This window comes from Astyanax mexicanus, chromosome 9 (assembly GCF_023375975.1).
Source record: "Astyanax mexicanus isolate ESR-SI-001 chromosome 9, AstMex3_surface, whole genome shotgun sequence".
Lineage (NCBI taxonomy): Eukaryota > Metazoa > Chordata > Actinopteri > Characiformes > Acestrorhamphidae > Astyanax > Astyanax mexicanus.
Window position 1 is genome coordinate 6,822,642 of NC_064416.1, and position 288,358 is coordinate 7,110,999.

At 36.0% G+C, this 288,358-nt stretch overlaps 2 protein-coding genes and 1 long non-coding RNA gene across 3 annotated transcripts in view; all 3 read left to right on the forward strand.

The window, feature by feature from the left end:
- The window catches only part of slitrk3a (SLIT and NTRK-like family, member 3a), a 10,508-nt gene extending 699 nt beyond the window's left edge, over window positions 1–9,809 (forward strand). Inside the window, exons 2-3 of the mRNA XM_049483323.1 lie at window positions 931–1,352; window positions 6,007–9,809. Of these exons, the coding sequence (XP_049339280.1) occupies window positions 6,058–8,664 (2,607 nt within the window). The 5' untranslated portion in view covers window positions 931–1,352; window positions 6,007–6,057 and the 3' untranslated portion in view covers window positions 8,665–9,809. The remainder of the gene's footprint in view (window positions 1–930; window positions 1,353–6,006) is intronic.
- A 60,184-nt stretch (window positions 9,810–69,993) lies between these two features.
- Window positions 69,994–202,944, forward strand: si (sucrase-isomaltase (alpha-glucosidase)). Its single transcript, XM_049483309.1, has 48 exons — window positions 69,994–70,102; window positions 73,909–74,032; window positions 80,888–80,964; window positions 83,759–83,879; window positions 84,838–84,947; window positions 87,377–87,528; window positions 92,836–93,007; window positions 96,431–96,530; window positions 98,386–98,498; window positions 99,718–99,843; window positions 102,311–102,442; window positions 103,160–103,276; window positions 108,772–108,885; window positions 110,266–110,350; window positions 112,349–112,466; window positions 115,421–115,592; window positions 119,770–119,886; window positions 122,447–122,601; window positions 123,837–123,921; window positions 128,793–128,849; window positions 132,732–132,856; window positions 133,756–133,844; window positions 136,058–136,107; window positions 138,274–138,447; window positions 140,791–140,940; window positions 142,024–142,227; window positions 142,530–142,684; window positions 143,129–143,297; window positions 149,899–149,995; window positions 153,594–153,706; window positions 154,032–154,157; window positions 158,824–158,955; window positions 160,104–160,220; window positions 162,774–162,836; window positions 164,174–164,287; window positions 165,163–165,253; window positions 168,126–168,264; window positions 171,104–171,237; window positions 173,961–173,995; window positions 174,209–174,325; window positions 185,015–185,163; window positions 188,909–188,993; window positions 190,077–190,133; window positions 190,288–190,412; window positions 192,235–192,323; window positions 193,640–193,689; window positions 195,883–196,050; window positions 202,777–202,944. Exons 2-48 carry the CDS (start codon window positions 73,909–73,911, stop codon window positions 202,852–202,854), a joined length of 5,442 nt encoding a protein of 1,813 aa, XP_049339266.1. The 5' UTR covers window positions 69,994–70,102; the 3' UTR covers window positions 202,855–202,944.
- On the forward strand, window positions 148,046–149,284 carry LOC125804540 (uncharacterized). Its single transcript, XR_007440646.1, has 3 exons — window positions 148,046–148,198; window positions 148,251–148,356; window positions 148,411–149,284. It is a non-coding gene; the product is annotated as an uncharacterized LOC125804540 (long non-coding RNA).
- Window positions 202,945–288,358: the final 85,414 nt, after the last annotated feature.

Here is a 288,358-nt window from a genome sequence, read left to right on the forward strand (position 1 = left end):
ATTTGTCCGTGTTTTACCTGTGAAACATCGAGATTCTCTGAGCTGCTGCTGTGTTTGGCTTTTTCTGGGGAGCAGGAATATCCTATACTCCGACAGGGACCTTGTTTCTGTTTTTTCCTTTCTTTTTCGTTTTTACCATAAAACATCACGAATCTGCTGATCTGCTGCTGCGTTTGGCTTTTTTTTTACCTGGAGCTGGAAAGTGCTGGACTCCTATAAGGACCTGCTACTTTTTTTCTTATAAGGTCTATTTTTACGTTTTTTTTTCTATTTTTCCATTTTTAACATTTTTACCTTAAAAGCTCCCAAATCTACAGCTGCCTATGGCTTTTTTCTTCTTCTGTTGAACAGGAAAGTCCTGGACTTCTACATGGACCTCTGATTTATTTATGGGATCATTTTTCACGTTTCACTTTTTTTTTTCTTTTTCTTTTTTCTTTTTTTTTTTTTTTTACAGATTTTATGATTTTTTCAGCTTTGGGTTTTTATTTTCACCACAAATCCTGCTGATGTCTATGGCTTTCCTCTGAAGCAGGAACATTTCTGGACTCCTACACATATTATAAATATATATTTTTCATTAATTTATTTTTTGATTAATTTCTTTGTCATTTTATGGATTTTTTTATTTTTCCTATATTTTTAGTGTGCTTGTTTTGTTTGGTTGTTTATGTTCCAGCACCACACAGCGATATATATGGATATATTTGAGATTTGTGGACACACACACACACACACACACACACACACACACATACCTATACATATAGAGCATATCTACTCGTTTGCTCTCTTGTAGTATCAAAATACACAGTATATGCAGTGTGCATGCACGTATATATGAATATATGTTTGTGTATATGTGTGTGTATGTGTGTTTGCACCGCACTGACAGTGTGTGGTGTTGTTTTTTTCTCTCCCCCGTTGCAGTGCAAGCCTCCTCGCGCTGCACGAGCCCCGTCCATGCACGCGCAGGAGGAGATGGGAAGTTGGCGCGCGCTGAAGCCGAGTAGGTAACCTGCTGCTGCTGCTCGAGGGAATATACACGCCGCGCGCTCGAGGCTCTGAAGCTTGTGCGTTTTGGATTTCTACACACGGACAAATACACACACACGCACACACAAACACTAAACAACACCTACGGCGAGCTGTTTTTGCGCACGGATGCAGCGCAAACGGATCTGGGCGGATTTTTCGTGCGCGCGGAGGATCCTGTTTTTACGCACCTCGAGAACATGCCGCTGGGCGCGAGTGAGCAGGAAGGCACGCGCCGTGTGTTAAGCCGTGGCGCTGGGACCGTGGCGCACACTCACACTCGCACACACTCCGGGAGCACCAGTTTTCTGCACTAAGTAAGTGTGTGTTCAGTCTCTGGGATGTTGGAGGGTGGAGGTGGTGGAGGAGGTGCGGGGGAGGGAGGGGGGTATCCATTACGCATTGCGCTCTGAATGGTGCTCTGTCCATCCGTGCTCATCCCTCTGTGTGTGTGTGTGTTTGAGTGTGTGTGTTTGAGTGTGTGTGTGTGTGTGTGTGTGTGTGTGTATCAAAAAGACAGAGAGAGAGAGAGAGAGAGAGAGAGAGATGGAGGACATGAGACATTGTGCTTAAGTGTTTCATTGAGAGACATTAGATTTACAGAGACAAATAGACCAGGGACAAGAGACACTGTGTCAAGGTGGGAGAGCAGGTGAGAGAGAGAGAGAGAGACAGAGAGAGAGAGACAGAGAGAGGGGGATAAGGGACAAGAGACATTCTGCTTAAGTGTTTAAGTGAGAGGCAATAAATGAAAGACATTTGGTTTGATTTATGTGCAGAGAAACAAGTGATGAGGGACACTATGTCAAAATACGAGAGCAGGTGAGAGAGAAGGGACAAGAGACCTTGTGTTTAACTATGTATATCAGAAAGAGAGAGGGAGGTAAAGGACAAGAGACATTGAGTTTGTGTGTGTATCTGAGAGTGTGTAAGAGAGAGAGGGAGAGAGAGAGAGAAAGAAATGAAGGACATGAGACACTGTGCTTGAATGTTTCAGTGAAAGACATTAGGTTTGAAATGTGTATAGAAATAAAATACCTTAGATTTACAGAGAGACAAATAATCCAGGGAGGAGAGACACTATGTCATGGTGGGAAAGCAGAGAGAGAGAGAGAGAGAGAGAGAGAAAGAAAGAAAGAAAGAAAGAAAGAAAGAAAGAAAGAGACAGAAAGAGAAAGCAAGATAGAGTGAGGTAAAGGGCGAGAGACATTGGTTTGTGTGTGTGTGTTTGAGTGTATATCTGAAAGAGAGAGAGTGAGAGAAACAGAGAGCGAGATGGAGGACATGAGACATTGTGCTTAAGTGATTTAGTGAGAGACATTAGATTTCCAGTGAGACAAATAAACAAGGGGCGAGAGACACTATGTCAAGGTGGGAAAGCAGATGAGAAAGAGAGAGAGAAATAAAGGACGAGACATTGTTTTGTGTGTGTATCAGAGAGAGAGAGTGTAAGAGAGAAAGAGAGAGAGAGAGATGGAGGACATGAGACACTGTGCTTGAATGTTTCATTGAGAGACATTAGGTTCGAAATGTGAATACAAATGAAAGACCTTAGGTTTGATTTATGTGCAGAGAGACAGAGAAACAAGGGACAAGAGACACTATTTCAAGGTGGGAAAGCAGATAAGAGAGAGAAAGAAAGAGCGAATGAGAGAGAGATAAGAGACAAGAGACCTTAAGTATGTATATCAGAAAGAGAGATAGAGAGAGAGAGAGAAGGCAAGATAGAGTGAGGTAAAGGGTGAGAGACATTGGTTTGTTTGTGTATCTGAGAGAGAGAGTGTAAGAGAGGGGCAAGAGACATTCTGTTTTGAGTGTTTCAGTGAGAGACAAGAGATGAGAGACATTAGGATTGATTTGTGTGCCGAGAGACAGGGAAACAAGGGATGAGAGACACAATGTCAAAATAGAAGAGCAGGTGAGAGAGAGAGAGAGAGATAGAGATAAAGAGAGAGCGAGAGAGAGGGGAGACCTTATGTTTGAGCATGTATATCAGAGAGAGAGAGAGAGAGAGAAAGCAAGATAGAGTGAAGTAAAGAACGAGATACATTGGTTTGTGTGTATGTGTGATAGAGAGAGTGTAAGAGAGGGAGAAGAGACATTCTGCTCGAGTGTTTAAGTGATAGGCAAGAAATGAGAGACATTAGGACTGATTTATGTGCAGAGAGACAGAGAAACAAGGGACGAGAGACACCATGTCAAAGTAAAAGGGCATGTGAGAGAGAGAGACAATATATCTTGTGTTTGAGTATGTATATCAGAAAGAGAGATAACAAGATAGAAGGAGGTAAAGGACGAGGGACATTGTGTTTATGTGTGTCTAAAAGAGAGAGAGAGAGAGATGAGAGTGACAAGAGACATTCTGCTTGAGTGTTTAAGTGATAGGCAAGAAATGAGAGTTGATGGACAAGAGAGAGCCAAAGAGAAAGAGGGAATGAATGAATGGATGAGAGACATTGTGACTGAAAATGTATAGCAGAATAAGAGAGAAAGGTGGAGATGATGGACGAGAGACATGTTTAAGTGTGTGCATTTCAGAGAGATGGAAAGAGAAACAGAGAGAGAGAGAGATTAGGTTTGATTTGTTTGCAGAGAGAGACAGAAGGGGACGAGAGACATTATGTCAAAATAGGAAAGCAGGTGAGAGAGAGAGAGCGAGAGAGATTGAGAGGCATTGTGCTTAAGTGTGCATATCTGAAAGAGAGAGAAAGAAACAAGGAAAGAGAGAGAAACAGAGTAACAGAAAAACGAGGGATGAAAAATTTTATGAGTGGGAGAACAGGTGATAGAGAGAGAAAGAGAGGTAATGGATAAGAGACTGTGGGTTTGGTCATGTCAAAGAAAGAGAAAGATTGAGATAAAGAGAGAGGGAGATGCAATTAAAAAAAGGAACAAGAGACACCATGCTTGCTTGAGTGTTTGAGCTTCAGGGACGAGAGACATGTCTGATTTATGGATTTCAGAGAGGGACAGACAGAGGGATGAGAGACATTGCTTTGGATCTGTGTGCAGGTGAGACAGAAATAATGATGGACGAGAGACATTGTGCATGAGTGTTTGAGTGTCAGAGAGAGAGAGAGAGAAATAAAGGACGAGGGACATTGCGATGGTAGGACATTGTGAATGGTTTGTATGTTTGAGAGAGAAAGAAACGAGAGCTGTTATGTTTGAGTGGTCAAGTGTGTGTGTGTGTGAATGTGTGTGTGTGTGTGTGTGTGAGTGTGTGTGTGTGTATATGTGTGTGTGTGTGTATGATGGATGGGCAGACAGTCATGGCTAAGCGAGTGAAGAATGATTGTGCAGGAAAACTGCACCATCACTGACATGCCTAATGATTCAGGTGACCTTACACATCATCCCTTCAGCCAGGCCGTGTGTGTGTGTGTGTGTGTGTGTGTGTGTGTGTTCTGTCCCTGCAAACACACACCATCCCATCCCCATCGACCCGCTTACACACACCTTCATTCGTGCATGGTGATGCGAAGTGTGTGTGATTGTGTGTGTGTGTGTGTGTGTGTGATTGTGTGTGTGTGTGTGTGTGTGTGTGATTCTCTCGTGTGATGCCACGAATGCGAAAAACAAACATGATCTTCCCAAAAAATCCATAACTGTGAATTCAGCAATAGTGTGTTATTCATGGTCATTATAATGCTTGTTATAGCCATTCTTCATTCTTGACATATTTTTAAAAATTAATTTATTGTTAATTTAACAGATTATGTAATTTCCCATTTCCTATAAAGTTACATAGTATACAAAATATGGATTTTTGTTGCTGTTGCTCCAAAATCTCGAATCTCTAAAAAATTAGCAATTTAAAGGAAAAAAAGAAAACACATATTAACTTGAAAACCAATGGAAATCAGTGTCTTTTTGGAGCCTTTCTATTGGTTTATCATGAAAATCATAAAATGTTTATGTAACAGAGCCATTTTTATGGTACTCCACACTTGCATCATCTGTTTATTACCATTTACACGTTCTGTGTAATAAAGTAATGTGTGCATTAGTAGCTAAACCTAAATAAAATGAGGCAAAATGTCTGATACTATGTCAAAAATGTAAGAAACGGCAAGAATGGAGATACAAGGTTGTTGCGTAACAGTGACGTTTTTGGTCTGCTCTGCAGATGCAATTGATCCTCATTATCAACTGAAATTCCTTTACTCTTTCTGTGTGAGAAATATGTTAGGAATGTGTGTGTATTAGTATCTAAACCTAAAAAAAATAAACAAAATATTTTTATTCTAAAACTATGTCAAAAAATGAGAAACATCAAAAATGGGGAGATACAAGGTTTTCTAGTCAGTATAATTTGTTATACAAATCAGGAGTCTGTATAGAGTCCTGTATTGGAGCTACACCCAAAAATGCATTATTTTTTTACATAAAAATATATATTTTTTAATGTAGCAAAGGATGTAAATGTACATATTTTAAGGTATGTATTTTAGACAGTACTGTTAGCTCTGTCAGATGTTTTATTTGATACAAACTGTATTTGGCCATGTATTTTGGGACAGTAATTTGGGATTGTAAACGTGGAAATCCCAACACATTTTTTTTCTACTGCTTCAATCAGATCCCTAAATCTCACTTTCTCTCACATATTTCTGACTTCTCCTCTTTCTTACTGTTGTTTCTGACAATGCTTCAACCTTAAATCATTTTTTTTTCAAATACTGTCATTTTTTTGCAAACAAATCACACACAAAGCCACAATAAAAGCCTGAATAAAAAGTGTTGTAATCAATTCAGATATTACATTGCAACAAAAATACATTCCTTAGGTTTTATTCTTTTTTGTTCTTTTTTCCCTCATACTCAATCCAATCCAATTCCACCATCAAGATCACTGAATCATCTTTATGATACATATTGATGCATTGGCACTGTCATCAAAGCTCAAATAAAGAAAACAAACTCAAACAATGTACCAATTGTCTCCCTCTCTTTCTTTTTTCCCCTCAGTGCTGTGACGTGGCTGTGGGCCGTACCTGCACCCAGGTTCTCGGCGGAAGCATGCTGTGGGTAACCCTGCTGAGCTCGATCGCTTTAGGATGCTCCACGCCGATCCCCCTGCTGGACGAGTCGGAGGAAGTGGATGAGCCGTGCTTCGACCCCTGCAGCTGTGAGGTCAAAGAGGGCATCTTCCACGTCCACTGCGACAGCAAGGGCTTCACCAACGTCAGCCAGGTCTCCCAGACTTGGATGAGGCCCTTCAAGCTGAACCTGCAGAGGAATGCTATGCGGAGACTCTACTTCAACAGCTTCCTGCATCTCAACAACGCTGTTTCGCTAAATCTGGGCAACAATGCGTTGCAGGACATTCACGCAGGGGCTTTTAACGGCCTTGCCATTTTAAAAAAGCTTTTCTTGCACGAGAACAAGCTGGAGGTGTTCAGGAACGACACGTTCCTTGGTCTGGAGAGCCTCGAGTACCTGCAGGCGGATTACAATGTCATCAAGAGGATAGAAAGCGGGGCTTTTCGCAACTTGCACAAGCTCCGAGTGCTTATCCTCAATGACAATTTGATACCTGTGCTGCCCAGTACGCTTTTCAGGTCCGTGTCTCTAACGCACCTTGACTTGCGAGGCAACCGATTAAAGAACCTGCCTTATCAAGGAACTCTGGAGTACGTGGGCCGCAGCCTTATGGAGATCCAGCTCGAGGAGAACCCATGGAACTGTGCTTGCGAAATCGTGCAGCTCAAGTCGTGGCTTGAGCGAATCCCGTACGCAGCGCTCGTGGGAGACGTTGCTTGCGAGCACCCCTTCCACTTGCACGGCAAGGACCTGCGCGAGATCACGAGACGGGAGCTGTGCCCGACGCTTTCCGAGGCTGAGATTGAGGCCAAACATGGTGTGCCAAGGTTGCAGTTGGTCGGTGAGCGAGCTTGGCCCACAAAACCCTCGTCTATGCTTTCATCCTTCCACAATACAGCGTCCTCAGTGGAATACAGGGAGAGGCATCCAAAGCCTACAAAACGCCCAAGGCCGACAAAAACTCCACCCACTGCACGAAGCATCTATCCAGGTCCTAATCAGCCACCTGTGCCGGCTTACCAGACCCGGCCACCTATCCCTATAATCTGCCCAACTGGATGCACGTGTAATTTGCACATCAATGACCTTGGATTGACAGTGAACTGCAAGGAGAAAAGCTTCCACAACATTTCTGAGCTTTTGCCTCGACCACTCAACGCCAAGAAGCTCTACCTGAGCGGGAATCTCATCCAGAAGATCTACAGGTCGGACTTTTGGAATTTCTCCAGTCTGGATTTGCTCCATCTAGGGAACAACCGGATATCGTACGTCCAGGAGGGTGCTTTTATCAACTTGCCCAACTTGAAGAGCCTGTACTTGAACGGGAATGACATTGAGCGGCTGACCCCGGGAATGTTCCGTGGTCTTCACGCTCTGAGTTACCTTTACCTGGAGTACAACGTGATCCGGGAGCTGGAGCCAGCTGCTTTTAGCCTGATGCCCAACTTGCAGCTGGTCTTCCTCAATGACAACTTGCTGCGAGCCCTTCCTGCAGACGCTTTCGCGGGAACCTCTCTCGCCAGGCTTAACCTGCGCAACAACTACTTCCTGCACCTGCCCGTGGAAGGTGTGTTGGAGCACCTGCGTGCAGTGGTGCAGGTAGACCTGCAGCAGAACCCGTGGGACTGCTCTTGTGCTATTGTGCCGCTCAAACGCTGGGTGGAAAAGCTCAGCTCTGTCATCGTTGTTGGCGAAGTCATCTGCAGGACTCCGGAGATTCACGCCGGCAAGGATCTCCGCAGCCTGGAGGCCGAAGTTATCTGTCCAGAGCTGAAATATGCGGCTCCAAGCTCACCAGCCCTTGACGTCACATCCCAAAGCACCTCTGGGTCAGGCCACACTTCCCCAACTTCTGCAAGATCTGCAGTTCCTCTCTCAGTTCTTATCCTAAGCTTGCTGGTTCTGTTCATTTGTGCAGTTTTCGCCGCGGCCGGTCTCTTCGCATTCGTCCTTAGGAGACGGAGGAAGAAGGACGTGCCTTTCAGGAAGAGGCAGGAAGTGGATCTGACTGGCATTCAGATGCAATTCGAGGAACGGCCTGCGGTATCCACGCCTGAGAAACCTCCAGGCCACGTTTATGAGTACATCCCTCACCCCGTGGCACACATGTGCAACAACCCCATCTACAAACCGCGAGAAGGAGAGATAGAGGCTGAGCAGAAGGAGAACGGCGGCACCAGTTACCGGACTCTGCTGGAGAAAGAACAGGAGTGGACAGCGGCCGTTTCCGCATCGCAGCTCAACACCATCGTCACCGTAGATCGGTCACGGCTTCACGAGAACGGGCTGCTGTGCGCCAATTCGATCGACACCCAGCAGAGATCGCCCCAAGCCCATGTGGGATTCGTGGACTGCCTGTACGGCACGGTGCCGAGACTCAAGCACGTTCACGTGGCGCACGCACATCCGCCGGGCGTTCAGTACCCTGATGTGCAGCAAGACGCCCGGTTAAAAGAGACGCTGCTTTTTGCGGGGGGCAAAGGATTTCCAGAACAAACCCAAAGTGAATACCTCGAGTTAAGGGCCAAACTCCAAACCAAGCCGGATTACCTCGAAGTCTTGGAGAAATCGTACAGGTTTTAATCACAGAGAGTTTAAAAAATATATATAAAAATAAAAATAAAGGTCACCTCCATAGCGCCCCCTACCCACCACTACCACCAATACCACCACGAAAAATAACGAGAAATAAGACGACAGCATGACAAATTAATCTATCTATCTATAAGTATCACAGAAATGTGTTTTCCCCCAAGTGGCTCTGGAGGAAAGGCCATACTCAGATATCCAATGAAGTGCCTTTTGATTTTTATTTATTTTGATTTGATTTGAGTTGATTTTGTTCTTCTCAGAGTAGCCAGCAATGTTGTCAACCCCTTATTTTTATACAGAGAACAGAGTTGTTTGTGGCTGTTGGTGCCACCGGGAGGAGGATCTTACACAAACACACACTCACACACACTCTTACAAACACACACTCACTTGCACATGTAAACACACACTTGCGCACACTCACCCACACCCACACACACACACATGTAAGCATTCAGACGAAGCCTATGTGGCAGATTGTCTCTCACAGGCACAGTTTGTAGACTCTTGCAGTTTGCTGCATGCATTCAGCTGCAACGGGCGTGGGCTATTGCTGAAAAAAGAACATAAAAAAAAAACAAAAAAATTATAATATTTCACCTTCAATAGAGATACTGCAACGCATTACTGTTCAGTGGTCTATTTATTTTATATATTATTATAATAATAGGACATCAGAGGTCCTCTATCTCTGTCTCTCTCTCTCTCTCTCTCTCTCTCTCTCAAGGACACACCCAAGGATTTGTGAATACATAAAAAAGACACTCGAGATTTTATGGAGTTCAACGCACTTTCTTAAGACGAAATGCTTCTGGATATTATTATCACTAACGGCTTTGTAGGAAGCACTTTTAATGTTTTCTCTCTCACACAAAGTTTGAAAAAGAAGAAAATAAATGTGCATATATTTATTCTGTAATTTCAGTGAAAAATTTAATTGTAAAGGTAATGTTAAATCTATGTATAGTGATTATGCGTCTGGTATAGCCTTCTTAATAAAAAAAATGAAAAAAATGAAAAAAAAAAAAAAAATCTTAAATCGAATAAAAGGGTACCAATGAAAACTTTTTTTTGTGGGAGGTGCAATCGTATATCGTATCACAGGTGTACTGTAGTGCTGCTACTGTGCTGGGAAATATATATATATATTTTTTTTTCCTATTTTTCTTTTTTATTTCTTTAACTTGCAAGTTTTTTTCTGCAAATTAAATATAAAGCCGATGGTCTGTGTTACATTTATCAGTTTTTTTTTTTCTTTTTTTCTTTTTTGACTGTTTATGGCTAAAAAAATTTAGTTGGGTGTTTGTTTGATATACTAAAGAAGAAACATGTTTTAATTTGGTTTTCTGACGAAAAAAAAGTTTTCATCCAGAAAAAAAGTATCTTTTCTTAATTTTCTTAAATCCAGATACAGCATTTTAGTACTTATTATGTACAATAGTGCAGTAAAAATAATACTCCAGTAGATACATATACAGCATTTTAGTACTTAAGTACAGTAGTAAAGCAAAAAATAAAATACTCCAGTAGATACAGATACAGCATTTTAGTACTTAAGTACAGTAGTAAAGTAAAAATAATACTCCAGTAGATACATATACAGCATTTTAGTACTTAAGTACAGTAGTAAAGTAAAAATAATACTCCAGTAGATACAGATACATCATTTTAGTACTTAAGAACAGTAGTAAAGTAAAAACTAAAATACTTCAGTAGATGCAGATACAATATTTTAGTACTTAAGTACAGTATTGAAGTAAATACCTACTACAGTAGATACAGATACATCTTTTTAATACTTAAGTACAGTAGTAGTAAAGTAAAAAAAAATACTCCAGTAGATACAGTATTTTAGTACTTAAGTACAGTTATAAAGTAAAAAAATACTCCAGTAGATACAGATACAGCATTTTGGTACTTCAGATACAGGATCAGATACAGCAGTGCTGCTGGAGTTTTTAAACAACTTAGTTTCAATGCTGCACTGAGAATAGTCCACCAAGAGTAGTGTCTTTCTGTTGAAGAACAGGGTGAACATTAAAGGAGAACTCTGGTGTAAAATGTACTTTTGTTGTAGTAAAACATGAATAAAAGTACTTACCTTTGATGAATAGCACACCTCCGTTCTCTTACATCGTTCAGAGATCCAGAAATTTTAACAGTTTGTTCAAACACCCTTCAGACTGGGTGATACGGGGCATAATTTACCCTGATAAATCACTTTTTCCACCGTTATCCAGCTCAAAGTAGCTCCACACCTCCTTGCTAGAATCTGGAGAGCCCTGATATTTAAAACGAGGCATTAATAACTTAAAAAGTGCACAAGAAGCTTATTAAAAAACAATTTACATCCCATAATGCGAGCTTCAGCTTCGTGCGCAACCATATTAGTATTGATAATATCATAGACATGTAAGTACATAGACTCTGCACAGCATAGCAGCCGGCGCCAGGAAGCAGTCTATGCAGAGTCTATGTATATATATATATATATATATATATATATATATATATATATATATATATATATATATATATATATATATATGTCTATGTCATTATCAGTACAGTGATGGTGGCACTCGGAGCTGAAGCTAGCATTATGGGATGTAAACAGTGGTTTTGTGCACTTTTTAAGTTATTAATGCCTCGTTTTAAATGTCAGGGCTCTCCAGATTCTAGCAAGGAGGTGTAGAGCTACTTTGAGCTGGATAACGGTGGAAAAAGTGATTTATCAGGGTAAATTATGCCCCGTGTCTCCCAGTCTGAAGGGTGTTTGGAAAAACTGTTAAATTTTCTGGTTCTCTGAAAGCTGTGGGAGAACAGAGGTGTGCTTTTCATCAAAGGTAAGAACTTTTTATCATGTTTTACTACAACAGAAGTCCATTTCACACCAGAGTTCTACTTTAAGAGAAACTGACAACCCATTTCTTCTTTATTATATCAAGTTGGAAAGAATTAAACAGCTTTTACACCCAATTTTCTATTTAGCCTCGAACTGAACCTGAAAATGTTCGAAAATTAAACTCATAAATGTTACACTGACCCAAGGTCTGAGGTGAAATAAACCTCGTACTGCTGCTATTAAACATGAAATAGGAATATACAGCTCTGAAAAAAAAAAAAAATGAGAGACCACTAAATCTGTTTCTGAATCAGTTTCTCTGATTTTGCTGTTTATAGGTTTATGTTTGAGTTTTAAGAGTTCAGAAATCAGAATTTGGTGGAATTATTACCCTGTTTTTTAATCACAGTTTAATTCATGCATCTTGGCGTGTTCTCCTCCATCAGTCTTACACACTGCTTTTGGATAACTTTATGCTGCTTTACTCCTGGTGCAGAAATTCTAGCAGTTCAGTTTGGTTTGATGGCTTCATCTGTGGTGATCATCCATCTTCCTCTTGACTATATATAAGAGTAAAATCAGAGAAACTCATCATTTTTAAGTGGTCGCTCAGTTTTTTTTTTTTTTTTTTCAGAGCTGTATATGTCAATCCTAGATGGTTCTGTTTTTTTTTTTTTTTTTTTTTTTTTTTTATCATTCGCCTGTGACTCTATGGTGATCTATACTGCCTTTATCTTTCATCCCTGTTTAAATGCTAAGAGATACTAAAAAGTCTAAAAGGTTTGCTGTGGGATAAATACAAAATAAAGGCTGTGAAACATCTGAGGTTTGCAGTCAGCAGTCAACTGGCTGCTGGAACTACTACCAGAGCTTTCCACAAGGGGGCGACACTGAGACAGCCTGTTTACTGCAGGAGGAAACAAGAGGCGGCCAAAAATAGATGGTTAATCATTTGAGAGCAAAGAGGCTTAACGCTGTGGGAGGAAGCCGGCAAGTTATTTTCTTATTTCGACTTTTATTTTCATTACCGAATAGGGAAAAAAAATATATAATAAAAAAAATAAGCTCTACAAATGATGGGCATGAGGAACAATGGTGAATGGTGGATTGTGAATGGTGCACTGGGAGATTTATTCTTGGGAATATACATATTTTTGCTAAATCTTCAACATGTTCACGTTTATTCCAGCTCTGTTGTTTCCTGTGGATTTCAGATTTGGCTCCAGAGTGATTCAGAGTTCCAGTGGTGTTGAGTTATAGAGTTATAATGGTGTTGAGAAACCATATCAAGATGTAACTGGGTCAGAACCAGGCCATTTCAATTAAATTTCATTTAATTCTAATTTATTTTATATTGTATTTTATCTAAGGTCCTTAAAAGAGCCCACTTACAGGAGTTATCTCACACTACTGACCTTTTTTCATCTATTTATATTATAAAACGCATTATATTGCACATAACCCATAAAACATACAAACATACACTTTTAAATGGTCACTGAAGTACCTTCTCTGATTCTTCTGGTTATTAAACACATGGTTTCACATGATTTATATATTAAAAAAAAAAAAACAATTCTTTCTTGATTTCCTAATTTCTTTCTTTGCCAATGGTTTAATAAATCATATTTGTATCCAAGGGCAGCTCCTTTTGTACAGTTCCTACTTTTAAAAAAGCTTTTTAACCTTGGTCTAGGATTACACACTGCACAGTATCTTGGATGGAGAAAGAAAACTATTGTGCATAAAGAGGTTTTGTTTATTTCTTGGAAATCAGCCCTTTAATACATGTGGTTTGAATGGAGATACAGTTCACAATTATTAAATTTTTAAGATTTATTTATTTTTTTAACTTTTATTTCACATACATAAAACGGGTCACCAGACCTGTAATATACATATATATATTATAATTATAATTGGTGGTAGAGTGCAAAGCATATCTAAAATGTGCTACATACACATCATTTTGCATCTCAAACAAAACAAAAAAAAACAGAATATCATTGAAAAGTTACTTTATTTCAGTAATTCAGTTCAAAATGTGAAACTCATATATTATATAGACATATTACACACAGAGTGATCTATTGTAAGCGTTTATTTATTTTATTGTTGTTGATTATGGCTTACAGCCAATAAAAATAAATAAATCAGTATCAGAAAGTTAGAATATTATATAAGACCAATTGGTACTTTTGGCAGTGTGCCAAGTCCTGCTGGAAAATGAAATCTGTATCTCCATAAAAGTTTTTTTTTTTTTTTTTTTTTTAATGCACCTGTATGTATATAGGCCCATACTTCAGTTCTCCACTCTCCTACTAAAAGTACCATTACAGTACTAATGAAGAATTAACATCAACTTCATAGGACCTACAATAGAACCTTGAGGAGCTTGAGGAACAAGATATGCTAAAGCAACTGGTTGCCAAATAATTGACGTTAGTTTTTGCGGCGTTAGATTTTTGGTTGATCACGGGCTGTACATGGTCTAAAATGAGTTATAATTTGAGGTATATGAGTTGTGTACTGTATATAATGTATTCAAACACCTATTCAACATGTTTTTCTCTTATATAATGTAGAAAACAACTGCTAAAATCTTGTCAAATATTGTCAAAAACTGAAAATCAGTGGAAATGCGAAGTACAGAAAGACTAAATGTAATACTGGTACACTGGTGCACTACTAGGCTAGTAGTAACTCATTACATAAACTCTATAAATGTATTCCAGTACCATTCTGAGTACCACTTTAGAATAAGACTACCTTTATAAAGGGTTTATAAATGGTTTACAATTAGTTTATTAATGGTTACTAATTATGTTGTAAATGCCTTAAAAATCATTAATAATCAGTTATAACACATACGTAGAAAGGGCAACAAGGACCTGTTGTTTGCCAAATAGTGAACCCAGGGCCATCTTTATTGTTAAACTTCAGATCTTGTCTGCTTTGTCATCTCCATCTCCATATTCTCCATGAGTCAGTATCAGTTTAACCATTTAACCATTTAACTCCCAAGATTATGGCTTACAGCCAATGAAAACCCAAAAAAATCAGTGCCTCTAAAAATTAGGAATGGTTTGGAGAGACATGTCATCTGCTGGTGTTGATCCACTGTGTTTTATTATCAATTCTAAAGTCAGTGCAGTTTTGTTTTCCCAATAAATCGTACAGCACTTCATGCTTCCCTCTGCTACTGACAACTTTTATGGAGATGCGGATTTCTTTTTCCAGCAGGACTTGGCACACTGCCCACAGTACTGCCAAAAGTACCAATTGGATTTTTTTGGGTTTTAATTGGCTGTAAGCCATAATCATCAACAATAAAATAAATAAACTCTTAAAATAGATCACTCTGTGTGCAATACATTGACTGTACATAATATATGTGTTTCACATTTTGAACTGAATTACTAAAATAAAGTAACTTTTTAATGATATTCTCATTTTTTGAGATGCACTAGTATTTTGACACGCAGGCAAATAAAAGAAGTGCAGGCCATCAGTGATTCTTATTGCTCTTTTTACGTTTTTTTTTTTTTCCTCTGGAGGTCTTGGCCTGCTATTTGTGTGTTTGGCCAATCATTAGTTGGCTAGTTGAACTCGCTCTAATCTATACTTGGCAGAATTGTAAGTTTTGGGTGATTATATGCTAATTTAGATATTGTGATATACACTGAAGAGAAGCTACAATCTCTAATTAGAGGTTTGATATTAATAACACTATAATGCAGCTATAATTGTAACAGTAGTGGAAATCTTTTTGTAATACACTATTTTGACTGAAGAACGGAAGCTATTGTGCATGATGAGGTTTTGTTCATTTCCTGGAAATCAGCCCTTTAATATATGTGGTTTGAATATAGATATACAGTTCAGAATTCTGCATTTTTTTATTTTATTATTATTATTTTTTTATTCCATGTACATAAAAGGGTCACCAAAGCTGTAATACGATTGGAGGTAGAATGGAAATCATCCCAAGGTGGTACAGCAAATGACCTCTAAAAATGGGCTTCATACACTAAAAAATAAATTATTTAATAACTATTTTTCACTTGCAGTTTTCATCATTTTACATTTGTAACAGGTGCATCACAAAAAAAAACTTTTATCTCTTGGGAAATATCTATTTTAAGCGTTTATTTCTTTTTGTTATGTATTTTTAAAGGTTCTACTGTATTTACATCTATATACCCGTTTTCTAACAATAGTTTTCTAACAATTTAAACAGCTCTCAAGCCATGCAAGAAATCATTGAGTATTCTTTGAGTTGTCATGATCTGACATGGTCAGAAACATTGTCTTCTAAGGACCTTTTAGTTATTAAGAGAACGCAGAGTGAGTGAGCTGTCCAAGGTGCTGAAATCTTATTAACAACTGAGTATGTTGATGGTAATTTAGTGGTGTTCAAGCTGATTTAACCAGTCTTTGCTATCAAACACTAGTGATATTACTTAATAAAACCATAATATCATGACCAGCTCCTTGTTTCTATACTTACTTTTCATTTTATCAGCATCAAGAACACTTTTGCTGTAGTTTTGTAAGTGTTTCTCTGTATTCTTTATTATTATTCTCCTTTCACACTGTTCTTCAATACTCAGAACCCCACAGGAGAATAAAAAACACCACAGAGCAGCTTTTTTTTTTGTTAAATGTCCACTCTATTACACACTCCTACCTACAGCTGCTCTATCTTGTAGATAAAGTAAAGTCAGAGACTGAAGCTCTGCTGAATCTGTTGCTGCACAGTTTACAGTGTTCGTTATACTCTAGTTCTGTATCAGCGCTTAAAGGACACTGTTAGCAGTGGCCCTGAGGTGTTTAAGAACTCCAGCAGCACTGCTGTATCTGATTCACTCATACACAAAGCACAACACACACTGCTAACACTTTATACACCACCATCATGCTAATCAGTGCTGAGAATAATAATGACTTATCACCCCGATAATAATAATAATAATAATAATAATAATAATAATAATAATAATAATAATAGCTGATCTGTGGTGGTTTTGAAGAGGTGTTGAAGAACAGGGTGAAAGGAGGATAATAGTAAAGTATACAGATAATTAAAACTACTTCAAAATGCTTTTATATAATAAGTAAAAGTGATAAAATTAACATTAAGTGTAGAAACAAATATAGCGTATTGACTGTGTGTTCTCTTTTGTATTATATAAAATTGTAGTATATTATTATGTAGTATATTGCTCCTTTTATGTTCTTTCCCCTGGAGGTTGGTCTTGGCCTGCTGTTTGTGTGTTTAGCCAATCATTAGTCGGCTAGTTGGACTGGCTTTAATCTATACTTGGCTGCATGTGGCTGATTTCTGGGTTTGGATGGTTTGTTTTTGACATCAGTGGCGTTTCTCCTGTGTTCTGACTTCTGGCTTTACTTCACTGCTGTTGAAAGCTGTGTTGAAAGCTAAATATATATTGTGGTGAGAAACTGATCTAGTCTTGATCTGACACAGCTATCAAATATACTTATTTTTAATTAAGCTAAACTTCTGATAAGGCACAGTTTAATCTGATATATTAGCCAGATAATATACTGCTATGAACAAATGCTGTCTCTGCTGCTCCATGCTTTTTACATACTAACTGCTCACAGCCCTTACACTCGGTTTAGTATTTGGACATATGTGCTGCCTGTGCCATTAAAAACACTGTGTTTAAAAGCACAGCAGCCAATTATCAGCGCTCTGTGTTAAAGCAGCTTCGTAATCGACAGATATGCACACTGGAACACAGAATCTTCTCACTATATTTGTTTTCTTGCTTTTGCATCAGACAGCTCTGACCAATCAGAAGAGACGATGAGCTTGCATAGTTTATTGGTGCAAATGTTGGTGCGTTTAGGTTTACGCCTGTGTGAAACCAAACCAAACAGGGGTAGAAACGCTTCAAATAAACAAACAGAAATAAACTACAGATGTGAATACACTCTTTTTTGTACTCAGCTAATTAAGTTATAATTCAGAAACCCTTACAACCAAGCTGAGATGTTTCTATTAAAGTAAAAAAAAAAAAAAAATCCCCTATCCAATTTATCATTCATTCTTTATTTTTTTTATCTTTAAGATTTTATCTCCCCTGAAACATACAAGTATATACTAGTATTTTTATTTGACACCACTAATATAAATATAGTATAATTGCATTTTACCTTTCATATATATATTTTCTTTATTTACATTTAAATATACACTATAAAAACTTGTGTCTTAATAAGAACAAGTGCGATTAATCGCAGTTAATCACAGAATATTGTCACGGTTAATCTGATTTTATTGTGTACAGTATGTGTGTGCATGTGTGTAATGTATACCATATGTGTGTGTGTGTGTGTGCATGTGTTTGATGGAGCTATCTGTCTGCAGGCTTTTTTGCAAGCTCAGTTTCTTTCTCTCTCTCTTTCTCTCTCTTTCTCTATCTCTCTTTTTCTCTCGTTTTCCCCACTTTGACAGGAATCGTTTGTTCTTTAGCTTCTCAAAGGCCTTAATTAGCCGAGGAATGATCAAAAAAGGAGTGTGGTAGAGGGAAAAGGGAACAGAGTGAACTACAGAGCAGGAGAGAAGAGGGATAAACAGGTAGTTGTGCAGTGTCAGCATTCACACACACACACACACACACACAAAAAAAAAAAAAAAAAACCTGAGCCTGTGTCCTTAAATGTCTTTTACAGCTCAGAGTTTACAAAAACACTGCAGATTCGCCTCAGTAGTTTCTTAGGTTTTATATTTTCATAGGCTTTTAATGTCAACTCAACCTACGTTCCTACATGCAAGCTTATTCAAGCCTTTATCAAGTGCAAATTGTAAAAAAAATCTGTATAAATGTCAGTTCTACAGTCTATCAATGTCTCTTAAGGGTAAATATACACTCATCACTCAGAAAGAAAAAAAAAGTTACCAGGAACAATACATTAAAGGCCTCATTCAATGGTTTTTCATTAATTTTAAAATGTCTAGTTGTGGTCTCTAGTATGAATGAATGCCAAAAAAAAAGTGTTCCGGTGTTTCTGTATAACCTTGCTTTAGATCACTGAACGAGTGTTTTCTGAAGAAAGACAGGATTCTCTGCTGCACTGCAGCAGAGAACGCCTACCTGCCCCAACCCCCCACAGTCAATTTTACAGCTCTAATACTCAAAGGACAAAATGTTTTCAGAGATACAGCCTTAGTTAGAAAGATACAGCACTGAGTGCTAGATAAAGTTAATCCATAAAATTTACTAACTACTAAACTCTTACCTCAGACTTGGTGATTCAGTGCTTGGGCAGTTTCACCATGTCAAAGTTTCACCCCAGAGTCTGCTCCATATCATAAAATTTGATGCGAACAGCGATCGCTTAGACTGGTGTTCTGTCAAGTTATGCTTTCTTGTCAAACCGTGCTTCCCTAGTCTATATTTAAGGTCTCTGTAAAACGTAGAATCAACCGGAGATCCGATTTAAACTTATAGTTACTTAGACAAGATAATGCTAACGTTAACTAGCTGGGTAAACAGAGCTGTAAGGTCCCGAGCTAAGGTGGGCGAGGCCATGAACTCATGGGTTGACGTAGACAGAGCTTTTCCTGATTGAGTATTTTCTTTTAAAAGCTATTGCAAACAATGGAGGATGAGGAAGAGTTTCATATGCAGCATCCATATACAACACAGAGAGACCTATAGGATTTGACAAAGAACAAGAAAAAGTGATGAAAGTTTTAGCAGAAGGAGAACTTTAATATATAATACATTAAGACTGATAGGGGAAACTCATGATGATATGTATCATTGAGCTACACATACAGAAGTACTGTTTAATGCATGTGTAATGCTGCTACATGCCAAATTTCTCAGCATGTAGAGAGTTGTAGAGGTTCATAATGGAGTCCTGTGGTAGTACATCAACTCCAAGGCAAGCTCTTGAAATGGCTCAATGGTTTTCTTTATTTTCATGACTATTTACATTGTAGAATCTCACTGAAGGCATCAAAACTATGAATGAATATATGTGGAGTTTTATGTACTTAACATTAACCTCCTATATATATATTTTTTTATATTCTAGTTTCTTCAAAATAGCCACCCTTTGCTCTGATTACTGCTTTGCACACTCCTGACATCATTCTCTCAATGAGCTTCAAGAGGTGGCCACCTGAAATGAAAAGTTTTCCAACAGTCTTGAAGGAAGGAGTTCCCAGAGGTGTTTAGTAGCACTTGTTGCTCCTTTGCCTTCTTCACTCTGTGCTCCAGCTCACCCCAAACCATCTGGATTGGGTTCAGGTCCGGTGACTGTGGAGGTTCAGCTCATTTTTTGTTAAGTACATAAAACTCCACGTGTTCATTCATAGTTTTGATGCTTCAGTGAGAATCTACAATGTAAATAGTCATGAAAATAAAGAAAATGCATTGAAAAAGAGAAGGTGTGTCCAAACTTTTGGCCTGTGCTGTATATGGAACACATACTATAGAGCAATATTCCAACAAGAAAATGATTATTTCAGGGCTATTCATATTAGAAACTTCTATAACTCTACAAATGATGAGACTGCTGTGGGATGTTATATATTTTAGCTACATTTACATTTATGGCATTTATCTGATGCTCTAATCCAGAGCGAATTGCAAGGTTATTCCTATTGCAGAATTGGGCCAGTATAGTGTAATTGGGAGTCTTGCCCAAGGACTCTTATTGGTGTAGTAAAGCGTTTAGTCACTCAGAGTAGGAATTGAACCCTAGTCTCCCACATAATATGGTAGCTCTCTGCCAGGCGGTGGTGTTATCCACTACTGCACCAACCACCAACCACAGCAGCTCTGTGGGATACTGTACACTTTAACTTTAATTCTATTTTCAGCAGAAATGCTCTATACAGCACTATTTGAGCATGCTATTTGAAATTGCCGTTATGTAACTGTACTGAAACCCTTTTTGGTCATATATTGTTGTTATATAACTGCTGTTAAAATGTTGGTGATTTTCTACCAATTCAAAAAGCCCACAAGCAAGGCGAATAATCATTTTAGCATCTAAACGGTACTTTGAGTTGTTATTGTCTTTTAAGAACCCTCGAGTAATCATTTCATACAGTTCAGCTAAGATGAAATTGGTGGTTATTGAGAGAATGCAGTAGGAGCTGTCTATGGTGCTGAAATCATCTCACTTTAAAACCCAGACAGAAAGATACAATTGTACAGGAAAGATTTTATTTTATTTATTTATTTATTTATTTTTTGAATGATTGATTATATCTGAGATTCAAATTTACAAAGTTTTTTTTTTTTTTTAATCATTTTTAATGCTAAATCTATGATGGCATTTTTAATACTTCGTTGTTTAAGGTTTAAAGGCTTGTGTCAGCACTGTAATACTATGAACTTGGTTCGATATAGAAAATATTGGTACCACTTTAAAATAAGACTACCTTTATAAAGGGCTTGTAAATGATTTACAATTAGTTAATTAATGGTTACTAATTAGGTTGTAAATGCCTTAAAAACCATTAATAATCAGTTATGACGCGAAGAAAGGGCAACAATATAGATGGCTGTGGGTTCACTATTTGGCAAACAACAGGTCATTGTTGCCCTTTCTATGTATGTGTTATAACTGATTATTAATGATTATTAAGGCATTTACAACCTAATTATTAACCATTAATAAACTAATTGTAAACCATTTATAAACCCTTTATAAATATTTTTTTAAGTAGTACCAAAATATTTATATATTTCTTTTGTATCTATAGCTTTTACATTTGTTCAGGTCATTATATTATTTGTAAAGAAACCTTGCATTACATTTTACACTCTACATCATTGCATGTTGGTTGTGTTATTTTTTAAACAGAAGTCATTTAAAAAAAAATCTTATTTGATATGTATTTTACTCTTCTATTCAATTTGGTATTTTACTATACCAGAGTTAATATAATAAATGTGTCATTCATTTATCAAATATTAATACTTGGGTCACATGTGGTGCAATGGCACTGTACTGTTGAAATGAACCTTCTTCCAAAGCTCCAGGTTCAGTCCAAAGAACTCCTTACTCCTTTGATGTGTCCTGGTTTGCAATATAAAACCTTTAATTTCATTATTGTAGGTTTAATCATTTTGCAGATTTCACTACTATTTGCAGAATAATTTGATGTGTTGGAAGTTTTACATAAAAATGAGTAATTTCTCATCTACAGTTTCTAATTTTACTAAGTAGTATTTTATATTTCTCCTATTAAATGCCTTCTGTTTTATAAATTTCGACTTAATCCTCATTTCATGCTGACATATTTCAATTGAGTTACATTTCTATTTAATTAATAGTTTCACTCAAATCAAATGTTTCATTTAAAGCAATTGCCTACAAGGTGATGACAGAACAGGCTCCTTCCTACCTGCACTCACTCCTGAAGGCTTACGCTACCTCCCGGCCGCTGCGCTCCTCCAATGAACGTCGCCTCGCTTTACCAAACAAACATTCACACAAAGCAATCCAGACTGTTCTCATACAGAGTTCCCCAATGGTGGAACAAACTACCTTCTACTACCAGATCAGGAGAATATCTCACTATCTTTAATAAACTCCTGAAGACAGAGCTCTTCAAAGAGCACTTACTCTCCTAACACCTCTAACACACTAACTACTTCTAACCCCATTTCCTTCTTCCCCTCCTTCACTTCTCTATCCCTTTATTTCCCTTTGACCTCCTTTAAGCCCTATCTAAAAATGAGTGATCTTAATTCCTATTACTTTTGTACTTCACTATTGTAAGTCGCTTTGGACAAAAGCGTCTGCCAAATGTAATGTAATGTAATGTAATGTAAAATGATTAATTTTATTACTGGAGGTTCAATCTACAGTATTTACAGATTATTATGTACAAAGTTTTAAAATCGTTGTTTTATCCTTGTAGTTTTGGGCTTAATTTGTTTTCTCACTCATTTGCTTATGAATTATTTTTTGAAGGCAATTTCTTATTTACAGGTTTTAATTTTTTTAATTAAGTAGTATTTTATATTTATTTGTTTTAATTTGACATAAAATCTTTATTTTATTCAATGCCTTCTGTTTTATAAAAGTCTACTAAATTCTGATTTCAATCTGAGATATTTCAATTGACTTACATTTCTATTTAATTAGTAGTTTCACTCTGTATTTAGAACAGTGTTCTATATTTAGTTAATGTTGTAAAATGTTTTACTGCAGGTTTATTTTACAGTACTTACAGGTTTAATTGGTATATTTATATTAAATTAAGGGGTTTACATTGCTATATTGCAAATTGTTTACAGTTATTTTGTTAAAAAGGATTGGAAATCCTGTTTTTTCCTTGTTGTTTTGGGCTTAATTTGTTACCTCACTTATTCTCTTACAAATTTAAAGGCAATTTCTCATCTACAGGTTTTAATTTCACTTAAGTAGTATATCATATTTATTTGTTTTAATTTTACATAAAATCTTTATTTATTTATTTTATTCAATTTAATGAAAGTCTACTAAATTCTCATTTCAAGCTGAGGTATTTCAATTGAGTTACATTTCTATTTAATTGTTTTATTTAGAACAATGAGTTAATGTAAAGTTATAAATATATATATATATTTTTTATTGGTATATTTAGAATAAATTGAGGGATTGAAACTTTTAAAATTTGTTATGTCAATATGTTTTAGAATCATTGTTTTATCAATTTGTTTTCTCACTCATTTGGTTATTATTTATTTTTTTTCCAAAAAGGCAATTTCTCTTCTACAGGTTGTAATTTCACTAAATAGTATTTTATATTTGTTTGTTTTAATTTGACAGACAATCTACAAGACATACACTACTTACATTTCTATTTAATTCTCTATTTAAATTTCTATTTAACTGTGTTATTTAGAACGATTAGTTAATGTTGTAAAATCACAGATACAGGTTAATTGGTATAATTAGAATAAATTAAGGGGTTCACACTGTTATATTGCAGATCGTTCAATTTTGTTTTTATCAAAAAGTTTTAGAATCATTGTTTTATTCTTGTTGTTTTTGGATTTATTTGTTTTCTCACTCATTTGGTTATGAATTACTTTTTTAAAAGGCAATTTCTCATCTACAGGTTTTAATTCCACTAAGTAGTATTTTATATTTGTTTGTTTTAATTTGACATAAAATCTTTATCTTTTTGAATGCCTTCCATTTTATAAAAGTCTACTAAATCTTTTTATAAATTCAAGCTGAGATATTTCAATTGACTTACATTTCTATTTATTTACTAATTTCATTTTCTATTTAACGTATATATATATACGTTAAAAAAAAAAAAAAACATATATATATAACGTATATATATATACGTTAAAAAAAAAAATATATATATATATATATATATATATATATATATTTTTTTTTTTTTTTTTTTTTTTTTTTTTACTGCAGGTTTAATCTACAGTATCTACAGATTTTATTGGTAATAAATTGGAATAAATAGAGGGAAAGGCACAGTTTCCAATGGCAAATTGTTCACATTATGTCAAAAAGTTTTAGGATCATTGTTTTATTCTTTATTCATTGTTTAATTGGTATAATTAGAATAAATAGAAGGGTTCGCACTGTTATATTGCAGATCGAAAAGTTTTAAAATCATTGTTTTTTTTTTTTTCTTGTTGTTTTTGGATTAATTTGTTTTCTCACTCATTTGCTTATGAATTGTTATGTTTTAAAAGGCAATTTCTCATCTACAGGATTTAATTCCACTAAGTAGTATTTTATATTTGTTTGTTTTGGGTTGACATAAAGCCTCACTCCAATCCAGTGCGTTGCTCTTTTGGAGTTGACACGTTTCGCATTAAGCGTGAGTGATGCTCTAATAGCCTTCTTTGACATTTAGCCTGACTGATGGACAGAAATCAAACGTGTTGTGCAAATATTACTCAAAGCTCGCTAAAGCCCAATAACTCAGCTTTAATGAGGAGCGTTTGGTAAAAGCTGATTACTGCAATAAGCTTTCTGGATTTGGCCGTTGATGTGCGTCATGGAACATGTCATAAATCGTGCAGCAAGTATGACTGGGTGCTGGAGTGTGTGGAGGAGTGTGTGAAGTGATGGGTGGTGGAGTCAAGTCTGGCTTTGAATCACTGCAGAACGTTCTTGCATAACGATTAATTGCTTGTAGGACGCTGACCATCAAAGATTTGGGGATGAGATGTAAGGGCTCAGCCACAAACGGGGGTTAAACCTACAGAACAGGCCAAAAAGATGGACACACCTTCTCTTTTTCAATGGTTTTCTTTATTTTCATGACTATTTACATTGTAGATTCTCACCGAAGCATCAAAACTATGAATGAAGACATGTGGGGTTTTATGTACTTAACAAAAGGTGAAATAAGTAAAAAAAATGTTTTATATTCTAGTTTCTTCAAAATAGCCACCCTTTGCTCTGATTACTGCTTTGCACACTCTTGGCATCATTCTCTCAATGAGCTTCAAGAGGTGGCCACCTGAAATGAAAAGTTTTCCAACAGTCTTAAAGGACTTGAAGGAGTTCCCAGAGGTGTTTAGTAGCACTTGTTGCTCCTTTGCCTTCTTCACTCTGTGCTCCAGCTCACCCCAAACCATCTGGATTGGGTTCAGGTCCGGTGACTGTGGAGGTTCAGCTCATTTTTTGTTAAGAACATAAAACTCCACATGTGTTCATTCATAGTTTTGATGCCTTCAGTGAGAATCTACAATGTAAATAGTCATGAAAATAAAGAAAACGCATTGAATAAGAGTGTGTCCAAACTTTTGGCCTGTACTGTATAGTAAACTGATCAGTTATCACCTAATATCTAAAATATTATAACAAAAATTGTTATTATTACTATGTATTGGCGTGTCAGTTCTGTTGTATACTTATGTTTTCTCCATTCTTTAAAAAAAAAAGAAAGAAAAAAAAAAATCTGTATCATTAAGTCCCTTGTGTTTTAGTTTTTTCTACTGAAAGCACTTCTTATGATGGTGTCTTTTCATTAAAAGAATGTAACTTTATGTTTTATAGACATTTGTGGCAGCAGTTAATATAAACATTACATAACCCAAACCCTCCCAGCCATGTAAAGCCAGTGTTGTGCTGAATTCAGCACCCCCGCCAGAAAAAAACAAGCATTCCCTCTCGGGAACGTGGACCCACGTCTCCTTGACTTGAATGCTGAATGAGTGTAACAGATTCCTCTCAGCTTATTTTATTCCAGTTTATAAATAAGGGTTAATCTACAGTTACAGTAGATACAGAATCAGCAGCAATGTAATCTGCTATACCCGTACTACAAGAAACACATGCACATGAAAGGGAGTCGGATTTCGGCACAGCACCGGTTCTTTTTCTTCTTCTATTGTTTAATGTGAGTTCAAACTATCCAGAAAAGTGCTTTCACACTGGAAACAGAACTGAACTGAACATGTTGGTCCAGTTGATGCAAATTCTGTCTAATATGCAGTGTATGTTTTTTTTTTATATGTTTAGAAAAGATTGATTTCTGGCATTTGTTTTTATATTTTACATGTGTGTGAGAGAGAAAGCAAGAGTGTGTGTGTTAGATATAATACTGCTGTCCTTGGTGGTTGTTGGTAGTCTTTGGGTGAGTTGTGAGCAGGTCTGGAAGTTGTGATGATTACGCATTTTGAGTTTTGGTCTGCGCCTCAGCAATTCACACTCTGTAAGATCGATCTGTTTCTGCGGCTGGTGGGTTGGGACTTTGGTGTGATGCTTGTGACGGAACAGTGTGTGTGTGAGTGTGTTTTTGTGTGTGTGTGTGTGTGTGTGTGTGTGTGTGGAAGGGAAAGTGTAAGCAATTGTTTCCTTGAGAAGTAGAGAGAAATGACAGAACATGGTGTAGAACTCTTGCAGTATTGATGCAATTGTCTGTATTTTGTTGCTCAATACTTCCATTCCTTTAAGGCATGTTCACATCAAGTTCAATGTTTTTGGATGGATGATGGCTGGATGGATGGCTGGATGGATGGATGATGGATGATTTAACTCATTAGGGTTTACAGTGTAGACAGGAAAGACAACATTGGTATACCTTTTCAAAACTGAATGAATTTCTATTTTTTGGTAAAATTTTTTACATGGTATGTATAGCGTTTGTTTCTGCTTCCGTAACCTAAAAAATATATATATATTTTCATTACAAATATATACAATCAACCAACCCACATTTGGCGCCTAACATTTGCATCTTTTTGTGCTACAAAGCTAATATCAATTGGTACACCAATTAGCATACTGTTTGTTATTATTAATTAGACGTCTTCTTGTTAATAATCTGCAACAAATTGCAAAAAAGGTTTGAAGCAGTACAAGAAATGTCAGCTTTGTTGATGGATATCAAAGATACAAAGCAAACAATGAAGATACAAATCGCAAAAAGTGTTTCTGGTATTTTTTTACCCCATTACTTTTTGATCACTGAGGGCCTGGCCCTATTTTAGCGTTCTGTAGTGCATCGGTCAATTGCAGATCGTTGGGCGTAGCATGAAATAATCCAATCAGTGTGTCACTTGCCTTTATTCCCTTTAGGAAGCAGATGAGATCTGACTTTGGCGTGTTCATATCTTAACAGCACAGCGTTTTTGTGTGTCTCAGTAGGGAATACTGACCTGCACATTCATGCTGTGACTGTTGACTGTTGTCAGGGTTTTAATAAGTCAGTGGCGTACCTGTATTTCCCGCAACCAAGATAGAAACATGCCAGAAATGTACCTGAACACACCACACCCATCAGTGTAGATTTATTCCTTAACTTCGTTGTTATTTTAACAGTGTGGGTGCAAAGCGTGAAAATAGACTGTGGACGGGGTGTAAGATAGCAAAGAACATTGCGACACACCTTGCTCAGGGTGTACAATAGTCTTGGTTGTATTACCAAACCCATACCGACTTATTCTGCATACCAACTTTTTTGCAATAATGCTGCATCACACAAGTGTACTGACACAACACCATACCATGACTGACCCTGGATTTTGAATGTGGTACTGATAACAGTCTGGATGATCCTTTTTGTCTTCGTTTCAGAGCTAACTGCTTCCAATGTCTACTGTGTAATGGATCATCCCAGACTCAGAAAGCTCTATTAACATACATTAAATATCATTTATACCAAGAACAAGGTTTTGTATATGTCTGGGATGTTGTTTTAACATATGAATATCCTGGTGAAAAAGAATACATACTTAAATGTACTTAAAACATATTGAGAAATGCTTAAGCATGCTGTAAATATACAAAAAATGTATGTACTCACTTAAAATATACAAAAAGTACATTAATATTATGCTTTCATCAAATGTTTAAAAGAAAACGTTGATCATACTTTTTAAAACGTACAGTATAGTGTATTTTAAATAAATACACTACTATTAAGTACACTTTTAGTTCAATGTAATTTAATATATTTCTAAAATACTTATTTCCAAATATACTTCTGTATTTTTTTAACAAATTGTGTTAAAAACAACTGCTACAGTAGTTCACTTAAAGTGAAATTTATCATGTAACTTTTTTTTAAAGAAAGTTAATTAAATTACGTTTATAAAATTCAAAGTAAATTTGTAATAGGCAAAAAAAAAATGTAGTTCAATATATTAAAATATATTTTTATACCTAACAAAGTATAGTAAAAGTGTGCTTCTTACAAAAGACAGGAACAAGAAGCATATTTGTACTCTAATGTAAATATAGATCACATATATTTAATATCAATTCTTAGTACATTTCTAATATAGCTGGTGTATAATAAATAGTGATACAGTTGTAATACTCATTATTAAATATATTATAATTTTACTGTAATCATATTTTAATATAGGGTTACATATATGATTAGTTTAAAAGTTTAAATGTTACTTAAGTATATTTAAAATAGTTCCATTTTAGTACAGTTAAGTACACTTTAAAACTTTTAGTGAGACTTTTATACTATTTTTATACTTTAATTAAAGTATAATTATAAGTACAAAAAAGAGTTGTTCCATTTTAGCACTTTTTTAAATATACTGATTAATAATGTGGCACTAAAGCATAATAATGCTTAGTATACTTTAATCTAAATAACAGGAAGTGTTATTTATATATAATTCTTCTTGTTTTTTTTTTTTCTGAACTTCATCTGAAAAGAACAGAGCGAGATGAGGCACATCTTCACACCCTTGTTTTTTATCTCTCCTTCTTTCTCTCTTTTTCTGTATCTCCTTTTCTCTTTCTGCATCTCTCTTTTTATTTCATTCTTTTTTCTGCATTTCTCTCTTTTTTCTACTTCAGTCTTTTTCTCTTTTTTCTTTATCTCTTTTTTTATCTCTCTTTTTCGTTTTGCATCTTTCTCCCTTTAATTTTTTTTCTGCATCTCTCCCTCTCCCTTCCATTTTGCTATCTTGATCTTTTTCTGTATCTCATTTTTTCCTTATCTATTTTTCTTTATCTCTCTTTTTTCTGCATCTCTTTCTTTATCTCATTCTGTATCTCTCATTCTTACTTTTGTTCTGTTTCTCTCCCTTTACTTTTTCTGTCTCTATCTCTTTCTCATCTCTCCTTCTTATATTCTCTCATTCCGTTGTCTCTCCATTTATTCGTTCTGCTTCTCTCCCTTTCTTTTATCGATATCTATCTCTTTCAGTACCTGTTGTTGTTGTTTATTTCTCATTCTTACTCACTCTTTTTCTGTATCTGTATGTTTCTACCACACACGTTTCTTCTTCTTTTCTCCATCCGAAAAGAACAGAGCGAGATGAGGCACATCTTCGCAGGCTGCATTATCCTCGTATCTCCGGTGTGAGAGTAAAGCGCTGCTTCAGACAGCTGAAGAGCTGTATTTGGGCTGAGCTCGGGGGCTGAGAGAGGGGGGATTCTGATTTTAGCTGAAGTGTCTCTTTAAATGTGGATCTTTGAGCTAAGTGTTGAGAAGCTTCAGCAGCAGCAGCAGTGCTGTCAGGAGCTCTCGCCTTCTGTTGTGTTGGGGGAGCTGAAAAAGTGTGTGTTCTGTATTTCACACACTCTGCTCAGCTTCCTGCTGCTCTCCCTGCACACACACACACACACACAGCTGAGTGTATTGATCCAGCTCTGCTTTGCTTGCCTGTGCACTGTAGAAATATCCACAGAAGCACTTAATTGTGTTGGTGCCATGTGTATACTCTCTCTCTCTCTCTTACTTTTTCTATCTCTCTCTTACTTTACTTCCCTCCTACATTATATCTGTACATAACCATCTTTTTCTCTCTCTCTCTTTCTTTTTTGATATCTCCCTTTTTCTTTCTGCATCTCTCTCTGTATTTCTTCCTTTCATTTTCTGCATCTCTCTCTCTCTGTTCCTTACTTTTTCTATCTCTCTCTTTTCCTTTACTTCCCTCCTACATTATATCTGTACATAACCCTCCTTTTCTCTCTCTCTCTTTCTTTTTTGATATCTCCCTTTTTCTTTCTGCATCTCTCTCTGTATTTCTTCCTTTCATTTTCTGCATCTCTCTCTCTCTCTCTCTCTCTGTGTTCCTTACTTTTTCTATCTCTCCCTCTTCCTTTACTTCCCTCTTACATTATGTTTGTATTTATAACATATCATATTATACTATTATAATATGTATCTATATTTGTTTCTCTCTCTTTTGATCTCTCTCTTTCTGTAACCCTAGTTTTTTATCTCTCGTTCTTTCTCTCTTTTTCTGTATCTCCTTTTTTCTTTATGCATCTCTCTCTGTATTTCCTTCTTCCTTTTTTCTGCATCTCTCTATATCTCGCTCTCTTTCTTACCCTTTTCTATCTTCTCTTCTCTTCCTGTACTTCTCACTTTCTGTATTTGTCCCTCTTTTTCTCTCTTCCTTTTTCTGCATCTCTCTCTCTCTCGTTCATTGTTTCTCTCCCTTTCTTTTTTCTATATCTGTCTCTTTCTGTATCTCTTGTTCTTTTTTATCTCTCGTTCTTTCTCTTTTTCTATATCTCTTTCTTTATCTCTTTCTGCATCTCTCTCTGTTTTCTTCCTTTTATTTTCTGCATTCTCTCTCTTTCTCTCTCTCGTATTCATTCTGTTTCTCTCCCTTTCTTCATATATATATATATATATATATATATATATATCTTTCTGTAACCCTTGTTTTTTATCTCTCCTTCTTTCTCTCCTTTTCTGTATCTCCCTTTCTCTTTCTGCATCTCTCTCTGTATTTCTTCCTTTTTTTGCATTTCTCTCTTTTTTCTACTTCAGTCTCTTTCTCTATCTCTCTTTTTTCTTTATCTCTCTTTTGTTTTGCATCTTTCTCCCCTCTAATTTTATTTCTTACTTTCTTTTTTTTCTGCATCTCTCTCTCTCCCTCTCCCTTTCAATTTGCTATCTTGGTCTCTTTCTATATCTCTATTTTTTTAAATCTATTTTTCTTTATCTCTCTTTTTATTTCTGTATCTCTTTTTTATTCCCCTTTATCTCTTTCAGTATCTCTCATTCTTACTTTTGTTCTGTTTCTCTCCCTTTCCTTTTTCTATCTCTATCTCTTTCTTATCTCTCATTTTTATATTCTCTCATTCCGGTGTCTCTCCACTCATTCGTTCTGCTTCTCTCCCTTTCTTTTATCTATATATATCTCTTTTAGTATCTGTTGTTTTTTGTATCTTGTTCTTTTATTTTCTTTTTTCTGCATCTCTCGCTCCCTTTCTTTGTTCTATCTTGATCTCTTACTGTGTCTCTCATTTTTTTATCTCTTTTCCTTTATCTCTCTTTTTCTTTTTGCATCTCTCTCTTTTTTATTTTTTTCTATCTCAATCTCTTTCTGTATCTGTCATTCTTTCTCTTTCTTTCTGTTTCCCTCGTTCTGCATTTCTCTCTCTAGCTCTCTTGCTTTCTTGCCTTTTCTGTTTTTCTAAATTCGTATATACGAACGAAGCATTCTTTTTTATTTACATTTTTAAAGGACCTATATGTATTATAATATATTTTATATATTATATATAATATATGTTATATTATATGTATTATATATTATATGTATTATAATATATATATATATATGTACTTTCATATAACAGAATGCAGGTGTGTGGTCAGAAATTAAATAAACATGCTGAGTTTAAGCACTGACTTCGTCCGTGACAGAGCGAAAATTCCTACACCCCAGGTTGCCAGGTATGGAACATAATAGCAGGCAAACACAGTGTACTGCATCCTTGGAATCCTTCTATAAAGCTCCATAAGCAAAAATGTGTTCATCGTACAGTAAATATTGACAATGCATTTGGAAGTTGAAGACAGATTGGAACCCAGAAGGACTACAAGACGGATGCAAAGCTACTAATTTTTTTCTTGAACAGGTAAGCACTGGGCTTGAACTAAGGTTATGGATGGGCTCTTTAATTCATTTTTTAATTCAATATTTATATATAGTCTCACATTCTAGTGGGTTATCACTCACATGCAATGCGTATATATATATATATTTTTTTTGACAGTAAAGGGGGTCATCCTTGCACATCTCCTACAAAAATCAAGCTTCTTTGGTCTTCTTTGATCTACTGATTTTTTTTTTTATCTACTACTTTGATTCTTTCATCTACTGTAGGTCATGTGATGACATTTTAGGATTGATTGAGGTTTATATTTATTTATTTAATGGTGTGCTCTTGGGGGCTTCACTTGCTAGGAAAGCCTGATCTAGTGTGTTGTGTGTGTGCGTGTGCGTGTGTGTGTGTGTGTGTGTGTGTGTGTGTGCGTGTGCGTGTGGTATACAGTAGTTGCATGTAGTATATGGGGTTGTGTAAGTAATTAAATGCACATGGATTAGCATGTGAGGTTTATGCATAAGCATGATGCAATTTAGGACAGTGGTGTGTTTGTTTAAGCGTGAAGTGTGTGTGTGTGTGTGTGTGTGTGTGTGTGCGTGTGTGTGTGTGTGTTTTGCATGAGGCACAGCAGCATCATTAATGACTGTGGTGCTGACATTTGCTGTTCTATCAGAGAGTGCTGACTTCCTGCGCGGGGGCTGACAGTGCAAAGACCGCGTAAGGCGATTGTGTGTGTGTGTGTGTGTGTGTGTGTGTGTGTGTCTGTAGTGTTGGTATTAAGTTTGATAGGTTAAATGAAAATATCAGAATGCAGATATTCATTAGAATTATATTTTGAATAATTCTAATAAGTTCAGTGTTTTTTTTTTCATTATTTAAATTATTATATAAAGAAAAAAAAAACACATGTAATTATTGGTAACATTTTACAATAAGGGTACATTTGTTAGCAGTACTTAGGCATTAGTTGAAACATTATTAGTCATTATAAAATTGTTAGGTAACACTTTATTTTAAGTAACAAAAATTAGGCATTTATTAATGTCTTATTATTTCTTTAATAAAGCCTTAATTAGACAGTTGTAAATGATTTTTTCACTGCTTCATTCTGTGCTATAAGTGTTATTAGTGCTTAATTAGGGGTCTGTTATGTGGAAATGATTAATAACGGCTGTATTAGTTCTTATAGTGCACAATAAACAGTTATGTGAGCACCCTGTTAAGTAGATTATTAAGCATTATTGAACGAATAGCTAATTCTACATGTTATTAGTGTTATTATAATTGGCAGCAGTTTGATCTATGTGAGTTTGGTAAGGTTATGGCTGTGCTGGAGTTTATTGAGTTAATAAGGGGTTAATAAGTCACTAATAGACCAAGATGTGCACCATATTCTGAAGTGAGGTTAATTAATCAATCACAGACCCCTAATTAAGCACCAATAACACTTATAGCACAGAATAAAGCCTGATAAGTAGTGAATAAATAATTTACAAATGTCTAATTAAGGCTTTATTAAGGAAATAAAAATATATTAATAAGTACCTTATTTGTGTTCCTTAAAATAAAGTGTTACCAATTGTTAACTAATGTCCTGATTCATTATTATTTACAACATTATTCAGCAATATAATGTAGTAATGTTTAATAATGTTAATAATAACTTGTGTCAATAAATAGTTGACTTAACCATTTAACAATGTTTATTACTGTCATAACTACTGGTATTTGTGACCCATATTGTAAAGTGTTACCTAATTATTTAATAATGTTAAACAAACTAGAAAATATTTTAGATTTTTCAAAGTAACTCCTCTTGCTTAGATTAGACAGCTTTACACTTCTTGGCTGGATTTTCTCAGTCAGTTTTATAAAGTAAAATCTCCTGGTACCTGGTATTTCGCCAATTGTTCTCCACCTGTTTTGTGCCCACTTTTGCAGTCGGTAAGTTATTGTGGTAAGATGTTTGATATTTTTATTTTTTTATTAAAAAAAAAAAAAAAAAATATATATATATATATATATATATATATATATATTATAAAACTCCAACCACTTTGCTGTAGAAGCTCCAATATTACATTTATGGAAGAAAAAGCTGCATGAATCATTATTCAGAGTTCACCTACTCTGGATAAACAACCCTCTTACCATTTCAGACTGTGATTTAGAAGGAAGGCTGTGGAAATGAAGGCTGAACTGCATTCTAAAGAAAGTTATAGATAAACACAAGAAAAAAAAAGACTGTAAAATAAGATCCACATGCTTATACTGTATTTCCCAGTGAGTTCCTGCATTCAGAAATATGCCGTCCTTCAAAAGCCAACATGGTTCAAGAGGATAACTTGTGAAGAAAGCGGCAGAGATGCAATTGATTACTTTCAAGGAGCTACACAGTTCAGTAGCTGAGATAGGTTAGTGTCTGACTGGACAGTTTTGCAGTGTTTAAATGAATTAGAAATTATTGGATTTATGGAGTACCGTATTTTTAACACTTAAAATCTTTTGATTTTAAATTTAAAATTGTCAGTGCGCCTTATAATCAAGTGCGCCTTAAGTAGGTTGTAAGGAGCAGTTAAGCTACACAGGAGTATACAGGAGCTTCACTTTAGTTCTCCAGAACAAAGGCTGGAGCTGTACTAGCATTAGCCGCTAACCGTGCTAAGCTCTAGCTCTTGTGTCATTCAGAGGTGAGTATTATCTGCCTGTAGTCAGCTGCTATGCACTAGCTCTTTCGCTGTTAAAAGGGAAGTATTATTGGCCTGTACCCTGCTGCTAACCCCGGCTAGCACTGCTGGAGCAGCATTAGCATTAGCCACTAACCGCGCTAAGCACTAGCTCTTTCGCTGTTAAAAGGGGAGTATTATTGGCCTGTACCCTTCTGCTAACCCTGGCTAGCACTGCAGAACAGTGCAGTGGTTTAGTCTGATTAGAGGATAGATCAGTGCAGTGGTTTAGTGTGATTAGAGGTTAGATCAGTGCAGTGGTTTAGTGTGATTAGAGGTTAGATCAGTGCAGTGGTTTAGTCTGATTAGAGGTTAGATCAGTGCAGTGGTTTAGTCTGATTAGAGGTTAGATCAGTGCAGTGGTTTAGTGTGATTAGAGGTTAGATCAGTGCAGTGGTTTAGTGTGATTAGAGGTTGGATCAGTGCAGTGGTTTAGTGTGATTAGAGGTTAGATCAGTGCAGTGGTTTAGTGTGATTAGAGGTTAGATCAGTGCAGTGGTTCAGTCTGATTAGAGGTTAGATCAGTGCAGTGGTTTAGTGTGATTAGAGGTTAGATCAGTGCAGTGGTTTAGTGTGATTAGAGGTTAGATCAGTGCAGTGGTTTAGTGTGATTAGAGGTTAGATCAGTGCAGTGGTTTAGTCTGATTAGAGGTTAGATCAGTGCAGTGGTTTAGTGTGATTAGAGGTTAGATCAGTGCAGTGGTTTAGTGTGATTAGAGGTTAGATCAGTGCAGTGGTTTAGTCTGATTAGAGGTTAGATCAGTGCAGTGGTTTAGTGTGATTAGAGGTTAGATCAGTGCAGTGGTTTAGTGTGATTAGAGGTTAGATCAGTGCAGTGGTTCAGTCTGATTAGAGGTTAGATCAGTGCAGTGGTTTAGTGTGATTAGAGGTTAGATCAGTGCAGTGGTTTAGTGTGATTAGAGGTTAGATCAGTGCAGTGGTTTAGTGTGATTAGAGGTTAGATCAGTGCAGTGGTTTAGTCTGATTAGAGGTTAGATCAGTGCAGTGGTTTAGTGTGATTAGAGGTTAGATCAGTGCAGTGGTTTAGTGTGATTAGAGGTTAGATCAGTGCAGTGGTTTAGTGTGATTAGAGGTTAGATCAGTGCAGTGGTTTAGTGTGATTAGGTTAGATCAGTGCAGTGGTTTAGTGTGATTAGAGGTTAGATCAGTGCAGTGGTTTAGTGTGATTAGTGGGGTTATGTGTGTGCTCAGCACTGGCCTTTCTAATGCTTCGCCTCATTTATCAAAGCCTTTTTTGCATTTTTGCACTTTTTTCTCCAACAGAAAGTGAGTAGATACACAGGAGCCCACGTTTATATACTGTAATGCTAATATACTATGACATATCTTTTTGTGATAATGAGATTAATTTGTAATCATTTATATAATGTATATTTAAATATTTAACTGATATAAATGATAACATACACAGCTCTGGGAAAAAAATAAGAGACCACTGAAACACGATGAGTTTCTTTGATTTTACCAAATTGAAAACCTCTGGAATATAATCAAGAGGAAGATGGATGATCACAAGCCATCAAACCAAGCTGAACTGCTTGAATTTTTGCACCAGGAGTAAAGCAGCATAAAGTTATCCAAAAGCAGTGTGTAAGACTGGTGGAGGAGAACATGATGCCAAGATGCATGGAAACTGTGATTAAAAAACAGGGTTATTCCACCAAATATTGATTTCTGAACTCTTTAAAACTCTTTTTTAAAACTTTATAAATATGAACTTGTTTGCTTTGCATTATTTAAGATCTGAAAGCTCTGCATCTTTATTGTTATTTCAGCCATTTCTCATTTTCTGCAAATAAATGCTCTAATGACAATATTTTTATTTAGATTTTGAGAGTCTGTATATTGTATATTGTCTGTAGTTTAAAGAACAAAACAACAATGTTCATTTTACTCAAACAAAATAGCCAAATCAGAAAAACTGATTCAGAAACTGAAGTGGTCTTCTAATTTTTTCCAGGGCTGTATTTATATGGGTGTGGACAGGTGAATTCAATATTCTGGTGATTGACTTCCATGCCATGTTTTATGTAGATTGAGTAGTACATCAACTTATTTAAAGTGATTTTGGCTTTACGTAAGAAAATATTCAGTGTTAAAAGTGACACTGAAAAAATATATATATAAACTGGAGAACTGGAGACTGAAAACTGGCATCAAACCACTCAGCTATGCCCAGCTAACCCCAGCTGTGCTATCCTTTAAAACTCATATTCGGTGCACGAGGAAAACTTGTAAAGCTTGTAAGCTGAAGATGCTCTCAATCACTTTTAAAGAGCTACAGATTTCAGAGACTGAACTGAAGTTTCAGTAGTTTTCATTCAGTCACCCTGTATGTGGGAGTGGTTAAAAAAAAGCTGAATTTGAAGAAAAAAAAAATAAAAATAATAATCTATCTGGAGTAGTGATCAAATGGGACAAAATCTGAGCTTTTTGACAACATTTAAATACTACACTTGGCACAAACCCAACAAGCCTATTTTGAAACAAGCACCATCCCAACTGTTAAGCATGGTGGTGGAAGCATCCTGTTGTAGGAATGGCATAGGACCGTTCAATGAAAAAAAAGAATACAACAATTAGAATTAACTGGTTTCATTCAATTGAATTGAGTTGACTGAACTTTAAACTTATGGATGGATGGATGGATGGATGGATAGAAGACAGTGAAAAAATCTCTCAGTGGATGAATTATTGATTTATTGTTGAATGTAGCCCATTATCTTATAAGAATTGTTTTTATGTGCACAAGTTTGCACACACCTGTTGACATAATAAGTAATTGTAAATAATTGTAAATAAGTAAGAATAAACCTTCTATAAAAAACAAACTATCAATTTCACAACTATGGTGCCACAGTGCATTTATACTGCATTTACACTTAATAGTTTTCATGTCTTTAATATTAATCTACAATCTATAAAATAAATTAAAGAACCAAAGAAAAACATTGAATAAGTATTATTTTGTTTTTACATTAAATGTAAACTGCAAACATGTGCTGGTACATTTTTAAATATGACATGTTCAGTTTAATTTGCTAAATGTCCTGAAAATCAACAACACACACTCTGATTCACACTCTGTGTGTGTCTGATTCACACACACACACACACACACACACACACACACACACACACACACACACACACACACACACACACACAGTATATAAATGAGCGAACATTTGCTGTGCACTTACAATCAAGCATATATATATGTACATATATATACACACACACATACACACACACACACTCTCTCTCTACAAGAGCTACAATAAAAGGCCGTACATTAATATACGTGTCATTGTGCAGCCGCTTGATTAACCTTGGAGTGAATGTGTTTGCATGTGTTTTCTGACTGACCTTGTGTAAATGAATCAGTGTGTTTTTACAGCTTGATGCACACTGTTGATGTAGCAATACAAATACATCATAACACACACACACACTCAATATGTTTTGTAGTGTTTTGCACAATACACTGTAAACCCTAAAGAATTAAGTCTACAAAAGTCATTTGAAGTAATTCGTTGTCTCGATTAAATTAAAGTTCTCCTTCCACTAAAATCCACTTGTTCTTGTTCTTTGTGAAATACTATAGGTCTCTCTGAGTTTTATATGCATGCTGCATATGAAACTGTTCTTCAACCTTCATTGTCTGCAGTAACGAGTAAAAAAAAAATCCTCAGAAATACGAGTTGATCAGTGAGATGTTAGGTGTCTACGTCTGCCAGTGAGTTCATGGCTTCGCCCACCTCGGCTCAGGAACACCCACAGGTTTAAATCGGATCTCCGGTTGATTCCATGTTTTACAGAGACCTTAAAAATACACTAGGGAAGCACGGTTTGACAAGGCAGCACATCTCAGCAGAACACCGGTCACAGCAGGTGCCATTCACATTGGATTTTATGATGTAGAGTGGACTCTGGGGCTTCAGCGTGGTGAAACTGCCCAAATAATAAGTCTGAGGTAAGAGTTTAGTTGCCTTAGTTTAGCTGAAAAAAAAATGTTATCAATGTATCTCTATGTATTTTGTCCAATGTATTTTGTCCTTTGAGTTTTAGAGCTGTAAAATTGACGGGGGGGAGGGTGTCAAGCTTGGGGCAGGTAGGCATACTGTAGTGCAGTGCTGTTAGCCAATCAGAGGCAATATCATTGCATGTATGAATATTCATGAGTAAGAGCTGAAATCCTTTCTTCAGAGACCAGTAATTCAGTGGTCTAAAGTAGGGGTGTGCCTTATCGCGTCATACGTGATAATATCGCCAACATTTTTTAATATTGTGAACGATATTACACCCTAAAATATTGTGCCATAACACTCACCCCTAATTATTACATCAGGGCACTATTTTTTTTGCTGTTTTAAGCAAAATAAAAATTTACACATTTCTCATTTCCTTTTAAATATCTACTAAAAACAGATTATATCTGTCCAGTATCATTTATTTTACTTTAATCTGGAATATAGAAAGATATATGGAGTGCATTATTATTAGTATCATGACATTCTGAATCATTGACATCTGTTACAAATCTGCTAAAGTTTTTGTATTTTTTTTGTCATATCGCCAAGAGTATCGTTATCGCGACAATACAATGAAATATCGTGATATTATTTTTGGGCCATATCGCCCACCCTTAGTCTTAAAGCTGGGCTAAATAGAAACACTGGAGCACTTAAAGGAAAACCTATGGAATGAGACCATGAGATAAGTTTTTAAAACTCTGAAAATAGACACAGAAAATATTCAGTGTTAAAAGTGACACTGAAAATATATATTTAAAAAATAACTGTTTGCGTAACCGTCCAACCGCTTTGCTGTAGAAGCTCCAATATTATATATATGGAAGAAAAAGCTGCATGAATCATTTTGTAGAGTTCACCTACTCTCTTACCATTTCAGACTGTGATTTTGAAGGAAGGCTGTGGAAATGAAGGCTGAACTGCATTCTAAAGAAAGCTATAGATAAACACAAGAAAGAAAAAGACTGTAAAATTACATCCACATGTTTATATCTCCCAGTGAGCTCTGCTGGATCAGCTGTGAGGAACTGGAGACTGAAAACTGGCATCGTACCACCCAGCTATGCCAAGCTATGTCGTTCTTTAAAACTCATCATCATTGCAAGAGGTTACTTGTGAAAAACGCTGCAGAGATCAATCACTTTTAAGAAGCTACAGAGTTCAGTAGCTTTTGTACAACCTGTATGTGGGTGTGGTTAAAAAGAGGCTGAATCTGAAGAAATAAAAACACATTAACCTATCAGAAGTAGTGATCAAATGGGACATCATTTGAACTTTTTGACTTTTTGAAAAAAGCGCCATCCCAACTGTAAAGCATGGTGGTTGGATTGCATTGCATTGAATTGGATGGATTGAACTGGATTAAATTGGACGGAATTGGATGGATTTCATTGGATAAAATCTGATTGAATTGGATGAACTGAATTGGACTGAATTGTATGGAATTGGAATTGAATTGGATGGATTAAATTGGATTACTTGGATTAGCTTTAGAGTGTGCAGTATTGAGGGCACAGTCAACACAGAGTTACTGCAGCAGCTCAGAAAATTATGCTTGTTCTTACAGCCTACAAAAAAGAGACCAAGCAGTTGCCCTCAGCCAGCATGTGCATATGTTTAGTTCTGTCAGCAGCTCACCTGATTTACCAAATTACCAAACCAGGTGTTGATATGATGAGAATAGGGTTGCAACGGTATGAGATTTTCACGGTATGATAACCGTCTCAGAAAATACCGCGGTATCACGGTTATCACGGTATCACAGTTTGTTACATATATTATTAAACTGACCCTTAAAGAAATTACAACAAAGGTTTTTTGTTCAATTAACTATTTATTGTAGAAACCTGGAACAATTATATAGATAATAAATAAATAAATAAATAAATATATATATATATATATATATATATATATATATATATATATATATATATATATATATATATATATACACACACACACACACACACACACGTGTCACACATTACACATACACACACATATACACACACACGTGTCACACATTACATGTACTCTAAAAAGTAAAGATCCTGTATTTAAAATATTCAGTACAATTATTTTAAATACAGGATCTTTACTTTTTAGAGTACATGTAATGTGTGACACGTGTGTGTGTATATGTGTGTGTATGTATATATATACACACACATATATGTGTGTGTATATATATACATATATATACATACACACACACATACACACACACACACACACACACACGTGTCACACATTACATGTACTCTAAAAAGTAAAGATCCTGTGTTTAAACTATTCAGTACAATTATTTAAGTTTAAATTATTTAATATCTGATAAACTGAGCCTGGGTCAGTGTCTGATCAACAACTCTTGTAAACGTCCGTTTTACTGCCGAGTTGGTATATAAGCAGATACTGCAGAAAGAGGGGATTTATTTCTGACATGATCCTCACAATAGAGGTTTCCATTTTAAGGCTTTCACAGCGAGTCTGGTGTTAACATATGAAAAACAGGCACGTCAGAATGTGAAAATGAGCGCATGTAAATGAACGGCGTCTTTCACATCCAGTCCGGCGAGCACCTTTACACAGACACGTGAATCCATCGTAGCACGCACTTCACGCCTGTACCTGCGTGCCCAAATTTCGGATAACTCAGCGCTTTTGCGGGAGCTTACCGCATGGGTTGTGCACGACTACAAAGAGGTTTTATTTATGTTCAGATTAAATTATAAACTAAACACATACTTTGCGCTGCACAGCGGGGTGGTGTTCTCGGAGATGGAAGAACAGGTTTGACGTATGTCCATCTTTAGCTGTGACTGTGTACGGCCACATTGATTATAAATCAGATAACCATCCTCGGGTGCGTTCGGCGGGTCTCTGAAATAGTCCCACACTGCTGATTTTAGTTTAGCCTTTTTTTAGGCGGACGGAGATTTGTTTAGTCTGATGCACTTTCTGCTGTTCTCACCGCTGTGCGCCGAGTAGCTGAAGCGGAGCAGAGTTGCGCATGCGCGGGTGAGTTTCTCCGCTGGCTTGCCTTTTACCGGTAATAAGCAAACACACACGGTATGATAACCGTGCATTTTAATACCATGGTATACCGTGAAACCGGTTACCGCTGCAACCCTAGATGAGAACTAGAAATAACTTTATTAAACTCAAATCAGGAGAGATTAGGAGATGTTTTAAGGAAAGAAAACAGGGCTGTTAAAGCACTGCTTTTTGTAAAATTGCTGTTTGTATTTATTGTAATGCTGTAATGTGTTTTACTGAGATAATAAACACTTACTGCCCAGATAAGAAGCTTTTTCTTTAGTGAAATTCCCACAGGTACATTTTTGTCGCTGTCCAATGAAAAACACGTATCTCCAAAACAGCAACTTTACAGGAGAGAGAAAAAACCTTGTAAACCTTTAATGAAAGTCAATGTAAAAAGAGTTTATTTCAGGTCATTTTTAAGGGTTTCTATTGGTCCGTTCATCAAGAAATTATGGCACAGTGTAAGGGACAGTTTGTGTGTTCAAATTATGTTGTAAACTAAAAATCGTCAAAAATGCAGATAAGTGTTTTTCTATGGACAGCGACAATTTCCACAATACTGTATATACAGTGCATCAAAAAAACAAAACAAAAAAAAAAAACAAGACATTGCTTTATTAAATTGCTAGCAAATATAAAATTGGTTCAACTTAATGTATATATTATTCTCTCTATCTTTCTCTCTCTGCATAATTTGATTCAGGCACTGGGCTATTTTTGCCGCATGCAGTACTTTGACCTTTCTTAAATGGCATAATTTTGGTGGGGAGTATGAATTATTCTGTGGAATGAATGACTGAGCACTATCTGTCTACACTGGAAGCAGATGGAGCTGCAGCCAGACTCAAACTTACTGAACCAAATGAACGTCACTGTCATAAGAAAGGAAAAAAATAGCTCCAAAGTGCATTGTTTCCTGTTTCTTTTACATTATTTAAAACTTCAGTTGCCCTTTAACATCGTATGAACATTTAATGATGAAAGGAGCAAGAGAAACTCTGGAAAAGAAACATTTCGCATACAGTATTTTTTTTAAAGCAGAACTTTATAAGGACTGTGTAATTACAGAGTAACAACAGTAAAACACTGTACACTACATAATACAGCCCCATGCTCCCTGCTGTTTCTGAGTAATTACTGAGTAAGTACTGTGTAATTACAGAGTAATAACAGTAAAACACTGTACACTACATAATACAGCCCCATGCTCCCTGCTGTTTCTGAGTAATTACTGAGTATGTACTGTGTAATTACAGAGTAATAACAGTAAAACACTGTACACTACATAATACAGCCCCATGCTCCCTGCTGTTTCTGAGTAATTACTGAGTAAGTACTGTGTAATTACAGAGTAATAACAGTAAAACACTGTACACTACATAATACAGCCCCATGCTCCCTGCTGTTTCTGAGTAATTACTGAGTATGTACTGTGTAATTACAGAGTAATAACAGTAAAACACTGTACACTACATAATACAGCCTGTCGCTCCCTGCTGTTTCTGAGTAATTACTGAGTATGTACTGTGTAATTACAGAGTAATAACAGTAAAACACTGTACACTACATAATACAGCCTGTCGCTCCCTGCTGTTTCTGAGTAATTACTGAGTAAGTACTGTGTAATTATAGAGTAATAACAGTAAAACACTGTACACTACATAATACAGCCCGCTCTCTGCTGTTTCTAAGTAATTACTGAGTAAGTACTGAGTAATTATAGAGTAAAAACAGTAAAACACTGTACACTACATAATACAACCTGTTGCTCCCTGTTGTTTCTGAGTAATTACTGAGTAAGTACTGTGTAATTATAGAGTAATAACAGTAAAACAATGTACACTACATAACACAGACCTATACTCCCTGCTGTTTCTGAGTAATTACTGAGTAAATACTGAGTATTTATAGAGTAAAAACAGTAAAAATCAGGTGTGGTGTTGGTTTATTAACCATTTATATAAAACCTTGTAGTTTCTGTGTATTAATGAATACATTTTCATTAACATCTTAGCATTCCTGATTTTGTTATTGAATATATATACATATATATAATTGTATTTTAGTCTTGACACAATAAAAACTATATGTTTTCTTCCTACTCCACCCTGACTGTTTTTAGCTGCTCCACCCTTTACAGTTTTAAAAGCATAAATCAAATTCTTCTTTTTCAAACTCATAAAATTATTAGAGCAATAATAGTTGCCTGGAATGAAGCCTTTATAACTGCCATGAACAAAGGGCAAATTGATTATTTATTATTTTATATGGAAATTGCACCACAAGTTTAGGGGAATTGCAGGTTCTCCAGTGCTTTATTTGTACCTACATTAAAGTACGAGTAGGACCCTATACGTATAGTGTATTTACTGATTTATAGTGAACAGTTACACCATAAGAGTTGGGAAAGTAGGAGGTAAGTTTCAGAAAGTTAGCTAGTTGTCTTGTTCCTGGTTGTACTTTATTTAAAGGTACAGTTTAAGTACCTGTAGGAGCCGTTAAGTATTATGAACGTACTGTTCATCCAGAGAAGTTACACCATAAGAACAAGGAACTTACCCTCTAAAACACGGGCTGTGTTATAAAGTGTTACCGAGAACTCTGAGAACTGGTGTGAAATGTTCTTTTGTTGTAGTAAAACATGATAAAAAGTTCTTACCTTTGATGAATAGCACTTTTGTTCTTACCTTTGATGAGTGCTTTTTGTCCAGCACTCTTCACAACTGCTACTTTGGGGCATAATTTGCCAAAATAAATTACGTTTTCCACCATTATCCAGCTCAAAGTAGCTCCACACCTCCTTACTAGAATCCAGAAGCTCTGAAATTTAAAACAAGGCATTTATAACTTAAAAAGTGCACAAGAAGCTTATTATAAACCACTGTTTACTTCATATAATGCTAGCTTCAGCTCCTACATACATATATATATATATTTAATATTTGACGTTTAAACTGCCTGTGGTTTTCTTCAAAACCTAAAAGTTTGAGTTGGCCTTAAAAGTTGCCTTGAATTTTTTTTTTCTCAACTTCTCATCTGGTTATTTTATTTGCTACACTAACAAAAGCAATATTTGATTTTTTTTTCTATATTAACATTAGAGAACAAATATAATGATTTCTGTTTCTTTCTTTTAGTTCTCATTGGATATAAAATTAATATTTTAATATAATGTACAAAAATTTTCAGTGTGTTACAAATTTACTTTAAATTTTTATAAATTTATTTATAAATTATTTATTAATTACATTTACTTTCTAAAACATTAAATTTTTTTAATTTAAGTAAATTCATAAATCTGTTATCTCTCAATATGTTTTAAGTACAAATAGCTATATATATATATATATATATATATATATATATATACACACACACAAACACACACACACAGTACAGTACAGGCCAAAAGTTTGGACACACCTTCTCATTCAATGCGTTTTCTTTATTTTCATGATTATTTACATTATAGATTCTTACTGAAGCATCAAAACTATGAATGAACACATGTGGAGTTTTATGTTCTTAACAAAAAATGAGCTGAACCTCCACAGTCACCGGACCTGAACCCAATCCAGATAGTTTGGGGTGAGCTGGAGCACAGAGTGAAGAAGGCAAAGGAGCAACAAGTGCTAATAAACACCTCTGGGAACTCCTTCCTTCAAGACTGTTGGAAAAACATTTCAGGTGGCCACCTCTTGAAGCTCATTGAGGAAATGATGCCAAGAGTGTGCAAAGCAGTAATCAGAGCAAAGGGTGGCTATTTTGAAGAAACTAGAATATATATATTTTAGTTGTTTTACCTTTTTTTGTAAAGTACAAAACTCCACATGTATAGTACTATATATAGTACATTTTTATATATACAGTACTCTCACTTGAATGACCACAGACATCTCCTACTGAAATAATCTCTAAATATCAACCTTTACCAGTAGGATTTATGCAATATGATTCAATGTTATGCTGTACTGTGAGATATTGGTACCTGCATGCTGATCATCTTGACCTTTGACCTTGCGCCTACGATCGCAGCAGATCAGTGTCAGTATCTCAGGATGTAGCACGGTTCTGGGTGTATTATTGCTCACGGTTTGGGCATGGTGTGATTGGTTACGGCTCTTTTCGGCACTCTTATTTCTTGTATTTTTGTAACTTGTCCGTAAACAACAGCTGGTTGTTGCTAGGTTACAGGAAAACGAGGTGGACTGACGCTTAAAGCGATTCGGTCGGAGTGGCGTTATCAGAAGATGAGTTTCCACCAGCCAATCACGCTGCTCGGCTGGAACTAACCACGGTTTTATATGTGTAACAATAGGGACAAAGAAGCAGGATGTGAGAATAAATCTACAGTCCATGAGAAGAAAACAATCCAAAGATCAGACAATAAAACATATTTATCCAGAGCAAACAAATAAATCTGAACGAAAACAAGACAAACAAAAGTGGTGTAAATTCACAGAATACATGAAAGAAATATCTGGAAGTGGCAATTACAAGAGTTATTATGTGGCTACAGACCACACAAATACAGTGGTGTAAAAAAAAGTATTTGTCCGCCTACAGATTTCTTTGGTTTTTGCATTTTTTGTCATGCTTACATTTTTCTGATTAACAAACAAACTTTAATATCAGAAAAAGGTACGCTGAGTAAATATAAAAAAAGCACTTTTTAAATGTTGGTTTTATTCATAATAATTAAAAAACTAAAACTAAACTTAATAACTTGGTTTTTCCGCCATTGGCGCCAAACAACTGCAATCAAGCTTTACCAATAACTGGCAACCAGTCTTTCACATCTCTGTAGAGGACTCTTGCTCTAAATCCATAATTTCCCAAATTCTACAACTCCTGTGTAAAATGATGTAGAAAAATGTTATAGTAAAACATGATAGAGGTTTTATATATATATATATATATATATATATATATATATATATATATATATATATATATATATATATATATATATATATATATATATATTATATATTTACACACACACACACACACATATGTATATGTGAAAAAAAAAGTTTGAATTGGCCACAAAAATCTAGTGCAGTAAGTTGCCTTGATTTCTTTTTATTTATTTTTTTACTTTGCTACACTAACAAAGGTAATCTATTAAATTATTTTTCTTTTTATATTTACATTAGAGTACAAATATACTTTGTTTTCCTGTCTTTTGTATAAAGCACACATCTAGTATATTTCATTGGTTATAAAAAATATATTTTAATATAATATACTACAATTTTCAGCATGTTACAAATTTACTTCAAATTTACTTCATTTTTATGAACGTAGTAATTAAATTTACTTTCTAATAAGTTACATGATGAATTTAAGCAAGCTACTGTAACAGTTGTTTGTGACACACTTTGCTAAACATGTACAAAAGTATATTCAGAATTAAGTATTTTAAAAGTATGTTGAATTACATGAAACTAAAATGTACTTCATATAAAAGTGTCTTTCACATCTCTGTGGAGGAATCTTGTTCCACTCTTCTTTAAAGAATTGTTTTAATTCAGACACATTAGAGGATTTTCCAGCATGAAAAAGCCTGTTTAAGATCATCCACAGCATCTCAATCAGACTTTCACTAGACCCTCCAAAACCTTAGTTTTCACTCTTTTTTTTTAAACCAGTCAGAGGTGAAATTGTTTGTGTGCTTTGGGTCATTGTCCTGCTGCAGAACCCAAGTACACCTGAGCTTGAGGTCACAAACAGATGGATAGAGATTCTCTTACAGAATGTTCTGATAAACAGCAGCATTCCTGCTTTCATGTTTTACAGTGGGAGGGAGGCAGATTGGTACGTAGGTACGTAGATACCTGGGTCCAGGTAACAAGGGGGCGGAGCTTCAAAAAAACAGCTAAGCACACAGAAGACAGGGGCGGAGACACAGGATACGCACAGGGCTGGTGGTACAGAGGGTAAATATATACAGGAACAGACCAGAAAGTTGCAAAACTGAATGGGAATGTGACATTATGCAGAGATACAGATACAAAACTACAACCTGTAATTAACTAGAAATTAACTAAAAAATGTTTAAAAATGCTATAAAAATTATAATATTATATAACAAATAAAATAATCATAGTTTTAGAAAGAAAACCAGAGGCTTTACTACTTTACCCAGAAGCCCAGAATCAGAAAGGCTCAGCTTCTTACCTTCAGCTTCAGATCAGCTTCAGATCCCCTCTGGGACCACCCCGCCCCCGCCCCCCACAGCCCCCTTTAGGGGCTGACGCAGTGTGTGTGTGTGTGTGTGTGTGTTTCTATGGGCTGATTCATGGCCTGTGCCATACACTCTGACAACCTCCCTCTGCTGTCTCTTTCCATCCTTTCTCCTCATCCCTCTCTCTCTCTCTCTCTCTCTCTCTCTCTCTCTCTCTCTCTCTCTCTCTCTCTCTCTCACACACACACACACACACACTTCCTCTCTTTATCCTGACAGTCTTTCTGCAGCTACAGGGTCAGCCGTGTCCTGCCTGCATGATGAAGCCTCAGTTGAACTCTGTGTGTGTGAGATAGAGAGAGAGAGAGAGTGTGTGTGTGTGTGTGTGTGTGTGTGTGTGTGTGTGTGTGCGTTTCTGAGTCTTTGATGGCCTGTATAGGCATGTAGAAATGTGTGTATGTGGGAATGTGTGTGTGTGTGTGTGTGGTGCTTGTTTGTTTCCCATCTGTTACTTTTTCTTTGTATCTCAATTGTTCTTTTTAATTCAGAAAAGCAGGACAATATGCGTGACTGTGTGTGTGTTCGTGTGTGTGTGTGTGTGTGTGTGTGTGAGAGTGTGTATGACAAGTTTGTTTAATATATATTGTGGAGGTTTTGTGTGTGTGTGTGTGTGTGTGTTTGTGTGTCAGTCAGCACACCTGGTCTCTCAGTGGGGAATAAAGGACACACACAGCTGAGGTGTCACTTTAAAGCTCAGAAAGGCTTATATTGCTTTTTTGTGAAAGTGTGTGTGTGTGTGTGTGTGTGTGTGTGTGTGTGTGCGTCAAGCTCTTGCCATTGAGGATATTTTAACAATCCTCTTTCTTGCACTGAACTTATGTTCCTGTCTTTACACAAAGATATACATTGTTAATATTACGGGGGAAAAAATCTTAATTTTAGTATTTAGAATTTTTTCTAAAATTTGCAATACGGTGGTTCATAACCAAACAGTGGAACACAGTTCGATTAAGACTTTTAAAATATTTGAAACAAAGTGAAGTTAAAAAAATAAATAATAAGCCTGAAATGTTTTAGATTATTCTCTATTATATTTCTGTGTAGATATTCAAACGGCCCCTATAAATCAACCTTAACAGTTAAATCACATTAATTTAGTAAAAAGTAGCTGTTACTTTGCCTCAATGGCTCTAGTATATATATATATATATATATATATATATATATATATATATATATATATATATATATATATATATATGATATACGATCATATATATTTTGTGTTTGGTTAAGATTATATTAATTAGAACTTATATTAATTGTGTAATTTTGACTAAAACCAATGTAAAAATCAATTTACTTTGTTCAGGAAATTCTAATTTTAAATACATATGAATATACAGCTCTAGAAAAAATTAAGATACCACTTCAGTTTGCTATTTATAGGTTTATGTTTGAGTAAAATGAACATTGTTGTTTTATTCTATAAACTACAGACAACATTTCTCCCAAATTCCAAATAAAAATATTGTCATTTAGAGCATTTATTTACAGAAAATGAGAAAAGGCTAGACCTTTTTGAAACCTCAAAAAATGCAAAGAAAACAAGTTCATATTCATGAAGTTATAAGTTCAGAAATCAAAATTTGATTTTAAATAACCCTGGTTTTTAATCACAGTTTTCATGCATCTTGGCATGTTCTCCTCCACCAGTCTTACACACTGCTTTTGGATAAAAATTCAAGCAGTTCAAGCTTAGTTTAACAGCTTTCAATTTGGTAAAATCAAAGAAACTCATCATTTTTAAGTGGTCTCTTATTTTTTTCCCCCATATATATATACTGTATATATATATATATTTATTTTATAGGGCAGTGGGGTGTTCATGTGTGGTATTGTATGATTGCGTTGTGGCATGTTAGAGCTATGACAACACATTGTTTATCGTGTGTGTGTGTGATGTGGCACGAGCAGTAGATACACAGATACATACAGTAGATACTGATATTTGTGTGTGTGTGATATAGATACAGTAGAGCGAGCAGCACTGTAAGCAGTGCTTGTCGTTATCTCTGGAGGAGGATGGAGGAGATAAGATCTAGCTGTAGATGGTGTCTGATGGAAATGTGTTCCTGCCTCGGAGGCAGCGTCTGAGTGCTGATTTAATCTGGGATGATGGACAAGCGGGAATGTTTAGACGCAACAGGGTGCGCTCGAGGTAAATTACAGGACGGCGGGGGCTGTAGCTTAGTGGAAGAACTAAATCTACACTACCCACCAACACCCACATATTTCCCCTTTATTTTTTTACAATTTAGGCTTTAGGTTAATAAGTTAATAACTGAAAATGGTACAAAATTAAGTGTATACATTTTTTGTATTAGTATATTGTAAAAGTGTATTACACAAAATACCCTGAAATTATATTATATCATTAATCATAAAAAAGAAATTTTTGTTCTTAAAAAGGCATTTCCAAAGCTTACCAGTTGTACAATATTAAAAAAAAACTCTTTTTTAACCCTTTAATGCAGCTAAGTTTTGATTTTCTATATCTTTGCAATAAATTAATTATATAATTCAGATTTCAAGATCATAGTACATCCTTATTTTATTTTTACCTTTCTTACTTTTTGAATAAAAGCCCTTTTTGTATCATTACACTTCTATTGTGCAACATGGGTCAAAAATGCATTAATTTTCGATGTAACTTCACATATGGTTGAGTGCTTCTATGATATATTTTAGCTTTAAATTCAGTCATTCAGAATTAATGGTATTCCTCAATTAAGCAGATTTTGATCATCACACATCCTTATTTTATGTTTTCCTTTCTTATTTTCTGAATAAAAGCCCTTTTTGTATGTCTACCCCTCTAATGCGCAACATGGGTCAAAATTGACCTGCATTCATTTTCTATGTAACTTCCCGTATGACTGAGGGTTTGAGATTATATTTTAGCCATGAATTAATCATAGTACATCCTTATTCTGTTTTTTTCCTGTCTTACTTTTGAATTAAAGCCCTTTTTGTATGACTACACCTCTTTTTTGTAATTAAGTTTTTATTGAAAGTTTTGTAGGTAACACATGTGACAAACAGAGTGTAACACAAAAAAACTTACGTTTTCTTATCTCTTTTAAATCCCATCCCACCCCACCCACTAACCCACTACATCCAATTTACCTTAACCGTTACTATCCCTTCCCACCCGACCACCACACATTTAGCACAATATATACATGAAACAAAATCTATTAATAGAAAGTGATTGTGATAAAATATATTTATATATCCTCATTATATCTGGATTTGCTCTATTGACTCTAGCAAAAATGACTACACGTCTAATGCACAACAAGGGTGGTTTAAAAAAATAATAAAAAAAAACATTCATTTTATATGTAACTTCATAAGTGTTTCTATAATATTTTAACAATAAATTAATTAAGTTATTCACAATTTAAGGTATTCCTCAATTAACTAGTTTGTAATCATCATACATCCTTATTTTATTTTTCCTTTCTTATGTTTTGAATAAAAGCCCTTTTTGTATTACTACACCTCTAATGCACACATGTGTTAAAAAATTACCTGCATTCATTTTCTCTGTTAATTCATGTATGGCTGAGTGTTTCTATGATATACTTTAGCAATAAACTAATTCAGTCATTCAGAATTTAAGGTATTCCTCAATTAACAACTATACATAAAGTTACATAGAAAATAAAAGGAAGGGAAAAATAAGGATGAATGATGATCAAAAATTACTGAATAACTAAATTAATTTATTGCAAAAATATATTATAGAAATACATAAAGTTACATAGAAAATGAATGTGTGTCATTTTTGACCCATGCTTTTCATTAGAAGGGTAGTGGTACAAAAAGGGCCTTTTTATTCAAAACGTAAGACAGGAAAAAATTAAATAAGGATGTATGATGATCAAAAACAAGTTAATTTAGGAATACCTTGAATATTATTATTATTTTTTTAAATATATTGAAAGGCTGTCAAGAATATCAAAACTTAACCTGGTCACTTTTGACCCACGTTGCGCATCAAAGGGTTTAAAAAAGAGGAGGTTCTTATTGCCAAATCATTCATTGGTTAATAGCTTCATGGTTCGTACATTGATGAAAAACCTGGAAAAGTCATGGAATTTCAAAATAGCTATATTCAGGCCTGGATAAGTTTTGGAGGAATAAAAATTTCAAGCTAACAAATACATCAGCTCAGAGTTAGTTCAGTGATGGAGCTCTCGGGATCTGATACACATTTTATTAATGAAGATATTTTTTAAATCAAATTAATTTTCAACTTACTGTAATCAATTTGGATTATAGTTGATAAGTTTAGGTGTTCTTGTCCATGTCTGCACTGATGTGTTAAAAAATGTATGGTCATGAAAATGTGCCTTGAAGTCATGGAAAAGTCATGAAAAATACATGGAAATGTATTGGCTAAAAACTATATGAACCCCTTAGCTTACAGCTGGTAAATAGCAATAGAAATGAATGGAGCTTTGGAAATACCTTTTTGAAAATGAAAATTTACAACATTTGTCACCTCAATAACAATATCTAATAATAAAAATATAATGTTGAATCTGCAAATGTTTATCTATAAAATATAGATCAAATAAGTATCTATAAAAAAGCGTATTTGAGTGTAATCTGTAAATCTGTCAAAGCATTAAAATATCACTGCAGGTTTGTGTTCTTCTGGCCTGTAGTTTGTGTTGATTTGTTTGTAAATCCACAGATATCTCTATTCCCCCGGAGTCCAAACAGACTCCCTCAGCTCCCGTCTCACAGCAGTCATTTCTGATTCAGTTTCTGGGTTATGAATAATAAATGACGCAGCCCAGCGCTGCCACAGTGCCAGATACCAAGACTTCAGACTGGATGAGCAGGAGAAGCAACAGCGGCCTGCGGTTCAGCAGGGCCTTGACCTGGCCTTTACCACCCACCCAGGGTAGAAGAGGAGGAGGCGGGGGAGAGAGAGAGAGGGAGGGAGGGAGAGCGGTCTGGATATCGTTACAGACCTAATGAATTCATACAACAAACAACAAGCAAGCATATATATTTCATTTTTTCATAATTATTCCAAAGAGTTATAGAGACTTTAAAATGAGAGATTTACCAATTAGTGTTATTGAAGCCAAAAAACAATTGATAGTCATCTTTAAGCTTAATCGGCCAATCAGCAAAACCGATCGAGGGTGGGAACAAACATTGCAAAGGATGCCCTTTATTCACCCAAATAGACGTTTTTTTTTTTTGGAGATATATTTGTGTAGATTAATGTCCAAGGCTAATTTTACTTTAAAACAGAAATCATTTCTTAATGTGTCATGGTGCATTTTTAGAATCAACCAAATTAAACACACTGTAGAACCATGACTATGACCCTGTAGCTGCAACACTATGGAGCTTAAAGTGCAAACTCGACCAAAAAGAGCTGCTTATCCATTGCAAAACTTCTTCTTTTAAAGGGTATTGTTTAAATGAGGTCTTAAACCATTTATTGTTTTGTGTGGTTGGTGGTGTTTGTTAGCTCTGCTAGTCACTGTACGGGCTGAAAGATGTACTGTTGAGAGCTTTATTATCTAGTAAGTGGTAGAGGTGTCACGATTTCGATATTTCATTGCAATCGATCAAAATTATGTCATGGTCTCGAGCATCGAAGTCAAAAATGGTGCAGCACGCTACGCAAATAGCGCAACACACTGTAGCTCAAAGAGCAGCCCTTTCTCCAGAGAATCACCTCAAATCACCATCTCACTTCTTTAGGTTTAGATCAGGAGATTAATGTAGAGAAAAAACACATTTTTTACTGTTTACTTCGCAATTCTATATGTATCCCTTAATTGTTTTCATGTTTTAATATTAATCTACAATGTAGAAAATAAATTAAAAAAGAAATTGAATGAGAAGTTGTGCTTATACTTTGACGTGAGAGTAAAGAATAATTATACTGGTTAAAACCATTAAAATATTCTTTACACATAGATTTTATTTTTATTTTTACAAAAATGCACTTTTACACAGATCCAATCCACAGTCACAGTGACTTATCTACAGCGTTTACAGTACATTAAGTAAATACACTAACTATATTGTGATTGTACAGTACAAGGGTCTAAGGGTAAAATGATTAGGTCTGTATTACAGTAAAAACAGTGACGAATGTTTACTGATAGCTCAGTAAGTGGTTTATTAGCTGAATTATCAGCAGTGTTTCACTGATTAAGTCCAACAGTGAGGATAAGATCATGTCTAAATTCAGGAATTAGCATTAGCCTAATCATTTCTCTCGGGATTTCTTTGAATTAGCTGTGTAGCTTCATACTGAAATAATGCAGACTATGAAGGAACACATGAGGAATCATGTAGTAACGTAAAAGTGTTAAACAAACCAAAATACTAAGTAATAAAGTAACTCTGATGAACTTATCCTGTACAACAGAGGAAACTCTAGCTCTTCCCTTCCCTTTCCAGATGAGTGCCAGTTTCATCATTAGGTTTTTGATGGTCTTTGCAGTGACTGCACTTGAGGACACTTTCAAAGTTCTTGATTTATTTATTTATTTATTTTTTTATTTTATTTTATTTTTTTGTGTTTTTTTTTGTGTTTTTTGTGTTTTTTGGATTCTTTGGGTTCATTAGGTTTTGATTATAATTTTCTTTTCTTTTGTCCATGCTTATTTTATGGGGTTTGTGGCCTATGCTGTGTACATTAACTATTTTCAATATTATAGTTGTTTTTCCATTCTGTGTTTATTTGATTTATTGTTTGTTAGTTTATGAGTTTATTCCCCTGCAGAGGAAATATTTGGTCTTGGCTGGGTTGGGGAGGCCAGTGGTGAAGCCTATTTAAGGCTTCCTTTCTAAGTTTGTTATAGATGTGGTTGGTTGATGTATGAGCCAATGTTTAGGAGTTTATTGAAAATATTTATTATTATATTATTATTATTTTTTTTTTTTTTGCTTTTGCTCATTTTTTTTTTTTTTTGTTTTGCTTATTTTGCTTATTTTTTTCCTTTTTCGTTTGCTTATTTTGTTTTCATTTTCTTTTTTTCTTTTTCCGGTTTTCCTTTTTCTTCTTTAATTTATTTTGTTTCCTTTTTCTTGTTTTGCTTACTTTTGTTTCTTTTCTCGTTTTTCTTATTAGTTTCCTTTTTTGTTTTTGCTTATTTTTGTTTCCTTTTTTGTCTTTTTTATTTTGCTGATTTGTTTCCTTTTCCTTGTTTCCTTTTCCTTGTTTTGCTTATTTTTTAATTCCTTTTCCTTTTTTTATTTTGGCACCTCTCACTTAATGAAAACACTCGCCCTTGATGTGCTCCTGCAGTTTGCCTTTTTCTTTTTTTTTTCTTTTCAACAACTCAATAACTTTTTGAAGCACAACTACCCTCACCTGTAAGCAAGGTGTGACAAGGTGACTCTACCTCTACTCTATAAAACATTCTGGCTTGTTCAACACTTTAAATAATTTCATATTTTTTGCTTCATAGTTTGGATGACTTTAGTATTAATCTGCAATGCAGAACATTTTTATAATAATGAAAAAATTTAAGATGTGTCCAAACTTCTGACTGGTATTGTATATATATATATATATACACACACACACATTGCTCGTGTGTGTAGGTGTGTTTGTGTGTGTGTGTTTGACAATGTCTGTAGGGTTTATGTTCACCTCTATTGTGAAGCTACAGCAGGAGATAATTAGCTGTCAGCGAATTTCTGTTTTGAACTGAAGCCAATAAACTCAGGAGAGACTTTCTGACAGCCCTTACTAGTGTATCCATTCAACTCGAACACCACACACACACACACACATAAACACACAGGGTATGCTATTCCCCAACACCCTGCTATAGACTGTAGGAATTGTATGTTGGGTCGATATCCGCTGCATATAGAATCTGTTACTGAGAGTATTTCCTTTCTGTGTTCTCCCCAGACACCACGTTTCACATCCCACCGTTTAAAAAAAACAGCATGCGCTGACCTGCCTGATATTACATGTAATATGGAAAACAGTCCAGTGGGTGTAAAAGCAATATAGCGGAGGAATACTGACTTTTATACTGTATATTTTGTAAAAACACAACCCAAAAAGTATAAGAATACAATTAAGCAATAATAGATCAGCACAGCAGTGCCAATATTACACTTTATAGCACAAACACAAACTTTGAGTGTATTATTGCGATTATACCACAGTTCCATTATCACTGTTTATTAAAAGATTTTGAGTTAAACAGGATGAGAAAGTATGATTGGTTTAGTTATAAAAAAGCTGCTCTGCTTTAGCTGAGCTGTAAACTCTGCAATATCGGGCATTTCAGTCAAAATTGTGGAAATCTAAGCTTACTGTAAATAAAGAGAAGCGCTTTTCTCACCTTAATAAACAGTTTTCAAGAGAGAGATCTGTCTAGATTAAAGTCCAGTGCTCGTTTGACTAAAAGAAAATGTTTTTTTAAGAAATAAAGTTTTGTATACTTTGTCCACCTTACATTCAGCTTAAAATACCTTAATATATACACTTAAGCTTTTATTTTAATAATAACAACTCTTAACCTGATATTGGTGGCTGATAATGTGTGCAATAGTGTGTATTTTTAAATCTCTGGGCTTATTTATTTATTTGTGTGGATTGTGACTTTGTCTGCGCCGCCTATTGATGGCATCTTGTTTCTGCACTGTGTCTCCATGGGATCCAGCGCCTCCCAGCGGTGTTTAATGATATCGCATTTGGTTTGTATTTGGTTTGTAAGCGCTGCATCGTTGCTAGGTTACCTGTATGTGGCGGAGTAACACATGGAGAGCTTCGGTTACAGTGCATTACCGGCTGATATAGTCACTCATAAAATGCCTTTCAACCAATCAAATAACAGTGTCGGAACTAACTGTGGTACAATATACAATATAATACTCTGCCTGGCTCATAAAACAGTCTCTACCTGGATGTAAGTAAGTAAATGATGTGGGGTTGATGCTGCAGTTGGTCTGCAGGTTTAGGTTCAGCAACAGTATGTGCTGAAAGAATGAGGTCAGCTGACTCTACCTGAATATACTGAATATAGACCAGGTTATTCCATCAATGGATTTTTTATTCCCTGATGACACGGCCATATTCCAAGATGACAATATCAGGATTCATGGTGCTGGAATTGTGAAAATGTTTATGGTTCAGGGAGCATGAGATCATCATTTTCACACATGGATTGAGAGAGAGAGTTCACCACAGAGTCCAGATCTTAACCTCATTGAGAATCTTTGGTATCAAATCTAAAGATGGTCCAATTAAACTTTAGAGTGTGTAACCTTTTTTTTGGTGGCAACATTTTTGAGGGACAGGCAAATAAATAAATAAATAAATAAATGAAGAGACCACTTCAGTTTCTGAATCAGTTTCTCTGATTTTGCTATTTATAGGTTTATGTTTGAGTAAAATGAACATTGTTGTTTTATTCTATAAACTACAGACAACATTTCTCCTAAATTCCAAATAAATATATTGACATTTAGAGCATTTATTTGCTGAAAGTGAGAAATGACTGAAATAACAAAAAAGATGCAGAGCTTTCAGACCTCGAAAAATGCAAAGAAAATAAGTTCATATTCATAATTTTTTGAGAGTTTATAAATTAATATTTGTCTTTTCTCCTCCACCAGTCTTACACACTGCTTTTGGATAACTTTATGCCTTTACTCCTGGTGCAAAAATTCAAGCTGTTTATCTTGGTTGCTGGCTTATAATCGTCCATCTTCCTCTTGATTATATTCCAGAGGTTTTCAATTTGGTAAAATGAAATAAACTCATCATTTTTTAATTGTTTATTTGTTTTTAAAGTTGTATGTATATACAACAATTTACTTTCCAAAGTAAATACTTCTAAATAAAACAAAAAAGGGGGGTTTTCATATTATTATGTCATAATTTTAAAGTACACAGTTAAATACCTCTTTTCTTAAACACTGTGCCAGAGGTGTAACCCTTTTTTTTAATTATTATTAAAGCTTTCTTATATTGTTTTTATTTTTATTTTTTTATTTTTATTAGTGACATTTTGCTATAAGACTCTTTTACATTTTTTCATTACAGAACCACCTACACAGTTAAATAAATAATTAAATTACAGAACGGATAAGCAAGCCTTGGTAATAAAATACTAAATGTATTTATGCACTATCAAATGGTCATTAAAATGTATTAGATTAGAATTTATTTAACGGTTTATAAAAGACAGTCAATATACTGTGTTATCATTTAATAGAAAATTGATCTATGTAGTATCATAAAATACTGCTCTATTGTTGAGTCATTTATCATTTTTGTCTATAGTAGAAGTGGGAGTAATGATGAAATAAAAATAATAATATTAACTATAATAACAACAGCTTTCTTACAAATAAATACGTTTTAGCACTTTTCATACATTAGTTATATTTAAAAAAGCTTTGTATTTATGTTTCATTCATGTATTTTTGAGCATTTATATTCATCCATTGTTCATGATTTCTTAAAAAAAAACTATAAAAAAAATAAGTGCACAAGACACAATAAACGTAAAAAGTATTTTTTTTAGAAGAAATTAACTAGAAAAAGGGAAGATTTACATAATTTGAACTCAGGTAAGGTTACAGTACATTTACAGAACATTACAGTACGTTCTTTAATACACTCCTCAGCCTTGAGCCTGAACTGACCCCTCTCAGGATCTCCACTGGACACTTTATCTTTATAAAAGTTCATTCATGTGTTCGTCTTCATTATACTCTGTACTGCAGTTTATTCTACCCTGATATGGCTGCTTATCATAAAGATAAGGTTAACTAAATTATTCTTTAAATGAAATAAAAATAGGCGTAGTAAATGTCACATGCTCTGTGGATTGCTTCGTTAAATCCGTTTTTATTTTTATTACGTAAGATTTATAAGGTCACAGATTTGGCACAGGCTCAGGCCGGTTGGGAAGGAACAATCATCTGGCAGCCGCGATTTTAATAAAGATAAGAGTTGAAAATCATTCCGATGATTTGAGTTATCTCTTCTGATGAAGCAATCATATATCAAACATGTCTTCCTTATTTTTACTTTTTTAAATAATTTAATTTCTAATTTTTATCCCCAACCACCAAGCAACAGCTTAGCAACACCATAGCAATCACCATGAATACCATAGCAATGCCTTACCAACCACCTAGCAACTGCTTAGCAACACCATAGGAACCACCATGAATACCATAGCATCGCCATACCAACCACCTAGCAACCGCTTAGCAACACCATAGCAACCACCATGGATACCATAGCAATGCCTTACCAACCACCTAGCAACTGCTTAGCAACACCATAGCAACCACCATGGATACCATAGCAATGCCTTAGCAACCACCTAGCAACCGCTTAGCAACACCATAGCAACCACCATGGATACCATAGCAATGCCTTAGCAACCACCTAGCAACAGTTTGGCAACATCAAAGCAACCACCCCAGACATCGTAACAACACCTTAGCAACCACCTAGCAACTGCTTAACAACACCATAGCAACCACCATAGTGAATGGTGGGAGCCATTTTAGCTGTGCAACCATCCTGCATTTCCTTCAGTAAATGCACTTTACTATTATTATTATTATTATTATTATTATTATTATTATTGGAAACATTTTTTACATTAAAAACAAACTAAAATGTTTTTTTTTTTTTGTTTACTTACGCTTGCATTTCTTCAAATATACAGTACCAGCCAAATGTTCAAACATCTTCACAAACATTTATTTATTTATTTATTCATTCATTCATTCTCAGAAACTTGCGGTTTCTGAGGCTGGTAACTCTGATGAACTAATCCTCTGCAACAGTGGGTAACTCTTTTTCCTCTTTTTCCTATAACATTCCTGATGAGAACCAGTTCTATCATGTAACTCAGTGGATAAGCTACTCTATCATGTGGGAGACTGGGGTTCAGTTCTCGCTCTGGGAGTCCTTGGACAAGACTCCTAACACTATGTTGGCCCACCTTTGTAAAATGAATAACTTTAGAAGTCGCTCTGGATAAGAGTGTCAGATAAATGTCAAAATTAAATAAAATAAATGAATCATTACATTTTTGATATTTTGATATTTTTTCCTGGAAAGGTTTAAAAAGCTTATCAGATTGGTGGAAAGCCATTTGTAGATGGTTCTAAAAAGCACAGACACAGGGTTTTAATATTATTATTATTATGAACCAAAGTTATTTATGTAATGTCATAGTGTATCCATTTGTGAATATATTACATAAAGAGTAAACAACATTTTAAAGCATAAAACAATGATTATTAGACTTAATAAAAAATTTGGACTAACACCAGCAGATGACATGTCTCTCCAAACCATCACTGATTGGTGGAAACTTCACACTAGACCTCAAGCAGTTTGGACTGTGTGTCTCTCCACTCTTCCTCCAGACTCTGCTCCTTTGATTTACAAATGAAATGTAAAATTTACTGATGATCAGTGATGGTTTGGAGAGACATGTCATCTGCTGGTGTTGATCCACTGTGTTTTATTATCAAGTCTAAAGTCAGTGCAGTTTTGTTTTCCAGCAAAATCTTATTGCACTTCATGCTTCCCTCTGCTACTGACAACTTTTATGGAGATGCAGATTTCATTTTCCAGCAGGACTTGGCACACTGCCCACACTGCAGTACCAAAAGTACCAATTGGTCTTATATAATGTTCTAATTTTCATCAACTAATGAATATTCAATTCATGCCAATATGAACATATTTAATAATGAATGTAACCATAATATCCAAGTTGTGGCACTTGACTTTAACTAGTTTTTGCTTTAACAAAAAAAAAAAAAAGGGTTACATTTTACAGTAAATATATCTAATAACTGGGTAATTGCACATTAACAATAATGTAACAACAGTGTAACTACTGTTAAAGTGCACAGTGATGAAGATTTATAACAGTTGTACAGCTTAAGTTACTTGGCACATGGTAATATGAAGTTACAGTGATGATCTTTAAATAAGGATTTACAATAAAATGATTTTAAGAGTGCATTTTATGACGAAAAATATGGTTTAAAATCAGTTTCTGCTATAATGTTTAGTTCATGTATGTTCATTGTGGTGCTGTGAAGCATTTAAAGATGTGGAGAGCCGCTGTGCACCTATAAATATATTCCCATATTAACAGAGAAGAACCATCAAAGGTTTACCTGACTGCTGTTCTCATAGTTTATCTCATGGAGTCTTTGATTTTTGATTTCATGTCTTGAAGGATAGTTTTACATATCTGATTTACAGCTCTGGAACAAAGATTAAAAGACCACTTCAATCTCTGAATCAGTTTCTCTGATTTTGCTATTTATAGATTTATGTTTGAATAAAATGAACATTGTTGTTTTATTCTATAAACTACGGAAATGGCTGAAATAACAAAAAATACGCAGAGGAATAACCCAGATTTTTAATCACAGTTTTCATGCATCTTGGTATTATATTCTCCTCCACCAGTCTTACACACTGCTTTTGGATAACTTTATGCTGCTTTACTCCTGGTGCAAAAATTCAAGCAGTTCAGTTTGGTTTGATGGCTTGTGATCATCCATCTTCCTCTTGATTATATTCCAGAGGTTTTCAATTTGGTAAAAGCAAAGAAACTCACAATTTTTTAGTGGTCTCTTATTTTTTTTTCCAGAGCTATAAATGGGACACTAACTCTTTTTTAACTAACTCTCTCTTGTGCTCATCTAACCAACATATCAGAAAAATTAACTGACCAACGGCACCAACAGTGTATAGATAAACTCTCACCGCTGAGATAAACAGCTGTAAATAATGTTATTGCACAGAACTGTGTGTTTTGAGGAAGAAAAACTTGATATTTCGAGGAACTTGAAGAGCTGTGTATTCTGATGAGGAAGAACTCTCATAACGCTCGATTTCTTATTCATGCGATTGCTGCAATCATTATTGCAGCTATTCCAGTCATAAATTTTACAGCAGATATGTGCAGCACATGGTCGATTCATGTGATCCCACACTGTGAAGGCATGGGTAAAAATAATGCTCATTAAATGAATAAATAAACAAACAAACAAGCTAAAAAAAGTTTTACTCATATTGAACTATGCCGAATCTCTGTCTAGGTTTATCAAAATTTAAATTTCCATTATTAATTGAACATTAAAGAGTATTTACAGTGTACTTTGCTGCTTGTGTAATTCCAATATTCTTGTGTGCACGTATCTAGAAACTATGGAGAGGAATTAGCGCTGAATTGAAAAGCAAACATTATTGTGGAAAAATAAAAATGCAATCCACAAGATGCATTGCTTTTCCTCACTAACATGCAGAAGACGTGACAGAATTAAATGCAAAAATACTATTAATTACATTACAATCACTGCAATTTTTATCTTTATTGAAAAACAATACACAAGAATTCACTTTTTTTTAAACCAAATGCTGAATTTGTGTGAAACTTGCACTTAAAATGCCATCAGCTCCACTGCATCATTCTATTCCTATGTGTGGTGTTGCGAATGTTCAAAAGCAGTTCACAATGCACAGGATTACAGTTCGTCTAGAAGAGGCACAGCATTATTGGCAAAATAAAATGTAATCAATGTCCAATCAGAACCCACTCTTGAAATTGGGGCGGGACCAGAAACTAGTCAGAGTAAAACTCAAGAAGGGAAAGCAAAACCTAAAGAAAGCAGTTGTACTTGTGTAACATATATTTATTCATGTTTAGTCATTTTTACCACAATGAATTTAAGCAAATTTAAATGATCATTGGTTTCAGTTTATAATATTGTAGTTATGCAATACATTATAGCTAAGGAAGTCCACTTTAATTCGCAAATCAATAAATAAATAATAATATATTACATTTATTATGTCTTAAATCTTTCTGTAAAGCACTTTGTATTCAAGCAGTCAATCAATCAATCAATTAATCAATCAATCAATCAATCAATCAACCTTTATTTTCACTCAGAAAAACATTGAGGGTGACCCTCATTTACAGTGTTGCCGAGCATTTACAGTATAAAAGCGATTGAAAACATTTAATAAGAAATTGGAATTAATAAGGAACAAAATAGTAAAAAGAAGTCTAAAATAAGTAAAAGAAATACTAATTTAAATTAAATAAATGAAGATGAATAAAATATATGTGTAAAAAGAAAAAAAAAGAATTCTGAAAGGCCAGAAAAACAAATTGACACATAAAAAGTAAGGCATGGGTAAAAATAATGCTCATTAAATTAATAAATAAACAACCAAAGCTAAAAAATTGTTTTACTCATATTGACAGAATTAAATGCAAAACCACTATTACATTACAATTCACTGCATTTTTTATTTTTATTGAAAAACAGTACACAAGAATTCACTTTTTTTAAACTAAATGCTGAATTTGTGTGAAACTTGCACTTTATTGCACTTTAAAAGATGTTATAAAATAAATATAAAATATAAAATAAAGATAAAATCATTGTTTCTGTATATACAAAGGTGCTATACAAATACAATTAATTACCTTGCCTAAAATGATTTTACATTAACACATTATACATACATAAGTTTTTCGAACTGTGTTTGTAGTAAAAGTTCTGGATATTCTGGAATATTTCAGAAAAAAAAAAAAAAATGATATTTTCTTCTACTGTATCATTAGCTTTTCAGCTCCCCACACACACCTTCTCTTTCCTCTACTTCAAACCCAGTTCGACCCATTCCAGCTCAATTCTGCTCTTTCACACACCAGCCCAACCCCAAACCCATTCCCCAGCCCAGTTCCCAGCTCTGAAACTGGAATTGGCAATTCAGTCCTGAGTATTGATTCTTCAGCTAGCGCTAGTTCTCTGTCCATGATAGCGGCTGCGCGGTGTTCGATCTGATCAAAGCAATCAAAGCTCGAATGAAAGAGCAGAAGCTAACAGACTCTGCTAGAATGGCAATGGTGCTGAATCGCCTGCTAGCATGAGGAATTACCTCAGCTGTACATTAGCGTTAGCGGTAGCGGTAGCAGCGTAGCAGGGCAGTTTAGGCATGTTAATGCTAGGCTGTTTGGCTAATGTCCATTATTAGCTTTGGTTTTACTGCAGAATAAGTGTTGAGTGAAAGAGACTGTTGCAGGCTGTGCTTGAGTTTAGCCTGAAAAAAAGAAAATAAAGTAAATATAGCTTCATTGGTAACAATTTACAAACATGGTATATTAATTAACAACATTTACGACTGAATTTCTCAATTAATTATTAATTGACTCTAGTTAAGACAGTATTAATCTTTTTTTTTTGTTTGTTTGTTTTACCTTAAATTAGTGTCTAAATTCATTATTATTTACAACATTCAGTACCACTTTAAAATGAGACTACCTTTATAAAGGCTTTATAAATGGTCAATAATTAGTTTATTAATGGTTACTAATTAGGTTGTAAATACCTAAAAATCATTAATAATCAGTTATAAGACATACGTAGAAAGGGCAACAGTATAGATGGCTGTGGGTTCACTACTTGGCAAACAACAGGTCACTGTTGCCCTTTCTACGTATGTGTTATAACTGATTATTAATGATCATTGTTGTTTTATTCTATAAACTACAGACAACATTTCTCCCCAATTCCAAATAAAAATATTGTCATTTAGAGAATTTATTTACAGAAAATGAGAAATGGCTGAAATAACAAAAAATAACCTCAAATACCGCAAAGAAAACAAATTCATATTCATAATGTTTTAGGAGTTCAGAATCAATATTTGGTGGAATAACCCTAGTTTTTAATCAGTGTTTTCATGCATCTTGGCATCATGTTCTCCTCCACCAGTCTTACACACTGCTTTTGGATAACTTTATGCTGCTTTACTCCTGGTGCAAAAATTCAAGCAGTTCAGTTTGGTTTCATGACTTGTGATCATCCATCTTCCTCTTGATTATATTCCAGAGTGGTTTTCAATTTGATAAAAAACAAAGAAACTCATAATTTTTAAGTTGTTTCTGGTTGAGAGTACGCTGTGTGTGATTGGCTGCTGCTTCTCACTGGTGTGTATGTGTGGATAAGTGCTGAGTGTAAATGGATGTGTGTAAAATGTGATTGCAAAGCGTCCTTGTGTCTATATAAGTGTAACTTCATGATATTATTGTTGTATGTACTGATAAATGATTTAAAGTGATTGAATAGTTAAACACATGTGTTATTAGGTTATTAGATAAATATGAATATATGTTTAATTTGGAAGAGTTACAACAAGCAAATGGTGCCCATTCGGTGAAATGGCCAATATATAGTGAGGAATTTGATTACTGGGCCAAAATCCAGCTCTCTTTATCAGATTTATTTATTTTTATTATTATTTTAAGAAATCAGAGTATACTGTTTACGCTGTAAACCCAGACGTTGTTTGAACTCAAATGATTTAAGTCTGTTTTACATAAAATTGGATATTTCTAAACAATACTCAACTATTTTGAGTTAGCTGAACATTTGTGGGAACAAATACATTAAAACTGAGATCTTTGAGTTGAACCAATTTAATAATAACTGAGTTTAATTTGTTGCTATTGGCAGCTGCTTTTTCATTGGCTTCTGTTACAATCTATTTGCATACTGGGTGTGTCCAACAGTTTCTGACTAACACTCACCATCAGTGTGTAGTGATTCCCCCTGGACTACCTTACAAATAAATCAACTTCCTCTTTAGTTGAAATAACTTAATGTTTTAATTTATGCTAACTCAAGTTTTCATTCCCCGTTACTTAAAACATTTGAGTAAACCGGCTGCCTTAAAAAGTTACGTAAACTCAATTTATCCAGTCTTACAATATAACAAAAATCAAAAGTTAAATCAGCTTCCTCTTTAATTGTAATAACTTGATGTTCTAAGTTGTGCTAACTTAAGTTTTCACTACCCATTACTTACTTTTTAAGGCAACTGGTTTCCTCAATTTTTTTAAAGTAAATTAAACTTATCTGGGCTTACATTTTACATGACTCCTTGAATAATCAGATAACTGCACTAATCTGATTATGAACAGATTTTTTTAATGCATGTAAATGTACTTATTAATGCTCTTAATCGAAATTAAAACACTTCAGTTTTTATTTGTTTCTTGTTAAATGTCTCAGCTATGGATTGGTGTGTGATTAGTTTTTTTTACTACAGAGAAATGTTCAGTCTTTTCCTTCCTAAAGCAGCAGAACATGCCCACTACATGCCCACGTGTAGATCATTCCACTGGTCTGAGGCCAAAGGTGATCTCTTAGGATCATAAAACAACCTGGATTACTACCCATTACGAAAGAGTGTTAAAAATATCACATCTAATCGCTCGGTTAGGACATGCTCAGTGCTCTGTTAGGACCACTCTCGCCTCGCACAGCTGTATACGTTTTATAACTAGTAGCTATATTAGAATCATTCATTAAAAAAGCCTTTTTAATTAGATATATCAATAACTTTTTAAAGAAAATAGCTTATTCCAAGATAAAAGTGCAGCTGAAACCAATCTAGACTGCTGCTTAAAACACCAAAAGGCTTTTCTACATAATTGGTTCAATCCAAATATGTCATGACTATGGTTATTACTCTATTACGATATTGTTTCCCTTGAGCAGACTCCTGCCGTTGTTAATGAATCTGAAACAGCAGAAATATTGGACAGCCTGGTCTCAAGAGGAATTCAAACAAATGAGACTAAAAGACCATTTCAGAATTCATACAATGTGTTCTAAACAGAGTTTGACCTTCATGCATATACGCGAATTATTATTATTATTATTTTAAATTAACAAGCCGAAGTCAAATGATGTGAATATAGAACGCTACTTAGTTCACCTCAACCTAAACATACAGCGCTGGAAAAAAAACACTCCAGTTTCCCTGATTTTGCTATTTATAGGTTTATGTTTGAGTAAAATGAACATTATTGTTTTATTCTATAAACTACGAACAACATTTCTCCCAAATTCCAAATAAAAATATTGCCATTTAGACCATTTATTTGCAGAAAATGAGAAATGCCTAAAATAAAAAAAAGGTGCAGAGCTTTCAGACCTCAAATAATGCAAAGAAAACAAGTTCATATTCATAAAGTTTTAAGAGTTCAGAAATCAATATTTGGTGGAATAACCCTGGTTTTTAATCACAGTTTCCATGCATCTTGGCTTCATGTTCTCCTCCACCAGTCTTACACACTGCTTTTGGATAACTTTATGCCTTTACTCCTGGTGTAAAAATTCAAGCAGTTCAGCTTGGTGGTTTGGTGGCTTGTGATCATCCATCTTCCTCTTGATTATGTTCCAGAGGTTTTCAGTTTGGTAAAATCGAAGAAACTCATCGTTTTTAAGTGGTCTCTTTTTTTTTTCCCCAGAGCTGTATAATGTATAATTCTTACAGTTTCTCCATGAGTTTACATCCATTAGTTATTATTTTTAGAAGCAGCAAAATGGAGAAAAGCATGCTAAACATTGTTTACTCAAGACTTCTTCAAGTACTTGGCAGACAAATTTTAAGCATTTAAGCAATGTTAGGAATTTATTGGGGTGCAGTTTTTTTTTGTCTTATTTGTATAAACTTTAGGAATACATTGTTTATATATGTTAAGACATACAATATTTAATTAACTTTAAAACCCCAAACTTGTGTGAAAACATATACATTTATATACAGTAGCCTACTTTATGGAGATTTTAGGCACCAAATCACAATATTTCATACAATTTCTCTCAGAAGTAGAAGTAGAAGAAGTAGAAGAGTTTTAGATCCAATCCTAATTGTATTTTATTTCCTTACCCTTTGTTTTAAAGTGGAACCCTTCCCCTCGGAAACAGAGCTACAAGGGAAAGGGGTGAAATCCTGCCCTTAACAACTGGGATATCCCTTCGAGGTTTTGATATTTGCCAATACACAGTAAATATATAACACTGCTTAAGTAACAGGCTACTAGCCACTGTCTATAGTTGACCCAATTGGGTTGATGCGATAGCTTTGGAGTGCTAAAGTTTAGCAACCTAACTGCTGGTTAATTAATTAACTTCATAGCATCGTATGTCTTCAGAAAAGTCCATTCCTTTATTTCTCTGCAATGAGAAGCTGAAAGTAGCTTTTAATAGCTTTAATTTTATTAAATGTTTTCACTCTTAAAAGCTGCAGCTTCTGCCATCTGTTGCACTATTTAAGATGGAATGGGAGAGTTAGCTAGCTAACTACTGAGACAAACTACTAGTGATTTGTTTGTTTAAGCTGGTTATGAAGAAATGACCATAAAACCATAAAACAACACAATAAACCATGCAAATGTAACCGATATTGTAGTATTTTAATGGACAAAATTGCATTTATAGGTTTTGTTAACCACATTAGAACAAAATAAAGTAAATATAAATATAGTAAAAAGAAAGAATGCTTGGTTCCAGATTTTTCCTTGAAGCCCCTATAGCCACCCAATCAGCAGCTCACCTGATGTACCATTATTAAACTCTGATTTACCAAACCATAGACTGTGTATAGCTGGACAGAGCATCGTCTCTCAAAAGTGAAGCCACCACAGGTCGGGCGCCCCCTGCTGTTTGGTTGCAGAAAGCTGTGTAACCCCACCCATCCCCATAGGTTTCAATGGCAAAACAGACAACTTTCAATCACGTTTTTTTCTAATATACTGTAATTCTACCTCCATTATTTAAATGCAGCAGCTAGTGTAACCTCTGCTTATATTTTCAAAATTTTATATCCCCACAGAATTCCTTTTTTAAAATGTTATTCAGCTCTATTCAAAAAGGTGTGGTTATTGTAAAAGGGCTGGTTATGGGTGGGACCAATAACAGACCGTCAGCTCCGCTCCGCTCCGCTCTGCAGCCTGTGACCTCGAGGCAGCCCTCAGGGGCGGGGTTATTTAAATGAGCAGGCTGTCTCTCCACAGTCTTTCTCCCTCCTCTGGTCTCTACTGCGCTCTACAGACTCGGGTTTCAGGATCGGAAACATGGTGGATTCATTTTCATTGAATGAATGGGAACGGCGACACGGCGTCCATATTTTTTACAGTCTCTGTACCAAACCAATTGACATATCATTCACATCTTTTAGTTTCTCACAGTTCCCACTCAGCATATGTACATCAGGAAGGAAAAAAAAAAAACAAAACAGAGAAATAAAATGAACAACAAACACTAAACAGCACTAAAAATGGTTAATATAGCAGAAAATTAAAATTCCTATTGATACCAGGCTGTCTTTATAACAGAAAAATAAGAATGCAGTATTTTATAACACCAGTGGTCTGTTGTTGTAGTGTGACATGTTTGTCTGACCATGGAATTGATTCCTAGTCTGCCCTGAGCAGGATATTGATGTTTATTGACTTAAAACGGCATCTTCTGGTGCATGTCTAAAAAAAAAAAAAAAAAAAAAAAAAAACTCTTTATAAAAGTTTCTTAAGAGTTCCTTGAAGAACTTTTCTAGTTTCTTTGATTTGAAGCTCTAAAGGAACCATTTATGATGCTTTGGCCAACTAATAAGGAAATGTTTTTACAATAAAATGTCCCTAAAGTTTCCTTAAAGCATCTTAAAGGGTTCCTCCACAGTTTTAAATTAGAAAACACATAAGGTACTTTAAGGAAGGAAGTTTTAGTAGTCAACACATTTAGGTTTAAGACTGTAGAACCTCTGAATCATTGAGCATCTACTGTATTATGCAAGCACTTTGCACTAAAATATGAATTCATCCAGAATCTTGCAATACTAGAGCTGTTGCATCATCAGTGACGTTCAGTTCGAGAGTTTTGAGAAGTAACTGCTGGAAGATGAACACTTGCAAACTCGGCGTGTGCTTAGTCATCCTCAGTGGATGACTAAGCACAGGCCAGAAAGAGAGAGAGAGAGAGAGAGAGAGAGAGAGAGAGAGAGAGAGAGATTCTCGGGGGTTAATGTTTAATGTGGAGCAGCATGTGTCTGTTAATGGAGCTGTTCAGGTTTAGACAGAGAGAAGAGCTTCAATACGACCTTTAATAACATCTGCTTATCATTCACAACCCTCATGGGTTATTACTGCACTTACACACACTCTAACACCCCCCCCCCCCCCCACACACACACACACAGTATGATTGCACAATCCTTTACTAAACAGTGGGAGGGACATAAAGGAGCAACATTAAAACCAGAGAAACTTTCAGCTGAAACTTTGTCTTTTCTCTGACCACAGCTCGGACTGTACCAACCAGACACACCAAAGAGAGAACAGCTGCAAAGGTAAGAATCAACAATTCAAATGACATTTTTTAAATTAAACAGCTCTGGAAAAAAAAAAAATTAAGAGACCCCTTCAGTTTCTGAATCAGTTTCTCTGATTTTGCTATTTATAGGTTTGTGTTTGAGTGAAATGAACATTGTTGTTTTATTCTATAAACTACAGACAACATTTCTCCCAAATTCCCCCCAAAAATATTCTCATTTAGAGCATTTATTTGCAAAAAATGAGAAATGGCTGAAATAACCAAAAAGATGCAGAGCTTTCAGACCTCAATTAATGCAAAGAAAATCAATATTTGGTGGAATAACCCTGGTTTTTAATCACAGTTTTCATGCATCTTGGCATCATGTTCTCCTCCACCAGTCTTACACACTGCTTTTGGATAACTTTATGCTGCTTTACTCCTGGTGCAAAAATTCAAGCAGTTCAGTTTGGTTTGATGGCTTGTGATCATCCATCTTCCTCTTGATTATATTCCAGAGGTTTTCAATTTGGTAACATCAAAGAAATTCATCATTTTTAGGTGGTTCTTATTTTTTCCAGATGTGATTTGTGTGATTTGTCTTGTTTGATGATATTTTTTCAAAAATCTATTTTAAAATATATATTTTAGGATCTGACTTGATATTGCATAAAACATATTAATAATATTGACTGAACTAAGAAACAAAGCTTTTTTTAAAATAAATAAATAAATAAACAAATATAGATGTAATAAACATTTCATTTGCATTAACATTTTTTTTTTGCATTTAACTGCACAATTGCGTGAAACATGCAATCTTCAAAAAAAATCTAACAAAAATATATTTAAGTTAATCCTAGTGTTCCTGGCCAGGTTTCCCTGCTTGACCATCTAAGAATCTAATATAGAACTGCATAAACCCTGTAAACACTTCTAATAAATAGCATGAGAACCAGAATTTAAAGAACCTTTATATTAAGTGTGTAGTTCTTCATGTATATATTTTTTGTTTTGCTGATTAAAGTATTGATGAAATGCGTTCTGTATAAACTGGACTTTCTAAACTCTATATCCATGTTAATTAAGAGTAAACAAGAGCTTTCTAATAAAAATAAAACACAAAAACATAAAATTTAATAAATAAATGCAACACACATATCGAGCCTATATAAGGACAGTATTCCTGCTCACTTTGACTCTTTGATGACAGTTTAAAGATTGATGATATGTAATTTAGCAGAGATGTCCTCAAACCACTTGGCAAGTGGTTTTTATCCCTGTCAAATTATCAGTATAAAAATAGCATTTTTTTTTTAATTATTTTATTGATTGATTTATTTATATTTTATTTTATTTTGGGAGTGGACGGCTTGCAAAACAAACCTTTTTTGCCTAAAGTTATAAACAAATTGTCTCAACCTTTTTGTATATATGCTGGTGAGAAAGAGAGAGGGAAATATAGAGAAAGAGGGAAATATATAGAGAGAGAGAGAGAGAGAGAGAGAGAGAGAGAGAAAGTAGTGTAGATTGCATCCTCTGTGTTCTCCAGGCTGATTTCTCACTGAAAGCATGATAAATTGAGGATGGATTGGCTGAAGGGAATAGTGTTACGGATGCAGTCGGAAGTTGATTTTTTATGTCCGTGAAACCAGCTTCCAACATCCTGGAGGAAATGAAAGAAAAAAGAAAGGAGCAGAGAATTGGAGAGAGGAGGGAAATTGAGAGTTAATAGACAAAATGGACAAAAATATTAAATACAAAATATTCATATTAAATCTTGATATGACCAACCAACTGTACACCAACTTATTGGGTTCAATTATCTATTTAACCAATCATGTGGCAGCATAGATATTTATTAACCACTACCCAGCACAGATACAGGTCAAATGGGATCTTGAGGCGACTTTGAGAGTATACTATATAACATTCAAAGTAGAAATGTTAAAGGTTATATAAACTTTACCGTAGTAAATATTTATTTTTCAGACGACTTTTTACTTCTATTTCTTAAATTTTCACACAATAATCTGAACTTTCTACTCCTTACATTTTAAAAATAGCCTCGTTACTCCTGTTTAATTTCAGCTCGTTTTTATTCCGGCTTCTCATCGTTCAACAAAACCCCTATCCAGATAAATCTCTCCTTTATCCAGATAGAGTGAATCTGATTGTGATTGGATGTAGAGAACTATAAACATATACCATTCCGACTCCCTATTGGTTTATACTGTGATCCATCACACCGCACATGTCCCCCCCACACACACACACACACTCCAGCAAGAACATAGCAGACGTATGTAGTCTAGTATGAAGATGATCCGTGCAGAGACTCCAGACCAACTCCAGACAAACTCCAGACCAACTAAACTTCTTAAGCCTATGGTAATATATATGTGCATTGTCAACAGGCAATAGTTAGACTGGTTGGAGCTGACAGAAAGGCTACTGTAACTCTCAGAAGCACACTGTTCTCTACAATTATGGTAAAAAAAAATCAGAGATTAGAAACTCATCCAAACCTTGAGTAATGTTCAAAAAAATTATATTTAATTACTTTTTTGTTGAGAGGCTTTTTTTATTTCACAAACCATCCCTAAATAATAAAATAAACATGGTGAAATGTGTTCTAAATCATGTAAATTGGGGGAAAAATAGCTTTCACTTTTCCTCGTTGGCTCTACTGCTGACATGTTCTACTTTGTGATCTATTTTGCACTGTAAAAAAAAGTTTCTTGTTCATCTTAGCAGCAAAAAAGTTGTCATGTTTTTTTTTTTTTTATTCACTGGCAACTAAAACATACATATATATATATATATATACATATATATATATATATATATATATATATATATATACTGTATAATAACTTTCATTCATATATTTTTACCTAATGATCTAATGCTCAGTAGATGTGAACAAAGCAGTAGTTCATCAGAATTTGAATATTTACAAATGTGATAGCAACTTTTTAGTTACTTAAAATGTAAAAAATAACAGTTATTGATCATTAGTTAATGGTATATTAATGAGAGGGTAACATTTATTTTAAGGAACACAAATTAGGCGCTTATCAATGTCTTATTAATTTCTTAATAAAGCCTTAACTAGACATTTGTGAGTGATTTATTCACTACTTATTAGACTTTATTCTGTGTGTTATTGGCACTTAATTAGGGGTCTGTGATTGATTAAATATTTATTCAGTTCTTTTAAGTGTCTAATTAGTGATGAACAGAACCTCACTTTAGAATATGGTGCACATCTCGGTCTATTAGTCACTTAATAACCCCTTATTAACTCAGTAAACTCCAGCACAGCCATAACCTTACCAAACTCACATAGATCAAACTGCTGCCAATTATAATAACACTAATAACATGTAGAATTAGCTAATAGTTAATTCTTAATAATCTGCTTAACAGGGTGCTCACATAACTGTTTATAGTGCACTATAAGTAAATAACTAATACAGCCATTATTAATCATTTCCACATAACAGACCCCTAATTAAGCACCAATAACACTTACACAGAATAAAGCCTAATAAATAGTGAATAAATCATTTACAAATGTCTAATTAAGGCTTCATTAAGCAAATAATAAGACATTAATAAGCGCCTAATTTGTGTTTCTTAAAAAAAGTGTTACCAATGAAAGGTATTATAAAGTGTTACCCATACAACCAATAATAGAAGACTGAGGCATTAAATTAAATTAAATTAAATTAAATTAAAATAAACCAGAAACAGAACTGGAAAACATATTTTTTCTTTGGACAGCAGTGATATATATAGTATAAATGTAGGTTCTGATGTGGTAAAATTGTGTTTCAGATGGGAAGGCGGAGATTCTCAGGGTTGGAGATCACCCTGATGGTGATGTTTGTCCTGATCGGGGTTGTTTCTATTGCGCTGATTGTCCTGCTGGCCACTGGTGAACCTGCGACCGTCAAAGAGGGTGAGTGATCACTATAAACCCCCCCAAATTCTACAGCATCTACTGCTACATCTAACCCAACCTGAACCCCTAAACAACCAGGGGTGGGTTTGTGGGTTTCCCGAAAACGATCAATCTTAGCGAAGAACTGGGAACTTTAAGAACTTTACCAGCCTTAAGCTAGATACAACATTGCACTACTGTTATACGGGTTCTATTTATATTGTCACTTGATCTTAATCACCATTAATATTGCACTATTATCTTCTGTCTCACAAATGTCTATTGTGTTTTTGTTGTATTGTACATATAGTGTCTCCCACTCATTTAGATTTAATTATATATTTATTTCTTTTTATTTCTATTTATATATCTATTTCACCCCCACCACTACTGCACCTTGTTCTGTCTCATGTATGTCTGTGTCCCTGCTGCTGTATTGTACACATAGTGTCTCCCCTTTTTCTTTATTTTTCTTTATTATCCATTATCTGTACTTGCTGTAAAATTGGGAAGGAGAGTAACGTAATTTCAATTCTATGTATGTCCTGTACATATGCAGCATTGACAATAAAACTACTTGACTTGACTTGACTTAACGATCGAAGTAATGAATGATGTGAGTAAAGGACGAGCCAGTTCTGCGAGTGTTTCCCAAAGAGCTGCACAAAGCGAAAATTAACTAACGAGGTTAAAAAACGTCTTTGTTGACTCCTCCCCCCGAAACATCGCGCTCAATCGAACCACAAATATCATTCAACACTGCCAAATATAGAGTATTTATTCACTATTATGCCCAAAAAACGTAGAAATGTGTTTTAATCAATATCATTATACATATTTAAAAATTTAAATTACAAAAAGATGTACTTTGGCATTGAATAAAATACTCCTAAAGATACATATGACTAAATAAATAATCCAAAATCTAATGTGGATTTTAAAGATTTATTTGTGGGTTTGATTGGTCAATTCCAATATGCCCAGTTAATAAGACTAATAAGACAAAGACGGCATTATAATATAATATGATATAATATAATTATTTCTATAATTGATTCAACCACAGAATTAATCATTTCTCTCCCTCAAAATTGGCGACGGTCCCTGGTGTTTAAGGTGGTGAACTGCATGCAGAGATTAAGATTAACGACTGATTAAGATTAACGAGATTAAGATTAACGACTGGGTCGGGTTACTCGTTAATCTGCGAGCGAGTTTACCTAGTACTTTAGTTACGCACGGGTTTGGGAAACACTCTTTAATTAACAATCAATCTTAAGTATGAGTTAACGAAGTTCTTCGCGTTACGAAGCTTTTGGGAAACCCACCCCAGAAATATACTGAATTATTATTCCTTCACCCATAATCTAAAGTCACCCCTAGTCTTCCACGGAGATTTTCCTTCTCCTACCTTTCTTTAACCTACAGAAATCTGGAGCTATTATTGTTCTTCTGCTATATGGCACATCCAATTAGCATAATTACATATTTATACTACTCAATTCATTACATAACCTATGGAAAGGATTATATTTGCATTCCATTTACATCCGTAATGATTTCTGACTTTTTTTTACTATGTTTCACATTGTTTCAAGAATAAAAATAAATGAAACCAAGTTTTCTTTCCATAAAGTGAGACTTAAATAATAAAATATAGAGTTAATAATAAAACATATTGTCTTCGGTCAGTCAGTTGAGGTTAAATACAGAAAAAAAGAAAAGTTGGTGTAACAATTTATAATTTAATTTTTGTGTTTATTTTAGTATAGTAAAGAAGACGAAAGAAATAGGTTTTATTTTTATTTGCCTAAATATCAGTCAAGAGAAAAAAATACACCTCTATGTTTTTTTTTGTCTTGTTACATAAATAGTTATAAGAATTATACCATACATTTTGAGAAGAAAATCAGAAAATTGAGTACAGATTTTTTTTTTCTGTGAAATTCAGATTATGAGGGAGAGATATTAAAAGCTAGAAAACTGAAAAAAATAATAAATTGCATTTATCTTCAAAGTACAACAAAAGAAAAAAGAAATAGTTTAGTTAGACACATTTGTACACATTTGTAGTCATACAATTTAACTCACAAACACTGACCATCTTCTACTAGAATGAATTTTGTGATCAAGTATTTTTTTTTTTTATTTGAAGGAAGATTATAAAGACATTGTAGTTAGTGGCTAATGCTAATGCTGCTGCACCCAGAATTTATACAAAAGGCACAGCGGGTTATAAGGTGCACTGTCAATTCTTAAATAATTGTTAAATAAACTTGTATACAAAAATAAATACAAAAATAGTTGTATCCAGAAGGAAGTGTCATAATGCATTACTATTTGGCAAGGAGATTTGAGGGTTAGGTGTAGGGTTAGATTTTAGGGTTGATTAAGGGTTAAGGTTAGGGTTAGGTGTAGGGTTAGATTCTACGGTTGATTAATGGTTAAGGTTAGGGTAAGGTGTAGGGTTAGATTTTAGTGTTGATTAATGGTTAAGGTTAGGGGTAGATTTTAGGGTTGATTAAGGGTTAAGGTTAGGGTTAGATTTTAGGGTTGATTAATGGTTAAGGTAAGGGTTAGGTGTAGGGTTAGATTCTACGGTTGATTAATGGTTAAGGTTAGGGTAAGGTGTAGGGTTAGATTTTAGGGTTGATTAATGGTTAAGGTTAGGGTAAGGTGTAGGGTTAGATTTTAGTGTTGATTAATGGTTAAGGTTAGGGGTAGATTTTAGGGTTGATTAAGGGTTAAGGTTAGGGTTAGATTTTAGGGTTGATTAATGGTTAAGGTAAGGGTTAGGTGTAGGGTTAGATTCTACGGTTGATTAATGGTTAAGGTTAGGGTAAGGTGTAGGGTTAGATTTTAGGGTTAATTAATGGTTAAGGTAAGGGTTAGGTGTAGGGTTAGATTCTACGGTTGATTAATGGTTAAGGTTAGGGTAAGGTGTAGGGTTAGATTTTAGGGTTGATTAATGGTTAAGGTTAGGGTTAGATTTTAGGGTTGATTAAGGGTTAAGGTTAGGGTTAGGTGTAGAGTTAGATTTTAGTGTTGATTAATGTTAAGGTTAGGGTTAGGTGTAGGGATAGATTTTAGGCTTGAGTAGTGGTTAAGGTTGAGGTTTTAAAAGGTTATTAAAGGTTATTAAAGCATTGTATCACTCTTTAAATATACTGATTAATAATAATGTGGCTACGAGAACACTTTAGTGCACTATAGCATAATAATGATTAGTATACTTTAATCTACTTTTTTTCACTAGGGTGTAGCCTCACATTGTTCACAATGGGGGGTCTATAAGGGATTAAAATAACACCCAGAGTTTAAGCCATGCTAAAGGCGAGCTGAGTATTCGGTATAAAGCCTTGAAGATGATTGTGCTCCTTGGGAGACGCCGGTTCTTTATACCTAAACAAAACAAGCCGTCACCTGAAGGACCGGAGGAAGTGCAGGGCTTTGATGTTGTATAAAAGCGTGAGGAAAACGTCTAGCCTGCCTGTCATCAAGGACACTAAATGAAGTGGGACACCCTAAAGCAATACGGTTCACAGGCGCTCGCCGACAGCCCGGGGAGCGGTGAGAATACTCGTTCCAGAACCCAGACAGACGTGGTTATTGTGACAGCTGTCAGCCTCAATCATCATTTGAAGCCATGATATTGGTCAAGCTTGCTATATTTAAACCTCTGGAAATTATAGCCTGAATGATTGGTTTTAGGGGAGCGAAGGAATAGAGGGGTGGGTTATAGGAATTGTAGGAGTTGTGGGAGTTGTAAACAACCTTGGATACACAGCCATTCATGAATGCGTGATGGATAAAAAAGCTCAGCTCTGGGCTGTATAAGGCCATGCAGATTTGCATATTTGTATAATGGATTCGATTGCTTCACTTATTTTCAGTGGGTAGAAAAAAAAGTAAAAAAAAAAAAGAAAAGCGGATGCAAATATGACTTTACACAGTCGAGTCAAACGCGAGAAAAGACTCACAGCTGGGGGGCCGGCTGGGTCTTCTAAGCAAGACTGATAGGAAATTATCGGCCTTGTATTTGGTCTCAGACGATTTGCGTTGCCCTGCAAAACAGCCGAGTGTGTTTAGTCTAAGGGAGTCTCGAAAAAGTTCAAAGAAATATATTTACTGAAAGAACTCTCAGCCTGGGAGAGGCTCTTGGTAGAAACCCAGAAAGTCAGAAATCCCCAAGTTCCCAGAAGTCCAACCAATTTACAAATAAAAAGTTCTAGAGTACACTTATTGTCAAACAAGAGAAATATAGAAATAGTTGCAACCAGAAGGTAGTGTCATATTGCATTGCTAGTGGAAAGTAAGATAAAAAAAAAATATATATATATATCTAGATATATCTATAGCGCACCATTCAATTGCAGATTACACAGCTGGATTTAGGTCGTGTTGGTGTGTCTTTGGTATCATGAGGACACAAAAAATATACCTTGATTAATCATAGGTGTGTTTTGAGCGCAATGTGAAATAAACCAATCCGTGTTTAAGTTATCATTCCCTACATAAGGGGAGGGGAGCCCTGACTTTGGTGCGTTCATATCTTAACAGCGTGGTGCTTTTGTGCGTCTAAGTAGAGGATACTGACCTGCGTGTTCACACTGTGTAGATACACAAGCAGCTCATTTAAGGGAACAGGAATGTTATTTTAGATAAGAATTGACTCTGACGATTGACTGTTGTCAGGGTTTTAATCAGTCAGTGGCGTACCTGTGTTTTCCACCACCAAAATATATAGCAACATGCCAGAAATGTATCTGAACACACATCACTTCCAGACCATCACACCCATCAGTGTAGATTTATTCCTAATATCTGACGCTATTTTAAAGGCATGGGCGCAATATGTGAAAAAAGACAGTTGACTGTGGGATGTAAGATAGCAAAGAGCATAAGAGCATTGCAATGCCCCTTGCACAGGGTGTATGATAGGGCCCCTTGGTCTTATTTATTGAGATACACTTACAAAAGTAGTATATCTGAGATGTAGAGGTTCCTAATGGAGTCCTGTGGTAATCCATTCGATACAGCTCCAATATTCTCACACAGTTCCTACAGATTTAGCTACAGTAGTGGTGTTGGGAGTGTTTACAGTGTGTCCAATAGCATCCCACACATTTTCAGGCAGCAATATCTCTTCAAGTGTCTTTAAAGCAAGCTCTTGGGATGGCAGCAGTATGTGGATGAGCATTGTCTTGATGGAATAGCACACCAGAAAGAATGGATTCAGGAAAAGTAGGGCCACTGGTTGCATGACATTGACTACAGTGCCTTCACCAAGACTTAAGCGAGACTCAATGCTGAGAATGTCCCCCTGTCATCCTTAGTCTCTCCATCAAAGTCTGGCATGACTACCCACCAAGTTTCATTCCGGTCAGCTGATCCCTTCTGGGTACAGCTATGTTTTTGGACATACGTGCGAGTGTAAATTTAAAATGGTTCAGAGAAGATATTAGTGCATCTCAAAAAATATATAGAATATCAATGAAAAAAGTTACTTAAGTTTCAGTAATTCAGTTCAAAATGTGAAACTCATACATATTATATAGATGTATTACACACAGCGTGATCTATTTTAAGAGTTTTATTTATTTTGTCGTTGATAAAAATGGCTTACAGCCAATGAAAACCCAAAAAACAGTATCTCCGAAAATTAGAATTTTAAATAAGACAAATTCGTACTTTTGGCAGTGTGGGCAGTGTGCCAAATCCTGCTGGAAAATTAAATCTGCATCTCCATAAAAGTTGTCAGTAGCAGAGGAAAGCATGAAGTGCTGTAAGATTTTGTGGGAAAACAAAACTGCACTGACTTTAGACTTGATAATAAAACACAGTGGATCAACACCAGCAGATGACATGTCTCTCCTTTTATTAACCATCACTGATCATCAGTAAATTTTACATTTTATTTGTAAATCATGGGATCAGAGTCTGGAGGAAGAGTGGAGAGACACACAGTCCAAACTGCCCGAGGTCTAGTGTGAAGTTTCCACCAATCAGTGATGGTTTTGAGATGCACTAGTAAATATTTTTTAGGGAAAAGTGGTTCCTCTCAGGCGATGGAACGAATCCTTTTTTTTTGGCAGCTTTAGTTTTAGGAATGTAATAGACGAGGCTGTTGTTCTACAGTGTTTCTGGGAAACAGCAGTTGTTGGCAGTAGTTTTAATCTTGCTTGGCCTTTGGCTGCTTGTGGAAACTTCTTAAGCATTCAAATGAAGTTACAGTACTTACTTAAGGGACGAATATATCTTGCTAGGAATGCATTCAGAATTTGGGGTCACACTTGAGTATTTAACAGAACTGTTTGCTACAAATATGGGAAATATAAGTTAACAAAGTGGGTACCACTTTAAAATAAGACTACCTTTATAAAGGGTTTATAAAAGGTTTACAATTAGTTTATTAATACTTACTAATTAGGTTGTAAATGCCTTAAAAATCATTAATAATCAGTTATAACACACGTAGAAAGGGCAACAATGACCTGTTGTTAAAATAGTGAACCCATAGCCATCTATATTGTTGTCCTTTCTATGTATGTGTTATAACTGATTATTAACTATTTCTAAGGCATTTACAACCTAATTAGTAACCATTAATAAACTAATTGTAAACCATTTATAAACGCTTCATAAAGGTAGTCTTATTTTAAAGTGGTACCACGAAGTGTAATTTGATGAAATTTGATATGATGATATGAACCTAATCTGTCAGTAAGACAAGTGGTGAGACACTGGTGAAGACACGTGTGAGTGAAAGAGTGAGGGCGAAGGTTGTTTTATAGCAGCAGTCACTAGAGATGCTTATCTGCTTGTAGATATCTTATTGCTTATCATTTTATTTGACTGTTTTATCATTGACAGATAATTTTGAGCCAGAATGTCCGAACATCGCGACGGCAGAGAGAGTGGACTGTCACCCGGAACCTGGAGCCTCCCAGGTAAAACCCATATTCACCTATCCGCCATTGCTTCTTTCTATTGTCACTCGTTCCTAAAACTCATTAATCCTGTTTTACAGGTACAGTTTAATCCAGCAGTACTGTTGAAAAGCATAATTTACAAGTTTAAAAGCATAAATTGTTGATTTTTTTATATATTGTGTCTAATAATATGTAGAATTAGCTGATAGTTCATGCTAAATAGCTTAACTTAATTGCTTAACAGAGAGGTAACAACCCTGTAAAAAATGTTCTGTTTAATTTGATTTTTAAGTAAAATAAAAAAGTGATTGTATGTGATTATATGTGATTATAAGTAAGTCCACGTGGTTACATTTGCATTGACTGCAAGCTTAAATGACTGACAGTAAAGCAGGTATATAATAGTCATAAATTCCCTGTTCCCAGTTGTTTAATTAAATTACATTTATGGAACATTTAATAGGCACCAACTTTGTTTTTTTAGTGATCCTAAAGGATAGTCAGAAAAAAAACTTAGGATACACATTTTGTAGAACTTAAATCAGGCCTAAAACTAAAAACACAAATTTATTTTTTTAAGTTGTTGAAATTTAATATTTGAATTTTCAATACATTCAAAAAATCGAATTATCTGAGCTAAAGAGTTCTGTGATTTTCCTCAAAACCTTAAAAATTATAAATCTACTGCAGTAAGTTGCCTTAAAGTTTTCTTAGAGATTTCTAAACTTATTCATTTTTACAGTGAATGTGTCTATTGTACATTATAATATTTAATGCAGCAGTTGCTGTTTTTTTTTTTTTTTTGCATAAACGACCCACAATTATGCACTAATACAAGCTGCAATAAAGCTCAATAAGTAGTGAGTAAAAAAAATAAAAAAAAATCAAATATGTAGTAACAAAGGCTTTATTAAAGAAGGAACACTGCGTTAACACAGTGTAAAAACTATAGCATGCTAATCTCCTCAGCTCACATTATTAAGTTTCTTGTTAAAAGTTGTCCTACCTAAATCATGTGAACTGCACATGCTCAGTTTTACTCATTAGTTAAATGGGGTCTACTGAGTAATTCTGCAGGGGTTATCACCTGATGTTGGTCACATTATTTGCATAGTGGGCGTGTCTTCCCACCTCTCAGTCACCATCAGTGTGTAGTCATTCCCCGCAGGCTACTGATGCTGTCTTCTCCTGGGGTTTATATACTGTATGTTTTGTATAATAGTTATATAACTGGCTGGTCTCAGTGTTAAAGGCTGTAGGAGCAAGTTCCTATAGTTGTTTTGTGTTGCCGAGTGTATATATAGATTATATGTTGACTGGGTCCAGCTGGTCACATTTTTATTACTGCAAGCTTATATTGCTGACAAGAAGACAGATATATATATATAAGTCTCTATAAATTCCCAGTCCTAGTTTTAAAATAAAATTAACAAAAATAAAGTATTGCACCCTCAATATGCATTTTATGATTAATGTAAAATATTTAATTTACAAAATATTAAGTTTTCTGACTAAAGGATAGTCAGCAAAACTTACAATACATATTTTATAGAACATAAATTAGTCCAACTGAAAACATAACGTGAATTATTAAATTGGTGAGACTTAATATAGGAAGCTTTTATACATAATTATCAATAATCTAAACTAAAGATTTCGTGGTACCACTTTAAATCAAGACTACCTTTATAAAGGGGTTATAAATGGTTTACAATTAGTTTATTAATGGTTACTAATTAGGTTGTAAATGCCTTAAAATCATTAATAATCAGTTATAACACATATGTGGAAAGTAGTAGTGAATAGTGAACCCATAGCCATTTATATCATTGCCCTTTCTACGTATGTGTTATAACTGATTATTAATTATTTTAAGGCATTTACAACCTAATTAGTAACTATTAATGAACTAATTGTAAACCATTTATAAACCCTTTATAAAGGTAGTCTTATTTTAAAGTGGAACCGATTTGGATAACACTTTATATGAATGGTATGTCTATAAGGCTCTATAAACATACCTATAACACATTATAATGCATTCATAAAGCATTATAAACATGGTTATAAATATTTATACAAATTTATAACACATACATTTATAAGGCATAATAAACATGGCTATACATTGTTATAGACGTTTACAAATATGTATAACAGTGTTTATAATTTTTTAGAAAGTCATTATAATGTGTTATATAATAATTATGTTTATAGAGTCTAATAGTCACAACATTCGTAGAAAGTGATACCAAAATTTCTAGTTGCCACATAAATGTAACATACAAGTTTGAGTTGGCCTCAAAAATTAAATTGCTTGGAAATTTTGAGTTTTCTCAACTTTTTAGCAGAAATTACATAATTTACAAAGTTTTCATATGCACTATTGAAATGTAGAATTAGTTTTTGCTAAACTATCTGCTTAATAATGAGGTAACAGTGTGATAATTGTATATTATAATAATTAATAAGACAATTATTAGTGATTTCTGCATAACATAATTTAACAATTTTATGCCAATAAATCCTGCACAGAATAAGAAATAACTCAAAAAGTAATGAATAAATAATTCACAAATTTCTAAGTAAAGCTTTATTAAGGAAAGAACATTGGATTAAATCGTATTTTGTCGAATTTGTGTTCCTTAAAATAAAGTGTTACTGATATTTTGAGACAAACGAAAGCCTTTTCTAAGACCTTTTAAGGATCTGCAAATCTTCTCCTTAAGAAGTTGTGAGATGAAGACTATCACAAGCCTAATCAATCCCCACAAAATCAATCAATGACCACAAAACTATCCCTCTCCTCCAGCTTCGATGCCAGCAAAGAGGCTGCTGCTGGAATCCGCTGGACCAGACCAACGTCCCCTGGTGCTACTTCCCCAGGAACCATGGCTACACCGTGATCAGCGAGAAACGCCTCGACAGCAGAAGTGAGTTCAGATCTTCCTCACTGCATGCTCTACAGAATACCTCCAACATGCTACTTTACATTTATTGGAAGCTAAGCAGATTAGTGGGCTATTCCTGGCCTCAAATCAAATAATACAATCAAATCAGAAACTCTGGAGCGTACGTTACGGTGCATTTCCTATATTGTTCCACACGCTATCTGTGAGATGATACACTCACAGGCCTGTGAGTATGTTTCTTTATAAAATATCTACAGTACCAGTATGATTTCAGATAAATATACAAGGGGTTGGACAATGAAACTGAAATCACACCTGTCATTGGGCTGTTTTATGGCTAAATTGGAGCAGACTGGTGGCCAATCTTCATTAATTGCACATTGCACCAGTAAGAGCAGAGTGTGAAGGTTCAATTATCAGGGTAAGAGCACTGTTCTGCTCTAAATATTGCAATGCACACAACATTATGGGTGACATACCAGAGTTCAAAAGAGGACAAATTGTTGGTGCACGTCTTGCTGGAGCATCTGTGACCAAGACAGCAAGTCTTTGTGATGCATCAAGAGTCACGGTATCCAGGGTAATGTCAGCACACCAACCATATCCAACAGGATTAACTGTGGACGCTGTAAGAGGAAGCTGTCTGAAAGGGATGTTCGGGTGCTAACCCGGATTGTATCAAAAAAAACATAAAACCACGGCTGATCAAATCACAGCAGAATTCAATGTGCACCTCAACTCTCCTGTTTCCACCAGAACTGTCCGTCACCACAATAAATTATAAATTATTGTGGTCTAAAACCTTTCACTTCTCAAATATCACTGCGTTCATCTGCTATATGATTTATGTAACTGCTAAATTGCTGATCCGAACAACCAAAGATTTACAAAGAAAAATCATGAAGATTATCAGAGGTGCCCAAACTTTTTCATGCCACTGTATAAGCGATGTTTAAAACTTTTTTTTTTTTTATTGCAGATGTGCAGGTCTCCTTGAAAAGAATGGACTCACCCTCTCTGTATGGAGCAGACATTGTGGATCTGTCCTTCACTGCTGAGATGCAGACAGAAAATCGCCTTCGATTCAAGGTGTGTTTGTTACATTCAGAAGGAAATTCGAGGTCAAGATGGACTGAATTGCCAATAAAATACAGTCATTATATGAAATAGTTGCATCTTGAAGGAATTGTTGGATTACAATGCTGGACAAAAGGAAGTTAAAGTTGCCAGAACAATAAATATTCCCCCTATAACTAGTGATGCCACAACACAAGAAGAGTAAAGACTAGCACATGCCTCCTCCGACACTTTTTGAACTGCTGCTGAGAAGCATCACAGCGCTAACGTTAGGAGAAAAGCGCAGTGACTCAGTTTCCAATACATACGCAGCTCACAGACGCAGCCTTGTGCTGATCCACATCACCCTAGGAGTGATGAGGGGAAAGAGCGTCATCTACTGTAACCACCCAGAGAGAGCAAGGCCAATTGTGCTCTCTCAGGGCTCTGGCAGCTGATGGCAAGCTGCATGACCAGGATTCGAACCAGCAATCTCCCGATCATAGTGGCAGCACCTCAGAGCTCAGCTTGACCACTCAGAGCTCTAAATTCTTATAGTTTTGACAAGTTTTGTGATTTATATTAATATTTATTGAGCTAAACATACATAAATAGTGTGTAGCATGTGGAACACATGTGGAATGATCTGTATTTGTAACACAGGATGCCAGATTTGGCATGATATCCTCCTAAGACCCGAACTCTTGCATGACATACATTTTTTATTTGTCTTTGCTATTTGGGCTATTTGGCACTTGATTAGTGTAAAAACAAAGAATTATCTGTTGTATGTTTCGATACAACACAATACATTCGCAGTTAGTAATGATGCAATAATGCTAAACTTTTATTTTGTGCCTGAACACAGCAGCATTTTTTTTGCCTGAGTGCAAAACAGAAGAGCAATATGGCTCATTGGAAATGCTGCTTCAACACCATAACATGGTTATTTAAATAGAACTCTTCTCTTAAATACAACCTCTTCTGCCACCACTAGGTGACAGTATAACGGCCTCATACGAGGACACCAGGCCCTTGTAGACAACCCAAAATGTGATGTCCAAACATGTGGACACCTATGTCCTAGGAAAATATAGAATAATATCCTCTGCTAAAAAAAGCGCCGTGATGTTAAGATACACACGTGCCAAAGTCAGAGCTCACCCGGCTCTTAAAGGGAATAGAAACTGACACACTGAATGGTTTATTTCACGTTATACCCAAGATTAACCACACCCATGATTAATTAAGAGATTTAGCTCATGCCTTTTGTGTGTTTCGAGCTAAGCAAGGTGTATTTAAGATACCAAAGACACACCAACACACCCTAAATCTAGCTGCACATCTAGACACTGGTTGCAGGGGCTTATTAATACAACCATATATATATATATATATATATATATATATATATATATATATATATATATATATATATATATATATATATATATATATAATATATATGAAGGTAAAACTCTTCACTGAAGATGATGCACTGCCTATCTGCTTTTTTCTTGTTGGAGATGTCCAACAATAATACAATACTGTCCAAAAGGACAATACTTGTTTGTATACTGCTGCCATCTCAAGAGCTTGCCTTGAAGATACCTAGTCCTAACTTTTTTTTTATAACACCATGTAAAAGAAGAACTAATTTCTTATCCGCAGTTGAAGGAACTTTTTTAAAATGGTACAGTTTAGTCACGTCGGTTTTTGATGCAAAATGTTTTCAAAAGCGTTTTTCAAGAGATGCTGTCCTTGAGTTGGTATACAAACAATTTTGATGATGTCAAACAAGTGGCAACACTCATAAAAATAAGCTTTTGTTGGAAACTATTTTGTCCGACAGCACTGAATTTTTTTTTTTAGATTTTACCAAATTGAAAACCTCTAAAATATAATCAAGAGGAAGATGGATGATCTCAAGCCATCAAACCAAACTTAACGGCTTGATTTGTCACACCAGGAGTATAAAGCATAAAGTTATCCAAAAGCAGTGTGTAAGACTGGTGGAGGAGAACATGATGCCAAGAGGCATGAAAACTGTGATTAAAAATCAGGGTTATTCCTCCAAATATTGATTTATTAACTTGTTTTCTTTGCATTATTGTTATTTCATCAATTTCTCATTTTCTGCAAATGAATGCTGTAAATGACAATATTTTTATTTGGAATTTGGAAGATATGTTGTCCGTAGTTTATAGAATAAAACAATAAACAAATAAAATGTTCATTTTGCTCAACTATATAGCTATAAATAGCTGTATGTACTGTATCCCTCCACCATGAATGTTTTTAAAGACATTAAAGCAGACCAAACACTATCAAAGACCAGACATAATGAGCCAGCGTCTCAGGTATCAGGTAGTGTATTTATAACACTTTAGGGCTGCTCATACTGTTTTTCTGTGTTAACATGGTGAAAACAACAGTACTAACATTTCCTGTTTGTTCTCCAGATCACCAATTTAAAGAACGACAGGTTTGAAGTCCCCCACGAACACATCAAATCTCTGACCAGCTCCCCTAACGGACCCCTGAACTACGAACTAGAAGTCGTCCATAATCCATTTGGAGTCAGAGTCCGCAGAGCGTCCAACAAAAAAATCCTGTGAGTGTCTTTAAACTGTTTTTCTGACTGTTTTTATTTCCAATCAGAACAATATAAATTAGGTTATACTGCATACAGTGCCCTGCAAAAGTGTTCGCCCGCCTTGAACTTAACAAACCTTTTGCCACATTTCAGGCTTCGAACATAAAGATATGCAATTTTATTTTTTTGTGAAGAATCAGCAACAAGTGGAACACAATCATGAAGTGGAATGGAATTTATTGGATACTTTAAACTTTTTTTTTTAGATATAAAAAACTGAAAGGTATGGCACCAGCTTGGCTATTGTTAATTTTCAAAGTAGCCTAATAAAAATATAGAAAATTAGTCTTACCTTAAAAAAAAAAAAAAAAATACACCAGTTTACTGTAAAACTACTCATCTGAGTAACTAATTCCTCACTAGGTCTTTGCAAGTGTCTAGTAGGGGTGTGCCATATCGTGTGTCGTACGCAATAATATCGACAACATTTTTGAATATGGTGAACGATATTATACCCTGAAATATTGTGCCATATCTTTGATTATTACATCAGGGGACTACATTTTTTGCTGTTTTTGAGAAAAGAAAAATTCACACTGTTCTCATTTCCAATTATATATCTACTATAAACAGATTATATCTATATACTCTTGGCCATATGACAAAACTGATAGAACAATAATATATATGTTTAAGAATACACTACTGCCACAAAATGAGATAAATTATTATTGTTCTATCAATGTTTTGTTATATCGCCAAGAGTATTGTTATTGTGAAAATACCAAGAAATATTGTGATATTATTTTAGGTCCATATCACCCACCCATAGTATCTAGCCTCTCTTTGACTCATTTTCTAGTGCATAAATTCACACAAATCCCAAACTCTTTTTAATTTTTTATTGAGTTATCAAAGTTAATGTTCTTTTTAATTATGCAATACTTTTAAAATTGCATCTCCATTTTTTAGGAGGACTTAAAAGTTGAAGGGATGACGATTCCAAGAAATATTGTGATATTATTTTAGAGCCATATCGCCCACCCCTAGTATCTAGCCTTTCTTTGACTCATTTCTGGAGCATAAACCAACATAAGCCCCAAACTCTTTTAGAGTTACCTTAGGTAAACTTTGTTTTAATGGTGCAATACTTTTAAAATCGCATCTCCTTTTTTAAGAAGTCTCAGAATTTGATGCGGAGATGACAGTGATAAGAATAACGGCGTTGAAATAAATGGTGTTACTAACGCTGTTACTTGTTTCAGTAACGAGTAATCTAACTAATTACTGTGACTGTAACTATAACACCGCTACCATTTCCGACACCCCGTTACTGCACGTTACTTTAGCCGCTCAATTAACTTTTTTTTTTTACTTCGCGCATACAGACAAAGGCGCAAGTGTGTGTGTGTGTGTGTGTGTGTGTGTGTGTGTGTGTGTGTGTGTGTTGTGTGTGTGAGTCACAAGGGAGGGGAGGATGAGATAACTGCCTTAGCAATGATTGTTGTCTTTGCTGTCGTGCACTCCATTCATCTGGCTTATGAAACACACTCTGAGAAGGTGGAGGCCGGGGGATGGGGGGTTGGGGGGGTGTGGGTTACGGGGCGAGTAACACAAAAGTAGCGCAATAGTTACTTTTACTGGTAACTAGTTACTTTTATAGTGGAGTAACTCAGTTAGTAACTCAGTTACTTTTTAGGAAAAGTAACTAGTAACTATAACTACACTGAAAAAAGAGAATTGTTGGACCAACTTAAAAAAAATTACTTCAATTGGTAACACATAAATAAATTAAGTTTTTACAAATTAAGTAAACAAGTTAGATCAACACAATTCCTTTAAGTTAGCTCAACGTAATTATTTGATTACTTTCAAGTTGACAGTTTTCATTATCTCAACTTAAATTTAAGGCAAATCAACTTAAATTATCCAGTTTATCCAACTTAATTACGTGCTTCATAATTTTAAAGTACAATGTAAAACATTTCAAGTTGTTTAAACTCAGCAATATAAGTTCTCCTGCTGCCTTAAAAGTCTGAGTTAACTCAATGTGGTATTCTCAACATATTTGGTATAGTATTATTTAACTGCAAATACTGACAGTATAATACTGGAGTAAACTCAGCAAAGAGTGAACTCTGTAGCAAAACTCAGCCAGCATACTGTGATCACTAGAAACACAGAATAAAGTTAATGTGCTCTTACAGCCCACAAACACTGAGGCCTGGCAATCAAATTATATTATAATATTGCACAACTAGGATAAGGTAGCTTTGGGCAACAGACAACACAAAGATTTCAATGTTCAAATCACATTTTTTCATTGGTTCAATCAACATTTTTAAGTTTTCAGGTTGAAGTTCTCTGAGCTCATTTTATTGAGTTATACTGGCCGATAAGTTCACTCCACTTAATAATATTAGTTTCCACTGACTAAAACACAGAATCACTTTTTAGAGTGTAATTACTTTTTCAAAGTAACGTGCCCAACACTGGATGACGATACCAAGAAGTATTGTGATATTATTTTAGGGCCATATCGCCCACCCCTAGTGTCTAGCCTCTCTTGACTCGTTTCTGATGCATAAACCCACACAAATCCCAAACTCTTTTATAGTTATTTAAGTTAAACTTCGTTTTAATGATGCAATCCTTTAAAAAATGCATCTACTTTTTTTTTAGAAGGACTCAAAAGCTGATGGGATGACGATTCCTCCCGTCCCCTCCTGTCACTACAAATCACATACTGTATTTCCTGGTTCTGTAATGTTTTTGCCGTTGTCTCTCCGGCTTTGGTCTCGTGTGACAGGCGGACGCCTCTCGCCCCTCGTCGCTCCTAATTCCCAGCACACGAGAGCACGGATCAAGTGTTCAGATCATTCCTGAATCACTGCTTATGACTACTATATGTCAGGAGAAGAAATAATAATAACAGTACTTAGCTGACGTTAGTGTCAAGTCGCGTTTCATCCCGGCGCGGGCTCGTCTTTTTCCCCGCAGTGAGCTCATTATTATGCATTATTTTAAAAGAATGGCGTGATTTGTTTGGGCTGTGGGGTGTCAGTCAGTGGCAGGCTCTGAGACAGAGTGATTATAGCTGTGTCAGTCACACACAGTCAGATACACAGCCATTAGAGGAGCCTGTGCTTCCGAAACCAGGCGGCGCCATTAAAGCTCCTTAACATGCTTTTTTTTTGCACACGTTCCAGCGCAGTGACATTCAGCCACCAGCCTGATTTCACGCGAAACGTAAAGATCTTCAGGGTGATTAGGCTGGAAACGCTTTAGCACTCACGTGAGAGATCACGTCGCGCCGTCCTCGCCTCCAGCTCGCCGTCATGCCTTCCTGGCGTGTCTTTCTGAAAGAGCGGAGGGAGGCATGCCGAGGTAATAGCAGGGAAGTGTCCCCGTCTGAGCCTCTGCGCTTATGAATTTTTATGATTTTAATGACTCCCGATGATTATTGGACCAATCAAATGATTACGACACCGCATGTGAAAGCCTTTGGAATTTGCACTGATAAATGCCGTAAATAGTCTCGGCTTTCCGCCAAAAGTCTAGGGACACATCGTTTTTTGAGACATAATAAACGATGAGCACACTTTATTATCTCAAGTTTGATTTTGGCAAGATCTGATCATTTTAAAGCATATTATTATAAGAAAGAAAAAATTAATATTTGCAACTTTATAAAAAAAGGGAAAAAAAACTTTTTAACTTTCAATAGAAGTCAATGTAAAAAGTTATTGGTAACACTTTACCATATGGGTACATTATTTAACAATTGCTAAATGACACTAGTTAACTCTCTATGGAATTAATTATATTTTTGCTGAAGAAAAAAAAAAGGTTAAAGTTTATAAACTTCAAGTGTCTATTAGTAACTGTGTAATTACACATTAACTATTCATGTAATAACTATGTAATTGCAAGTGAAATGTACATTGTTGCAGATTAATTACAGTTGTGCAGGTTATTTAAATATATGTAATATCCTGTTTTAATTACATGCCAAACAAGAAAATTTTATAATTTTGTCATGTTCTCCTCCACCAGTCTTACACACTGCTTTTTGATAACTTGATTCCACGCAGTTCTGCTTGGTTTGGAGTTTTGCACCAGGAGTAAAGGCATAAAGTTATCCAAAAGCAGTGTGTAAGACTGGTGGAGGAGAACATGATGCCAAGATTAATGAAAACTGTGATTAAAAAACAGGGTTATTCCACCCAATATTGTTTTCTGAACTCTATGAACTTTATGAATATGAACTTGTTTTCTTTGCATTATTTGAAATCTGAACGCTCTGCACCTTCTTTTTTATTATTATTATTTCTCATTTTTGCAAATAAGTGCTCTAAATGTTTTAATGTTGCTTACAATGTTCATTTTACTCAAACATATAACTATAAATAGCAAAATCAGATAAACTGATTCAGAAACTGAAGTGGTCTCTTATAATATATATATATATATATATATATATATATATATATATATATATATATATATATATATATATATTTTTTTTTTTTTTTTTTTTTTTTTTTTTCAGAGCTGTATATATATATATATATATATATATACAGCTCTGCAAAAATATATATATATTATAAGAGACCACTTCAGTTTCTGACATATTTGGCTTTAAACAATGGTTTACAGGGAAGTCAAAGAAGACAATAAGACATGACAAGACAGGACAAAACATATTTACTATACCCAGTGTGTGTGTGGCCTTGGTGTTGAACCCATTCATATAGTCAACACACACAGTAACACAGTGAGCTCACATGCTTACTGAAATCAGGTATTCAACCCACAATCCTGTCATTATTTATTTAATACAGTGATTGGACTGCTAAGCCACCACTGCCCCACAAAAACAGACAAAACAATAATTTGCCATCATAATTCACACCAAATTGGCTCTTTATTTCAACAAAGAAACCGATAAACATGAAGCTAAACACTCCCAAACCTTTAAACCCCTGCTGCTTTATGTACAGTATATATTCTCTACACCTCAGAAAAAGCCAAAGTGTCCCCAAACTTTTGCCTGGCAAGGTAGATGGATACAACACAAAGCTTTAATTTAGCCTCAGCTTTGTAGTTCTCTCTCTCTTCAGTGTATCTGAACCCGTTCCTGTCAGATTGTTGATACCAAACACGGTGAAATTGGTGTTTCAAAGGAACGGCTGGAGCAGCTTCTGCCTGTATGGAATATGAATGTGTGCCGTTTCTTGTTTGTTTATCAGGATAAAAGCTAATCTAACACACTGTCTCTCTCCCCCTCTCTCTTTCTCTCTCTCTCTCTCTCTCTCTCAGCTTTGACACCACCGTGGGTCCACTGGTATTTGATGATCAGTATCTGCAGCTCTCGGCCAAGCTGGGCTCAGACAACATCTACGGCCTGGGCGAACACGTCCACCAGAACTTCCGCCACGACCTCAACTGGAGGACCTGGCCCATCTTTAGCAGAGATTCTTTTCCCAATGGAGTGAGTGGAGCACTGTTTTTTACTTTCTTTTTGCATTTTGTCATGCTATTTGTGTCAACTTTGTGTTCGCAGCTTAATTACTCAGGAATCCCTTCACACATAAACATAATCCATATATGGTTGGAAAGAATGGAACTTACTCGTTCTAAAAATAGCGATAGTGACATCCCAGTGCAGTAAAGCTAAATCTACAAGAAACCCATTGAGAAAAACACCTAAAAAGTGAGATCTCCTTCCCCAACCAATATTATTTACCTTTAGTGCTTCAAACATATTTATATGATGTTTCAAACCAAATAATATCAGCAAATAAAGACTCAAAAGTGTCCCCAGAAAAAGTGTGAAACTACCTGCTTTACTCAAACTAAAGCTAGGTATGGTATGCGCAAATAGTTAATGCAAAATAGTTTTTATTTTACTATTTTGCACTAAATATTTTTATTTATTTAGACTAAAAAGTTTTTGTGTATAGTTTTCTTTGTGTGTCCTGATTAAAATACTGAAAGGCATAGGCTGCTCTGAATGTCAGGTTTTTAGTATCTACATGTATCCAAGAGGTGTGATTATTGATTATCAAAAAAAATAAATCCACCTGATGCTGTTTCTCCATGTGTTTTGTCAAAGTAATATTTAATAAGCCATATAATGAACTAACATCAATATTTATATGCTTTCAGCTCATAAACACTCTAGTCTAACCATTTTTGGAAATATATCTTAGGTGTGAATATATTTAAAGTCCATACATTCAAAAATAAGTAAAAAAAAAAAAAAACAGGTGCTTGGTAAAATTTTGACTAAAACATGATCAGTTCCAGGAAAATATAACAATTCTGCTTCTGTACATTTTAAATGATTATATAGTTGAGCAGCCGTATGTCTTCTGGAGTAAAAGAGATCAGGGCATGTGACTGTCTGATATAATTACTGTGTTATAGACCTGAAAGAGGAACTAAAACAAAAAAATAAACGAAGAAATAACACAACAAAACAGCCTAGGGGCTTTACTTATTAAGGTAAAAAAAAAAAAAACCTACAAAGTGTTTGGACTCCCTTTTATTTCAAAATGAAAGGAAAATTATATTTTGTTTCAGAAATAAAAGGGTGTCCTACAACTTTTAGACTCACCCATTTAGAACTACCAACAAGCTTGGACACAATAATACAGTTCATAGGTCCTAATACATAGATTTGTTGAATCCTGTTATTTTGGTATAATATTACTAAACTCAATGATGTATGAAGTATTGAGCAAAGTTTACATAGAATAAAGCACGCCTCACAAAACAACAGTACTCACAATAGTAGTAAACATTGTTATATGTTTAAGTAATGTCTCAAGTAATTATTGGCACTGGTAAAGACATTATTAAACAATGTTGTAAAGAATTAGTTTAAAATGTATAATAATTACAGTATAATTATAAGGATTAGTAGCGTCAATTCATTAGAGACTTTCTGTCATAAATATTTGTAACTAATGTACTATTATTACTCTTAAGGCTTTAACAAAACAGCTATTATAATGGGCCTACTTATTAGCATTCTCCTCAAAGCGTGCTGAGCTGCTGGTGTGGTATACATTATAGTTTTACAGTAGGATGGGAACTGCCAATAAAAAAAATAAAATAAAAAAAAAATGAATAGGGCTGTCGCTCTATTAAAATATTACAGTTTTTCTCAATTGGTTTGGCTCATTTCTTGAAACTGAGATGACATTTTTAAAATAACATGGACAAATCCCCAAACTAACTTGCGGTTCCTCACAACAGAATGGCATTTCTCATTGCTTTCATCACATTTCAAATGCTTTGTACATGTCTCAAGCACTTAGTGCATCTTTGCAAATGGTTATGTACAAGTAGCCTACACTTCACACAATCATCCTACATTTAGTACATTTTCCAAAAGAATGCATCTTGTTGATCTATCTTAATTGGTTAGTTCTCAGTGTAATGGTTGTTCTCTCCAAAACATGTCAGCACAATTTCATCGTATAAATCATCATCTGCAGAATAGTCTGCTCAATTATCAAAATGAGTTAAGAAATTTTTTAAACAATACAGAACACATATTTTGGAACATTTCATAAATTCATGAGAATCAGGTGAGTAGGTAACAGGTGAAAGCAGGTTTTGACGAGGAGGAGTGTCCCACATTACAGTAATCAGAATGTTACTGTATTGCATTTGTGATGCTTGACTGTTTTTTTACATACTGTAATGTATTTTGTTTTGTTTTTGCAGGTTTTTGTATTTTTTTATACATAGTATATTTGATACATTTTCCTTTGTATTTTTTTCTTTTCTACCTACAGTAATGTGTATAGATGTACTTTCCTCAGCAGAAAGAGTGCAGTGTGTGTGGTGTGAAAATTGTATTCCTTTAGCTAGACCTCTGCCATAAAGACAAAACATCTAAGCATTTTGACTTGCAGTACTGACACAATGCCAAAGGGACAATGCATTTTGGGGGCACTGATGATTTGTGTGAGAAAGGAAATTAGTTTTGACACATGGGTAAACTGTTTTTGGAGCGATATGAGCATTTTTTGAGGATCCATGTAGTTTTGCTGCACCGTCCAGTTTATTTTGACAGGAGGACGAAATGAATGAAAATGTGCCAAAGCAATTGAGTAGGATCTATGCCATTTTTATGGTACTGACTATTTATATGGGAGAGGGACTTCATTTTGAAGCAAGAATGAACGTTTTGTGAGACATATGACATTTTGCTGGTAATCTGAAGTGTTGCGCAGATTTGTAAGTCTGTTTGGCCAATTTATCTTATAGTTATAGGAATGTCATCTCAGTTTCAAGAAATGAGCCAAACCACTTCATAAAAACTGTAATAATGAATTAATAATGTATATTTAAATGTTAAATAAAATAATCAATTTAGTATCATCGCATTGGATTTTATATATAAATATGAACATTATTTATTTATACCATCACCGATTGTCTTTTGTGAAATTTGTGTTTAGGTACCAACTTAATTTTTCCAAAACTTTTAAACAAAAATGCAAAATATGAAAAAACTGAAGAAGGAAAGATTCTTCTTAAGGAGATAAACAGGTCAAAATATATTAAAATGAATATATCTAAATATATATCTATATCTATATCTATAGTATATCTTATCTGAGAACTTCTGAGAAATAGTTGCCACACCCTGTTTAAAATGTTGAATAGTACAAAACACAGATAAATAAATCCAACAAAAAAAGCTAATATGTCACTATGCTCTTTAATAAGAGTGAATTTCAACATGACATTGGACCAAAAATGGGTAAAAATGTATAATGCATTGAAAAAAATATATATAGGCATTAATGTTTTTTTTTTTTTTTTAGATTAAATTTGTGTTTTAACAATTCAACTATTTTTTAACCTTTCTTATTCGCTTCTTCTCATTCTTCAGGGCACCCACAACCTGTACGGCCACTATCCCTACTTCACATGCTTGGAGGACAGCGAGGGCAAATCCTTCGGCGTGTTCCTGATGAACAGCAACGCTATGGGTAATGAACACTGTAACAAACACTGTAACGCTCTGTAATCACTTCAGTGAGCCTGTAAACATATCACAGCAATAAGCACCCGAGCACAGAGAGAAGTGAAACCCAGCAGGGCAAAGGCCTGTAGATGTTATCCAGCCCGAGACACTGACACGCTGCGCCGCGTGCGCCACGTCTCTGATTACATGCGACATATGTAGCGCATGCACAAACAGGACTTGACATTCAGGAGTGGATGCACTCTTGTGTTTTGCTTTCTACCAGTGTGCTGCCCTGTGTTACCAGCAGACCTCGATCTTTCACAATGAATAGGGTAATGAGTGTGTGGGTGTGTGGGTGTGTGTGTGTGTGTGTGTGTGTCTAATCCATACACTGTCTATAAGTATGGACAGGACGTCCCCATTCACTCTAATTACGGCGTTTTGAAGCCAAAATATGGCTGAAATGGAAGCTGCCATCTTGCGTGCGCTTGCACAGTAGAGGCAAATTGGAGCCAGAACTGGCGCGGCAGAGGTGGGAGGCGGGGCCATGTGACTGCCCAAACCCCACCCTCCCACTCGGGGACGCCCACAGCCAGCGGACCTGCCGTTCACCAAAAACCGGCATTTTCACCAAACACTTAGCTAAGTTACTTAACTTAGCTATGGCTAACCTAGTTACCTAGTCAGCTATAGCGTTAAACACCTAACGCTAGGTTAAAAACCTAACCTAGATACTAAAATTAGGGAGAAGAACAAAGTACGAATACTAATGAATTGATGGAGGGAAATTATCCACTGCAGAGAAAGTTTCCCTGAGGGTCTGTTACAACAGTTACCTGCTGAACAAGCCATTGCTTTACTTCAAAAAATTTAATTTTTAACAGTAAAATCCGACTGAGCCACACAGTGGCGATTGCACGTTCACGCTCACGTTCAGGCGACCTGTCAATCAACTTGCCCTCAGCTGTCAATCGCCACATGGCCACACCCCTTTAAATATCACAGAATACTCCTATAAAACGTATTAACTGTAAAGAATAACACTGAGGGTTTATTAACACTGGAATGGGGCTTGCAGAATTCACAGAACCCAACTTCCAAAAAAACAAAAAAATCCTGCATGTGTCATTTTAGATTAAAGATTCCGCCATCTCTCATTCAGTTGAATGGAAATAGGCGGAGTTAAAAGTTGTACTGGAGCCAGCCACCAGAGGGCGTTAGTAGTAGACGTAGTGGCTTCACTTTTTTAACCCCTGCCGTGCTGTCCATACTTATGATATACAGTCTATGGTCTAATCTTGTCTGCACAATTCACATTCTGACGATTACCGTATTTTTCAGACTATAAGGTGCGCTTAAAATCCTTTAATTTTCCCAAAAATCGAAAGTGCACCCTATAATCTGGTGCTACTTATGTATAATTTATACCAGTCAGGTATTAAGGAGCAGTAAAGCCACTTTGCTGAAGTATAGCATTACAAAGGAGTTTCAGTGAAGCTTCTCCAGCACTAAGGCTGGAGCAGTATTATTCAGTTTTGTTCGTGGCACACCTGTGTTTTCTATTACCAAAATAGCAATACACCAGAAATTTACCTGAACACATCTCATTTCCAGATCACCATGCACATCAGCTTAGATATATTTAGAAGCATCATTGCTATTTAAGCAGGTAGTAGGTGAAGAAATAGACTGTGGGCAGAGTGTACTGTAAGTTAGGTCCTAATATCTCAATATCATTTTGAACTATGGCTAAATAAAAAAAAGCTAAACTGTGTAAAATGTACTTTTGCTGACTACATTTCCTTAAATAAATCAATTACTCTTTTCACACTTAATATTTTCACACTTTTTACTCTCTCCACCTTTGCCACATATAGAAGTGACTCTTCAGCCGGCCCCTGCTATAACCTACAGGACGATTGGAGGAGTGCTGGACTTCTACATTATGCTCGCAGACACACCAGAGGCCATAACACAGGAGTTCACAGAGGTCAGTTAGATACTGTTCCGATAATGCAAGCTGGCTACTGAATTATACATTCAGCGATACATTCCCTGGCCACTTTATTAGAAACACCTTTCCTTGTAGCTTCACCTTGTTGGCGTAGAGTTCCTGTTAGGCTGCCCTTCACCAGGGGTCAGTTTCTGGACTTACATGAGCAACTCTCTTAGCCTAGCAATGACAACAATGCCTTGATAAAAGTATTAATTTTACCAATTACTGATGGAATTACTTTGAGTTACATTTGAGTTTTGTTTGGTGAGATAATGAGTTAAACTGCCTGTCCAAAAATAAGTCACCACCAAAAATAAAAGGCTTTTTGCAAGAGTTCTTCGGGCCACATCACGCATCTTTACGTACTTACTGTACGTCACATGCACAGCCTGTAAAATAGGATCTGGCTCAGTTTTACTGAACGCGAGCGGCTGGTGGAGCATTGGGGACTTCAGAAGGGGAAACTCAGAGCTCAGTAGCTCATTCAACCAAAGTAAAACCAAATAAACAAAGGAGTGAAGTTTCTGACTGAGCACTCTCTCTCTGTCTCTCTCTCTCTCTCTCTCTCTCTCTCTTTCTCTCTGACTGAACATATCCTGCACTGTAAGCCCAGATAAGTTGAATTTACTTTAAAAGTTGGAGGAGACTGGTTGCATTAAAAAAGTTAGGTAATGGATAATGAAACTTAAGTTAGCATAACTTAGAACATCAAGTTATTACAACTAAAGGTGAAGTTTAAGTGATTTAACTTTTTTATTTTTGTTTTACTCTAAGACCGGATAGGTGGAGTTTACTTAACTTTTTTAAGGCAGCCGGTTTGATTTTTTTTTTTTTTTTTTAAGTAATGGCTAATGAAAACTTGAGTGTATGTGGCCACAAATGTTCTGGGTTCTGGGTTTACAGTTTGGAATTGATCTCATACTCTCTGAAAGGAGACCGCATCACACCCACCCAGTTTAAAATGATTCTTCTGCATGCTCTGCGCAATTACCCATTCTTACCAGAAATTCCCAAACTTACCGACATCAGCTTTAATCTGATTTTTACACTTTAACAGATGGGCTAACAGTTTTACTCTATCACAGACCTACTGCCTAAAATAGGTATTTCCAAAAAAGTGGCCAGTGAGTGGAAGCGCACTGTTGGGGGCTGTGATAAAGTGAATGGGGAGGGTGTATCATGCTGTGTTGTGTGTCTGTGTGTTTTTCTCCAGCTTGTTGGCAGGCCAACCATCCCCCCATACTGGGCCCTGGGCTTTCAGCTCTCTCGCTGGGACTATGGCAGCCTGGACGAAGTGAAGAGAACAGTGGAGAGGAATCGCGCCATTGGCATCCCTTACGTAAGTCCCAGCAACCCGCGCTGTTTCACCTCCAGTCCTAAAATAGAAGCCTGTTCACAGGGGGTTCAGATAGTTTACCTCACTCAATAACTCAATTAAACTACAGTTCTTAAGAAATAATTCAATATATCATAAACAAAATATCATACTTTATAGTTGAAAAACCAAAATAATTTTTGTGCTAAAATTTTGTGCGAAAAAGCTACAGTAAATATATTAAGGGTTAAAAGTTTGATTTAACTTTATAGTCAGTTGTTACATTAATAAGGGGTCACTCCAAAAAGAAAACATAAAGTACTTTATATATTCTAATTAACCCTCCTATTATGTTAATTTGTCAGGAACAGCACAGTTGTTCCCAGGTCATATTGACCCAGTGCATGTTTAATTAACTAAAAAAAATCCTACAAAACAGTGTGAATATTTGATTACTCACTCCATAACTAATTATTCTATTAATACTTCATGCAGTGGTGTCCCGTACCTCTAACAGGTAGTGGTTCAATTAGAGTAATTTTCATTTTAAAAATATATATTCAAGCTTTTTTAAATTTTTCACTACTTTATTACTTTTGAAAGACCAACATATAAAACAGTAGTTTTACATAACATTGAAATATAATATATATATATATATATATATATATATATATATATATGTTTCAAATATGTGAGATGAACCATTTTCATATTATATATTGATTACAGTAATTAAGGCAAGCAGAAGATATTTCATACTAAAAAAAAAATACTTTAAACTATTTGTCCTAGATTTTTAAATGTAACATAATAGGTTAATCTTTCTTTGCCATTCTTAGAACTTTACAGGTAACATCCATATACATACTGTATATAGAATATATAGATATTAAGTATATAAATATATATTGAGTGTCTAGAATCTGAAATATCTGTTTCGGATTGTAAACAAAAAAAAAATCCCATTTTAATTTAAATGAAAATAGATGTGATATTACAAAATTATCTAAAACAATAAGGTTTTAATATTGTGTTACTAAAATGCATGGATTCCGCTTATCCAAATTTCCAATGTTCGCTTGAACAGTACCTGCGTTGCTTTAAATAAAAATATCATACACCCTTCACAAGGTGTGTCATGAAGCTCATTGCTATCTCACACCTCGCCAACAGTCTATTTCCCTGCCATTCACCTGCTCTGTTAAAATAGCAACAGTGCTTGTGAATAAATCTACACTGATAGGTGTGGTAGTCTGGAAGTGAGGTGTGTTCAGGTAAATTTCTCGTGTATTGCTATCTTGGCAACAGAAAACACAGGAGCTCCACTGACTGATTAAAAGCCTGACAACAATCGTCAGAGTCCATTTCTATTTGTGCTCCCACTCATTGAACACACACACACGGACGCACTGTAGGGCACAAACCCGACTTTTAACTCAACAATAAACAGAATAAAGAATAAAATAACACTACTGTTTCTTTAAATGAGCTGCTGTTGTATCTTCACAGTGTGAACACACAGGTCAATATCCTCTGCTGCACTGTTAAGACATGAACGTGCCAAAGTCAGAGCTCACCTGCCTCTTAAAGTAAATAACAACTGGCACACTGATTGGTTTATTTCATGCTACTACCAAAACACACCCATTATCAATTAAGAGAATTAATACATGCCTTTTGTGCATTTTGAGCTGCCCAATGTGTTTTTTTTTTTTTTTTGCTTCACGATACCAAAGATACACCAACACACCCTTAATTTCCTTAATACCCTAAATACCCTACATTATTAGTAACCTGCATAGTTCAGCTAAATATTGCAAGCAACTAATGGAGCTGGTTTAGTAATGACACATTTATGAAAAAATAAAAAAAAAAATAAAAAAAATAATAATAATAAATAAAGAGAACTCAAAAATGTTATTCAACCCAAACTCAAAACCAAATTCAGATTTACAGTGTAATTGATACAAATGACATTTCAATCCTGCTGCAGCAAATTGGATGCAGTTTTTATGAACCTCTAACCTGAACAAAAGCGAGCGCCTGGGATTCGTCCCTCTAATGTCTCTGGAAAGGTGAACCTTGTCTCAGGGATGGCGGTGAGATATGTACACGTGTCACACACATTGTTAGCGGCGGCTAACGCTCCGTCTGTAATTGATGTAAGATGCGCTGAAGGACAACATTCGATGCGATTTAAATAAAGAGGGCATTAGCGCGTCAGGCTAATATGTCTCCATCTGATTAGCATTTGCGAGGAACTGGCAAGAGCACCTCACCATCTGTTGAGGCTTTATGGGAAGAGCGTTTGCCAGAGCAATCAAACGCAGACAGCAGCGCCGCTACCCCACCAGCATAAACAACAGGCTCTGACCGCTCCATACATCAGGCCACCGGGGCCCGTGGCAGCCGCGAGGATGCTAATGCTGGACGAAGGAGATAATAAGGACAAACATGCTCATTTGTTTTCCTGTATCACCTGTTCTAGGACACCCAGTACACCGATATCGACTACATGGAGAACCAGAAGGACTTCACGTATGACTTGGTGAATTTCAAGGACCTGCCTCAGTTCGCTGACTACATGCATGCAGCCGGGCAGAAGTATATTCTGATATTGGTGAGTCAGGTTATTGATTTATGCTGGGTTATTAAACAGCAAACACACACACACACACACACACACAGACAAAAATCTCATTTAAGCATTCCCCTCATGTCACCGCTCTGGAAATATCACACATTTAGTCAGTTAGCAAAGAATACCCTACTGAAAAATACAGACAAATCCAGTTTCAGGTAATTGAGGCTGGTTTTTGATGGTCAAGATGGTTTATTTTGGTGAAGACAAATCCTAGATTGTTTAGAGAAACCTAGATTGTTAAAAAAACACTGAAAAGTAAAGATAAAAAGACATTTTGGACCAACTTAAAAAAACTTGTTTTTCAACTTATATATGATTTAAACTTAACTTTTTAAGTTGAAAATAACAGGACAAAAAAAAATTCTCTAGCAACCAGGTATATTTGACTGAACTAAACTACTAAATTAGGTTACAATAACTATATAATCTAAAATGTTTCTTAAAATCCATCAACAAATTGTTTCACCAATAGACCAAAACAAAATCATAAAAAGTGAAAAGATTATTTTCAAGATTTTTTTTCACAACATTTTTTTTTTTGTTGAGGGAAATTTGTAATTTTCTTTTATAATTAATAAAATGTATAATTCATACATTCATCATGTATAATTAATAAAAGTTGGCAATATATATATTGTAATCAGGCTATATATATTTTGTAATCTGACTAATAGTGTGTTTTATTTGCGACAGGATCCCGCCATCGCCACCACCCAGAGAATTAACGGCACATACGAGTCCTACGACCGCGGAACCCAGTTTGACGCCTGGGTCATGGAGGCCGGCAGCAACAAGCCGCTTGTGGGAGAGGTAAATACTTAAAAAATTTAAGAAGAAGAATTTTGGGGTCTATGTTTGACATTTCCTGCCAAATTTTCATTTAACCCATTAAGAGGTCTTGAATCATTTACAGGCTATGAGTATAAATAATACAAAATCCTTTTTTACTCTGCAGTAAAATAAGTTATTTACTGACTAAAACCAGCATTTTTTATGTGCATGGTACAACAAAACAAAGGTAAACTAAATACCCTCAAATAGCCCAACTTTTGTGTAACCAAAATAAAACTTTTCTCATATGCGCCACATTAATTACACATTAATTGCTAAAAACAGCTTTTTTCTTGTGTATAAGAGGCCAGAAACAAGGAAAAAAAAATATAAAAGCTCAATTTTACTGATTAAAACCAGCATTTTTACATGTGGTTGGTGTGATCAAACAAAGGGTACCTAACTTCCCTTAAATAGCCCAACTTTGGTTTGACTAAACTTTTTTCAGGCTTTTTTTAGAAAAGCTCAATTTTAATGACTAAAACCAGCGTTTTCATGTGGATGGTTGAAAAAACAAAGAGAAAAAAAACTTGAATAGCGACACATTTAGTTGCTAAAAACAGCTTTTTGTCATGTGTATGAGAGGACAAACAAAGAAAAAAATGGAAAAGCTCAATTTTACTGAATTAAACCAGCATTTTTCTTGTAATTGGGTTGTCAAAACAAGAGGAAACAAAAAACCCTCATATAGCCTCCACTTTTAATACTAAAAACAACTTTTTGCATGTGGATGAGAGGCTAAAACACAGAAAACAAGAACTAGAAAAGTTAATTTTTCATGTGAATGGGACAACAAAACAAAGGCAAACAAAAAATCCTTGATGAATCCAACTTTTAGTCACTAAAAACAGCTTTTTTTCTTGTGGACAGGAGGCCAAAACACAGGCAACATACATGCTGACAGGGCCTTTGTGTTCTAATACAATGTTCAGATCATAAATGAGCTCTATAAAGCTCATATCTAAGTTGTAATCTGGCATAAAATTTGTAGTACATGCAAATGTTTATGAGGTTATATTCCATTAAACATTGACAAGTATTGGCAGGTATAACTGATAAAGGTGTAGCTGATAAAGATTCACGTGTACCATAAAGCTCAAGCACATGGCAGGGAAATGTTTAATTACAAGAAAATGCATTGTAAACATTATAAATCACATTCCTCATGTCCTTGTATCCTTGGATTAACGCCGGGTAGTTATTAGTGTAATTACAGTCGGAAATCACAGTATTGTTCTTCTTAAGTATTAGAGAGTTGAGAGAGTGGGGAGAAACTGCTCTCCAGTACTGTGTGTTTATATATATATATATATATATATATATATATATATATATATATATATATATATATATATATATATATATATATATGTATGGAGGAGCTATTGGATAAAGCAGCTATTGATCAAAAGCAACTGAGTGTTCATAGCTACGCAATGTATTTGCACCAACACATTTTAATCTGATTTATTGAATTACTGTACATTACCTAGTAACCACCTAGTAACACCATAGCAACCATCATCAATACCATAGCAACACCTTTAGCCACCACCTAGCAACACTTTAGCAACACCTTAGCAACCAGCAACAAATCAGCGCAGCATTTACACTCGCAGTTTCCGCAGGAACTGCAATTTAGTTCTCTCTCCTATAAGCTTATAATCGTTTATTATTATCTCTTTTTTTTTCAGGTCAGCATATGCATTGATTTTTTTGTTGCTAAAAGTTGAGAGAGTGGGGTAAAACTGCTCTCCAGTACTGTGTATTTATATATATATATATATATATGAGCTATTGGATAAAGCAGCTATTGAGCAAAAGCAACCTAGTGTTCATAGCTACGCAATGTATTTGCACCAACACATTTTAATCTGATTTATGCAAATACTGTACATTACCTAGCAACCAACTAGTAACACCATAGCAACCACCATCAATACCACAGCAACACCTATAGCAACACCTTTTTTACACTCGCAGTTTCGGCAGGAATTGCAATTTAGTTCTCTCTCTTATAAGCGTATAATCAGTTGATTAGTCGGAGGCCAGTGTTTAATCACTTTTTTATTACCACTTTATTTCAGGTCAGCATATGCATTGATTTTAGCATTAGAACCTAATCTCATGGCGTTTTGCTTTTTGCAGAAAGAAGGGCAGAGATGTGTGTTGAGTCGTGAGGGAGAACGTGGGGGAAAAAAGTTGCTAAAAGTTGAGAGAGTGGGGAGAAACTGCTCTCCAGTACTGTGTGTATATATGTATGGAGGAGCTATTGGATAAAGCAGCTATTGATCAAAAGCAACCGAGTGTTTCGTAGCTACGCAATGTATTTGCACCTTGCACAACAACGTGCAAACACATTTATGCAAATACTGTATATTACCTAGTAATCACCTAGTAACACCATAGCAACCACCATCAATACTATAGCAACACCTTAGAAACAGCTTAGCAACCAGCAACAAATCAGCGCAGCATTTACATTCGCAGTTTCTGCAGGAACTGCAATTTAGTTCTCTCTCTTATAATCATATAATCAGCTGATTAGTCAGAGGCCAGTGTTTAATCACTTTTTTATTATCACTTTATTTCAGGGCAGAATATGCATTGATTTTGCATTAGGACCTAATCTCATGGCGCTTTGCTTTTTGCAGAATGAAGGGCAGAGATGTGTGTTGAGTTGTGAGGGAGAACATGGGAAATAAAAAGAGAGAGAGTGGGGAGAAACTGCTGTAGTACTGTGTGTATATGTATGGAGGAGCTTTTGGATAAAGCAGCTATTGAGCAAAAGCAAGCGAGTGTTCATAGCTACGCAAAGTATTTGCACCAACACATTTTAATCTGAATTTTGCAAATACTGTACATTACCTAGTAACCACCTAGTAACACCATAGCAACCACCATCAATACCATAGCAACACCTTAGCCAACACCTAGCAACAGCTTAGCAACCAGCAACAAATCAGCGCAGCATTTACACTCACAGTTTCTGCAGGAACTGCAATGTAGTTCTCTCTCTTATAAGCGTATAATAAGTCGATTAGTCGGAGGCCAGTGTTTAATCACTTTTTTATTATCACTTTATTTCAGGTCAGCATATGCATTGATTTTGCATTAGGACCTAATCTCATGGCGTTTCGCTTTTTGCAGAAAGAAGGGCAGAGATGTGTGTTGAGTCGTGAGGGAGAACGTGGGGGAAAAAAGTTGCTAAAAGTTGAGAGAGTGGGGAGAAACTGCTCTCCAGTACTGTGTGTATATATGGAGGAGCTATTGGATAAAGCAGCTATTGAGCAAAAGCAACCGAGTGTTCATAGCTACACAATGTATTTGCACCAACATATTTTAATCTGATTTATGCAAGTACTGTACATTACCTAGTGACCACCTAGTAACACCCTATCAACCACCATCAATACCACAGAAACGCCTTAGAAACAGCTTAGCAACCAGCTACACATCAGCCCAGCATTTACACTCACAGTTTCAGCAGGAACTGCAATTTAGTTATCTCTCTTATTATCGTATAATCAGTTGATTAGTCGGAGGCCAGTGTTTAAACACTTTTTTAATATCACTTTATTTCAAGTCAGAATATGCATTGATTTTGCATTAGAACCTAATCTCATGGCATTTCGCTTCTTGCAGAAAGAAGGGCAGAGATGTGTGTTGAGTCGTGAGGGAGAACGTGGGGGAAAAAAGAGAGAGAGAAAGAGAGAGAGTTGTGAGAAACTAAACAAGGGCACTCTCTCTGGCTGTTTTTTTTTTTTTTGTTCTTTTTTTTTGTGTGTGTTCTGATACGTGAGCAAATTGGACATAATGGGGAATCAAGGGCATCCTGTACAGAGCTTACTGTAATCTGCTGCTTGTGCCGCTCGCTCGACTGGATATGAATAGAAAAGAGCGAAACCTGGTCCGGTTGAAGACAAGCGAATAACGAGGCAGAGGAGGACAGAGACATGGAGAGAAGGGGGACGAGAGAAAGAGAGAGAGAGGGATGGATAGGGCGCGAGAAAACGAGACGGGAGACCTTATTTTAGTCAATTAGCTCTTGAGGGCATCACAGATCTGCCAAAAAGGTGGTACGGTTTCAACCTATAAATCCACTATTCTGGGGTGTAAACCTTTTATATAGTCCCTGTGCACAGTGTGAGAGATAGAATGCCACAGAAAAAGAGAATAAGAGAGAGACTGCTTTGTCCCTGGTGGCTTTTTAAACTGGGTGATCTGAGAGAAGCAGTACGTAATAAAGTCCCGGTTCACTGTTTACAGCTACATTTTTAAAGCGATAGTTAACATCTTGCCCCCGAATAAAGCCATTCAGTTGAGTTGAGTTATGTTTATTTTCTGGTTTGTAGTTTGGTTCTATAGTTTTCTTGTAATTAACATTACAAGGTTGGGGCTCCAGTTTCATCAGGAGATCGCTGGTTTGAATCCCAGTCATGCATTACCATCAGCTGCCAGAGCCCGAGAGAGCACAATTGGCCTTGCTCTCTCTCTGGGTGGGTACAGTAGATGGTGCTCTTTTCCCTCATCACTTCAAAGGGTGATGTCGATCAGCACAAGGCTGCGTCTGTGAGCTGATGTATCAGAAGCGAGTCGCTGCGCTTTCCTCCGAGCGTTAGCGCTGTGATGCTACTCAGTTATGCTGCATCAGCAGCAGTTCAAAAAGAGGCTGAGTCTGACTTCACATGTGTCGGAGGAGGAGTGTGCTAGTTTTAACCCTCCTTGGGTGGGACAATTGGACTAGCTAAATTGGGAGAAAATGGGAAAAAATGCTGTAAGTTGCCCATGAAAATAAATCACTATTTTTACACATTATAATAACAATTCTGGCATCCAGAGAACTACCTAAATTACTCAGGTAGTTTATTAAAAAAGAAACTACCTGAGCAATTTCAAAGCTCTTAGTGCCTTGTTTTAAATTCTACCAATGAATTATGGAGTATGGAGACACTACCCTTGGTCAAATTACAACATTACACTCAATTAATAATAAAGAAAATAAAAAAATAAAAAAACGGGATGGCAGGAATCCCAGTTAAAAGTTTCTACAGCCAGTCTAGATGGAAACATTGGCAAAAAAAAAAAAAAAAAAATCATGCAATTTTATGTTTAAAACTAGTTCATTTATTTACTGTAGAAAGCTACGTTTTTGTTTTATAACTCATTGGCTCATTTTTAAATTTTAAAATGTAAATTTCAATATAAGGACATTTACAAAGACAGTGAAGTCCAGTTGTTATACTTAGATTATTAGTTTCTACTAATAATAAAAAGCTAAAAGAAATTAACGATCCACACGAATCAAAAGTACAGTTTTCAGTACAGATCATATTGCAGCTCAATGTGTTAAAATGTTTGGGTTTATGAATATAAAATATGATTATTGTCATACAAGTTAATGCAGACATAATTCACAGATTAAATTACATTATAATGATTAAACTTCAGTGTTCTGTTCTTGCTGTGTGTAGGTCTGGCCTGGAGAAACAGTGTTTCCTGACTACACCAAGGAGTCCTGTATTAACTGGTGGGTTGAAGAAATTGAGCGGTTCTACAAAGAGGTGAAGCACGATGCGATCTGGATTGTAAGTAACCCAATAAAACCAAAATTCACTTTTTTTGTGTAGACTTCTTTAACTGTGGGCCACTGCTGGCACTGAGGCAATGGAATAGAAAAAAATAAATTATTAAACTAGCAGTTAAAGTGTTCAGATATTTAAAGCAGTTTTACTTTATTTGGATGGTCCATTATAGATGACGCATACAGCTCTGGAAAAAAAAAAATAAGAGAGCACTTCAGTTTCTGAATCAGTTTCTCTGATTTTGCTATTTATAGGTTTATATTTGAGTAAAATGAACATTGTTGTTTTATTCTATAAACTACAGACAAAATTTCTCCCATATTACAAATAAAAATATTGTCATTTAGAGCATTTATTTGCAGAAAATGAGAAATGGCTGAAATAACAAAAAATAGATTAAATAATGCAAAGAAAACAAGTTCATATTCATAAAGTGATTTTTTTCTATCACTTTATGTGGTTTTTAATCACAGTTTTCATGCATATTGGCATCATGTTCTCCTCCACCAGTCTTACACACTGCTTTTGGATAACTTTATGCCTTTACTCCTGGTGCATAAAGAAAAATCAAGCAGTAGTTCAGTTTGGTTTGATGGCTTGTGATCATCCATCTTCCTCTTGATTATATTCCAAAGGTTTTCAGTTTGGTTAAATCAAAGAAACTCATCATTTTTGAGTAGTCTCTTATTTATTTTTTTCCAAGAGCTGTAGCTGCTTAACTAAGATACAACTACATGTCTATTAAATGCGATTAAACTCTAAGAGAGAAGTAAATGATTCTCTATTGCATGTAACTCTACTCTATCTTAAAAATGTATAGAAAGGTTTAGGGTTATGGTTGAGGTTAGGCTTAGAGTTGGGTTTAGGTGTAAGTTTTAGGCTCTAAACAATCCAATTTAAATTCCATTTAATATACATTCTGTTGAAAGTTAGTTAAGCATCTATGAGGCATCTATAAAGGACCATCCAAACTCTTGGTTGCCAAATATTCAAACAGCCGTTTCAAACAGCAGATTGACTGAAATTGCTTTAAGAATTGCATATGGCTTCATAAATCACAAGCTTTGTTTAGCTGTAAATTTGTATTACATGTACTTACAATTAAATCACCAGCAGTTACTACAGAAGTGCAAGTGGCGTCCAATGAACCCAATCAGTGTTAATTCAACATTGATGATACAGTTATATCATTGTAGTAGGGCTTGCATACGTGTGTATATATATGTGTGTGTGTGTGTGTGTGTGTGTGCAGTATGAAACGGTGGATGATGTCCACTGAAATCAATAGCCTCATAAATGTCTCTATAAAATCTGCGGTTTTATGTTCTGACAATTAGAACAGCGAGGATAACGAAGCAGAACTAATTGTTCTTCTTTTATAAGGACATGAACGAGGTGTCCAGCTTTGTGCAAGGCTCCAAGGAAGGATGCGCTAACAACAAGCTCAACTATCCCCCCTTCACCCCGAGTGAGTATAAAAACAGCACTGGAAAAAGATCTGAATTCAATTCAGCTGTATTTTAATAGTATTCAGTAGTAAAACAGATATTTTACCAAAGCTGTTTATTTAGAGCTTAAATCTAGATCCATATAATCGTCACTGAGGGAGATAATGACATGATAAGCTCAGATGATATGATAGAATCAGCAAGAGGAATCAAAACTCAGTATAGCACTTGCTGAACGAATGATCTTGGATCTTAAACTGGTTCTATTTGGGTTCCAGACACTATATACAGGAGTTGGACAATGAAACTAAAACACCTGTCATTTTTTTGTCTGAGGTTTCATGGCTAAATTGGAGCAGCCTGGTGTTCAATCTTCATTAATTGCACATTATTGCACCAGTAAGAGCAGAGTGTGAAGGTTCAATTAGCAGGGTAAGAGCACAGTTTTGCTCAAAATATTGCAATTCACACAATATTATGGGTGACATACCAGAGTTCAAAAGAGGACAAATTGTCGGTGCACGTCTTGCTGGAGCATCTGTGACCAAGACAGCAAGTCTTTGTGATGCATCAAGAGCCACGGTATCCAGGGTAATGTCAGCATACCACCAAGAAGGACCAACCGCATCCAACAGGATTAACTGTGGACGCTGTAAGAGGAAGCTGTCTGAAAGGGATGTTCGGGTGCTAACCCGGATTGTATCCAAAAAAAAACAAAACCACGGCTGATCAAATCACGGCAGAATTCAATGTGCACCTCAACTCTCCTGTTTCCACCAGAACTGTCCGTCACCACAATCAATTATTGTGCTCTAAAACCAGGTGTTTCAGTTTCATTGTCCAATCGCTGTACAGTTTTTGTTAAAAAAAAAAGGTTCAAAATTAGTGCACAATCTAGACAGGTATGCATTTTACATGGGTTGAAAAAAGACCACTGAAAGGAACCAAGAACACAAGTAACTCTCTGCTTGAACACAACGGTAAAAAAGGATTTGATTGTCTACTGCCAGAAACTACACAGCCAAAAAATCTATTGGCAAAACATATTAAGATATGTTTAAATTAAAGAAAAAATAATCACACGGTCACACAAGTACACAATCACAAAGTTTTAAATCTAGCGAAAATCCCTTATTTTCTGAATCAAATTTGTAAACAAGATTCAGTATAACATTATAACTTGTATTCTGTTTATTGTTGTTTATTGTAAAAGCTGGATTTGTTCACTGCAGTGTGTTTATTTAAGGAGTTGGGCATGCTGAGAGCGCATGGCGCACCTATGTTGCCAAGATAGCAATGAACATCATTTCTCCCAAATTCCAAATAAAAATATTGTCATTTAGAGTATTTATTTGCAGAAAATGAGAAATTGCTGAAATAACAAAAACAATATTCATAAAGTTTAAAGAGTTCAGAAATCAATATTTGGTGGAATAACCCTGTTTTTTTAATCACAGTTTTCATGCATCTTGGCATCATGTTCTCCTCCATCAGTCTTACACACTGCTTTTTGGATAACTTTATGCCTTTACTCCTGGTGCAAAAATTCAAGCAGTTCAGTTTGTTTTGATGGCTTGTGATCATCCATCTTCCTCTTGATTATATTCCAGAGGTTTTCAATTTGGTAAAATCAATTGTCTCTTATTTTATTATTCGTATTATTAAATAACACTGCAATTAGACACTTTTGTACGAGTGCAACTATTTGTAAAAACAGACGTATATGTGGTTCATTTACAGCATCACAAAAGAGTACGCTTCTAAGTGTAGTATTTTTTAATAGCGTGGAAAGAAGATGAGCATTAAGCTTTGTAGTGCTGGGATCCTGCAGATCGCTAGTCTGACACCCTGAGGTTACGAGAGCTACGAGGCATGTTAATTAGATTTCTCACATTTTACACAGACCAGTTGCTGATATTCATCTCTTTCTTTCTCTCTCTCTCTCTTTCTATCTCTCTCTCTCTCTCTCTCTCTCTCTCTCTCTCTCTCTCCTTCTCTCTCTCTCTCTCTCTCTAAAGGGATCCTGGACGATCTGATGTACAGTAAGACCTTATGTATGGACGCTAGGCAGGGCTGGGGGAACCACTACGATGTGCACAGTCTGTACGGATACTCCATGGTCCTAGCGACAGATGTGTAAGTTCCTCTGCTTTGCTGATGCTTTCATTTAAGGTGGATTTAAGGTTGCTGCAGGTAGATTGAGGTGTTGTTCCACCTTTACAGTGGCAGAAGGCTGAAGTGAAAGAAAGAGTGTGAGAAAGAGTGTGAGAAAGAGTGTGAGATGTTCTGCATGCAGTGATAATAACAGGGTTGGTTGGGCTGTGCTGTGAACTGTAACTGTATTAGATCAGTAAATGAAGTGAACACTCAGCAGCAGGAACAGATAAGCATGTGCAGAAGCTGAAGTTCTGCAGAAGATAATCAGTATTACAGTATCAAACTGCTGCTGGTTTATTACCATCATTAATAATGAGAAGGATTGTGTAAGGATAATAATAATCATAAAAAATTGACTTTAACATTGCTTAAACTGTGGTTTCATGTATGTGAGATAATAGATCTGCATTATTATACCATTTTAGTTCTAGGCAATACGAAATTAAACAAAATCTATTTGTCATAGACAAATTGTAATTGTAGATAATATGTGCATTATAAACCAGTGTAAATTTAACAATCGGTTAAATTAGTTAAAGCACTATTGTGTTTATAATAATATAAAAATGGTCATGCTTTATACACAGTCTATATTTCATTTTATTTTTTTTTTGTGTGTTAAACCCTACTTCTTATGTTACATAAGATTTTATTTTAAATTAGATATTTGAATATTTGAATTGAACAAATATGCACAAATATGTTTTTTACTTGCTTTACAATAGAAAAAGAAATCGCAAAAAAAACTACAATTTAAATATACTGTATCTTCTATGCACAATATGACTTTATTTATTCTTTGTCATATTTAAGTGAACGGTCAACAATGAACAGTGCATTTTTGCATTTTTAAGCCAAATACTTTGGGTTGCCAAATAATTGGACAGTCCATACATCCCTACTTAAATTCCCTGTTCCCAAAGTTTATATTTCTGTGATTGGTAACAGTTTGATTTAACATCTTCTTGGAGTAGCTCAGGGTTCTATTTTAGGACCTATGAAATTGATTTCAATTGATGTTTGAACCTCGTTCTTACATACATTACAGGTCAAAAGTTTTAGAACACCCCTTTGTTTGAATAGTCTTGTTGCAATTCTTCTCCTGTCAGACCTCTCTCTAATTCCTCTCTTCTCTACTGAACCTGAGACTTAGTCCAGTCATGTTAATCTGAGCTAAAGGCTAAAGCTGTATCCATGTGTGTCAGCCAGACATTTTCCTGTAGCAGTTTTCTCCAGTGTGTAAATGCTGCAGTAGAGAGTAACAGCAGTAACATCACCTTTTCTAGAACTGATTTACTACAGACATAGGACTTATTTCCATTGCTATAAGATATTACTTAATCCATTGTTTGCTTATAAAAAATTACTCCCATTTTTTAACAATATATGATTTTTTACCAGTTAGTTTTCTGATTAATAAGTTGTTCTGAAGAGCTTTAATGGCAAATTTAAAGGAAAATAAATTAGATGCTCTAACATTTTTGACAGGTAATATATGTTCAGTATTTTTCAGGGCATTAATAAAAAAAAAGAAAAGAAAAGAAAATGAATGTTTTTGTTCACATGGAGCTCTTCTATGTGATCCTCACCCTGAAAAAAAAAATAAAAATTATATATATATATATATATATATATATATATATATATATATATATATATATATATATAAAACATATTGAGAAGTATGCTGTAAATATACTTTAACAGATTTATGTAATATATTAAAAGTATATAAACATTGATCATACTTTTTTTAAAAGTACATATATAATGTACTGTTTTTAAAAAATAGACTACTATGAAGAACACTTTTAGTTTCATGTAATTCAATATACTTTTAAAATACTAATTTCCAAATATACTTTTGTAAATTTTTAGCAAAGTGTTTTAAAAACAACTGTTAAAGTAATTCACTTAAAGTGCAATTTATCATGTAACTTTTTAGAAAGTAAATTATGTTAGTACTACTAATTTAAAAAAAGATAAGTAAATTTGTCACATGCTAAAAATTGTAGTACAGTATATTAAAATATATTTTTATACCCAACGAAGTATACTAGAAGTGTGCTACTTACAAAAAACAGGAACAAAAAGCATATTTGTACTCTAATGTACAGTAAAAATATTTAACATCAATTCTTAGTACATTCCATACAGTTTTAATACTCATTAAATGTATTATAATTTTACTGTAACCATATTTAAAATATGGCGTTACATACATGAAGTAGTATGTTTAAATCTTACTTAAGTATATTTAAATTAGTTCCATTTTAGTACAGTTAAATACACTTAATTTACACAATTTACACAATACACAATTTAAGTAAGACTATAAGTATAATAAGTACAAAAAAGTTGTTACATTTTAGCTCTTTTTAAATATAGTGATTAATAATGTGGCTACAATCACACATTAGTGCACTATAGCAATATCCTGATTTTTTTACAGTAGGGCATACTATGGCAGTTTCCTTTTTTCCTCCTCTTGTTTGAAACAGTCAGTATAAAATAAAGCCAGCAGTAAACCGTGGTGCTGTGCTTCAGTTAACACACAGGTAGGAATAGCCTGTTGAGTGTGGAGCTCAGGAACGGTTTGGTAGCACAGTCAGACCTATAGCAGCGGAGCTGTGCTGTCCTGAAGGCCGGCTGTGGAACTGCAGCGATGGGCAGGGAAGTGCTTGCTAATTTCTTCCTGGGGTTTGTTTACAGCAGGACTTGTGTTTTTCCTCTCGTGTAATTTCTGCTTCATTGATCCACTTTTGTTCTCCCTCAGCCCCCGTGGCCTTCCTCCTCTTCTAAAGTCTTCCTCCTGCCCGAACCTCTGCCCGCCTTCCCCACATCTGCCTGCCGCTCCCTGTGGACTCCATCCCCCCTTTCATGCTAGCACTCTGTTTTTTCCTCATGCCTCTGTTTCTCCTCTCTGCCTCCAGGGCGGTGAAGAAAGTGTTTGGCGAGAACCGTTCCTTCATCCTCACCCGCTCTTCCTTCCCCGGGGTGGGCAAGTACTCCGGCCATTGGCTGGGAGACAATGCTGCCAACTGGAATGACATCAAGTGGGCCATCCCTGGGATGCTGGAGTTCAGCCTCTTCGGGGTGCCTTATGTAAGTATGAGAAGCATGAGACTCTTCTTAAAGTGGTAGCTTATACACCAACAGTTAGCATAGTGCTAACTTTAGTTCATAGTATATTCTAACAATTAGCATAGTGCTAACTTCAATTTATAGTATAAATTGACTGTTAGCATAGTGCTTCCTTTGGTTGTTTTATGTGAGTGTGAGAAGCATAAGACTCTTCTTAAAATGGTAGCTTATACAACAGTTAGCATAGTGCTAACTTTAGTTCATAGTATATTCCAACAATTAGCATAGTGCTAACTTTAGTTCATAGTATATTCCAACAATTAGCATAGTACTTACTTTAATTAATAGTATAAATTGACAATTAGCATAGTGATACCTTTAGTTCATTGTATATTGCAACAATTAGAATAGTGCTAACTTCGATTTATATTATAAATTGACAATTAGCATACTGCTACCTTTAGTACATAGTATTCTCCAACAATTAGCATAGTGCTAACTTCAGTTCATAGTATACTCCAACAGTTAGTTCATTGTATATTCCAACAATTAGCATAGTGCTAACTTTAATTTATCATATAAATTGACAATTAGCATAGTGCTAACTTTAATTTATCATTTAAATTGACAATTAGCATAGTGCTAACTTCAGTTCATAGTATACTCCACTCCAACAGATAGCATAGTGCTAACTTCTGTTAAAATTTTACTTCAACAATTAGCACACTGCTAAATTCAGTTCATAGTATACTCCAACAGTTAGCATATTGCTAACTTTAGTTCATTATATATTCCAACAATTCGCACAGTGCTACCTTCAGTTCTTAGCATACACCAACAATTAGCATAGTGGTAGCTTTAGTTCTTAGTATACTTTAACAGTTACCATAATGTTACTTTTAGTTTTTAGTGTACAAGAACAATTAGTGTCGTGCTAACTTCAATTTATAGTATAAATTGACAATTAGCATAGTGCTACCTTAAGTTCATAGTATTCTCCAACAATTAGCATAGTGCTAACTTCAATTTATAGTATACATTGACAATTAGCATAGTGCTACCTTTAATACATAGTATTCTCCAACAATTAGCATAGTGCTACCTTCATTTCAGCCTCTTCGAGGAACCTTATTCTTAAAGTGGTAGCTAACATCAGTGCTAACTTCAGTTCTTAGCATGCACCAACAATAAACATAGTGCTAACTTCAGTTCTTAGCATGCACCAACAATAAACATAGTGCTAACTTCAGTTCTTAGCATGCACCAACAATAAACATAGTGCTAACTTCAGTTCTTAGCATGCACCAACAATAAACATAGTGCTAACTTCAGTTCTTAGCATGCACCAACAATAAACATAGTGCTAACTTCAGTTCTTAGCATGCACCAACAATAAACATAGTGCTAACTTCAGTTCTTAGCATGCACCAACAATAAACATAGTGCTATCTTTAGTTCAGCCTCTTTTGGGTGCCTTATGCAAGTATGAGAAGCATGAGACTCTTCCTAAAGTGGTAGCTAACATTGTGGTAGTTTATAAACCAACAGTTAGCATAGTGCTAACTTCAGTTTATAGTATACTTCAACAATTAGCATAGTGCTAACTTCAGGTTATAGTATACTCAGACAATTAACACAGTTCTAACTTCAGTTCATAGTAGACCCAAACAATTAGCATGATGCTAACTTTAGTTTGTAGTTTACTTGTAATAATTACAGAATTCTCTGTGTTTTTGTGTTTTTTTCTAGTTATTATGATGAAAGAGTTTTTGTTTTTTTTTGAAGTACATCTGTATAGATGGGATGCACAGTTAAAAACTTAACTTAAACTTAACTAAAAAAAACGTTAAAACCTTTAGTTTAGTTGTAGTGAACATTTTAACATTTTAAATTAGCTTCACAGCTCCAGCGCAGAACCTTAATGTAGTAAAATTCAGTCGCCAAATATGTGCAGTCTGATTGGCTGGATTGGAGATTAGCGGGGGAGCTGGGTAAATTAGATTTCTGGCTGAACTATTACTTTAAAGCTTTGAGCATATGTACCAATTGGCTTTTGAGTGAAGCCAAAGCAGCGTCTCTGGTGCGGGGAGAAGCAGAGGTCGTCCAAATCAATGAATGCAAATGAAACGCTGTGCCAAAGCGACAGCAGCTCCCAGCCCATCATCTCCTGGAGAGGCCTTCTCTCTCCAGCAGCCCGGCTCTCTGAGTTGACGGGCCCGCGAGCTCTCCTGATACACAAGAAAGGGAATTTGAATTGATTCCTCGCCATTGAGCGATCTGTTAAGGTTTTAAACAAAAAAGCAGGCGAGCTCAGCTCGCCTCGGCCGGGCCCGATTGATCGCCCGCGTTCTGTCGTCGTCATAATGCGCTATCCGCGGGCCTGCTGAGAAATATGAAGAGGGTTTCAGGAACAGCGAAGGGACTGACTCTGGCGTCTGATTGAGCTGCTGTGTTATGGAAATAGACATCGAATGGCTGCATTGTGGGAGCCATCATCTGAATTAACAGAGACAGTGCAGCGGTCATTTCACAGTGATGAATTATTGGCTGGATAATGTTACCAGTTCTTTGTAGGGCTTTAACTATTATTGTGCTAATCCATGTGGGTGAAGAAGACAACCCACGTCAGTGTGGTCAATAGCGAAGTTTTAGAGTGCTTCCATTTATATACTTACCTATTATTACATTTAAAATGTATTGCATACCTCAAAAACATAATTATTAGTAGTAGAGCTATGGACGGATTTTCCATCCAAAATCGCACCTTGTGTTCTCAGCTTAATTACTCAAGAATCCCTTCATACATAAACATAATCCATATATGGTTAGAAATGTCGGAACTTACTCTTTCTAAACCCATTGAGAAAATCACCTAAAAAAGTGAGATCTCCTTCCACAACCAATATTATTTACCTTTAGTGCTTCAAACATATTTATATGATGTTTCAAACCAAAAAATATCAGTAAATAAAGACTCAAAAGTGTCCACAGAAAAAGTGTGAAACTACCTGCTTTACTCAAACTAAAGCTAGGTATGGTGTGCGCACTACTTTATATAGTTTTTATTTTACTTGCACATTTTTATTAAGTAGTTATTTTGCACTAAACATTTTTATTTATTTAGACTAAAAAGTTTACATTTTTGTATATAGTTAGTTTTCTTTGTGTGTCCTGATTAAAATACTGAAAGGCATAGGCTGCTGCTGAGTGTCAGGTTTTTAGGATCTACATGTATCCAAGAGGTGTGATTATTGATTATCAAAAAAAAAAAAACTCCGTCTGATGCTGTTTCTCCATGTATTTTGTCGAAAAAATAATTAATAATCCATGTAATGAACTGTCATCAATATTCTTATGCTTTTTTTTTTACTCATATACACTGTAGTATGAATATATTTAAAGTCTATACATTCAAAAATAAGTAAAAAAACAGGCACTTGGTAATTTTTTTACCAAAACATGTCAAGTTCCAGTTGTATGATGAATCAATTAGATATTTTGTTATATAACATAAGAATATAATATGGCAAATTGGTTCGTTTGGTAGTTTAGGCAGTGTGTCAACACCTGCTAGAAAATGAAATCCGCATCTCTATAGGTCTATAAGGTTGTCAGCAAAAGGAATCATGAAGCACCTAAAGTTTTTTTTCAGGAAAACACTGCACTGACTTTAGACTTGATGTCATCTGCTGGTGTTGATCCACTGTGTTATATTTTACATTACATTACATTACATTTGGCCGATGCTTTTGTCCAAAGCGACTTACAATAGTCAAGTACAAAAGTAATAGAAGTTAAAGGTAAAACATTGTTTAGATAGGGCTTAAAGGAGGTCGAAGGGAAGTAAGGGGATAGAGAAGTGAAGGAGGGGAAGAAGGAAATGAGGTTAGAAGTAGTTAGTGTGTTAGAGGTGTTAAGAGAGTAAGAGCTCTTTGAAGAGCTCTGTCTTCAGGAGTTTCTATATTATATATGAGTTTCACATTTCAAACTGAATTACTGAAACTTTTCAATGTGGCCACAAATACTGAGGTTGAATCTGATTAATGTGAATCCTTTAACCCACCCTCAGCATTGTGAACAATGGCTTTATAAGGATAGAGATTGTACAACACAAGCTGTATGGATGCTGTGTAGATACTTTTTGACATTGAGACACATTGCATTTTTTTATTATTTATTTTATTTCTCATTTATACAGATCGGAGCCGACATCTGCGGCTTCTTCGACGACTCGTCCGAGGAGCTCTGCAGGCGATGGATGCAAGTTGGCGCCTTCTACCCCTTCAGTCGCAACCACAACGCTCAAGGATACAAAGTACTTTCTCTCTCTCTCTCTCTCTCTCTCTCTCTCTCTCTCTCTCTCTCTCTCTCTCATTTAAATGTCATTACTAATACAATGTATAGCACTAATAACACACTCATTACGCCTGAGAAACGAGCATAAATATCCTGACCAAGAGCTATTGTGGTGCGTTTTCCATCTGAAATCTTTTACCTCCACTGTAATCTAATCTGTAACCACCGCAGTGTTCGGTATTACATTCATAAGTACCTTGGAGAACCACTACTGTCCTAATTTGCAATGCCATAATGTGAATATTGCTTCAATCTCTGTCGCAAAGTGTGTCCTCCTCTTCAAATGCTATTTGCCTGTGATTTATTCCCTTCTATCGTAATTGTTAGATTAGAGAAAGAGAGAGAGAGAGAGAGAGAGAGAGAGAGAGAGAATCGAAGCTCCTCTAAAAGAATACTATATGGGCTATGTATTTAAGAGGGCAAATGAGGATGAATGGAAAATGATTTTCTTGGAGAAATTAGATGAATAAGGCTTGACCTTTTAGAGAGCAAGTAATCAGTTGCCGGCTGTCTTCAGGCGAGCCGACCGAAGTGTCCTCCATCACCACGAACATCATCAGCATGCGCACTCTACAGCCCAGGCCATCTCATTTCTCACCAGCCCTTCATATCCCACTGCTTTCATATATAAACCCTTATAAACACAAAGATTACTGATCTGTTATTAGTCTTATAATAAGGCTTATAACAATTTATTATATTCTAGGAATTATTCAATATCTACTATGAATGAATCAGTGAATTCGGTGAATTATTCAATATCTACTCTGAATGATTCAGTGAATTCTGTGAATTATTCAATATGTACTAGAAACAGTTCAGATGCTATTATGAATTATTTTTAGTATTTACTACAATATAGATAGTTTACAATCTACTACAGCTCTGGAAAAAAATAAATAAAAAATGAAGAGAACACTTCAGTTTCTGAATCAGTTTCTCTGATTTTGCTATATATAAGTATAAGTTTGAGTAAAATTATCATTGTTGTTTTATTCTATAAACCACGGACAACATATTGTCATTCAGAGCAATTATTTGCAAAAAAAAAAAGCTTTCAGACCTCAAATAATGCAAAGAAAAAAGTACATATTTATTAAATTTTAAGAGTTCAAAAACCAATATTTGGAGAAATAAACACAGTTTTCATGCATCTTGGCATCATGTTCTCCTCCTCCACCAGTCTTACACACTGCTTTTGGATAACTTTATGCCTGCACTACTGGTGCAAAAAATCAAGCAGTTCAGTTTGGTTTGATGGTTTGATTATATTCCAGAGGATTTCAATTGGGTAAAATCAAAGAAACTCTTCATTTTTAAGTGCTCTCTTATTTTTTTTTTCCAGAGCTGTATGAATTGTTTAGTATCTATTATGAAATGTTTAGTGTCTACGATTAATGATTCAATACTCTCTAAGAATTTTTCAGTATACGCTACAGCTTTTTAGTGTATGCTATAAATTATTCAGTATTCACTATAAATTACACAGTATTTAGTATTAAATACTATTTTGTACAAATTTTGTACATATTTACTAGGAATGATCTATTAGAAATGATTGAGTATCTCCAATGCATCGAATCTACTATGAGTTATTCAGAATCCACAAAGACACACTATAAAGACATACAGCATCCACTATGAATTACTCATACTAAATATCCTACTATGAATCTATTAGCACTATTCTGTATGTAATAGGATCTATTACATTTTGACTAAGAAGTTTTTAGTAATAAATATGAGTTACACAATGATGATTCACCATGATTTATCCAGTAGCCTTTATAAATTATTAAGTATTTATTATTACATTATTGCATTTTGACTGAGAATGATTTAGTATTCACTATGGTTTATTTACTGTCCACAGCAAATTATTCAAAACCCACTAGAAATTGTTTAAATGCTATCATGCATTGTTTAGTATTTACTGTAAATACTTAAAAAAAGTTATTCAGTAATCACTATGAATTGTTCAGTATCTACTATGAACTATTAAGGATTCAATACTCTAAAACAATTTAAGTATGCGCTTTGACTTTTTCAGTGTCCATTATGAATTATTCAGAATTTACTAAACATTATGCATTTGGTATTAAATACTAATTATACTCATTTTACACTTATTTGTTAAGATTGATTTTATCTATATCAACTATGAGTCATTTAGCATCTACTATGAGTTATTCCGTATCCACAAAGACACACTATAGGAAATCATTCAGCATCCACCAATAATTATTATAGTGATAATCTACTAAAAATCTACGTCACATTGTTCTGTAGCCACTATACAGATTCATCCAGTAGCCACTGTAAATGATTGAAAATCCCTTATGAATAATTCAATTTTTATATATATATATAATATTCTAATTTTAATTATTAATTATTTTTAATAATGCATTATAAATGATTTAGTGTTTTCTAGACACTGCTTAGTATTTACTATCTATACTAATTACTAATTATTCAGTATCTACTATAAAATATTCTTTCTATCTCTCTCTGTTCAGCCTCAGGATCCTGCAGCTTATGGTGCTGACTCTCTGCTGGTGCAGACCTCCATACACTACATGAACATCCGCTACACACTGCTGCCCTACCTCTACACACTCTTCTACAAGTCCCACACCAGCGGAGACACCGTGGTGCGACCCGTCATGAACGAGTGAGTGGCATCCTGACACTTTTGCCTTTTTAGAAGTTTTGTAGTTTAAACTAAAATTAGCAATGGGCTTTAAAACGTAATAGAGTGGGTGCCAATCGAATCTGCAGTGGTTAGTGTAGTGGTAAAAATGTAAAATAAAATTTCAATTAATATCCAGAAAACATTACAGATTAAATGGTCTAAGAATGTCAATTATAACATTCATAAAATAAAATATTCTACTAATCAAAATTTGTTAGCTGGAGCATTATTATAATTTTTGGTGTTGGGTTGGATGGTGGATAAGGGTCTCCACCAGTGGGCTGATATTTTGTAAGACAACCAATTGTTCAGGCATTTAAAATTCCCTTAATCCACCGTTTCACATGTATACCGGATATATTGTTTGTCAAAAAAAGGTGTTATCACCCACAGTGGAAAGCTAAGTGAGTGGTAATGATAGTGAGAGGTCATCTCTGGCTAGAAACCATATCTACATTCAATGCTTCAATGTTTCTCTGATTTTGCTATTTATAGGTTTATGTTTGAGTAAAATGAACATTATTGTTTTATTCTATAAACTACAGACAACATTTCTCCCAAATTCCAAATAAAAATATTGTCATTTAGAGCATTTATTTGCAGAAAATGAGAAATGGCTGAAATAACAAAAAAGATGCAGAGCTTTAAGACCTCAACTAATGCAAAGAAAACAAGTTCATATTCATAAAGTTTTAAGAGTTCAGAAATCAATATTTGGTGGAATAACCCAGTTTTTTTAATCACTCTTCCACCAGTCTTACACACTGCTTTTGGATAACTTTATGCCTTTACTCCTGGTGCAAAAAATAAATCAAGCAGTTCAGTTTGGTGGTTTGATGGCTTGTGATCATCCATCTTCCTCTTGATTATATTCTAGAGGTTTTCAATTTGGTCAAATCGAAGAAACTCATCATTTTTAAGTGGTCTCTTATTTCGAGGATTCCACTATACTGGGATTCTTGGATTCTGTGATATGTATAAAAAATATTCATATTTACTCTCTCATATCGATAATGCATCATAAACGAAAATATTACAATATTGATATTTTGTCACATCCCTAAATACAGTAGATACATATATTTATTGGCCCAATCAAAACAACACAGTGTAGCACAATGTGAAGAACACCTGCTGGATTCACTATATTTATATATATATATTCTTATTTTCTCCAGCACTGCGTTGTTTTTCATTCTGTTTCTGTTTCTCAGGTTTTTTTCAGACTCTGCTACCTGGACTGTGGATCGTCAGTTCCTGTGGGGACCCCATCTGCTCATCACACCTGTGCTGGATGCTGTATGTAAAACACATATTGATATATATTTTTATTCTCTCTCTCTCTTTCTTTCTCTATCTATCTCTCTCTCACACACACACACACAGTCTCGCGCTGTCTCTCACAGTCGTGGCCGTGCTATTTGGCTACGTCCTCTTCCTCCCTCTGGGTGTGTGATGGTGACCTCCACTGGGACGCGCTACGGAGGGATGGGGATTTATTATTTTTTTCCTCTTCATTTCCCTCCCTCTTTTCTTCTCTCTCTAATGAGAGCGCTGACCTCATTACAGAGAAATTAGAACTGGAGATAGATTGCGGTCATGTTAAAATGGGTGATTAATTGCCAATTTAACATGGCCTCTCGCATGTTATGACAAAAGAAGAGAGAAGTGTGTGAATTAGATCATTCCCATTCGAGGCGGATGCTTGGGAAAGTTCTCTACATCGGGTGAATCAGAGATACGTGCTGAGAGTGAGTGGGAGAGAGGATGAGTCAAGAGATTTATTGTCATTCCATCATTGTACAATGTGTAGAGTACAAGGAAGAAAAAAAAGTTAACATTTCCTATGAATCCGGTTATCAGAGTGGCTTAAAAATGCATTTTTATCGGATTGTGCAGCGATAAAACAAAAGATTATGACTAGCTCTTTGTTTCTACACACATTTTTTTGGTTTGGTTTGGTTTGGTTTGGTTTGTTTTCACACAAGATAAACCGCAAGTGTAACAAAATGCATCAAAAGACAAAGTGAACGCAATGTCTCTGCTTATTAGTAATTATTTAAAGACTGTAGTTTTTATGTGGTTAATAAATCAGGTTTCACTGCACCTGAACAGCTGAGATCAAGACCAGACCAAGCCCAAATTCTCTTGCAGGTCTTGGCACAGTTGTTTGTTCCACACCTGAGTTAAATTACTGTATTTATATCAGTCTAAATAACCCACAACTAGGGTTCTATGACCTGTTTGATTCTTAGACTTCTGTATGCCTCTCGTTATTTGTCAGATCAGCCTCTCAGGGGCGGAGCTAAAAAAATAAATACAGGAATAAGCATGTGTTCTTGAAGAGTATGTATTTAATTGCTTTTTCATGTGGAACAGCAGGACAAATGGCATTGGTTAATAACTGTAGTAATAATGTGGGTAATGAATCAGGTTTCACTGCACCTGAACAGCCATTTAGCGCAAATATTAAGAATATATTTGGTAATTGGGTTGGATTAAGGTCAGATCATTCACACACCACAAACGCATTGTGTTCTCAGTGTGGTTGTTTGGTGCACAGCTGAGTGCAATTACTGTTTTCACACCAGCTGAAACAAACCACAAGCTAATTAAATGGATGTTTTTGAGAGGTTTGAATAAAAATAAGGCCATATATGATTTCTCTGATTTACTAAGACTTCTGTGCAGCTATAAGTTGAGTAAGGCTGAGTTTGTATGGGTTTTTTGATGCAGACATGCATAATTGTCTATTGCATGTCTCTGGTTATTTGTCAGAGCAGTCTGTCTGGGGCGGAGCTAAAAAAAATAATTACAGGAAGAAGATCCTGTGTTTTTAAATAGTGTGTATTTCAGTGCATTTTCATATGGAACAGCTGCACAAACGGCATTAGTTTATAGGTGCAGTAATAAATCAGGTTTCACTGCACCTGAACAGCCGTTTAGCCGTTAAACAGAAGCATTCTGGAAACCATTGCATGTCTCAGTGTGGTTGTTTGGTCCACAGTTGAGTGCAATTACTGTGTTTTTTTTTTTGCACCAGCTGAAACAAACCACATGCAGATTAAATTGATGTTTTTTTAGAGGAGTTGGAGTAGAAATATGGCTTTGCATGATTTCTCAGATTTACTAAGACTTCTGCACAGCTTTAAGTTGAGTAAGGTTAAGTTTTTTTTGGTTGCATGGATCCTCTGAGAGCTGCATCATGCAGACATGCATAGTTATGTGCTGTTATGTAACTCTGCATCTCAGAAATTGTCAGGAAAATCCATATGCATCCCCTCAGTCCTCCAACACGTTCCCGTAATTACTGGACCTTTTCCAATCTTGGGATGCCAGGTGTTTAACAGGTTCCCTGGGCGTTCTCTTGCGCTCTCTCTCTCTCGTTCTCTCTCTCTCTCTCCCTCTCTCTCTCTCTCTCTCTCTCTCGTTCTGCAAAGCTATTTGAGCGTTCCTTTAATGACATCCGGTATCTGACTTGCAGATCAGACGTGGCCCAGCTGAACCTTGATCTCCTCAGCATGGCTTTTGACTAGGGAAATCAGCGCTTGGTCCACAGTGTCTTTAACTGGCTCTTCTCCTCCCTCTTTCTCCTCCTCCTCCTTCTTTTTTCTTCCTCCTCTTCCCTCCATCTCTCTTTTTAAGTGTCGGCTCATCTCCATACTCTTAATTACGGAGTCACGTACTGCGGCGCAGGGGCTTCAAAGCGCTGCGAGAGAGAGGGCGAGCCGTGCTGAGGGGTCCGGAGAGGCCAGGCTGGGATTCTCTTAAACACTCCACCAGAGGAGAGGAAAAAACCACATGCAAAATAAACCCAAATTAATTAATAAAAAAATATATTAAAATGAATAGCCCTACAAACACGTCACTGGACAACAGTTCCACTCTATTAGGCACAGTATGTGTCTAAAATCTTTAATTGTGAAAGAAGTGGAACCCTGTTCACATTTTTGAGATACCCCAATCAGCCATAACATTAAGACTAGTGCAAAAAAAAAACATTTATCTGAAAGTTTTCAATAAAAATGTTGCCCTCATTTGCAATTGCATAAATAAAATAGACAAGTAACAAGTGCATTAAAATAACAAATACAAAACTTGATATTTTAAGATATTTACTAAACACACAAAAAATAAAAGACCACTTAAAATGATGAGTTTCTTTGATTTTACCAAATTGAAAACCTCTGGAATGTAATCAAGAGAAAGATGGATGATCACAAACCATCAAACCAAACTGAACTGCTTGAATTTTTGCACCAGGAGTAAAGCATCATACAGTTATCCAAAAGCAGTGTGTAAGACTGGTGGAGGAGAACATGCCAAGATGTATTAAAAAAAAAAAAAAAAAAACTTTATAAATAATAACTTGTTTTCTTTGCATTATTTGAGGTCTGAAAGCTCTGCATCTTTTTTTGTTATTTCAGAGATTTCTCATTTTCTGCAAATAAATGCTCTAAATGACAATATTTTTATTTGGAATTTGGGAGAAATGTTGTCTGTAGTTTATAGAATAAAACAACAATGTTCATTTTACTCAAACATAAACCTATAAATAGCAAAATCAGATTCAGGAACTGAAGTGGTCTTTCTAGAGCTGTGCTTAAAAACCCAACACACATACAAACAAATCACAATATGACTAATAACTCAGGAAGAACTCCTCGTTCAATACAAATTGTTAAGTCTTTTAACTTATTCAGGCAAAAGCTAAAATAGCTTTTTTGGCATTTTTAGCTGAATAATTCTTGTTACAAGTATCCAGCGCATTCCTAATAAATATAAATTATAAATCTAAACCAGCGATCTCCTGATTATAATGCTTTGAATCGCTGCACCACTCTGTGTCTGCAACATATATACTTATTTATTATTTATTTATTATCTATTTTTCTGACACTGTGGTCCTGATTCCATCTATAGACTTTTCAGGGTGCTAAAAGTCAATTATCAGTATTTTTAAGTATATATTCAGCACCAAATGTGTAATACATTAGTTATCTCTAACATCCACCAACACTCCAGAGTCATATCTTGTGACATTTCCTCAAAATCTAAATGAAATATGGAAATATATATATATATATATATATATATTTAAAATTCAGTCGCCTGTTTGGCACTTGTGTTGGTCTTTCCACCACTGTGGAGACAGATCACACGTATGTAAATCTCTGAGACTTCCTTTACTACATTATTCACCAGAACAGACGGAGAGAAGACCCTCACCTGATCTCTCTCCTGCGAGATGCTTCCCTGCAGCTCTAAGCCCTTTTCCCTTTTCTTGCGTGTGATTTCTCGTGTATAGAGGGGTTCATGGACGGAGGCATGGCAGCGATACGGTGGAAGGGATGAAGTGTGAATTTAATAAAGAGCGTGACGTCTGAGCAGAGATGAAGAGAGTGCATGACACTCTTACTTTGCCCTTCTCTTCTTTTTCTCTCTTTCCTTTCTCTCTCTTTCAAATATAGGTGTTAACCCTTGGATTACTGATATAACAGAATTATTAAAATACAGTTATTTTATATATTAGGTTAGCTATACAGTAGCTACATATGGGTGTCGTGCACAATTTTGCAATTTTTATTTCTTTTATGAAAAAATCTAGCTTTTAATGTTAGATAGATAGATAGATAGATAGATAGATAGATAGATAGATAGATAGATAGATAGATAGATAGATAGATAGATAGATAGATAGATAGATAGATAGATAGATAGATAGATAGATAGATAGATAGATAGATAGATAGAGATTGTGTAATGCTTCATGAACACCATAGCAGCCTCCTAGCATTCCCATAATAGCAATCTAGTATTCCCATAGCAGCCACCTTGCAGTTCCATAGAAGCCTCGCATAATTGTCTTTGTTATTTTTAAAGTACATTACTTTATTAAGAAAATAAGCCTTATGACACAATATATATTATGTACATTAAATATTTTCACAAGAAGGTGCAGTAAAAATGAGGCTACGCTGAGTTACTCATGTGTATACAGTGTGTGTGTGTGTGTGTGTGTGTGTGTGTGTGTGTTTGTGTGTGTGTTTGTGTTGTATTGCAGGGCAGGACAGGGCTTGACAGTGTGTGATCTGGTTGAGATGTGTTGTTCTGGTGTTTGTGATTCATCTTTATAAATTTAAATTTCTCCTCTCTGCTTTTATTCTCAGGGTGTGGACAGAGTGAGGGCCTACATCCCCGACGCCGTGTGGTACAACTACGAAACGGTAAGATTCCACACTCTTCCTCTACCACTCTGTCTATATCACTCTCTTTTTCTCTCTCTTACCTTCTCTCTTTTTTCTTTCTTTAGCTTTCACTTTTTCTCTCTTGTGTTCTCACTTGCACTCTCACTCTTTTGCTTTCTCTGTCTTTTGTTTGCACTTTTTGCTCTCCATCACTCTCTCTCTAACTCTCGCTTTCTCTCACTCCCTCTTTCTTTCTTCCTTTATTTATTTCTACTTTACTCATTCTCTTCCTCTCTCTAGCTCTTTTACTTTTTCTCTCTTTCGTTCTCTCTTTTGCTCTTTCTGTATTTAGCTCGCATTCTTGCTCTCTCTCTTTTCCTTTTTATCACTCTCTCTCTTACTCTCTCCTTCTCTCATTCACTTTCTTTCTTTCTTTCTTTCTTTCTTTCCCTTTTGCTCTCTGTCTCTTTCTCTCTTTAGCTCTTTCACTTTTTCTCTCTTTCGTTCCCTCTTTTGCACTTTCTGTCTTTCTCTCTCTAAACCTCTCTTTCTCTCACTCCCTCTCTCTCTCTCTTTCTTTCTTTTTCTCTTACACTTTCTTTCTCTCTCTTGCTCTTTCATTCTCTTTCTCACACTCTCTCTTTTGCTCACTCTTTAGCTCTTTCACCTTTTCTCTCTTTCGTTCTCTCACTCGCACTCTCTCTCTTTTGCTCTCACAGTTTGTTGCTCTCTGTCTAATCCTCTCTGTCTCTCACTCACTCTTTTTTCCCTCTCTTCTTTTCCTCAGTTTCTCTTTATCTTTCGTGTTCTCTCACTTTCTTTTTCACCCTCTTTTCTCTCTTTAGCTCTTTCACTTTTTCTCTTTTTGGTTCTCTCACTCACAGTCTCACTCTTTTGCTCTATTTCTCTATTTTTCTCTCTGCATTTAGCTCTCTTTCTCCCCCTCTCTCTCTCTCTCTCTCTCTCTCCACTCTGCAGCTCTTCACTCGGTGTACATGAGCTTCCTGTGTGATTGATTTTGGCCGGGACTGAATTAGACACCGGGATGAGCTGTGGAGAATTGCACGCATTCTTCTGCACGTCACCATTCAAATCAACTTTTATCTCTTAAAGCGGCCTTAAATTACGGCCTGAAAACCAGGCTTTGCTTTAAACTCATTTATGAGTCAGTCGTTTATTTCCACCTAGTAAACGGCTCTGGTTGAAATAAGGCTCAGCGGGGGTCCGGGCTGTCTATTGGCGGTGACACCTTAAATGAGATTAAGATTTATGAGCACATAAACCCACACACCAGTTACACACCAGTTAGCGGGTGTGGATCTTTAAGCTGCTGGTGCATTTTTACACAAAAGGTCTAGCAGGGCAATTCGCTGATTGATTACCTAATCATATTGTTCCTATGCAGATAGAGGATAGATTTTTTAATTTATTTTAGATTTGATCGTAAAATAGCTGCTTAAGGATCATGTTTATGACTGTGCTAGAGTTCACTCTGTCAGATAAAGTCCCAGAAACAATTATATAACAGTTATAAATGATCATAATGGTTACATAACAGGATAATAGTGCATTTACACACATGTAACGAAAAATAAGCTTTTTTTTAAGGATTTTATTGGAAGATTAATTCAAATATGTATTAGAATTGGAAAATGATCATTTTAAATAAATAAATCATACATTTTCATACAGTCAACTTACTGGCTGATTCACATGAATAGGGGTCTGCCTGCTATGTAAACTCAATGTCACTATCCAGATCAGCAATCTGCAATCAGCATTTGAACATATTATGTTGGAGTACCTCAGGGCTCTATTTTAGGACCTATAAAATTGATGTTACTTGATGCCAATTGGCAGTAAGGTTTGTAAAAGTGTGTGTGACGATTTTAAAGGGTCTCTAAGGGGTTAAAATGCTAATTTAGAGACTCATAATCCAACAAAACGGCCAATCCTGACCTTACAGCTTCAAAATGCTGTTTCAGGATCAGGCTGTATATTTCCTGTGATGTTCTAAATGAGATTCAGATTTATGAGCACATAAACCTGGAGACCGGTTACACACATCAGTTAGCATCTCCACTGTAAGTTCCAGCTGTATTTTCACGGTGACCGAGCCAATCAGGGTCACTGTAGCGTCAGTTAGGGGGGTCCGGCTGGACCCTGGAGGAGCTTCAGCTGGAGATTAACACCCATTGATCACAGAGACGATAAGATAAATTAAAGCTCAGCCCATCATGAGCCTTTTGTGATGGGGCTCAAGGAAGGCTGTGTGTGTGGGTGTGTGTGTGAGGGTGTGTGTGTGTGTGTGTGTGTGTGTGTGCGTATTACAGTTTGTCAATTAAAGGTGCAGTGGGTCAAAAGCGAATCCCAGCAGAAGCAGAGTGGCAATTAGAGACAGATTATATCTGCAGAGAGAGAGAGAGAGAGAGAGAGAGATAGAGAGATAGAGAGATAGAGAGAGATACATAATGAAAAAGTCACAGATGAAGAGAGAAAAAAATGAGATTTAAAAATAAAAAAGATAGTGAGAGAGAGATTCAAAGAGAGAAAATAAAAAAAATTACAGATGACGAGAGAGAGAGAGGCAAATTTATATATAAAGATAGTGAGTGAGTGATTCAAAAAAGAAATAGAGTGAGTGAGAGAATGAGAGAAGTCAAAGATGTAAAGAGAGAAAAAATGAACAGATATAAGTTTAGTAAGTAAAATAGCCAAAGGGATAGAGAGAGAGAATGATAAAATCACAGAGAAAGAGAGAGAGAGAGAATGAGAGATAAAGAGAAAGAGAGAGAGAGAATGAGAGATAAAGAGAAAGAGAGAGAGAGAATGAGAAAGTCACAGATGAAAAAAGAAGAAAAATGGAGAGATATAAAGATAGTGAGGAAGTCAATGAGATAAAGAAAGAATGAGAGAGTCAGAATGAGAAAATCAAAAATGAAGTGAGAGAGAAAATAATGAGTTATAAATATAGTGAGTGAGAGACTCAGAGAGAAAAAAGAAAAATAGAGAGAGAGAGATGAAATAGAAAATAGATAAATGAGAGGTATATGAGAAAACTTTGATATAAAGATAATGAGGGAGAGAGTCAACGAGAGAAAGAGAGAGTGAGAGAGAAAAAGAAACAGAGAGAGAGAGAGAAAGAATATGAAAAATCACAGATGAATATAGAAAATAGATAAAGTAATATATGAGATTTTTTTTGATAAAAAGATAATGAGTAAGAGAGTCAATGAGAGAAAGTGAGAAAGTCACAGATGAAAAAAGAGAAAAATTGAGAGATATAAAGATAGTGAGAGAGTCAATGAGATAAAGAAAGAATGAGAGAGTCAGAATGAGAAAATCAAAGATGAAGTGAGAGAGAAAAGAATGAAATATAAATATAGAGAGTGAGAGACTTAGAGAGAAAAAGAAAAATAGAGAGAGAGAGTGAGAAAATCATAGATGAAATAGATAAAAGATAAATGAGAGATATATGAGAAAACTTTGATATAAAAATAATGAGGGAGAGAGTCAAAGTAATAGAGAAATTAATACCTTTTCTCATGACTGGATACACCTGGCTATGAAGTTCAAAGCTCAATGAGGTTACCAAACCAATTTTGTGCTTCAGTATGTCAGTAAAAAGTAGTTAGGAGTATTCAAATCAATAAAATGATAAGGGTGCCCATACTTTTGCACCAGTCAAGTTTTGGTTTAATGCATATTGCACATTTTCTGTTGGTACAATAAACCTCACTTCAATCCTGAAATATAACTGTGTCCATCAGTTATTAGATATATCAATCTGAAATGGCTGTTGCAAACACCCAAATATTTAGAACTAAAAATGATTAAGATTAATAGGGGTGCCCAAACTTTTTCATATGATGTGTGTATGTGTGTGTTGCTCTGATAACGTCATTGTTCTCCGTCCTGCAGGAGGAGAAGATCTCTGAGAGGAAACAGCATGTGGACATGTATCTCCCCGCCGACAAACTGGGCCTTCACATCCGAGGAGGAGGAATCCTGCCCACCCAGAGACCTGCAATCACTACCACACACAGGTACACACACCACAGCATGCTCAGTGTTTCTAATAAAGTGGCCAGTGAGTGGAAACACAAGGATGTGTTTATGAGATAATTTTTTCAGGTCCATATACAGTACTATACCTCTAATATTATCACCACAATATATACCAAGAAATTAAATGCTGGCTTCAATTAAGAATCAGGGTCGCGCTCCAATACACTACCGCTGCCCCGGCTAGTGAATTGGGACACGGTCGGGAAAAAAAAAACGCCCTTAAAAGAATATAGGGAGCCCAAGAACGGGCGGAAACTAAAGTCACGCCGAGCTCTACAGAGAGAGACAGGGGAGGCATGTAAACAAAAGCTCTCCAGAGAATCATTTTATTTTATGTATATATATTTGTATATATATATATATATATAGATGTTTCATGCTTGCTAATGTTGCCGTGGAACTGTTTGTGCGTCAGCAGCTCATTTGTATTCGTCAGCTCTAACCCTGCCCACATGGGCTGAATTCAAATATTTGAGGACATTCTGGGATGTGCTTTTCTGAATGATTATTCTTACTGCATTTCACGTCTCTTATTATGAGTCTTTTTATGTGGAGTTTTAGTCCACTCTGCAATTTTCCTTGCAGATTTTTTTTCGTGCAGTGGAAACTTGTGAACACACACACACACACACACAGACACACACACAAGCACACACACTCACACGAGTGTGTGTGAACACAGGGCGTAAGAACAGTGAAAACCCGCCCACCTCAGCCGCAGTCTCTGACACGTTATGCAAAAATAAGAATCCTGTCTGAACTTCAAAGGCTCTGTTTTTAGTCTTTGTCTTATTTAGTTCCTGGTAGAAGTTGAGAGAGCGAGAGCCTGCGAGTGTATGTGTGTGTGATGATGATGAAAGTGTGTGTGTTCCCGCAGTCGCCGTGCTCCCATGGGTCTGATCATTGCGCTCGATGACAACAACCAAGCGTCAGGCGAGCTATTCTGGGACGACGGAGATTCTCGAGGTATTTTGGTGGATTTGCTGCTAATTAAAAAGTTGTGTTATTTTTCTTCCTGACGATGGAAAGATCACTGTTTTCCCTCTTTTGCTTTGAGTGTGTGTGTGCTTGTGTGTGTGTGCTTGTGTGTGTGTTCATGCTTCCCTTTTTACATGTTCAGTACAAAAATGCCTTTTAGTACCATCACAAAATCTGAGAAAAACACACTTTATAAAAAAAAAAAAAAACTATGGGAGCACTTTACTAATAAGTGGGTAATAATATGGTAATATTATTGTAACTAGCTGTATTTCTCCATAAATTAAATATTTCTCAATTATTTTTTTTCTAATTGTTACTAATTAATAAATCAGTAATTGTGGAGGTAATAATTTAATAATATTAAGGTAGCAAATTGTATTTGCACATCAATTAATCAACTGTATTGTATTTGTTCCTAAATAATTAGTAACCAGTAATTGTAGAGATAACAGATGAATAAAAAAGTAAGCAATGATATGAAAATATTATGGTAACAAGTTGTAATTATTACGAATTATTTTCTTTTTTTTTGTTGTTGTTGTTACTAAATGACAAATCAGAACAACATTGTAATAAAATAAATAAATAAAAGCATCGAATCAGAAGAATGCATTTTAGTACCATAGTAAAATATGAGAAAAACACACATTATAAAGGGATTTTACTAAAAAAAAACTTTACAGATCACTAATAAGTGGGTAATAATATGGTAATATTATGGTAATAAACTGTATTTATCCATAAATTAAATATCCTTTAAATTAAATTTCCTACTTGTTACTAATAACAAATTGTATTTGCACATCAATTAACCGATTGTATTGTATTTGTTACTAAATAATAAGTAACCAGTAATTGTAGAGGTAACAGATTAATAACAATAAGAAATGACATGATAATATTATGGTAACAAGTTGTATTTATTATTAATTATTTTCTAATTTTCTAGTTGTTACTAAATAACAAATCAGAACAAACATTGTACCAACATACTTTTTACTACATGATTCATTTACAGTATAGGACACAAATAAGAAGAATTCCTTTTAGTACCATAGTAAAATCTGAGAAAAACTTTAATGTACAGATCACTAATAAGTGGGTAATAATATGGTAACATTATGGTAACAAGCTGTATTTATAAAATTTATTACATTTATAAATTATAAATACCAATTTCCTACTTGTTACTATTTAACAAACCAGTCATTGTGTTAAGATACTAGCTCCATAACATTTGGGTAATAATATAAAAATGTTAAGGTAAAAAGTATTTACAGATTAATTAATTGACCATATTGTATTTGTTACAAAGTACTAAATCAGTTATTGTAGAAACTAGTATATAATGACATGGTAATATTATGGTAAAGATAATTATTTTCGAATTGTCTAATTGTTACTAAATAACAAATCAGAACAGAACATACTTCTTACATATTATTTCTAGTTCTTCGTTGATAGTAAGTTAAATTTTAATGACAATTTGCAAAATATAGCTAAAACCTTTCATTTACACAATTAATCAGAAGTTTAAAAGTATCCTCAAGTGCAGTCACAAAAAAAAGACCATCAAAAATGTTAGGATGAAACTGGCTCTCATCAGGACCACCCCTGTAAAAGAAGAGTAACAGTTTCCTCTGTTCATCAGAGTTACCAGCCTCAGAAACTGCAAGTTAACAGCAATTAATTGTTTCACAGACTACAGTATTTGGGTTTGTTTAACCTCTTTTAAATTACTACCTGATTCATTTACAGTATAGAAAACCATCAAACAAGAACTAATAAATAAAAGCATTGAATAAAAAGATCTGTCCAGACATTGGACTCTGTATATTATGTCCTGTATATGAAATGCTCTTGTCTATTGGACGTCTTATCAGTGTATTGCAGAATAAAGGGTATCTGATTGGTTGTTATCAGCTTTGTATTTCTTGGTATTGATGATTTATAGAGTGTGGGTTATAAAAAAACAACTCCAAGTCCAAAGCAAGTGTCCGACTTTTATCAGATTGATTAAGCAGTTGTGTGAATGTTGCCTTGTGATGTTCTCCCATGTGAACTTGGCTGAACTTAATCCCTCTCTCTTTCTCTCTCTCTCTCTCTCTCTCTCTCTCTCTCTCTCTCCCTCTCTCTCTCCCTCTCTCTCTCTCTCTCTCTCTCTCTCTCTCTCTCTCTCTGTGTCTCTCTCCCCACAGATACGGTCTCCTCTGGATCCTACATCCACTATCAGTTCTCCGTGCTTTATGTACGTCCGCCGCCCAATCCAATTTTTTGATCATCTATGATCTGCATCTCGCAGCATCTTTCTTTCAGAGCACATCAAATAGCATTCGCTCACTCTACTACATCAAAGCCACTGCCGCCTCTCCGGCCTCGCCTCCATAAAACACTTGTTTTACTGCGGCATCAGTGGAGCTGATAAAGCCTCTGTACTTCAAACACGAGACTGAGCACTCTAACCTTTAGCGTTAGCTTAGCACTAACACACTTAGTGCTCATTTAACCCTTCGGGTCTGTGGGACCCGTTTTCATTTTTCGTCAAATGATACTAATTTTTTTTTTTTTTCTAACTCAAACTCATTGCCATTGGCTCATTTTTTGTGAAAAACATATGTCAAAACACATTTTCGATAAACACACACTGTACACACCCCCCCCCCCCCCACACAATTATATTACATACAATATGTTTGGCCAAGGGCTAATAAACATTGCTTCATTTGTAAATTTGAAACTAGACAAATGTTCTACTCATATCTTGAGTTTAATTCATTTTCTTTTACATTTTATTAAAAAACTAATAAAAAAAGAGTAGCACTTTTTAAAAGAAATGTAACATAAGAAAGGTAAAGGGCAAATATTAACCATGTAAGCTGTTTATACTGCTTGTAATTTAGGTGAAGCAAGCATGTGTAAAGCATTTTAATGTAAAATTGCTTAATTTTGCTGAATTAAATACAAGTAACCAAGTAAACGAGTAACAAAAAATATGAACACCACACAACGGTTAAACAGAGTGTACCGTATTTTTCCAGGTTCACTCTACTCCAGTGGTCACTAATAGGCGGACCGCGGTCCGGGTACAGATCCAGACGTTGTCCAATGAGGACCCAAACCGATAAACTACTAAGAAGGATTTAATTCTGACAGTGTTAATTTAAAGCGTCTGAACTTTTCTTGTTATCGCGGTTTACGTGCTTTGCGGCACAGTAAAGTCACAGACCAATCACGTGTGTTGTAAGATCACCAAACGCTCTCCTCTGCCAATCAGATCTGTGCAGACTGCTGCTCCAGCTAGTGAATTGGGACGCGGCCGGGAAAAACGCCTTTATAAAGAAATAAGGGAGCCCGATAACTAGCGGAAACAGACATGCTGAGCAAGAGAGACAGGGAAGGAATGAGTATATGGGAAGGAATATATATATTTATGTATATATATATATATATATATATATATATATATATATATATATATATATATATATATATATATACATTATATATATAGCGATGGTTCGAACCTGGGACTGACAAACTTTTCTCCAACTGGACTGTACTAAATTATAATTAAATACCCCTGCTCTACACAATTGCAGACAAAAACTCACCATATTTAATATCTGACTCAGTCGGCGACTAGGAGTCAGGAGCAGCGGCTACTTACAGCCAATGGGATCACAGAAAGAGAGAAACATATCCAAAACACATCTCCTGCTTTACCAGAGCCGTTAATGGAGAGTCAGACCATTTTCTGTTCCTCCTGTTATATCAGTAAATGACTGTTTAACTCTAGAGGGAGCCAGCGAGTGAGCCAGAGTCTATCAATGGAGTGAATGGAGGTAAAAAGCTAAAAGGCTACCGTGTTTAAAAGGCTTATAACTGGAGTTCAAAACCATAAAAATTATGTTGTTTAGAGTTTTCAAACTCAGAAAACACAAGCTAACAGCTTTTCCGACAAGAGCAATCTGAATGCTTCACAAGCTGGATGACTTAAGTATTCATTTACAAATATGTAGCAAAACAAAATGTAAAAAGTTAAAACATATCAGCAGATCTCTGGTTCGAATCCTGGTAATGCAGCTTGCCAACAGCTGCCGGAGCCCTGAGAGAGCACAATTGGTCTTGCTCTCTCTGGGTGGGTACAGTAGATGGCGCTCTTTCCCCTCATCACTCCAAAGGGTGATGTCGATCAGCACAAGGCTGCGTCTGTGAGCTGATGTATCAGAACTGCTTCGCTGCGCTTTCCTCCGAGTTTTCCTTTCTTACAATTTACCAACTATTTGTACTAATTAATAAATAATACAGTATTAAAAGTAGTAAAAGTATCTTGTAATTAAATTAAACAATTAAAATACTCAGTCTGTTTAATGTAAAGTTTATATAATTGTGTGTATGTATGTTTCTTTTTCAGAGCGTGCTGAACATGCAGGTTCTACACAACGGCTACACTGACCCGAACAACCTGGTGTTTGAGAATATCACAGTGCTGGGGGTGAGCAGCCCCCCGGCCACAGTGACCATCACTGAGGGTCAGACGGCTGTGACGGTTCCAGCCACCGGAATGGAGTACAACTCTGTGAAGAAGGTGAGTGTGTTTCAACTGAACTGTCAGCTACAACATAAAGTACTGTGGGTAGGTGTTTCTAATAAAGTGGCCAGTAAACCCAGTCAACTTTGCCTTAGATGAAAAACGCAGAATGAAAAACTGTATTCCTGGAAATCTGCAGGTTCATGGTGGAGGCGGGTGACCTTGAGTTTATTGAAGAGAGATGGACTCTGGCTGATTTGTCCTGTTAAAAAAAAAAAAAAAACGTATAAAAAGAGAAGAGACACGGTTTATTGTGAAGATTCCTTTAGCACGTGCTGACCCACACACACACTCACACACACTTTTTCAGTGAATACAATGATACAGTCATCTCGCTGCCAGAGCTCAAGGTCTTTGCAATACAGAAGAATGTCACTATACTGCTATAAGGGCTGTAATAATAATAATAATAAAAATAATAATAATAATAATAGGGTCATACACAAAAAATCCAGAAGGTAAAGGGCAAGGCAAAAGAGTAATCAAAAAGTAAAAAAAAAAGTATTTAAGGCAAAAATCAGTAGACTAAAACAAAAACAGGTTGGTAACAAAGGCAAATCAACAAAGGAAATGCATTGTTGAAGAGCTAGATAACTAGCAATGCAATACAAGGTGAGGGATATAGAAAAGACAGGGGTATTTATACAAGACAGGCCAGGTGCAAACAATCAGTAACTGGGGGAAAGGGAACGCCGTAGCATCACATGATCAGCAGAGTCAGGGTGTGAGTCCAGTGTGGGTGCATGCTGGGAATTAGAGTCTTTGTTGTGTAGTTTCGAGTCCAGAGCAGGCAGACTAACAGCACTAGGACTGACACATTGATTTTGAACTTCATTTTATTAATTGTAACTTAATTCTGGATATGAACATAAATAGATCCTCATTCTGTGTATTTTAAAAATACACAGTAAGATGAAATATACTGAAAAACAAATGAGGGAGCTTAATTTTGGTCTTCCCAATAGGTAGTAATGCTAAAATGTACAAAAGTATATTCGAAATATTATATTATAACTATATTGTACTTTTTAAAAAGTATGATAAAAAAAATAATATATATATATATATACGTACTTAATTAAGCATATATATATTATGCTTTCATCAAATGTTTGATCAAAAGTTAAATTTTATCATACTTTTTAAAAAGTACAATATAGTTATAATATAATATTTCTAATATACTTTTGTACATATTTATTTATATATAGGGTAGCAGTCGATGCGCGCAATATATATTAGATATATAATATATATATATATATATATATATATATATATATATATATATATATATATATATATATATATATATATATATATATATCGGCTTTCATTATATATATATCAGCTTTTATTATATATTTCCTGTTTGGCTTGCCATAATATATATATATATATATATATATATATATATATATATATATATATATATATATATATATATATATATAGTGTATATTACAGCTTAATATATATTACCAGGGTATGATTAATAATAAAATGTTTTTTTTAAAGTTATTTTTACATGTAATTTCATGGGGACAGAAATGGCACCCATTTGGTGGAATGACCCAGGTAGTGTTAAGTAATGAACCCTTATTGTAAAGTGTTACTGAAATAAATAATGTTTACTGGAAACATTTATTTCAGACATGTGAACAGCAGGCACACACACACACTAACACACACACATACACACACACACACACACACACACACACACACACACACACACACACACACACACACACACACTCACACACACATACAGACAAAATGCAATGATAAAGGACATGTCTCATCCTTCTCCTGGACCTCAAGGTCCCGGCGGAGCAGCAGGATGTCTCTGAGGCTCACGTGCTGCATTAGTGTCGGACGCTCAGATTTACGGCCGGGTCTCTGAAAGAGGAATGGAGGAGAGACTTAAACACACCAGTGTTTACCACATATGTCATCCGCCGCCTTTAACTACCTTGTCCGTGGTGTCGCTGCTATCTCCAGGGCAGCGGCCTGGCTGGTGTAAATCTCCCAGATTGCTCTGGGGTTGGTGGCGTTTCTGAATTGAGCCGTGTCTGGGGCTGTGTGTGAACCGTGTCCCTGGCACAGGTTTCATTATCCCAATTGGTGTTTAGGGGGTGTAGCCTTTAGCCCAGCCACTAGGGGGCTCCAACTAAGGGAACCCGGTCACCATTATCCAAAGCTAAACAGCTTAGCGTAAGGCTACTATGAAGGTTTCTAAATGCTTTAAAAATGCTTTCTTTCTTAGGTAACACAACGTTGGCACAGATATCAGAATGGTTCTGGTAGTAGTGACTCTCTGGGTTCTCTTTCTTGTAGGTTCTGTATCTGCGAGGTCTGAGTCTGGAGCTGGGGAAGAGCTACACGGTGAAATGGGACGGGGTCGTCTCTGACTTTGAGCGTGTCGACTGCTACCCTGAGGAAGGCAGCAATGAGGAGAAATGCACAGCAAGAGGCTGCATCTGGCAGGTACACCAATTCACATACACTACCATACAGACATCTGTCTATCTGTCCATCCCTCTATCCATCCATCCATACCTCCATACAGTCATGTAAATCCATTTATCAATCAAATGTATCTACTCAATTTGGTTAACCATATGGTCCATCAAATTAGATTAAATAAAATGTATTAATATAATGTTTTTTTACAACTGATGTTGTTGGAAAGTAGCTTTACAGAAATGCGGTAGCAGGACAGAGAATCAGACAAAACATTCACTGATTTAACCACTTATCCATCCATCCATCCATCCATTCATCCACCCATTCACCAATCCACTTATTCATCCATCCATCCATCCATCCATCTTATCTTATACTATACTACCAGATGCTATACTTAACCATATAATTCATATATGATTTAAGTATCCATCCATCCATCCAGTAGTGTAAACCCATTCATCAATCAAATGTCTTTATGTACTTAACCATATAGTCCATCCAGTCATCTGTACATCCATCCATCCATCTATCCATCTGTCCATCCGTCTATCATCCATCCATTCATTTACCTAACTAGGCATCTACTTAATTATACTATTTATCTATCTATTCATCCATCCATCCATCCATTTACTTAACTAGACATCTACCTACTTATACAATTCATCTATTCATCTGTCTATCCAGTACTGTAAACCTATTCATCAATCTAATTCAACTGCTCCATGTACTTAACCATATGGTCCATCCATCCATTCATCCATCCATCCATCCATCCATCCATCCATCCATCCATCCATCCATCCATCCATCCATCCATTCATCCATCTATCCATCATTTTATCTAACCACCTGTCCTTTCACGTATCCATATACATCAATCTATCAATGATCCACACATCAATTGACTGAACCATCCATCTATTCATGTATTTACCATCCATCCATCCAGCCAATAAATTAATCACTAATTTAAACACCCACACAACATCATGTCTGTTTTGGCACCATTATGAGCAATACCTGCAGTAACTTACGGTATTCACTGATTAAGTCCTTCTCAAATCACTGACCACAATTTCTCCTGCATTTTTTTCCCAGACCTCTAATCTCCAGAATGTGCCTTGGTGCTATTTCCCAGCAGACTACGGCTACACAGCTGACACCCCAGAAATTACCCCCAGTGGCATTAGTTTTAATATCGCACGCAATACCAAATACCCAGTTCCCCGCTCTGCATCCAGAACCATCGACACACTGCGGGTGGAGATCAACTACCTCAGCTCACACTCCCTACGCTTCAAGGTAAAGTGCTTTAAACAGTCTGAGACTGTAATAAAGTATGTATAATAAAATAAAAAAAAAAACAGAATTAACAGTACATTATTATATTATTAATCATGTTATCACATTGTTAATTACATAATTTTTGGGATGTTCTGAGTTATTTGAAAATGATTTCAATACCAAGTACTTAAGTGTCATTTCAAGGAAAGGAGCTGCATTGTGATTTGATGATAAGTGGAAATTTTCTTATGAACTGGGATTAATCCTTGCCTGGGAATCTGACACAAATTGATTGATCATTTATTGTTTCAATTGTCTAGATCTTTGACCCAGCCAACGAACGATACGAGGTTCCCGTGCCCATCTCATTACCCCCCACTCCAGACACTGACGAGGCCAGGAGGATGTACGAGGTTCAGGTCACTCAAAACCCGTTTGGTATCAAGGTGATCAGGAAGAACACAGGGACTGTTGTGTAAGTGAACGTTGTTAACGATTGCATTGAATTGAATACAGTCTAAAATATATATTTGAAATTGTAAAAGAAATAGTTGCATTAAGAAGGAATCAACAAATGGGAAAAAATCTTGGTTGGTGGCAGAAGGTCATCTTCACTTTTGTCTTGGTGGAAATGATTAGACACCATTAGTCTTCATTACAGACATTTTAACAGGCCAACTTTACATTAATGAGGTCTTGCAACCAGTGGCCCTACCTCTCCTGAACATGCCATGGGAAGATGTATCACCAGATCACTTTTGTTTGTGTAGCTTAATAAATATGACAAAGAGTTTCCATTTCAGTCTAAAATTTGATCATTTTTTGTTTCTGCAACAAGTTCATTGACAATGTATGCATGTCTATGTTTAACATTTCTTTTTTTCACATATTTTAATGTATTATCTCTGTATGTTTGCAGATGGGACTCATCACTTCCAGGCTTCACCTTCTCAGACATGTTCATTCAGATCTCCACCCGCCTGCCGTCTCAGTACATCTACGGCTTCGGAGAGACAGAGCACGAAAGCTTCAGACACGACCTCAACTGGCACACATGGGGAATGTTCAGCAAAGACCAGCCTCCTGGGGTGAGTGTAGGACATGTACCGGGTCATGGTCATACACAGCACAACATCCAGAGCCTTAAAGGCATATGTGCTTAAACCCTGTCTGTTAGACTGAAAACTAACTCTAGTGTTTTCATAAGGTTATGTATAAACTGATATCTCACATTATAGTGTATAGTAGCTTTTATTTAATGGACTAATATCTTCTATTCTAGTGTATAGGAGTGTTTATTGAGGTTAAGTTTAAGGACTAATATCTCCTATTCTAGTGTATAGAAGTGTTTATTGAGGTTGATTATGGACTAATATCTCCTATTCTAGTGTATAGGAGTGTTTATTGAGGTTAAGTTTAAGGACTAATATCTCCTATTCTAGTGTATAGGAGTGTTTATTGAGGTTGATTATGGACTAATATCTCCTATTCTAGTGTATAGGAGTGTTTATTGAGGTTAAGTTTAAGGACTAATATCTCCTATTCTAGTGTATAGGAGTGTTTATTGAGGTTGAGTTTGTAGTCTAATATCTTCGATTCTAAAGTGTATGAATGTTTATTGGAGTTGATTATTGGCTAATATCTCCTATTCTAGTATATATAAGAGTGTTTATTGGGTTGGTTTATGGACTAATATTTCATATTCTAGTGTATAGAAGTGTTTATTGAGGTTGTTTAAGGACTAATGTTTCATATTCTAGTGTATAGGGGTGTTTATTGAGGTTGTTAATAGACTGATATCTCCTATTCTAGTGTATAGGAGTGTTTATTGAGGTTAAAGTTATGGACTAATATCTCATATTCTAAAGTATAGGAGTGTTTTTGTAAGGTTGTTTATAGACTGATATCTCCTATTCTAGTGTATAGAAGTGTTTATTGAGGTTGTTTAAGGACTAATATTTCATATTCTAGTGTATAGGAGTGTTTATTGGGGTTGTTTAAGTACTAATATTTCCTATTCTAGTGTATAGGAGTGTTTATTGAGGTTTATTTATGGACTATTATCTCCTATTCTAGTTTATAGGAGTGTTTATTGAGGTTGAGTTTATGGACTAATATCTCCTATTCTAGCGTATAGGAGTGTTTATTGAGAATTAGTTTATTGACTAATATCTCCTATTTTAGTATATAGGAGTGTTTACTGAGGTTGAGTTTATGGACTAATATCTCCTATTCTAGTGTATAGGAGTGTTTATTGAGGTTGAGTTTATGGTCTAATATCTTCGATTCTAAAGTGTATGAATGTTTATTGGAGTTGATTATTGGCTAATATCTCCTATTCTAGTATATATAAGAGTGTTTATTGAGGTGGTTTATGGACTAATATCTCTTATTCTAGTGTATAGGAGTGTTTATTGAGGTTGATTATAGACTAATATCTCCTATTCTAGTGTATAGGAGTGTTTATTGAGAATTAGTTTATGGACTAATATCTCCTATTTTAGTATATAGAAGTGTTTACTGAGGTGGTTTAAAGACTAATATCTCCTATTCTAGTGTATAGGAGTGTTTATTGAGGTTGAGTTTATGGACTAATATCACATATTCTAGTGTATAGGAGTGTTTATTGGGGTTGTTTAAGTACTAATATTTCCTATTCTAGTGTATAGGAGTGTTTATTGAGGTTGTTTAAGGACTCGTATCTCCTATTCTAGTGTATAGGAGTGTTTATTGAGGTTTATTTATGGACTAATATCTCCTATTCTTTTTTATAGGAGTGTTAGCTGCAGAATAAGATCTCATATTTAAGTGTATATCTCTATAGTAACAGTAAGACTACTATGTGTAAAGATTTCACCTATGTCTGTGTTGTTTGTCCACCTGATGATCTTCTTTGCCACATTCTACAAATGAGCTCTGTCAGGACTGTGTGTTGTGTTCGGTCAGAATGTCATCCTCATCAAATAAATAAAAGTCAAATATCAGGTCTTATATGTGGCTCAGAAAAAAAAAAAAGCACAGCGATGACAAAAGTGTCCTTTCTTAGTGTGCTACCTTAACAAAAGTTGGTATGAAATGAGTTTGACATTTTGATGTGTGTGGGGAAATGTTTGTAACGAGGCAGATGGATGAAACACCACACGGCTCCACTTTTTTATGCGGCTCTGGCGTGATCTGCTCAGCCTGGCCTTCTGGTCATAGCTGTGTATTTGTAGTGACATGACTCTCAGTCTGAGGTTATAATTATTTGTGAATTCAGGCTGAATATATACAGATTATTCCATTGATCTTTGTTCTGGGCTGGGATTTGTTTTGATGACCTTTTGGCCCAATGAGAACGCTAGATAATGAAGCAAGACAAAACAGCACAGCTGAGATTTTGCCTGATATATTGCTGTCTGATATGCAGTGCCAGTCAGACATTTACATTTCTTTTTCCAGTGCTGATTTTTTGTGTATTATGAAAAGAAATATATTTTTAAAAAGTCAATTTATTTAAAGAGGGAACATATATGATGATCACAACATTTACCATATTTTTCGCACTTTAAAGGTCACTTAAAATCTTTTACGTTTTCCAAATACCAACATTATACACTTTCTTATAATCCAGTTTACCTTATGTATGAATTCTACCAGTCAGGTATTTAGGAGCAGTAAAGCCACTCTTCTAAAGTACAGCGTTAAAAGGGAGAGTTTTTTAAGTGAAGTTTCTCCAGCACTAAGGCTGGAGCAGTTTTGATATTAGCATTAGTCGCTAACCACAGCACTAGCTCTTTCACCGATCAGAGACGAGTATGTGAGCTAGCTACGTGGGACGAATCGCTAGCTGATACCACCCTGGGTTACTGGAACACTGGGTTTCGGACAGCATTTACTAGTGCTGCAGCTAAGCGCGCCAAAATACTGGAAATAAAAGCTTGCTGTAAATAAAAGTTACCCAAATAAATGTTTTTCATAAGAGAAATCTGTGTAAATTAACATCCAGCGCTCGTTTAACTTTTTTTTAAGAATTGCAGTTTACTTAGATTCTACCCTCAGTGAAACCCTTGTGCCTTACTAGTGTTGCATAATAAATAGTGTGCCTACGTTAATAATTTGGGGCACCTTATAGTCTGTAAAATACGGTATGTATTTATTTATTCTTTGTTGTCATTGCTTTATGATGTATAAACCAATAGAAATGACTGACTTGTATTATTATCACATGTATTATTATTAGTAGTGTTGATACAAATATATATTTATTTATTTGTTTTTTACACTGACTTCCATTGAAAGTAAAACAGGTTAAGTTACTCCTCCAGTAATAGTGCAACTTTAAAAATACATAGATTTTTGCATCCGATAGTAAAGGCAGCAGGAGCTTTTTATATACGGTATAATATGGGTGTGAGAAAATATCAGTTTTATATTGTATTCCATTAAATTCCATATAATAATATTTTGTATGTTTTTTACAGAATATATGTTTAATTATCAGTTAACATGTAAAGATTGGTGTCAGAAGTGGTTTATTTAATGTTGTGTTTAAACCTCGCCCACTAGATTGCAGTGTTTTACTCTTGTAATCAATACCACTGCTCTGATTGGATAAAAAAAAGTCATGTTACTCAGATTCTACAGATATGATGTGCGTGTTTTATCCTGTGACAGTTTTATTAAAGTTTGATTTAAACAGTCATTATAAAGTGCTTATATGCAGCTTAAACACATCTATAAAATATACGAATGCTTTTTTTCTGCTTGTGATGAACATAAAAGAAGACTCTAATATTCTGATTTAAACTCTATGTAAAAAAATACAGTTAACTAAAATATGTAATTGCTCTTTTTAATGTCTATTGCAGTGGAGGCCTGTGCTTGACATTTTTATTTTATCTTTAATGTTGATATATCTTTTTTATATAAAAAAAAATCTCTAATTATAATAGAAAGTGTTCAATATCACAAAAATGAGTAAAAATGAGCTCTTTGCCTCATTGACTCTAATGCTGCCATGCCTTAATGTCTTAATGAATTGAGTGGGTTTTTTGGGGGGTTTTTTTCAGTGCAGTGGGTGGGGCTAAGCTACTGTTTAGTCGTTTTCTAAACTTTTTTATTGGCTGGTTCATGGTGTTATGTGCAACTAAACATGTTCGCAAGGTCTGAAGGGGTTAAATAACAGATGGTCAGTTAAGATTTTCCATTCTGTGAACTGGTATTGTGGTTTCTGGAGTTGGTGCAGGTTTCTGAGACTCGCTCTCAGATTGTTAGGTTGGAATTTGAGGTCAGGGTGTAAGTGTAGGTGTGTGGAGGTGTGTGTAAGTGTGTGTGTGAGTGTAGAGCAGGTGTAAGTGTGAGGAATACTGAGATTGAACTGGTAAGATTGAACTGGGAGGTTATTTATCCCCGTGTGCCAGTATAAAGTGCCTTACCGGCTAATTGCTTTAGACACGAACACACCGCTGCCCTGATGTGAGCCTGAGTCATGTTCTACCTAATTACTGCAGTTGCTTTCCTGATTAAAGCCAGTATATTAATACCTGATCCACGGGGGACTGAGGAACCTGCTGTGGCAGTGCTAGAACGACATGCTTGAGTCTGAATTGTGCTTATTTTTAGGTTTATTTGCTTTATGAAAGTTTATATTGTTTTTGTGCTGATTTATAGACTAATGCTCTTTATTAAAGTTGATTATATTGGACTTTTCGCTACAATTCTTATGTACTTGAGCAATTATTGATGATGTTTATGAGCTAAAGTCTTCAATTTAGAGTATGGAAATGTTTATTGAGTTTATTTATGGACTAAAATATACTATTCTAGTGTATAGGAGTGTTTATTGAGGTTGAGTTTATGGACTAATATCACCTATTCTAGTGTATAGGAGTGTTTATTGAGGTTGTTTATGGACTAATATCTCCTATTCTAGTGTATAGGAGTGTTTATTGAGGTTGAGTTTAAGGACTAATATCTCCTATTCTAGTGTATAGGAGTGTTTATTGAGGTGGTTTAAGGGCTAATATCTCCTATTCTAGTGTATAGGAGTGTTTATTGAGGTTGAGTTTATGGACTAATATCTCCTATTCTAGTGTATAGGACTGTTTATTGAGGTTGTTTATGGGCTAATATCTCCTATTCTAGTGTATAGGAGTGTTTATTGAGGTTGAGTTTATGGACTAATATCTCCTATTCTAGTGTATAGGAGTGTTAATTGAGGTGGTTTATGGATTAATATCTCCTATTCTAATGTATAGGAGTGTTTATTGAGGTTGTTTATAGACTAATATCTCCTATTCTAGCGTATAGGAGTGAATTTTGAGTTTTTGAGTTTTACTGCCTGATAAAACTGGCCCAACTTTTTTCAGGACCCTCAGTGTGGAGATGAAGGGTCGTGTGTGATACGTGGCAGTGTGTATTGTTGTTTATGGTGGTGACAGTGATGAAAGTGCGCTGAGGAGCCGCTGCGGAGCGGATTAGGCTGATTTATTCGGAGACAGTGACGCTCCAGCGCGGGGCATATTGCAGCAAGTCCAGCTCACTGACTCCTGTCAGTGCTGTCAGCCCCTGTTAGCCAACTTGCTAACAACCTCGCCGCTGCTCACTCCATCACGCTGCAGCTGAGCACTGAGAGAGAGAAAGACAGATAGAAATAAACTGTGGATGAATCAAATAAGAAGATGAGAAAGAAGAGAGGAGAAAAAAGACGGAGAAAAAAAAAAAGTAATCCCGCGTTATGCTCCTTTGCCATCAGCAGCCGGAGTCCGAGAGAGCATAATTGTCCATGCTTTCTGGGTGAGTGAAGTCGCTCTCTCCCCTCACCACTTCCACTTCCTGTGATTCTGGCTAGCTGTTGTATTAGGGCTGTGGATCTGACACTTTGGACATTTCCATTGTTCAACTATTTTGAGTTGGGTGAACATTTGAGGCCACATATACAGGAGTTGGACAGTGAAACTGAAACACTTGTCAATTTAGTGAGGGAGGATTCATGGCTCAATTGGAGCAGCCTGGTGGTCAATCTTCATTAATTGCACATTGCACCAGTAAGAGCAGAGTGTGAAGGTTCAATTAGCAGGGTAAGAGCACAGTTTTGCTCAAAATATGGTAACACACACAACATTGTGCGTGACATGCCAGAGTTCAAAAGAGGACAAATTGTTGGTGCACATCTTGCTGGAGCATCTGTGACCAAGACAGCAAGTCTTTGTGATGCATCGAGAGCCACGGTATCCAGGGTAATGTCAGCATACCACCAAGAAGGACCAACCACATCCAACAGGATTAACTGTGGACACTGTAAGAGGAAGCTGTCTGAAAGGGATGTTCGGGTGCTAACCTGGATTGTATCCAAAATCATAAAACCACGGATGATCAAATCACTGTTCACTCTATAACATTTGTTTCCTGATTAAATTTTCTAATGCGTAATTTCAACCTATATTTTACTTAAAATCCATCAAAAAGAAGACCAGTAGAATTACTGTGCAAAGCAATTGATATAACAAAAAGTTTTAAATCTAATTTACTCAGCAAACATTACTTAGAACATGAGTATGTATCGGAGGAGTCATACACGTGTCCTGATCCTATCCTGTTGGAAGGGTTTTGCCAATGATGGGAGCTATTGAAATTAGGAATCAATAAAAAAAAAAAAAAATGAAAAAGTATTGAAATGTGCTCTCTCTCTCTCTCTCATCTCTGCAGTATAAAATGAACTGTTATGGTGTCCATCCATTCTACATGGGTCTGGAGCCAACCGCCGATGCCCACGGAGTGCTCCTACTCAACAGCAATGCCATGGGTGAGTGAACAACCCACACAACATACTAATGCATCATTGAAGAGTTAATTTAATTCAGTAATTCAGTTCAAAATATGAAACTCATATATTATATAGATGTATTAAACACACAGAGTGATCTTTTATAAGCATTTATTTATTTTATTGTTAATGATAAAAATTAGAATATTATATAAGACCAATTGGTACTTTTGGCAGTGTGGGCAGTGTGCCAAGTCCTGCTGGAAAATGAAATCCTCATCTCCATAAAAGTTGTCAGTAGCAGAGGGAAGCATGAAGTGCTGTAAGATTTTGTGGGAAAACAAAACTGCACTGACTTTAGACTTGATAATAAAACACAGTGGATCGACACCAGCAGATGACATGTCTCTCCAAACCATCACTGATCATCAGTTAATTTTACATTTCATTTGTAAATCAAGGGAGCAGAGTCTGGAGGAAGAGTGGAGAGACACACAGTCCAAACTGCTTGAGGTCTAGTGTGAAGTTTCCACCAATCAGTGATGGTTTGGAGAGACATGTCTTTCATCTGCTGGTGTTGATCCACTTTGGTTTCATTTTCCAGCAGGACTTGGCACACTGCCCACACTGCCAAAAGTACCAATTGGTTTTATAATATTCTAATTTTCTGAGACACTGATTTTTGGGTTTTCATTGTCTGTAAGCCATAATCATCAACAATAAAAGAACTGAACACTTAAAGTAGATCACTCTGTGTGTGATACCTCTACATAATATATGAGTTTCACATTTTGAACAGAATTACTGAAATCAAGTTACTTTTCAATGATATTAAATTATTTTTGAGATGCACTAGTACACACCTTCACACACACATGTTGGTTTCATTGTACTTGTGAGTACAAGTGAGAATTCCTTTGGCTTTTTAATTGCGGTGCCAAAGTACTTCTACACCCACAGACCCTTCTAACCCCATACACTCTTAAAAATCAAACTTCTAAAAGATTCCTTAATCAATGCCACAGAAAAAAACACATTTGGCTCAAATTCCAAGTGAATCCAAATCTTTGCTTACAACTATATGTGTTATATATTATTAAATGATAAAGAACAGATTATCTGATGGATAGTCGTCCCAGACTGTCGCTGGATGGATTATCACAGGAACCATTAGGAACCTCTACAACTCCATCTATCCATATTTTAGGTGCCTTTTCCTTCTTATTAGCTTCATAATCTGACAATTCCTTCAGGGAATTTGATGATACATGTATTTAAGTAGTTTTTTTTTTTTTGTTTTTTTCTAATTTTTCCATTTTCTCCCCAATTTACATGGCCAATTACCCAACCCACTCATTAGGACTCTCTCTATCACTAGTAATGCCCGAACACTCCAGGAGGGTGAAGACTAACACATGCTTCCTCCGATACATGTGAAGTCAGCCACCACTTCTTTTCGAGCTGCTGCTGATGCAGCATTGCCGAGTAGCATCACAGTGCGCTCGGAGGAAAGCACAGCGGCTCGGTTCTGATACATCAGCTCACAGACGCCCTGTGCTGCAGACATCACAGTAGGAGTGATGTGGGGAGAGAGCGCCATCTACCCACCCAGAGGGAGCAGGGCCAATAGTGCTCCCTCTGAGCGCCGGCAGCTTGATGGCAAAGCTGCATGAGCGGGGGTTCGAACCTACGACCTCCCGCTCACAGTGGCAGCGCTTTAGACCTCTGGACCACTCGGCGCCCCATTTAAGTAGTTTTCATCACTATAATTGTATAGTATAGATTGTAAAATGCAGACAAATTGCAAATTTTGCCACTTTAGTAGATTCTACCAAGCTTTTTGCACCTGCTCAGGTGTGTGGTCATCTAATGAGAGCTTCTTCATCCTCCCCCAGCGCTTGACCGCTGGTGCTGCAGTCAGCAGGTCCTGCGAGATCAGAGATGATATGATGTTATTTACAGGAAAAAGCTGTGCTGGAGCTTTGCGGGATGAGTAATTACATTTCTAACAGGACGTTCCAGTGCTGTCTCTGCATAATGATGCGCACAGCTTTTTTTAGAGCCCTTATATGCATTCAGAAGAGCTTCTCAGAGCACACACACACTCATACACACACTCACAGACACACAGTTAGACAGTTTCTCTTGAGTTGAATAAGTGAGCGTCTCGAACTTGCAGCGAGGGGGATAAGTTTGGGCGTCTGCAGGTGAAGGTGGAACATCAGAGCAGCTCCCAAACACAATGAAAGCGACTCGCTGTTCACACGGCGCAGCGAGGCACTCCAAACTCCTGCCTTGATTTGTTTAGTCTGCTTTAAGAGTCACTGGCTCTTATAAACTCGTCTGAATGGGCTGCGGGGAAAGTGTGCGGATCTCTGGAGAATAACAATAGAAAAAGGGCTGGATATGACTGTTAATGTAAATGCAGACATAGACGTAGACAAATGCATTACTGTAAATGTGGCACATGCTTATCTAGAGTTTTTTTTCCTGAAATAAAGGGTATTAAAAGGAAGTTTGACCCCTTTTTGCTTCAGAAACCTGCATCTCACCTACAGGTGCATCTTAAAACATCTGATAGAATATGATTGAAAAGTTACTTTATTTCTATAAATCAGTTTAAAATGTGAACCTCATGTATTATATAGATGTATTACACACAGATTAATCTATTTTAAGCGTTTATTTCTTTTATTGTTGATGATAGAATGTTCTACAAGACCAATTGGTACTTTTTATGCAGTGTGGGCAGTGTGCCAAGTCCTGCTGGAAAATGAAATCTGCATCTCCATAAAAGTTGTCAGTAGCAGAGCGAAGCATGAAGTGCTGTAAGATTTTGTGGGAAAAAAAACTGCACTGACTTTAGACTTGATAATAAAACACAGTGGACCAACACCAGCCGATGACATGTCTCTCCAAACCATCACTGATTGGTGGAAACTTCACACTAGACCTCAAGCAGTTTGGACTGTGTGTCTCTCCACTCTTCCTCCAGACTCTGCTCCCTTGATTTACAAATGAAATGTAAAATTTACTGATGACCAGTGATGGTTTGGAGAGACATGTCATCTGCTGATGTTGGTGCACTGTACCCTAAAAATCTTACAGAACTTCATGCTTACAACTTTTTTGAAGACGCAGATTTTATTTTCCAGCAGGACTTGGCACACTGCCCACACTGCCGGAAGTACCAATTGGTTTTATGTAATATTAAAATTTTCTGAGATACTGACTTTTAGGTTTATTAACAATATTAACAATAAAAGATCTATAATAGATATTTTTCAGCCCACCAATACATTAATGAAGTCTGGTACACTATTTCACCAGAACAATGCTCGTCCATATGCTGCTGTCATCTTAAAAGTCTGTCTTAAAGATATTCTGCTGCTATTTTATATGCTACCACCACCTCTACTGCAAAATCTGCAGGATATGTATGAAAATATCAGTAATGCAAGAGATGGATTATCAATGGACTCCATAAGGAACCTCTACAACTGTGTTACACATGCATTACAAACTACTTCCATGTGTGTAGCTCAATACATATTGCCCATATAAGTCTAAATATGGGCAATGACCATCGTACACTGTATATGTGTGTGTATTAATAAAGTGTATTTATGTATTTTAGATGTGACTCTGCAGCCGACCCCTGCCCTCACCTACCGCACCCTTGGTGGCATCCTGGACTTCTACGTGGTGATGGGACCCACTCCGGAACTGGTGGTGCAAGAGTACACTGCGGTGAGTCGTGTGTGTGTGTGTCTGTGTGTGTGTGTGTGTGTGTGTGTGTGTGTGTCAGTGTGTGTGTTGACTGAGTACACTGTAAGCAATGAGGCGGAGAGGTCCCAGCTGCTAAAGCTCATCAAGCCAGGGACATTGTGTGGGCACATGCTCACAATCACACACACACACACACACACACACACACACGCTAACCCATCTACATAAATATTTTTCTAAAGCGAGCCCTGTAATGATGAGGCAGTGGGCAGCTGAATGGGCCGCTGCAAAAGATTGTGTTGCTTTACTTACTTTTGAGCTCTACTTGTGTGTTTTTCTCTGACAGATGATTGGCCGACCAGTTCTCCCAGCTTACTGGTCACTGGGATTCCAGCTCTGTCGCTATGGCTATGCTAACGACACAGAGATTGCAGATCTGTACCGAGACATGAAAGCTTACGAAATCCCTTACGTAAGATTGCTATACACTTTTTGTCCTGTTCTCTGTGGAGGGTGGTATTTTATCGATTTTGCTAAAATGACGTACTTTAGTGGACCCATAATAATCTAGGGCTGATATTTTCCAAGCCATAATGTGTTTCCAAGCAATATATATATATATATATATATATATATATGTTTTTGGAAAATGAAGTGTAATGGGAAGGCGTGCTACAGACTAGTAGCTCTCCAGCCCAGAGGGTTGTTGAACCCAATTGCAGAACAGTTGATCTCAAAGCAGGTAAACCCAAGAAGAAATGAAAAAATAAAAAAAATAAATAAATTGATCAAACTCATGTCATCAGGCTCGCAGTCTAATAAACTATTGCTGCCCTGGCTAGTAAATTATGACACGGATGGAAAAAAAAAAAAAAAAAACTTCCTTAACAGAGCATATAATCAAAAAAGTATAATTAAAATAAAAACTTCCATTTTGTTCTGCATTCCACAGCCCCCTCTACCATAGCAATAGTATATTTAATAATAGTGCTCTATAGTATATTGGCCATGTAATAGTGTTCCATATCGTACTTTAATATAGAGAACAATAAATAGTGTCCATACAGTACCAGTCAAAAGTTTGGACTCACCGTGACGTCAGTCAATCAATCCAAAAAAAAAAAAAAATCAGTAACTTTAAAAAAAAAAGTTGCGAAGACCTTCAACAACTTTACGATGAAACTGGCTCTCATCAGGACTGCCATAAACCACAAGTTTGTAGCTACCAAGATAAGACTAAAGAGCATTGTTATTAGGAACCATGTACAGTAAAATTGTTCAATATAATTTTTCCAATCTAGGGAACAGTTATTAGGGGCCGTATATCGGTGCTCTATATACAGTAGTGTTGAAATATAGAGAATATTGATTAAGGGGTTTTAAATAATCTTCTATTTATTGCTACAATTAAGAAAGCACTAATTAAGGACCAAATACAGTTTCGCTAATGCAGGAAACAGTAACTAGGGGCCATTTTAAGTATTTTCTTTATAGCTTTATAGCTTCCCCAGCGTAACAATCAAGTACACTCATTGAGGAACCACTGCTGTACAGAATATTACGACTATTTTCAATTAATACAAAAAAAAGTGAGCATTAATATTAAGTAGAAACCTAAACATATACATATACATATATACAGTCATATGAAAAAGTTTGGGCACCCCTATTAATCTTAATTATTTTTAGTTCTAAATATTTGGGTGTTTGCAACAGCCTATTTGAATCTCCTCTGAAGTGTGGCATCATGGGCTCATCAAAACAACTCTCAAATGATCTAAAAACAAAGATTGTTCAACATAGTTGTTCGGGGGAAGGATACAAAAAAGTTGTCTCAGAGATTTAACCTGTCAGTTTCCACTGTGAGGAACATAGTAAGGAAATGGAAGACCACAGGGACAGTTCTTGTTAAGCCCAGAAGTGGCAGGCCAAGAAAAATATCAGAAAGGCAGAGAAGAAGAATGGTGAGAACAGTCAAGGACAATCCACAGACCACCTCCAAAGAGCTGCAGCATCATCTTGCTGCAGATGGTGTCACTGTGCATCGGTCAACAATACAGCGCACTTTGCACAAGGAGAAGCTGTATGGGAGAGTGATGCGAAAGAAGACATTTCTACAAGCACGCCACAAACAGAGTCGCCTGAGGTATGCAAAAGCAATCTTTGTTTTTAGATCATTTGAGAGTTGTTTTGATGAGCCCATGATGCCACTCTTCAGAGGAGATTCAAATAGGAGAACAACTTGCAATTGGCCACCTTAAATACCTTTTCTCATGATTGGATACACCTGGCTATGAAGTTCAAAGCTCACTGAGGTTACCAAACCAATTCTGTGCTTCAGTAAGTCAGTAAAAAGTTGTTAGGAGTATTCAAATCAATAAAATGATAAGGGTGCCCATTCTTTTGCACCGGTCAAATTTTGGTTGAATTCATATTGCACATTTTCTGTTGGTACAATAAACCTCATTTCAATCCTGAAATATTACTGTGTCCATCAGTTATTAGATATATCAAACTGAAATGGCTGTTGCAAACACCCAAATATTTAGAACTAAAAATGATTAAGATTAATAGGGGTGCCCAAACTTTTTTTATATGACTGTAGGAACCTGCTTAGTTAAAGAAATGATAGAAGTACTAGTGGATTTTGTTAGAAGAAACATGGCATTAGACACCATTTTTCCACTAGCTCTTTGTAACTGTGCACTCTGTAGACCATATCATACAGAATTTTGCAATTTTTCTATCTTTAGCACATCAACCATTCATTTTATCATTAATAATGCTCATTATCCACAGAATGCTCACGTCTCCCTGATCACTGTAGCTGATTGTCCAGAATTTTCAAAGTGACCAAGCGGTTCAGGCCTTCATAATCAGCTCAGGGTCATTAGCACATCTGTGTTAAATGTTAATATGTAAACTCATCAGCTCAGTGACTAACAGTGAGCGCAGAGGGATGGGTGGGTTTACGATCATTTGGCTGAGGCTCAGTGTTCAAACCTGCAGCATTATTGCACCTGATAACTGTGAGTCACCTGCTTGTAAAGGTGTCAACAATCCATAAAACACTGACACCGTGCTTCATCCAGGTCTGAATGAACAGTTCAGCATAGAATGGACATCATAAATAGAAGAAAAGGCTGAAAAAAGGCAAATAATTGGTGCAAATAACAACCATAGATATTAATAAGTGTACCTTGTTCTAATTTAAAGGCCTTGAATGTCTGTAATTAGCCTCCAGCTATTGATACTGTAAAAAGAAACTAAATTTATCTGGCCAATAGTCTCACCTATTCAGCTGCTATCCCCATCACAAGTGATGCCACAACACAAGAAAGGTAAAGACTAGCACATGCCTCCTCCAATAGATGTGAAGTCAGGCTCCGTCTCTTTTGAAACTGCCCAGTAGCATCACAGCGCACTCGCAGGAAAGTACAGCAACTTGGGTTTTGATACATCAGCTCACAGATGCAGCCTTGTGCTGATCGACATCACCCTAGGAGTGATGAGGAGAGTGAGAGCCATGTACTGTACCCACCGAGAGAGAGAGAGAGAGAGAGAGCAAGGCCAATTGTGCTCTCTCAGGGCTCCAGCAGCTGATGGAAAGCTGCATGACCGCGATTCAAATCAGTGATTTCCCGATCATAGTGGCAGCACTTTAGCCCTCTGGACCACTTGGCCACTTGGCTGTATTCAATCAAACACAGAACATTCCTGTAAATACAGCACTCTCACTCGCATTTCTGAAGTTTTCTTTTTCTTTTTTTTGTACATTATACATAAAAGCCCATCTTATGTATTGGCTTCTATATTGGATGTCATGTATTTTCATAATAGGCATGTCCCCCAACCCTCGCTCACCATAAGTGTGTAGTATTGCAAACCAGTGCTACCTTCCCTAGGGTATAAAGTTAGATACTAGATACAGTACTATATAGTGGTTGACTGCATGATTGCAGTGTTGTAGGTCATAAGAGCAAGTTACACATGCGGTCAAACACAGGCAGGCAATATCAGAGGGCAGGCAAAAAATTAAAGTCAGTGAACAAAGCAAGGTCAAAAATTAGAAATACAAAAAGAGGCAAGAGAAATGTTTTATATGAGGAAAAACCATCAATACTCAGCAGAGCACAGATGCAAAACGAGTCCTTTTTATAGGCCAAGAGGCCTAATATTCTGTATTCTGGTGACCGACTTCCTGGTCGAGGCATGTGATGTGTCATGTGATCATGAGTGAGTGTAGTTTCAATGTGAGGTGCATCCTGGGCATTGGAGTCCAGAGGCTGCAGATCGCAGGTAGAGCTTGAATTAAATAAGCGAAACCTTTTTTTTTTTACAATAATCATATTAGCAGTCTAGTTTTCCAGCCATGTATAAAACGTGTATGGAAATATTGTAAAATAAAGGAACGCTAATTAAAATTACAAATTGCTTAACTATGGTCTCAATTCATTGTTGCTCATAACATTCTTAAAGTTAACTAGTGTCAATAATTAGCAATTAGCTGATACACTACTTTTACCGTGTATCAATGTTTTTTACTGTGGAAAACAGTTACTAGCCGTACATTATATTATACAGTAGAGGGATGAAACTGTAAAATGTTAGGATTAAAAATTGTAGAGTGCTAGAGTAATGCTAGAGTAAAATACTGTTAAAATAAATGACATGAATTTAACTGTAAAAAAAAAAAAAAAGATGGTTCTGTCAGTTAACCTCTTAGCCTCTTATGTGATGATTGTAAACACATTTTAGCAAAATATAGAGCTGCCAAAACCCTTCTTCCATATAAATAGTTCATTTTATGTGTCTGAAAATCCAAAAATAAAAATAGAAAATCTGAAAAGCGCCTAAAATAAATCCTGGTTTTTACCATATTTTGGCCATTACATGTTCAATTGAATAATTAAAGTGTCTTAAATGAATTGTGTAAAGGCTTCTAAGTGATAATAATTCATAGAATTGCCTGTGAATTATTTAATAATAGAGTGAAAGGCCTTCAAATGTGAGTATGTAATTTCAGGTGGAAATTGGTAAAAATAGGCTTGGAGCTTAAGAGGTTAACCAATATCATTTTATAGTATTTTTAAGTTTGCAGTAATGCATTGTGTTTTGTGCATTTTGACCCCCTGCAGGACGTGCAGTACGCAGATATCGACTACATGGAGCGTCAGCTGGACTTTACTCTTGATCTCAAAAACTTCCAAGGCCTGCCCAAACTGGTGGACGACATGAGGGCTGAGGGCATGCGCTTCATCTTCATCCTGGTACGCCGGCGTTGCTTCCAGACCCCTATTCTTTTCTTTCGGTTAGGAAACGAGGCCATGGCTCCCGTCCTCCTGGCAGAGAGGAGCTGAGGAGGAGATTGCTTTTTAATTTGCTTTTAATGACGGCGTGCACATCTCACAGAAAGAGAGGGTCGAGGAGTGAGCTTTAGTGAGCCTGCCATTAGAAAAATAAATAAAATAAACATTATTTCATTTCATTAAGATGAATGCTGCGTGAGATACGCTGTAAACAGATGGTCATGTTTCAAACAACATCAGGGGCCCTATTTTAGCGATCTATAGCGCACCGGCCTATTGTGTATCACACAGCTGGATTTAGGGAGTGTCGATGTGTGCCTTTGGTATCGTGAGGGCACAAAAATTACACCTTGCGTGGCTTGAAACACACAAAAGGTGTGAACTAAATATTTTAACTAATCATGGGTGTGTTCCGGGGCATAATATATAAAAAAAAACATTCAGTGTATCTGTTGCCATTTCCTTTAAGAGTCAGGGAAGCTCTGACTTTGGCATGTTCGTATCTTAACAGTGTGGGGCTTTTGTGCATCTCAGCAGAGGATTTAAGGGAACAGCAATGTTATTTTGTTCCGCATGGCTAAGATAGGATTGGGCAGCTGACTGTTGACTGTTGTCAGGGTTTTAAGCAGTCAGTGGCGCATCTGTACTGGCGCATACTACATTTGGGCTAAAATAGGGTTAAATCTGGGCTTCCTACAAAAGTTTGGATAGTTTGGAAAAGAAACTGATCAAATCATTAGTCCATTCCATTAGTCCATGGAAGATTTTGTGAAAAATGTCCATAGATATGTTGAAAATAAATAGTAAAAAAACGAACTATTTTACAATCAAATAAAAAAAGTTAAAAAAAAATATGTTTTTTAAATAAAAAAATAAAACCAAGGCTGTATATTCCTCTTTGTTTTATAGAAATCTGACCAAAATTAACTATCATGTTTTTAAATTCTACTTACTGCAACCAGCCAGCAGAGGCACTAGACCCATTTAAGAGATATTGCTTTTTTGATGTCATTTATGGAAACAGAGCAGTGTAGAAAATCAAGCATTTCAAAGAAAGACAGATGTCACTAAAATGTTAATGGATGTTGTTCACTGTGGACTCTTCTCAGGACCCTGCAATCTCAGGCAACGAGACTGAAGAGTACCTTGCTTTTGATCGTGGTCTCGAAAAAAATGTCTTCATCGAGTGGCCAGCTGATCTGGGTGGTGGTATAGTCTGGGGGAAGGTACAGTATACAATTAATTTCTGTTTAATTAAATTTATGGTCACAGTTTATAAACAGAAGTACAAATATAAATAAATATGTAACTTTTTTTTTGCTTTTTTCAAGAAATGTATAGATTTACACTAGCAATATACAAACAACCAAAATGTTGTGTTTAATTCAAAATAATTTATAGTAAGGCTCTAATATTTGACATTTAGGCTGTTTTATTTATACTAAAGCAAAGAAAATACAAATTGTTACATTTTGTGAAGTGTGATTTGTAATAGATTTTTTTGTATAATCTCATTGTCATTTAAATCAGGTTTTACATGAACTTGAATTTGACTGGATGTTTGAAATAAATAAAACAGCAAATTATCTGTATCACTCTGGAAGCCTGAATAAGTTGAATTTACTTAAATAACCTCCTGGGACCCAGACTTTTGGTCTGACTTTTTCATTTCTGTGATTAGGACCTGATAAGTATATAAAATAAACTTTATTATTATGTTTTTTTATTTTACCATTTAAAAATGGTCTTTGCCATTTAGGATCAGAAAGACCCAATTAGTCTAAAGCAAAATTTCAGCTTTCTACAGTAAGTAATTTAACTAGTTTCAAACAGAATTGAATAAGAATTTTTACATTGTCCATGTTTCTGTTTGGACTGGCTGTAGAAACTTCTGACTGGGATTCCCACCATTTTGTTTTAATTTAATTGAATGTAATATTTTTCATTTGACCGCTAGATGTTATGGACAGTGTCTCTATATGAGGCTAAAGGGTCAAAGTTTAAAGAAAATAAGTCTCAAGTATCATGGTGCAGAGAAACAGAAATATAATGTCCACCTATGAGGACACTGGGTCTCAAGAGGATAATCTAAGCAAACCGGTTGCCTTAAAAAAGTTAAGTAATGGGTAATGAACTAAACTTATTTGTTTTATACCAATTAATTTGCCCAGCAGTTCTACCTACAAATAAATAAATATATTGGGTTGTTTTCTTACTTTCATGTGAATTCCATTTTACTTATTTAAAGCCTGGAAAAAGTGAATTTAGATGGCAGGCAGTTAATCAGAATATATGATCTAAAAGTTTACCAAAGGTAGTCCGGGGAGAATGACTACACACTGATGTGATGTGAGTATCAGAAACTAAAGGGTACACTCAATTAGTTTGTCCCAACAGACTAAACTCAGTTATTATAAGTTGACTACTAACTGTGGGTTTACAGTGCATGAGTTTGACACAATAATAACTTTTCTGAATACTCATATACACATTTATATCAAGTAATCACGTGTATCATGCCATGTCATCTGCTGGTGTTGATCCACTGTGTTTTATTATCAAGTCTAAAGTCAGTGCAGTTTTGTTTTCCCACAAATTCTTACAGCACTTCATGCTTCCCTCTGCTACTGACAACTTTTATGAAGATGCAGATTTCATTTTCCAGCAGGACTTGGCACACTGCCCACACTACCAAAAGTACCAATTTGTTTTATATAACATTTTTATTTATTTTCTGAGACACTGATGTTTGGGTTTTTATTGGCTGTAAGCCATAATCATCAACAATATAAGAAATAAACACCTAGAAATAGATCAATCTGTGTTTAATACATCTATATAATATATAAGTTTCACATTTCAAACTAAATTACAGAAATAGAGTAACTTTATTAACAATTCTCATTTCTAATGTCTAATTTCACATGCACTGCAAAAAACTACATTTTAGCAAGTTAATTTTCTAATTTTAAGGCAATAAATATTATTTTCTTCTCTGATAAGATTTTTCGTCTTACTAAGCACTTTACTTGTAGGTGAGGGTAGTTGTGCCGAAAAAGGTTGTGGGTTGTAGGAAAAATAAATTATGGCAACTGCAGTAGCACATCTAGTGCAAGTGATTTTATTTTTGAAGGTGCACAAAAATGGAAAAATACCAAAAAAAGAAACAAAATAAACAAAACAAAATCTATTATGCAAAATTCACACAAGGAATCAACTTTTTCCTCAAATGTGTAACGTTGGTTCGTATATTAACCAACCATGGCATACCTCAACCATCCCTTTACCATCAGGAAATGAGGCCTTAAATAGGCCACCACTGGTCTACCCAACCCAGCCAAAACCAACATATTTTCCATTGCAGGGGGATACAATTATAAACAAAACAAACAATAAATCAAATAAAAAAGTGCAAAAGTGTTAGATTATTTTGCTTAGATTTTAAATAATTATCCTTATCAGTCTAACTTAGAGTTAGTTTCACCTCATTTTAAGTCATTTGAACTGAAAATAAGCAAAAACAAAAAAGTCAGAAATCTAATTCTTGTGTCTAAAGGCAAAAAAGGCAAAAAAAAATCAGTGATCTTTGCTTGATTTTAGTCTTACTTCACTCATTTTGAGACGTTGTGATTGCTTGTTTAAAATAAATCTTACTAAAAAAAATTTGCTTACCCCGTTGGCAGATTAATTTGCTTAATATAAGCATCAATATCTCAATTTACAGATATTTTGTCCAGTTTTTGCCAAAAATAGATTTATTCTGTATCTTCTGTCTGCAGGTGTGGCCAGACATTCCTAATGTCACCGTGGATGAATCTCTGGACTGGGACACTCAGGTTGAGGTAAAGATGAGCTGCTGTCCGTCCATCTGATCTTCTTCCTGTCTGTAATCAGTGATCAGAGACAGCGGTTGTCTGCTGATATGGTTTTCCTGTAAAGTGTCTGATGTTGGAATCGTCTGTACAATGTGCTGTAATTGCACAGCCGAAGGAGGTCATTCGTCCAATCAGAACACAATAGCATCAGGCTAGCTCATCATGCCTGACCTACTGCTGTGATAATCAGTTCTGTCTGTCTGTGTGTATTCACGAGTGTGTATTCACGAGTGTGTGTGTGTGTGTGTGTGAGAGCCTATATCAAACTTTTAAAACTTTCTTTTCGACTTAAAATTAAGAAAACCAACAAAATGCACTATACTAGAGTTTAACAATTTTTTTGGGAAAACCGCTAACTAAAAGTAAGCTAAACCTTTGGTAGAACATCAATTACTCATCAGTTACTTTATTACTGTAGTTCTTCACCTGTCAGACCTCTTATTCTTCTCTTCTCTGCTGAAGCTGAGACGGTTTCCAAGAGTCTTTTGAAGGTATAGGAAACAGTACTCACTTCTCTTTGGCTTCATCTGTAATTTCTCTTTTCACTTTTAACTTTCACTTTTAATAGATACAGAGTTCTCTGTGTTTTATCTGTAAGTGTGTAAATGTTGCAGTAGAGAGTAACAGCAGTAACACTGCATTTGTTCCAGCTTTACTGCTTTACTACAGAGAAATTCTTTTTCTTAACTAATTTCAATTTCAATGTATATATTTAAATAAATACAGCTCTGGAAAAAATAAGAGACCACTTAAAAGTTATGAGTTTCTTTCATTTTACCACCAAATACACCAAATTGAAAACTTTTGGAATATAATCAAGACGAAGATGGATCAAACCAAGCCATCAAACCTGAACTGCTTGAATTTCTGCACCAGGAGTAAAGGCATAAAGTTATCCAAAAGCAGTGTATAAGACTGGTGGAGGAGAACATGATGCCAAGATGCATGAAATCTATATGGTTATGGTTAAAAACCAGGGATATTCCAACAAATATTGATTTCTAAACTTTTAAAACTTTATGAATATGAACTTGTTTTCTTCTGCTAATTAATGCTCTAAATGACAATATTCTTATTTGGAATTTGGGAGAAATGTTGTCTGTAGTTTATAGAATAAAACAACAATGTTCATTTTATGCAAACATAAACCTATAAATAGCAAAATCAGAGAAACTGATTCAGCAACTAAAGTGGTCTATTATTATTATTTTTTTTTTTTCAGAGCTGTATACCTGGATGTAAATAAATGAATGAAGTGTATGAACACATTTGGTGATTTAATGTGTATGTTTATATGTTTTCAGATATACAGAGCCTATGCAGCATTCCCTGATTTCTTCAGGAACTCTACAGCCGAATGGTGGCACACAGAAATCGCAGACTTCTACGAAAGGTTGAAGTTTGACGGCCTTTGGATCGTAAGTTCTTATTTTTTGTGACTCTTCATGTATTTAAACAAACAGTACAATGTCAAGCAATAGTATAAGTCTTTCTTATTCTTTAACTTGCATTTTCTTGTGAAAATTACAGCATTACATGTAATTAATGTGCTATTAATGTGTTATTATTATTTTGCATTTTTGTTTGGTTTGTTTTTTTGTATTTTTAGAGTGTATACTGATTTTATCATCTTAATTATCATCTCAAGCATTGGGTAAAGGTCTACCATTTAGACCTAACTTATGCAATTTTAATTTGTTATACGATATATATTTCACATTTTAAGGACTGGCATAAGCTTCTATAACATCTCCCGTGTACTTATAGCAAAATGCAGTAAATAATCCTTTGTAGACTATAAGTGTTTGATTTTATAGAGACATGTTTCATAATGCCTTAGTACTTATATTGCTTTTTCTATGTAATTGCATTATTATAAAACATTTGTCATTTACAGACAGTCTAGAGCACTTATAATGTAGTATATGCTTTATAATGGGTTATACTATACAGGCTTAATTTGATATATTAAACCTGTAGATATATGTTATATTGCATTATATTGTGTGACAGAAATATTAAATCTGTACTAAATTGCATTAAAACATTAGTATGTAATTCTTACGAACAATTAATACAGTTATTATATCCATATGATGTGTAATATTTTTTTTGTTGTGAGAACATTAAGGAGTTAAAGTACAGAAATGAAATTCAAATAGCAGTTTTTTTCATTATTATAATTTTTCATTATTATCAATGTACTCCGAGTTTAAATAAAGGTTGATTGATTGATTGATTGATTGATTGATTGATTGATTGATTGATTGATCTGCTGCCATCATGCGATCAGGACATGAATGAACCAGCCAGCTTCATCCACGGAACAGTTGGAGAGAAGTGCCTGGGCCCGGACATCTATGACAACCCGCCATACATGCCACGTAAGCTCTCTGCTATTTCTCTTTCAGTCGTTCTCACTTATTCTCTTGTTTTTTGGTCTGGTTAACCCTTTGAAACCTAGCCTGTTTTTGCATGTTTTTTGTCCGTTTTTGTCAGTTCCTCTTTCAGGTCTTATAACACAGTAATTATATCAGACAGACACATGTCTTGATCTCTTTTACTCCAGAAGACATACGGCTGCTCGAAAATATAATCATTTAAAATGTAAAAGGAAGCAGAATTGTTATATTTTCCTGGAACTGATCATGTTTTGGTCAAAATTTTACCAAGCAAAATTGTACTTATTTTTAAATGCATAGATTTTAAAAATATTCACACCTAAAATATCTTTTAAAAAATGGTTAGACTAGAGTGTTTATGAGTTTAAAGCATAAGAATATTGATGATTTGAATTCATTACATGGTTTATTAATTATTACTTTTATAAAATACATGGAGAAACAGCATCAGGCGGAGTTATTTTTCTTGATAATCAATAATCACACCTCTAGGATACATGTAGATACTAAAAACCTGACACTCAGAGCAGCCTATGCCTTTCAGTATTTTAATCAGGACACACAAAGAAAACTAACTATATACAAAAATGTCAACTTTTTAGTTTAAATAATAAACATGTTCAGTGCAAAATAACTACTTAGTAAAAATGTGAAAGTAAAATAAAAACTATATAAAGTAGTGCGCACACCATACCTAGCTTTAGTTTGAGTAAAGCAGGTAGTTTCACCCTTTTTCTGTGAACACTTTTGAGTCTTTATTTACTGATATTATTTGGTTTGAAACATCATATAAATGTGTTTGAAGCACTAGAAGTAAATAATATTGGTTGAGGAAGGAGATCTCACTTTTTTAGGTGTTTTTCATCGCTAATTTTAGAAAGAGTAAGTTCCGCCCTTTCTAACCATATATGGATTATGTTGATGTGTGAAGGGATTCCTGAGTAATTAAGCTGAGTTTCTACTCACTGACCACTTTATTAATAACATCAACCTCGTGCTTTTTCTCACTGGCCACTTTATTAGATACACTTAATGAAATACAAAAGGTAGAACTACAAGAAAGGGTTTTCTAATCTAATGGTCTGAAAGTGAATAGAGTCTTATAATGCATTATAAAAACTAGAGCAATCCAAAAAGCCACTTTGCATAATGTTGATATGGCTTAATTTTCATATAAATTTCATAGTGTTTGCATCAGACCTCATGGCTTCCACATGTTGCCAGAGACAGAAAACAGCAGGGGATTTGAGAAGCTCGTGTTGAGGAGCATCAGCTCGTCTTTTACTGCATGTTTCCTGTCTCTTTCACTAAATTATACAATTTTTAATTATGTGTGTGTGTGTAGATATACACACTCCGGACTGACATCTGTATGTTGTGTAATATGTGTGTAATAACTGATTTATAGTGTGTGTGAATGTACTATGGGGTTTTAATTTGGGTTTCTATAGTGTGTGTATGTGTGTGTGTTTAGCATTAGCATTAGCATTATCTTTTAATTTGGTTCTGATTGTGGATGTCCCATAAATAGAACAGGGTGTTTGTGTGTTAGTTTTATATAGTTTCAGATATTATGGGATTTTTCATGCTCCACTATAAATCCACTATAAAATGCTCCATCCGAAATGAGATCAATTGATGATACTACATGTTAAAAGAGTCCTTTTTCATTGGTTCTCTGGTTCAAATCAGTTGTGTAACAGCAGAGGCACACTGAAACAAATGATGAGTAAAATTTACTTTAAAAAGGTTTTGCAACTTTCTGCATTAGTTTTTTTTTTTAAATAAATTTAATTTGAGATCAATTGAAGTAACTTCAACTTGGTTTCAATAATTAAATGTTACATAGAGTAAATAAGTGAACTGAACTTCAGTCAATCCTTTCTTTAAGTAAACTTTACTTCATTTATTTTACTGAATCAATCCTTTCTTTTAGTAAACTTTACTTAATTTCTGCATACAATATTACCTAAATAAAATTACTTCATTTATACAATATTACTCCAATAATGTATGATAAATAATATATTATAATTCCTGAAATTTTAATATGTTTAGTAAAAACACACATATTACACTATCGCAACACATGTGTGTTTTAACAAAAAATATTTAAATTTCAGGAATGACAATATATTATGTATCATAAATTATTTTAGTAATATTGTATAAATTAAGTAACTGTAAATAGGTAATATTGTTTGCAGAAATGAAGCAAAGTTTACTTAAAGAAAGGATTTAATGAAGTTCAGTTCACTTATTTACTCTATGTAACATTAAAGTCTTGAAACCGAGTTGAAGTTACTTAAATTTATCTGAAATTTAAATTTATTAAAAAAGCAAATGCAGAAAGTTGTGAAACTTTTTTAAAGTAAATTTTACTCATCATTTTTTGCAGTGCAACATTTGTTTATAGCTGTGGTAATTATCTGGGTAATTAATCAGGTTAAACTGCAACTGAACAGCCTTTTAGCTCAAACCTGAGAAGTATATTTGACAGTTTGGTCAGATTGAGGCTGGATCACATTCTCACCACAAAAAACAAACAAACAAAAAAATGCTCCAGAGATTGTTTGAAACCAGACTGAAACCAGATATTAGTGCAGTAGTTTTGATCCAAAACAGAGTAGGATTTATGTTTATCATCTGAACTGAAATAAATAGCTTTTTTTTTCCTGAAAAAAAAATGGTCCTCAACATTTTAGTAAACAGTACATAGAGTCAATCCCTCGTGATTAAAAATGAATGAAATAAAAATGAGTTAATGTGCATTAAGTCATTCTAATGTGAACGTCCAATCACGAGCGTAATGAGTGTGTTTGTGTGTGTGTGTTTGTGTGTGATTAATATACAGCGCTGGAGTCTAAAGAGCGAGGCCTGAACCACAAGACCCTCTGCATGAACAGTGAACAGATCCTGTCTGACGGAACTCCAGTCAAACACTACGACGTCCACAACCTGTACGGGTGGTCCCACACAAAGCCCACCTACGAGTGAGTGACTCCAGCTTACACCCAACTTCACAGAGCTGCAACTAATGATTATTTTGGTAGTCGACTAATCTAATGATTATTTTTTGGATTAGTTGATTAGTCAATTAGTCAGCAATTATTTCTGCCATGTTGTCCATCTTTAAAAACGATAGAAACAGCTGAACATGAGATTTAAAAGGCATTTACATGTCTGGATGTTGTTTAAACGTGGAGAGTACTGATATTTAATGATGTATTGATTGCTCTTTTGTCCCCAGCACTTTGTGAAATGCAGTACTGTAAATAAAATTTGTAGTCTAAACTTACCTTGTACTTTCCCAACACTTATAGTGTAACTGTTCTCTATAAATCAGTAAATACAAAATACTTATGGGGTCCTTGTCATGGTATGTACAGAATGGCAGACACGTGCAGATACTGATAAAATCAAAATGTGTTTATTATAAGAATAAACAGATGTAATCAGAGTCGATACAGAGAAATGGGTGATCACCAGTAAACAGAGCAATGAAGGCAAAACCATACCAGAAACGATAACCAGTCCAGAGTTCATACACGAGCAATCCAGTATCAGAGGTAATCCAAGAGGCAGTAGTGAAAACACAGTCCAAGTCATACACAAACAATCCAGTATCAGAGGCAAAGGCAATAATCGGCGTCGAGAAAACAAAAGCAAGGTCATACACAAAGTAAACTGAGACAAGAGATAAAGTAACGCTTTGTAAAGAGGATAACCTACAATACGCGGCGTGGTAGTCTGTTTGGCGTGCACCTTTATAGTGCCAGTAATCAGTATTCGGGACTTCCTGGAGGAAGCAAGTGAGGTGTCACGTGATCAGGTGAGTGCGTGATGTCAGCGGGTGGTGCATTCTGGGTAGTGTAGTTGTTGACCTGAGAACCTCCGTTAGAGCTGGGTGTGGAAGGGACAGAGGAGCTAACAGCACCAGACGTGACAGTCCTACTCTTTCTTTACTGTTTGTAAAAGCACAGGAGAACCTGTAATTTCCCTAAACCTGTGGTGCAATTTTCATATAAAATAACATATAATCATTTTCCCTTTGTTCATGGCAGTTATAAAGGCTTCATTCTAGTCACACTCCAGGGAATTATTATTATTATTATTATTATTATTATTATTATTATTATTATTATTATTATTATTATTTTAATAATTTTATGAGTTTGAAAAAGAAGAATTTGATTTATGCTTTCAAAACTGTCAAGGGTGGAGCAGCTAAAAACAGTTAGGGTGGAGCAGGAAGAAAACGTATAGTTTTAATGTCAAGACTAAAATATAATAATACTTATATATCTGCAATAACACAATCTGGAATGCTGAGATTTTAAAGAAAATATATTCATTAATACAAAGAAACCACAAGGTTTTATATTAATGGTAAATAAACCCACAGCTCACCTGATTTTTTCTTGTCTTACTCTCTAAGTATACAGTATTAACTAAGTAAATACTCAGAAACAACAGGGAGCGACAGGCTGTATTACGTAGTGTACAGTAAAGTGTTTTAGTGTTCTTACTCTATAAGTACACAGTACTTACCCTGTAAAACGCGGGCTGTATCATAAAGGGTTACCGAAAGAAATTCTATGTTTTACATAATTCTGCTTTAAGATCTTCGTTAACTTCTGTCAGTAAAGCGTGAACTAGGCTACGTTCACACAGCAGTTAAAAATGGCCCAAATCCGATTTTCTGATCAAATCTGATTTTTAATTTGGCCTGTTCACACATTCTTAATAATGTGACCCATATCTTACATCTCTATGAATGGTGCACACTTTGTAAGTGGCACACATGCGCAACAGAGCAGTGCTTCACGTTAAGTTTCACTATGAATAAGTTTGGGCTGATGCTAGGCTTATCAATGATAATTCACTTTTCAGCATTGTTGAAAAGAACAGGTTATTTGGCCACATTCAGGTTTTTGTTTATTTATTTATTTTTTTTCTTGGACATCGCAGCCACGCTCTGAAGCTGCATTTGGCCAATTCATTAGAAACTCCATGTCCAAATATCACGTGAATTTTATTCTGGCCATTCAAACAGAGGTGCATTGCCCTGAACCAGATATTTCAATACCACATATTGAAGTGACCCAAATCAGAATCGAAAATGTCAGTTTTTTTTCTGTTTACACTCCCACACAAATTACCTACCTGTGTCACATATGACGTAAAAGATCTGATTTGGGCCACATTTACCTGCTGTTTAAATGTAGCCTTAGACACTACTGATGATTTATTTACTATGCACTCATCTATTCTCATTAGTACATATGAAGAGTTTGATTCCAAAACGCGATAATCGCCGTTTAAAAAAAAAAAAAAAAATGAGTTAGAGCCAAATGTACAATTTACTGTTATTTATTATTGTATTTTGCACATTTTCAGTCAAAAAAAAAATTCTATTGATGCCAAAGGATATATAAGACATTTTGAAAAAAAAAAAAAAAAAAACATGGCATGGATTTATTGCGTTTTGCGAAAAAAAACTAATTATTTTTAAAAAATAAAATTTTAAATATTAAAATCTTTTTTTGTGTTATTTTAACCTTAGTATGGTATTTGATAGTTTGAAACAGAAAACAGTGGTTTTCAGCCTACCACTTTCTTGCTAAAGAAAACACATTTTTACTCAAATTGATAAAAATGGATTTATAGTGTTTTGGAACCAAACTCTTCATATATTACTACATAATCAGAAGTGTGGAAATCACATATGATTGCACTGTAAGATAATTACGCAACAAATTAAATTGATATCTAATAAATACAGCTTTAAACTTAGTAATCAATGTGTATATGTGTGTCTGTACACTACAGTGCCCTGTTGAATGTAACCGGTAAGAGAGGAATCGTGGTGACCCGCTCTACCTACCCCACCAGCGGGCAGTGGGCTGGACACTGGCTGGGAGACAACAATGCCAGCTGGGACCAGCTCTACAAGTCTGTCATAGGTACATATATATGTGTGTGTGTGTGTGTGTGTGTGTGTGTGTGTTTGTTTCAGTTTCATTTTCCATCAAATGCAATAAAATATGGAAGTGGATCAAGTGGTAACACTACCAGTGTTTTAATAATAATGTTATTTATTTATTTATTTATTTAAGTTTTAAGAGAGCACCACATACTGTTGAGAAAGCACCAGTTAGAAGTTAGTGAGTACCAAATATTATTAGGTGAGCACCGGATAGTGTTAGGTGAGCTCTAGACACTATCAGAGGATTGCCAGGTAGTATTTAGTGAGCACCAATTGTTACTGGATGGGCACAATATAGTATTAGGTGATCTACAGACACTTTTCAGTATTTATGACGTACCTATACTGTTTGATGAACACCAGATAGAATTTAGTGAGCACTACATATAGTATTAATTACAATATACACCAGATACTATTAGGTGAGCACCAGAAAGTATTTACTGAGCATCTTATACTATTAAATGAGTACTACATACTGCTGAGGGTGCACTAGCTAGTATTTAATGACAGCACATAGTATTCGAAGATCACCAGGTATTATTTGTGAGCACCAAATATTATTATTATTATTATTATTATTATTATTATTATTATTATTAGGTGAGCAACAGCTACTATTAGGTGAATATGATATACTTTTAGACAAGCACCAGATAGTATTTAGTGAGCACTAAATAGTATTTATCGAGCACCAGCTACTAATAGGTAAGCCATGAAAAGTAGTTAGTGAGCACTAGATACTAATAGGTAAGCAACATAAAGTATTTAGAGAGCACTGGAGAGTATTTAGTGAGCACCAGATACTATCAGACCAGATAAAATACGATTAGATAATCCTTTATTAATCCCAGAGAGGACAGAGCAAAGGAAGTAGCATGAATATACAAGCAATATATAAAATAGAAACAAATTAAATAAATAATAGTAATAAAAAATAAATGATCAAATATTGCACTTTAAGCATATTTTACATGATGGTGGTAAACATATAATATTAATAATGAAATAAATTGCACGTAGTGAAAATTATGAAACACGATATGACTTTTTTTTTAACCAGATAAAACTAAATGTAACTCCTGTCTATTGTGTGCAGTGGCTGTTATAAATTCGTACAGCGGCTAGGAAAATTACTATTTTAGTTAATACTGTTTAACCCATCCATCGTATCTGGTATCTATCTGATACTATATGGTGCACACCAGATATTACACAGTGTTCCTTCAGAGGCTCCACAGTAAAGTGCTACAGATGTGATGGACATAAAATCCAGCCAGGAGTTTATCTGTAGTGAAATATAGTGAAATATACTGGCCTACTTATGGGCAGCGGGGTGGACACTGGCGGAAAGGCAATAATGCTGGCTGTGGCCGACTCTCCAAGTCTGTTATTATTGGTTAGTGTGTGTGTATAAGTGTGTGTAAGTGTGTGTGTAAGTGTGTGTATGTTTCTGTTTTATTTTGCATCAAATGCAATAAGATATGGAGGTGGATCAAGTGTTCACTTGATCAAATGTTCAATTATTATAAGGTGAGCACTAAATATTATTAGGTGCACCCAGTGATATTAGGAGATCACCAAATATTATTTAGTGAGTACTAGATTGTATTTAGTGAGCATCGGATAGTACTTAGTGAGTATCAGATTCATTTTGTACCTTTACTATTAGGTGATGAGCAGATAGTATATTGTGAGAACCAGATACTATTAGGCGAGCACCACATCATATAGTATTTAGTAAGTATCAGATAGTATTTAGTGAGTATCAGATAGTATTTAGTGAGTATCAGATAGTATTTAGTAAGTATCAGATAGTATTTAGTGAGTATCAGATAGTATTTAGTGAGTATCAAGTAATATTTATTATGCACCTATATTATTAGGTGAGCACTAGAAAGTTTTCAATGGGCACCGGCTACAAACAGGTAAGCAACAAAAATCATAAGTTGTGCACCACCTACTATTATGAGATTATGAGATACTTTTAGATGAGCACTAGATAGTATTTAGAGTGCACTAAATAGTATTTAGTGAGCACCAGATACTATCTCACATAACATTTTATTTATTAGGTAAATTGCTATATTAAAATCTACAATTACTGTTTTAGTTCATTTTGTTTAACCAATAATACACAATGCCTCATCCATCATACATGGTATCTATCTGATACTATATGGTGCACACCAGATATTAAACAGTGTCCCTTCAGAGGCTCCACAGTAAAGTGCTACAGATGTGATGGACATAAAATCCAGCCAGGAGTTTATCTGTAGTGAAATATAGTGAAATATACTGGCCTACTTATGGGCAGCGAGGTGGACACTGGCTGAAAGGAAATAATGCTGGCTGTGGCCGACTCTCCAAGTCTGTTATTATTGGTTGGTGTGTGTGTGTATAAGTGTAAGTGTGTGTATAAGTGTGTGTGTGTGTGTAAGAAAAAGAGAGAGAGAGAGAAAGAGAGATAGAGAGTCAGTATAGCTATAGTGTGTGGGTGTAAAGATGAATGATGTTTTCTGTACATTAGTGCAGGAAGCTGAATGCTGCTTTGTTCCAGTAAACACACATCTCAACTCTGCTAGACAATGCTGCCTTGTTGAATATATGTGCTTTCTTTTTTTCTCTCTCTCTCTCTCTCTCTCTCTCTCTCTCTCTCTCTCTCTCTCTCTCTCTCTCTCTCTCTCTCTTTTTTCTCAGGCATGCTGGAGTTCAGTCTGTTTGGCATCCCTTATGTAAGTGCCTTTGCCCCTATCTGCAGATATTGCTATTGATTTTTAAGCCTTTGTTTATTTCCTATTAAACGTATGTTTGGGGCTGAAGGCAGTGTGTTATGCAGCCTCCGCGGCGCTATGCCGCTTCATTTGTTAAAGTTAGGCCACCGGCACTCCGAGCCGTGTTGTAACAGAGCTCGGTAATTGAGCGCACTTGTCTCCCCCGTCTTTCAGACTGGAGCGGATATTTGTGGATTCTTCAACGCGGCGGAATACGAGATGTGTCTGCGCTGGATGCAGCTGGGAGCTTTTTACCCATACTCCAGAAATCACAACGGCAAGGGCAACGATGTGAGAACACGCATGCACACATACTCTCTCTGCATCACTCTACTGCATAAATAAATAGAGAAATGTCTCAGTATCAAATGCGCAATATTGCCTGAGCAGAAACGTCAGTGTACCTGATATATATACATAGATGACATCCTTGTACACATAGAGATACAAGTTTATTATCCTGTTCTCTTATGTAAAACCTCATCTTAACCTGAAACCTGAAACCTAATTCTAACTCTCATTCTGAACCTAATCCTTAATCTATTTTTAGAACCAACCCAGAATCTAAAGGGTTTTATTTCAGTGATCTATAGCACACTGGTTTTAGGGCGTGTCCATGTGTATTTGGTATTGTGATAGTGCAAAAAATGTGCCTTGCGTGGCATGTAGTAATTCTCTTAATTAATCATGGGTGTGTTTTGGGCGTAACGTGAAATAAACCAATCACTGTGTAACTTGTCATTTCCTTTAAGAAGCAGGTGAGCTCTGACTTTGGCATGTTTTTATCTTAACAGTGCAGCGCCGAAATTTATTCGGTTTATTGTTGAGTTAATCTAACCTCATCCTTAATCTAAAATCTAACCCAGATTCTAACCCTCTCTTTGGATCTAGTCCTAAACCATATGCGACTTTAATCGAACTAATTCTAACACGAATCTCAGCCCTTATTCTGGATTTAATCCTAAACCTTAATTTAACCTTAATCCAATATCTAATCATACACCCCCAATATGAACCTAATCCTAAATCAAATCCTCAAATCCTAAACTTTAAATGTCAATCTAAAACCTAATCTTAACCGTCACTCTGGACCCAATCCAAATGCCTATATCTAGTTCACTTACAAACTACTCCTATTTCTAGGTCCTAATCCTAATTGTAACCTTAACTTTATTCCAAAACGTAATGCTGTTTGTACTTCTAAATCTAATCTGTTCGTCAACCCTTTCTCTGGATCTAATTCTAAACCATATGCAATTTTAGTCCAAAATCTAATCCTAACCAGCTTCCTGGCCCTAATTCCGACTCAGATTTTAACATCCTAAGATTAATTTCTAGCTCTAATCTTAAACCTTAAATTAACCTATATCCAAAATCCAATCCTAACTCTCATCCTGTATCTAATCCTAAATCTAACATAAAATGTCAATTCAAAATCTAATCTTAACCCTCAATCTGGATTTAATCCTATATCTAACCTTTACTGTCAATCTAAAATATAATCTTAGCCTTAAACCTGGACTTAATCCTAAATCTAACCCTAAACCTCAACCCAAAACCTCACTCTGGTCTTAACCTGAACATGTACCTGTATCTCACCAAAAGGCCAATCCATTTACTCAAACCTTGTGGATCTAATCTTAAACATTAAATTAACCTAAATCCAAAATTCAATCCAAACCCTTACCCTGCATCTAAGCGTAAATCGGACCTTTAATCTCAAACCCAAAAACGGATCCTAACTCTGGCCTTAATTTTGACCCTAGTATTAAATGTCAATTCAAAACCTAATTTTAACTCTTATTCTGGACCTTTTTTTCTAAAATCTAACCTTAAACCTCAATCCAAAACCTCGCTCTGGTCTTGATCTTAACATGTCCATGTATCTCACCTAAAAACATAATTAATTTACTTAAACCTCAACCCAAAGCCTTAAACTTGACCATAACCCGTACCTAAACCCAAGCCCTGTCAATTGATCTGAGCCCAAAGCCTAATTCTAACTCCTGCCCTGTTCCTAATCCTAATCTTAAACCTCAACCCAATGCCTTAACCTTGACCATAACCTGTATCTAAACCCAAGTCCTGTCCCTTGATCTAAGACAAAAAGACTAATTCTAACTCCTGCCCTGTTCCTAATCCTAATTTTAAACCTCAACCCAAAGCCTAACCCTCACCCCCTTTGTCTACACAGAGTTTCACTGACTTTAATTCATGTTTGGAACATAAAAAATAGAGAAATAATAGAAAAATAAAGCTTAGATGTCCAATGTTAAGGCAGTTTACCATATATACAGTATGCTCACACACATTGTGGACGCCAGTTCTTTAGAAACACCATACACATACAGTAGCAGTTCACACAACACTATGTGTGTGTGTGTGTGTGTGTGTATGTGTTGGGGGGGGTCATGCCTAATCAAAAGGGTCTCGGGTGCAGGGCAGTGAGTGATGTCAGAGCTCAGCGGTCGGCCGTGTTATCAGGTATTTGCTGTGGCATTTGTTTAAAAAGTGACCTTTGTGAGTGCTGGAACACGTCGCAAAAATCCAATAAAGCCCGGAGTGCGAGGATCGATGCGGCCGGGCTGAATTTCCTCATCCGGCGATGCCGCAGCTTCGTCGCTGACGGGGATACGGGGGCATAATTGAATTTTCAAGGTGATCCGAGCCCCCCCTCTCAGTTCCAATCATTTAATAATGGCTTGCAGATGGATGTTTAAACAAGAGAGAGAGAGATTAAAACACAAACAGCCCGCCGACGTACAAAACCGCCACAGCGCCGGACCCAGGTCACCCACAAAACACACCGCCATCGCCATCCATCGCTCTTCTCACCTTACAGTACACACACACTGAGATACAGCAGAGCAGAGCTGGGAGTGAGATACTGTACACTACTACTGCTCCTCAAACATAAAGAGACAAAAACTGAGAGTCGCAGAGCACTCTGAGGTGCTTTCACTAATTATAACATATACTGAATATATACTGAATAATTTTCAATGGATTCTGAATAATTTACTGTGTATCAGATAATAAAATGACATAGTAAATACTAAATATATCATATTAGATACAGAATTTTACGGAAAAGGTACTGAATATTTCTGAATAGTGCATAGTATATACTGAAAAAATCATAGCTGATACCGAATATTGTGAGGTAGGTGTATTATACTGAAATATTCATATTAGCTTTTAAATAATCAGTAGTGGGTACTGAATATTTCATAGCTGCATAGTAGAGTAGTACTTAATAGACGCTGAATTTTGCAAAGTAGATACTAAATCATTAACATGACAAATGCATAGTAGTTACTAAATAATTTATATTAGACACCAAATATTATATTGGTATAGTGTCTACTAAATAATTCATAGTTAATACTAAATATTACAAATTTCTTACTGAAATATTCCTAATAACTTTAATAAAAAAAAAAAAAATTAAAAAATAATATTTATTAGTAGGTACTGAATAATCCGTAGTTGAATAACTCACAGTGTATTCTGAATAATTTACTGTGTATAATATACTAATAATTATACCAAATATTTCATATAACATACGGGATTTCACATAATAAATACTGAATATTTCACAGTGAATGCTAAATATTTCAAACTAGGTACTGAATATTGGATAATAGGTACTGAAAAATTCACTGTAGCTACTGAATTTTGCATAGCTAATATTAAATAATTCATACATTAAATACTGGATAATTTGTAGCTACTGATTATTGGAAGATAGGAACTGAATGTTTTTTTTTTATGTAGGTACTGAATATTTTTATTACATACTACATAATTCAAATTAGATACAAATTAGAAAATCCATAGTATTTACTAAAGTAATTTATATTAGATACCAAATATTATATTGGTACTGAATGGGATTAGTATCTATAATAATTCATAGCTGATACTGAATATTGAGTAGTAGGTTGCGTATAATTCACAGTAGATCCTGAATATTGTATAGTGCATACAAGTTAAGTTATATTAGATACTGAAAATCACATATTACATACTATACATCCATAGTATGTTTTAGTAAGTACTGAATATTGCATAATAGATCAGTTAATAGATCAGGTAATTTACATAGCTTGAGCAATTTACAGTGTAGACTGAATAATAGTAATACATAGTATGAAGAGGAAAGAGCGCCATCTACTGTACCCACCCAGAGAGAGCAAGGCCTATTGTACTCTTTCAGGGCTCTGGTAGCAGATGGCAAGCTACATAAACAGGATTCAAACCGGTGATCTCCTGATCATAGCGGCAGCGATCATAGAGATCTAGAAAGAGAGCTGCATATCTAGAGATCTAGAGCTCTAGAAATGCAGCTGGCTGGCCATGGCAGAATTTCTGATCTTTGTCTTCAAGGCAAGCTTTTTTAAACAGTAGCAGTATGTGGATTAGCATTGTACTATTGGAATGGAGCAGTATATCTGTTGACAAAAAAATAAAGGAGGCACTTTTAGTCTCGTGTTTTGCTGACTCATTCATCTTGTTCCATCTGGCCTTGGCCCGAACCACACCTCCCCTTCCCTAATATATACACACACACACACACACTATACACATACACACCTGTACACACACTCTCAATGACAGCCCAATAACACAGTGTGCTCTCCCACCCTGTTTATCTCTGCACCCCTGCTCTCTGCTGTAATTACCCTCCAACATATCATTAGCTTTAATGCGGCTATGCTAGCAGGCCATTTGCGGATCTGAAGCAGCCAGGAAAATGGACAAGGTCATTTAGACAGACCTGGATAGTGCTCAAGATGATGTGAAAGTAGAGGGAGAAAGAGAGGAGAAGATTAGACATTAAAAAAAAAAAGTCACAATGCTCTTTGCTATCTTACCATCTATTACCCTGTAATCAGTCTATTTTCACATCTTGCACCCGTGCCATTAAAATAGTGTATTATTAAATTGAGTTTTAGGAATAAATCTACACTGATGGGGTGCTCTGAAAGTAAGGTGTGTTCAGGTAAATTTCTAGCATGTTTGCTATGATATTGGTGGTAGGAAATACAGTACAGGTGCGCCACACAATCCTATCTTAGCCAAGTCAGAGCGCACATGTCTCTTAAAGGGAATAACAAGTGACGCACTGATTTTACTGATTTTACTGTTTACACCTTACGCCAAAAACACATCCATGATTAATTAAAATAATTATTTCATGCTTTTTGCACATTTTAAGCCACACAGCGCTTACTTTTTGCGCTCTCAAGATACCAAAAACACACCGACACACCCTAAATCCAGCTGAGCAATGCGTAATTGACCTATACGCAACAGATCGCTAAAATTGTTCTCTATAAATTAAAAATAGGATTTCTTAATATTTACTCTAATCATTTAAAGTTTACACAAGCTGAAAAGTTTGCAAAATAATGTAGTATTTAAAAAGGAGGGTCAAGGTCAGAGTCAGGTACTGACCAGAGACCAGAGACCCTATCCAATGACCAGTGCTATACCTGATTGAAAATGTGTGGGATGCTACAAATTTTGGACATGCAATTTTTTTATTTTTTTATTTTTTTTTAACAATGCTATTTACTAAAAGTTAAGTATTATGTATTAAGATTTTTGCAGTATTTAAGAATCAAGAATCACTATTTAAGAGTAGCCAGAGGCCCATTGTCAAGATCCAATTGTACAGAACTCAGACTTGTGCAGATAACAATAAGATAAGACTACATTAAAAGAAGTGTCAATGCAAAGAGTAGTCAAAACAAGCAACAAGAAAACGGTCAACACCAGTAAACAGCAGCAAGAGAGAGCAGACATACAATAAACAAAGAGACAAAAAAAGGAAAGTTGTAAACGAGAGAGTAAACCAGGAAAGAGATAAACGCATTGTGAAGTGGTAAACTAATAATAATACTCAGTGTGTGTGTAGTGAAGGTGAATTTGTATGTGTGTGAACAGGTGAATTCAATATTCAATAAGATTTACTTTCTGGAGGTGCTGTGTGCAGTAACATATGATCACGAGAGGGAGTGACTTCATTATGTGGTGCGTTCTTGTTATCGTAGTCCAGAGACTGAATAATTCAAGTAGAGCTGAGTGTAGGAGAGACAGGTGTGGCGTCCTACTATTTCTGAATGCACACTTCGGTTCACTATTCCAATAGTACAATGCTAATCCACATACTGCTACTGTTTAAAAAAGCTTGCCTTGAAGACAAAGATCAGGAATTCTGCCATGGCCAGCCAGCTGCATTTCTAGAGCTCTAGATCTCTAGAAATGCAGCTCTCTTTCTAGATCTCTATGATCGCTGCCGCTATGATCAGGAGATCACCGGTTTGAGTCCTGTTTATGTAGCTTGCCATCTGCTACCAGAGCCCTGAAAGAGTACAATAGGCCTTGCTCTCTGTGGGTGGGTACAGTAGATGGCGCTCTCTCCTCTTTCCTCTCATCACTCCTAGGGTGATGTGGAGCTGCACAAGGCTGCGTCTGTGAGCTGATGTATCAGAACCGAGTCACTGCGCTTTCCTCCAAACGCGCTGTGGGTTGGCTAATTGTCTGTGTAGAGCTGTGGAGAAAATACTTAGCATCGTTACTCCCTGAGAGCAATAACTAATAGCGGAGGCTGAGGGAAAGACGGGGAAAGAGCGAATAGTCAGTTGAGTTTGGAGAAGACAGATTGGAAGCGAGAGAGAGAGCGAGGAGGAGGAGAGAGAGATCGCCCTGTTGCCTCCTAATGTCTAGCAGAGTCATTTGCTGGTGTAAATTTGCCCATCGATACGCGGTGCCCGGGAGAGAGATGCTGCAGCTTCAGACAGGCCTGTTTTTCTCCCGCTGTTGCCGGCGAAAATGAGGCGCCTTCGGAAGGCTGCTGCAGGCTCGTGGGTGTCCTTCCATCACATTAAGTTCAGCGCTAATGGAGTCAGAGACCCAGTACATTTGGAATAATTCAGCCTTTTGTTTGAGAAAACCGGTTAGCCCTCAACAGGGGGAAGGTCTCCTCCGCTCAGCCGCCGTAATGTGGAAATATGAGACCCATTATGCTGCCGTAAAATCTGTTCTCTCTGGGTAGAAGCGCCGGAGAAACTTGGAGCCGCGGAGGCCAATAGATCGGCGGAGATATGGATCGCCCAGAACGTAATAAATAACTTGTGCAACAAAGGAGGTTTTCAAAAGCTGCCAGGAACCGTGTCCAAGCACTGCTAAATGCGCGGATTGGGTTGGAGCGTGCTGAGACGCTCCGTATGCTTGGCGAGGCGAGCGATCGGAGGCAGGTGTGGGAAGCTTTGACTCGCGAGTTGTGAGTGCTTGAGGTTGGAAGGGATGAAGTCGGGTAAATAATGTGTGAACTTTTAAAGTGGGATATTGGCTTTTTTATGAGATACAGTGAGAAAGAGAGAGAGAAAGAGAGGTGTTTTTCTAGCTGCTTTTGACTTGAACCTGGATGCATTATGATGCATTAGCCCAGGTGCCTCATCCACATTTGGGCCAAAGATCTATTAAACCAGGATGTGTGTTGGTTGTACAGTTGTGAAGTGTGCAGCAAGTCTGTAGGGATTCACACAGCATCTTTAAGGCTCCATGTAGTGGAATAAACCTAGCATAGCAACATATAGTATAGCATGATAGCCATCCATTGTGCACATCATTGTATCCATCAGTCACACATAGTTGCTCAGAAGAAAGACTGAGGAGATCCTTTGTCCCCAGAGCTATCAGAATAGAAATCAGTTCAGTTTACCCAAGTGTTTTAGATTATTTACATTGCTATTTCATATATCCATATATAGATCTAGTGTCGAGCCAACAACTGCACACTGCACAGCTTGATTTATTGCATGTCAGTGTGTCTTTGTTATCGTAACGACAGGAAAAGTATGATATACGCAGCTTTAAATGTGCAAAAGGCATGTACTAATTGAAGAGTGTAGAGTGTTTGTTGGCGTCTAGCAATAGTGGAAACCCTATCCTGTGCTAAATACTCCATAGGCCACAGCTTGATTTTTGAGTTTGTGTCAGTGTGTCTTTGCTATCGTAAAAATACGGGAAAAGTATGATTTCCACGGCTCGAAATGTGCAAAAGCCATGTACTAACTCTCTTAATAAATCATGAGTGTGTTTTGGGGCGTAACATTTGTCATTCCTATTAAAAGCCAGATGCACTCTCACTTTCGTAGATTGCTAATTCAATGGCGCAGCTACCTGTAATTGTCCAACTCTTCTCAGCAGAGGAAACTGACCTGCTCGTTCACACTTATTCATTCTGTTTATTGATGATGTAAGGTTTGCATAGCTGCAAACCAACAGGCATGCGCTATGGGTTTGTGCACTGCTGCGTGTCCAGCGTCTGCGTAACAAGCAAGGATGTACATGTGTTGTGTATGCGCCTGTGTTAACAATTCACTGCCAAGATAGCAATGAATGTCTGACTCTTGACATCTGTCTAGGTTGTATTCAGTCAGTGGTGAATCTATTGCAATGGTTTTCCATTGGAAGAAAATGGCACAGAAATTCATCAGATTCTATTTAAATGATGTAGCCGCAATGCATGAATACAGATAGTAAGATAGCAATGAGCATCAGGGTGTAAGACAGGGCCCCATTTGTAGAAGACATCCACATAAAAGACATTATAAACTCTTACAGAATAATATAAACTTTCAACATATCACTTTACTTTTAAATCATAAAGTTGATTTAATATTAGTATTACTGTACTTTTAAGTCATTATGTTCATTCCCAGAACCTGAGCCTAATATACTGTATAAGGGCTAACATGCCAAAAGAAAAGAAAAAAGCTGTGAAAAGAATAAAAAGTGTAAAAAAAGTATAAGTTCCACAGTCCTGCCCAACACCTCAGTGACCAAAAATAAATCCCCTGCGTGTCGCTGACAGTATCTGGAATACGTTAAAGTGTTAGCAGCTGTTAGCCTGTTAGCATGCGTTAGTCAGGAAGCTGTTATCGGGCTTTCCTCAGCTTCGTCCCTGAGCTTTAGAGCGGGAGAGTATCAGCTAACACCCTCCTCCATTAGCACAGAGCAGTGTGAACACTAACAGATACACAGGGACCAACCACAGGCCAGATGAGTACAGCATCACTGTCTGGCAGGCAATTACTAATCTGCCCATACTCTCGCTCTTTCTCTCTCTCTCTCTCTCTGTTACTCATTTTCTATCTGTCTTTTTGCCTTTAACTGCACTGTGAACCCAATTTGTTTGAACTCAAATGAAAAAAAGTCTGTTTTACTTAAAATTGGATATTTCCTACCATTACTCAACTATTTTTTTTAGTAAAACAGAGATTTAGCTTGTTGCCACTGATCTAAGTGTCCCCCAGGTGATCATTTATTATGCCTGACTGCTTGCTAGGTTGTAGGCTGTAAGAGCAAGCAATATTTTCTGAGGTGCTATAGCATTTATTTAGCTTTTTTTATTTAAGAACATTATTTAAAATAACCTTTTATGTAAAATCTAAAAATAATATTGAAGCCTCTTAGGTCTAGCTATCTCAAATTTCTAGTAACAATTATGTTGACAAAAAGTAAATAAGATATTGCAACAAATTCACTTACTCTCTCTCTCTCTCTCTCACTCTCTCTCTCTCTCTTTTAAATAACATTGGATATTTCCATCCGTTACTCAACTGTTTTTAGTTAGGAGAACATTTGTGGCCACATATTCATTCAAACAGAGATTAAGTCTACCTTAGATCATTTATTATCATTAAGTATGATTAACTGCTTGGTCCCTGTGTTGTAGGCTGGAAGAGCAAGCAACATTTTTTAAGGTGCTAACTCTGTTTACTGTAGAGCATTTTCTTTCTTTATTTAATATATTTCACATCTATATTTTACTTAAATTAATTAAAAAGAAGACTGAATTCAAATCTATTTTATTCACCTGACTATGTAAAAAATGTGCGAAGCTGTCACAGGAGTCAAACTATGGAAAGACAAGTGGTGATACAAAATATATAGTTTACTAAGTAAGGGATAAGGCAGATCCAAATAGTCAGGGGAAGGCAAAATGGCAGCATAAACAGCATAAACAACAGACCAGAGTGTGCAGACAATAAGGTCATACACAGGTAATCCAAAACAGAGTAATAGGGAAATGCAGAGTGGGAGATCAATATACAAAAACAGGTCAGAACCAAAAAAGCTAACAAAAAGGCTTAGCTTAAGAGTAGTCAAAAAGGCAAAAAAGCTTGATAACAAAAGAGTCAAAACACAAAAGAAACTTGAGTCAAAAGAGCTATATAAAATATGTTCAATACCGGGAAAGTACTGCGTGAAAGTGAGTGCTATATATAGTGCTGAGTCCAGGTGTGTGTAATCAGTAAGAGGGTGAACCGGAACGCAGATGGGTAACGTGATCCGATATGTACAGAGAGCTGAGTTCAGGTGTATCATGGGAAATGGAGTTTGTTTCAGGAGCATTAGAGTCCGTAGTAGGCAAGCAGAAAGTGACAGGACTGAGAGAAGCAAGAACAATATTTAAAAATTTTATGTACAATTAAGGAATAATTTCGAAACCTTGTAGTTCATGCAAATTGTCAGTAAAAATTACGTTAAAAAAGTAAATACGATCTCTGTCTCTCTCTCTCTCTCACTCTCTTTCTCTCTCTCTCTCTCACTTTCTCTCTCTCTCACACACACACAAGGCCACAGCTGTCCAGTCTGGGATTGCTGAAAATATGAGCATTTGTTCTGTGGCCAGCAGCGTTTACTCATGTGGCTTTATAAATGCGCATGTTCTTGGCAAAGAGTTGACTGTCCCACTTTAATGGGAATATCACTCATCCAGAAATACAAAAAAATGCAGCTGGATCCTGAAAAACGGCTAAAAATCGCTTCCCCACACCAGATATTTCTCTATTTAATGACACAATATGAGTATTATGTTGTTACAGTGTCAGGTAATCCTCTTTATTAAAAGGCTTATATGGCTAAGCTTTGGACTGTGTGCTTTGTGATGTATAACAGAGGCAGGACCCAGCGGCCTGGGGTCCAGCGTTCGCCAACGCGTCCAGAGACGTGCTGAATATCCGCTACACGCTCCTGCCCTACCTGTACACGCTGATGTACGAGGCTCACACCGAGGGAAGCACTGTGATCAGACCACTGCTGCATGAGTAAGTCAATTTTTTTAGCTCTAACGCTAATGCTAATGCTAATGCTCATTTTCTGCAGGCTTGCAGGAATACTTAATGTCCAATGTACAACTTTGGGAAGGGTGTGTAGGATTGTGAAGAGCGTTTGGAGGATGCCAAGTGCCCCCTGAACTGTACCCATCAAGTGCATAATGTTTTACATTGAAGAATGAATATAGATAATATTTATTTAATTGAACAAAGAAGGTTAACAATAGTTATTGAAAGAAATTCGCACAGTAAAAGTAAGAGAATTGTTATTTGGTAATTGTTTCATTCCAATTAAAAGCATTACACAGCACATTCTTATACCATATTTAAATATCCCTATTTGAGTAATGTTTTAATCCATATTATGGAAAGTAATACTTAACTAAGTAAAGACAATACAAAACTTGAAGAAATGAAGGTCAGCCAATCTGAAACATTTAAAAAAAATCAAAGGATCCTTAAGCATAGCCGCAAAGACCATCAAAAACATTATGATGGAACTGGCACTCATCAGGACTGCATCAGGAAAGGAAGAGACAAAGAGCAAGAGTTTAAGTTAACAGAACCCCAGATAAGAGCATCTTAATGCTTCATTTAGGTGCCCAAAGTACCAATTGGTCTTATATAATATTCAAATTTTCAGATTTTTGGGGTTTTCATTGGCTGTAAGCCAAAATCATCAACAATAAAACAAAAAATAAACACTTAAAATAGATCACTCTGTGTGTAATATATATCGATATAATATATGAGTTTCACATTTTTAACTGAATTACTGAAATAAAGTAACTTTTTAACGATAATTTTTTTTTTTTTGAAATGCTTCTCACCAGAGAGGTCTCTAAATCCCCAAATCTCTAGAACTTACAGACTCTCGCTTTAATTTGTTTAAAGATCAGAATTACAACTGTTTATATTTGATTTAAAACACTTTTTAGAGTGCCCATTTTTGATCCCCATTTCCCCACCAATTTACATTAACCAACACCCTATCACTGGTGATGCCCCAACACACCATGAAGGTGAAGACTAGCACATGCCTCCTCCGATACATGTGAAGTCAGACTCCGCCTCTTTTTGAACTGCTGCTAATGCAGCATTACCGAGTAGCATCACAGCGCTAACGCTTGGAGGAAAGTGCAGCGTCTCAGTTCCGATACATCAGCTCACAGACGCAGCCTTGTGCTGATCCACATCACCTTAGGAGTGATGAGGGGAAAGAGAAAAGAGCACCATCTACTCTACCCACCCAGAGAGAGCAAGACCAATTGTGCTCTCTTAGGGCAAGCTGCATGACTGGGATTCGAACCAGTGATCTCCCGATCATAGTGGCAGTGCTTTAGACTGCTGGACCACTCAGAGCCTGTAGAGTGCCCATTTTTTAACATGATTTTTTTAGACTGATTGAGTCAGCAGAATTAGAGCAAGATCCTCTGTCTGACTTTCCTCATATTTCCCAACTGTTTCCTTAAGCTTTCGTTCACTCGTCCTCCCTGTAACCTTCCAGTTCCCTGCCTGGCTGGACTGGATGCTCTGTAATTTAATTTCACATCCTGAACACACACTCACACACACACACACACACACACACACACAAACTTACACTGATTATTATTATTATTATTATTATTCAGCTCAATATAAAAAAAAAAAAAACATGAATATTTAGCATTCTTAAGGCCAACAGACCTTTTGCTTGTTGGAGTCAAAGTAAAAGTTGTGTAACTCTCACACACACAGCAGAACACACACCAGCACAGCAGTATTTACAGTGAGTTCTGGCACCAGAACGCCTTCGTCAGGAGAGAAGTTTCAAAGTCAACATTTCTGGATGTGAAATGATGCTGAAGTCCTGAAACCTGAGTGAAGCAGCAGGTCATGGGGGGCTTAGATCAAAAGACACTACCTTTTATATTCAGAAGTGATAAAAGTGCACAACCCCCTATAGAAAAGATAAGTTTTTGATCAACCTGAAACACTTTTTCTCATATATTAAAAAAAACCTCTTACCTAAAACCATAATTTGGTTGAAATGACCCAAACATTAAGTATTTTTACTTAACTTGACTTTAATATACTATATAATATAAGAGACTGCCATGGAGTATATTAGAATGTCATAGGACACATGGAGTAAATTTTAATAAAAATAATAATAAAATCTGCAATCAAAATTTTATTAATCGAAAGGAAAAAAGTGTATGTTGCAAATTCAAAAGAGAAAACAATATATATCAGAAATATATTTTTAAATATACTTGGTTATTTTATTATTCTCTGACAATTCTCTCTCCTTTTTTCATACTTACATTTTTCCAATTATCAAACAAACATTATTATCAGACAAATATAACCTGAGTAAACATAAAAAAAAAACACACACTTTTTAAATGATGATTTTAATTTCTTAAAGAAAAAAGTATCCAAACTAATCCGGACCTTTGTAAAAGGGTGATTAATCACACTTTTTGGAAAGCTGAGTTCAATTTTACTACTAACCACAATCAGGCCTGATTACTGCCAGACCTGTAGAACCATCAATAAATCACTTAAATAGAACCTTTCTGACAACATGAAGCAGATAAAAAAGATCTCAAAAACAACACATTTTATGCCTTTCATTACATCTGGATCAAAACTAACATTTTAACTTCTTTTTTCAGAAAAAGAACATCATACTGAATGTAAAACATGGTGGTAGTGTGTGTGTGTGTGTCTGATGGTCTGGGGCTGCTGGACAACTTGCTGTAATAGATGGAAGCAGGAATTCTACTGTTTATCAGACAATCCTGAAGGAATATATACAACCATCTGTTTGTGAGCTCAAGCTCAGGTGTACTTGGGTTCTGCAGCAGGACAATGACCCAAAACACACAAACAAAAAGTCTATGTCTGAATGGCTTAAAAAACTAAATGAAGGTTTTTGGAGTGTGCTGGTCAAAGTGTGTCTAAATTAAAACAATTCTGTAAAGAAGAGTGGAACAAAATACCTCCACAGAGATGTAAAAGACTGGTTGCCAGTTATTAGTAAAGCTTGATTGCAGTTGTTGCCGCCTAGAGTGGCACAACCAAGTTATTAGATTTAGGAAGAAACGCCTTTTTACACAGGGTTAGATTGATGTGGATATTTTTTTTCCTTTATTAAATAAAATTATAATTTAAAAAGGGCTTTTTTATATTTAATCAGGTTATTTTCGTCTGATATTAAAGTTTGTTTGATAATCAGAAAAATGGAAGTATGACAAAAAAACAGATGTTAAAGAAATCTGTAAAATTTGCAAATAAAAAGTGTTCATGTCGCTATAAGTTTGCTGGGGACATTATAAGACATTATAAGTGGAATTAGGGTTATACAGGGGGGGGTTGGGGTCTTCCCTGAGCTGGTTATCCTGTTTCTGCCACAACTTGACACAAGACTCTGTGTTGCAATCTTACAGAAAAGCATGGAAACCCCAAATAAATATATAAATAAATATATATATATATATATATATATATATATATATATATATATATATATAAATATATATATATATATATATATATATATATATATATATATATATATATATATATATATATATATATATATAAATATATACACACACTCACACAGAGACACTCCCTCATATCCTCCCGTTGCCCTCACTCTACAGCGCGGAGATAAGAGGATATTGCTTCAGGCGGCTGCGTCTCTGATTGACAGCTGTTCTCAAGGCTTTGCTTTATATTTTAGGTTTGTGGATGACAAAAAGACGTGGGATATCCACAGGCAGTTCCTCTGGGGTCCGGCCCTGCTCATCTCCCCAGCACTGGATGTGGTAAGACTCTCACACACACACACACACACACACACACACACACACACACACACACACACACACACACACACCACTTATTGCTGTCAGTTTAAATTGAACGGTTGCAATGAAAGAAGTGTTAATATGATTAATTCTAATTGTGCATGAATTAAGTGTACATTATATCTATAAATTATATCTAACAATTTAATTTACTGTACTACACATATATCTGTGTATTCATGCTATTCTTAATAGTACTCTTAAAAGTTCCAAAAACGTAATTTTTAATAAAATGTGTTTTATTTATCTGCAGGATATTAACAGCAGGAATCAATTAATTGTCAGGAAATTAGAATAACTAATAGAATAACTAACTAACAGATATACTAAATACCTAACTAAAAGAATAGATAAATAAATAAATAAGTAAGTAAATAAATAAATAAATAAATAAATAAAAGCTACACAATATCCAGAACAAAGTTCTAATACAACTAACATGTAAAATAACTGTAATCTTGGGTTTCGTTTTCTTTAATCAATGTTTTATATGTGTTTATACACAAACACAAACCTATAAAATACCAAAGTAAAATCATTTGATACCAATTACATGATATAACGTAAATTACATTAATTCTAAATACTTATCTGTATTTAGTAATGGGGTTATTAATAATAGGGACAAGCCGTCATACAACATATTCAATCCAATGTAAAATTTATATTTTAAAAAAAATATGAATAACTTATGAATAGTGAAATTATTAGGTCAAGTATTTTATACTTTCATTTTATTATTATTATTATTATTATTATTATTATTATTATTATTATTATTATTATTATTATTATTATTATTATTATTGCTACTGTTACCACAATGAAAAATCTATACAGCTTTACAGAAAAAAAAAAACAAAAAAAAAACTAAATTTACAATTTATAATTCGACATACTGTAATCACACACATCTTTAGGAAAATGTAAGTTACAGCTATAGACGCACATTGAACTGGTTTAACCTTCACCTGGTTTAACTTCAATCCTGTTCCTCTAATGGATGAAATGAGAAATCGGTTGTGTGTTTTTCTCCTGCAGGGAGTGACTGAGGTTTCTGCTTATCTCCCGAACACTCGCTGGTATGATTATCACACGGTACGTTAAACTGCATCGCTCCAGCCTGTGCTTTAGTCTGCTAATTCAACCGTGTGCCACGTCATGTATTATTAAAGAGCCGCCTCCACCTGTTGTAGCGGAGCTGCCTGCTCTGAGTGCGCTTTTACTGATTTAAACCTGTTTCATCATTCAGGCCAGGGCCGTGGACGTGAGAGGCCAGTTTGTTAACATGCCGACTCCTCTGGAACACATCAACCTGCACGTGAGGGGAGGATACGTCCTGCCCTGGCAGAAGCCAGAGCTCAACACAAAGCTGAGGTAAACCCAGCAGATTATCTTACAGTGCATATGACCCAGACAAAAGCTTCTTTATAATTCTATCACCTTATAAATTACTTTATTACCTGTCAGACCTCTAATTCTTCTCTTCACTGCTGAAACTGAGACTTAGTCCAATCATGCTAATCTGAGCTAAAGGCTAATTAGCTGTTTCCATGTGGGTCAGCCAGACGTGACTCTTCCTGTAGCAGTTTTCTCCAGTTTCTAAGAGTCTTTTGAAGAAGTAGAAAACAGAAAATACCTCTCTCTTATTCATCTTTTAATAGTTACAGAGTTCTCTGTGTTTCTGTGTCTTTTTCTAGTTATTATTATGATGAAAGTGTAAATGTGCTGTATTTAAGTGTGTAAATGTTGCCTTAGAGAGTGCAGCAACACGATATAGTAACACAAAGTGTGTTACAATGTGCTTTGGAAATAGACATGAAAAATCAATCAATTTTCCATTGCTATTTAACAGCTGTAAGCTCTTAATCTTGTCAATTAATTGTTTGTTTAAGTAATATATGATATATATATATATATATATATATATATATATATATATATATATATATATATATATATATATATATATATTTTTTTTTTTTTTTTTACAATACTAATTTAATTTTATTTTCAGTTTTTAGTTAATTTAGAATTAATAAACATATATCTATCTATCTAGATGGTGCCAGTTTTGTACCATTTTTGATTAGTGACCTGAAGAGCTCAAATGGCAAAAAAAAAAAAAAAAAATATATATATATATATATATATATATATATATATATATATATATATATATATATATATATATATATATATATATATATATATATATATATATAAGATATAATACTTTTCTACATTGGCTGATAACTAAGTGTGCTAAAATGCTATTTGAGAAAAAATATATATAAATTTTAGAATCTATAAACAACCATTTTCACTCATTTTATTTTGGTATAATACATCCATATTATTATGAAATATATGTTAAATAAAATTGGACAAATAGGGCATATTAAAAGAAACATGAGGAAATTCATTTAGCACAAAGCTACTCCTCCCTTTGAAGTAAAGATAATGGTAACTTGCTCTTATGACCTACAACACTGTGGCCAGGCAGTTTAACCAGTATATAACATATAACTGAATAACCAGTAGTCCTGGTGGGTAAGACTACACACTGATGGTCCAGTGAAAGAGAAGTATCTTCAAAACCGCAACTTTACAGGAGAGAGATAAAATCTAAAATCGCTTTTTAGTGGAAGTCAATGCAAAAATAGTTTATTTCAGGTACTTTTGGAGGAATTCGCTTTTTGTACATACATCAAGACATTTTAACACAGTATAATGGACAGTTGGTTTGTTGAAATAATCTAAATGTTGTAATCTAAAAAATGTACCAATAGAATGGACATACTTGTATTTTTCGTATTGGACAGCGATGATATATACCCACACAGTTAGTGACAAAAAAGGCGAAATAATATAAATTGGCTAGAAAAAAGCTTAATTATGATTTTATTTATAGCTTTAATTATTTCTTTGACGTAACCAGAGTTTCATAGACTTCATACTAAAACTTTAGCTGAAGCATCTCCACTTTCCACCTCACAGCTTCCGTTTTCACAGCGTCTGAAGGTTAATGAGATGACCTGTTCTACAGAACGCCCTTTACCTCATACCAGGTTAATAACCCCGTGTGTGAACGCTCAGAGAGGCAGTGAATGCTCAGAGAGGCAGTGAATTCCCGCTCATAGCCTGTCTCACGCGCTGATGTTCTGTTTGTCACGCTCGTCTCTCTTTACCTCTGCAGCCGGACGAATCCTATGGGATTGCTGGTCGCCCTTGGTGATGATGGAGTGGCGCAGGGATCTCTGTTCTGGGACGATGGCGAGAGCATCGGTGAGTTTATGGATTTATGCAGGACACTGCTCTCTTTAACCCTTAAAGATGTATAGAGAGATTTTTATTATTATTATTATTATTATTATTATTATTATTATTATTATTATTATTATTATTATTATTATTATTATTATTATTATTATTATTACACCAACATTTTAACAAATGAGATATAATACAGTACCAGTCAAAACTTTGAACACACCTTCTAAATTGTTTTTTCTATTTTTTTTCTTATATTGTAAATGAATACTGTTATATAAGTTATCCAGACTACGAGAAAAAAACATAAGAAATCATATAGTAACTTAAAAGTATTAAACAAAACAAAAAAATGCTGATGAACTTATCCTGTACAACAGAGAAAACTCTTGGTTTTCCTTTTCTGGGGCGGTCCTGATGAGGGCCAGTTTTATCATAACATTTTTTTCTTACTTATTTGAGTAGTTCTTTCCATAATATGAATTAAAACATTACTCAAATGTTCACTATTCACTGTATACCTGTAACTCTACCTCTTCACTACTTTACGACTCAAACCCATTAAGAGACAAGAAATTCAAGTAATTAACTCTTGACGAGTTCAGCACAGCTGTTAACTGAAAGCCTGAATTCCAGGTGACTCTACCTTAAGAAAAAAGAGAAAGAGAGAGAGCGCTCAGTCATAAACTTCACTCCTTTGTTTCTTTGTTTTTTTACTATGCATGAATAGTTAGAGCTGCTGAGCTCTGAGTTTCCTCTTCTGAAGTCTCCATTGATCCACCAGCTGCTCGCGTTCAGTAAAACTGAGCTAGATGCTCTTTTAGAGGCTGTATGTGTGACGTAAGTACGTAAAAACGCGTTACGTGGCCAGAAGAACTTCTCTGAAAAGCGACCCGATACCTCAGTTTTTTTTTGGAATGAATATACTGTATCAGGCTTAGCAGGAATGGTCTTTCCAGCACACTGGTACCATTAAACACAATATTTTATCCCTTATCTACTCAAAAATGCTTCTGCTTTCTGTTTAGAAACAAAATAATACGGACTGCCGCTTTAAGGTTTGCTTAAACGGTTGACTCGTACTGTATACATCTATTGCTGTATTGTTATACATATATAAGAAAATATATATGTATAACAAAGGGATTTAAACCTTTTAACAGTTTTTTTTTTTTGTTATTGGAAAGGATTGGAAAGTGCTATTCCTATTACTGTTTGAGTGGATTAGACAATATTGTGCGTAATTTTAATTTTCCTAAAAAATGTAAAATCTCTTTGTTTCTTTTCCCTCATCTAATTCTGTTTGATGCTGATTCCTCGGGTCCATCCAGACACGGTTAAGAATAGAGAGTTCCTCCTGGCCTCCTTCACTGTGTTCAAGGTATGTTAACACACTGGCTCTTTCTGAAAATGCAGCTTTTCTCTGTGTCTCTCAGAGAAACACTTGTGTTCTGCATGTTATTAAAGCCAGCAGACCGGGTCTCTCAAAGCCAAACATCTGTGGCTAAAACACGTCTGCTCCAAAAGCGTTTCACGCAGAGTGGCTGTACGGTTTCAGAGCCAGCCAGCCTCGTCCAGCATGGCCAGAACGCTGGGCAGATTCGAGGTCAGATGCAGAAAGATTAACAGAACTAAAAAAATGCCCCACATTAATCTCCAGATTCTTGTACAACCAGGTCAAACAAAGTCTGCGAGTGTCCTTTCTATCTTTAAACATCACTTTTTAAATTAGAAAGATGTAATCTGTGGACCACTAGCACATCTGCCAGCATCTAAATGTTTTTTTTGAGGCCCACTTTATAATGTGTCTCTAATATCTGTGTAGTTACACATTAACAATCATGTAATAACCATGTAATTACAGTTGTACATTTTCTTTACTTGTGTTTGATGGGGCATAGTGTGTGTTTTTTTTTTTTACATATAATATTATGTGTAGTTTGCACGTTGTGTGATTTACAGTACTTTTTCTGGTGCATCTAAAAAGAAAAACTTTGAAAATGTGATTCAAACTCATATATTATATAGATGTGTTACACACAATAGAGTGATCTATTTTAAGCTTTTATCTCTTGTATTGCTAATGATTATGGCTTACAGCCAATGAAAAACCCCAACAATCAGTATCTCAGAAAATTAGAAAATTATATAAAAACAATTGATACTTTTGACAGTGTGGGCAGTGCGCCAAGTCCTGCTGAAAAATGAAATCCAGATAACAGGTCTCTCCAAACCGTCACTGATTGTAGAAACTTCACACTAGACCTCAAGCAGTTTGGACTGTGTGTCTCCACTCTTCCTCCAGACTCTGCTCCCTTGATTTACAAATGAAATGTAAAATTTACTGATGATCAGTGATGGTTTGGAGAGACATGTCATCTGCTGGTGTTGATCCACTGTGTTTTATTATCAAGTCTAAAGTCAGAGCAGTTTTGTTTTCCCGCAAAATCTTACAGCATTTCATGCTTCATGTTTCCCTCTGCTGACAACTTTTATGGCAAAGTGGATTTCATTTTCCAGCAGGACTTGGCACACTGCTCACACTGCCAAAAGAACCAATTGGTCTTATATAATAGTCTAATTTTCTGAGAAACTAATGTCTGGGTTTTCATTGGCTGTAATCCATAATCATTACATTACATTTAATTACTAATTACAAATAAGTATCAATGCATACTTTACCCATACTTTCTATATGGATTGTTAATGTGTGACAACACAGTTATTAGAAACACTTATTATGAAGTGGAAAAAATGGTCTAAAATGGTCTGTAAGCCGCATTTCACCTTCGTTTATAAACCTTAGATCTTATTAGATGCTTATCTTACTTTGTCTTTTTTATCAGTCAAAAATAACATATCTAGTAATAAATGGTTTGGTAACACTTTACTTGGATGGTCCATTTAATGGTCTTGTTGATGCTCAACTGACATTCAACTAACACTGAATTGAATGTCCATTAAATTTAACTTAACCCTATGTTGAATGTAAATGATTCAAAATAGAACCTAACCCCACACCTAACCCTAAACTTAACCCTTAATCAACCATAAGATCAAACCCTATACCTAACCCTGACCTTAACCATTAATCAACCATAAAATCTAACCCTACACCCAACCCTAACCTTAACCCTTAATCAACCCTAAAATCTAACCCTACACCCAACCCTAACCTTAACCATTAATCAACCCTAAAATCGAATCATTTGCATTTAATAGACATGTAGTTGAATTTTAGTTGAATGTCAGTTGATCATCAAAGAGGCCATCAAATGGACCATCCAGGTTAAGTGTTACCAATGTTTTAATTATACTATAATAACATATTAAATGACTAAACTGACTTTAGTGACTTATTTTATTAGATATGTTAGTTGTTCACTTTTCACTTTGTTGTAAGTGCTTTTTAATGTTTTTTTCTTATTTTATTTTATTTTTTTAAAAAGCCATATTTTAAAGTGGTACCATAAAGTGTCCATGGTCTTTAGGTGTTTATAGTAAAGTGAAATAAAGACAGTACTGATTATTTGCAGTGTATTTAATACAGTGTTTATTATTCTGTGTGTTTCAGAACACTCTGACCAGCTCTGTTCTGAACCGAGACGCAGCAGCTACTGAGCATGCTCAGCTGGGCAAGATCAAGGTTTGGGGTGTAGGAACTGTTCCCATCAATAAAGTCACCATTAACTACAGTGGCACTACGACCGACTTGGACTTCAATCACAATCAGCTCACTGAGGTGAGGAACAGTTTCTTTCTTCCTTTACTATCATAATAAAAATAAAACAGAAACTTTATTAAAGGTTTAATTAATGGTTTGAGAACTAGGTTTATTATTTGGTTTTAAAAAATCAAAATAAGAAACTTAAAAATAGTTTAGTTATTCTATTCTGTGGAGTCCTACAGGGTTCTATTAAAGGTCTTATTCCATCGTTTTTAAATAATTAATTTTAATCAAATGTCTAGTTGTGATCTCTAATATGCAGTTTCTGTTTAGCCCTGCTTTAGTACACTGAATTAGTGGTCTCTGAAGAAAGACAGGATTTCGGCTCTTGCTTATGCATATTCATACATGCAAATATATCATCTCTGATTGGCTAACAGCACTGCAGCAGAGACCGCCTGCCTGCCTAAACCCTGCACCTCAGTCAATTTTACAGCTCTAAAACGCAAAGGACAAAATGTTTTCAGAGATACAGCCTTATTTAAATAGATATAACACTGAGTGCTAGATAGAGTTATCCCTTAAACTTAGTGTAACGTCAGAATATCAGCGAGGCAAGCAATCCTGCGGCCGAGAAATGTTACCAATGCCGCAACGCTGCTCTCCCCGCATTGATAACATTTATTTCAGCGAAACTAATGCTACTAAACTCGGTAACACTTTACTTGGATGGTCCATTTGATGGCCTCTTTGATGCTCAACTGACATTCAACTAACATTCAACTACATGTCTATTAAATTAAAATTAACTAAAAGGTGAAAGTAAATGATTCTCTATTGAATATAACCCTACATTCAACTCTAACCCAAACGCTTATTTTAATATTTTAGGATTGGGTTTAGGGTAAGATGTTATGTTTAGTTTAAGGTTAAGGTTAGGGTTACGTATAGGGTTAGATTTTAGGGTTGATTAAGGGTTAAGGTTAGGGTTAGATGTAGGGTTAGATTTTAGGGTTGATTAATGGTTAAGGTTAGGGTTAGGTGTACAGTTAGGTTCTATTTTGAATAATTTACATTCAACATAGGGTTAAGTAAAATTTAATATACATTCAATTCAGTGTTAGTTGAATGTCAGTTGAGCATCAACAAGGCCATAAAATGGACCATCCAAGTAAAGTGTTACCCTAAACTCTTACCTCAGACAGATTTGATGCTTGGGCAGTTTCACCATGTTAAAGCCCCAGAGTCCACTCTATATCATAAAATCTGACGTGAACGGTGCCCGCTTTCACTGGTGTTCTGTCGAGTTGAGCTGCCTTGTCAAACCGTGCTTCCCTAGTGTATATTTAAGGTCTCTTTAAAATGCTGAATCAACCGGAGATCCAATTTAAACGTATATTTACTTACACCAGATAGCTTATGCTAACTGCCTGTGTAAATAGTAGCTGTGAGCTCCTCCTGTCTGTGGGCAGTCCCAAGCTGAGGTGGTCGGGGCCATGAACTCTCACTGGTTGACGTCGACACCTACCATCTCTCTGATCAACTCGTATTTCTGAGGATTTTCTTTTACTAGTTACTGCAGACAATGGAGATTGAGGAAGAGTTTCTTAAGCAGCATCATATACAACTCAGATCTATAGTATTTCACAAAGAACAGGAAAAAGTGGATTTTAGTGGAACGAAACTTTTAAAGACCTATATTGATAATATTAAAGTGCATCAATCTATCATTGGCTGTAGTCCTACTATAAGCAATTTCTCCTATTGTGCAATTTCTGCCAAACATAAGGAAATGCAAAGCATGTCAGCTGCCACCTTACACGAACACTTACATGTCATTCTCTTAAAAAATTGTGCCATAAAACAATATTTTACTATCACAAACAGTGTTTTATAACTGTGTGTAAATGATTTTAACGTTGTGCACTTCTTAGAATGCCTAAACTTAAGTGCACAAGGGTGCTGCCATGTAATCCTGAAGTAATTAGAGTATGGATGCCCAAACAGGACAAAGGAGATTCCATTGTACACCACTGATAGTTGCTGTATCCAATATGCGCAATGCTAAAACCCAAAAGAAAATCAATTAAAATTTGAAAACGTGCATTATTACAAACATTGATTAAAACCCTGACAACAGTCAACAGTCAAGCACTAAATCATATCTTAGTCCCAAAGATACACACAAACGAACGAGCTGCAGCTCAAAAATACAGCTTTTGCATCAACAATAAACAGAATAAAGAATAAAATTACAATACTGTTCCCTTAAATGAGCTGCTGGTGTATCTTCACAGCGTGAATGAACAGCTCAGTATCCTCTGCTGAAGTTGAGCTGTTAAGATATGAACGCGCCAAAGTCAGAGCTCACCTGCTTCTTAAACAGAAAGACAACTGGCCCACTGATTGGTTTATTTCACGTTGCAGCCAAACACAGCAACTATTATGTGTTTCGAGCCATGCAACATGGCAACATGCATTGACACAGCCTAAATCCAGCTGCATGATGCATAATTGACCGGCGCGCTACAAAATCCCTATTTAATCATTTATTGTTCCTACATAAGCACCAAATATCAAACTCCTATCAAAGTGTTTTTGGAAAAAAAACTCTGATGTTTTCTTCTTGTGGTGCTTGTTGTTATCGGCAGCCTATAGGCTACGTTTGAAAAAGGCAGCAGCACAAGCGAAAGGGTGGAGAAACGGATTATCCGTGACAAAGGTGGAGGGCAATGATACCGCTGCTTTCCCCTTGACTCTTTTGAAAAGCTGCCCTTGCAAAGTCGCATCCGAACGGACCAACGACGCAGATTCTATTAATACCAGCGTGAGGGGAGCTTTAGAGGCGGGGATTTACAGCGGCCGGGCGAGAGATCGAAGGCAGAAAGTGACAGAGAGCGGCGCTGTGTCTGGATTTGAATAACTAGTGTTCCAGCTCGAGCAGAGCCATTTATCTTTCTTAGCATTTCCCAACTGCATACTAAGTTTGAAAGGGCCAGGCAGCTCCATCTGTCTCTGTGTGTGTGTTTGCCTCTCTGCTGCTTAAAGGGAGCAAAAGGTGGCAGCTCGCACTGACACACACACACACTCTCATACACACACACACACTCTTATACACACACACACACACACACACACACACTCTATCTAACACACACCAGAGCTGCTTTCTGCCTCCTTATCGCGTTTTAATGGATGCGTCTGCAGAAATTACGCATAAACACTCACTTTCACCTAAACCCTCAGGGTCAGAGCCTTGAAAGGGTCCCTGAGCAGCTGAGCTGCATCCTTTTTGGGTATGTGTAAAAAAAGAGTCTAGAGCTGCACAATTGTTTTTTCTTTATTATTTTTTTTTATTTAATATTAAAGTCATCCAAACTATTAAGAAAAAAACATATTAATTAATTAATTAATAACAGAATATGTTTTATTTGTTGTATTTAAGATTCTTTAAAGTAGTTTCTCTTGCTTAGATTAAACAGTTTTGCACATCTTGGCTGAATTTGGATTTTCTCAGTCAGTTTTATGAAGGTAGATCCACCTGGAATTCAGGCTTTCAGTTAACAGCTGTGCTGAACTCGTCAAGAGTTAATATTTACTTGAATTTCTTGTCTCTTAATAAAGTGTTTGAGAGCATGAGTTAAAGTAAAGTAGTGAAGAGGTAGAGTTACAGGTATACAGTGAATAGTGAATATTTGAGTAATGTTTTAATGCAGATTATGAGAAGCAAGAACTACTCAACTAAGTAAAGAAATCATACTTTAAGAAATGAAGGAAAATATCACCAAGCGCAGTGTTAAAGACCATCAGAAATGCTATGATGAAATTGGCTCTCATCAGGACCGTCCCAGATTCCTACATGTTTCCTTATGTGTTTTTTCATAGTTTGGTTGACTTCAGTATTAATTTACAATGTAGGAAAAAATGGAAAGTATATATTTATATAGTAATACAGTAATATTAAATTCATAAATCAATCATTTCCAACCATCTGTTAATGAATGGAGTTTATTCCAGTGTGTCTTTGTAGATTTGTAGGTACAGACATCCATTGTGGGCGTTCTTAACATTTTTTTTTTTTCCTGTGGCTTCATTACTATTCATTTTATGTAAAATTTATATTGTATTAACCAAAAAATTAAAGAAATATATTGTAATACATTTCTTAGTATAAAGCCATATTGTCTAGCCTTAATAGAGACTGTAGGTTACATTGCATAAGCATTGAGTTAATATGCATTTCAGCATATTTATTAAGTATGTATTAACAGTAGATATTCCATTTGTAGATAGTGCAGATAGCTTTGTTTTAGTAAGCTTACAAAGTTATGCAATCTAATTTTTTTTTACATTTACATCTGTAAAGAGAAAATGACTAAAATGGTTATAAGCGCTATTATACAGGAATCTGGGACATCTGTCACTAGGAACACATTAGAAACACTACAGTTTTAGACAGTGTTTAATGTTATATAGAGTTAAACTATGTAGGTAAATACAGAGTTTTACAGGTATACATACTTTCAGTGATAACTGGGTTTTTCTAATGTTGTATAGAGTTAATTGCGGGTAGACACTCTCACTGACCTCTGACTTTATGTTTATTTGGGTTGACTAATATTATATAGAGTTTTATATGATTTATATAAGTTTTACAGATATACACTCTAATTTACTACATACTTTATGTTCATTTTGGTTTATTATTCTAATGTTATATAGAGTTAATTACAGGTAGACGCTCTTACTAATCACTGAATTTATGTTTATTTGGGTTTAGTAATCTAATGTTATATAGAATTAATTACAGGTAGACACTCAGTGAACACTGACGTCATGTATATTTTGGTTTGTTCTAATGTTATATAGAGTTAATTACAGGTAGACACTCAGTGAACACTGACTTCATGTATATTTTGGTTTGTTCTAATGTTATATAGAGTTAATTACAGGTAGACGCTCTTACTGATCACTGACTTTATGTTTATTTGGGTTTAGTAATCTAATGTTACATAGAGTTAATTACAGGTAGACACTCTCACTAACCTCTGACTTTATGTTTATTTGGGTTTAGTAATCTAATGTTACATAGAGTTAATTACAGGTAGACACTCAGTGAACACTGACTTCATGTATATTTTGGTTTGTTCTAATGTTATACAGAGTTAATTACAGGTAGACACTCTCACTAACCTCTGACTTTATGTTTATTCGGGTTGACTAATATTATATAGAGTTTTATATGATTTATATAAGTTTTACAGATATACACTCTCATTTACTACATACTTTATGTTCATTTTAGTTTATTATTCGAATGTTATATAGAGTTAATTACAAGTAGATGCTCTTACTGATCACTGAATTTAAGTTTATTTGGGTTTAGTAATCTAATGTTACATAGAGTTAATTACAGGTAGACACTCAGTGAACACTGACTTCATGTATATTTTGGTTTGTTCTAATGTTATACAGAGTTAATTACAGGTAGACACTCTCACTAACCTCTGACTTTATGTTTATTCGGGTTGACTAATGTTATATAGAGTTTTATATGATTTATATGTTTTACAGATATACACTCTCATTTACTACATACTTTATGTTCATTTTGGTTTATTATTCTAATGTTATATAGAGTTAATTACAGGTAGATGCTCTTACTGACAACTGAATTTATGTTTATTTGGGTTTAGTAATCTAATGTTATATAGAGTTAATTACAGGTAGACACTCAGTGAACACTGACTTCATGTATATTTTGGTTTGTTCTAATGTTATACAGAGTTAATTACAGGTAGACGCTCTTAATGATCACTGACTGTATGCTTATTTGGGATTAGTAATCTAATGTTACATAGAGTTAATTACAGGTAGACACTCTCACTAACCTCTGACTTTATGTTTATTCTGGTTGACTAATGTTATATAGAGTTTTATATGATTTATATACGTTTTACAGATATATACTCTCATTTACTACATACTTTATGTTCATTTTGGTTTATTATTCTAATGTTATATAGAGTTAATTACAGGTAGATGGTCTTACTGATCACTGAATTTATGTTTATTTGGGTTTAGTAATCTAATGTTATATAGAATTAATTACAGGTAGACACTCTCACTGACCACTGACTTTATGTTTATTTGGGTTTAGTATTCTAATGTTATATAGAATTAATTACAGGTAGACACACTCACTGACCACTGATTTTATGTTTATTTGGGTTGACTTTACTGTTATATAGAGTGGAATATGGGTTATATACATTTTAAAGATATACACTCTCATTTACTGCATACTTGATGCTCATTTGGGTTTATTCTATTGTTATATAGAGTTAATTACAGGTAGACACTCTCACTGATCACTGACTTTTTTGGTTTATTTGAGTTTAATTGGGTTTATTCAGGTGTTATATGGGTTATATACAGTTGGTTTTACATATATACACTCTCATTTACTGCAGACTTGATGCTCATTTGGGTTTATTCTATTGTTAGTTAATTACAGGTAGACACTCCCACTGACCACTGATTTTATGTTCATTTGGGTTGACTCTAATGTTATATAGAGTGTAATATGGGTTATAAACAGTAAGTTTTACAGCTATACACTCTCCTTGACTATATACGTGATGCTCATTTGAATTAATTCTGATTTTATATAGAGTTTTACAGTTTTATCCTCTCAATGCCATAACAAATTCAGACAAATAGATCAATTCAGACTAGTTTTATGAACAGTATTGTATTAATAAGTTTAAGTACTAAACCTCTGTCTTTGTTTTGTTTCAGGAGCTGATCATTGAAGACAACAAGGGACCCTTCTATCTGCACGAGCCCTTCGTCATTACCTGGAGCACAGGAATATGATACGACTCTTTAAAAAATTAAACAAGCATTTTAAGCCAGAAGCTGTATAATCAACAAACGATCAAATTTCTTTATTGTGTGAATTTTATTTACACTGTGTTCCAAATTATTATGCAAAAAGTGTTTAGGTGTGTAAGGTAAGATTTTTTTTGTTTGTCAGCTAAACTCATTGATGGTGATGTGTGACAGGGCTCTTTGTATCACTGAAAGCAATTGCAGACACCTGTGCTAATTAATTTGGTAGGTGTGTCCAATTAAAGGCAAGACTACTTAAGAAGGCTGTCCCACATTATTAAGCAGCCTACATTTTCAGCCAAAATGGGAAAGAAAAAGGATGTGTCGGCTGCTGAGAAGCAACAAATTGTGGAGTGTTTAGGTCAAGGCATGACTACAATCAACATTGCCAAGACACTTCATCGTGATCATCGCACAATCAAGAAGTATGTAGCTGATTCAGAGCACACACGTGTGCGTGCTGACAAGGGAAAATTGAGGACTCTTTCCAACAGGCAATTACGTCAGGTAAAAAGAGCAGCTGTAAAAATGCCTTGTCATAGCAGCAGACAAGTTTTTGAAGCTGCTGGTGCCTCCAACGTCCCCCGAACAACAAGGTGCAGGGTCCTTCAGAGGTTTGCAGCTGTGCGTAAGCCATCCTGTCGACCTCCTCTATCCACTGCACACAAGCAGAAACGGCTCCAGTGGGCCAAACAATATATGAAGACTGACTTTAAAACTGTTTTGTTCACCGATGAGTGCCGTGCAACGCTCGATGGTCCAGATGGATGGAGTGGTGGATGGCTGGTTGATGGACACCCCATGCAAACAAGGCTACGGCGCCAACAAGGAGGAGGTGGAGTAATGTTTTGGGCTGGAATCATGGGGAGAGAGATTGTCGGGCCCTTTAGGATCCCTGAAGGGGTAAAAATGACCTCCATAATGTATGTGGAGTTTCTCAAACAGAACTTCCTGCCATGGTTCAAGAAGAAGAACCGTGCATTCCGCAGCAAGATCATTTTCATGCATGATAATGCACCGTCTCATGCTGCAAAGAACACATCTGCATCTCTGGCTGCTATGGGCATTAAAGGGGACAAACTTATGGTGTGGCCCCCATGCTCCCCTGACCTCAACCCCATTGAGAACCTCTGGAGCATCATCAAAAGGAGTGTCTATGAGGGTGGGAGGCAGTTCACATCGAAGCAACAGCTCTGGGAGGGTATTCTGTCCTCATGCAAAAGAATTGAAGCAGATACCATCCAAAACTTGACAAATTCAATGGACGAGAGAGTTCAGAAGATCCTTTCGAACAAGGGGTCCTATGTGCAAATGTAACATCACCTAGAATAAAGTTTTGACTGGAAAACTGTTTGATTTCAGTTTGTAATAACCTGCTAATGCTTATAATTTCACAAAATACAGTTTTTTTGTTCTTTATAAAAATAAAAAGGTTGAAAACTCTGCTGTGCGTAATAATTTGGAACATGCATTTTGAGTGCATTTTGAGCATTTTATTATTTTTTTAAATATACTGTTATCATTGGCAGTTTGTTCAAAAACCTTTCAATTGTACTCTAATTGATGATGACTAGAAAATTACAATGACTGCAATTCATATAGGTAATTTTAGAAAATCTGAGAAAATATTATTTGCATAATAATTTGGAACACAGTGTATAAAGAGCTGCGACTCTAATAAATTATTAAACAAATAATTTATGATATGCAATAATGTGAATATTGTGCTTATATAATATGTACATGAAGAGCTTATTTTCAAAGAGATGATGTTTTAAATGTATTAAAATGATTTGTATTAAAAATAAAGCCCATTTGTTCTGAAATAATGTTGTTTCTTACGAAAAAAAGGAGTTTATTCAAGTGTACTGTTAGTATGCTTCTTTTGAACTTAAAATTAAGCAAGTAAAGGCTTTAGTTTATTGTTTTATACATTTATAGTGACATACTAAATATAATTATACTTAAGTATACTTGTCCTACATCTAAACCTATTAGTATACTTTAACAGTGCAAAAATAATATATAAGTACAATGTAAGTATTATATCAAGTTCACTTAAAAGGCTTATAAGTATACTTTAAGGATAAAACCACTAGACTAGTAGTTTACTGAGAGTATACTAAAATAAAAATAAAAATAAATAGAATAGTAGTTTAAAAGTAGTAACAGTACACTTATTAAACGTTCAGTTTTAATATAGATCAAAGCATACCTGAACTACAAAATTAAACTTAGATATAAACTACTTGTGTACTCAAAGTTTACAAAATATATAACTAAAATACACTTGAGCATTCTATTATCTTTGATAAGGTCAGTTTGACCCTATTTATTGTTTAGCGCCTTTAAATAAGCAGTTAATATAATTTGATTTACTTCATATTTAGTGACTTTTCCTAATTTTATGGGGACAACTGGGTAAACATAAAATTAATGAGACGGTATGTTTTCTATATCCTGTATTTCTGTATAATTTTAAAGCTATTTAGTCAAACAAATATAGCATTTGAAATAAACTTTAATAACCATTTAATTATCATATAATAATAATTTTTCAGGAGATTGAAATTGCTGGGGTAAAATTGACTCTAAGGATAATAAATGTTACTGTTGTTGATAACATAAAATATTTGTAATTCTAAATGTTTTAGATTCCAAAAAATATGTACTTAGAACAAATAAAAAGCCATTTAAACTCTTAAAATCAATGAGATTTTATGGTGATGTGCATATTTCTCTATAGTTGAATATGTATTCTGGTTGTATAAGGCGAGTGGGGGTGGGCGGAGTAGATTTGTAAAGGCTATTTAAGTAGTCAACAAATAAATATACCATGTGACACAAACTTTAGTAACAATTTTAATTGTTATATAATATTTTTCAAGAGATTACAATAGCTGGGGTCAAATTGACCCCAAGAATAAAAGGTGTTAGTAAATTTGAAGGTAACAGGAGGATTAAAAGTATACTTTAAGTATACAAGTATTGTTGTAAATTGTAAATATTGTTAACCTAAAGCAGACTTTAAAAGTATACTTTTATATACTAAAATTGGGCCATAGAAGTGTGGAAATAATACACTTGCAAGTCTACTACAAGTACATTGATTCTAGTATATTTATCACATAATATACAGCTCTGGAAAAATTAATAGAGGTTCTGAATCAGTTCTCTGATTTTGCTTATTATAAGTATACATTTGGGTAAAGTGAACATTGTTGTTTTATTCTACAAACTGCAGACAACATTTCTCCCAAATTCCAAATAAAAATATTGCCATTTAGAACATTTATTTGCAGAAAATGAGAAATGGTTGAAATAACAAAAAAAAAAAAAGACCTCAAATAATGCAAAGAAAACAAGTTCATATTCATAAAGTTTTACGAGTCCAGAAATCAATATTTGGTGGAATAACCCCGTTTTATTTTTTTAATCACAGTTTTCATGCATCTTGGCATCATGTTCACCTCCACCAGTCTTACCCACTGCTTTTGGATAACTTTATGCATTTACTCCTTGCGTAGAAATTCAAGCAGTTCATTTATAATTTTAACTTGGGAAATTAAGTTTACTTATTAAAATAAACTGAGGTCTGTGTGATATTATCTGTGTTTGAAGGCCGTCCTCTCGCCCGGCTCGTTACTATCAGAGCTAAAGTTGGAAAACCGCACTGCTGACGGCGGCATCTTGGGAAGATGACAATAATAACCCCTAATTATCAACAATCACTTTTTTTTTGGCCTTTTTGCCGTCGCTACCTGCCAGGCCGGCTTTCTGCACAATTAAATTCAGAGATAATGATATGATAATCAATCATTCATTCCACAATAAACATAATGATATCAATTTAGTGATGGGGACTATAAATTGATTTCTGCTCTAATTGGCAATCAGTGTGAGTTGAGGCATGTAGGTGTGTGTGGAGGAGGGGTGAGGGTGTTGATAGGTGTGTGTGTGTGTGGGGGGGGGTGTTTGGGATGTGCTTTGGCTGGTCGCTAATGACGATGATAATGGAGTTTTTTTTTTATACTTGTGTTCTCACAAAATGAGACAGGATGGTGAAGAAGATCCAACCGAGAGTATAATTATTTGGGGTTTTATTATTCGAGCAGAAAGTGCATCTGATGCAGCTCTTCAATTAGCAAAAGAACAGCAGCTCCGCCTCCCTGAGAGGAGAAACTGACACACAAACAGCAACAGAAATAGCAAAAAGAAAGTTGATACAACAGTTTTGAAAAGTGTCCTTTATAGAGACTTTATAACATAGTTATTCTGTTAAGCTTTAAGCCTAATTTTACCCATTTCCACCTGAAATTACATACTCAAATACATACTAAAATTAAATAATTCAGAGGCAATGGTATGAATTAATATTACTTAAAAGCCTTTAAAACATTTTATGAAAACACTTAATTTTTGTCAACAAGAAAAAAAAACACAGGTGCTTTTGAGCTTTTCTATGTTTACTTTTTTAATTTCAGATCCAATAAATTAAATATTTATATGGATGAACTGTTTTTGCAGCTCTATATTTTGCTATAAGGCGTTTTATTGTAGTGATCTGCTTCTGGGAAATTCCTTTCTTTCTGTAAAGGACTGGAAAATTTATAAGAATAAAAGCTACTAATTTTATACTATATTTTGCAGAAAAAATGTGGTTATGTATTCTCCTCCACCAGTCTTACACACTGCTTTTGGATAACTTTATGCTGCTTTACTCCTGGTGCAAAAATTCAAGCAGTTATTTTGAATTGATGGCTTGTGATCATCCATCTTCCTCTCGATTATACTCCAGAGGTTTTTTCTAGAGATGTTTTTTTTCATATAAACATCTAACTAAGCTTAAATTAATTTAATGACCAGTAATTCTAAAGGAAAAAACGTGAAAAGTGTGTCTTTATAGGATGTCAATTACTTTTGCATTTTGCTAAAGGCATTCCAATGAAATATCATGAATGCATGACCTTTTTTTGATGGCCACTTTTTTTTTGACCAGACAGTATAGATACAAATTGTATAGAATATAAATTCAAGTAAATGTACAGTTGGATTTAAGTTTGTTCTCGAGTTTTATATAAAGTTAAAGCGTGTCCTGAGTGATTGTCGGCAGTCTAATTTGGATCTAAGGAAAACACGAATGAGCACAAATAAAAGGAAAATAAAAGAAATGATACGCATTCACCTCGGGATGAAAATCCTTCATCCGTCGCTGATTTGAAATTGTGATTTTATGCTAATATTTGCTTTTAATCCTCCACAAAACTCTCCTCGTTTTCTCCGCCGCGCTCGAAAGCCAAACATCAGTCAGGGACGCAGGCCCATTATAACAGTCAGTCAATCTGATTTCCGAATAAATCAAACCAGACAGCCGACGTCTTTCTGATTTAACCAGCTGAGGAAAACAAAGATTCTTTGTCTTTTCAAACAGACACAGACAAAAGTACTTCAAAAAAAAAGGGAAGAACAAAAGGAAAGTATGAAAGAGGAAAAGCACACTCAAGTGACTTCAAAGCGCTGACGTCGGATCCGGAGTGGTAGTGCTTGCTGGAATATATTATCCAAAACATGCTTCAGACAGGAGGACAGACGGCAGCGCGCGCGCACACACACACACACACACACACACACACATACAAACACACACACACACACACACACAATCTGTGGAACATGATTAATATTTAAAGTGATCGTCTGCCAAAAAAAAAATCAAATCAACTCAACATAAATATGTACAAATGCAATTGTTTCCAGTCACTTATCATATACAATACACAATATCATATTATACAACAAATAACTACATTAATATTTAATATCAACATAGAAACTAATGTAGACTGTCTAAAGCATGTCATACACGATCATTTAAGCTTAAAACATCAAAGAGACCAGACCAGATGCTCAAGGATAAAACAGGTGAAGGATTTTTTTTTTTGTTTTAATATATAATGAGACTCACAGATGGTAATGGAGCAAGGAATTAATACATATACCAACCTTAGTGCAAAAGAAAAAAAAGTAGATTAAAGTATATAAAGCATTATTATGCTATAAAGTGTTCCTGTAGCCACATTATTATTAATCAGTATATTTAAAGAGTGATGAAATAGAACAACTTTTTATGTACTTACAGCATTATACCTTAACTGTATAAAAATAGTACAAAAGTCGTACTAAAAAGTCGTGTGCTAAAAGTGTATTTAACTGTATTAAGATGGAACTATTTTAAATATACTTAAGTAACATTTAAATATACGACTTTGTAACCCCATATTTTAAATATGCTTACAGTAAAATTATAATACATTTATTTATTAGAGTATTACAACTGTATCACTGTATTTATTATACACCAGGTATATTAGATTAGAAATGTACTAAGAATTGATGTTAAATATATGTGATCTATATTTACATTAGAGTACTTATATGCTTCTTGTTCCTGTCTTTTGTAAGTAGTGCACGTCTAGTATATTTCATTGGGTATAAAAATATATTTTTAATATACTGTACTACACTTTTTTGCATGTTACAAATTTACTTTATTTTATTTTTTAATTAGTTGTAGTATTTTATTTACTTTCCAAAAAGTTAAACATGATACATTGTATTGTAAGTGAATTACTGTAAGGTTTTTAAAATATTTTGCTAAAAATGTACAAAAATATATTTGTAAATAAGTATTTTAGAAGTATATTGATTAAATTACATTAAACTAAAAGTGTACTTCATAGTAGTCTATTTTTTAATGCACTACAATATAAGTAATATATGTGATCTATTTACATTACATTAGAGTACAAATATGCTTCTTGTTCCTGTATTTTGTAACATATTTTTACACATTTTACACAATAACATTAAATGTTTTTTTTTACATTTAAATGTATTATTTAACACTGTATCCTATAATTTACTTATATCTATTGTTTTTCCTAATTATAATTACAGAGCACTAAAATACATTTTAAATGTTATATTAATATAATACCTAAATATATATTTTTAACATTTTAATTTACTTTCTAAAAAGTTATATGATACATTGTACTTTAAGTGAACTACTATAACAGTTGTTTTTAACACACTTTGCTCAAAATGTACAAAAATATATTTGAAAAGAAGTATTTAAGAAGTATATTTATAAAATTACATTAAACTAAAAGTGTACTTCATAGTGATCTATTTTATAAAAATACACTATATTGTACTTTTTAAAAAGTATGATCAAATTTGCCTTTCAAACATTTGATGAAAGCATAATATTAATGTATTTTTTATATATTGTAAGTAAGTATATAAATCAGTTAGTATGTTTAAAGCATATTTAGACATTTCTCAATATGTTTTAAGTACAATTAAGTATATATATATTTTTTTTTTTTCACCAGGGACTGAACATATCTTAAGTAAGCTTAAGATATGTTCATTAATTACAGTGTATATTGAAATTTAAAGTGCTGATTGTGCACTAAGTGCACAGTGTTTGTGAACTACACCAACACAAAGTGTGAATTTTGTAACTCAGCGATCTCCGGCTTTAAATCAAGCTTTTATGAGGGTGTTGAGACTCATTAATCTGCTCTGACAGCAGAAGCAGTTGAGGCAGAAGGTGGGAGAAGGTGCAGGCGAGGTTAGGAGGAGGAGTTGTTGTTATGTAAATGAAGCTGTCCCAAACAATTCTGCTCCACCACCTGGAAAACTGAAAGAGGGAGGGAGGGAGGGAGGGAGGGAGGGGGGAGGAGGAGAGGGATTGACAGTTTTCAGCAGAAAACGAAAAAGAGATAAAAAAAAAAATACACATAGAGAGACATACAAATGTATGTGAAATTAAATACATATAATTTCTATTTCAAATTTTCTCCCATTTTTCTCTCAATTTAGCTAACGCTCGGAGGAAAGCACAGCGACTCGGTTCTGATACATCAGACATCACCCTAGGAGTGATGATAGATAGATAGATAGATAGATAGATAGATAGATAGATAGATAGATAGATAGATAGATAGATAGATAGATAGATAGATAGATAGATAGATAGATAGATAGATAGATAGATAGATAGATGTAATTTTCTTTTTAATGGTAATGATTGTGACATCTGTCCTCTTCTCATTTCACAGTAGATTTATTTGCAGTTTAATTTAAGGTCCCTATATGATAAAGTTCTTCTATATGGTATTTTCATTCTCGCAGAAGAATTGAGAAAACAGTGTGAGCCACGGCTCATTCAGCCGCTCCTGCCACTTCTGGTGAGCCTGGGAGTGATCGGGAGCAAAAAGACTACAAACCCCAAAACACTATGAACTACTATATATTCATGCCGATTATCTCTCTTATGGAGGTTTTAATAAATTAATGACTGTGATCCCATTCAGAAACAACAATATTCTCATTTCACCATAGAAAGGGTTAGATTAAGAGTTAAGTTTAGGTTGAGTTAAGAATAGAATTAGCATATTTATTTTAACAGAGTAAGATAATGAAGTGAACCACTGGCTGGTGGCTGCTCCTGAAAACTTTACTGATACTTCCTCATTAGGTGTTCAGTGGATTCTCCTGATCTGATACTCATGTGGATCCATAAGCTAGTTAACTAAATTGGTGGCATCCTCTCTCTCAGGCTGAAATGTGACCCTGCTGATAGTGTTAGTAATGAAGAGTTATTTTTCCATTACAGCAGGATGGACCAGAAAAATATTAATCAATATTTGGTGAAATAACCGAATGAATGTTTTTTATTAACAATTTTCATTAATCTTGGCATGTTCTCCTCCACCAGTCTTACACACTGCTTTTGGATAACTTTATGCCTTTACTCCTGGTGCAACAAAAATCAGGGAGTTTGGTCACAGTAGATCACAGTTTATTTGCAGTTTAAATTATTTGTATGATTAAATTCTTCAGTATGATTTTTTTTTTCCGAAGAAGAATTGAGAAAACAGTGTGGAGAGAGCTACTGTATATTCAATGCTGTTTTTTTTTCTCTTATGGAGTTTTTATTAAATGAATGAATATAAACTAATTCAGAAACAATAATCACATAGGGTTAAGGGATTGAGAGTTGAAGGTTTAAGGTTTAGGTTGAAGTACTTTTATAAGAATAGAATTAGCATATTTTATTTGAACGGCTGGTGGCTGCAGCTGAAAACTTTACTGAAGCTTACTTACTAGATCCAGATTCTCCTGATCTGATACTCATGTGGATCCATAAGCTAGTCAGCTCTTCTAGTTTATTTACAGAGACCAGGAGATACCATGAGATCATCAAAGCAAAGTAGAGATTGGTGGCATCCTCTCTCTCAGGCTGAAATGTAACCCTGCTGATGGTGTTAGTAATGAAGAGTTATTTGTCCATTACAGCAGGATGGAGCAGCTTTACAGTGCTGAATATGTGTGTGTGTGTGTGTAAAGTAATGGTAAGAAACTGTAATTCCTGGAGAAACCTGCAGATGCTCTGTCAATTCGAATAAGTGTGAGTGTTCAGGTGTGTGTGTGTGTGTGCAGGTGCTCAGCGGAGTGAGCAGTAAGCAGGCATCACTCGAGTGTGTATTCCTGACAAACCCAATAACAGCCCGTCTACACACTTCCTCACGAGCCATTTACCCCGCGACACACACCACCTCAACAGCCCAATTTACCCTTCAGTCCACCGCCAATTACAGCCGGGCGGCAGCCGACAGCGCGGGGAGACGAGCGCGACGTGCTGATTGGCTGGCTAACACTCGACTTCACACACCAGCCGCAGTGACGAATGAGAGCAGGAGCGATGGCTGGCTACCTATAGCTCATACAGAGTGTCCAGAAGTTTGTAGACACCTGCTTTAAGAATCAGTTTCTGAATCAGTTTCTCTGATTTTACTTTTTACTGTGGTGACGGACAGTTCTGGTGGAAACAGGAGAGTTGAGGTGCACATTGAATTCTGCCGTGATTTGATCAGCCGTGGTTTTATGTTTATTGGATACAATCTGAGTTAGCACCCAAACATCTCTTTCAGACAGCTTCCTCTTACAGCGTCCACAGTTAATCCTGTTGGATGTGGTTGGTCCTTCTTGGTGGTATGCTGACATTACCCTGGATACCGTGGCTCTTGATACTTGATCATAAGGACTTGCTGTCTTGGTCACAGATGCTCCAGCAAGACGTGCACCAACAATTTGTCCTCTTTTGAACTCTGGTATGTCACCCACAATGTTGTGTGCATTGCAATATTTAGAGTAAAACTGTGCTCTTACTCTGCTAATTGAAGCTTCACCCTCTGCTCTTACTGGTGCAATAATGTGCAATTAATGAAGATTGACCACCAGACTGCTCCAATTTAGCCATGAAACCTCCCACACTAACATGACAGGTGTTTCAGTTTCATTGTCCAACCCCTGTATATGTTTGAGTAAAATGAGCATTGTTGTTTTATTCTATAACCTACAGACAACATTTCTCCCAAATTCCAAATAAAAATATTGTCATTTAGAGCATTTATTTGCAGAAAATGAGAAATGGTTGAAATAAAAAAAAAAGATGCAGAGCTTTCAGACCTCAAATAATGCAAAGAAAACAAGTTCATATTCATAAAGTTTTAAGAGTTCAGAAATCAATATTTGGTGGAATAACCCTGGTTTTTAACCACAGTTTTCATTCATCTTGGCATCATGTTCTGCAAACATTTAAGAAGAGTCTGCTTGGTTTGATGGCTTGTGATCATCCATCCAGGTTTGGGAGATCAACCACATTCAAGAGAATGATACAGATCAGATAGTGATCCAAAATGTACTGGATAGAGCCAAATGTTATACTGGGATTCATACCTTAAAGTCACTTAAAAATGATGAGTTTATTAGATTTTACCTAATTGAAAACCTCTGGAATATAATCAAGAGGAATATGGATGATTACAAGCCTCAAGTTATCCATTAGCAGCATGAAAGACTGGTGGAGGAGAACATGCCAAGAAAAAGCGTGAAAACTGAAGATTAAAGGATCAAGAAAACTGTGATTAAAAAGCAGGGTTATTCTACTAAATTCTGATTTCTGAACTCTTAAAACTTCATGAATATCAATGTGAATTTAAAAGTAACAATAGAAAACAAGAAGCATTACTAAAAAATACAAAGTCAGCTGAAATTGTTTTAGTTCCATTTAAAAGTTCATTTTTCTGCACATGTTCTGTGAAATGACTGTCTATTTAAAAGCGTCAAGGCTGTAGTTTTATACATATTTTGAACGTCATATCCCTTTGAGGTGTAAGGTAGATATGGCACTATTCAAGCAGTTCTTCTCTGCTGTTTAATTTCTTTATTTGGGGTGAATAAATGTTAAAATATGGCCTTGACAAACAAAATCCTGAAAAAACACAAAGCAAATATTAGGTACTTTTAGTACTATGAGTGTTGAAATTTACCACTGGCAAATTTACTGTGTGTAAAATAGCTGTTAATTAATATTTTAATTTCAAGTCATTATGAAGCATTTCTATTGGTTCATTCATTGCAAAAGCTTCCAGTATAAGTTAATGTTAAAAATCCAAAGTTGCACAAACTAAGGTACAAGATTTTATTGTTTAGAAAAGTTTAAAAGTTCATGGAGCTGATATTTGAATATATGAACGTTTCACATTTATAGGTAGATTATATTTCCTGTGGTATTACTGTATCTCTTTAAATCAGAGATTTTTTTCCAAAATTATCTGCTAAATCTGATGCCTTTATTAAAAATTAGCATCTTGAATTAAATTCTGACTTTCATAGAGGCAGTGTGGCATGGCAGCATGCATAAAAAATGATTCTTTATGATTTTCTCATAAGTTTCCCTCCAATAATTCATTTTTTTAGGATCCCAACAATAGAAAAACTGCAGGATTATTATATGTTTTCATGCACCCACTGTTTTCTCAATTCTTCTTCCAGTACATGGCAGACAGGTTGTGTGTATTTGGCATGACAGCTCCCCAGGAGCTGGACAGGAGCTGTTTTATAAACTGTACATATAAAAAAATATATACATTTCTTTGTGTATCTTCATGAAAATGTTTCCAATAGGGTGCAGTTTTCTCCTTGACTTAATTTTTATTAGTTAACATTTTTGCTTATTTTTTATATTCTATCTTACAACAGATGTGTACAGTTTTTTTTTGCTGTTGTTCACACTAAACACTTTTAGATCCTGCATCCCTTACTATGGGCATCATGTATTTTCTTTATTTTTATCTTTATAAAATGTTTTGTTGCACATAACACCTATTTGAGGGCTGTTTCCCGTCAATGTAGGCCATGAACCAGCCAATGAATTTATAAATGAGTTTATAAACCAATAAAACAGTAGCTGGATCCCGTTCACTGCACTGAAAAAACTTTAAAACTATAGTAAAGTTTAGTAAAGTTTATTAAGTTTAAAATATAATATAACATATTATATCTGACAGGTTAATGGAAATAAAAAAAATATAAGAAGAAATTGGATTTATTTGCTATAAATATATATTATATAGTACAATATTAGAGTCTTCTCTTCTGTGCATTTCTTACATTTTTTAAGAGGATTCACTAAAAACCAATAAAAAAAACTTTTTAATGAAAGTCAATACTAAAATATTTAATTCCAGGTCTTTTTGGAACCATTCTATTGGTCCATTCTTCATGAAAATTGGAGAAAATGTACAGAACAATTTCCAGTCAAACATATAGAGAAACAACATTTTTGAATGACAGCAATGATAACTTTTATACATGTGTTTATGTACATTTCAAAAAAGTGAAGTATGTATCTGTTTAGAGCTGCACATTACAGGGCAGGTGTTGGCAATGCCCGATCTAAAATCATGGATTTAGGACTAAAAGATATCAAGGGGTTTATCGTACTTCTCTATGATGAGCTTTTCGTTGCAATTGGCCTCTCTGCACAGCCACACACACTCTCACACACTCTCACTCACTCATTTCTCCATCATTGTCTATGGTTTCACTTCACCGGTTTCCCTGGAGAGCTGGGATTTAGAGAGTATGAGCAACTTCACACTCAGTCAAACTTATTAGTGTCTGCAGCAGAAATAGCAGTATATGAAGCATTTGATGCTGGTGAGCCGAGTGTGAGAGAAGTGTTGCTTAAACTTAGATCTATAAACACAGTTCCAAAATAGCTGGGCACTGTGTATAATTTCCATAAATTGAGATTGAAACAGAATCCAAATGATTTGCAAATCTTATAGACACATACAGTATCAGATACACATGCTCGAAGAAGAATTGAGAAAACAGCGTCACTGCAGTTACATTCAGCTTGGATTTATCTGTTGAGCTTCTAAAAAATGCATTCACTACTCCCACAGCTGCAAAAAGAAAACAAATATTTTACCGTATTGGTTTAACCCCACAATTCCCTTATCCCATAGTTGGATTTCCAATATTCTGTCAATTGCTATTCGTGAAGAATCATGCACTAGACTTAACGGAGCTTCAGATAAAACCATTAATATATGGTAAGATATTATCAACCATTTTATAAAGCGTTTGTACAAGTTTCTTCTTTTTAACTACAATTATCTATTAGTTTTGTGTTTTTTCCCTTTCTATATTGAATTTTATTCCAATATAATTATGTCTATTATTTTTCTATTGCTGTAACTGTGTATATTAACTATATTTGTGTTTTATTTTATCCACAGTGTCTACTGAACTGCCCCACTGCTCAAATATGCATGCACTATCTATAAAAATTCACATTCTATTGTATACTTCGTACTTTAGCTAGGGTCAGGGTATGTTTAATTTAAATCACTCCTAATATACAGCTCCAAAGATCGATCAAACATTAAACTTGCATAATGGTTCAGTGAAGGACTTTAAACGCCTTTATCCATCCGTCCATCCATTCATTCTTTCTCTATAGGCCCATTCATTTTCTAACTTAATTAGATATTAACAAAATTCTGTTTAAAGTAAATTACACCTCATCTACAGCTCCAAAGATGAAGTGAATGTTTCCAAGATCTTGTGGAATCTAAGCCAGGAGGTAGCTTTCCTAATAAAGCGATTGAGTGACTGAGTGTATATTGCAGTACGGTGGCTTAGTGGTTAACACATATGCCTCCCAGCACTGCAGTCTTGGGTTCAAATCCTTTTTTGCGTTGTTTTTCTCTGGGGATACCAGTTTCAGTACAAAAACACGGAGATTAGGTAAATTGGATACTCAAAAATTACCCAGAAATAATAAATACTCTAAATTGATCTGGTGTGTTTGTGTAAGTGTGTGGTATGTATGGAAGTTTGTGTGTGTGCGTGTAAATGTATGTACATGACTGTGCCCAGATACGGACTGGCATTCTGTCCTGGGTAAATGCTGTAGTGCTCGATGCAGTCCTCCAGGTGGACGGTTGTTTCCGGTTGAGAGTAGGCTGTGCGCTATTGGCTGCTGCTTTTAACCGGTGTGCTGAGTGAAAATGATTTTGGTAACACTTTAATTTAAGGAACACAAATTATGTGCTTATTAATGTCTTATTATTTGCTTAATGAAGCCATAATTAGACATTTATAAATATTTTATTCACTACTTATTAGTCTACTTTATTCTGTGTAAGTGTTACTGGTGCTTAATTAGGGGTCTGTTATGTGGAAATGATTAATAATGGCTGTATTAGTTCTTAATTAGTTCAGAATAAACGTCTTGTATTCTTGGGTATAATTTGATATATCTTAATAATTCTATATATTTAGGAATAATTTAGAATATTTGGGAATACTTTGATATATTTGGAACAATTTAGTATATTTAGGAATTATTTGGTATATTTGTTTACTTTCTGGTTCTTTAACTAATATCCCTAACGAAACAAGAATATATGGCAATATATTGGAAAATATAGTGCAATATATTAAATAATAAGTTTTCATATATGGAAAAAGGTCAATATATTGTTTAATATATGACAATTTATGCATGGACCATTTATGTCTATATATTGGTAAACATAAAAACATATCGCAATAAAGACAAAATCTCTAAACTGCTAAACTGCAATATTTTTTTTAGACCAAATGCTTTTTTTTGTATTTATTAGTGTCTTTGTATAATAATATGATTCTTAAGTGCCCTTGACTTTATAGAAAGGCACTATATAAGTGTAGCTTTGTATATGTAAGAATACTCTCTGGACATTTCAGACATGTTATCGTAATTTTTTTTTACCATGTTTTTCTTAAACCTGTTTATTTAAAATCTTAAATAAATGTAAATGTAATGAACTAAAATGTAATTACATTCAAATCTTATATCAAAAGTCTATTTACACTCCTAATAGTTGAAGCTCTGGGAGAGAATAATGGGTTAACTGAGCAATAAAGAGTCAGCTTTTTAGCATTTCCTTTAATTCAGTGCTGCTGCTGCTGCTGCTGCTGAAGTGTTTTCCAGGAAAGAGCAGCTGAGATTTGACTCCTGATTGATTTAAGTGTGGGAGAATGGCGATTAGCACAGCTCAGTCTGAGCTTCCTGGTTTGCGGGTCAGCGGGAGCACTGGGGAATCTCTGGAGTGTGCTGAAAGCCTCTTTTCTGCCACCTTTAATGTCCTCTGAGAGTTCTGCTTCGGCTGGTGAATCAACTCTCAATTCTTTCCTGGATTTCTGTGGGAAGCACTTTATTTTGAGGGCCAACTGTTTTATATGTGGCTTTGTATATGCTTAGCTTTAAAGTCTATTTATTTATGTGTCTATATGTGTCTATATATATATATATATTTTTTTTTTAAGAGTTAAAATTAACACTGTCCTAGATAACAAATGGTCCCACTCACTATAGTGTTCTAATAACTCTACTACAAGAGTTAACATTTTAAAGTTAATTCAATGCCGTCCGTATGAAGTCATTTACAGTGTTAACTCTATGTAATCCTCATCAGTGTTAACACATCAAAATTGTCAGTTCAATTTAATGTATTTTTGATTATTTATTGAACAAAACTAAAGAACATTTATTTATAAAACATTATAAAATGTGAGCTATACCACAGACAAATATACTTTTTTTTATCATATCTCTGCTTTATCTATTTTACTTATTTATTTAGATAGATAGATAGATAGATAGATAGATAGATAGATAGATAGATAGATAGATAGATAGATAGATAGATAGATAGATAGATAGATAGATAGATAGATACTTTATTCATCCCGAAGGAAATTTAGGCATCCAGCAACAACACAATAAAATAAGAAACATATATTCAAACATAAATTAAAACACAGAAGAATAGAAAATATATAAGGCTATAAAAAACTTACTATACAAGGTAAAGATATATCAGTAAACGGTGCAGTGCAGTAAATGTTGCTAATGGCCTTTACATAATTAAAAAATAACAAAAATTAACATTTATATGTTTATTTATTTTTATTTACCTACAAACACATATAAGACTAACGATGACCAACTATGCAGATTGTTTATTTCTGAGGATTGTTAAAAAAATAAAATTTTAAAATATGTTTAAAATATGTTTACACTTTGATTTTATTTTTTATGCACTATTTTTTTTTAAGGAAAGCTATAAAACTTAAATATTTTATGTACAATGTAAATAAATCATTTTAATCACTTCAAGGATAATAAAATCCAGGCTAACAGTGCATGAAGTGACCAGATGTAAACAGTATTTCTCTCTCTCTCTCTCTCTCTCTCTCTCTCTCTCTCTCACGCACACTATACATATGAGTCAATATTCAATTGATGTCTCCATAGGTAGGAAAACACCTATTATTTCTCAAAGGCTCCTTCTGTTTACTGAAATAAACAATGCATTTCATGTGCCGATGCTTCAAACATGCAATCAGAATATAACGACCCAGAGACACACGCCAAACATGTAATCAAAAGCCCAGGGACAGAAGAAGGCACTGCATTAAACTGCAATTTAAATGTCAATAAAAAATAAAACTGAAATAAACAAAAGAGTTCTTCTAGTCGAGCAAAGTGACGCAGGAATATAAGTGCTTGGGAAACAATGAGTGTTCTTTTTTTTTTTCTTTTGCTTTTAATGATATGAGGATGTACAGATTCAAGGTGGGGGGGGGCAACTGTCCATTGGTTGAGAAGCATCATTAAAGTGCCAAAAACGAGATTAAGTACCCCATATGCTGCCCACATCACATAAAAAAGTGATCAAGTTCTTGCTAATGTCACTGACAAGTACGTGACTTTACTAATATAAGGCATTATAAAACCTGTCTTTATAAAGATACCCAAAGCATTCAGTGGCAGACTGCTGTCCCAGTCCTGCTCCACAGACAGACTCTGAAAGTCTTTTGTCCCCCAGGCCATAAGACTGTTCAACTCCTCTCAGCACAGCAAACTAAAGACTAAAGACATTTTTCATTTAATTCCGTCAATCTATCTATCTATCTATCTATCTATCTATCTATCTATCTATCTATCTATCTATCTATCTATCTATCTATCTATCTATCTATCTATCTATCTATCTATGTATCAAAAGAGAAGGTGAAATTAGAATCAATGGGATGACAGTAGAGTGTAAGTTGGCGGAGCCTGTTTTATGATGAGTAAATTTAGCAACTTTTTGCATTTTTTTTTATTAAGTAAATTTAATTTCAGATAAATTGAGGTAACTTTAACTCAATTCGTTTCAAGACTTACTCTATGTTGCATAAAGTAAATAAGTGAACTTAACTTCAGCTTTGAGCTCTTCTGTATGAAAAAATGGACTAAATTCCTCCAAACCAGTGTGTGGGACTGATCAAGAGTTACTGGAAATGTTTAGTTGCAGTAAGGTCACACCAGATACTGATATCACAAATATTATAGATCATTTTTCTCAATACATAAATAAATAAATAAATGACCAAGTATAATATTTTTGCTTAATTTGTTTAACTGGGTTTTTTTCTGTATCTACTTGTACTTTCTAGCTCAACTGTAGAAGATAAATTCATTTGTAATGCAGTTTGAATAAATGATTCATAGAAAGTGTTACTTAGTATAATTATTAATCAATGATGAAGACTATTTTTTTTTTCATACATGTTGCATAACAGTAAATGCATATAACTGTTATGCAACAGGTGCCCTTTTTATTGCCCTTGCCCCTCAAAGTCCCACAATGCAACATATGGCAGGCCAGTGTGTGTATGATTGTGCGAGAGAGAGATGAGAGCCAGAACCCTTCTCCAGAAGGTGAAATTGAAGTTTTTACAAGGTTTCCCCTCATTTCCCAGTCTGTCCATTAGGCCCAAATGGCACTTAGACTAATGCAAATAGCCTGCAGTCAGTGCCAGAGTGTGGCACCGTTCTGAAGCCCTTCTGAAGTTAAGGGCTTCCCAATGACGCCCCATTCAGCCCACTCACACCCCAACATCAAAAAGCCCAACATCTAAAAGTCTTTAACGGCTGCTGATAAGCGTCTGCTCTGTCTGCGAGTCGACTGCTCCTGCAGATTTTGTGATATGCAGCGGCGCTGGGGCTCAGATCGATATGCATACTTTACTGCCCTCGCTTAATTACACTCACAGACAAATACAGCAGCAAAGAGAGTCTAAAGGTCCAGGAGACATCATACACAGGTTTAAATCTATAAAAACCCTGTTACTGCTATGGTGTCAGTGTTATAGACATTGCTATATTCACACTGTTGCAGCATACTTTAATATGCAGGATATATATATACTATTGAAGGAAAAAGTATGTGAACCCTTTGGGATTATCTGGATTTCCGCAAAAATTGGTCATTAAATGTGTTCTGATCTTCATCTAAGTCTGCTCAAACTAATACAACAAAAATATATATATTTGCGTGGTTTTATTAAACATAACAGTGAGGGGGGGGGGATTACAGCCAGGATGTGATGAGATTGGATGTGTTGGTTAAAGCTGCCTTGTCCTATAAAAAAACAAATAGCAAACAGTTTTAAGTTTGCTATTCTTAAACAGCATTGCTTGATGTGAATCATGCCTCGCACAAAAAAAAGATCAAGCTCTCAGAAAACCCACGTTCAAGTATTGTTGACTTGCATGAAGCTGGAAAGGGTTGCAAAAGTATCTCTAAAAGCCTTGATGTTCACGTGTCCACGGTAAGACAGACAAACGGTCTACAAATGGAGAAAGTTCAGCACTGTTGCTACTCTCCCTAGGCGTGGTAAAGTCCTGTAAAGATGACTGCAAGAGCACAGCACAAAATGATCAATGAGGTGAGGTAGAATCCTAGAGTGTAGGGTAAAGATTTACAGAAATTTCTGGCACATGCTAACAATAAGAAAAAAACATTAAACAAGAATAGAGTTCATGAGAGGCCACCACGGAGGAAGCCACTGCTGTCCAAAAAAAACATTGCTGCACATTTGAAGTTTGCAAAAGAGCACCTGGATGTTCCACACAGCAGTACTGGATAATATACAAAATGGACAGATGAAACCAAAATTGAGTTGTTTTGAAGAAACATACAACGCTATGTGTGGAGAAAAAAGGCACAGCACACCATCATCAAAACCTCATCCCAACTGTGAAACATGGTGGAGGGGGCATCATGGTTTGAAGCTGCTTTGCTGCCTCAGGGTCTGGACGGATCGCCGTCATCAATGGTAAAAATGAATTCCCAAGTTAACCAAGACATTTTACAGGAACCAACTGAAGCTCAACAGAGGATGGATGATGCAACAGGACAACGACCCAAAACATAGAAGTAAATCAACAACCAAACGGCTTCAACAGAAGAAAATACTGGGCCTTCTGGAGTGTTCCAGTCGGAGTTCTGACCTCCTGAACCCAATTGAGATGCTGTGGCATCATGACCTCAAGAGAGAGATTCACACCAGATATCCCAAGAATATTATAGCTGAACTGAAACAGTCTTGTAAAGAGGAATTCTCCTTTAATAAAAGCTTTAATAGACACAGTTACCGACAAACACTTAAAAAGAAAGAGTCAATAAAGTTCTTTAACATCTGGGCTGTGTTTTCCACTCCTCCTCCTCCTGATTGGAGTGTGTATAAACACAGTGGCGGTGGTGTAGATGATGTGATAGGGAGAGATGGTGATTAATTAGGAGTGTGTGCCCGCTGACTGAGGGTCATCTGCTGTCACTGTGCCTGCCTTTAATGAAGTGAAGACTCAGCTGACCCAAGAAGAAACCAATCTCACAGCCACATCATCAGTGATATTTAACTCATTTAACGCATCGCTCCCCCTCACAGCGCTATTCACTCATCCGCTTTCTTCCAATATGATTTGTCAGGACGTGTGTGTGTGCGTGCGTGTGTGCGTGTGTGTGTGTGTGCATATGTGTGTGTATGTGTGTGTGTATTATGCTGAAAGTTTGTATGACCCTCATTTTACTTCATTTGTTTTCTGAGCTTGTTGTCTTGAAAATAAACTTTATTTTCTTTAAATAAGTTAAAAGCTCAACAACTGACATCTTCATAATTGTTCAACCAAATAGTTAAATAATTATTATAACAATTAGTCAAATTTAATGCCAGAAGAAAGATTGAGGGAGTTGTAGATGTTCCTAATAGTGTACATCCCATCTCCTTTGGGATGGGATATTCTGACACAATTCCTACAGATTTAGCTATGATATAGGCGAAGTGTTAATAGCACGTCCAATAGCATCCAATCAAGGGTAGGTTTAGCAATGAAGCTGACCATAGTATAGTATCTGTATCTTCCAAGCAAGTTCTTCAGATGACAGCAGTATGTGGACGAGCATTGTCCTGTTCGAATAGAAACCTACCTTTACTATCTCTCTCTCCTACTGTTCTCTCTTTTCTCTCTATCCATTCCCACATAAATTCTATTTATTATTTTTTTTTCACTATCCCCCACATTTTTTTTTCCCGTTATACTTAGTTTTTTTTTTTTTTTTTTTTTTTTCTATTATATTTTTGTCTTCTCCTCACAATGCCTGCAGTACCTAAAACTCTGTATAAACACTAATAAACAATAAAGCTAAATTGGTCCTCTGAAGCAGGGGGTGGTGGTGGGCAAAAAAAAAAAAAGAATAGTGCACCCAAAAATACCTGTTCAGAAAAGGTAGGATCACTGACTGCAGGAACTCCACAGTGGAGACCACTGTGGATCAGATACAGCAGCAGTGCTGCTGGAGTTTTTAAACACTGTGTTTAATCTCTCACTGTCCTCCACTCTATTACACACTCCTACCTACAGCTAAAACACTTTGTATAAAAAGTAAAGTCAGAAAAAAAGTTGTTGCTCAACCTCTAGTCCTTCATTAGTGGTCACAGGAAGCTACCCACAAGACGCTGTTGGCTGGACATTTCTTGTTAGGGGAATATTCTCAGTCCAACAGTAACACTGAGGTGTTTAAAAACTCCAGCAGCACTACTGTATCTGAACCACTCACTGTACCATTAGCACAACACACACTAACACCTCATAGATAATAATAATAATAATAATAATAATAATAATAATAATAATAATAATAATAATAATAATAATAATAATTTGAAAAATGCTGTTTCTTTTTTCCCGTGGGGTCCTGAGTATTAAAGAACAGGGTGAAAGGAGGATAATAATAATAGATTATGCAGAGAAACTGTAAATGTCTACATGACAGCAGTCTGGAATTATCTTATAGAACTATATGCTGAATGGAGCTGATAAGATAATGGACATAAAATAAGTTTAGAAATAAGAGAATGGGCATATACTATTCTGATATGACTGATATTATAGTATAATAATGTCTCATGTTCTCGTCCTGTTTTGGTTCCCTCTAGTGTTTCGGTTCCCCCTGTGTTTATTCCTTATTTCCGACCCTTGGCTCACCTGTTTGATTATAGCCCCGCCCCCTTTGTTAGGTCCCAGGTGTTTCGCATTTTCTGTCCTTGTCTGTGTGTGTAAATAGTCCTCCTTTTCCCTCTGTTATTTGCAGTGTTGGGCACGTTACTTTGAGAAAGTAATTAGTTATTAGTTACTAGTTACTAGTTACTTCTCCAAAAAAGTAATTGAGTTACTAACTGAGTTACTCCACTATAAAAGTAACTAGTTACCAGTAAAAGTAACTATTGCGTTACTTTTGTGTTAATCGCCCCGTAACCCCCACCTTTTCAGAGCCTGTTTCATAAGCCAGATGAATAGAGTGCACGACAGAAAAGTAACGTGCAGTAACGGGGTGTTGGAAATGGTAATGGCGTTATAGTTACAGTCAGAGTAATTAGTTAGTTTACTCCTTACTGAAAAATTAACAGTGTTAGTAACGCCATTTATTTCAACACTGTTACTCCCATCACTGGTTATTTGTCTGTGGTTGTGCATTTTTTTTTTGTTTTTTTACGCCAGTCAGGATCTCGTTTTTCATGTTTCTAGTTTATATTGCTTTAGTTGTTTGTTTCTTTGTTTATTTAGTTCCTCATTTATTTATTTGTGGGTTTTTTTTTTATAAATCAACTCGCATTTGCGTCCGCCTCCACGTCTCCTCCTTACCCTAGCCTGACATAATGAGAAATATGATATAAACTGTGTAGACTTGATATGAATTCCTTAATCAAGATGATAAAGACATTCTGTGAGGTATACTTGTCTGTATCAGCGTGTGAATCTGTGCGCGTAATAAAATAATCTAAAATAAATCTACTGTATGACGTCGCACCCAGCAAATTTGGGCTGATTGACTCCAGACGATCATCCCCCCATTAAAAAGCCTCTATCAGGTGGACATGTGGACAGGAAGCAGCTCGTGAGATGATTGCGGCGCTGATTGCGGTGTCACCTGTAACACACCTTATGGCTGCGCGCGGATGGCAGATGTACGAGGTGATTAATTAAAACGTAATTCCATTTCCCGTGCGCACTCCGGAATATGTCCACGAGAGCCATTGATTTTGTGACAGTGTGTGTGTGATGCTGCCTGGAGTGCTATTATATCAGATACTGCAGACCACTTACACACACTCATTAATGAAATGGGCCTCTTGGCATGCTCGGCTATTTTAACTGCCAGCTGGAGTCCCCTTTCAGCCTCGGGGACGAGCGGCCAGGTTCATAAAAGAAACAGCCAGCCAATTCAGCTCAAACTGTCTGCTGCTGCACCGCCTGCAGGCCTTTGCATTGTGGGAACTGTAGTTTTCAGTGGTGGATAGTTATAGTCATAATATTGTGCCTTTAAGCCCTCAAACTATTAAAAATGACTTAAAATATCAATCAGTCAACTTTTATTTCCATTCGGTAAATACATTAAGAATTACCCTCGATGTCAATGCAACCGAGCATATACAAAATTAAAAGGACCGAAAAATAAGTTTAAATTATAAAAACAAGCATGCAAGGATTTGCAGATACCACAACGCAATAAAACAAGGACATAAATAATTATAATAATAAAATATAAACACAAATAAAAAAAATAAAGGGCTAAAATAACACCACAATTATAAAAAATGAAATTAAAATGAAATTAAAATAATAACGAGTTGAAAAAAATATTTAAAAAACATAAATGGCTAAAATAAATAAAATAAAATAAAAAAAGGATAAAATTAATAAAAATAAATCAAATAAAAGGCTTAAAGGTAAAACAAAATTAGATACATAAAAAGACAACATACTTAAAATAAATCAACTAAAACAGGTACATGCTGTCTGAAGATGGTTAGTTATTAAAAGTATTACATGATTTGGTGACACCAGCGAGCTGAGTTTAAGAGTTTCAAGAGAATTAATAAAACAATAGTATAATATTATATTGAAATAATGACCTATTTAATACAGAGTTTATTCACCTTTAATGCCTTTACATACTCGTATTAATATAAACTCATTAATATTATGCTTTCATCAAATGTTTGAAAGTTAACTTTGATCATAATTTTAAAAGTACAATATAATGTATTTAAAAATAAATACACTACTATGAAGTACACTTTTAGTTTAATGTAATTCAATATACTTGTAAATTACTTATTTCCAAATATAATTTTGTATATTTTCAGCAATGTAAAGTTACAGTAGTTCACGTAAAGTACAATGTATAATGTAACTTTTTTAGAAAATAAATTAAATTACTACATTTATAAATGTTTAGGTAAAATTGTAACACGCAAAAAATTGCAATACAGTATATTAAAATATATTTTTATACCCACTGAAGTATACTTGAAATGTGCTACACATTTGTGCTACACAAGAGCAAGAAGCATATGTGTACTCTACTTTAAATATATTTAACATAAATTCTTATTAAATGTTTAATATACCTGCTGTATAATAAATAGCAATACAGTTGTAATACTCATTAAATGTATTATAATTTTACTGTAAGCATATTTAAAATATGTGGTACATACATGAATAGGACTATTTCTTAATGTTACTTAAGTATATTTAAAATAGATCCATTTTAGTACAGGTAAGTACACTTAGCACAATTTAAGTAAGACTTTTGTACTAATTTTATATAATTAAAGTATAAAAAGTACGTAAAAAAGTAGTTCCATTTTATCACTCTTTAAATATACTGATTAATAATAATGTGGCTACAAGAACACTTTAGTGCACTATAGCATAATAATGCTTAATATACTTTAATCTACTTTTTTACACTAGGTAAAAGACTTTACAGTAGATGTGGAACATTGCCATTGCTGTGAGAAGGATATTTGATTGGATTCAGCCACAGGAGAGCATGTACTGATGCTGGATAACTAGTTTTACCACTACAAAGAGAACTCATCTCAAAGCTATTGGATGGAGCGCCATCATCACTTCAGAGAACCCCACAGACCAATCATAGGGGCTTAAGTCCCCTTTAGCCCATTGTAAACATAGAGAAGGGTGACCTTATGGTCATGTGCTCATAGCTGATCAAGAGTGTACCATTCTATCTACCATTGGCCATTAGCAATTGGCAATGCTTTTCTGTGGAGATTATATAAGCTGTGCACAGTTGAACACCTGTCAGTCATAAACTCATTATTATAATAAACTCTCATTAAAAAGGGTTTCCCAGATATTTGTGTATAAGCTGTGTAGTTCAAGTAGTAAAAATCATGGTAACTAACCTCATTTGTTGAGGGTTGCAGTGTTGACATTCACAAAAGCACCTAATTTCACTAATTAGGCTTTATTTTGTTGTAGAAGTGTAGGCTCATTAGTGAAATCAGTTGGATGAAACAAATGTGAGGTGATAACAGGCAGCAATAAGCACCTGTAGAGACATTAATAGATGGATATTATGAATTTTATAATCAAATGTCACATCCAAGTAAAATGTAAAATCTAACAAAGAAGTTTAACCCATTAAAGATCTTTGACTATTTTTAGACCCTGACACTGGCAGAGTCAAGGCAGATTCACAATTGCATTTATATAATTTGGAAACTGTATTTGTATCTGTGGTTCAAGCTCTTTAATTCAGGTGTGATGGTGCAATGTAAATCAAAATGTACTCATTAGGGGACTGTCTGAATACATGTGGCTGTATAGCATGACAACATGCATTTAAAAGTTGTACCCGTACCCCAATTTTAAACAGAATTTAGCTAATCTCTAATTGAGTTGAGACATACATTTGTATCTATCATAGAGAAAACAATCTTACTGACAATAAAAACCTAGAACCAACACAGAGCATACAACAAATACTAAGAATACTGAGAATACAGAGAATACTCAGAACACAAGCAACTACAAAATATTAGGACTAGGAACACTTAAAAAAAGGCTTTATATACACAAAGATGGTTGGGTACACCTGGAGAAGGAATCAAGGGGGTGAGGATACCAATGAGGGACGGGGCTATGGTGGAGACAAAGCAACACAGGGCCATGTGCTTGCAGAGCACATGGGGAGGAAAACAAAACAGGCTGAGAAACAGGATAAGAACAGGAAGGACTAAAAAAGGAAAAAAAAAAACACAAGGCAGACACAGGCTAATGTGTGACAGTTTCACCACCTTTAAATTGGGAGATTGGTGGATTTTTGGTGAGATATAAATGAGTTGGGAGAAATTCAGACAATAGAATATGTATGCGTAATGTGTAGAGTTGATGTTATGTCTTTAAGCCAGATCTCAGGCTCATGTGAAGATGCTCCAGATTATTCCATTCTATTTATATGTTTTTCTTTTTTAATACGGAGTGTGTATCTTATTATTTTCGTGTTTTTAACTTTCATTTTTTATTTTAGTTCTTCTCTTTATTTTAGTTATTTATTTCCTTTTTATTTATTTCCTTATTTTTCTTATAGTTTTGTACTATTGCTTTTTAACTTATTTTGATTTTCTTTTATAATTATTATTATTATTATTATTATTATTATTATTATTATTATTATTATTATTATTATTATTATTATTATTATTTCTATTATGATTTTGTAATATGTAAAAGTTAGTTTTAGCTTAATTGTAACTGTATTTTAATAATCTTATTTTCTTTTGATATTAATTTCTTATAAATTAAAGTTTTATTATTATTATTATTATTATTATTATTATTATTATTATTATTATTATTATTATTATTATTATTATTATTTTATTTTGTTTTATATATTATTATTTTTAATATATATATATATATATATATATATATATATATATATATATATATATATATATATATATATATATATTGTTTCCAATTATATTTGTAACTTTTATTACTGTTATTGTAAAATTAATTAATTAAATTTTTATTTTCTTTGCCATGTCAGTCCCTCTATTTGTAAATGCTCAGCTACATTAAAAATGAGGGTTGCCCGCAATGTACTTCTGAGTCAAAATAAAGGTAGACTGATTGATTGATTGATTGATTGATTGATTGATTGATTGATTGATTGATTGATTGATTGATTGATTGATTGATATGAAACCCTGACACTTCACAAATTGTCAAACCTGCTGCTGAGCACAGTGCCTCCATACATGCATACAGTACAGGCCAAAAGTTTGGACACACCTTCTCATTCAATGCGTTTTCTTTATTTTCATGACTATTTACATTGTAGATTCTCACTGAAGCACCAAATCTATGAATGAACACATGTGGAGTTTTATGTACTTAAGAAAAAATGAGCTGAACCTCCACAGTCACCAGACCTGAACCCAATCCAGATGGTTTGGGGTGAGCTGGAGCACAGAGTGAAGAAGGCAAAGGAGCAACAAGTGCTAATAAACACCTCTGGGAACTCCTTCCTTCCTTCAAGACTGTTGGAAAACTTTTCATTTTAGGTGTCCACCTCTTGAAGCTCATTGAGAGAATGATGCCAAGAGTGTGCAAAGCAGTAATCAGAGCAAAGGGAGGCTATTTTGAAGAAACTAGAATATAAAACATGTTTTTAGTTATTTTACCATTTTTTTAAGTACATAAAACTCCACATGTGTTAATTTATAGTTTTGATGCCTTCAGTGAGAATCTACAATGTCATAAAAAGAAAGAAAACACATTGAAAAAGATACTCCATGACTACCCACCAAGTTTCATTCTGTCGGTTGATTCCAGCAGCTGATTTCTCCAATTGTAAGGAATTATCTGGAAACCTTTGGACGTCTGGTGTGTCGTCACATATGAAATCCCATTCCGCTACACTTCAGGTTGCAGGTGCATGGTTTGGAGAGGGTGGAAGTGATTGGTATCTGGTCCTATCGGCTCCTGCTGTTCCTCTCCAGAGCGTCTGAGAGATGCTGATTGAGGTCATCTGATCCGACAGGCTGGACACACTCTAATCACTGCAGCTCAGTCCAGCCTCATCACCAGGGAAACGCACCTCCTGAAAACCATGGAGACCGCCGCCAAACTCCAGTTCAGACCAGTTCAGATCTATATACTGCAGCGGAGAACGAGGAGTGATGCAGAACCTGTGGCAACACAACTGAAAAATCAGGTATTGTAACCATATAGAGGATTCTGCAGGCTTGAGCTCCTACAGGTGTAAAACATAAGAGTGAAAGTTCTTATTTTCTTATTTTAGGTCATATATTTATCTTTATGGTTGTAGTATAGTGAAATATAATCATTTTTATAGTGGAACATTTGTTCTACAACACCATAAACCCATGTAAAATGTCTGTTTTACATAAAACTGGATATTTCTAAACAATACTCAACTATTTTGGGCACATATTAACATTCAAACTGAGATCTTTGAGTTAAAACAACTTATAATAACTGAGTTTAGTCTGTTGCCACTGGCAGCTTTTTTTCCATTGGCTTCTGTCACAATCTATTTGCATACTGGGCGTGTCCAACAGTTTCTGACTGACACTCACCATCAGTGTGTAGTGATTCCCCCTGGGCTACCTTAGAAATAAGTCAACTTCCCCTTTAGTTGTAATAACTTGATGTTTTAATTTATGCTAACTCAAGTTTTCATTCCCCTTTGCTTAAAAAAACTGAGCAAACCGACTGCTTTAAAAAAAAGTTAAGTAAACTCAACTTATCCGGTCTTACAGTAAAACAAAAATAAAAAAAAGTTAAATCAACTTCCCCTTTAGTTGTAATAACTTGATGTTCTAAGTTATGCTAACTTAAATTTTCATTACCCATTACTTAACTTTTGTAAGGCAAACCGTTTCCTCATTTTTTAAAGTAAATTCAACTTATCCGGGCTAACAGTGAAGTTGTGAGTCAATGGATTTAGTAAACACACTGGAAAAAACTGAATCAATTTATCTGATTTTGCTATTTATAGGTTTATATTTGGGTAAAATGAAAACTGTTATTTTATTCTATAAACTACAGACAAGATTTCTCCCAGATTCCAAATAAAAATATTGTCATTTAGAACATTCAGAGCAAATTGTCATTGCTGTAAGCATACATAGAAATCGTTTGCTTTTGCTGTTGATTTTGTTCTATTAATGCCAATAATAAAATAACCATCCCAATCACATTTAATTTAAACTGCCTGTTCAATGTTGGACAGAAACCTTTACACTGAAAAAAAAAATGATGCGTAAAATTTACTAAAGTTTTTAAGAAAATTTAATTTCAGATAAATTTAAGTAACTTCAACTCGGTTTCAAGACTTAAATGTTACATAGAGTAAATAAGTGAACTGAACTTCATTCAATCCTTTCTTTTATTAAACTTAACTTCTGCATACAATATTACCTAATTAAAATTACTTAATTAATATAATATTATTATATATAAACATTCAAATATTTACATAATCTCAAAGATTTATTTTGTAAACACACCAAGTCTCACTGTCTCAACACATGGATGGCGTGTAATACATTATTTTTAGTATACTAATCCAGGAATGTATTACATGCCATCCATGTGTTGAGACAGTGTAACTGTCTGTGTGATTTAACATGTAACATTTAAGTCTAGAAACCGAGTTAAAGTTACTTAAATTTATCTGAAATTAAATTTACTTAAAAAAGCAAACGCAGAAAGTTGCAAAACGTTTTTTAAGTAAATTTTACGTGATTTGTTTCAGTGTATAACACAACCTTCACAAAGCCTTCACAAAGACTCCGCACCAGAGCAGCATTTTGTGGTTCGCTCACATTTTCACATACCCCTGCTATAGTGCACATGTGTGATCAGCCCACAGTGATTAACAACTGGTTTTACAACTCTAAAACACATTTACACACCAACACAAACACAATCAGCCTGAAAGTCACTGCTAAAAACAGTGTTTGCCAAAAGCCATAAAAGTTAACATTCACTTTAATTGCAGTTTAACTCTGTATAAAAGTCACAGAGCTGTTAGCTTTCCAATAGAGTAAATGTGTTTCTGTGAACTGCAGGAAAAAAAAAAATAAGAATATATTGAGTGGTAAACAGAATTTGTAAGCAGGTTACAGCGTGCATGTCTCCCCTCTCTCTTTATATGTTTTATATTTATCTCATCAAAGTTTAATGTTTGTTTTATTATTTATGCCACATATTGTCTTTATTTGTTTTTTTTTTGCTGTGCTTTTATGCAACTGACTTGCAATTCAATCTTGTTTTATATATATATATATATATATATATATATATATATATATATATATATATATATATATATATATATATATATATTTTTTTTTTTTTTTTTTTTTTTTTTTTTTTTTTTTTTCTGAAGGCCTCAGACAGCTGTTTGGATCTGACAATGGTGATCCATTCACTACACCAATCAATATCAACACAATTATTCCCAAGAGAAAAGACGCTCAACAAAATTCTGGCTTAATAAATCTACTTCTCAAGAAGATTTTTTCTCAATTCAACTCAACTCAACTCAATTACAGCTCAAAACAGTTCTAATAACCCTGGTTTTTAATCACAGTATTCATGCATCTTGGCATCATGTTCTCCTCCACCAGTCTTACACACTGCTTTTGAATAACTTTATGCTGCTTTACTCCTGGTGTAAAAATGCAAGCAGTTCAGTTTGGTTTGATGGCTTGTGATCCTCCATCTTCCTCTTGATTATATTCCAGAGGTTTTCTATTAAAGTGGTCTCCATTTTGTTTCCAGAGCTGTATATACTTAGAATAGCTAAATGGATTCATCATAAGGGGTGTCCAAACAAATAACTACCTACCTACCTACGTACCTACCTACCTACCGACCTACCTACCTACGTACCTACCTACCTACCTACCTACCTACCTACGTACTAGAGGTCTGCGCGGGACTGTTTTTTTAAACCCGCTCCCGCCCGCTCCCGCGTCTTTTTGTCCCGCTCCCGGGACAATATTGTTATTATTATAATAACAATAATAATAATAACAATAACAATGTTATTGTTATTGTTATTATTATTATTGTTATTATTATTATTATTATTATTATTATTATTTTGCACCAGTATAGTAAATGTCGTCCTTTAAATTACACACCCCCCTCCCCCCCCCCCCCCCTCCTCTGCACACGCCTGCTGGAGATGCTGAAAATGTGTGTGTGTGTGTCCATCCTCCGAGAGATTTTTCTTGTGTTTTTTTGTTGCTTGCATGGGAATCATAGCGTGATTATTATAATTTTCTTAACTATTTATCAATTTGCGGGAGCGGGACCACATGTTAATGTGGTCCCGCTCCCGCATGGCCTGTATTGATTAAATTACCGCTCCCGCCAATAACAATTCAGTTTTGTCCCGCGCCGCAACATATTCTGACGGGTCCCGCGGGTCCCGCGGGACTCCCGCGGGAGTGCAGACCTCTACTACGTACCTACCTACCTACCTACCTACCTACTGACCTATGTACCTACCTATGTACCTACCTACCTACCAACCTACCTACCTACCTACATAGCTACCTACCTACCTACCTACGTACCTACCTACCGACCTACCTACCTATCTATCTACCTACCTACCTACGTAGGTACCTACCTACCGACCTACCTACCTACCTATCTACCTACCTACCTACCTACCGACCTACCTACCTACCTACCTACCTACCTACCTACCTACGTAGCTACCTACCTACCGACCTACCTACCTACCTACCTACCTACCTACGTAGCTACCTAGCTACCGACCTACCTACCTACCGACCTACCTACCTACCTACCTACCTATCTACCTACCTACCTACGTCCCTACCTACCTATCTACCTACCTACCTACCTACTTACCGACCTACCTACTGACCTACCTACCTACCTACCTACCTACGTACCTACCTACCTACCTACGTACCTACCTACCGACCTACGTACCTACCTACCGACCTACCTACCTACCAACCTACCTACCTACCTACCTACGTCCCTACCTACCTACCGACCTACCTACCTACCTACCTACCTACTTACCGACCTACCTACCTACCGACCTACCTACCTACCTAACTACCTACCTACCTACCTATCTACACACACACATTGTTTTTAAGGACTAAACCTTTCACAACTGAACTTGTCCAGTTGGACCTTATATCACAATCAACTTTTTGTAACTGGTTCTTTTCTTCACGTTTTACTGCTTCTGGTAGATACTCATTCATTTACTGTTGCCTCTCCGTATTCAACAGTGTTCACACGAAGCACTAAAAGAGAAGCTCTGACAGCCTCCAACTTCTTCACATCTGTGCTTGTTTATTTCAAAGAAACTTCCTGACTGACAACCAGACTGAGAAAAAAAAAAAAAAAAACAGAAAATCACAAAAAAACACTGAAAATTAGCTCTCAAGAGAGATTTAGCGCTGCAGAGTGATTCTGATGCCGGGGCTGATAAAGTACCTCACAGCAAATATCACTCTCTCTCTCTACCTCTCTATCTCTCTCTGATTCTCTTTTTCTTTCTCTCTAATTCTCCCTTTTTCTCTCTCCTCGCTCTTTCTCTCTTTCACTCTTTCACTCTTCATCTATCTCTCTGATTTTCTTTCTCCCTCTCACTCCCTCTCTTACTCTCGCTCTCTCTCTCTCTCGCTCTCTCTCTGTCTTTCACTCTTCATCTATCGCTCTTCCTCTCTTTCTCTGATTCTTTCTTTCTCTCTATCTCTCTCTCTCCCTCTCTAACTCTCTCTTCATCTATCTATCTCTTTTTCTCTCTTACTCTTCATATATCTCCCTGTGTCTTTCTCTGATGCTCTCTTTCTCTATCTCTTCCTCTCTAACCCCCCCTCTCTCTCTCTCTCTCTCTCTCTCTTCATCTATGTCTCTCCCCCGCTTTCCCTTTCTCCGATTCTCTCTCTCACTCTTTATCTATCTCTCTCCCTCTCTCTCCCGTTCTCTTTTCCTCTACTCTCTCTCTCTTCATCTATCTCTTTGATTTTCTCTCTAACTCTTCGTCTATTACCCTTCCTCTCTCTCCCTTCCTCTTTCTTTTATTCTCTCTTTCTCCCTCTTCCTCTCTTACCCTCTCTCTCTCTCTTCATCTGTCTATCTGAGTCTCTCTCTTACTTTTTATATCTCTCTTCCTTTCTCTTTTTCTGATTATCTTTCTCTTACTCTCTCTCTCTCACTCTTCACCTATCTCTCTCCCTTTCTCCTATTCTCTCTCTCACACTCCATCTATCTCTCTCCCTTTCTTTTTTCTCTACTCTCTGGTTTTCTCTCTAACTCTTCCTCTATTGCCCTCCCTCTCTTTCCCTTTCTCTTTTTTTATTCTTTCTTTCTCTCTCTCTCTCTCTCTCTCTCTCTCTCTCTCTCTCTCTCTCTCTCTCTCGTTCGCTCTTTCATGCAAATATCAGAAGACAACCTGCTCGTCTCACCTGAGGGGGCTTTGAGCTGAAAATTACAGTATGTATTTCAGGCGAGCCCCTCTCTTTCTCTCGCTCCTTCACTCTCCCTCTCTTTCATCACTGTCCATTCTTTCTCTCCGTGCCGCTGCCTATTGTTTCTGCGTCTCTGGTGTTTGAGATCAGCTATTGTTGCGGGTGCTGTGGGGAGGTGAGTGCGCTGCAGATTGAGAGGTTATTATCTGTGTATCAGACAGGCAGAAGTGGAGTGTGATGAATAGCAGATGACATGGGTGGGAGGCTGTTGAACCGACCCACGGATGAGTGACAAGTTTAGTGTCACATTTTTCCACCGATAAGTAATTATAGTTTAACTCACATGATGTTTATTATCTGATCATTATTAGAGACTCCTACCTTTTCAGGTTTACTCAGTGGAAACTTCTTGACTTTGCTTAAAGAAACATCAGTTAATAATATTACCCACTTTATAATGAGTTTCATTAATAAGTGTGTAGTTACACATCAGTGTAATAACAGTGTAACTACTGGTGAAGTATGCATCGGTACATATTTATTACAGTTGAACAGGTTATGTAATTATGCATATCGTCGCTCTCCAATGAAAAACACTTATCTCCAAAACAGAAACTTTACAGGAGGAATAAAAAACGTTGTAAAATTTCAATGGAAGTCAATGTACAAAGTTTGTAAAGAGTTTATTTCAGGTCATTTTGAAGAGTTTCTATTGGTCCATTCATCAATAAATTTTGGCAAAGTTCTCCAGGCCTGTTTTTGCCATTTTCCGCCTGAATTTTACACACAAATCTTGAGGCCTTATACTCAAACAGGATATAAAGTAGAGACAGTTTCATGAAGTATTGTTATTTAAAAGCCTTTGAAGTTTTATTAGAAATACTTAAAAATGTTGAAATGGATCCCCAGTGGTCAGAATATGATAAAAACAACAAAAAAATCTAGGCGCTTTTCAAAATTTTACTTTAAAATTCATGTTTTAGAGCCTATAACTTGGTCAGTTCTTGTGGTCGAAAACATTTTTTTTATTTAAACTTGTTCCATTAGTGGTCTACTTTCACCCTGTAAAATTTGGAATTAAAAGGTCTTATAGTTTAAAAGATATTGGACCTACAGTAAATAATAACCTTTCAGCAAAGAACAGGCCTATTCTGACAAAAAGCCTTTAAAAAACGTGACTGACTACTTTCCTGCACTAAATGGGCCTAACACGCTCTCTACTGGGCCATAGAATAAGCCAGAAGTGTGAAGTCTCGCAGAAGACTCTCTTTGACTGGTCAGAGCCTGACGACAGCGGTTAAATTCGGCCTATCGCCGCTCCTGACTCCATTTCTCCGCCTCTGATTGGCCGAGAAGTCTGAGTGACGACACAGTCGCTAGGTAAGGTTCCCATGAGTAAGGAAGTTTTGGAACGGTAGCGATCGGACATACGGTTCAGTTTATACGAATTAATTAGTGAAGATGATCCGCCGCTTTTTGGGAGCACTCTTTACGCTTTCCTGAGGATTTCTACAGACTGGAGAGGAGTATCAGGTCGAGTTTGGTATCGGATTGAAGCTCTCACTCTGCTGAACGGGGTGAGTGCCTGTGTTTGGGTCTGAGCCGCGAGGGCGGGGTGAGGGGCTCCTCAGAGCGCTGCTCCAGGTTTTCCTATGAGATGAATCTGAAGTTAAAAAACTTACTCTTTTGCCTGTAACTCAGTAACGGTACACTTTAGAGATGAAAGGCGTATATCACCGTAATCCTGAGAGCCTGCCCGTTCGTTTGATGTATATTAGCCCCCTTTGGTAAACTATGTCGTTATGAAAAATATGAATATTCATATAATAACTATATTTTTTTCTTAAAATCTTGTCTGCAAGGTATATTAACACTGGAATAGTTAATATTTGAGAATATATAAAGATAAAATGACCTAGATGACTGAAAAGCTGAGATTCTAAGCTTTTAAATGGTATATAGCTTGTCTATATTGACCCTACTCAGATAAACACAAGCAAATATGATTTTAATAATTCATGCGGATTTCTGGCCCGCAGGCGGGCCAGGGCATGTTAAGAGGTTAAAGGACAGTTTGTCTGTTCAAATTATGTAGTAAACTGAAAATCGCAAAAGAAGGAGATAAGTGTTTTTCATAGGACAGTGATGATATGTATCTAAGTGAAATTTGACTTGTGTGTAATAAGGTGAGTGTACTTTCATATGTGTCAGAGGGTGTGTAATTACTTACTTACTGTATAACTGTAGAAATCGTTCAGATTTCATTATGGGAAGATGGGCAAAATGTTGTGTGATGTCTAACTGACCTTTATATACACATGTGTAATTACATTACTTGTACAACTGGAATCATTTTTTAATGCACACATACATACTCACACATTTGTAACAGTATAGAGAGAAAGAAGTAGTTATAAAACAGATAAGCAACATATAATAATAAGACAAGATAACAGACTGGGGGTGTTATTGTAATATTGTAATAAGTATTCAGCAGGTATGATAAAAGAAGAGAGAAAGTAGTTACATAGAAAACCATATAAGTGGAGGGATCAGTTCTGGATGAAGTTCAAAAATGGGGACCAGATGTTATTGTAGAGATTGATATTATCGTTTATGGTGAATGTAAGTCTTTCCAAATTTGAGTGTTTGAGTTGAGAACAGATTGTATTCTTGCTTTATTGATAATTTACTTTGGTCTTTCCAGTTGAGTTTCCAACTGCAATCATTCTCTGGCACTTAAGCCCCAACGCATCCTATTCATTTCAATGGAGAGAGCCGCTGCATGCCTTGGTGCATGTTGGGTTGCGTTGTACTGAGCGCAGCCCCACCCTTCCGGCAAAAAAAGTTTAGCAGAGCTCAACAAATAAATCCAGTGGCCAGCCAATCAGGGAAGAGCAGCGTGCGACTCCACACACATAAGAGCACTGCACACACAGAGCAGGAGCCTTTCATCCACAGAAGAGAAGTTAAAAATGCCGTAATATAGATTTATAGAACTATAGCTTACAGTAAGGTTGATTCAAAATTACAATTTTTAAATGTATGATTGACTACATCTGCTGCTTACTTTGAGTAAAAAAAAAAAAAAACATGCTTTGAAGAAACTTGCACTGAAGAAAAGTGCCAGTGGAAACATACCATAACAATGTGTATTTTTCTAATAATTACACATTTTAGTGGTATCCTGCTCTAAAAAAAATCACATTTATCACAGAAAGGAACAATTCACTGATCAGCTGGATCTGATATATTGATCTAGAGAATCCTAGAGATCTAGAGATCTAAAGCATCAACACGGTGCATCAACATCTTGGCTACAGAGTCTCACTTTACACCAGAAAAGAACTACAAGAAATAGGCTTATAATAAAGTGACCACAGACACTGCATTTAAAACATAATCCCCCCCTCCACCAAACTTTACACCTGGCGCAATGCAGTCAGACAAGTTTTAGATCTACTGGCAATGGACAATCGCCAATCGCAGACTCGCCAATGTATTGCCAGATGGAGAAGCGTGATTTGCCACTCCAAAGGACACAACTCCATTGCTCTAAAGTTCGGTGATAACGTGCTTTACATCATTAAATGTTGAAATTTAAAGAACCTTTGATATGAATTTCTTAGGTGTTGTAATTCATAAATCATAAATTAACATGGAAAGTCTAGAAATATTTTTTCTCTATTTTTCTCTAATTTTTCTGTACTTGCTGTAATTTTTGGGAGACAGGGTAACGTAATTTCAATTCTCTGTATGTCCTATACATATGCAGTATTGACAATAAAACTGCTTGACCTGACTTGACTTGAAATATGCTAAATTATAAAGCTCTACATACAATGTATTGTTCACTAATATCTCCTTATGTATCATATTGTGTGGAAGTGTGGGGTTCTACGTATTAAACAGAAGTGAACGCTTCTATAGTCCTCTTCCAAAAACAACCCATACGTATAGTTAATAAAGCTGGTTACTATGAACAAACTAATTCATAAACTCATGTTTATGAAATCCCATGTTATGAAATTGTATGATTTGGTGTACAATAAAATAATACAAATAATGTACAAAGCAAACGTTAATTTACTGCCTGTTTGTGTACAAAGGAATTTCTTAATAATCAAGTCTAAATATGAACTGCGAAATGTTTGTAAATTTGTTGTCTAAAAAGCTAGGAAAGAGATTAAAAGGAGGTGAATATCTGTTGATGGAGTTAAACTTTGGAATGATGCTAACATGGATTTATGAATGTGCAGTTCATTTTTGATTTTCCAAAAAATGGTATGTAAATTTATGATGTAAGAATTCTGGGCGCCGAGTGGTCCAGCAGTCCATAAAGTGCTGCCACTGTGAGCGGGAGGTCGCAGGTTTGAACCCCCGCTCATGCAGCTTTACCATCAAGCTGCCATCGTCAGAGGGAGCACAATTGGCTCTGCTCCCTCTGGGTGGGTAGATGGCGCTCTCTTCTCACATTTCTCTTAGGGTGATGTCCACAGCATCCTAAGGGCGTCTGTGAGCTGATGTATCAGAACCGAGTCGCTGCGCTTTCCTCCGAGCGCACTGTGATGCTGCTCGGAAATGCTGCATCAGCAGCAGCTCGAAAAGAAGCGGTGGCTGACTTCACATGTATCAGAGGAGGCATATGTTAGTCTTTACCCTCCTGGTTTGTTGGGGCATTACTAGTGATAGAGGGAGTCCTAATGAGTGGGTTGGGTAATTGGCCGTGTAAATTGGGGTTGAAAATGGGAAAAATTAGAAATAAAATTATAAAAAAAATAAATAAATAAAAATAATGTAAGAATTCTGAAGGGTAGCTTAATTTGTTATGTTGAACAGGCATAATTATAAGCATAATGCTTTTGCCTGTGCCTTTTCAGTCTTTTTTTTTTTTGCTGTCAATGTTTGTAGATTTTTTTTATTATGTGAGGATGAACTTGCTGAATAAAGAATCGTCATCATCATCATCATCATCATCATCATTATCTTGTAAGGATTGGAGCTGGTTACAGCTGGTTGGCCATGGAAGGACATTTCATGAAACTCTACATGCACTGTTCTTGAGATAATCTTAAGGCCACATGAAGTTTGGATGTCTGTAGTGATTGATTCTCCTGAATTGTGGCTTCAGTGTCTCAAATGCACACCAATAATATAAGACATAACTACGAAAGAGGAGCTTCTGATAAAGTGTGCAAAAACGCTGCATTCAAAACAATCCTGAAGGTCTAATTCCCTATAAAAACGATCTTCATCTTTCTCCTGATTCTGAGGAACCCATCGGAAATGGTGGTTTGTGTGTAAACAGAAGCCAAGTTTGTCTCTCAGCCAATTAAAAGCAATCTTCAGCTCACAAAATCTCACATCTGCTGTGAATCAGACGCAGCCAAGGCCAGGAAGCTGCTGCATTATTCAGGGCTTCGTCTCTTTCTTTACTTGCTTCTGCTGTTAAGCAACTGTACCTCAAACAAGCGCACAGCTTGCTATTAACAGGTTTATGCAACCTTCAAAAAAAGGAAGCAAGGCACTGGAAGAGCTGATGAAGAACGGCAGATGATACGCAGGTGATGCTTCTCAAAGAATCTCTGCCAAAAATAAGCTCTGTCACGTTATGCATTCAAACCTCGGAAAGGAAAATGAAAGGAATGAAAGCTTCTCTGTTTCTCGTGTCACTTCAAACTCTGCTATTTGTTCTGCTTTAAATGGTTTGCATTTTTTAATTCAACTGAAAGTTGAATAATTTTTCCGCTCGCTTTTAAAGCTCGCTGATCTTCAAGCAAGAGAAATTCTTTTCTTTTTTTTCCACCCAGCAAAATCTGTCTACATTTGGCAGCATATTTTATTCATTGGCAACCCGTTAACAAATGAAAGGACTGACAGGGACTGAAATGGATTGGGAGATGAAGGGAGATTGCATGTTTTGATTTTAAATGCTGGTCATAAGGCGGGCCCTCGAGCTTCTGCATTATTCAGCCCAACATCTTTTTGCTCTCAGAGCGACAAAACAGAGTGAGAAAAACAGCACTGAAACATGAACATCCTCATCAATGCTTTAAAATACATGTGAAAAAATATATATTTGTACATATTTATATAAAAATCAAGAAATAATTTAAACAGAACCTGTCTGACAACATGAAGCAAATAAAAGATCTCAAAAAGCAACACATGAGAAAATCTGTGGGAGCCATCTGTCAGAATGGAAGAGGTTTAAAAGTCATTTCTAAAGCTTTGAGACTCCAGAGAACCACAGCGAGAGCTATTATTCACTTAAGCAATAACAATATCTATTGCTTTTATGCAAAAACTATTGTTTTTTTTAACAAAATAAATGAAACTAAAAGAAATGTAACTAAAAAAAACACTAAATAGTTTATACAGAGTAACACCACGAACGTTAGCTTGAAATCAACATTGGAAATTAGCAAGGATGGTAATGTCAGGAGCGTGAAAGAACTCTAAAACTCTCCTCTGCTGCTCCATGGAGTCATCTTCAGGTAAAAGCTGTGTGTTTGCGAGCATTTCTGCCTATTTGCTGGGTGGTGTTGGTTAGCTAGCTGTGGATAGGTTAGCGTAGCTTGCTTTAGCTCAGCAATAGCTTAGCTTAGCTTAGCCTGGCCCAGGTGACTGATGGGTTTTCTTTCCCTTTGTTGCACAAAAGGCAAGTCAGCACAACAGGCTGCGGGCGAGCGTGCCTTGGCTGGACGCTAGCCTGTGCTAAGCTAATACATATCCGCGGAGATACAGATTTACTGTGTAAAGGCCATGCTGTTACCACATATATCAGCACGGCTAGAACACTTCTCAACCAATCAGACTGTAATGTTGGAACTAACTGTTGAATAAAAATGGAAAAAACACGAAACACTGGTGAACCTTCCGAGGAGTGACCAGCCTACCAAAATTAATCCAAAAGGGCATGGACAACCCATCCAGGAGGTATGTATATAGAGACTCTGACTCTGTTCATGGTGATGAATCACTCTGACTGTAGATCAGTGTATAGAGACTCTGACTCTGTTCATGGTGATGAATCACTCTGACTGTAGATCAGTGTATAGAGACTCTGACTCTGTTCGTGTTACCGAATCACTCTGACTGTAGATCAGTATATAAAGACACAGACTCTGTCCGTGGTGCTGAATCACTCTGACTGTAGATCAGTGTATAGAGACACTGACTCTGTTTATAGTGATGAATCACTCTGACTGTAGATCAGTATATAGAGACACTGACTCTGTTTATAGTGCTGAATCACTCTGACTGTAGATCAGTGTATAGAGACACTGACTCTGTTTATAGTGATGAATCACTCTGACTGTAGATCAGTATATAGAGACACTGACTCTGTTTATAGTGCTGAATCACTCTGACTGTAGATCAGTGTATAGAGACACTGACTCTGTTTATAGTGATGAATCACTCTGACTGTAGATCAGTATATAGAGACACTGACTCTGTTTATAGTGCTGAATCACTCTGACTGTAGATCAGTGTATAGAGACTCTGACTCTGTCCGTGGTGCTGATTCACTCTGACTGTAGATCAGTATATAGAGTCACTGACTCTGTCCGTGGTGCTGAATCACTCTGACTGTTGACCAGTGTAAGAGACACTGACTCCCTTTTTGTGGCTGCAATGAAGCATTACATTGGTTTTAATAAGATCATTAACTATAGCTTGATGCTAATGTACAGCTTCCAAACATGGTGGAGGTAGTTATACACACTAATACAAATACTTAGTTACACTAGTGTAACAGTTACAGAACTTTATATCCCCCCCCCCATATACATTCAGACTGATGATTAGTTTGTTGGTCTCATATTCTTTCCAATATTAATGTATTGAATCATTGCAGAGTTAACTTTTTTTAAGAATTAAGTTTTTTTTTTTCTCTTAGTGGCTCTTTGAGTAATAAAGCACCAGTTCATTTTAAAGCAAATCAACAGCTCAAAGCCTCTACTTTCTCTACTTACCCTCAGTGTTTTTTTATTTTTTCACAGTCAAAACATTTTGCGTCTCACCAAAGACAATCAACATCGTGTTCTTCTGTAGAGAAATAAATAAAAGTGTGAGAATGAAAGATAATGAGTGATAATGAAGCAAAGAACAACAGGAAAGGAAAGAGAGAAGTGTGAGGGTCGCCAAGCGGAGAGGAGGATGATCATTAGCTCGGGAACTAAAGTGCAGAATAACAGCAACGATGTAGAGGAGAACTGTGAATGAGAGAGAGAGAGAGAGAGAGAGAGAGGGAGAGAGAGGGAAAGAGAGACAGAATTAGACATTGACAGTAGACAGGAAAGCTGTGGCTGCATCATTTCATGCATCGAGTGCATTTAATTACTGGGCTTTAATTAGAGCGCTGCTTTGGAGCAACATTTCAGGATTCATCTCGATCACATTATTCACCCAACCCTCTCTCTCTCTCTCTCTCTCTCTCTCTTCCTCTTTTCTTCTTTCTCTCTCTCTCTCTATCTGCACTGACATCAACACTCCAACACTCCAACAACAGCTTACATACAATACCAGACAACCCTGTCTTCACATTTCACTACTGAACTCGTTCTCTTTCTCTTCATCTCTTTATCTCATCCTTATTATTCTTTCTTTTCATATGTATCTACTTTTCTTCTATTCCTCTCTTTTCTTCGCTTGTTGCAGAAAACCCAGGCTACTGTACTTGCTCTCTATAACTTTATCTCTCTCTGTGCATCTCATTCCTTTTTTTCTATCTATCTATCTATCTATCTATCTATCTATCTATCTATCTATCTATCTATCTATCTATCTATCTATCTATCTATCTATCTATCTATCTATCTATCTTTTGTTCTGATGCCCCTCTCTCTGTCACTTCCTGTTGATCTTTTATCTCTTTTTCTTCATGTCCTTCTCATCTCATCATATTTCATTATTTCTTTCTCTCTCTCTAATCCTTAGCTTTTATCTTTTTTTTTCTCTACTTTTTACCACTTTCATGTCTTTTACTCGACTCTTTTTGTCTCCTTTTTACTTTTCCTCTCTCTTTTTTTTGTGAATATATTTTTATTGTTTTTTCCTTTTTTCCAATGAAACAGGTGCATATAGGCACGCAACTACAACACTATACACAACACAACACAGCACACACCCCTCCATCAAAAAGTAAAAAATAAAAAATAATAAATAAATAAAAGATCTGTAGAATATATATAGCAGACATCGACATACATCCACCTACATACAAATTAACACACAGGCACTCAAAGCACCCTTACATAATACTATGTAACAAATACCCATTAATCAGTTTATTTCCGGATAACTTATCTTTTATGAAAGCACTCTCTCTTTTTTTGTAACACTATTTTTCTCTCTTTTTCTTTTATCTATTTATATTTATATATTTATATCAGTTTCTGACTAATTTCTACCTTTCTTCCTCATTTATGTCTTTCCTATTTTTCTTTGTCTCTTTTTTTCTACACTTTATTTCAGTCTCTCTGATTTAAGCCTATTTCTGCCCCATTCTCTCATCTATCCCCATTATCTTTATTCCTTCTCTCACTTTTTCTCTCTCTCTGATCTCTATTTTGTATCTAATATTTTTTCTCTCATTTTTACTCCTCTCTGTCTGTATGCTTTCACGTCTTTCCCTCGCCTCTTTATTATCATTTCCACTTTTCCTCTCTCATTTTTATCACTATTTATCATTTTTTTGTTTTCTATCAATGTTTTTCATCTTACTCCCTTTATTCTTCTTTTTTACGTGCTTGTTTGCATCTCTCTTTCACTTTTACTCTCTCCTTTTACTTTCTTTCTTTCTCTATCTCACACACTTTATTCCACTGTATTTAGTTTGAATCATTCACATGTTTTAAACTCACTGAATGTAAATGTAAAATGTGAAAAAGGCTTCAGAGTGTTCAGATGCTCTGCCGCTGAATTTCAGCCTTTCTCTGCAGTAAAACACGGCCTAGTGGAAAGCAGATGGTCGGGCTGGATGAAAGGAATTATCAGTGGACAAAACAAAGGAAATGGGCATCAGAGAGAGAGAGAGAGGGCAGATTTTAGAGGGAAAAAGAGGAGAAACAGCCTTTGTTTGTCATTAAACAGCCCCAGCATTATACTGCTACTCTCCATTACCCACTTCCACACCACTGCTCTTATAACAGGCTGCAGTGAACCAGTTTCTCAACAGAATTCACAAATCCATTACCATCATTATCCTCCACAGAGTCATCTGAACTCAAAACACAGCTTTAAACTATTTAACACAAACTCACTGTCTCGGAAAAAAACTCATATCTACAGAAAAGGCAACTTTACAGAACATTTCTGTGTCGTCTTTTAATAAAAGTCAATTTAAATAACTTTTGGGCCATTTCTATTGGTCCATTCATAACATAATTTATGCAATATGAAAAACAAATGTTCAATTCCCATTGAAAAGCAGCAAATATAAGCAAAATATAAGGTTTTGTGACAGAACAACAGGCTTCAGATCACCTGAGAAAAAAATTGAAGAATAATTCATGACACTTTCCACTGCAGCACCTATGGATACCAGGCTACTCTTATCTTACAGGGTAGGTCCCACAATCTTCACCAATATTGTTACGTATGCAAATTTCTGTCAGATTAGCACAACTTTTACATAGACTTGTTACCATATGCCCAAAACAAGACCTAATCGAACATAAAAAGTCCCAAATATGGAGTTATATGTTCTCTATTGAGTGAATTTTGTGCCAAAAATTTTACACAATTTTTTTTTTAATAATCGAACGGAAAAATTGTTGCAAATTCAAAAAAGAAAGAAATAATAGCATATATATATATATATATATATATATATATATATATATATATATATATATATATATATAAATATACTTGGTTACTTTATTATCCTTTACTGTTATTTTAGAATTATTTCAGTTTGGATTTTGTCAGTCATGGCTTTTATTTTTGTGTTTTTGTGAATGTTCTGTAGATTTTTAGGAATTTTTCTGTTAAAGACTTTTGCTTCTGGAATCTCTTGCTTGCTTCTGCTTCAGTTTTTTGCTTCTGAGTTTTGGCACACTTTTCACGGGTGGGCGGGGCTTAGAAGAAGGCATTCTCATTTAATCTCCATTGGTCAGCTGATTTTGGACCGGTGGGTTTGCTAATGTGAGCTTTTTAATGGATTGAAACACTTGCTTAGAGAATAAATACAACATTAAACATAAGGTTTGTATGACATTTAATTGTAAAAGTATCTGCTGCTGCTGCTGCTGTGCACTGGAAGCTATTTACTCTGCCGTGTTTGGATAAATGCTTGAAGCTGGCAGGGTGTTTGGGGACGTGGCCAGCCTCAGCCGAGGGTTCAGGGAACCAGTCACTCTAAAACTAGCTGACCAATCGAGATTCAAGGGGCACGCCTTCTTCTAAGCCCTGCCCACCCATAAAAAGTGTGCCAAAACTCAGAAGCAAAAAACTGAAGCAGAAGCAAAAGAGAGATTCCTGAAGCAAAAGTCTTTAACAGAAAAAAAAATCCACAGAAAATTCACAAAAACACACAAAAAGAGCACGTTTTTTCACGTAAACTTTTGCCACAAAATTTACTCCATATTTCTCTCACTCAGGTTCACCAATATGTATATATACAAAAATTGTGCAATCCAGTGCTAACTGTTGGCTTCTTTGGATATTTTGATGATATTATGTAATGAAGATGATAGGAAATCCATAGTCTTTAGAACTTTAACCTGAGGAACATCGTTCTGCAGACTGGTGAACTTCATCCAGTCTTTAATTTTAAGAAGCTCTACCTTTGCTTTTGGTTAGCTCATTGACCCTTGACCTACATACACAAGTGAATCCAATTATGAGATAAGGTTAAGGAGCCAATTGTAAAATTTTCTCCTCTTTGCATCTTCTCTGAAAATGGCAACATGAGAGCCTCAAAACATAACTCTGAAATGACCTGAAAACAAAGATTGTTGAACATCAGGATTTAGGAGAAGGATAGAAAAAGCTTATAATTTCAGAGATTTCAGCTGCAGTTTCCACTGTGAGGAACATAGTGAGGAAATAGAAGAACCAAAGGTACAGTTCTAGTTAAGACCCGAAGTGGCGGAACAAGAAAAATCTCAGATAATCAGAGGAGAAGGATGGTGAGAACAGTCATAGTCAACCACCACATTATCTTCTTGCTGCAGATAATAGTGTCACTGTGCATTGTTCACTATTCACTATTTAGCACGCATTACACAAGGAGAGGCTGTATGGGAGAGTAATTAATGCAGAAGAAGCCTTTTCTGAGCACACGTCACAAACAGAGTCATTTGAGGTATGCTAAAGCTAAAGCACATTTGAACAAGCCAGCTTCATTTTAGAATAAGGTTCTGTGGACTGATTAAACTAAAATTATTAGAGTTATTTAGAGGGCAGTTATTTATGCATGGTGGAAAATAAAGAACACAGTATTCCAACACAAACACTTTACTGCTCCCCACAGTAAACTATGGTGGTGGTTCATCATGCTGTGGGGCTGTGTGATCAGTGCAGGTACTGGGAATCTTGTTAAAGTTGAGTGTCGCATGGATTTCAGTCAATATCAGCAGATTCTTCAGAACAATGTCCAAGAATCAGTGAGAAAGTTGAAGTTGAAGCTGGATATTTCAACAAAACAACGACCCTAAACACTAAACACTGCTCAAAACCTACTAAAGCATTCATGCAGAGGAACAAGTAGTATGATTCTGGAATGATCATCTCAGATCATCTCAGTCCCCAGACCTGAATATTATTAGAATATAATCTGTGGTTTGATTTAAAGCAGCGGTTCATGATCAGAAACCTGAATTAAACCTGACTGAACTGGAGATGTTTAGTAAAGAAGAATGATCCAAAATACCTTCAACCAGAAGCTTCAACCAGACTCTCATTGGAAGCTATAGGAAGAATTTAGAGGCTGTTTTTTTCTGGAAATGTTGGATCTTCTAAATTTATTCACCTCCCTAATTTTGTTAATTCTATAAACTTCATTTCACTTCTCAAATATCACTGTGTTCATCTGCTATATGGTATATTTAACTGAAATGACTGATCCCAACAACCATTGATTTATGAAGAAAAACATTAAAAATGATTAGGGGTGCCCAAACTTTTTTTAGAACAATATATGTTTTTTTTTTTCTATAGATCTCAACCAAACTATTTTAGTTTAAAGCAAAAACTAAAGAACTTGCCTTGCAATTCCAGTTCTTTCAGAGCAGACTCTGAGTATACAGAGTTTTAGAGAAAGAAACATGCAAAAAAAGACAGAGAGATGCAGGAAGAGTGAGCAGGTGGCTGGTCTTTGGTACAGACTGTTCTTGGAGATGACTTGCAGGCTTCTGCTCTGACTGTTTGCTGTCAGTGAAAGCTGTAATTCCCTCTAAGAAAGCTCCAGCTGAGCTGCACTCAGACTCACAGACCAAACTCTCACTGTTACACTTCAATTAAGATATAAACACCCCAGTCTCTGTTAGCATAAAGCAGCTGGGTGATGATGCGTTGGGTGTATTTAGCTTTAACATCTTCTTCACCAGAGCGTCTTCCTTCATAAGAAGAGCAGCTTGTGCCGAAATGATGATTCCAGGGTTTTCTTTTCCAAGCTGCTGCTAAAATCACAGACTGAAGCTCTTTTAGCCTAAAAGTGCTTTAAACTTTATGAAGATCTGAGAGTCTGAAGGGAAGCATGTGTTTCTAATAAAGTGGCCACAGTGAGAGGAAACGCAAGGTTGAGTAGGTAGGTGTTTCTGATAAAGTGGCCACAATGAATGGAAGCGCAATATAATTTTATTTTTAATTTTCTTCCATTTTTCTCCCATTTTTGCTAGGCCGACTGTCCCACCAATTCAGCTGCTACTTAAGCAAGAACACGAAAGGGGGTGTGTTATCACGAATAACATCATGGCTGTGATTTGGTCGTAGATCTTCACAGCCATGATGTTATTCGTGAAAACACATGACCTTGAGTGTTCTATTGCGTTTATACAACAGTTTATTTTATTAAACTAAATGAATAAAGAAAACAAAATACTCTTAAAAAATGATAATGAATATCCTCTAATATAGACTGCGCAGCGACACAGTTTTGATACATCAGCTCACGGATGCCACAAATGGAGTGATGAGGGAAAAGAGCGCCATCTACCCACCCAGAGAGAGAGCAAGACCAATTGTGCTCTCTCAGGATTCTGGCAGCTGATGGCAACCAATATGACCGGGATACAAACCAGGGACCTCCTGATGATAGAGGGAGCACTTTAGAGCACTTTAGACCGCTGGACCACTTGGCACCTGAGCATAAGTTGTTAAGGTGTTTCTAATAAAGTGGCCACAGTGAGTGGAAGCGCAAGGTTGAGAAGGTGTTTCTAATAAATCAAAACTGACTGGATTAATTATACAGTATAGATTGTAACAAACACATGAAGCTTCCGTTCAGACCCTGGACTCTGGAATTTCAGGGGTAAAACTGCTTCCATCTAAACCACTCTAAATAAACAAAGCCCACACTGAGCCAGCAGGGCGTGCACACAAGCCTATCTGACCGCTGTGTGATCTGCATAGCAACTGGCCAATCAGGAGGCATTAGTTTGGTTTGGATGGGCCATGAAGACCCCAGCTGTGTCAGGCAGATGCTATCATTAATGGCGGGAGTGGGGGAGGCTTTTTTTTTTTTTTTGGCGGGAAAACTGGGCAGCTGGGTGCAGAAATGTCCCTTGTGTTAATGTGTGACATCAGATATCTGATCACATTAGGCGTAATCTCTTCTTCAGCAGTCGGAACGGTGATGCCCCCCGCATCCCCCCCCACCCCCCCCACAATCATCGGACAGTTCATTTGGGCTCTGACTGGGTCATATCAGCAATATTTCCTCTCCTCTCCCGCAAACCCCCAGGAACTGGGAGTCCAATCAGGGGTATTTTTGGAAGCAGAGCAGCTGAAATTAGTTCACACATCATCATCAGGCTGCTGCCACTAATTCAGGCCCACCACTGGGAGAACAAGCTGATATCTCAGCAGGCGTGCGGTACAGTAGAAAGCACAGCCATTCACTCAGCTAACCTCATTATACCTTCAGTGCCACGTTACTGTCGCTTTACAGTGGAGCGAGGGCGGAGTGGGGTGAGCTGGGGTGTTCGTTTCAGTGTGTGTTGGGGTGTATTAGTGGGATATGACTCAACATAAACTCATTATTACAGGCAGAATGTTGTAAACAGATACAAATACAGACACCAATAACCAACAGGAGGTGCTCTATTCACTTTTATTCAATTTTACTTTACTCCTTCTAGTTTTTAAAGGGGACACATAATAATAAATTTACTTTTTCATGCTTGTGTATTACCCCTTGGGTCTCAACTGTCTCTAAAAACGCTCAAAGCATAAAAAAAATCCCCACCAGAGCCATATCTTCCAATTTGGTCTGATGGTTGAGAACCTCAGACAGTACACAGCACAGCACGATTAGCCAGCAGACTTTGTTTGAAGGAGGAATCTGTACCTACTGTCTGTAGCAAGTCAGCAGACCTATAAGCATGAAAAAAATCTATCATCCATCCGTTTTCTGGGAATCAAGAATCATATGCTTCTTTGAGCCATTTGGATGCATCATAATAAGGAAACCTGCATAGAACCACCAGAGCCACATCCACTAGATCAGTGAAAGATCTGCCAATTTGATCTGCTGGTTGAGAACCTCAGACAGTGCACAGCACAGCAGGATTAGCCAGCAGACTTTGTTTGAATGAGGGATCTGTACCTACTGTCTGTAGCAAGTCAGCAGATGGGGGAGATGTAAGTACATTGAAATTATGAGTTTTGAGCTTCTATCGATAGATAGATAGATAGATAGATAGATAGATAGATAGATAGATAGATAGATAGATAGATAGATAGATAGATAGATAGATTTTTTTATTTATTTGTTATTAAATTAATTAGGTTGTAAATGCCTTAAAAATCATTAATAATCAGTTATAACACATACGTAGAAAGGGCAACAATAAAGATGGCTGTGGGTTCACTATTTGGCAAACAACTGGTAACTGTTGCTCTTTCTACGTATGTGTTATAACTGATTATTAATGATTTTTAAGGCATTTACAACCTAATTAGTAACCATTAATAAACTAATTGTAAATCATATATAAACCCTTTATAAAGGTAGTCTTATTTTAAAGTGGTACCAAGGGGTCTTATACAATATATGTCTAGTTCTTGTGTAGCTACTGTACACATGCTTAAATATATATTAACAACAGAATATTCTATGAAATTAGTATATAAATTGATTTTATTTCTTATTGGGCTTCAATCCGCTCAATAAAATGGCTTCCAGCTTCTTCTGTCAGGTTGTGGAGGAGTGTGGGAGGAGCATAAACTAATCAAACACTGAGAGAGAGTTATTTACTTACAACACTAAACATCAACACCCACTTCAGTCAGATTCTTAACACTACCAGTGCAGAAAACATGTAGAGCAGCTCTGAAATTAACTCTACACAACTCTGAAGTAAGTAACGTCTGAAATTCAACACTAGTGTTTTTGCTGTGTACTTACCTCTCCCTCATCTGCTGACTCACCATGGAAAGTAGGTACAGATGCCTCCTTCAAAAGAAGTCTGCTGGTTAATCTTGCTGTGATGTATACTGTATATGAAAAGTTTTGGGCTCTAGTGATTGTGTGAAAGGCGCTTAATTAATTCATGTATCCATGTATTAATCCACTCACTCACTCACTAATTCACTCCTTCTCTCAATCATTCATTCTTTTACTCCTTCAATCCTTCTCACACTCACCCTCATGATCACTCATTACTTCACTTACCCATATACTCAATCACTCTTCTAGTAAAATCTGTAGGTCTACCGAACTGCTTTTTCAGAATGTTACTGACTGTTACTGGTAAGTAATGAAGACCATCTTTGGCTAAACTTTGTCTAAAGGTCAGGTAATAAATGTTTTATAAAACTGTAAAAGTGTTATAACACATTTATAGACATGATCAGAACCAGCACTTTTACTAAACATCATAAAAAATAATGGTAACACTTTCTATGAATGTCATCTTTATTAGACGCTATAACCACATTCATAACATATTATAATGCATTCATAAACATGGCTATAAATGTTTATAAAAACGCATAACCCATTATAGCCATGTTTGTTAAGCATTATGACCTGTGATCATAATACATTATAAGCTGTGCTTATAATATATGTGTTTAAAAATGTATATCTCATCTATCATTAATAATCTAGTCCTACAATGAAAGTCTGGCACTTTACTTAGAGCGCACAAAGACCTGTTATAATACATTATAATTGACTATATTTAATATTATATTCAAGACAAGAATCATTTATTTAGTGGTTAAAAATATATTTATAGGATTATTGAAGGTGTGTTTATACGTTGGAAGCTTTTTTAGTCATGATAAAGTCTACAAGCAGGGACTGAGTTTCTTGGTATTGATGTATAACATGTTATAAACACAGCTATTAATGCATTATAATCACAGTTCATGATGCATAATAAATATGGCTATAATGAATTATACATTGTTATAAATATGTATAGCCATGTTTATAATGCCTTATGAATGCATTATAATGTGTTATGAGTATGTTTATAGAGTCTTACAGAGATGACATTCAAAGAAAGTGTTACGAATTTTTTTTTTAGTGTACAGTAGAACCAAACATAGTGCAGGACTTCTGAGTCACAATTTAGTGTTATTTCATACTGTCCAAATCCCAGAAATGCAGACATGAAGGTGGAGGATGAATACAAGCAGTAAAAGTACAATAAAATCAGGCAACGATGCAGCAGAAAGTAGTTCCGACCATTGATCCAAACCCTAGATATTACATAACTCTACTTAATGTAAGAAACCTGCATGGCTTCAAAGCTCTCTCTACTGCAGAAAGCACAACATATTGCCTTTCATCATCTAAATGCCCAGGAAAATTTACAGGCTGATGATGCTTTCAGTGCGCTAACATGGACATGGATATCAGCGAGACATGCAGCGGGGTCTCGATTTCTCCGGGGGCTTATCTGCTCTGCGTTACGACAAGAGATTTTCTCTGAAATCCTTCTCCTCTCAATGGCTCTTCACTGTATTCTCCCAGCCCCAGAGCTTTTCTAACTGAGACATCAGACAGAGAAATTGGGTGACAGAAGTCTGGGGACGACTCTATCGTCCCCAGACTGCTTTAAGCTAAAATCAGCAGGATTTTCTACACTCTAAAAAGTGATTTTGTGTTTTAGACAGAAGTACTAGTATCCTCATGTTGAGTGAACTTACAAGCCAGAACCACTCAATAAAAAGAGCTTAAACAATCTATAATTGAGAACTTAAAAATGTTTGATGAGCCAGAAAAAAAGGGCTTTCGGACAACTTTTAAAATACTTCACATTTTTAAACCAACTATATTTCTCATTTGGGGTCTCAACTGTTTCTAAAAATGCTCAAAGCATAAAAAAAATCCCCACCAGAGCCATATCTTCCAATTTGGTCTGCTGGTTGAGAACCTCAGACAGTACACAGCACAGCTGGATTAGCCAGTAGACTTTGTTTGAAGGAGGGATCTGTACCCACTGTCTGTAGCAAGTCAGCAGACCTATAAGCATGATGATCATCCATCCGTTTTCTGGGAATCAAGAATCATATGTTCTTTGAGCCGTTTGGATGCTTCATAATAAGGGAACCTGCATAGAACCACCAGAGCCACATCCACTAGATCTGTGAAAGATCTGCCAATTTGATCTGTTGGTTGGGAACTTCAGACAGTGCACAGCACAGCAGGATTAGCCAGCAGACTTTGTTTGAATGAGGGATCTGTACCTACTGTCTGTTGCAAGTCAGCTGTTGCAGATGAAGGAGATGTAGTACATTAAAATTGTGAGTTCTGTGCCTCTATTGAAAGATAGATAGATAGATAGATAGATAGATAGATAGATAGATAGATAGATAGATAGATAGATAGATAGATAGATATATAGATAGATAGATAGATAGATAGATAGATAGATAGATAGATAGATAGATAGATAGATAGATAGAGTATATTGTCATCATGTGACTACTAAATGGTACAGCCAGTGTCTTAATATGAGTCCAAAGTATCATGGTGCAGAGAAACAAAAATGTAATGTCCCCATATGAGGATACAGGGTCTCAAAAGGTTAAAGATGTGAAATGACACAACATACAAAACATTCCAGAGAAAAAAGTGCATTTAAACTTAAAGTTAAGTTAAGAGTAATAAGCCTCACATAGAGTAAAATGCCATTTTTCACATTTTAATGTAAATATGGCAGACATTACTGAATAAAGTAAGGTAAATAGAGGAAACCATGACTTAAAAAAAAGGAGTTAACAGATACTCTTTAATATTTATAGATCTAAGTGCACACACTGCAGAGCACTCTGTATAAATCTGGGAATGCTCTGTATCCTGTAGTGTGCTCTGAAAAGCTTGTGCACCCTCACAGCCGTTGCTGTGAAATGTGTGGGCGGAGCTTGGACAGGTCATTTAAAGGCAACCGTGATGAAATTTTTAGATGAAGTCAAGTTGTCCCCGATTATTAGGAGCCGGTTTGCTCTCTTCCTCTGCGCTCCCTAAAACAACCAGGCCTGATCCCAGGAGCAATCAGCACAGATAATTAGAGCAGTGCTCCGATGGCACTCTGGCCTTTTTATTTCTCCCCCTGCACTCTAATAAAACATTAAGCCTATTAATAACGACAGTGTGGAGTTATGCAAAATTCATTATTGATGGTTTGGTTAATTTAACTTTTATGATGCTCATAAATGGGAGGACTAGATTAGATTATTCAACGCTATCAGGCATATTTTTAATGCTCTCTTTGTCTGCCAAACTTTTCCATGGAGCACTTCAATCACTGTGTTGCAATATTTTAGGCCGTAAGCAAGAGTTATTAATTCATTTGCGGAGAGATCTAATCAAATGAAATCTGTATATCCTCCAGTGTCCATGTGGTGAGTGTGCTCTGCTCGAGTCTGAGGAGAGAGTGTAGTCTGTAGTTTGGGTCGCCTTCAAAAAACATTTACCCTGAACCAGAGTGACTGCATACACTGAGAAAGAGAAAGAGAGAGAGAGCGAGAGAAAATAAAGAAAATAAAGAGATAGAATAACAGCTCCAACAAGAGAGAAAGATGAGGGGCCAAGTGGTCCAGAGGACTAAAGCGCTGGCACTATGAGCTGGAGATCGCTGGTTCTAACCCCGCTCATCAGCTGCCAGAGCCCAGAGACAGCAAAATTGGCCTTGCTCTCTCTGGGTGGGTAAAGTAGATGGTGCTCTCTCCCCATATCACTCCAAAGGGTGATGTCGATAAGCACAAGGCATCTGTGAGCTGATGTATCGGAACTGAGTCGCTGCGCTTTGCTGCATCAGCAGTAGTTTAAAAAGAGGCGGAGTCTGACTTCACATATAACAGAGGAGGCCGGGTGTGTTGGGGCCATTACTGGCGGTAGGGGGGAACCTAATGAGTGTGTTGGGTAATTGGCTGAGTAAAATTGGGGAGAAAATGGGGAAATAATTAGAAATAAAATTATTAAAAAGAGAGAGAGAGAGAGAGAGAGAGAGAGAGAGCAAGAGACAAGAGAAAAAGAAGAGAGAAAATAAATAAAGAGATAAAATAACAGCTCCAACAAGAGTGAAAGATGACCAAGTGGTCCAGAGATCTAAAGCGCTGCCACTATAATCGGGAGATCACTGGTTCGAACCCCGCTTATGCAGCTTTTCTATCAGCTGCTGGAGCCCTGAGAGAGCACAATTGGTCTTGCTCTCTCTGGGTGGGTACAGTAGATGGTGCTTTCCCCCCACATCACTCCAAAGGGTGATGTCGATCAGCACAAGGCATCTGTGAGCTGATGTATCGGAACTGAGTAGCTGCGCTTTGCTGCATCAGCAGCAGTTTAAAAAGAGGTGGAGTCTGACTTCACATTTATCAGAGGAGGCATGTGCTAGCTTTCACCCTCCACCTGGTGTGTTGGTGTTGGGGCCATTACTGGTGACAGGGGGAATCCAAATGAGTGTGTTGGGTAATTGGCTGAGTAAAATTGGGGAGAAAATGGGGAAAGAATTAGAAATAAAATTATAAAAAAAGAGAGAGAAAGGACAATCAGAGAAGAAACAACAGAAACATGGAAAGAGAAACAGAAACAATGAAATAAAAAGAGAAGAGGGAGATGAAGAGAAAATTAAGACACTACCATGAAGACACCAGAGGCAAGCGTGCAATAAAAACAGCTTTAATTTCGATAGTATTTACAATGTATTAGATAACAATTTATGTAAAGTTAGTCTTTGGTGTAGGTCCCGTCATCTGCCCAGGTATACAGCATCTGGACCAAACTGGAGGCGATTGGGTGGAAGGAGGGGAAATGAAAATGAAATGAAGAAGAGCAGGTAAAAAAGAGACAATGTAAAAAGGATAGAGAAACAAAGAAAGGAATAAATAGTGTGAAAAAGAAGAGAAAAAAAACAAGAAAGGAGAGTGGGTGACAAAGTAGTGAGAGATAATACACAAGAACAATAGACCAAGAAATAGAATAAAAAAGAAAAGAGAGCCAGAGAGGACCAATAAGAAAAAAGGAGAAAACCAATGGGAGAGATAAGAAAAAGAGAAAGAATGAAAAAGAAAGAGGGGTAAATTAATAAAATAAAGTGAAAAATAAGAACAAGAGAGGAAGAATGCCAGAGAAAGAAAAAGAAAGAAAGAAAGAAAGAAAGAAAGAAAGAAAGAAAGAAAGAAAGACAAACATTCAGAATGAGGGAAATAAATGTGAAAGAGAATGAGAAAATACAAAGAGAGGGCAAAGGAATAAAATAAAGGGAAAAATGAGAATGAAAGATTAAAAAACAGAGTGCGAATCCCAAAAAAAAAGAAAGAAAGAAAGAAAGAAAGAAAGGAAGAAAGAAAGAAAGAAAGAAAGAAAGAAAGAAAGAAAGAAAGAAAGAAAGAAAGAAAGAAGAGTAAATGAGAGTAAGACCAAAAACAAGAGACAAACAAGGGAGAGATGAAAAAAAGTGAAAGAAAAGGAGAAAAAAGAAAGAGAGAGGGATAGAGAGGGATAGAGAGAGAGAGTAAGTGCTGTCTGAACTGACCTGAAGGACAGAGTCTTATCCATCAAACTCTGCCCAGAAGCCACCGTGTCATTTTTCAAATCTTAATTTTTCTTCCTGAGTAAAGTGAGCTGAGGCTGGGGATGGAGCTGGAGCTGGAGCTGAGGCTGACGGTAAGTGATCACCTTCTCCAAAAACTTGCAGAACTTTCTGCTGCTGGGGCTTTTTAACTTTATATATTTATCTGACTGGCCCTGAACATTTCCACTTCTACTTCAGTGCTGCTATCCACAACAACTAATCCATCACACCCTGAACAGAGCTGGAGTGAATATGGAATAACAGGCAGATTCATCACACACACACACACACACACACACACACACCAACACACGCACACACACATACACACACACCTACACACACTCGCACACACTCCTCCACACACATACACCTACATAGAACTTCATATGATAAAAACACCCAGGTGCTTCTCCTACACACATCAATCAGAGCTCCACCAGCTGGAAGCCAGGAACCGCAGGAAGTGTGGAAATAAACGAGTGACAATGAGGAGGAGGAGGAGGAGGAGCAGAGGGAGGAGGAGGATTGTATACATTTGAGATGGTGATTGTGATGATGATGATGATGATGATGATGATGATGATGATGATGTTGATGATGATGATAAGTGTGGAACATGGGACAGGGGTTTTTAGATGATTGTTCTATTGTTCTATTGATAATGATGATGATAATAATGGTAATGTAATGATGCTGATGATGCTTTTGGAGATGACTGGAAAAAAAAGAAATGATGATGATGGTGATGTAGATGTTGATGAATTTATGATGATGATGATGATGATGATGACAGTGGTGATGATGTTGGTATTGATGATAATAAGGGTGATGACAAAGTTGTTGATGATGATGATGATGATGATGATGATGATAATGAGAATTATGATGAAGGCTGTGAAAAGTTAACCAGTGATGATGATGATGATGATAATGATGATGATGATGATGATGATGATGATGATGATGATGATGATGATGATGATGATGATGATAATGATGAAGATAATGATGAATTTCAAAAGTAGGCTGATGATGAGAACGAAGGTGGTGATGATGTTGATATTGATGATAATAAGGGTGATGACAAAGTTGACGATGATAATGATGATAATGATGATAATGAGAATTATGATGATGACTGTGAAAAGTTAGCCAGTGATGATAATGGTGATAATGATGATGATGATGATGATGATGATGATGATGAAGATGATGATGAATTTCAAAAGTAGGCTGATGATGAGGATGAAGGTGGTGATGATGTTGGTATTGAAGATAATAGGGGTGATGACAAAGTTGATGATGATAATGATGATAATGAGAATTATGATGAAGACTGTGAAAAGTTAACTAGTGATGATGATGATGATGATGATGATGATGAAGATGATGATGAATTTCAAAACTAGGCTGATGATGAGGATGAAGGTGGTGATGATGTTGGTATTGATGATTGATAATAAGTTTGATGACAAAGTTCCTGGCTTCCATCCTCAAAGACTCCACCCATCCCCAGCATGGACTGTTCACACTTCTGCCCTCAGGCCGGAGGTACAGAAGTGTAAAATTCAAGACCACCAGGTTAAAGAACAGTTTCTTCCCCACGGCCATCAGACTCTTGAACACACCTAAGGAATGACCCTGCCTTCAGACTCTAAACACACCTCAGGTATAACCCTGCGATCAGACTCTTGAACACAACTCAGGAATAACCCTGCACTTTACTTCAACATGTTTACATTGCAGCCGTCACTTTATTGTTAATCTTTTTTTAATATATATATAGTTAATGTCCATAACTGCATTATTTCGCACTTGCACTTTTTTTTATACATTTCTTTGCTTAAGTAACTTTAATTTTTTTATGTCTTTGACAATTAGTTTAATATTTATAACCTTATTGTATTTTTTTGCACTTTTTCTATCTTCTATTTGGCATTCTTGGCGAAGAGCAAAGAAAGAATTTCATTGTACACTGAAACCCGTTTCTGTACTGTACATATGACAATAAACTCTTTGAATCTTGAATCTTTGAATCTTTGATAAAGTTGGTTAAAAGTAAGCCTCTGAGATTGATAATGATGATGACTGTGAAGCATGTCAGTAATAATGTTGTTGATACTGATGCTGTAGATGATGATGATGATGATGCAGATGATGCTTACGATGACAAAGTTGATGACGATAATGATGATAATCAGAATTATGATGATGACTGTGAAAAGTTAGCCAGTGATGATGGTGATTATGATGATTATGATCTTGGTGATATTGATGATGATGATGATGATGATGATGATGATGATGATGATGATGATGATGTTACTGATGAAAATAACCCATTAAGATTGATAATGATAATGACTGTGAAGGAAAACTCAGTGATAAGGTTCTTGACGCTAATGATGATGATGATGATGATGATAAAGATGATGAAAATGATGCTTATGAAGGTGACTGAAAAAATAAGCCAGAAATCATAATAATGACAACACTGATGATAATGTTAATAATGAGGATTATGATGATGATGACTGTGAAAAGTAAATCAGTTATAATGTTGTTGACACTGATGGTGATGACTGTGACTATGATAGTGATGACTATGACCATGATAATGATGACAATGGTGCTGGTAATGGTGATGTCCCTAATGATTCTGGGTAAGATTTGGACCAGCCACGACCCTGAAGATGTTCTTGGATGTTCCTCCTTCGTGTTCCTCTGCAGTGAAAGCTACGGTACTCAATGTTCTGCAACTGGGAATCAACCAGGTGTCAGAGTGTTGTCAGGGCTGAAGGTAGCTAGCTAGTTTAATGGTAAGACTATATAATGTACTGTATATAACATAGATTCTTAGGGTATATGGCATGAGATGCCTCCTGACCTCCTCCAGGTCTGGATACTGAGCAGTTTACTTAATTTTTCTTTTCCTGCCAGTTTCCAGAGCCTGGGGCGTCCTCAGAGACCCGGTCTTTCATCAGAGCGTGTTTTATTTTATTGATAGCTTCCAGAACGTGAAGAAAATTTCCCCAAATATTTCAAAAAGTCTTCTGACCTGAAATTGCTGACCCCACCATCAAATGCATCAAGTGTTTGATTAGTGCCTGTCTGCCTTCCGCTGTGTTATAGATCTGGCCTCCTCATCGCTCTGAGCCTGGCGTCGGCATTCTGCCTCCGTGATTCAGCCGAGAGGAGCTGAGTCAGCACACACAGAGCAGGATTTAGATGGTCAGCATGCAGTTCACTATTGCCCAACCCAAGGTTCAGTCTCTTTCTTGTTTGGGACACTCCATCTTGGTCTTTCTTTCTGTACTTCCTGCATTTCTTGCATTTCTTTATCTTGTTCTATTGCATTCTCTGTCTTCTCTCCTCTGTTTCTGGTCTATTCCATTTTCATTCCCATTTAGCTGGTGCTCTTACATCCCAACAACTTGTGCTTCGCTGTTTATTTAGGAAACATTCTTAGCTAGCGGGAAGCTGAAATCAAACGATATTTCAAGCATAGACGCCGTGTCGCCGTTCCCATTCATTCAATGAAAATTTAGCCAAAATCTTCCACCATGTTGGCGATCCTGAAACCCGAGTCTGTGCAGTAGAGACCAGAGGAGGGAGAAAGACTGTGGAGAGACAGCCTACTCATTTAAATAACCCCGCCCCTGAGGGCTGCCTCGTGGTCACAGGCTGCAGAGCGGAGCGTAGCTGACGGTCTGTTATTGGTCCTGCCCTTAACCAGCCCTTTTAAAATAACCACACCTTTTTTGAATAGAGCTGAATAATGTTTTTAAAAACGAGTTCTGTGGGGATATAAAAAAAATAACAATATAAGCAGAGGTTACACTAGCTGCTGCATTTAAATAATGGAGGTAGAATTACAGTATATTGGAAAAAAAAAAAAAAAAAAACGTGATTGAAAGTTTTGCTGTTTTGCTATAGAAACCTATGGGAATGGGTGGGGTTACACAGCTTTCTGCAACCGAACAGCAGGGGGCGCCGACCTGTGGTGGCTTTACTTTTGAGAGACGATGCTCTGTCCAGGTATACACAGTCTATGGTATTTTTTACATTATGGATGTATCATACATCATTCATTTTTGACAACTTCTGACAACTAATAGCATAGAACACAGTTTTGCTGCTGCTGTGGTCTAATGTCTGAATGTTCTTTTTTTTTTATTAAAGGACCATTAATGATTACATTTTCTGTAATAACTAATAACATGACCAGGACATACTATCTAATATTTAGTCATTATTTCAGCTTCATCTTCAGCTTCAGCCAGTATTTTCTTATTTGAATCGTGTGGAGCATCACAGTAATCTGTGTGGAATGACTGCCAATCGACATCGATCTGGTGCTCAATGGAAAATCTCACCTCGTGGGGTCTCTTTAATCATGAGGAAGGTGAGAGAGCAGTCTAAAACTACATAGGGGGAACATGCTAATGATCTGCTAGGATCACAGTCACCAAAAAAAATATTGGTAACACATTTCCCGTAACTGAGCTAAATCCTGCAGCGCAGACCCATCTGAGGTTTGCCATTGAACACCTGGATGATTCTGAGAGTGATTGGGAGAAGGTGCAGTGGTCAGATGAGACAGAAATTAGCTCGCCATGTTTGGAGGAAGAGAAATTCTTCCACTACCAGATCAGGAGAATCTCTCACTATCTTTAATAAACTCCTGAAGACAGAGCTCTTCAAAGAGCTCTTACTCTCCTAACACCTCTAACTAACTACCTTCTACTACCAGATCAGGAGAATCTCTCACTATCTTTAATAATAAACTCCTGAAGACAGAGCTCTTCAAAGAGCTCTTACTCTCCTAACACCTCTAACTAACTACCTTCTACTACCAGATCAGGGGAATCTCTCAATATCTTTAATAAACTCCTGAAGACAGAGCTCTTCAAAGAGCTCTTACTCTCCTAACACCTCTAACTAACTACCTTCTACTACCAGATCAGGAGAATCTCTCACTATCTTTAATAATAAACTCCTGAAGACAGAGCTCTTCAAAGAGCACTTACTCTCCTAACACCTCTAACTAACTACCTTCTACTACCAGATCAGGGGAATCTCTCAATATCTTTAATAAACTCCTGAAGACAGAGCTCTTCAAAGAGCACCTACTCTCCTAACACCTCTAACACACTAACTACTTCTAACATCATTTCCTTCTTCCCCTCCTTCACTCTTCTATCCTGTTATCTCTCTTTGACCTTCTTTAGGCCCTATCTAAAGATGTTGTTACCTTTAACTTCTATTACTTTTGTACTTCATTATTGTAAGTCGCTTTGGACAAAAGCGTCTGCCAAATGTAATGTAATGTAATGTAATGTAATGACCCACCGTCCCCACTGTCAAGCATGACCTTAATTGCAGCCTCAGAATGGAATTTAAGCTATAAATGTGTATGGATTAAACAAATATCAAAGACCTCAGCAGCAGCTAAACTGTGTTATATGTTACTATGCTTAAACTCTGAGATCAAACATTTTTTCCTTAACCTCTTAAGACCCAGCGTCCTCATATGAGGACATTCCAGTTCTGCTTCTCTGCATTATTATCCATTATTCTTTTTTTTTTTTTTAATCGTTGACCCTTTAGCCATATATGGAGACATTGCCCGTACTATTTAGTGGTCACATGACAACATTTTACTTAAGTGATAAAAAACAAGATGGCGGGTATGGCGGGTATAAGTTTCTACAGCCAGTCCACAAAGAAACATGGGACAGGTAAAAAATATCATCAAAATTTATGTTTGAAACTAGGTAATTTACTTTCTGTAGAAAGCAAAAATTAAGTTTTTGGACTAATTGGGTCCTTTTGATCCCAAATGGCAAGAATACAATATGAGTACCCTTGTTTTTTTTGTTTTTTGTTTTTTTTTTTTGCAAAAATGCTTCCAATACAAACAAAGTTAAGATTCTATATTTTTTTATACTTGTTAGGCACTCCCGAATCGAAAAAAATAAATTAAATATGCACACCAAGCTAAAGTCCAGGTCTCAGGATGTTAAACTGAAAAGATATTTTTGAAATAAAAAAAAATATTTTTTTTTATCGCCACAATTCCTGGGACAAAAAGTCATCCATTAAAAAGCTGCTATTTTCATTGGCCTATATCTTTAGTGGGAAGTTTGAAGATAGCGAGTGACTTGTTTGTTAGATCACCTTGGTACCGTAGATATTAGAGTCTGAATGACTGAATGTCTGAATGTCTTCAGTGGGTTTTGATGGATGGTGGGTGAAGCTGAGCCATAATGAAAGCCCATTTGACCATTGCCATTTGTTGGCCAGTTTCAGAGTTATGAATCTGATGTGGGCAGATACTGTACTGAAAGCCACTGAAGGACATTCAATGGAAGTTCCTTTTCCATTGTTTGATTTTCTTTCTATTCCTTTTTGTTGCTTCTTTTATCTCATTCCCTCCACCCCACCTTCTCCTCTCACGCTGTCTCTGACGACATCTTGTACCGCAGCAGCCCCAATCAGCGCTGCTCAGGTGGTACAGTTACAAAGTTAATCTGAGTTTAAGTCGAGGCAGAAATAATGGTTTGTGCACTTAGTTCCTGCGACGCTCCTTCTTCATTATTTCCCTCATTTTAGGAGTCCTGGAAGAAGTCAGGAGGTTCCGCTTGATAGCGAACTGTTTTCGCAGCAGTGGAGCGTAATGAAATTGACTGTAATCACGCAGCAAGACCAACTGCTGTCTCCTTGTGGCCTTTATAATGAGGCGTGTGTGCTCACTTTCACCTTCCTCTCTTTCGGTTTCCCTTTTTTTACCCACTTTTTCTTTGGTACGTATATATATATATATATATATATATATATATATTTTTTTTTTTTTTTTTTTTTTTCCTATCTTCCAACCCGGTTCTGTATTCTTCTGCCTCCCCTGCCCCCCCGGGCTCTTGGACTGCAGGGGTAAGTTAATTGGATTAATGCGCTGGTTGGGCTGTATGTGATGCTGAGTCTGAGACACGGGTATCAATCTCCACACAATCAATTTACAGCTGTCAGCCTGCCAGCTGTGGGCAGCAGATGGGCTTCAACACCACAATCCGCCTGCCTGTTTACAGCCTTGCACTCATAGCCTCGCCTCGCCTAGTCCCATTCCTACAGACCAAAGTCCTGCCTCGACACATCGCTACAGCACAATGAACATGCTGACCCTGCCGCTTAAAGGCCTGTTTCAGCCTATCCCAGCACCAAATCAACTTTCACAACCTGTTCTTACAACCTAAAGTCCTGTCTGCCTCCATTCATGCAATTTAAAGCCTTACCTCACAATGCCTCTACAATCTAAACCTGTTCCACATGCTGTTCTAGTGTCTAAACTCCTGCATCAACCTCTACATACTATTAAAGTCCTGTCTGACTCTATTAATGCAATTTATAGCCTCACCTCACAATGCCTCTACAATCTAAACCTCTTATACATGCTGTTCTAGTGTCTAAACTCCTGCATCAACCTCTACATTCCACCTTAAGTCCTGTCTGACTCCATTCATGCAATTTACTGCCTTACCTCACAATGCCTCTAAAATCTAAACCTCTTACACATGCTTTTCCAGCATAGAAACTCTTGCATCAACCTCTACATACTATTAAAGTCCTGTCTGACTCTATTAATGCAATTTATAGCCTCACCTCACAATGCCTCTACAATCTAAACCTCTTACACATGCTGTTCTAGTGTCTAAACTCCTGCATCAACCTCTACATTCCACCTTAAGTCCTGTCTGACTCCATACAAACAATTTACACCCTTACTTCACATTACCTCTACAATCGAAACCTCTTACTCATGCTGTTCTAGTGTCTAAACTCCTGCATCAACCTCTACATACTACCTAAAGCCCTGTCTTTCTTTGTTCCTAGAGCGTAAATGTCCTGCCTCGCCCAATATCTACAATCCTAAGCACTGTCTTACCCTATTCCTATGCTTTCTTTGGATCAAAAGACCTGCATTACTTTGAATTTACCACCAAGTGTTGCGTGTCGCGATGCTCATTTCTGTATTATACCCTGTCAACTGTCTATTTTCACACCTTGCGTCTGCGCCATTTAAATAGCATTGGAGTTTAGGAATAAATCTTTAAAATAGAAGTGCGCCACTGACCGATTAAAACCCTGACAACAGTCAGCCGCCCAATCATATCTTAGCCATGCAAATGTGGCATGTGTGTTGCGAGCACTCAAAAATAAAGACACAAAAATAAATGCACTGCAGCCTGCTAATCTGCTAAGCTTTTATATCAACAATAAACAGTACGAGCTGCTGGCGTATTTTCACAAACGTGAATGTGCAGGTTAGTATCCTTTGCTAAAATGCGCAAAAGCGCTGCGCTGTTAAGATACGAACGCGCCAAAGTCAAAGCGCTCCTGCCTCTTAAAAGGAATGACAAGTGACACGCAGATTGGTTTATGGTAAAGTCCATGCCTTTTTTTGCATTTTAAGCTGCACAAGGTGTTTGTATCTTAACAGCGTGGTGCTTTGGCGCATCTCAGCAGAGTAGAGATTCTGACCTGCATGTTCACGCTGTGAACACACGCCAGCAGCTCATTTAAGGGAACAGCAATGATATTTTATCCTTTATTCTGTTTATTTTTGAGTTAATAGTCTGGTTTGTGCTGAACGTGCCTATAGAAATGGATTCTGACTGTTGTCAGGGTTTTAATCAGTCAGTGGAGCTCCTGTGTTTTCCACCACCAAAATAGAAACACGCCAGAAATTTACCTAAACACACCTTACTTCCAGACCACCACACCCATCAGTGTAGATTTATTCCTAAACTCTGAACTATGCAAAAAATAGACTGTTGACGGGGTGTAAGATAACGAGCATCTCAATACGATAGTGCCCTTTGTGTCTTCAGTCAAATACAGTACCCTTCCTTGTTTCCTTTAAACAATTATTAGCCTGCATTAAATAAAACAGTCTATTGTAACACAGTGTACAACCCCTGGCTTTCCACAGTCTGAAAAGTGAGCGATGGCGCAGTGCCTCGATGTGATGATTGAACTCATGGAAAGGTGCCTAATGTTGACAGTGTTTGCACTAAAGCTAACAAAATAAAGTGATGCAATAAGTGGAGTGTTCAAAGACTTTTCAAAGTGTTTGCTAATTGCTGTGAGACGCCGCGTCATGGCACGGCAGAACTTCTGCATGTGTGTGTTTGGCATGTTTAGCGATGTCTCTTGTTAAAAGCTTCCCCACTGGGCGAGTTCCTGGAGTGAATTTTAAAAATCTCATTTGTAATTCCAGAGGAGAGTGTCTGTGTGCAACTGCAACATTGACCGCTGTGCAACTGTGTACAGACACATATACACACCAATACACAAGTGTCTGTACACCTACAGTGAGTCCAAGAAGTATTTGATCCCTTGCTGATTTTCTTCGTTGGCCCACTAATAAAGACATGATCATTCTATACTTTTAATGGTAGATGTATTCTTACATGGAGAGACAGAATATTAAAAAGAAAATCCAGAAAGTAAATCTAAGGAATATATATTAATTGATTTGTATTTCATGGAGTGAAATAAGTATTTGATCCCTTAGTATTCATTAGCAGTTCTGGCTTTTACAGACCAGTTAGACACTCCCAATCAACTTGTTACCTGACCTGAAGCCACCTGTTCTCACTAATCACTTGTGTGAAAAACACCTGTCCACAGAATCAGACAGATCACACAGATTTCAAGTCTCCAACATGGGTAAAACCAAAGAGCTGTCACAGGACCTCAGAGTCAGAATTGTTGACCTTCACAAAGCTGGAATGGGCTACAAAAAGATTAGTAAGGTGTTGGATGTGAAAGTAACAACTATTGGTGCAATTATCAGAAAGTTTAAAGAGTATAACATGACAATCAACAGACCTCGGCCCGGTGCTCCAAAGAAGATTTCGCCTCGTGGGGTGGCAATGATGCTGAGAACGGTCAGAAATCGTCCTGCAACCACTCGGCAGGAGCTAGCAAATGACCTGAAGGCAGCTGGGACCACAGTTTGCAAGGAAACAATTGGCAACACTTTGCGCAACAATGGATTCACATCCTGCAGTGCCCGAAAGGTACCCCTGCTGAAGAGAGCACATGTGGAGGCGCGCCTCAAGTATGCCAATGATCATTTGAAAGATGAACCAAGTTATTGGGAGAAGGTTTTGTGGTCAGACGAGACCAAAATTGAACTTTTTGGCCTCAACTCCACCCACCATGTGTGGAGGAAGAAAAATGCTGCCTATGACCCCAAGAACACTTTGCCCACCGTCAAGCATGGAGGTGGAAGCATAATGTTTTGGGGGTGTTTCTCTGCCAAGGGTACAGGGCTACTTCACCGCATCACTGGGAAGATGGATGGAGCCATGTACCGCACAATCCTGAGGGACAACCTCCTCCCCTCTGCCAGGGATCTGAAAATGGGCCGTGGTTGGGTCTTCCAACATGATAACGACCCTAAACATACAGCAAAGGATTGGCTCAAGAAAAATCACATTAAGGTCATGGAGTGGCCCAGCCAGTCGCCAGACCTCAATGCGATCGAAAATCTATGGAGGGAGCTGAAGGTCAGAGTTGCCAAGCGACAGCCCACCAGCCTTCATGATTTAGAGAGGATCTGCAAAGAAGAGTGGGCCAAAATTCCCCCTGGTGTGTGTGCTAAACTTGTGGTTAACTACAACAAACGTCTCACCGCTGTGCTTGCAAACAAAGGCTTTGCCACTAAGTATTGAGTGTGTTTGGCAAGAGGGATCAAATACTTATTTTCCTCATTGAAATACAAATTAATTAAAATATATTCTTTAAAATTATATTCTGGATTTTTGTCTTGATATTCTGTCTCTCCATGTTAGAATATATCTACCATTAAAAGTGCAGAAGGATAGTGTCTTTATTAGTGGGCAAACAAAGAAAATCAGCAAGGGATCAAATACTTCTTGGACTCACTGTATATGTAATGTAAAAAGCAAAATCTCTAATATTACCACAAGTGTAACCAAGCATCATTAATCTGAACGCCTCATTATTTCAGTGCATAAATGTTTCTTTGTATGGCTTTAAGTTTCTTTAGGTTAATTAAATGTATTGTAATGAAATAGCACAACACTCTACATATTCAAAACACAAAAGAATATTTGTAATAGCCAGATTATGACTTGACACAACCAACTAACACAACCAATGACTCAGACTTGGGCTTTGATACTCAAAAAGACCAAAATACCTTTATTGTCATTATTTGTATATATTTTTTCCAAAGTATATGTTGTAAAATTAATGATATAACTTGAGATTTTTTTTTTATTCAGACTGGCCCGTCTTGACTTTGGACTTGAGTGTCAAAACTCAAAACTTGGACACCACTTGTCAATTCTTGGAACTTGAATGTCAATACTTGTGAATACTTGTAAATACCTGGGATTTGATTATCAAGATCTGGGATTTGATTGTCAAGATCTGGGATTTAATTGTCAAGATCTGGGATTTAATTGTCAAGATCTGGGATTTAATTGCCAAGACTTGGAATTTGATTGTCAGGACTTGGAACTTGACATGGTGTCTCTGGTGTCAAGACTTGGGACTCGACGGTCAAGACTTGGGATTTGACTGTCAAGAACTGAAATTTGCCTGTCAATACCTGGGATTTCATTGTCAGTAGCTGGGATTTGATTGTCAAGACTTGGTATTTGACTGTCAAGAACTCGGGTTTGATTGTGAAGACTTGGATGTGGGTGTCAAGACTTGAGACTTGATTTAGGACTTGGGTGTCAAGACTTGGGACTAGACTAGGTATTAAGTGTAAAGACATGTGACTTGATTTGTGACTTACATATCAGTTTTGATTGTCAAAACTCAGGACTTGAGTGTCAAAACATGAAACTTGACTTGGAACTTGACTTGTGACTTGAATATCAGGACCTGGGATTTAACTGTCAAAACATGGGACTTGAGTTTCAAGACTCAGGACTTGAATGTAAAAACTTGGGACTTGACTTACAACTTAAATGTCAAGACTTGGAACTTGATTCATATCTTCAATGTCAAGACCTGCGACTTGACTCAGGACTTGAATGTCAGACTTTGGGACTTATGCATAAAAACTTAAAGGGATAAAGGGATGTGTCTCAAAACATCTCACGACTCAGGACACATGTATATCCACATGCATACACAAGTGTTTGTACACCTATGTAATGTAAATGTTAACTAACTGATCTAGTATTCCTGCTGCGTAAAAATCACAGGCGCAACCGAGCATGATCAATCTATTTTTAAAGGCTCGGTGCAATAGGTTAAACAGATTTACATGTCCTCGTTTTGCAGACGCCATCCTATAAATAATTCAGACCTGGTGTAAAACGCTAAATAGTTGATAGGCTCATCTTGCAATTAAAATGAATAATGAAGGAGGGCTTCTAAATTGGGACGTGGGTGCCCGGTACAGAAGGTGTGTAACCTGTTTTCTCCGTTTGAGCTTTGTTGCGCTCTGAGAGCGGCGTAAGGTATTCATATGGCAAATGCAGGCAGGTTTCCAAATGTGATTTATGAGGAACAGAGAGGAAGTGCTTTTCAGAAGCGGATTCTCATCAGGAGGCCGGGTCTGACGCTCCGCGGCGGTGCGGCGGGCATCCTCGAAGTGCGGACGGGGAGCGCTGTTGTCTGTGAAAGGCCTGTAATTGAAAAGCTACACAGGGAGAGAGAGAGTCCTGGGATGTCTCTGAGCAGATGGCTCGGCCGAACCTCCCGTCACATGCCTCTGTCTCCCAGGCTCCAATCCCCTCTGGATCCAGATCACACAGCTTAGATCGGCCCTAACTGGAAGCAGAAGGACTGTGTGTGTGCTTGCTTTTTTATTTCTTTTTCATTCCTTACTTTCCTCTTTGTCTTTTCTAGCTTCTGCAAAAAAAAAACTGATAAGCTTATACTGTATGTAAACACTTATACTGTATATATATTCTGAATCGGTTTCTCTGATTTTGCTATTTATAGGTTTATATTTGAGTAAAATGAACTTTGTTGTTTTATTCTATAAACTACAGACAACATTTCTCCCAAATTCCAAATGAAAATATTGTCATTTAGAGCATTTATTTGCAGAAAATGAGAAATGGCTGAAATAAAAAAAAATATGCAGAGCTTTCAGACCTCAAATAATGAATCAATAATTGGTGGAATAACCCTGGTTTAAATCACAGTTTTTATGCATCTTGGCATCATGTTCTCCTCCACCAGTCTTACACACTGCTTTTGGATAACTTTATGCTGCTTTACTCCTGGTGCAAAAATTCAAGCAGTTTAGTTTGGTTTGATGGCTTGTGATCATCCATCTTCCTCTTGATTATATTCCAGAGGTTTTCAATTTTGTAAAATCAAAGAAACTCATCATTTTTAAGTGGTCTCTTTTTTTTCCAGAGCTGTATATATACAACCTGACATAGGGATGATAGTGATTTATAACACATTTATAAGCATTGCTTAATGTATTTATAAAGTAATATTTGAATATTTATACATAGCTGATGTCAGTATACTCTATATATTATATGAGACATAAGCTATTACAGTGACTTGCAAAAGTAAAACTTATTTTTTTCACATTTAAAAACACAAATTTAAATTTTAGGTAATAGACCAACACAAAGTAGCACATTATTGTGAAGAAGCATGAACATTATATATATTTTTTATTGAAATTGAATAAAAATCTTAAACATTATGAGAGATGTGCTATTTTGCGTTAGTCTATCACTTAAAATCTCAATAAAATAATTTTTTACAAGTTTGTGGATGTAAAGTTACAAAATGTGCAAAAAAATGTCACAGTTTCGTTCTGTTTTGCATCCCTCTGGTCTGTCCCTGTGTTTATGTACCCTCCTCTGCACAGGCCTTGTGTCTTGTGTTTATCCCGTGTCTCTGCCTGTGTCTTCTGTGTGCTCACCTGTTCATTTGTAGCTCCGCCTCCTTGTTACCTGGTCCCAGGTGTTCCCTGTTTCCTGTCCCCATCCATGTGTATTCATAGTCCCCCTATTTTTAAGGCTATATAAGTAGTCAACAACAAAAAACATATAGCATGAGATATAAACTTGGATAACACTTTAATTATTATATAATTATTTTCTAGAGTTTAAAATTGTTAACATAATACAAACATAATACATGTTACTATTGTTGATAACATAAATTATTTTTATTGTAAATGTTTTAGATTACAAAAAGTTTTACTTATAAATAATATAAAGACTTTAAAATACTAATAAGGTTTCTATTTTAGGTAAATTAATGGGATTTTATGGTGAAGTGCACAGGTCTCTATAGTCGCATAACATGTGTTTTGGTTGTATTTTTAAATGGCTTTTAAGTAGTAAACAAACTAATAAAGCATGTGACCCCAAATATAAAAGATGTTAGTCAATTTAACAATAGTGTTAAAGTTTGTTGGTACCACTTTAAAACAAGACTTATTAAAAACCTTAAAAAGGGGGTTTATATATGGTTTATAAATGAGTTTATGAATTATTATTGATTAGGTTGTAAAGGCTTTAAAAAACATTGACAGGAAGTTACAGCACATCAATTGAAAAGGCAACAGTGATTAATTGTTTGCTTAGTCATATAAATTTATTTATATTTATAAATTTATCTATTGTATTTGGAAAAATCTGTTGCCATTTCTATTCATGTGTTGTTATATATATATATATATATATATATATATATATATATATATATATATATATATATATATATATATATTTAACTGCCTATTAATGGGCTTTAAAGTATTTGCAATTTAATTAATAACCATTAATAAACTCATTTATGACCATTTATAAAGCCTTTATAAAGGTAGTCTGATTTTAATGTGTTACCAGTTTGTTTGATAATCTGAAAAAAAAAATCAATACGACAAAAAAAGCTGGACAAAAATCTGTAAAGAGGCAAATACTTTTTTACCACACTGTATATGGTCAGCGAGTGTAATTCTAGTCACGCCTCTGATAATAACAAACTCAAGCAGAACTCTACCAAACACACATCGTGATGCATTCACCATCCCCTCACACCCACATACCAAGTGGTAGTGAAGTCAGGCTCCCGACTGTTCGGCGTGATCCTCCACACTGTGGGTTAATGACAGTGGGAGTGTATCATAATTACTGGCTGAACTGGAGTTCACCCTGGTAGCGTTCGGTCACGGCCGTGGAGGAGCTTCCCTCAGCCCCCATCAGGTTAAGAAACATGTGCAACCCGCTGTCGTACAGCGCCGGCCTGCAGAGTGTGAGAGAGGGGGGATTATAGATGGGCGGGTCAGAAGCTCAAGGTTCATTCCTTTACAGCAGGGAGACAGAGACGGAGTGGCCCTGCTCCAAATTAATGCCCTTGAGAAACTCAGGCAATTAGTCTTTCTGACTCCACTGCTGCTGCAGAGATGCTGCTGATTCTGGCAACAAGATGCCAGCGGTAAATCAAAGCGCAATCAGCATTGTGGCGTACATCAGAATTTCCTGAGATCTTGTTGAGTCTCCTCGTGTTCTTAGGGACGTTCTTCTTTTTTTAAAACCTGCTTCTTTGAAACAGTCATTCATTACCTTTTCAAGAATGTGTCTGTGAAGGGCATCTTATTCAGATATTTTGTAAAAAGTTAATCTGTTGGAAGCTGGTACATTATATTACCAAAAGAAGGAGAATTCACACACATATGAACTCAAGCGACATCAGTTTAATGATGTCAGTCCTCACTTTTTAGCTGTAACAGCTTCAACTCTTATATGAAGGCTTTCCATTAGGTTTAGGAGTGTGTTTATGGGAATTTTTGACGATTCTGGCTTGCAGTCTCCGCTATAATTTATACTAATAATGTTATAAATCGGGTTGAGGTCAGGACTCTAAACAGATATGGGGTATGGGGTAAAAAGCAAGAAAAAATAAAAATAATTGTCAGGTGCGGGTGCAGGGAGGACGCGGAGGCGGACGCAAATGCAAACAAAATGGGATTTATTAACGAAACCAAATACAAAATACACAGGGATTTTACCAAAAACAGGACTGAGGAAACTGGGGAAAACATAGAGCACTGACAGACGATAAACGTACAAGGATCGTCACCGGGGAAATGGAACACGGACCTTAATTAGAGGTGCACACACACAGGGAACAGGAAACACCTGGGACGAAGGGGCGGAGCTACGAATGAACACAGGTGAGTGGAAAAACACTGGGAATGAAACACAGACCTGAGAATAACACAGACATAAGAAGCAGACAGACTAAAGACCTGACAGAACCCCCCCCCCCTTTAACGCGCAACTCCCGGGGCGCGTAAAAACAGATCCCCAGGAGCCGGGCAAGAGGGGATGGAAAACACAACAGGATACCAAACAAGACTAAGACTGAGCACAGACGAGAGGAGACTGGCCAAAGGACGGGACAGGAAACTGAAACACAGACTGGACCCCAGACAACAAAGGGGACTGGACTGGAGATCGAACAGGGGACTGGACTAAGGATGTGAACGGACATTGGACGTTAGACTGGACACTAGACACAAATGGAGACTGGATATGGGGCAGGACAGGGGATGGGAAATGAGACTGAACAGGGGACTGGACAGTGGGCATAAACGGAGACTGGACATTGGGCTGGACAGGGGATACAGACTGGGACTGGAATGGAGACTGGGAAGGTGGGAAAAGCAGAGACCGGACAGGGGACGAGAACTGAGACTGGACAGAGGGCTGTACATCGGGCAGGGATGCAGACAGGGCAGGGGACATGAACAAAGACTGGACAGGGGACGGAGACTGGACGAAAGACTGGACAGGGGGTTGGACGTTAGACTGGGACAGAGACTGGACTGTGGATGAGAGAACCGGGACAAATACACTTACAGGGACAGAAACTAGCACAGTGACGGGGACAGGAACAGAAAAACCTAAGGGGACAGGAACATGAACGAACACAGATACGGGGACCAGGACAGGGAGAGACAGGGGGACCAAAAACATAGGAGGGTGCCCAGGACCAGCAAAAGTCTGTGGGGACAGCCTGGGCACGGTACTGGGGGCAAAGTCAGGAGGCCTTGCTGGCCTAGGGACATGGGGCCTAGGGCCAAACATTGTTCTTGGAGCAGGTACAGGAACAGGAGCGGCGGGCACCGCTGGCACTGGAGCTGAAGCAGTGGGTACCACGTGGGTGGCAGGCACTGCAGACACAGGAGCGGCGGGCACCGCTGGCACTGGAGCTGAAGCAGTGGGTACCACATGGGAGGCAGGCACTGCAGACACAGGAGCGGCGGGCACCGCTTGGGCAGCGGATGGGCAGTCCCATCCGCTGGCTTCACGGAGCGTGGCGTCTCGGTCGCGGGATTCTCGCAGCGCGGGTGAGCCATGGGAGTCACAGAGCGTGGCGTCCCATCCGCTGGCTTCACGGTCCACTTGTTTGTTGCGTCCATATTGAGGTCGATCCTTCAGTCAGGTGCGGGTGCAGGGAGGACGCGGAGGCAGACGCAAATGCAAACAAAATGGGATTTATTAACGAAACCAAATACAAAATACACAGGGATTTTACCGAAAACAGGACTGAGGAAACTGGGGAAAACATGGAGCACTGACAGACGATAAACGTACAAGGATCGACACCGGGGAAATGGAACACGGACCTTAAATAGAGGTGCACACACAAAGGGAACAGGAAACACCTGGGACGAAGGGGCGGAACTACGAATGAACACAGGTGAGTGGAAAAACACTGGGAATGAAACACAGACCTGAGAATAACACAGACATAAGAAGCAGACAGACTAAAGACCTGACAATAATACACCCAGATAATATAAAAAATATTCCGGTAGCTTGGTGTTTAAAGACTGCCTTTTCTGTAGCTTTTAGTTTTTAGTTGTTTTTTTTGCACTTTTCTACCATTCTGTTCTTCATGTGCTTTAGATATATCTATCTATCTATCTATCTATCTATCTATCTATCTATCTATCTATCTAAATACTTCCTCTTCAGAGAAAAGCTTTCCACTAGGTTTAGGAGTGTGTTTAACGGAATTTTCGGCCATAATTCCAGAAGTGCACACTGATGCTGGACAGGAATGCCTGGCTTGTCAATTACCCAACCCACTTATTAGTACACCAACCATTACTAGTAATGCCCCAACACACCAGGAGGGTGAAGACTAGCACATGCCTCCTCAGATACATGTGAAGTCAACCACAGCCATCTTTTAAACTGCTGATGATGCTGCATTGCCGAGTAGCATCACAGCGCTAGGGCTCGGAGGAAAGCCAGCTACTCGGTTCTGATACATCAGCTCACAGATGCTCACAGTGCTAATCCACATCACCCTAGGAGTGATGTGGGGAGAGAATGTCATCTACTGTACCCACCCAGAGCAAGAGAGCAAGGGGCGACTGTGCTCTCTCAGGGCTCCGGATCTCCTGATCATAGTGGCAGCGCTTAGCCAGCTGGACCACTCGGATTCCCAGCAACAAATTTAAGAAGATGCAAAATTTTGTTCCACTATTGGCAATTTTTGATTTGCTATGGATATACTGTACTAAAGTCTAAAGGCTCTGATTTACCCAAATGCTGAATGTTTTCCATGTACCCTCACAGCAGAGCTGCTGTTACTTCCTCTAAGTCGTCTGTCTTTGAAAACGCTGAGTCGTCTTTTCTTGGCTGCAGTTTTCTGTCCCATCTTGAACGGTTCCGCCTGGCTGCCGATCTGCTGGAACAATCTGGAAGGTCGTTTCTGTTTCTAAACCTTCCAGGAGATCAAGCAGGTATGAAGTGTGCGTAACTGTGTGTGTGTGTGTGTTCTGTTCCATTCTTTTCTGAATAGTCATCTGCATCATTGTTTATCCGTGGCCCCGGCTCTCATTAGCCAGCTGTCGCGGGCGGTTCTGAACCCAGTCCAGTAATCTGCCGCTGCTCTGTGTGGCATTGTTTGTGCTTGAGGATGAATGAAGCGGATCTTCAGCACTTTCACCAGGACAGGTGCTGCTTTGTGTTCACACCAAACCACATCACTGCAAGCTACCGCTCTCTCTGTCTCTCTCTACCTCTCTCTCTCTCTTTTTCTCTATTCTCTCTCTCTCTTTCTTACCACCACTGTCCAAGAATAGCTTCTATCCAGTGTTGGGCACGTTCCTTTGAAAAAGTAATTATTTAAAGTTACTAGTTACTTCTCCAAAAAAGTAATTGAGTTACTAAGTGAGTTACTCCACTATAAAAGTAACTAGTTACCAGTAAAAGTAACTATTGCGTTACTTTTGTGTTACTCGACCCCCGTAACCCCACCCCCCCCGGCCCCCACCTTCTCAGAGTGTGTTTTATAAGCCAGATGAATAGAGTGCACGACAGCAAAGACAAGTCCTGTGTAGAGGTTTGTCCATCAAATTTTTTTTTTCATTTGGGGACATAATGTGAACTCGACGTGCACATTTTTACCTTTGACCTCAGTGAGTTTGAAATAGTGTGGGTATTTCCATCTAGAAAAGGCTGTTTTGCCACTGGAGTCCTTCTCACTCTCCATCTCTCGCTATGCGCTCTATACACCCACCCACCTATTTTCCCTGATTGGCTGAAGACATAATCTTACTATATCTTAGCCAATCGTTTTTAGGTGGTTATCTCATCCTCCCCTCTCTTGTGACTCACATACACAACGCACACACTTGCGCCTTTGTGTGTATGCACGAATTAAAAAAAAAAAAAAAAGTTAATTAAGCGGCTAAAGTAACATGCAGTAATGGGGTGTGGGAAATGGCAACGGTGTTATAGGTACAGTTAGAGTAATTAGTTACTGCATTACTCCTTACTGAAAAAAGTAACGCCATTAGTAATGCCATTTATTTCAACGCCGTTATTCCCATCACTGCTTCTATCACAGGCTAATGTTTTAGATGCATTTGAATAGGTCTGTCACAATAACTTTTTTTTTTTTGAGTCTACGATATATTTTCCCAGAATTTATTGCGATAGTCGATATTATTGTATTATTTTTAGACCAGTTTATAATTTAATTCCACTAACATAAATACTTAATATGATAACACAATCATACAGTTTAACAGAGCATAGAGTAGTGAACTTTTATTTTTTTTTTCAAGAATATTTAAAAAATTACAATTCTACATTTATGAAACATCCTAATAGTACTAATATGAAATAAAATAAAACATTTCTAAAACATTGCTCCATATATTGTATGATTTGTCATTTATGTAATTATCATGACAGGCAGGCCTTAATCTTACAAAAGTAAAATCAAATAGAATAAATATCGCATTTTAAAGCTAAACTGAAATATAGTTTCACATTAATGGACTCTCTCTCTCTCTCTCACTCTTATTGTGACAGGAACATTTGAAAGAAAAAAAGGAACAAGGTTTATTTTTCTTCTGCACCAACACCGTCCTATTCTTACACACAAGCTAGACACCAATGTCACAGTGACCCGGTATTGAATAAAGTGGCAGGTTTCTATTGGATCTTACAATCTCTTTGGCAGGTGTTCTAAAATTGTTGATTGGGATTGGTTTGAGGTGGGAACAAAAAAAAGGAGACAAAAGCAGGTAGATATAAGCTTTTAGCCGCTAAGCTAAAATCTCAGAATTTTCACCACTCACCCCTTGTCGGCAATATTGGATTTTTTTTTTTTACATAAATTAAATATTAATGTAAAAAGCCAGTAAAAGTACATATAATACACCCAGATAATATAAAAATACTTCCGGTATCTCTGTGTTAGATTGCTGCATCTTCTGTAGCTCTTAGTTGTTAGCCATTTTGCTCTTTTCTACCTTTATGTTCTTCTTGCACTTTTTTAGCAATATTGTATTTTTCTTACTTTTTTTGTGTGTAACTATAAGTAAACCACACTTAATGTCTACAACCCACAAACAATGCTCAGGTAGTGTAGCTCATCTAGGATGGCACATGGTAACACTTTATTTTAAGGAGCACAAATTAGGAGCTTATTAATGTCTTATTATTTGCTTAATAAAGCCTTAATTAAACATTTGTAAATGATTTATTCACTGTGAGTAACTGTAAGTGTTATTGGCACTTAATTAGGGGTCTGTGATTGATTAAATATTTATTCAGTTCTTTTAAGTGTGTAATTAGTGATGAACAGATCCTCACTTTAGAATATGGTGCACATCTCGGTCTATTAGTCACTTAATAACCCCTTATTAACTCAGTAAACTCCAGCACAGCCATAACCTTACCAAACTCACATAGATCAAACTGCTGCCAATTATAATAACACTAATAACATGTAGAATTAGCTAATAGTTAATTCTTAATAATCTGCTTAACACGGTGCTCACATAACTGGTTTTTGTTCACTATAAGAACTAATACAGCCATTATTAATCATTTCCACATAACAGACCCCTAATTAAGCACTAATAACACTTACACAGAATAAAGACTAATAAGTAGTGAATACATCATTTACAAATGTCTAATTTAAGGCTTTATTAAGCAAATAATAAGACATTAATAAGCACCTTATTTGTGTTCCTTAGAATAAAGTGTTACCTGGTATCTATCTATCTATCTATCTATCTATCTATCTATCTATCTATCTATCTATCTATCTATCTATCTATCTATCTATCTATCTATCATAGGTGTGTATGAATGACTGTGTGCCCAAACATGGACTGGCATATGGATCAGTCCTGGTGTTGTCAAGTGTTGTAGTGCCGGATCCAGTCCTCCAGGTGGACGGTTGTTTCCGGTTGAGAGTCCGCTGTGCGCTATTGGCTGCTGCTTTTCACCGGTGTGTGGACGAGTGCTGAATATAAACGGTTGTGTGTAAAACATGTAAATTGTAAATCGTCCTTGGGGATTCTAAAACGGCACTAACATTAACATTTATTAATGTTTAGTAACATCTTAGATACTGTCAATCCATCAGTAGTTTAGACATTACTCAATAAGTTATCAATGTTTATTACTGTTGTAAGAATTGTTAATTGATATATCCTTATTGTAAAGTGGTATTAGTATCTCTTGGACCTTGAGTCAACCAGAGGAAGTCTTGTGCACTAGGTGAAATATTTTGAAACACATCTACAACGTGTAAAAGGAAATCTCCTTGAAGAGATTATTTTTTTTAAAACAGTGACACCCCAGGGATGGGTTTTATCACCTTATCACCATTATTATTCTCTGGGTACACTAATGACATGAAATTGCAGGAGTGTAATTTTATACTAATTAAATTTGCGGATAATACTGCTGTGGTTGCCCTTTTTTTGCAAGAACCACGCCACCTCTGATTACCTTGCACTCAGAATTACAGCTGTGGTGTAAAAAACAAAGGAACTCATTGTACATCATGCTGACCTTCTCACACACCTCTTATACTGTGATTTTATTCATTTGCTTTAAGGGTTCAGGAATATTCATGAATCACCAGCTGTGTTTTACATGGAATGCTGACTGAATCTCCATAGATTATGGAATAATTATGTAATATGTAGTTTAAGGTTAGTAAAATAAAATAATGTTCACCACTACCACCGCTAAAGTGTCACTGCTTGCTGTTTGAGTTTTTAAACAAGCTAGCCTGCTAGCATAACTACAGTGATTTGACTTGGCAAAAGCTGCTGTTGAGTCCTTAATACAGTGGCTTGCAAAAGTATTCATACTCCTTTACCCTTTTTTTTTTTCATTTTTTCACCTTACAACCACAAACTTAAATGTATTTTATAGACATTGTACGTGATAAACCAACACATATTAGCGCATAATTGTGAAGTAAAATGAAAATGATACAGTGTTTTTGAAATGTTTATAAAAATAAAAATCTAAAAAAAAGTGTAATGTGCAAAAGCATTCAGCCCCCTTTACTCTGAACCCCCTAAATAAAATCCAGTGCAGTCAATTCAGCCTTTAGAAGTCATTGAACAAGTTAACAGCAAGAGCAAGAGTCCAGCAGTTGTGTGTAATTTAGACTCAGTATAAATACAGCTGTTTTCTATCGACCTCAGTGGTTTGTTAGAGAACACTTGTGAACATACAGCATCATGAAGACCAAGAAACTCACCAGACAGACAGGTCAGAGGTAAAGTTGTGGAGAAGTCTAAGAAGCAAGGAGAGCACTAGTCTGAGAAGTAGCCGAGAGGCGCATGGTCACTCTGGAGGAGCTGCAGAGATCCACAGCTCAGGTGGGAGATTCTGTCGACAGGACAATTATTAGTCGTGCTCTCCACAAATCTGGCCTTTATGGAAGAGTGGCAAGAAGAAAGTCACTGTAAAAAAAGGGATAAGAAGTGATGTTTGTACATGTTTGTATGTGAAAGAAGGTGCTGTGGCCAGGTGAGACCAAAGTTGGCTAAATGATTCCACGGGCACTAGGTAGCTATCTCGGTAGCTAAGGTATTAAAACAGTAATCACACTCGGGTGCGGATCAGAACAACCGGACCGAGACCAGCTAGAGGAGATGGTCTCGGTCCGGTCCCAAACAAACTCTGGAGCGCTTCGATTGTGGTGAAAACGTGATCCCGTCTCGATCTGACCCAGATATTATATATATTCCTTTTTAATAGAGCTAAACTGCTATGAAGATGCAGTTTATTCTGGTATACTAGCTAAATAGCACTAATTACCACAGCTATAAACAAACGCTGTCTCTGCTGCTCCATGCTGTTTACACACTAAGCACGGTCTGTGCAGCGTTCACTGCTCGTAGCCCAACGACACTGTTTACTCTTTAAGTGTACATCTGCACCACACGCCCTATTGAAAACACTGTGAAAGCACAGAGGAGACGATGTTCTTGTGTAGTTTATTGGTGCGCATGTTGGTGCTTTTAGGTTTATGCCAGTGTGAAACCAAACCAAACAGAGGCAAAAAAAACTCCAAATAAACAAACTCATCAAATAAGTCAGACCATAGAAACGAACTACAGGTGTAAAAATGCTCTTACACTGCAGTGTAGTGACTAAGAAACTATTTTAATGGGTGAAGATAGCCTGCCTTAACTTAATTGTTGTAATTGATAAGAAAGGTTTTTAAACAAACCGTTCCCTGCTTTAATTGATCTGGACCAAGTCTAACTCCTTTGGTTGAACCAAATTATTTTTGCAGCACCTTCATACCTGTAGTTTAAATTCAGAAAAAAATAGAAAAGTCTGAAACTTGAAACTGGACTAAAGAAGTTATGTGTTGAACACTTTAAGCAAAAGTCACAGAAAAAAAACAGAAAAAAAGTTCTGCATAGGCATGAAAGTGAAGCCCAAACCCAACCCGATTATGGCTGACAGGCAAAATCCCACAATAGGGAGAGACATTGGAGAGCTCAATAATGTATATGAAAAATCGCCTTGAGAACAATATTTTGTCAGAACCCATAAGAGCTCTGTTCTCAGGTTGCTGGACTCAATTTATCCTTTTTTGTACTTCAGTCTGCATTTACGTGACTGGCCCGTGGCCATGCCCTGAGGATACGAGTCTCTCTTTCTCGCTTCCTCAGCATCTCACACTCACAGCAGCCCATCGGGAATCATCCCTGTCCCTACAATGATCAGTCCATCCGCCTTTTTGATGATTCAGTCATGCAGTTAGCACCATTTTAATTGGTGTATTTTCCCATTTCTGTTTCTCAAACTGTTTCTTTTAATCATTCACCTCCCTTTTTTTTTCGTCTGTCTTCTCAAGTGGCAGAGGAAAAGCTCAACCATGATTGCGAGACACCTGAGAGCATCGCCAGGGACCTGCTGTGTTACAGGAAAGCATCTGCCCTCAGGGAAGCTAAGAACCCCCCACTCAATCAGCACTCACCCAAGGAGGAATAAAAGGGCAGAAAATCAGGCAATCTCAGCCTGCCATCACAAACCAGTGGGGAGAAGAGCTGGGGGAGGGAAAAATACCATTTAAACCATTTAAACACTTCTCTGGGGCTGACAAGAACCGGCTTGCGGATGCATACACACACACACTCGAGTGGGCAGAGCGTCCACCAGGGATTCAAAGACCCAGGAAAAGATAATATTGGACCCCATCATCCTTGCACCACCACAGGCTATGCCAACCCTACAAATTTAACATAGAGCAACCATGCATCAAATTTTAATAGTATTTAGTTCTTAAAATCTTTTAATTTTCCCAAAAATCATCAATGCCCCTTATAATCTGGTGCACCTTATGTATGATTTATGTGTTTTTTAAGTCAGATATTAAGGAAGAACAGCGTTATACAGGAATTTCAGTTTAGTTCTTCAGAAGCATTAGCATTAGCCGCTAACTGCGCTAAGGGCTAGCTAGCTCTTTCACCATTCAGAGGTGAGTATAATCGCCTGTAGCCTGCCGCTTATCCTAGCTAGCACACTGCTGGAGCAGCGTTAGCAATAGCTGCTAATCGTGCTAAAAGTGCTAGCTCTTTCACTGTTCAGAGGTGAGTATATCAGACTGAAACTTGCTGCTAACCCCGGCTAGCAGTGCTGGAGCAGTATTAGCGTTACCTGCTAACTGTGAAGAAGCACTGGCTCTTTAATCATTCAGAGGTGAGTATATCAGCCTGTATCCTGCTTTTAACTCTGGCTAGCACTGCTGCAACAGCATTAGCATTAGCATTAGCTAGTAACCGTGCTAAGCGCCAGCTCTTTCACTGTACAGAAGCGAGTATTATTGGCCTGCAGCCTGCTGCTAACTCCAGCTAGCACTACTGGAGCAGCATCAGCCATTAACCGCGCTAAGCGCTAGCTCTTTCGCCATTCAGAGGTGAGTATATCAGACTGTAGCTTGCTTGTTTACCGTGTTAAAACAAGCTACATGGAACAAACCGCTAGCTAATATCACCCTGGCTTGCTTACATCTAAACTTACTATAATTAAGCAGAAGCACTTAATCACCCAAATAAACAGTTTTCAGGAGGGAAATCTGTGTAGATTAACCCTTTGAGTTGGTTTGGTGAATTTCTTCTCTGTTTTTTGTCAGTTCCTCTTTCAGGTCTTATAACACAGTAATTATATCAGACAGACACATGCCCTGATCTCTTTTACTCCAGAAGACATACGGCTGCTCAAAAATATAATCATTTAAAATGTAAAGAAGCAGAATTGTTATAATTTCCTGGAACTGATCATGTTTTAGTCAAAATTTTACGCCTGTTTTTTTTTTACTTATTTTTTAATGTATAGACTTTAAATATGTTCACACCTAAGATATCTTTTTTTAAATGGTCAGACTAGTTTGTTTATGAGTTGAAAGCATAATAATATTGGTGATAGTTCATTGCATGAACAGCATCAGACGGAGTTAATTTTCTTGATAATCACACCTCTAGGATACATGTAGATACTAAAAACCTGACACTCAGAGCAGCCTATCAGCCTTTCAGTATTTTAATCAGGACACACAAAGAAAACTAACTATATACAAAAATGTAAACTTTTTAGTCTAAATAAATAAATATGTTCAGTGCAAAATAACTACTTAGTAAAAATTTTCAAGTAAAATAAAAACTATATAAAGTAGTGCGCACACCATATCTAGCTTTAGTTTGAGTAAAGCAGGTAGTTTCACACTTTTTCTGTGAACACTTTTGAGTCTTTATTTACTGATATTATTTGGTTTGAAACATCATATAAATATGTTTGAAGCACTAAAGGTAAATAATATTGGTTGGGGAAGGAGATCTCAATTTTTTTAGGTGTTTTTCTCAATGGGTTTATTTAGCTTTACTGCACTGGGATGTCATTGCTAGTTTTAGAAAGAGTAAGCTCCGCCCTTTCTAACCATATATGGATTATGTTTATATGTGAAGGGATTCCTGAGTAATTAAGCTGAGAACACAAGGTGCGTTTTTCCGTCCGTGGGTTCTAAGTGTTAACATCCGGCACTAGATTTACTTGTAAATCGGGGAGAAAATGGGAGAAATTTTTGATAAATAAAAAATTAATACAAAAAGAAAACAGAGTGTTCCGATATACAATTAGTGAGGCTGAAAGAATGGAGGTGGTCATAATGTTATGCTTTATCAGTGCACTGTATGCACAAAAATCTTCATGCACATCTTTCATTATCTTATGGGAGAAGAAAGCAACAGAGGCATCAGAGTTAGTTTGAAATTCAAATGAATCCAAAAGTTATGGTGAGAGGCTGTGTGTGAGTGTGTGTGTGTGTGTGTGTGTGTGTGTGTCCAGGAGGAAACAAGTCAAACACGGATTCACAGCTGGAAGAAAAGCAAAGTGGCAGAGACTGATAGAGCGCGAGTGACTGTTTCTTATCAGCAAAGGTCTCTGAAGCAATTACATGACACATTGATTTATCTTCTTTACGGAGTGCCGTGTGTGTGTGTGTGTGTGTGTGTGTGTGAGTGTGTGTGTGTGTGTGTAGTGGCCAGCTTTACTGGACTCTAATGATCCAGAAAATACCAAAGAATTATCAGCATTAAGGAGGCCTATCTCCTCTTTCTGTGTGTGTGTGTGTGTGTGTGTGTGTGTGTGTGTGTGAAGCATATGGGTAATCCAAGGTCTTTCAAATATTTATGAAGTTAATTGAAGCTCCTCCTGACGCTGTGTGTGTAAGTAATAGCATGTAGGTCAGACAAAGGCCTGAATATTTCAGAAGGAATTGATCAGGCTTAAGTTATGCTCTCATAAAACATGAGCGCTGTTTAATGTGCTGAATGGAGCCGGAAGCCTTCAAAAGAGTTCATTTACTCTCTTTATATTTAGTGTGTGTGTGAACGTCTGCACTCTCCAAACAGACGAGTTACAGAAAGGGGTAAAAGTTCACTGTAACTTTAGGTTAAAAACAGTTTATTTCTGTGCATTTAATCCAGTTTTATTGGCTGCAGTTGTGACACATTGTTTAATTAATTATAACATGTAAAGGACGGGCTGGATGCTTGCAGACAAAAACATTAAAACCATATTTAAAAGAGTTGAAAACCAAGAGCCAAAGAGTCAAAACCAAGAGATCAAACAAGCCAGACAAAGAAATTCAAAAGACAAAAAAAATCTAAACACAGAGAGCCAAAATGGACCCAGGGGGCAACAAGAGAAGTTGGAAATACTTGGCAAAATACAAAAAAAAAAAAAAAAAAAAACATTTTTAGCTTAGTTTAGATGGTAGGATTGAAGCATTTTTTACTTTTAGTTTAGTTCTAGAGGACTGAACTGGGGCATATTGCACTGCTAGTATAGTTTTAGATGATTGAATTGGGGCAAGTTGTACTTATAAGTTAGTATAGATGGTAGGATGAAGCATAATGTACTTTTCGAGGATTGCATAAGGGCATATTGTACTTTTAGTTTAGTTTAGAGGGTAGTATTGAAGCATTATACACTCTTACTTTAGTTTGGAAGGATTGGATTGGGGCATATTGTACTTTTAGTATAATTATAGGGGATTGGATTGAAGCATTTTGTATTTTAATCTTAGTTTTAGATAATTTGATTGGGGCATATTGTACTTTTAGTTTAGTTTAGAGGGCAGGATTTAGTTTAGTTTTTTTAGTTTAGTTTTAGATGATTTAATTAGGGCATATTGTACTTTTAGTTTAGTTTAGAGGGTAGTATTGAAGAATTTTGTACTTTTGGTTTAGTTTTAGAGGATTGGATTTGGGCATATTGTACTTTTACTTAGTTTTAGGGGATTGGATTGGGTCATGTTGTACTTTTGGTTTAGTTTAAGAGGACTGGATTGGGGCATATGGTACTTTTAGTTTAGTTTAAGAGGACTGGATTGGGGCATATTCTACTTTTTGTTTAGTTTAAGAGGACTGGATTGGGGCATATTCTACTTTTAGTTTAGTTTAAGAGGACTGGATTGGGGCATATTCTACTTTTAGTTTAGTTTAAGAGGACTGGATTGGGGCATATTCTACTTTTTGTTTAGTTTAAGAGGACTGGATTGGGGCATATTGTACTTTTTGTTTAGTTTAAGAGGACTGTATTGGGGCATATTCTACTTTTAGTTTAGTTTAAGAGGACTGGATTGGGGCATATTCTACTTTTAGTTTAGTTTAAGAGGACTGGATTGGGTTATATTCTACTTTTAGTTTAGTTTAAGAGCACTGGATTGGGGCATATTCTACTTTTAGTTTAGTTTAAGAGGACTGGATTGGGGCATATTCTACTTTTAGTTTAGTTTAAGAGGACTGTATTGGGGCATATTCTACTTTTAGTTTAGTTTAAGAGGACTGGATTGGGGCATATTCTACTTTTAGTTTAGTGTAAGAGGACTGGATTGGGGCATATTCTACTTTTAGTTTAGTTTAAGAGGACTGGATTGGGGCATATTGTACTTTTTGTTTAGTTTTAGAGGAGTGGATTAGGGCATTTTGTATTTTTTTTGCTTTGTTTAAGGGGTAAGATTTGGATTTATTGTAAATTTAATTTAGTTTTAGATCATTAAGTTGGGGAATACTGCACTTTCAACTTAACTTTAGAAGATTAGATTTGGGTATGGTGTACTTTTTTGTTTAGTTTAGAGGGTCGGGTTGGGATTTATTGTATATTTATTGAATGATTGGGAAATACTGCACTTTTGATTGAGCTTGATAGTAGGTTGGAGGTATATTGTGCGTTAAGTTTAGCTTTAGATGGTAGGTGTGAAATACATTATACTTTTTGTTTAGTTTAGAGGGTAAGATTGGGATTTATTGTACTTTTAGCTTAGTTTAGAAGCTAGGATTGGAGCAAACTGTATAATTAGGTTAGTTTTAGAAGATTATTGTACTTTAAGTTCCATTTAAAAGATGAAGTTTGGGTACATTAAAGATTTTAAAGGGTAGAACTGGGCTATATTTCACTGAAATTTTAGTTTAGAGGGTGCTTTTGGGTTGTACATTCACTTTATTTTTATAATATATGATTGGGTTTTTGGTTATATTGTACATTTAACTTGATTTAAAAGGTTGGAGTGGGACTTCAGGGTAGTTTAATGTTATTACCACTGTACAAAATCTACAATAAACTACAATTTTACACCAAACACCCACTTTTACACTGTTTTCATATCAATTACTAGGTAATAAACTGTGTATTTTTTGTATGTGTCCTAATCTCTCGCTCTGTATCTTAAGAAAAGAGTGTAATTAAAGCAGGTCTGAGGGTAAACTGCTCTCGTTTCTCTTTTTAGCTTCGAGACTTCTACAGTTCAGCAGAGTC

Coding starts and splice junctions, on each gene's coding strand:
- si (XM_049483309.1), top strand. CDS start 73,909: ATGGGAAGGCGGAGATTCTCAGGGTTGGAGATCACCCTGATGGTGATG. Junction 87,529..92,835: donor GCGTCCAACAAAAAAATCCT/GTGAGTGTCTTT, acceptor TCTCTCTCTCAG/CTTTGACACCACCGTGGGTC. Junction 196,051..202,776: donor ATCACAATCAGCTCACTGAG/GTGAGGAACAGT, acceptor GTTTTGTTTCAG/GAGCTGATCATTGAAGACAA.